We start from the raw sequence: 243,793 nt of genomic DNA on the forward strand, positions 1-243,793 counted from the left end.
TGACTATCCATTGTTGACTCATCCTCTTATAAAGATGTGCTCAAGACCAGCCAATTCGAACAAAGCTTACGTGTCAAGCAAAGCCCGATACCGAAGCCTGCAGATTGTAAGTGTTCGCGTACGTTTGTGTTGATAGTATATTTTCGTTTTTGATTGTAGGTGTATGTTAGTTTTGCTCCTTCCCGTGTGTGGATAGTAGATTAGTGTTTAGTTTTTTGCTTCTTCGCGTGTGTGGATAGTATTGGTGTGGTTTGTTTTTGCTCCTCACCTCTGTGCGGATAGTATATGTGTGGTTTGTTTTTGCTCCTCACCTCTGTGTGGATAGTAATTTGGGTTTTGTGTTTAGTCTAGTAAGGGTATGTTTTGGCTCTTCCCGTGTGTGGATAGTATATTTGTGGTTTGTTTTAGCTTCTTCGTGTGTGTGGATAGTATATGCGTAGTTTGTTTCTGTTCCTCGCCTCTGTGTGGATAGTAATTTTGGTTTTGTGCATAGTATCCTAATGGTTTGTTTTGGCTCCTTCCCGTGTGTGGGGTTGGTTTTTTGCCTTCATCGTGTGTGTGGATAGCATAAATGTGGTTTGTTTTAGCTCCTCACCTCTTTGCTCCTCACCTCTGTGTGGATAGTAAATTGGGTTTTGTGGATAGTATAGTAAGGGTCTGTTTTGGCTCCTTCCCATGTGTGGATAGTATATTTGTGGTTTGTTTTGGCTTCTTCGCGTGTGTGGATAGTATATGTGTTTTTGATTTTGCTCCTCAGCTCTGTGTGGATAGTAATTTGGGTTTTGTGCACAGTATATTAAGGGTTTGTTTTGGCTCCTTCCCGTGTCTGGATAGTATATTTGTGGTTAGTTTTGGCTTCTTCGCGTGTGTGGATAGTATATGTGTGGTTCGTTTTTGCTCATTCTCGTGTGGGGATAGTAGATAAGTGTTTAGTTTTTTGCTCCGTCGCATGTGTGGATAGTATATGTGTGGTTTGGTTTCGCCCCTCACCTCTGTGTGGATAGTAATTTGGGTTTTGTGGGTAGTATAGTAAGTGTTTGTTTTGGCTCCTTCCCGTGTGTGGATATTATATTTGGGTTTGTTTTGTTTTCTTGTTCCCGTGTGTAGATAAACGATTTTGGTTTGATTTTTCTCCTTCACGTATGTGGATAGTATACTTGGCTTTTGTGGATAGTATATGTGTGGTTAGTTTTGGCTTCATTGCATGTGTGGATAGTAGATTAGTGGTTAGTTGTTTGCTTCTTCGCGTGTGTGGATAGTATTTGTGTGGTTATTTTTTTTTTTTTGGCATGTGTGGACAGTATATCTTGATTTTGTTTGACTCCTTCCCGTGTGTGGATAGTAGATTTATGGTTAGTTTTGACTCCTTCTCGTGTGGGGATAGTATATTAGTGTTTAGATTTTGCTTCTTCCCGTGTGTGGATATTATATTTGGGTTTTTGATAGTATAGTAAGGGTTTGTTTCGGCTCCTTCCCTGTGTGGATAGTATATTTGTGGGGTGGTTTTTTGTGCTCCTTACTTCTGTGTGGATAGTATATGTGTGTTTTGTTTTTGCTCCTCTCCTCTGTGTGGATAGTAATTTGGGTTTTGTGGATAGTAGAGTAAGGGTTTGTTTTGGCTGCTTCCCGTGTGTGGATAGTAGATTAGTGTTTAGCTTTTTCTTCCTGGCACATGTGGATAGTATATTTGTGATTGTGGTCGAAAAGCTACAACATGAATGGAGGTACCATGTTACCAAAGACTTTGTGACAAGTCAAGTCAACCGCGTGAAAGTAGCCAGCTCGAAAAGATTTGCGTTGTTACCTTAATTTTGTTTTTGTGTGTTGTATAAGTGTTTGTGACTGTATGTTGATGTTGTATATGTTATATAAATCTAAGTCCCACTCTTTGTTCTCGATTGAGATCAGTCCGGTGCATACCTGCCCACCCGCTCTTTGCTTAGTACTGTGACGTCCTACATTGTTGCAACATTGTTACCAATCTCCCATACCGTGACGTCAGACGCTATACAGACCCCACTTTTCCTTCTCCGTACACAAGCCCAATATCCGCCATGTTAAATTTCCATTGTCCCTATAAATCTTGTCCCTAAAGCGACCCACGCCCATTTTGACTGAGATCTCCATTGTCCCTATAAATCTTGTCCCTACAAAGACCCACGAATTTTTTCACTGGGATTTCCATTTTCTCACCCATGTGACAGAGAAAACTACCTGTTTTGCTAACCTTACTTTTCTTCTCTCAGTCTAGTCATCTCAGACCAGTCGTCTCAGTCAAGGTGTCCACGCGCTCAGAACTACTTTAAAAAAATATAAACCCTTGTTGTCTTCTGCTGTGCCTGGCGTAGCTGTACTAAAATCAAACAACAACAACAGCAACAAATATATAACAAAAACATAGTAACTTAAGGTAAATCCATCTTTGAGAACACACCATAAAAAACATTTCGAGAGAGAAAAAGACACAACACAAGTATGTCACAAACAGTTTCACCACCTCCACAGAAAGGAACAGTAATATAAGATTGTGACACAGATCGGTAATTACCCATGAATAATCTAAAGCAAGATATTACTCTTCGTTATAGCTTGTACTAAGAAAAACTACAGTAGAGCTGAGTAGCCAATATCATTTTATTATTTACAATATAACTTTTCAAAATTGGAACTGATGAAAATAAAACAGTTTCTTGTAATAACTATTAATGATTTATTGTCAATTTTTTATAACATCAATATATTAAATGTGTTAATACTTCATTACTATGCGACGTTTTATGTTATTTTTCTTAGCTCACGCGTATAAAGTGTGCACTTTGGACGCAACGGTCACTTTACAGGCCGCATTAATATATTTATATTCGTGCGCCGCATGTAAACATTGGACGTGAACACTAGTGAAGAATTCTTTTCACTTTAAAGGAAAATATTAGGGTGAGAAAAATAATCTACGTTGGGGTTTGGACCGAGACAAGGAAATCCCAGTAGCGGGGTTACTTTATATGTCTCCCACTCGGGCAAGCCTCGTGGGGAGACAAATATATAACCCCTTGACTGGGATTTTCTTGTCTCGGTCCAGACCCCAACATAGATTTATATGTCCCTATACCGACCCACGTAACTACTCATATACAAGTTTCATCTGTAAAATACAAAGATTTTATTTTTTTATTTTGACATATTTAAAAGCTTTTAATCGTTTTTATTTTTTTAGATAGAGAGACATCAGATAGAAAGCGATATTGCTACATAGATAAGTGTCGATGTCGTTATAGAGATAACTGTGGGGAGAATTAACATTTTATTTTTATTTAGATTTATACCTTTAATTCTTTTATTTGTTTTTAATTACGTATTTATTTCTGTGGTGTTTTTCTCCTTCAAAATTCAATGCAAACTAACCAAAATTCTACATTTTCTTTAAGCTTGTGTTCTTGATCAGAATTGCCCTCTTATTAAATATAACCTGCGGTAAATCCTTTCACATGCAGAACATTGCATACTATTGTTATTTGTCCTAAAACTGGTACAACTTTTACTTTTTCAGTGAGATAAAGCATTATTTTAAAGCTACCATAGCATAATTAATATGGTATTGAAAGCTATACAAATCCTGGATTATTGAAGCCTGACTATAATCCTGAATGAAAAATGTATGAATGCCGCTTCTGAACTCGCATGGAAGAGAAACTACTGAGGCGATTGCGTCATTTTGTCACGCGATGCCCTCGTCGCCTGGAAACATCTTTACTAATTTGCATACACATGTGCACAAATCAAAACAAAGAAAACAGCAAGTATCTTTGTGTAAGCAGCTGGACGTAATTACCTACTGTTACCCTTAGTTAAAAAGTTCTTGGGGGGGGGGGGTTTCGAGGTAAACCGCACCCATACTTGATGAAAAGAATGGTAAGATGGAAATTCTTTAGTTTATAATTGTACCGCGTAACGCACTCAAGTCTTGAGCAAGGTATAGAAAGACCATGCCATATCTTATGTCCGGCATATTGTTTTCAAACAATGTGGTAGAACTTTTACCTCATTATAATAAAAAAATTAAACATGATTTTAAGTGCATGTGTTGAGACCTAACGAGGCATATATTACATGGCTTCCTACCTTCCTCGGAATGGTCAACAACGAAGTAACCGACGATGACTGGAAAAAAACTGGTAGAGAACGTGTTGGATACACGAAGTCTAATGTCATTTTCTTGCATTTCAACATTGCAGTACTGCACACTTCTTGACACACTATTGCACAGAAAAGATATGCTCGTAATATTATATGTGCAAATTTTCAATGGAGTCGTTCTTGGAACTGGCAATCTTTATCGGCAGTGTTAAATGTAGGAGAAGTTTTTTATTTAAAAGAAAGAAAAAATAATTAGATTCATTATATTAGTTTTTAACAAAATTATCTTGAGGTAAGAGAAAAAAGAATACCCCCTCCACTCGAAAATTAAATGTTTGGTCCATGTTTTACCATTCGGAGTTCAAGCTGGTATTTGAGGGATCTGGGCTATTGATCCCTGATTATTATTTGAAGAGGTCATGTAATATTGTGTTGGGCAAATATTATATGTGATGTTCGTAGTATATAGCAGTTGAAGCCCATGAAATCAATTATTTTTATAACATTTACAGGGATATCACCTAAATTACATGTTTATCTAGTACATTATACAAGAAAAAATAGTACTACTAACAAAGTGACTTTGAAGGGGGAAGATGTATAGCGTTAGAAATTATCTTTTAGACAGGTGGCAGGGTGTATTTCTGATAATACGGAAATGTTGAATAAAAATGTTACTGCTATTAATCTACTTGAATATCTGAGATCAAAATATTTTGAAATTCCTACGATATGTAAGCCAGGGCCCAAAGTTTGCTTTTTTAATTAGTAGAAGACATTTGATAGTTGTAATATTTTCCCCTAAAAACATAATGCAATTTACAAGCATTTCAGGACTGTAACTAGCAAAATACTAGCTTGCTAGCATCAATTTCTAGTGATATAAGCTCTGTCTTGCTCCCAATAATGTGTCCCAGTTCTCAGGATGAGGACGTGTGCATATATTAAGGTACAAACAGATCAATTTAATTTAACTAAACTTAAAATACTTAAACAGCAGCACTAAAACAAATATTGATAGTTTTAAAATAACAAGCTAAGAAAATGCTGGTTTTATGAATTTTACTAAAATGAATGTACTTGACTGTCTGATATTAGATTCTTTTGAAATGCCAAGCATTTCTGGATAATGTGTTACACATTCACAAGAGGGGAAAATCTGTCCAAAGTACTTTCCCATTAACAACCAGTTTTTACAAAATCCAAATTTAGTTGGCAAAATTCTGAATAATTATTCTTTATAACATTTTCAATACATTTTGTAAAATCTTATTTGGACACATGAAAGAAGAACGTTATGAACACCATAATCAAAATTAAAATACTTCTGCCCTTTTCCTTGTCGTATAAATTTGGTAAGTTTAAAGGTGTTCTAATTGATGGGCAGCAGGACTTGAATTTTGTGACAAAGCGACTTTCTTGTTCCAACCATGAAAGAGCAAAATGATGGGAAAATATTGAAAAGTGGGGCGATTTTAAAAATTCGAAATGTATAAGATCTTAAAGCATCAGTATGAAAAGTAATATTAAATTTTATGAAAATAAATAGTGGGTTTTTTCAGTCAGAAAAGTCAGTATAAATTTCACAATTGTGAATGAGTTGAAATTTTAATGGAGATTATTGATTCATAATTGTTTGATCGATTTGTAATTTGAATTGGTTTCTCTAGTTTGCTCACAGCACACAGCTTTTGTAATTGTCAATCTGCCTGTCAAATGCCATTTAAGCCTTAGCTTACATATAAGTGTCGCTTGTGTTAAGAATGATAAACTGGGGTGGAAAGCAAAATAGCTTTATTTTCTGTATTCCATACCACCGTATATCTTGGATGCCAACCAGAGACATTTTTCTGACCACAAGAAATTAATTCAAATAAATGGAATTCTGGATTTTCTGAATGATGTGACCATCCTGGAATTAATGTTTTTGTAGGTAACAGTATTGGATTTAATGCACATTAAATGCTTACTATTTCTCTCAGTATTTTTAAACAGCTACTGGACATAGAATAAAAAGCACGAGTCAGTAATGACTACCCATGCATGATGTTTGCTAATCGTGGTTAGCTTTAAATTTACAAGTTGTATCCCATGCAGTTATATAGAGAGTGAACAACTTTATTTTTAATTAAGATTTACAGTCTTATCACATAGGATTAAAATTAGGTCGTGCAACTGTGGTTCACTTTCGGCAAATGAATGGTGAAAAACTAAACGGTGCGGGGAGTCATAGTCTCACCAAGTGACTAATTGTTTTTTAAAGCATTAAGCCTATAAACACTTGTTCCTTTTGTACACCTGATTAAACGTACAATAATTTACACCAAATTATTGCTCTCAAATAGACTGTAGGTGAAGATCAAAAAGAAATATTTATGTAGCTTTCCATCATAGTTTTGAAAGACTTCTTTTCATTAGTTGTTTGTAGAACACGGCCCACTGAAAACAGCTTCTTCATCTCCGGGACTTTGAGGCAGCTTTTAGTTTAAATAGTGTTTTATTTAAATTAGGTAATCATCATGTCCAGTTTTAAATACTTAATATTGTCACAGTGATACATATTACACTGAACATGGCTTGTTATCACAAACGGGGAGAAGAGCATTGTTGCCATTTGCCCACTCTTCTCTCTTGGTCTTTGGTTACTGAAAGCAAAAGGAATTAATTCCATCAAGTTTAACACAAAACTATTAAAATTGAAATTTAGTACGACGACAAAAAATGTGAGTAATGCAAAGGTCATTCATTTATAGTAACAATTTATATTTTCACTGCCCTCATTGATGTCATTACATGACAGAATTGTATTCCTATAACAGTTGCTTAACTAGAGTCATAACAAGATTCTTTTATGAAAATATTTTTAACTTAATGTTTAAAAAAGATCTTGACATAGTTGTGACATTTGTCCTTTATTTCTAAGTTGCAGGTTGAAAATACTTGCTTTACCGTAAGTTTAAATTTCAAGACTCTTTCAACACGAGGAGAGACAATACATTTTTATTGTTTTTATACAGAACCTAGGTAAAGATTAATCTTATTAATCAAACATCGATCTGGTTTAATGTTGTTGCATAAAAGTTCTTTGGCAATGTATACACTTGGGACACAATAAAAAATAACCGAGAAAAGTACAGAAAGACCCGCTGTGCTGCAACATTCCATTAAACTGTGAATTCTTATCTATTTTTACTATTGCTCAGATTTTAATCATGAAGAATAAATGCTTTCACGACATAGAGCCTGTCAGATAATGTGAACCTGGTAAATTTGTCAGTTATTTGTTACCTTCAGAATGCTTTGATTAGAATTTTTTTGTATGATGTCCTTGTCAACAGTCCATTATATCAATTACCAATAATATATACAGTGCGCTGGATAAGCAGCATAACTGCCTATTTATGCAATTTGACTAAATATGCACAACATTTAAAAATGCATTCAAACATTTCAATTTTAAGCGTTTAGTTCCAAGTCTTTAGTGCAATGCTCCTGTGGTAAGCACAGTTCATGCTGTGTCATGGCTGTTGTTTCAAACTCCAAATGTTTCTTGCATGTTGAAAATGACATTACGTAAGCACCGTGGGAACACTCAAAAAGAGTGATATAAACAAATACACCTGAACTAGTCTTTGTAACTAAACCATTTATCTCGTTTAATTTATCTATCAACTAAGACTGCTCACTTTTCTGATGTATGCCCTGAAGCCCTATGGGTATGCCTGAAAACCTTGTTGTCAGGGATGACATAATTTAGTAACTTGTTGGATGCATTGGACGCGAGCTTCATACATTATTGGAATATGTAAATAATTTATTTTCCGGCAATAGAATTACAGGATAATACTGTATGTGCAGGTGTACTGGACAAACTGGAAAAAGGGGGGGGGGGCAAAGAGTCATATGCAGAACCCTACATAAAACGTAAAAGTCTTGCCATCACTGTATCCCAAATTATTTATACCTGGGGCACACTGGATTAAAACTGGTGCAACACTTCATCTTACGCCCAGAAAGGTATAGAAGAAAAGTACCGTTTTTGCTGCACATCCTTTGGAGATCACTGGTTTACATGATCAGCTGTTGCCATTTTTTACGACTGGAGACTTTTGAGTGTCTTTAATAGGTATATAACAAGTACATCAGCAGTACAAAAATTTGATGTGCTTTCTTGCAACTCGCCATCTTTATCGTAACCATATCCATATGTGAATTAATCCTGACCCATTGGGTCTTGTTGATCTATATCCTGACACTACTTTCAACACTACATTTGATGCAGCAATCCATATCAAGTACTGCTGAAGTACATGTAACAACATTATGAAAAATCAAGTTATCTAAACTGATGTAATTCACAAAGTGCTTAATTGTTTGTGTTTTCAAACAAATACAGAAGGACAGAAGACAGACACATGTACGATGAGAACCAGAAACAGCAGTAGATCTAGTTGGATGATATCTGGCGCTGATATGAATAATACATCTTCGTTAAGAGCTAAAAACAGCAGCATCTTCATTCAGGCAGTTGAGAAGGTAAGGGAGAATAGGAAGAAGTTTTCTGTTTACAGAAAAAGGATGCTGGCAAGTGATTGTCTAGTACTATACTGCATAAGAATATTTGAATCAATCTTATGCATACATGTGGAATAGAGAAATCCAATTTGTGTGGTTCATAGGCAGAAATGTCACTTAGTTCAGTTCCTGATTATGGTAGTGGGATTTCATATACCTCACAGTTGCATACGGTTAGTTATTTTTCTCTCATGCCTTACCCACATACAGATGTGTCTGGATTCCCTACCTCATTTACAGGTCTTATCTACTGCATTCGACTATAAAACGAGCGATATATGAAACTTTCTGTTACCAATTTTGATCACGAATTCCTTCAAGTTCAACAGATATGGATCCGTTTTTGGGGTGTTTTCTGGTTTAAAAAATGGGATCCAAGCCTGACCCTGCGTGTTAAGCGAATTCACGAGTTATCGAGGGAGTAGTGTAGCTGTAAATTTTGTACAATTTATTCATGACACTCTTAGAACTTGATAAAAGAGATCAAAAGCATATTGTACATTACCTTTTCATACATTCATTGTTTTTCTTTTGTGATGATTTGTTGACACCATATAATTTATTGTGACCATGGCATTAATTATGGAAGGAATCAAGTAAGAGTAAAATAAGCAGGCGAAAATAATCATAACCATAGTATGTGATTTTTTTTCTTCTTCAAAACAAATATAAATGGAGCCTCTCAATTGGAATTTTATAGATTCATGTAACAGTATGTATTAATAGTTGACTGTTACAGTCTAAATTTATTTTAAAACTTTCTTCATTATCATAGCACAACCATTGAAAGAAGATGCTAGTTCAGACGTAAAATCTATCAGTGAGGCTAAGATACCAAACCTTCATCACCCTTCCAAAGTTTCAAAGAAAGAAATCATGAAGGAAGAACCAAAAAAGATTGACAGAACAAGGGGAATAATCAGGTAAAGGAAAAACAAAATCTGTCCATGTTTGAAAATAGAATTCCCTTACACCGACCACCAGAGGAAGATGCCATTAACACATTAACCCCTGGAGGCTTTTGTCGTTTTCGCCTGAAATTCAAGTAGGAAACACATTTTGAAAGCTATTTCTGAATACATCCTAATACATCAACTTCCAGGTGATTTTCCAACAACCTAATGCCTAGTTGTGTTACAAACATCGTTTTTCATTGGCTATTTGGCTCGCGCATGAGCAGAACTTTTTATTTATTTTTTTGCTTAACTGGCCCATTATTTTCGTATCGAGATCACTCTTTATTCCAAATGCCCATCTTATCCAAGTTTTTGCAAAGGTTCATCTGTCTGTTTGCAGTAAATACCGGTCTTTCTTAGATCTAAGACTAAACAGTCTAAAAACCGGGCATAAAATTAGATTCCGACCTCGGGAGAATTTTGGGTGGAAAAAAATCAGGTCCAAAACATGAGGTTTTTCTCTCTGTATTTTGTAGTGCAACTAGAACTTTCCAGATTATTTGGTATCGTTGTAGAGCTACATTTGTCTACCTTTCTAGAATACGACCCACTTCAGTGTGTCATACAAAACTTGACGCTACAGAGCTTGGCAGTAGGTTGCTACCCCTGCCACTTAAACTCGTCGCTAGGGGTTAATGTGTTAAAGAGTGATAGAGGAAACGGAAAAGAAGAAAGCAATCCCAAAGGAAACCAAATTGCCAGAATTAACAACGCCGACCAAACCAGGAAAGTGCCTGAAAAACAGCTGTTGTTACCAAAATGACGGATCAACAAGTACAGAATACAAACTAGATGTTATAGGTATGCCATTACTACTTGAAAATGCCTCTTCCTATTCTAAAGGATTGTGTGGCAGTTTTAAGTGCATTAAGATTTTTCTAAAGCTATGTTCTTGGAGTAGCTTGTCAGAGACTGTAAATCAGTTTACAACTTGAATGGTGTATGATAATGATGAGCTCTACTGGTCATAGAAGAGCTTATGGGATGGTCTGTTGTCCATCAAATTTGTTACCACTACTCATCCTAAACTATTTGAAAGGTCGCCATGAAACTTTACACATGCATTCATCCCATGGTTTTGTTGATCCTAGATGAAAATCGTTGCTTGCTTATCGAATATGGCCACCCCAGTGGCCTATTTAAATCTTATCGCTTCACCTCCTGAATGGATGGTTGTATCAACATGAGGTTTTACAAAAAGACTTCTTATGATGTCTGGTTGGACCTAAATGAAAATGGTGCTGATCTGACATCCAGTATGGCTGATTGGCAGCCATTTTGAAAATCGTTTTCTCATTACTCATCCTGAATGGATGATTAAATCAACATGTGATCTTAACTAAAAGACTTCTTATGATGTCTACTTGGTCCAGAATGAAAATAGTGCCAATCTGATGTCAAATATGGCTGTCACAGCAGCCATTTTGAAAATCTTGTTATTGCCATTCCTCCAGAATGGCTGGTCATTTCAACTAAAATACTTCTTATGATGTTTAGTTATTCATTAATGAAAATGTTGTTCATCTGGACTGCAATAGGTAGCCATCATGAAAATCTTGTTTTAGCTATTCCTCTTAATCCTTTACCTCATGGAAGCGCCTTTTGACGCCTCGACTCCATTTGCGTGGAAGCGCCTTTTGACGCCTTTAATCCATTCGCATGGAAGCGCATTTTGACGTATATATTTCATTCGTATGGAAGCGCCTTTGGACGCCTGTTGTAAACATCGGGCATTTTTAGCGGGTTTTCGTAGTACCACCTTCGGGGAAAACCCCCTATTACATACCTCTTTCATTGATATGAATGACCATTACGTCAGATCACGTGGTCGCTATTTTTGCTCTGGTCTAAATCTGCTATCAATAGTAACTGGATCGTAATCTCCACTCTCCAAAATTGAGGTCGCGGATTTCGTTCATTACTTTTCACGATTAGAATCACAACTATGAAAGCTTCAATAACTTAGCTAAAGTTTCTGATATTGATGTAGGTAGCAATTAGTTTTATAAATTATCAAATTCAGATGATTTATTGATGTAAACGCAGACGAAGAGCTTGTAAATTTCGAGTATGAGAAATAGAAGCTATGGTTGGTCATGCGGCTTCCCTGACTTGACGGGGAACAAGTTCTCTCAAGATTTTAAAGCACATAAAAATTCTTACGTGAAAGATAATTACACAGCTATAATGATAGGACTTTACTTTTACATTTTTCCATGCGTAATAGATGTGTACCAAACATGTAAAATGATTAAAATTGCAGTTAAACGTAACATGCACTACACTGCTTAACAGTTAACAGGTAGGCCTATGTGTATGGAGTCGAATAGGTAACAGGTGTTTTATTTATAGCGCACTGCACTGGGTAACTTTGCTTCATGTGAATCGGAGGGCTAAAAAGCCATACACTTTATTAGGTAAAGGGCTATATGGATTATCATATCAACATTGGGTTTTAACTAAAAAACTTCTTATGATGCTTAGTTGGTCCTAAATGATAATAGTGCTGATTAGCAGCCATCTTGAAGGTCTTGTTATTGCTACAACTCCTTAATGGATTGCTGTATCAACACGGGTTTTTGACGAAAAGACTTGCTATGATGTCTAGTTGGTCCTAAATGAAAATGGTGCCACTTGTTTATCCATTATGCATGCCATGATGGCTGTTGTGAAAACCTTGTTGTCGCTACTCCACCTGGATGGATGATCATTATGACATGGGGTTTTGACCAAAAGACTTCTAATTATGTTTACTTTGCCCGAAATAAAACTGGTGCCAATCCTGTTATCGCTGAGGAATATCAGAAATGGTTTCATCACTCAGCAGTTAAAAGGAAGAAATAGTCTAATTTTTAATTCCCGGAAATTGTTTTCGACCAGTAGAGCATCAGTTCCTTCAAGATACTCTTGTTTAAGCAAATGTTTGTGAGTATTATTTCAGTAAATATTTCAGAATAAGTTTTGAGATGTTGTTCAAGGATCATACAAATCATTTAACTTCCAGATTTTATTAGTGAAAAAGCATCTGACTGTTGAAAAATAATGCATTGCATTTGATTATTTGTGGCAGGAAGGTTAGGTTGATCCAGTTTACAGACTTGAATACCCAACGTTCATCAGCTGTATTTTTAACCAAGCTCAATTTTTGTTTGAACGTTTTATGGCACATTGTCTTGCCCTAAGTATTGCTTTCACAGATGGCTCCATACATCAAGTTTACATTGATTTCGATGCCAGTTTTTAGCATATGATCGGCTGTACATTTTGGCCAGTATATTTGGTGGTGGAAGAACCTGGGAAGAACCTCTGACTTATGGGAAGGCACTGACAAGCTTTCTTGCATACTGACATTGGTGAAGTCGAAACTTAAACCCAAGAGAACAGAGGTGATCTATGAGTGATCTGTAAGGGCGAGTGCCTTAGGCCACCCAGGGCCTCCGGCTTCTTACATCAATGTCTGAGCCATCTGTAACTTTTCATATAAGTAGGTAATGTTTAACATAAATTGACTCTTCGTTTTACACTTTCTGTACAGGGGGTCTTCCAGAGGTATACGAGGGTGTCATGGAATTTGTCCCTTTACCCCTTTTCCATGTGGAAAGGATTCCCTCCCTCATTGAGACTGTCAAGCCGGCCTTTGTGGATAGGTTAACCAAGCGTTGGCTGGTGGTGGGCACTAGCATCATATTTGGGTATTGTGTTGCTGGATAGCCAATTCCAGAGGTATACTGGACTGAGGGTGACAATCCCATCAAGCCAGACGTAAGATGTGTATTTCTTTCAAAACATTATTGTTTCTTTCTGAAGAGACATTTGTGCCATTTACAGTGAGATTTAACAATTGGGCAGATTCAGAGACATCAAGAAATAAGTACACATTATGAGAGGAAAGTGAATAAAAATAACTTGTGTATAAACGTTTGCATTTAAAATTGAAACTTATTTCCTCGTTTTTGTAAGCCCAGTTGGGAAATCACTTGATTTTTACATTTTGGTGTATACATTGTCACTACTGTATGACTGAACATGGGAGAATGCTGTTCTAGCGGACACCTCTATACATAAAAGTTAAGACAACATCATTTATCATCAAGGACATCACAATGCCAACACATTACTAATTATGTACTCTAAAATGCTAACGTTGAGAATTTGTATGTCCTCTCTCTCACTTTGCATTTAATCCACCCATCCTTGACAAATGCTCACATAATATGCTTAAATTCAACTGTAATTGTTAGAACATTTAAAAGTCACTAAACTAGTTTATTATAATTGAAATAAATCTTCTGGAGAGCTGCTAGCAAGCTGACTGACTGATTTTTAAACACCTATTTACTTCACCCCTATTCAACTTTTCCTTACAAATTTAATATACATAATTAATAATTAAGGGCATCATATCATAATCAAAGATGCCAAATAAATGGCAAAATAACTTACCTATGTCATTATAGATGTCATATCTAACTTGCTTTATTTTATTATATTAGATTTTTCTCCTGTCATTGAATTTAGAAACAATGCAGAAAAAACAAATGTTTTTCATCCATTACTTTGCTTGCACAAAAATGCAATATCTAGCAACCCTTGAGATAACAGGTGTTTGGTAATGTCCAGTTTCGATTTGTAGAGAATGTGCACTAATTCTGATCGGGGTTTGGGGTTTTTTTAAAAGCTGTTTTTTTTTCTAAGCCTAATAATAGGTATCTCAAGTTCAAAACTGTTCTTGACTGTACTATAAACAGATAGTTTGACTTTTTATATAGAGAGACTTTTATTTATAGGTTTTTTTTGCATCATACATCGTATCCTCGTACAAGTTTTTGCCGGAAAGCATGCATCAGTATATCTTTTGAGAATATACTATAGTTTTCCAAAAATAGATCCAAATCCTAAATATTTGAATGTATTTTTGAGAGTCCTGAACCATAACGAAGTGTCACTGCTTGTTTTTTCTTGTAAACATTTATATGCAGTGGAGTCCTGGGAAAACGCTAACAGATGAACCATTTTATTGTTTGTCCAATGATGTATATGTCACAGTGCTATTCCCTGAACCCACCTCTTGTTGCCAAGTTATTGCATAATTTACTAATTTTTATAAATATTTTTTCCATGTCTTTAAAGTCATGTTCATAGGGTTCATAGAGCCAAAGTTTAAAGTGAATGCCTTCAGTCTGCCCAATTTGCCAAAAGTATCTGGCATTTACTGCTCAGATCCAAGGGGTAACATTTCGTGCATCCTCTTTTATCTTGAAGCTTATGATTTTGCCAGAAGACATTTAAATGCTCGGCTCCGTTTCGTTATTTGGTGCCTGGCCGGCTTTTCCTTTTGGTTTGCTGGTGGATGTATCTTTAAGATTGTAAATAGACAACCTCTGTGCTGATTTAGATATTTATTTCCTGACTAGGAAGATTGCTTTGAAAAAAGTATTGGTACCGCCATGTTCTTTGTTTTCATTAATGGCACAAGTTATAACCAAGAAACAAAACATTATTTGCAGATGATACATTCAGATCAAATGAATCACTGCTATATATATTTCGGGCAATTCACAGTTCCTTTTGAGCTTAACTTACTTTTTAACAGCCCTTTTCTGCACCTTGTTTTCCTTTATATACAGAATACAATACATTTTGTAAATTCAATCATCAAACCCCTGTTTTCATAATTTCACTCACAGATGTAGCTTGTACATTAAGGACACCTGTCTAAGACAGATATGATGTAAGGGTTTCTTGAGTGTCAGTTATAAATAGGTTTCATCACAAGTCACGATAGTATATATTTACATATATGATATTTTCCCGAATGCAATGGAAAAGGGTAAGGAGCCGCAATTAAGTCTGTATTCTGCATCTAGTAGATTTATATGGACATGAACATTTTTGGGAATCTGTCTTGACTTACAGATAATGTGTCTGGATGATGTATTAAAACAGATATTTCTCATTTAATTTGCAGTCTATAATTTTAAATGATGTAAAAGCATAACAGTTTGGCATAAAATGTTGATATGCATCTCTAAAACCATAGATAACTTTCATGTATAATGTCTTCGAGTTTAGTTGTTTGAAAAGTTTCAGACTGGAATTTAGAAAATTCTCGTGTCCAGTTGTTGGTAACAAATTGAATTAAGGAAGCACTGCTGGCCTTGTGTATTATGCCGAAATGTAATTGCTGCTTATAACAGCTTGTCTTCTCAACATTTCACCATTCAACTTTCATAGTTAAGTGTTGTGTATAAAATGGAAAAATGTGTGATCAATGAATCAACACGACTGATGGATGTAGATATTTTATCAGTTTTCAGTCAACATAATAATTATCACGATCTCTATATTTTTTACAGTTTTATTATCAAAGTTTATTTCATAAAGATTAAATCCACTTTATTGCTTTGATTAAACAAAATGATCGTGGTTTGATAGTATATGGTAGATCAAGGAATTGCACTTGTTATATACAGTATTGACACTTGAAGGTTATGTGATTTTCAGACATAAGTTGACATTTGATGAGAACACTTGTCGCTGTACTCTGATCATTTCCCACTGTCAGTTGGATGATGCTGGAGCACACACCTACCATGCTATCAACTATGTTGGTGAAGCGAGCACATCAGCAGCACTATTTCCTGCCGAAAGTGTGTATATTATTATTATTATATTTCAAGATACAGTGCAAACTCTAAACTCATTTAGGAAATGCAATGACCTAGATGATTGAATTTGGGTTACACACAATCTGCACAGTTGGTATATGAATAAAACAGCTCAAATACTGCAAATCACAATTTGATAGTATCATTACATGTTGGCAAATCTTCAAATTTAGCGGTTTTTGGACATGACATTTAAATAAGTCACCTGTAGTCAAAATTGTACAAAATTTATGACGTAGGTTTATACAGCATAATAAAAGCAGCATGTTCTTCCAGATAAATGCAGTTCTATTATGTATTTTGCAAAGTTAGACTTGCTTATTATAAAACGGAGTATAATGAAATGAATTCAATGTCAGTATCACATCTTAAAGTCCTTTGTTGCATGATCTGGTAACATCCTCAACTCAGAAGTTTATCTAAATTCCAGGAAAAGCACCACCTCCTGCTACACCCCCAGCCATTGTATGCACCAATGCCCCACATCTGGAGGATCCTTCTACATTTCCACCTTCTGAACCTGTCCATGAGTTGCAGCAGCTAGACCTGCTTCTACTGTGTGTGGAGAACGACTTCTTCATACTAATCTCTAAGAAAATCCTAGAGAGCAATGTGGAAGTTAGGATAGCTCAACCAGAGGATGAAGAAATGCAGCCAGTTGAGGAGGCTGCAGAACTAGTGAGTAGAATATACATGATGTCACTTTAATTTAAATAAGAATGTATCTTGTTACTCGTTGATTTCATCATTTGCTTGTATTGAGGAGATCGTGAGAATCCAGGTATAATAAGTAAGTGTTATCTCACTATATGGCAAATAAAGGTATGGATCAAATAATTTTACATGTTAATAACGTTAAGATTATAATGACAGTATGGTCAACAATTTCTTGCAAAATGTTGCATAGATCATTTGGATTTCCTACTTTTTTAAAGCGAGTTATCTGTATTGGGGCCTACATAATCAGATTTTGATTAAAAAAACAATTTTCCTTTTTTTCTTTCTTCTGAAGCATTTTAGACGCATTGTTAATTTGTTTCCGTGAAGATTTTTTGACTATAAAATGCAGAAATAAAGGAAATCTTTAAAGCTAGCAATAAACTTTTAACTCATTTTATAGAAAAAAGTAAACTGAATTCGTTTTGCATGTTGATAAAGCAAAAACTTCTTTTATTGCCAAGTTTTGTCGTTTCATCTTTCGAGGAGCTTTTACTGCCGGAGGTACAGAATTTGAAAGTGATGGGGAAACTCTCCAATGTCATTGAGACCTTGCAGTATCATTTGGAGATAGATAAACTGAGCCGCAATCGGATGTTGCCACCACAGTTTGAGCAGCTAGTGGAAAACACTCTGTTTACTGGAATCATCACAGGGTTGGGAGACATTCAGGCTGCAGGAGACAGAGGTTATATAAATGGGAGTGAAGACGAGTGAGATGTCCCCTGTTTATCCCGTTCTTGGTGAGTTCATCAACTGATGGTGCAGCTAAATATAACTTGTCCTACTTGAGCCATCTCATTTTAAGCTTATGCATTAAATGTGTTTTACCTGCTCCGGAAGGACCTATTGAGTAAGCCAATTGAAATGAACATTTTCTCATTTTCTGTATCGGATTGCGTGCTCTGTTAAATGCAGGCGCCAGCTTGGTGTGCTTTAACAAAGGAAACAGAAAGAATAGACACGCCAAAACAAATATATATATATATATATATATATATATATATATATATATATATATATATATATATATATATATATATATATATATAAGCAGAGAGGGCGAACAGACCTTTTGCTGAAACGTCATTTTGAAAACTAAAACTTCATACGAAAAAAATAAAAAAATAAGGTTATTAACGCTAAACCAATGCCTCTTACTTACCGAGAGTTTCTCTTGCGGTTAGTTTTTTGTTACTTTGTCTTTGTCGTTTGTGTTTTTCTAAATTTGTATATATGTTGTCGTTTACCCTCCTGACGTCCCACTGAGGTCGCGCCCTCTCTGCTGTTATAATTAGATCAGTCTCTCATCCAAAACTGTTATCAAGGCCTATACGATATCATGATCAAGGATCAAGTAAATTTATTGTTATAAATCCGTGCGGGGTTGACTGTGCTCGTCAAAAGTAGTTTTTAAATTTAATTATATCCAAATAATTAAAAATAAATAATGTCATCGCCATCTTCATTTAACAATTTTGCATTTTCATTAAAATCTTTAAGTACATTGTAGCATCTCTCGAATGCGGGAGGTCGTGGGTTCGATCCCCAGCCGCGTCATACCAGAGACTTACATAAATGGTACTAACAGTTGCCTCGCTAGGAATTCAGCATTAAGAGGTTAGTGTTAGGACTGGTCGGCCTGGTGTCAGGATAATGTGACTGGGTGGGACATCATGCTACATGTCTGCGGCATGATGCCCCAGTGCTAGACATCACTATAACATACCACATTGCAGACATCGTAGCAACATGACTGAAAAATTGTTAAAGCTACGTTAAAAATCAAAATCACATCACATCACATCACTGACCATCAACTGATGGTGCAACTAAATATAACTTGTCCCACTTGAGCCATCTCATTATAAGGTTAAGTAGTAATTGTGTTTTACCTGATCCAGAAGGACCTATTACAGTCATCCTGATAGAATTCGGTAATACTGAAATATATTTTACTGGCTCATGCTTTCGTGTCGCTGAGAAATCAATGACATCCATGTTGTAGAAATATAATAAATAATACGAATCTATATTGTGTTCGATGCAGAGCTCATACTCCAATGATCATAACAAAACATAAAAGACGCGCACTTGCAGGTAAATGTGTGAAATGTGGCACAAGTAAATATAAATTTATTTCTACCAGTAAAATTGGTAGTGATATCGCTACTTCATTAGGAACATTAACAGGAACTCCATGGGCTAAATACCCTGGAGAAAAACACTTCCTGGATATAATTATTGCGGTCCTGGAACCAGACTTGATATCCGACTTGATAAACAAGATCAACCAAGACCTGGAGAGTATCCTATAAAATGATATCGATCGAGCATGTCACGCTTATAAAAGAAAAGATTTACAACAACGACATATTGTAGACGTAAAATTAATTCATGCGCTAAATTCTATAAAAAAAAATACATCTTACATATAATCATTAGCTAATTGGTTGGTAAAATCTGCAATGAAAAAGTAAATTGTTATTCGGAGCGGGTAATTAATCAACCAATTATTGAAATAATAGAATCGATTTATTATAGTCCAAGGGGATATTGGATGGGTAGAGCAACAATTAGTAAACTTGCTGATGCAGCAAATGTTACACGATCTACTGATGAAAAATAGTTAGCACGACAAGAAATATGGCATATTTAACTACCACCACCTAACAAAATTCAGCATGCACATTTTGATGTCAGCACTCCTAATGAAGTTCATCAGGCTGATATTTTATTTTTACCACACGATACTATCAAAATTGGTAGACGTTAATTAACATACAAATACACGTTGACTGTCGTCGAATTTGCAAGTTGGTATAAAGAATCAGAGCCACTATCAAATAAAAGAGCTGCTGATGTTGTATCTGCTTTTAAACGAATTTATCAACGAGGACCCTTGCAATAACATAATGTCGAAACCAGACGATGCAACTCATCGTGATCAGACAATTGTTGAACGATTTAATCGAACACTGGCCGAGAGATTGTTTGGATATCAGTATGCGAAGGAAATTATTCAAGATACGAGATCCCGCGAATGGGTTGCAAGATTACCAAGTGTGATAGCTGCATTGAATAATGTAATACTCCAAATAGGATCAGACACACTTTTTTACCACCTTCAGGTTACCAGGTTCATATAAATACCTGACAGTCACATTACCTAATACTAGTTCTTTTGAAATTTCATGTCGTTTTATTGGTATATGTTCTTTTTGTAATTGCATTAATGGGTTTCATGGCAGTTCTTGGAGTAATTTCATAAAACCTTACCATAGAGAGAAATTGGAAAACTGGGGGAGGTTTACCATTACGCCGTTAGTCCATAGGTTCAATATTGTAGACATGTATAGAGTCAAGCGGGAATCTAACATTATGCCCTAGGTTTAATATCATAGGGCGTTAAGAGGCCAATTTGACATATACAGTCAACACGTATTACACGTATTATCCAACTCTTAAATTATACCATTATCACATCGCTGGATTCACTACTCTCCCGCATTTATGTGTCTTACATATTACTGATATATATATATATATATATATATATATATATATATATATATATATATATATATATATATATATATATATATATATATATATATATTATACACTAAAACTGTTGTTGAAGGGACTTTTCATAAGTGCAGATATGTTATCGACAAAGACTGACTAAGATCGATTAATAGTATGTATGAATGCATGCGTGCTTGCATGTACGTACGTACATACGTACGCACGCACGCATGTATGTATGTATATTTGACCAATCGCCTATTTTCGTTCATATCTCGGGTTTATTTTGCTATGAACATTAAGGAATACAAGCTGATTCTCGCTATTCGCCAGAGGAAGTATTCCTCGGCGAGGACTGTATGCACTGAATAAATTTGACCAGATTTAGTATTTCGTCATGTTGCTTTAAAGATATTCTTTTGGAACTGAGGTTTGTTATTATCATTTGTTATTGTTTTGATATGAATCGTTTTTGCGTTATAAATCCAATTAAGCCAAATTAAGATCAGCTGTGACATTTAATACGCATGGTAAATTCACAATATATTCAACTTTGTGTATCCTCAACCTTGACCCCACTTTCATGAACTTTGACAACTTGTTTTCAAAGACTTGCACATTGATGCATTTAGAGGATACATCAAATTTTCTTTTCCTTTATTTTTAAAAGTAGACACTATGGAGTTTGATCCGACCTTCAGTAAGTAGACACTATGGGGTTTGATCCGACATTCAGTAAATAGATACTATGAGGTTTGATCCGACCTGCAGGAAAACTTTCTTTATGTGGACGACTGGAGTTGGGGTGGAGAATAGTACAGAAAAGACGAAACAACAAAGAGAAGATAATTAACATATCTACTATAAGATGTACGACTTTTATTTATTGTACATGAGGGAGATGAGAGAAGAAGAAGAGTGAGATAGTGAGATAAAGATAAGAAGGAGAAAGGAAGATAAGATAATAAGCATGGCGTCAGTGGTAGTATATATCTTGATTTCGGCTGGAACAATTCCTGCGGACCACCATGAAGGGAAAAAAGGGGATATTAGAGAGGAAGAAAAGGGATATAGCGATTACCATGACAATCTTAATAATACAAATAGTACAAAGTTTCATGTTATATTATCTTTATTTCCTCATGTTAAGTCAATAGATTTAGAAAACCGATTTTACTGGCGAAGATGCTAAATGCAGTCAGTAATGCAATCAATGAGATCCGTCTATCTGAAAATTAAAGGAAGAAATCAAACAAGATGCCGTGTTTTCATATCACTGAACTATGCGTCCTAAAGTCACCTATCCTATTGTCACATTAAAAAAGTATTTATTTTCAAATTTGATGCAAGGTATGGACTCCATTTTTTCAGCTTTTTAATCTCTTTCCTTTTGGATTTGAGAAGCGACTATTCATTTGAGCTTTGAATTTGTGAAATTTCGATACGTTTATGAAAATATGATCAATTAATAGGTCTCTTTGTATACAAGCAAGCATGTCTGTACGTGTATACCAGTCTATATAAATATTCATATATCCACTTCTCTGTTAATTCAATAATTCATTTAATTACTAACATTATAAAGTTAGTATCATGGTAGGAAATATGACATTTCATTCATAAACTACATACAATCTGAAAGCATCACGAAGACACATTTATTCGATTTTAATTTCGTGTTGAATAAGTAAAAATCTTGTGAACTTTGTATTATCGATAAACACATTGCAAGGATATTATTATATGAATCGATTTAAAGTAAAGAGTGTTTATTTGAACCAATTGCTTAGGTCAAAATTCATTTTTAAAGAAGTGTAGAAATATACCCTGGATGGATTGATACAGAAATTTTTATTTAAGCCATATATCTTTGGTTTATTATAATTTAAACTTTATTTATCAGTTTTATTAAACTCGAGACCTAATTCTACTAAGATGGTCTGATGGGAGACGATATGGGTTTGTGCTCTGGTGATCCTTGGAATTCCTGGTCCACTTTTACATCAAAACCTATCCAATAAAATACTTAGTTATGTACTTTGTTACTAGCAAGGAGGTCGCATTACTTGGATATATAGTTTATCCAATAAATAACACACACACACGTTTCGGAGGAGCCGCGGTGGACCAGTGGTTAGCGTGCTGTACTCACCCGGGGAAAGCGCAAGTTTGAATCCTACTATCGGGCGTGCCTGGGTCAACTATCATGGTATGTCCTTGGGCAAGGCACTTCACTCAAATTGCCTCGGCACTAAATAACCTCTTTGCGTTGTGAGAGCACGAAACCAATCCCAAAACACGTTTCGGGTTTGGAAGCGTCATGATTAGGCAAAATATCACAAAATGATATGCATTTTGACTGGCGAACTGAAAGGTCAACAGTTTCTGACCTCAGATCTACGTTATGCCAGAGATCCCGATTGAAATCATATTGCTGAATTTATTTGATTTTATTTAGTTGCATCCTTCATCTTTCTCGGGATAATACAATATACCTACAAGCAAAATAAATATATGCAAATGTTGAATTTTGCAGAGTTTCTCGTCTTCAATAATTACTTTATATAGATAAGACACACATTAAAACGGAGTCTAACGCCGTTTGTTCGCGAATCCGGCAATATAATAGATACCGCAAAGTATTGAAAGTTATTTACATTTCCAGTGTCGGTGTCTAATATCTAATGGTGACATCACTATCTGCGTCCTGGAAGAGCGGCAAGGGCCCTGCAAACAAAAATGATGTTTTGATATTCATAAGTGACAGGATAAAAATGTAGAACCTATCAATTTTTTTACTAGATATAAAGAAATGTTTCATGAATGAAGCGGAAACATTATATTGTAACAAACAATAGAAACTGTTTTTATTTTATGAATGAACTATTTTCTTATATCGTCTCATAAACCTTCGTTTTGCATGGATTTGTTTCTCCATTCTGTGGGCATATAATTAAATGGCTACATTACTACATGAATAAAAAGTCATGACATCTTACGATAATTTTAAGGCAACTATTGTTTTACCAATTTAGATCGTGTATATAATGATTTATATTGTGAATGTCGTCAAATTAATCAACATTTTAATCTGAAAATGAAGATACTTTTACTTTTGTCAACACATTTCATGCGCATATTGATGCAGTGAACAACGCTGTGGTAGGAGTAGTGTACAAACATGACAGAATGCTCCAACAGAATTTAGAGTGTAATACTGAAGAAGAGATAAGAATGATTCTTAATTTACTTGTAAGGATTGTGGCTTCTATTCGTGGGTTAAGTCGGCATCCTACACCTTGTATACCTATGAATAATGTGTGTGTGTATATGTGTGTATGTGTGTATGTGTGTGTTTACGTCAAATAGTATATACAATCTCCACTTTTATCTAATGTCATTATTGTTTCGGTGAAATGAGGGATAAAATGGTTTTCACTAATTAGTTCGGAACGAGATGTGGAAAGATCGAAAAACTAAGTCGTTCTGTAGGGATACTAATATCAACTAGTTTAAATTTTATCAGATCCCTTAATATGCTTGATGATAAGTAGAATATGGAGTTGGTCTAGGTAAGTAAATTTACATGACCAATTTAGTAAGCTTTGATAAACGAAATGCTATATAAGGAGAATCCATTTATAGTGTCATTTCGATCTTTCGCAAACTGGATATCAGTTCATTTTTATAGTCTTTTATAATTAGAAACTAGTTAATGCATAATACGTATAACTGATGGGCAAAAATATCAATTGTATTAGTTGCCGAGAATTATCTTGTGATAAAAACAAATTTCGGATTCAAAAGAAGATTCCAGTATCCCAACCCACCACCACCAACCCTCCAACAAATGAAATGGTATATCCTTTACGGAACTCGTGTTAGGTAAAATATGTGAAGTGACTCACTTGGTACAAGCAGCATCACAGAGGAAACCCAGAGGACCGGCGACCGTATGGCAGGCGGTTACACACGCAGAATGTCCCATACCACTGTGAACCAAAGACCCTAGCTTATGAACCAGCTGATCGACTGTAGAGAGTGAGAGTATATATATATATATATATATATATATATATATATATATATATATATATATATAGAGAGAGAGAGAGAGAGAGAGAGAGAGAGAGAGAGAGAGAGTACAAAATGACGAAACATATGTGTAAGCGACATAGATATTGACAGAATCAACATTTTTGTATGTCATCAGCCGCAGTTATAAAGTGTTTTACATTTCAGCGAGCACAATAATTTACATCTTGAAGAAGATTTGAAGATGATATTGATCACTTACCAACACATTGCATGATGTTCGGACAAAATGAAACATTCGACTTTAATATATGCTATATGCCATTAATAAACTATCCAAAAAAATTTGCCGACACATGGTCTCTTCTTGTTTTAAACCTCGATCGATCAAATCATTATATCTTTCTGATTACAGGGACTGTACATGTATTGTTATTGAAGCTTAGCTTAGACAAATCTATAGAAAACAATAAGATATCTTTCCAAACATCTTCAAAAAATTTGGACTTGTGTGCTAATTGTCTTTTTCAAAAGTTTATTTTACAAACGTTCTTTTGCTAAGATAGGAAAAATTTCATCTACATTTTTTTTTTTTGTTTCTGTGAAGGAAAAATGTATATATGTATCTTGGCTAACACTTGGCGAAAAGTGTATCCATCGAAACAAGTGATGTTAGCGTTTACTTGTAATCGGAAGCATATAAACTATAAACATATTTGATTTCATTTCATAACAAAATATAAACATAATGTACAGTTCCCTGCTTTATAGTAAAGATGATAAGCAGATCGCGTGCACGAAATGTTGGAGGCGATTGTTTTCAATGTTTTCATGCTGCAACTCGATCACATTTATTTCCTTCGGAAGACTCCAAAGTTAAGCTGTTTGATCTAGGATTTAACGGAAGGATTGACGAGAGAGAGAGAGAGAGAGGTGCTACAAAGAAACACTTGAACATATTTACAATCTCTATGGCGCTAGATGATCCAAGTTTTATTGGACAATGTTTTAAACAGAATGCATAAGTACTTTTCTAAACAACAAACAAGAGAAACCTAAAAGACCACAATAAAACACAACAAAAGCAATATACAAAACTAAACTAAAAGAATAATTGACATACGATGGAGAGCCTCAAGAAATCTTTTCTCCTCCACAGGTCCAGAGAGAACAAGTGGGAGCACGGCTAGAAAAACCAAGGCGAGCTTCATGATGCTGCAAATATAAGACATTTCATGGTTTCGTGCTGGATACAGTAAATTTAGTAATCTATAGAATGTAATAGAATTTAATGGTTTCGTGATGGATACAGTATAAATTTAGCAGTGCATAGAACGTAATAGAATTTAATGGTTTCGTGCTGGATACAGTATAAATTTAACAATGTATAGAACATAATAGCATTGAATATTTCCTCATATATTTTGTGGATGATCTGAGAGAAAATAACGACTTCGATTTTCATGTTTATAATTTCATTTTTCTAAGATTCGTTATCATACTTCAAATAACATTTCTTCAGCAAATTATTTGAATATCACATACTTATAGAGTCGCTGATTGTTTTCTGTAAAATAAAAAACGCACAACGTGTTTATCATACAGCTCGCTGGCTGCGAAACAAATACATTTTGCATAGGATTTCGTGTTGCGTAATTGCAATTTGTGTGTGTCTTTTCTAATGCTTGTATGAACAAATGACAACCCCAACATCTACTAGTAGTTCGACACACACAAAGTACATATTAATTATCTCTGTTCTGAATAATGTATTATGTAAAAATCATGTGATAAATAACATTACAAATTTATCAGATAGAATCGTCTTGCAAATTAAATACTACAGGGTAGGTATGTTCTTTCATATCTAAGATCCAACAATGGTTATTAAATCATATTTTATTTATTACATTATTTTTTAATTATTACATCATATTTTAGATCGGAACCTTGAGGTCTCTGTTTATACATTACATAATTTTTTCTCGTTGATATATATATATATATATATATATATATATATATATATATATATATATATATATATATATATATATATAATCTCTTTGTTTTTGTAAATTCCTGTAAATCTAAAGACTTAAATAATTTTTTAAAAAATTTGTCTTGCCAATTAATATAATGATATAACAAAGGACATTATATTGTATATGTTGAGTTAACCACATACATATACATCCTCAAACTGACTCAGTCAAGTTTGAAATACAGAACTATAAGTTTATATTTTAAAAAATGCAATAATTCAGTGTAGTTTGACTCACCTTTTTGTGATGCTCCTTGTCTGTACTTTGACCCTCAGCTGTGACTGAAGTTCTGCTCTTATTGCTATTTATACAAAATTGAACCACGGACGTTGAACCAAACTAAGCGTACATTCTAAAAATTGATTCGCCAAACAAATTGTATGACCTTTAGTAGTACAAACCAAAAATTATATCTCATGAATAAATTTTTCAAAATGTAATCGTTCACACAATAGAATCAGATTTAGGAAAAAATATCCTACATTTTTAATGTAACCGCTTGATTTATTTTTATTGTAAATTTGCAAGGTTTACATTTTTTAGGTGTGTTTTGACCTCAGATCGTGACATGCGCTGGATAAGGAATTATATCTTGCCCTTATCACTCCAACCTACTTAAATAAGGGCAGTGTTACGATTATTTAATTACAAACCGTTTAAAAGTTTCTGTGACTCTTAAAAAATGCTGAACTTATCAGTGGGTCTATTCATGCTAACTAAGATTATGTATTCAATAATTATTTTTTATGTATTTCCTTCTGTATATCTAGATGCGTACATATATGTATAAGCATATTTTCCATATGCGTGTATATGTTTATGCTCATATATGTAATTGATTATCCACATTCATTTTATTTATGTATCTCGTATAGACGTTACTCTTAGATACGTTACTCATGAATATGTTTCCCTACAAAGATAATTTGAATTTTACTTTGTATATTATACAACTTGTTCTTCTGGAAGCATAAATAATTTAGAAAGTGTCAATGCTATTGGTGGAGACATGACCGAACTGAAATAAATCCGTTGTCAGGGCATTGATTACGCATCGGCCGTCACCTTAGAAGTTATAAACGGTAAGTGGAATTGGTGTGCGAGAATCGTTTTGACTTTGAACCAAAAATCAAAAGATATTTTAAATGGCGGCATTTACTTAAATAAGGATTAAAGACACTGAGAATAGCTGAGACTGTTTAAAGAGCAGTTTAACCTCCTGCTATGCGCTCGCCGGTCCTCTGGGTTTACTCTTTGATATTGCTTGCAACAGGTGATTCACTTCACTTAATATACCTAACACGAGTTACATAAAGGACCAAACATTTCATTCGTTGGAGCGGTATGTTTGTAGTGGCTGATGGGGGACTGGAATTTTCTTTTGAATCCTCAATTTTTTTATTTGTTTTTATTTGAAGATAATTATTCTCGAAATATATATATATATATATATATATATATATATATATATATATATATATATATATATATATATATATATATATATATATATATAAAGCTGCAGAGGGCGAGGATACTTTCTGCTGAAACGTCAGTTTGAAAACTAAAAGCTCATACGAAAAAAATAAAAAATTAAGGTCATTACCGAAGTCACTAACTTACCGAGAGTTTCTCTCCCAGACTCTCTCTTGGGGGTTAGATTTTTTGTTACTTTTTTTGTCGTTTGTGTTTTTCTAAATTTGTTTCTATAACTAAATCAATATTTATATATCAATAATAGCACCTGGTGCTGAATCTTATACTGCCAGATTAGCTCAAGATAGATTGGAAGCAATCATAAAGTTTTTGCCTGTTCATGATTCTCTTAGATGAAAACTTCAAGAAAGTCAAGAATCACAAGTTGAAGGCACAGAAAAATTATTTAACCCATTACAAAGGTTACTGAAAAAGGTGCAGCAGTTGCTAAAAGTCTTCGTCCAACGTTAGAACAGACTGCTAAATATAATAAGGGAACAAAAAAGACTTTTACAAAAACTTTAAGCCGCAATAGTTGCTGCTCAGCCTCCTCCTGTAGGTGAAGAAATACTTGATAAATTGGCTGATATAAAAGAATCTATAGAACAAACAAGGGAGGATAACCAAAGGGGAGAAAAGGTGTTAAATTTATGGTAAAAGTTACTGATAAAGGTGTTCAGGAAATAAAAAGTCAAAATAATATAGTTAATTTATCTGCGTTTGCTGTGTTAGGTTATGCTCGAAGAAGAAATTTTTAAACCCTAAACATATTAAAGGTGTTATTCGTAATACATGGTATAATTGGGTGTATTGTGTACATCAAGGACTTAATCAGGTAGATAGTAACGATATAAACTACATTAATTATGTTAGGCGAATACAAATTTGTTACAGCATTTAGAAGATGACAAACAGAACTACCAAGGCTACCAAAACAATCAGAACCACAACCTCCCCAGCAAGAACCTTCTTTTCGACTTACTCCACCGCAGCAACAAATAGAGCGAGAACAAAAAGAGCCGCAATCGCACGGGTCACGGAAACACAACCTGCTAAGCAAAAACCTAGTTGTTATAGAAATATATTTAATGAAAAAGATCATAGAACACTTGATAATCGAACATTCTCAGCAGATATTGATTCTTTTTTGGAAATAGAAAAAAAAAATATATAAACTGTTCATCGTGTACCTCTGGCCGTCGCTAATCGGTGTGGATAGTATGTACTAGAACATTCTTTGGGCATTTTTAATAATTCTTGATATTATTTCCAGATGAAACTTCTTTTTACGTTTTAAATCGTATGAAGTCAAATTTCGATCAACTACGACGTTTAATACGCATGGTAAATATGTAGTGTTTCAATTTAGATATGTGCATCCTCAACCTTGGCCTCACTTTCAATAACTTTGTAAACTTCAATAAAATTACGCACGGATTCTTTACGAGACAGTACACTTTTATTGCACTTGTAAAAGTAGAAAGTGTGAGGTTTGATCCGACCTTCAGCAAATAGACATTATGAATTTTGATAAGACCTCAGCAAATAGACATTGTGAGGTATGATAGGACTTTCGGCAAATAGACATTGTCAGGTTTGATCCGACCTTCAGCAATACACATTATGGGGTTTGATCCGACCTTCAGTAATATTTCATCTATGTGGACAACGAGGCGTGGGGGGGGCAGATGAATAATAGAAAAAAAGCCGAAGAGAAAGGGAAAGGATAACTGACATAATTACTATAATGTACCATTCTCATTTATTGTACTGAGGGATTTGAGAATAGAAGGGCTGAGACAATAGGGATCAGGATGGAGACAAGAGGAAAAAGGAAAAAGGAAGCCTACCGGAGTGGGCATTGCCTCACCCATTTTTATTTTTCATTTTATTTACAACTACTGTGCAGTGTATATATATATATATATATATATATATATATATATATATATATATATATATATATCCCTTTAGTTTGGCTGTTACCCCATCCTGAGAAAAAATTCCTTCGGACGACAATGAAAAGAACATAGGGATAGGACAGAATTGAGAAAAGAAATATAGTGATTACCGTAAAGATTTTAATATTAAAACTAGTACAAAGTTTCTTGCTATATTATCTTTATTACCTCATGTGAAGTCAACATGTTCAGAAAAGGTGTTTTACTGGCGGAGTAGACAAATCTAGTAAGTAATGTAAATCAAGATGTTGTTTTCATTCCATTCAATTTGCCTCCTGAAATTAGCTCTCCTATTGTTACATAAAATATTTTTTTTAGTTTGATACAAAGTGGGAACTCCATTTCTCAGTTGTTTGATCTTTTTCGTTTGAATTCGATAAGCGATTGTGCATTTATCATTCATACAGGCAGAGGGGGTGAACAGACCAAAAATTTAAAATAAAATAAAGCTTCATACGGAGGGTAAAAAAATATAAGTATCAATAATGCCAGAGAGAGAGAGAGAACAGACCAACTTTTAGAAGTGTCCAAATACCGAAATAAACCCTTATACGAAAATAAAAAATAAGGTCACGAACACCAAACCAACCGAGAGTTTCTCTCCAAGAGTTCCTCTTGGGGTTAGTATATTTTGTTACTTTATCGCTGTTTGTTTTGTTATGTGTATTTTATTTACTCGCCGGACGCTTCATTGTGGTCACGCCCTCGTTTCTGCTGTAATTAAATCATTATACTATATCATAATATGGTACATCCAGAATCCTACACAGCTAGATTAGCTCGAGAACGACTAGAAGCAATCAAAAAATTTATTCCTGTCGGAGACGAGTTCAGAAAAAAAGTACAGGCGCGGCAGGAAGCACAAGCTGAGTACGCAGAGGGCACGGAACAGTTATTTAAACCAATTACAAAAGTTACTGAAAAAGCTATATGGGGAGATATTAAGGATGAGAAGGAGAAGGAATGTCTTATTCCAGTATTAAAACAAACCGCTGAACAAGCTAAAAAAATAGCTGCAGCTCAACCTCCACCCGTCGGCGAAGAATTACTTGAAGGTAATGGAAAAATTCGTACTGAAATCGCCGCCGTGAAAAATGAACTTGCGCCTGAACCTAAACCGGTAAAAGAAAATATTAAACTGATTAACAAATTTAAGGAAGATTTTGTCAAAGATATTAGAAATATTAAAAGTGAAAAATTACCTGAAAGAATATTAATTAGTATATTTAATAAATCTAATATTTTAAAACCCAGTCAAGAAAAAGTAAACGATGATAATCTTATTAAATGGATATATCCCATATATAAAACAAAAACAAGCCAGAGATGATGATTTAGAATACAGAAGTCTTTTTGAAGAAGTACAGAGACTTTATAGAGAGACACTGAAACAAACAGAACAACAGCAGGAACCTTCTTATCAACTTCCTCCATCGCAGCAACAGATAGAACAACAACAATTTTCTTCACCGCAGCAAAAGTTGATGTCAGAACTTAAAAAGGCAAAAGTGGAAAGATCACCCTTAAAACTATTTAAGAAAAGCAAGGAAACAACAGAAAAAGGAGCAACCGGAAGTGGTTTGGGAAGTGGTCTTGTTTGTCCTAATAATATTCTTGATGATGTACAACGGTTAGAGGTTCTCATAACAGGAAAACACGCCGGAAATAACTAACCAGAAATAATTAATGAAGCAACTAATAGTTGTCGGCGATTATTTGAGGGCGGTATCATGGATATCAGTGTTGACCGGGGCCTTATTGATGAACTCGTTGATGATTATCATAGTGATTACTTGTTAGATATATAACAAGTAAAATAAAATGGTCATGTACAATAGACATTATAGACGTGTACAGGTCAGAGCAGTAAACTCACGATTACCAGTGTACAGAGCAAGTTTCGGAGATGGACTTGGTGATGTTGTTCAGGGGTTATTTGCGAGGTTAGCACCAAAAGCGGGACCTCTTGCAAAACAATTATCGATGAAAGCTATTAATGTTGTTGGTGAAAAAGCTCCTGGTGCAATCGTCGATGTTGCTGGTAAGGTGTTCTCGGCAATCAAAGAAAGACTAGCACGATTAATAAGACGAAAATCACCACCAGTAAAATTACCAAGCACTGAAAATATGCCTACAGACGTCAGTAAAATAATAAATCAAGCCTCAGATAAAAAAACTAGCAGCCTTGATGGGTCAAGGATCTGAACAAATACAAAGAAATATTACTGCAAATTTGATAGCAGGTGGTGGACTTCGTGTCACATTTGGAAAATGGGTAATTATAATAAAATGTTTAAACGCATATCCGACACAGCATTTGACATAGATGAACCGGTCCCCAAGGATAAATCAGTACGTGATTATCAATTTATTCCTATGATGCAAACCAACCAAATCAGCGGGGGCGTATCGTACTTCAAGTTCATGATACAAGTAAATATTTCTTACCCTGTGAGGCATTTATTGAAGTAGAAGGTGAACTTGTCACAAATGTTGTGGCTAATACGCCATACGCTGCCAATTTTCCAGTTGGTTTTGTCAACAACGGGATTATGGCATTGATTGAAAGCGTCACATATATGATTGTTGGAAGAAATATTGAATTAATTCAGAAGGATGTCGATGTTGCTACAACAATAATTGGTTTAGCAAGATATTCTGATGATTACACAAGATCAGCTGGTCCATCAATGATGTTTTCTAAAGATATTACCGACAACGCTCATCATATTCAATATGCTAAAATACGGACACCACGAAATACTGCATCTGATCCACAACCAGATGATTCCGAACATGCAGCTAGACCAGCTGATGTTTTTGGATATTATAGGAAGTGTTAATGCGACTTACAACTTAGAATTTGCAACACGCCGAGCAATGTTGTCAGGAGATAATAGAAGCTTTTCGTGTGCGATTCCACTTTCTCACATCTTCGGATTTTGCAGAGATGCTAGAAAGGTCATTTTTGGAGCTAGACACACAGTTGTGCTCGTAAGAAAAAGTGATGATAATGATGTAATCTGGCGAGGTGCTGGTGTTGCTGATGCTGGTAAAGTAAATATAACAAAACTCTCACTGTGGATGCCGGTATTAACTCCATCATTCACAGAAGAACAAAAATAATTGTCTTTAATGAATCAAGGTGGTAAATCATTGTTATCATGGTTTATAGTAACCACAGACACCATCCAAAGTAGTGTCAGAGATATATTTACTTGGCATATAGCATCACAACAAGGCGTTTCTGCGCCACGACATATTTTTATTGCGCTGCAAAATAATAATCGGTTAAATAGTCAGGAACGTTCACATATGATATTTGACAACCTCGACGTTACCGAGGTTTCGTTGAGAATAAACGGACAACAAGAACCATCCGAAGATATATCATTAAGTTTCACACATAATCATGTGGCACAAGCATATCATCGTTTGATGACATTCCTGGCGAGTAATCTAAATATAGATACGGGTTTGCAAATATCACAGTTAGATTCTACAGCGCTGTGTCCGATTTATTCCTTTCCGCTGGAGCATCTTGATTTATCCAAGCAATCTGTCGTTGATATACATTTTCAAGAACGTGTTGGTAAACTGCCAGTTCTCGCGGCTGGTCCGCCAGTTGTTTATCGTCCTTACAGAGTAATCGCGGTTATACTCAGTGACAAAGCAATGTTACTTGAAGGTGGTAGTGGTCGAATGAAAGTCGTTGATGCACCAGTGGAAAACATGTAGAAAGTTAGATCAATCGCATTAATTATACAAATGTCATATAGTCACGTTAATGTCGCTCTGACTCCAGGTCAGGTGAAAAAATTACAATCGAAAAAAGCAAACCAATGCGGAGTTAATATATCGTTAAAACAAGATCAGATTTCTAATGGTGGTCCAAATAAACTATCGTCAACAAAAACTCAAATTAAACACTTCAATAAAGCACTAAAAGCAAAAACCGGAGTTCAACTTCATCTTTCTCCGAGTGCCATCAAAGACATGATTAAAGCAGGCGGTATATTTCCACTTCTCGCAGCAATACCAGTATTGATCGCTGCTGCGGCCCCAGCTGTCGCGAAAGCAGCTGTGTTAGGCGGTGTTGGAACCGCTGCTGGAATGGCATTAAAAACGCAACTGGGAAGGGATATAAAGAAAGGGAGCGGGTCTAAGACTTCCAGGTACTCCACCATCATGGTACCCCAAACGGTTTTGAGAACAGACGCAGCGCGTCTCGCACCGATGTCAAATTTTGATTTACTCCATGCTGCTAAACAATTAAATATTAAAAAATTCAGAGGTGCTTTTATGCGAGATCAGTTACCGAGCCAACCGAATACCAGCGAAACAGGGATTATTAATCTTGATAATAGCGATGGTCCAGGAACTCATTAGGTTGCTTACGCGATTGATCCACGTGGAATTGTTTATTTCGATTCTTATGGGTTAGCACCTCCAGTTGAATTTCTAAAATATGCCGGCAGAGTGCAAAGCACTCCAGTACGAAGTACTCCAGTGCAAAGCACTTCATCGCAAAGCACTCCAGTTTGGTACTCAAAGCTACCAACACAAACATTAACCGATCCACTAATATGTGGCCGTGAAATTTATTAATGTACTTGACGCGTTATGGAGATCAACCAAACCACCTCACAAAGTCATGCACGAGTATACCGCAACAAAATTTAACATTTTAAACAACCCTTAAAGATAATAATGGTTGATATTTACGGAAGATCTCTCAGTAAGTAAAGGGTAAGAAACGCGATGATATTGATTTATCAAAATATGCGACCAAAGATAAAATCGATAATCTTTTAAACTTGTCTGGGATAGACCTAGATGAGGTTGTTATTTTTCAGGATCGATATGGCAAGCTAAAAACCAGCAATGTCAAATGGAATGACATAGTTCTACGAATACTCGGTGCGGTCACGGATAACATCCCTGTGTTTACTGACAGCGGAAAAGTCAGAGACTCAAGTATATCGTTTATAACTATCAGAGATGAAATCATGCAGAGAGTTGCTAATCGTTTAAAAAATACAGGTGACACAATGACAGGTGAACTTAACATAAACGGAAATAAAATAGCAGTGTTAAGAGATCCAGCATCCGACGAAGATGCCGCGACAAAAAAATATGTTGACGTTAACTACAACACCGTAGACACTAAATTATCCACGTTGCGGGCCGAGTATGATGTTCACGTAAGCGCGATTACAAATCTCCGTAGAAACTTTAGAAAAATTAATGAAACCGCAGAGGAATTCTTTGGTACTCCGCTCACCGCTGACGCAAAACTCTCTGATATAAAAAAAAAACATTGGATACTATTAAAAAAAACACTCGAAGATGTCGTAAGTGGAATTCCTGAGATTGGTAACAAAATGAGTCTGATTAAAATTCCACCAGAAGTTACTCCGGGGCATATTACCAACATCGTATACACGGTATCATCTAGATTCGCAACATGGTCAAAGCAAAATAATACTATCAACTATACCGCAATAGTCACTGGTGTGTACAGGCTGTCTGTGTTCAGTGCTGCAAAATTTGAGATATTTACAACGTATACATGGCGTCATTCAACTGATAAGTTTTCTGGAGTTGTGTCTATCATTTTAAAAAGCGGAAACGAAGAAACATTTATACTGGAAGCAGCTGATAAGAAATTATCCTCAACGTCTTACTGGTGGTGTCTAGAATTTGTAGCTGAAACACCTCCGTTGATCATTTAAATCAATGTGGTTACTGTGTAAAATAATAATGGCAGCGTCAACCGTCCAACAATATAGATACGATCCAGTACGTGAATGGCAATCAGCGTTAAAAAATCATCATTGACCAGTATACGTTAAAAGTAAAAAAATACAAACGGCGTGCAGCTGTCATTGATGTTGCAGTATACTCGGTATCTGCGTTTGTTGCGTCCACCGGGGTAGTATTACCAGCACTAACGCCAGTAACAACTGCAGTAGCAGTAACAATATGCGTTTCATCATCAGCGGCACTTGCGGGTGTTTTTAATATAATGGCGAAAAAGATATCCACGTGCACGAGCATAAAATTGCACGATTATGTTACACGATTAAACACAGCCACAGCAGCATATTCTAAATTATCGTCACTGATATCATCAAGACTCAATGATGAAAAAATATCAGATTCCGAATTCGCGTTAATGGTTGAGATATACAGCCATTTGAAAGAAGAAAAAATAAATAATGAGAGAACTACTTCAGCAAATAGCCGCAAATACAACTCCGCCGAAAACCACGATGATAACAATAAGCTCAACCAAGCCTGATTCAGTACTAATTTTCCAACTGCGATTCCAGTAAAGGAAATCGCGTTAGCACAGTTGCGAGTATACCATAGCTGGCCAAATATCAGATCAAATTCATTTGGTGGATTGCCAGCAAATAATTCGTTTGTGTATGCAAATAAAAATAAACCAGATGGTACTCCCGATTGGAATGTTGTTGGAATACCAACCGGGAGCTATCAAATCGAAGAAATCAATGAGGAATTGCAGCGTAGAATAACAAATATCACAAGAAAAGAATTCAAAATAGCAATAACAACTCACAAACCAACGCTGTCTTCCGCAATCGAGATAAACTCTCCCGATTACGCCGTGGATATATACCAATCATCGATCAGAACAGTGTTAGGACGTCCTGAAATTCCACCACTGACGCCTCCGCCGCCACCTGAACCAAAAAAGTCTGATTATACAACGGACAAACAATCATACCACGAAATTACCCTATCATACAGAAATCATTTACTTGCTATAAAAAATGCAACGTTGGGTAGTAATTTTAGCCTCATTGATAAAGACAGTGTAACTTGGTATTTTATTTATGAACGTGATAACAGAGGAAGAAGTGCAAGCATGGCTATTCACCTACATCAAATTATTGAATATTTTAAAATCATTAATTAAGAACATAAAATACAACGAGAGCGACTACGGCAAAGTTTCCAAGAACATCTTTTTCATATAGCAAGATCACGCAGCGAAATCAAAAGACAAGCAGAAATATTAAATGAGCTTGTATCCGACATGGAATATATTAACCAGCGAGTAATACAGGCAACAACTGATTACACCGACAACATAAATCGCTATAAACAACAGTTTTTAAACGCGTATTCGATAACAGAAGCTGATCTACCAAATTCTTAATTTCCCGGGCATAACGCAACCGAGTTAAGAAAATCCACCAATGATATCATTGATAAATATTTTCCTGAAATACTTGAACGATGGAGAAAAACAACTATTCTCCGATATAATAATGATCCACAAGGACAAGGACGACATGTATCTCTCGAAATTGTAAATATAACTTCGGTGGTCGCGGTCAATCTTGTGTGTGATGTGATTGATGGAAGTCACAGCACGGACACAACAATATCAAATCAAGCGCAGCCAGGATATATTCTTACGCAGCAAGGATATATTCTTTACTCATTCACACCAAAAGGACCAACCGGATATCTGATCGTACACGAACCCATCAACCCGGTCTATCTACGATGTCATAATCCACTGTTATCAAGGATAAATTTCAAACTAACAGACCAATCCGGGCATTTTCTAGATTTGAGAAATGCAACTGTAAATATAAATTTACTTGTGAAATCCTAAAAATCTACGATTTTCACAGATTTTCAATCAAGAAAAAAACATCACAAAAAAAATTAAAATTCTCCGTTGCTCCCTCTTTGATAAAATCAAGGAAAAAATCAGGGATACGTCAACAGGCAGATTGACAAATACTCAGACCAGATTTAAGTGAAAAACAAAAAAAAAATATAATATTTTACTGAAATCTGTCAGTGTAATCAGAAATTTATTTTTTACTGAAAACCTGACATACTACTTTCACTTTCATTTTAGCGTACTTGATTTTATCATTGATTAAATCCTTGATTTCATCAAGGGAGTCTAACTTTCATTTTCGATCGTTTCACGATCTGACATAATTGTTCTTAGTTGCCTCACACGAGTATCAATTGTCTTTTTTGCTTCATATTCACGAGATAATTTTGATCTAATTTTTTCGATTGAACGAGACAATAAAAAAAATTCTTTTATTCATTCTTCTTCTATTATAGCCAGTAATTGACACGTATGCTCCCCGCCCCCATCGCTCTTGCAGTGTTTCAAACTCAGAAATATTTTTTCAGGATTAATTCATCGGATATATTTATACCGTCGTGTTCTAATTTTTTAATAGCAGAAATTACATCATTGATATTTTCTTAATTCATTATTTATACATACTAAATATATATATTTAAAAGAAAAAAGAAGTACACGATTATATCAAATCCTAGTTTGCCATATGACATCGTAGCAAGTCCAGAATGGTGTGTTTTTTACGCTGAAAACAGCCATCATAACTCCTAGCTTGCCACTGCATTTTAGCAAGTTCAGAGGGCATATATCAATCCTAATTAAAGACAGTTCAACCCCATGTGAACTCCTAGCTTGCCACCGCATTCTAGCAAGTTCAGAGGGTTTACACATATAAATCTTAATTAAGGACAGCACAACATGTACTTCTCAACTACACTTCACCCCCCACAAAATCAACCGGAGGGGGTGCAAAATAGAACCACCACGTGGTGACATGGGGGGAAGGTGTGTTCGTTGTTGAGTTTCGAAAAACCCCAATAAATAATACGGACTCTATAATATATAAGCTGACTGATACTTTGAAGTTCAAAGATAGCTCACGCGATGGGCGTGGCTTTTTGCTGTTTCGTATTTCGTTTCTTCTTAAATATAATCGTAGAAAAAATATAGATAACCCAGAAAACCAGACGGATTCAGTAAAACAAGTAAATTGTCTGTGACAAAAAAATATTATTCATCTTAAATAAACGATTGCACCTGCCCGTGTTGACAGTCCTTGATTTTATCCTTATTTTATCCTTGATAAAATCAAGGGGGAGTAATTGGATATTTTTACTTCCGTGTTAACCTTACAGGTAACACAGAGAATTGTTTACCTTCTTCACACTGTGCCTTGTAGTGTGTATACAATAGACGGTTCGCCACGGAACCATATATTTCAAAGTTACGTTTGGATTGCAAAGGAAAAATAATACAACTTGAATTTAGTTCTACTTTTAAAATTTATTTGTTTTCTAGACCTATAAAATAGGAAATGACATGTATAGTGAAATCTTCTGGAAGTCAGCGGAGAGTACTCTATCATTTTTTTACACAATCGGGGCAGAGTTATCTCCGTTATCTGTATCTAACACTATTAAGAATAAGAAAATGAAATCCAGTTTCCAAGCCGGTATGAAAACGATGATTTGGATTTTTTATTTGCAACATATTGGACTGAAGACGGGTGAATGCCAAAATATTTGCCAGCCACGTTTATTGACTGAAATATTATCTCTTTGCCGATTTCAATATTGGCACATTTAATCGCTCTCTTTCTAATGCTCTTAAACCGACCAGTATTCCCACGTGCAGAATTCTCACTCTGTGTATAGCCTGAAGGTTAGATAAATTATTATTAAGGTTATTTCCGTCAATATGGTCGATCACAAGACCATCTTTGATCTCTCCGTGATAAACCGAATACGAACCTATGATTATAATACCCTCTTTTATTCCCAACATTGAACCTTAGATAACCAGAATTTCCGCTGACAATGTCTGATTGCACCATCACGAAATGCTTCATAATTCTTGATTATGGGATGTGGGACAAATTCTTTTTGCTCCATTTATATATAATATTATTTTCTCTAAATTATAATTTGTCTGAAAACTTAATTAGACAATCCTCTACACGTTTTATAACCCAGACTCTGTCAGGGACAGGATCATTATTTTTTATCATAATATCTTTTGAGTTCCCTGTATCTTTTACCACCACCTTGTGCGCTTAACTTTGTTTTCCCTCTAACTCCGACACCACAGCGCAGACATGGTATTGATCCTAAACTGCCTCTCTTTACACTTTGCGAATGTTGTCCGCAGAATTCTATTACAAGGAGTTGCAGATCCTACCATAAACCATTTGCATTTATTTCTTGTTTGAGACATTGTATATATAATATTTTTTATTTAAATGTTTGTCTGAAATATAATATGAACGAATTCAAGAGATTATTCAAGATCAAGCCCTGGAAAACTTCCAGATTCGATCATGACAGACTAACCCCTGACTTGCGGAGACGAGCTCTGACTGATCTGCTTACCGAGTGGTCTAAAGCGCTCTCCGTTACGGATCATTGCCATCTCACCTCTGTCTGCGTGGGTTCGAGTCTAGGATTCGGCCAATGTGGGTATGTGAGAAAGCTTGCCAGTAGCTTCTCGTGGGTCGGTGGTTCTTTCTGGGGTTTTCCCGGGTTCTTCCTCCACCATTAATACTGGCCGCCATGTATAGCCTATCGTGTGCTGAAAAATGGCGTTAAACCCTACAACAACAACAACAACTGATCTGATTAATATTATTAGGGATGCTAAAAAAGAATTTCGTGATGATGGGGCATCTCACACTTGGTGGACATTTAACATTGTATGCCTTGACTCTGTCAAGGACAAAGGTGTCAACGATGCATTGATGCTATAATGAACGATACACAGGCGAAAACGATTATCGATTACCTCAATAATCAGAAATATTTTTTCAGAATAAAATTTATTGTGCTAGCAGATTCCGCTAGGTGGATTATCCGTTTTAGAAAGACCCTGTCCTTGCTAATGGAAAAACTGCTGTGTTAAGTAATAATTCCAAGCCAGAAACACTGACTGGTATTGATAAACCGTATTACGCTCGAGGATATCTTGTGACCGCGGTTATTTATGGAATTTCTCGGCTAAATGATAAAACCAACATCAATGATCTTGCACCAATGAGATTTTCATCCTTGACAAAGTCAAGGCTGAATTGTGTAGCCGAACGAGTAACAGAACATTTTACAAATGCGAAACGTGGAAATGGTCTGACTGATCAGCGACGTGAAAAAATAAACAAATGTGCTGATTCAGTCAAGGATACCGGAGCTACAATAAAAGATGTTGCTGTGTTAGAAAAAATACTAAAATCTCCAATAACCGTAGCAACGACAACAGGGGAAGTGTTATACGAATCGAAATATAAATCGAAGGAAGCTCCGATAAATATCATTGATCATAACGCTCATGCTTGGACTAGCGCAGTAAGTGTTTCCGCGAGATCGAACTGTAAGATTTTACCCGCCGGACAGCTCTGGGAGAAATATGTTTGATATCATTAATGAGATGGGTAAAAACGATCCTGTGTCAGTGTGGTTATTTAAAAGTTCAGATGATGAAAAATATGATCAATTTGTACGACCTAACGGTGAAATATATCGTAAAGATTCTCTCCACGAGGAAATGAAAAATCTTGCGCTGAAGTTTTCAGCAGAGAATATTGACGAATTGTTTTACGGTTCCGTCAGTTGCAACCCACGCTGCCAGAGAGAAAAATTCGTGGAAGCCAACACGGTTTGAACTTCTTGAGGACGTACAATCAAGTTGTTGTGAATACGGACATGGCGGATTATGGAATACCAAGTATAATTATAATGATATAATATCAGTTGATATGGTTGCGTGTTATCCAGGATGTTTTCTTGGAGCGGGTGAGTGTTCTGGATACTTTAAGCGATTTGGACACCCCACAAGCGAGATGACAAGAGTGGCCATTAATGAACCATTACCCGATTTTGACCTGACCGGACTCGCTCGTGTAGTATCATTCGAATTTGCTAAAGGTCTTCATCCGGTATGTTATGTTTGGTTTGGCAGATACTTTTCAGAAAAACGCTGGGCACCAATAGTTTTATTACGATATATGCTTGATTGTAAAATACTGATATCGTTGACCGTCAGTGAGGCAATTATATCATATCGGAAGCAGACCGAAGTTTGGTTACCAACACCCGATTATATCAGTCTCTATGAGGTCATTAAGGAATGTAAGGGAAAATGCCCTAATACTTCCGAGAATGATATTCCTAAAATTCTCGAGATTAAACTCAGCAACAGTGAAAAAAAGCAAAAGATCTCGGCAGAAAAATTATTGGTAAATTTACTCAGGGTGGATCATATGATCATAAACGATATTATGCACGATTAATTTTAGATGATGCTGAATACGATTTTATAATTGCCGATGCAACAATGAGAAATATATTTGTAAACCGAGAAAACGCCTATTTATCCGATGGAACAAAGTTGGGAAATATTGTTGGTTATACTGATGGAGAGTCACCTCAGTATACACATCTAAGATCTTCAATGTTTCTATAAACTTGCTATCGATGATAAACAGATTCCCTGACACTGCAGTCAGAGTTGCAACAGATTCGTTTTATATCGATAAGAAATATGCAACGTTGTTAACCGGTTTTACAAACACTGATGAATCATGGGGTTCGTGGAGAATAAGAACAGAATTATTATATAATTATTCCGAATACGCAGATGTTACGATTAAAGATATTTATTACAAAAATAATCAGATATCGGAAATGTCGAGTGAGGCATCTGTGTATGATCCAGTATCCAGACACAAGACCGTTTATTTGAACGGGTAGGTAGGTTCTGGTAAGACGACTCGAGTGATCGAATTATTTCGACAGAATTCCGACAATATGGTTGTGCTAACACCAATACACAGACTTGCAAGAGAAATGAAACAACGAGGAGTGCAATCATGTACTTATCAAAGTTTTCTCAGATACAAGGGTGACGCATGGACTCCTGTTCGAATGGGAGAAAAATATATTCCAAAAATTATTATTTGGGATGAAATATGCAAAGTGTCGCTAGATATATTAAAAATTTTCTCGATTTATTGTTATTGAAAAACACTGCAGTGATAATGTGCGGCGATCACGGTCAACCACCACCGTTTGTTGGACTATCTCCACATGATTTGCTAAAGAATTTTGTAGATTATTACGAGGAGAAAACTGATGGTCATATATCTCTTGATGCAGAATTAAGAGAATTTAAACGATTAATCAGACTACAACCGAATAAAATTATATGTGAAATAGCGCGTAAAATAATTTTAGAATCTTCTATGAACGAATTTATACAAACGTGGAGACCAAATGATTTGATAGTGGCAAGTATAAAGATAGTCAGAGACATACTTCAATAGCGGTTGTTTCAGTTACATAAAGAAAAATTTCCAACGTTGCCAGTGCCGCTGTGTTATCGACCAGCTGATACGCGACGGCAGAATATTGACGTTGACATACCAGGACCCCTGACAGAGTCAAGGGAGAAACAGAATCTCGTATTAAATGATATTGTTTTAGTTGGTGTCAATGTTGTTGAGGATGCGCTACAAGCTGATAAATCCCCGTGGACGCTAGGATACGCAATGACGATTCACTCATCTCAAGGATTAACTATTACTGATACAGTTGTTTGGATTGTTGATGATCGTATCGAATGGTCAAACTTAGTTTATCTTGCAGTGTCTAGAGTCAGAAGAATATCTCATCTGCGGAGAATCGTCATGGACGCGTCAGAAACCATCAATGATGATATTGACAAGGATATAATAAGAAAAAAATTAGCTAGTTATAAACAAAGTGACAAAAAAATAAACGCGATTTTGATCTCGACGTTGAATTATCATAGCGCTAAAGCAGCAGCAGAATAATCGCTGTGCGAGCTGTAATTGTGTAATGTTGTGGCAATTCTCCAGTAGTAATCCAAAACAATTTACCGTGGACAGAAAAGATACTAGTCGCGGTCATACACGCGAAAATACGATGTGGACCTGTCTTGGATGTAATCGACGTAGAGGTACCAGTTAAGTGATCGGGGTGGTAATTGTGTATCCTCTGAAATCACCTGTATTTTTTCACGTGTAAATCCACGCTGAGGAGCAGTTGAATCCAGTCTGTAGATTGCGGGTCTACCAGTAGATCTTGTTATGTTAGATATCTTGTGTGTGGTAATACTCCAAATAGGATCAGTCGCTCTTTTTTACCACCTTCAAGTTCACCCGGTTCATATAAATATCTTACAGTCACATTACCCAGTACTGGCTGTGCTGAAAAATCACGCCGTTGTACGGATATATGTTTTTTGTAATTGCATTAATGGGTTTCATGTTGGTTGTTCGAGTTATTTCATTATTTAGCGCGGTTATCAAACTTGGTAATCTTGCAACCCATTCGCGAGATCTTGTATCTTGAATGATTTTCTTCGCGTATTGATATCCAAATAGCCGCTCAGCAAGTGTTCGATTAAATCGTTCAACAATTGCCTGATCACGATGAATTGCAGTATGTCCTCCTCTGATGGTGACGTTATGTTGCTTCATCAGCGATGATACTACACCCTGAAATTCTTTGCCGGGATCAACCTGTAGCAGCTGTGGCCATCGTAGACCACCACGTTGATAAATTCGTTCAAACGCAGAAGCAACTTCAGATGATGTCTTTCTTGATAGCGGCTCTGCATCTTTATATCTACTTGCAACGTCAATGACAGTTAGCGCGTATTTATATGTTATTTGACGTCTTCGGATTTTAATATATCCTGTGGTAGAAATAAAATATCCGCCTGATGAACTTCATTAGGAACACTAACATCAAAATGTGCAAAGTGAATTTGTTTAGGCGGTGGTAGTTAATTTGCCATATTGCCTGTTTGGATAACCATTTTTTAGAAGTAACACTTGTAATCTTTGCTGCTTCAGCGAGTTTACTAATCGCTGCGTTACCCTTCCAGTATCCTCTTGGGGAATAATAAATCGATTCCATTTATAATTAATTACCAGCACCTAGCGCTAATTTACCTTTCATCGAGGATCTTACTAACCAATTAGCCAATGATTCCTTGAAAGATTTATTCGTAATGGAATTTATCGCATGAATTAATTTTACATCTGCTATATGTCTATGCTGTAGATCTTTACTTTTATAAGCTACATCATGAGCATGACACGCTTTATCAATAACGTTTATTGAATATTCACCTAGTTTTGGTTGATCTTGGCTGTCAAGTCTGATATCAAGTCTGGTTCCAGGGCCACAGTAATTATATCCTGGGAGTTTTTTCTCCTGGATATTTAGCCCACGGAGTTACTGGTAGTTTGGCTAACTGGGCGGCAATATCACCTCCTCCTTTTTTATAAATATTATTTGGCTTTGGTGCTGGCTTTGACTTCGGCGCTGGCTTTGGCTTTGGTTTATCACCTGACTGTGAGGAAATACATTTAAATTTTTTTGTACCACATGTTCACACTTGCCTGTAACCGCTGATCTATTATTTTTTGTTGTAATAGTTGTTAGAACACCTGTTGGGGTACGCGTCCTGCATTTCACACAATACAGATCCATAATTTATTTATATAACATGAATGTAATTGATTTTTCTGCAACAAAAAAACAAGAACCGGTCAAGCATCATGCAGCGCTACCAAATTCTGTCCGTATGATTATCATAGGTCCATCTGGAAATGGTAAGACGCAACTGTTACTTAATTTGATAATGAGATGGTTAAAATGGGATAAGTTGTATTTGGTAGCACCATCAGTTGATATCAACGATGTTATGACGTACTCAAGGATTTTAATGAAAATGCAAAATCGTTAAATGAAAACGGAGACGATGTTATTGAATTCATAACCGATGTTGATGAAGCACCAAGTGTTGATGATTTAGACTGATTTATTAATAATTTGGTCGTTTACGATAATGTAATGCTTGATAAACAATCAAATCCAGCTAGGATATTTTCTCGAGGTAAACATAAAAACACTGATGTGATTTATGTAACCCAGCGGTACACACAAATTCCTAAAGTAATCAGGGATAATTGTAATATTCTTGCTGTGTTTAACGGAGTTGATACTCACACGTTACGAAATATTCATCAGACCTGGTGTAGCGGTGATATGGACATAAATAAGATTAGAAATTTATTTAGTCAGGCTCAGTTATCCCCGCATGGATTTATTACGATAAACTTACATCATCCACGGTCACGTTATCGAATTGGTCTTGATAAAATTTTTGGATAATAGCAGCAAATAGGGCGCGACCACAATGCAGCGTCCGACGAGTAAATAGAGTACACATAACAAAAAAAAAACACAAACGACAGCGATAAAGTAACCCGTAGAGAAACTCTAGGTTGGTTAGAGGTTTTGGCTTGGCGTTTGTGACCTTATTTTTTTATTTTCGTGTGAAGGTTTATTTCGGTCTGTTCACCCTTCTGTATTGACACTTGTATTTTTTTTTTTTTTGCCTCCGTAGACGCTTTCTTTTGGTCTAAAATCTTGGTCTGTTCACGCCCTCTGCTGTCTTCATTCATAACCTCTCTATGTCCTGAAGGAGTCTCCTAAGAAATATTTATTTGATTATATTTTTTTTAAATCTTATGAAATTTGTATTTTCGATTCAATTCTAGCAAGGATATTATTATAATAGCAAGGATAACGTTATTATAGCAAGAATATTATTATATTAGCAAAGATATTATTATTATAGCAAGGACAGTATTATAACAGCAAGGATATTATTATAACAGCAAGGATATTATTATAATAGCAAGGATATTAATATACCAGCAAGGATATTAATATAATAGCAAGGATATTAATATACCAGCAAGGATATTAATACAATAGCAAGGAAATTACTATAACAGCAAGGATATTATTATAACAACAAGGATATTATAATAGCAACGATAATATTATTATATCAAGGATATTATTATAATAACAAGGATATTATTATTATATCAAGGATATTATTATAATAACAAGGATATTATTATTATATCAAGGATAATATTATTATATCAAGGATATTATTATAATAGCAAGGATGTTATTATAATAACAAGGATATTATTATTATATCAAGGATATTATTATAACAGCAAGGATATTATTATAATAACAAGGATATTATTATAATAGCAAGGCTATTATTATAATGGCAAGGATATTATTATAATGGCAAGGATATTACATGTATTATAACAGCAAGGATATTATTATAACAGCAAGGATATTATTATAATAGCAAGGCTATTATTATAATGGCAAGGATATTATTATAATGGCAAGGATATTACATGTATTATAACAGCAAGGATATTATTATAACAGCAAGGATATTATTATAATAGCAAGGCTATTATTATAATGGCAAGGATATTATTATAATGGCAAGGATATTACATGTATTATAACAGCAAGGATATTTTTACATGAATAGACTGAAAGTAGAGAGTGGTTGTTTAAACTAATTGCATAGCAAAATTGATATTTAAAGAAATGTAGAAATATACTAGAGAAGGATTGATCAGGAAATTTTAATTTTTGACATCTACCTTTGGTTCAGTGCAATTTAAATTCTAAATATCAGTTATATTAAACTCGAGATCTAGTTATAGTACGTTGGTCTGATTGGGCGTCCATGAAGGTTGGTGTTGTGGTGAACTTTGGAATTCCTGGTCCACCTATTTATAATAACCTATGCAATAAACCACTCTATTATACAAGTATCGCTTTTTATTAGCAAGGTCGCGTTCCTTTAAGTATATAATCTATCCAATAAATACACGTACACGCTATTCAGAGGAGCCGATGTAGCCCACTGGTTCTCACGACCGAAAGGGCGCTGGTTGGAATTCTACTATCGGAACAGTCTGGGTCAACTACCGTGTTGTCTCCTTGGGCAAGGCACTTGATTCCAATTACGTCGGCACTAAATGACCTAGCTGTGTTGTAAAAGCACCAAACCAAATCAGTCCCAAACACGTTTAGGGCTTGGAAGAGGCATGATTAAGCTCAATATCGCAATATGGTTCCGACGACGTCTTTCCCTGTAATTTGATTGGTGCCTTGAAAGGTCAATAGTTCATAACTTCATATCGGTGTCCTTCAAATCTAAGTTACGTCACGGATCCGATAATCCTGAAATTATCTGGTCATATTTATTTAACTCCTTCATCAATCTCTTGAGAATAAAATACACCTAGATGTAAATTAAAATATGTAAATATTGAACAGGTTTTTTTCTCTCGCAACATTTCCCGCCTTCAAGAACTGACTTTATCTAAATAAGACATAATAAGGATAAAAATACGGTCATTTGTTATGACGCATCCGCTATAAATAATATATACTGCAAATTATTGAAAGTTATTTACAAAATATATAGAGTGTACAGTAAATATAAAGAAATATTTCACGAATGAATTGCAACCACTATATTGGTGTAATTAAGCAATGTGTAACAATACTGTTTTCGCTTCGTGAGTGAAATATTTCCTTTTATCGACTCATAAAAGGTGGATTTTCTTATTGTTACATATTTTGTTAAACCAAGCACCTTTGTTTTCTATGGATTCCTTTCTCCATTATGTGGCCATGTAATGCCTGCATCATTCATGAATAAAATGTCATGACATTTTACAATTATTTTATTGCAGCAATTTTTGTAACAAATTTAGTGTGTCCTTATTATTCTTCTTCAATTCTTTTGTTGTTAAAGTAATGAGCATTTATATATGAAAATGAAGAGATTTTTATTTTCTTCAACACAATTCTTGCGCATGTTGATACAGTGAATATTGCTGGGGTTGGAGTCGTCCAAAAAGTGATAGAACGCTCCAACGTGATTTAGAGCGTAACGTTAAACAACAGATTCTAATGATTGTGGGGCAATTTGTAACGATTTGGGCTTGTAGATGTGAGTTATGTCTGTATCCTATCTCTTAAATATCTATGAATAGTGTGTGTGTGTGTGTGTGTGTGTGTCTGCTTAGAATATACTAATCTCCAATTTCATTTGATATGTTATCGCTGAGATGAGGTTTTCATTATTTTCAAAAAACGAGATGTGGAGAGATCGATGCACTAAGACAAGTCTATCTGTAGCGGTTACCAGTATCGACCATTTTAAATTTTGTCAGAAGAATATCTAGTTTCTCTAAGTAAGCCATTTTCTGTATCGGATTGCGTGCTCTGTTAGATGCAGGCGCCAGCTTGGTATGCTTTGACAAAAGAAAAAGAAACAATAGACAAGCAAATATATATATATATATATATATATATATATATATATATATATATATATATATATATATATATATATATATATATATATATAAGCAGAGAGGGCGAACAGACCTTTTGCTGAAACGTCATTTTGAAAACGAAAACTTCATACGAAAAAATAAAAAAAATAAGGTCATTAACGCTAAACCGAAGCCTCTTACTTACCGAGAGTCTCTCTTCGGGGTTAGTTTTTTGTTACTTTGTCTTTGTCGTTTGTGTTTTTCTAAATTTGTATATATGTTGTCGTTTACCCGCCTGACGTCTCGTTGAGGTCGCGCCCTCTCTGCTGCTATAATTAGATCAGTCTCTCATCCAAAACTGTTATCAAGGCCTATACGATATCGTGATCGAGGATCAGGTAAATTTATTGTTATAAATCCGTGCGGGGTTGACTGTGCTCGTGAAAAGAAATTTTTAAATTTAATTATATCCAAATAATTAAAAATAAATAATGTCATCGCCAGCTTCATTTAACAATTTTGCATTTTCATTAAAATCTTTAAGCACATTGTAGAATCTCTGACCATCAACTGATGGTGCAGCTAACTATAACTTGTCCCACTTGAGCCATCTCATTATAAGGTTAAGCAGTAATTGTGTTTTACCTGATCCGGAAGGACCTATTACAGTCATCCTGATAGAATTCGGTAATACTGAAATATATTTTACTGGCTCATGCTTTCGTGTCGCTGAGAAATCAATGACATCCATGTTGTAAAAATATAATAAATAATATGAATCTATATTGTGTTCGATGCAGAGCTCATACTCCTACGATCATAACAAAACATAAAAGACGCGCACTTGCAGGTAAATGTGTGAAATGTGGCACAAGTAAATATAAATTTATTTCTACCAGTAAAATCGGTGGTGATATCGGTACTTCATTAGGAAAATTACCCGGAACTCCATGGGATAAATACCCTGGAGAAAAACAGTTCCTGGATATAATTATTGCGGTCCTGGAACCAGACTTGATATTCGACTTGATAAACAAGATCAGCCAAGACCTGGAGAGTATCCTATAAATGATATTGATCGAGCATGTGACGCTTATAAAAGTAAAGATTTACAACAACGACATATTGCAGACTCAAAATTAATTCATGCGTTAAATTCTATAAAAAAAAAATAAATCTTACAGAGAATCATTAGCTAATTGGTTGGTAAAATCTGCAATGAAAAAGTAAATTGTTATTCGGAGCGGGTAATTAATCAACAAATTAATGAAATAATGGAATCAATTTATTATAGTCCAAGGGGATATTGGAGGGATTGAGCAGCAATTAGTAAACTTGCTGATGCAGCAAATGTTACACGTTCTGCTGCTGAAAAATGGTTAGCACGACAAGCAATATGGCAAATTATCTACCACCACCTAAAATAATTCAGCATGCACATTTTGATGTCAGCACCCGTAATGAAGTTCGTCAGGCTGCTATTTTATTTCTACCACACGATACTATTAAAATTGATAGACGTCAGTTAACATACAAATACGCGTGACTATCGTTGACGTTTAAAGTTGGTATAAAGAAGCAGACCCACTATCAACTAAAACAGCTGCTGAAGTTGTATCTGCTTTTGAACGAATTTATCAACGAGTCCCTTGCGATTGCCACAGCATTTACAGTTTGATCCTGGCAAAGAATTTCGTGCTGTAGTATCATCTCTGATGAAAAAACATAATGTCGAAATCAGACGAGGACATACTGCAATTCATCGTGATCAGGCAATTGTTGGACGATTTAATCGAACACTGGCCGAGAGATTGTTTGGATATCAGTTTGCGAAGGAAACAATTCGAGATACGAGATCCCGCGAATGGGTTGCAAGATTACCAAGTGTGACACCTGCATTAAATAATGTAATACTCCAAATAGGATCAGTCGCTCTTTTTTTTACCACCTTCAAGTTACCAGGTTCATATAAATACCAGACAGTCACATTACCTAAAACTAGTTGTTTTGAAAATTCATCACTTTTTATTGGTATATGTTCTTTTTGTAATTGCATTAATGGGTTTTATGGCAGTTCTTGGAGAAATTTTATAAAACCTTACTATAGAGAGAAATTGGTAAACTGGGGGAGGTATGGGGTTTAACGGAATTCTGAAATAAAATTGAAAGGTATGGTTTCAAAAAATAGTTTACCATTACGCCGTTAGTCCATAGGTTCAATATTGTAGACATGTAAAGAGTCAAGCGGGAATCTAACATTACTCCCTATGTTTAATATCATATGGCGTTAAGAGGCCAATTTGACATATACAGTCAACACGTATTATCCAACTCTTAAATTATACCATTAACACATCGTTGTATTTACTAACATCCCGCATTTATTATCCAGTGCTATACAATTACTGTCCAGCAACTCACATTTTATTATCCAGCACTCCACCCTTATTATCCATCCGAGTTATTTTCTTCTTTGCAGAAAGATCACGTCTGGTTGGGTAGTAGTTCCTCATCTGGTTCACGAAGCGCTCTATGCTTTGCATAGCTTGCAAATCTAGCAGTGCCGTCTGGTCATTATTCTTATTTGATGAGTCGACGAGAAATACTAGAGACGCCGACGTGGCTGAAGGCATCCCTAAAGATTGAAGACGCGAACATGAAGGAAACATAGTTGCTGTGCACAGAAAGAACAGAAATCCAAAGATTGAAAGTACGAGAATGCTAATGGTGGAAAAATATATGCACAAACACACACAGACACAAACACACACTCAGAAACATACTGTGACACTTTATATTTATGTTTAGTTGTGAGTAGACATAAAAATACATACACAAGCAGAAAAACATAATGACGTGGCAATAATTGACTAATATGCCTGTTTCTGAGAGATTTCGATTGCCTTTGTTTTCATTGATCGTATTGATATTCAGGACTACTAGATATCACTGTCCAAGATGTAGATTGGACGTGTCTCTGTAACAGAGAATGTGAATTGAAACTGAGATTCATCTGCATCGACTTTCAGCTTTTCTTTGACTGGGGATATTTTCCCATCTTAGTTGGTGCCATCTTCTCCTCTGCTCAACTGCTCCTTATATTCTTCATTTTGTCATCCATCACTTCTCTAATCAGCTACGTGGCTTAACCTAATTTGTCATTTCTCTCTAGCGATAACGCGTATAGCGGTAAACCTGTAACTCTTCCGCCGGACCATAAGGTAGCTCGATACATAGTCTCTCTCAACGTTCCCAGTTCCATTGGTTTATCTTAGATCTCTGGTCCAAATTGGATGACAGTACTGTTGAACACACCGCTTTATATTCTTAGAGGCAAGGACATGTAAAAAATAATCCCTTAGAAAATATCAACGCGAATGACCACAAATGTCAATAATCAACAAAAAAGCGAAGATTGGGCAAGTCCCTTTTTCTTCATGTGCAACTAGCAAGACAAATCTTAAATATTAATATATGTTTCAAAGGTGAAAGCTTTGTGGAGTAGGACTTGACTTAAATAATCTATTACAATGTCATTTTCCATCGAAGGACACTACACTCTTGGACTAAAAAAAGTACATATCCCTAATGTTCACAAATCCACTTTTCTAATTTGGCATGACTTCTAGAGAAATCGCTTCCATTAATATCAGTAAATATCTGTAAATATTCTAATTGGAATCCAAACTGCGCTGATGAAGAAAATGCACACAAATTATTGAATCCGATCTTTACTATCTCACATTACTGAATTTTGTGGATACATAATTTCTTCTCACACAGTCGATGATATAATTTGTTGAGGAAATAACCCGTAGCAATCTTTAAGCCAAGATTCGAGCGAAAATCAGGAGACTTAATATTATTGTTGTTTTGGCCATCATGGCATCATGACTGGTTTTCTCTTCTCCATTTAGTGCGTGTGACTTCTGTTCTTGGTGGAAAAAATCAACCTCAGCTGTCTCTATGGCTTCGTGTTCAGTGTTTTAATAGTCTAAATCACTCAGATTGTTGATTTCTAGAGTACTGTCAAATACTGCATATAAATCACGTTCACTGTGATGACAAGTGTAAACTGAAGTTCCACAAAGGGTTGGCTTGATTTTAAATATTTTGTAGGATGTTTGCTAAATTTTAAGAAGTAGGTTTTTGCCTAGGAAATGTTGTTGTTTAGGTCATGTGAACTTAGTATATGCAGGATGTGGTAAACCCTTATCCATTAGTTTTTATATCAGTCTTTGGGAATCTGTGCTCAGAGTTTATAACAAACATCCTAAAATAAATTACAAAAATCAGGTTGGCCAAATCTCTCCTTACACACACACACACACACACACACACACACACACACAAACACACACACACACACACACACACACACACACGATAACACTGCTTACGAACACAAAGCCTATATGAATTACATATTGATGATGAATCCAATATACTTAACGATTATTCTGTGGAGAAACACAAGATTAAAAAAGAGAGAATTAGGAAAATGTGAACCCATAATACAGGAGGCAGCACTTTCTTCAAGAGTAGAGAGAAGAAAGACAAGACATTTACAGTTGCAAACAATGACATAGTTAGGTTCATTCCCCTAGTGCTAAGGCCTGACAGAATATGAAAGTTTTCTGTGAATATTTATGCAAAATTGTAACTCCTTTCTGAAATATATTATGTCGATTCTGTTGCAAGTGAGAAAAAAAGATCTCTTTTACAGCTAATGTAACTTCAATGTGCTTATCTTCTTTTAACAGTTTTGCCTACATTAAAGAGTTACGAGTGTACACCTTGAAATTACAGGAATGCAAGTTTCACCTACATTACAAAGTCATGAGTGCACACCTTGAAATGATAAGATGGACTTCAATATCGTAGGCTGTAAAACAATTTTTTTATTGTTCGAGAATGATTTATTTCACAACATGATTTATTCAGAATCTGAACGTGGTTTCTAGATAGCACCTTTTCAAGATAAGAACTCGATACTGCGATTATGGATAAATATATATTTTTTCCTCTGTGTGTTTCCTAGCTTTGACTTACGAATTGTGCAAACTTAAATAATTACATATATTTTAGATGGTAATGAGACAGTTGTTCCACCAGGTAGAATTATATCAAAAATGCTGTTTAAGTCACCAAACCTACCATTGAATTCCGGTCCCTGGAATCTAGTGATCTGATTGGATAAAATTTAAGTCTAATATAAGTCTGGCCATTCAAAAGTCGTATGTTCGACAATCTGAGTTAGAGTACAAACGAAAAAATACGAAACTCCTTTGCAGAGATATATAATATAGAAAAGGATGGGTACCAATTTGTTTGATGTTTGAGGTGCAGTATAAAACATATTCGTCATTTAGTCGATGCTATTCAAAATAGTTGTAAAAAATCCATACATGCCTAAAACAGAGAATACTTATCGTCAGTCAGCCCTGGCAGCATGATTGTATGTAACAGTATGATTTTTGCAGATGTCATTGTAACACATAACGGTGTGAATTTTACCGGTGTCATTGTGGAACATAGTAATATTATATTAATATATGTATAATAATATATGTGGTTTGGCACGGAATTAAATCTATGGCACATTGAGGATGGCCGATTTTGTTAATACATCTTGTACCGAATTGATTGGACTATAATGAGGTTATGTTTGATAACTGTCAGGTTAAACTGGTCAACAGGTAAAGCTCTGGTTTTGCTATCGAAAGAAATAAGGGTTGAAATGTTGCAGAAACAGCGTTTGAAATTGCTGAACATTTTTTCATAAGTTACAACTTTTCAGAGATCCTTTTGTTGAGAGAAGAGATAAAAATTTACAATTTCCCGACTCTGAACGGGCGTGTGTTAATGATGGCTGTTAGATAAACCTAAATTACGATTGGACAATTTAATCGTCTGCGAAGTGTTTTCCAGACGATGTTTCTTGTTCTATTGATGTATTACACCACCAAACTAGGCAGTCTAAGCTTCTGCGTTAGGAAAAAATATCTTGCTCCGAGGAATTGTTAGTTAGCAAATAATGTAGTTGAGCCAAAAATGAATTTCGTTTGATCTATTTTTATAACTATGATATGAATTATTTTATCCTATGAATCGGTTCTATTAATGTAGAACAATATTGCGGGATATACAGCTAATTATTATCATCCGTATGTGTGAATGTGTCCGACATTAGCCAAGATATTCAGTTATAGTTACCATTGCAGGGGCTTCGTTGTTATTAGGCTAGAGAAGACTATGATGTCTGTCACTTCGTGATGGTAATTAGTTTTATTAGAACTTATACTGTTGTTGTTGTTGTTGTTGTTGGATTTAATGTCATCTTTCAGCACAAGAAAGGCTTTACATGGCGTCCAGTAAAAATGGTGGAGGAAGAACCTGGGAAAACTCGAAAAGTACCACCGTACCACGAGAAGCTACTGGCAAGCTTTCTCACGTACCCACATTGACCGAGTCCTTGACTCGAACCTAAGCAGACAGAGGTGAGACGGCAATGATCTTTACGCTTTAGACCACTCGGACATTCCATTAATTTATATTTTAATATTCGCTCGATCCGGGCTGTAACACCGATGTCGATCATTACTAAGACATCGATACTCATCATTCTAAAGGTAATAATAGACAACACTATAAATACGGTAGTTTGAAAGTAATCAAGAGAAAACTAATTGCGAATACAAACATGAGAAAATTTAGAGGAAAGAATGTTTCCAAGGTGAAGACCGTTTATGTACGCTGCAGAATAGTCACTGTAAACCAATCAAAGCTTTCGGTCTATTCTGTTTATCAAGGATGGTTCCAAGGGAGATGATTGTGTCAAGGGAAAGCGGACACAAGTTCAGAACAATATATCAAAGCAAAATACACTTTTCATTTTATTTAGAGTTGGGAAGTTATAGATTTGTAAATAAAGAAAGTATGCACAGTTTATTTGTTGTTTTTTAATGAAACTTTACGAGCTTAAATACTAAGTGAATATCCCGAAGCGTAAAAATGCAACCTTGCCTACGTAGGCTTTCCACCTGTAGAGTCTCCTTTTGGACTCAGTTATATTGAGAAGCAGTAAGGGATGAGTGTTACTCCTTTATGGAAATCATTGATTTTTGTTCTGAATATGATTTCAAGCGAACACTGTAGACTGATCTGCTCATGCGTTATACCAAAGCAGATCAGGGTCTGTACTATTTACATTGGAAAGGTGATCTGCGCGGACAAAATACAGTGTACCATTTCATGGTAAGAAACTATTCTTGGGGGATAATTGAGTGCTAGCTTTGAGCTATCCGAAATCAGCATTCTTATTTCTTAGATTTCTTAAGGTCTATGTGTCCATTTTGGTCATTGTACCACGCATCATGGCTATCTCTCTTTAAATACCACAGCAGAAATTTTACAATGTAATTCATTCTAATTAACATGATTATTTCTATTGTATTATGATAATTACAATCAGGTAGAATTGCTTAATAAACTACCACTAGAACGTCCAAAATTATTTTTTCGTTCCTTAAACTTCACTAAAAATGGCAAAGTCCGAAACATGTTAAAGCTATTTCGGAACAACCCGTATCAATGTTCAAGAAAGCACATGCATACCTGTCTTTGCACAACAGTGGCCATGCATTAAAACCATAGCGATCACTGAGGTTACTCGAATCAGTTCAAGTTAATGACAGTGTATAGCTTCCACTGTATACATATGGCTTAAGGACCAACATGAGTACATAAACCGTGAATACATAAACCTAACAAGGTTAAAAGTTTCACTGATACAATAAATAAAATTATTGATAAGGATAAATTCATGTTCCAGCGGTATATTTGTAATATATCTTAATTCTACAAACGACATCTAGGTCTGTACCTCTGAGGCTACCAAATATTCCGTAACGGCTCATCACCATTCTAAAAGGTCTCTCTCTCTCTCTCTCTCTCTCTCGTAGTGATAGTGTTTATCCGTATCAGATGCATTACGGAAATACAAAAATGGATACATTTAGTTTTCTTTGAAGCAGTAGAAAAGAGAATCAGAATCAGTGTCTCCATCATATAGCAGATAGATAGATAGATAGACAGACAAATAGATAGATAGATAGATAGATAGATAGATAGATAGATAGACAGACAAATTGATAGATAGGTAGATAGACAGACAAATAGATAGATAGATAGTTTCAGCTGATTCTTGTGCGTGTATCTAAATTAAACAAAAAAGTGTATCTTAATAAGATTTAAGTTGACTTTTCGTGCAGTGACAATTTAAACCATTCCTACACTCTAAACAAAGAAAACTACAGTTATTTCGTACACTCCTTATACTGAGTCATACTTGAATCATACGTTGCCATCAGATATATTCTGATCCTGAATCTCATTATTCGCCATTATAATCTGTCTAAAAATCACTAAATTCTTCTGTTACTAAATGCCTGGCCGGAAAGTCATGAATCTCTTCAGCTTCAGTTTGAGCTTGAGATTTTGTTTTGACCAATCATAAATAATGTTACACTTGAAATCTTCTTTCTGATTGGCCGATGAGTGGAAAACGCATTTTCAGATTGAGGCTCAGATATTTAGATCATCCCCATGGCATGATAACTGTATCAAAGTGAGATTTTGGGTGAAAAACTTAGTATGATTGGTCAGCCACGTTGAATGGAAGTCGTTGGAGACGAACGTGTCATACATTGCCCGATTATGCCAACCTATTTCTTTTATTCGTTCCTTTTGTACAAGAATGTTATTTATAGGCATTAGTTTGTTTTCAGACATGTGCTGTCTTTATCTAAAAGCATAATGAAGTCGTAGTTACATCATCATGAGATGACATATCTCCTGAACTTCGATGCGTTAATAAAATCGTGTCAGAAAATCTAATGTTAATAAAATCATGTCAGAAAATCTAATGTTATCTTCAGCTGCACAGAAAATGTAAATTTATACTAGCGGAAACCCCTTGAGTACTTAGTTTGTGTTCTGCGCCAGTCTTTCACCAATAAAAGACTTTCGCTACATGAAGAAAGATATTGGTGTGGTAAAATGCAATTGTTAATATTTGACAGGAACCCTTTCCTTAAACTCGCCTATTCTTCAATCCTGCAGAGGGTGTTTTAAACCTGTTGTTCTTCTGCTTCCCTAATTCACAAGTTTCGCTCATTAGTATAGCTTTCAGAAACATACAAATTTTCAAATAGGCTCGCTTTGTCTAGTGGCTTTACCAGTTATAATAAACAAAAGAGAACACGTTCGTCTAATTACGTTTCTATGAGAGTTTGCCCTTCTGTTAAAGTATTTTTCTCCATAATGACTTTCAGCATCTCAATATATAATTAATCAAATACAAGCGATTTGCAAATTTATATTTTCATGCTCTCGTACGTTTAACTAAATTTTAATATCTGTTGTGGTAATAAATATACATATGTTATGTTAGCACGAGCAATTTCAAGTGGTGATAGCTTAAAGAGTTATCCTACGTAACCTCTTACACTCTATCACGTGTTAAGTTTTGTGATTCTTTATACTCTATCGCTTGTTAAGTATTGTCACTCTTTACACTCTATCACGTGTTAAATTATGTGAATATTTATACTCGTTCACTTTAACACGTGTTAATCTTTATGACTCTTTTTACTCTATCACGTGTTAAGCTTTGTGACTTTATGCTCTATCATTTGTTTAGCTTTGTGACTCTTTATACTCTATCAATTGTTATTTTTTGTGACTCTTTATACTCTATCACCTGTAAAATTTCGTGACTATTTACACGCTATCACCTGGTAAATGTCGTGACTCTTTACACTCTCTCACTTGTTAAATGTCGTGACTCTTTACACGCTGTCACTTGTTAAATTTTGGTGACTCTTCACACGCTATCACTTGTTAAATGGTGTGACTCTTTACACGCTGTCACTTGTTAAATTTTGGTGACTCTTCACACGCTATCACTTGTTAAATGGTGTGACTCTTTATACTCTATCACCTGTTAAATTATGTGACACTTTACCCTATATCACGTGTTAAATGTCGTGATTCTTCATACTCTATTACCTGTTACATGTCGTGACTCTTCATACTGTGTCACCTGTTCAATGTTGTGATTCTTTACACGCTATCACTTCTTAAATGTTGTGACTGTTTGCACGCTATCATCTGTTAAATGTCATGACTCTTTACACTCTATCACCTGTCAAATATTGTGACTCTGCACGCTATCACCTTTTCAATGTCGTGATTCTTCACACTCTATCACCTGTTGAATGTCTGACTCTTTAGACTCTACCACTTGTTAAATGTCGTGACTCTTTATACCATATCACCTGTTAAATGTTGTAACTCTTTATCCTCTATCACGTGTTAAATGTCGTGACTCTTTATGCTTTATTACGTGTTAAATGTGGTGACTCTTTAAACTCTATCACCTGTTAAATGTCGTAACTCTTTGTACTCAATCACGTGTTACATGTCGTGACTCTTTCCACTCTATCACCTGTAAATGTCGTGACTCTTTACACTCAATCACTTGTTAAATGTGGTGACTCTTTACACGCTATTACCTGTTAAATCTTTGACTCTTTACACTCTATCGCATGTAAAATGTCGTGAATCTTTACACACTATCACGTGTTAAATGTCGAAATGTCGCGACTCTTTACACTCTACTGCATGTTAAATGTCGTGACTCTTTACACGCTATCTTTTGTTAAATGTCATGACTCTTTACACGCTATTACCTGTTTAATCTCGTGACTGTTTACGCACTATCACGTGTTAGATGTACCGCCTCTTTACACTCTATCGCATGTTAAATGTCGTGACTATTTACACGCTATTGCTTGTTAAATGTAGTGACTCTTTACACGCTATCACTTGTTAAATGTCCTGACTCTTTACACGCTATCACGTGTTAAATGCCGTGACTCTTTACACGCTATCACGTGTTAAATGTCGTGACTCTTTATACCCTATCACTTATTAAATGTCGTGACTCTTTCCACTCTATCCCCTGTTAAATGTCGTGACTCTTAATACTCTATCACGTGTAAACTGTTGTGACTCATTACACGCTATCACCTGTTAAATTTTGTGACTCATTACACTCTATCGCATGTAAAATATCGTGAATCTTTACACTATCACTTGTTAAATGTTGTGAATCTTTACACTCTATCACATGTTAAATGTCGTGACTCTTCACCCTCTACCACTTGCTAAATGTCATGATTCTTTATTTCCTATCACGTGTTAAATGTCGTGAATCTTTACACTCTATCGCCTGTTAAATGACTTAACTCTTTATACTCTATCACCTGTTAAATGTCGTGACTATTTATACTCTGTCACGTGGTAAATGTCCTGATTCTTTACACGCTATCACCTGTTAAACTTTGTGACTCTTTACACTCTATCGCATGTCAAATGTCGTGACTCTTTACGTACTATCACGTGTTAAATGTCCAGCCTCTTTACACTCTATCGCATGTTAAATGTCGTGACTCTTTACACGCTGTCAAATGTTAAATTTTGTGACTCTACAGGTTATCACCTGTTAAATGTGATTCTTTACACTCTATCACTTGTTAAATGTTGTGAATATCGCATGTTAAGTGTTGCGACTCTTAAACTTTATCACGTGTTAAATTTTGTGACTATACTTTACACGTGTTAATTTGTGTGACTCTTTCTACTCTATTACGTGTTAAGCTTTGTGCCATACTTTCTCTACTTGTTTATTGAATACTTATCTTCTATTCCGGAAATGAATTGCCTCTCTATAGTGGGTATTTGTTATTTTGATGAAAAAACATTTTTCTAAATTTAATTTTTTTTCTTCAAGAAAGGTTTGTTTTTAACAAGCCTATGTAGTTTTCATATTATAAGAATTGTCAGCCAAACATGAATTTTACATACTTAAACTGTGTATTATATGGCTAAGTGCCTACCATTGGGAAGGAGATCACACTATCGCTCGACTAATTCCGTCAAGTCGAGAAATAACTTCGGATGTAGTTGAAGGAATACACATAAATTTCATGGGTTTGGTGATTCGACTCCGGCGCCATAAATGTTGCGACCTAAACAGTCGATATTGTTTCTATTCTGAATTTGTCTCCTTACGCTGGCATATGTCGCCATAATGAACAAAAGTAGTTCCAAATATAGCTCTCAATGACGTAGGAATAACATACTAAGTTTCACTCTAGACGTGACACAAACAAACGAACATCTCCTGATTCCTAGATCCCTTCTCTCCTTGAGAGAAAGGGAAGCAACCCAGTACGATAGCCAAATATTTGTCAGTCAAAACGAATAGTTGAACTGATCTTTGAGTCATAATTGTGCCTTTATTCATTTTAGTTGTCCAAAAATACAATTGGAAAGTAAATCCAAATTTCAATCAGTAAACTCTTATTTCAGACAATGATGTTCTTAATACTTTCTACGTGTATCTTGGGACTTGGAAGAGGTAATACAAATGTTAAACACATTCTCTCTCTCTCTCTCTCTCTCTCTCTCTCTCTCTCTCTCTCTCTCTTAAAGGTTTCCACGTATATCATATTTAGGGATATATATATATATATATATATATATATATATATATATATATATATATATATATATATATATATATATATATCTTATGTAGTAGCGAAGATCGAATATATTCAAGATCTGCAATATTATCCATAATAATGTTTTGAAATTTTAGTTGATATTTGCCGCCCGTATTCTTCAGGAGCAATTTCCATGTCTCTTCTCTGATAAGATCCTTATTATTGTTTATATTGTACTGGTGAAACGGTACTCTGAAAATAATAGTTGAATACCATTTTTATTTTCATTAAAGGAACAAACGAATCCCGACGTCTGACAAAAAAATATATACTTATTTTCAGTTTTTCCTCAAAAACCACATTAATTAGTATTAATTGCTCAATCCTGTGAAATGTTATTCCTCTTTTACAATCGAGGGGTACTTAAAATCGGGTCGTTCACATTGATCTTTGATTGGTTTTTTATTTTGTGCTTTGTGGGATGCAAATCAACATTTAAATTGCAGTGAACTGGCCTGGTTTATGAATAACTCACACTCCAAACATTTGCGTAAAAAGTCATTAAGAAGCAAATCTCAACACCTGACCTTACTTCCTGCATTTCATTACTAATAAACGGTGTTGTCTATACAAAGCGATCATGAATGGACATATATTTCATGAAGATTTATTTTCTGAGCAGTTTTTTTTTTGTGTGGATTCTTTGGACAAAACAAATATTGTTTACTTTAGTAAGGATTGAGATTGTTTAGTAGATTTTTTATTTCTTCTTCAGCCGCAGAGCTCTGGACCTGGAACCATGAAACGCACAAGGCAAATATTAACGATGTAATGAAACAAAAATTTGAATACACTGACCATTCACGACAGTTTGGAATCGGTGAGGAAGATTCATTGTCTGTTCAAGAGGATCCGGTCAATCGTGGTCAATACGTCCTCAGCGTCTTCTACCGGCAAGGAACTTTTACCCATCACGATCACAACGGGAACAACTGTCCACATATTTGCCACAGAGGAGCACAGTTTTACGTCCATCCAAAGAAGGTTAGAGAAGCGGGACACCAGATCACCGACATGACGCATGAGTATGAAGTCTATTTTAATCATAGCTTTCAATGGCAGAAAGGTGGAAAACTCCCAGGTCTCTGGGGAGGGGATAGAGACTGTTCTGGTGGAAGGATTAGCGACCACTGCTTCTCAACACGGCTCATGTGCGAAGTGGTGGTTAGGGCGAGGTGTACGCGTACGTGACACATGACCAGAAAGCCGGTACAGATTTTAACAGCTGGTGTAATTCTCTTAAGAGCCGAGAAATCTATCACAAAGTAGGTTGCTCAGACAATGATGGTATCGGGATCGGCACGGGAACTTTCCATTTTCAAACTGGCAAATGGATCAAACTTACACAACGAGTCCAACTAAACAGTCATCCCCACGAACACGGAAGCATAACACTCTGGGTAAATGACCATGCCGCGATTCATATGAACGACATTGTCATGAGGAACCAGTTTAACTTTGGAATTGACGGACTTTTCTTCTCCACGTTTTAGGGCGGAAACAATCCCAGGTGGAAATGTCCGGCCGACACAACCACCCTTTATAGAAACTTCCGGTTGTCCACTGACGCTCCGCAACTTGTTCAGGGTCAACTTGTTGGTTAATTTCTTGCATTTATGTTTATTCTTACAGATATCCAAAGTGAAACTTTAATTTTAAAACAAACTGAAGATACTGTTTGTCTACGGTTAATGGACACGCCTTTCTCAAAGTCTATTGTTCAGAGTGATATGCATCCCATGAGACATATTTCGATAGAACTAGAACTATAAAACTTGGACTTTATTTCCATAGAACTAGAACTATAAAACTTGCTATGGGCTTTATTTCCATAGAACTAGATCTATACAACTTGCTATGGACTTTATTTCCATAGAACTAGAACTATAAAAATTGCTATGGACTTTATTTCGACAGAACTAGAACTATAAAACTTGCTATGGACTATATCTCCATAGAACTAAAACTATAAAACTTGCTATGGACTATATCTCCATAGAAATATAAACTATAAAAATTGCTATGGACTTTATTTCGACAGAACTAGAACTATAAAACTTGCTATGGACTTTATTTCCATAGAACTGGAACTATAAAACTTGCTATGGACTTTATTTCCATAGAACTAGAACTATAAAACTTGCGATGGACTTATCGGTTCCATCAAATACAACCTTCAGTTCAATAGTAAATCCTTGATTCTGAACTATTCAATTTAAAAATTATATATTAGATCCTTAACTTAGGGATGCAAGTTAAAATCATTATTTAAAGTGTTACACGATCAAACATTAGTATGCATTCACTTGGAACTCGATTTCAAAATATCCTGAATGCAAAATCAGGCTGTTTTGATTTCAGTAGAATAAAACATCATATCTACCTACCTTGTAGATTCCTTTGTACATTCAACAATGTTACAAATATTGAGAAATTATAATAAGAGTTTCAATAATTGGTTTTGTGTTTGAATACAAGCTTTAATATGAAATTTTCAAGTACCTACGTCATTTGTTCTTCTTTACAATTGACTACATCATCTTTGTGGCAAGAATATTAAAAGAATTGCGTTTCAGAAACTAATTTTTGTTTCCTTTTTTGTAAAAATAGCAATCAGTGATAAATAAAAACTTTGGTTTGCATTACTTTTTATATTTAAGAATCGAACAACTCAAGGACAAGTTTGTGGTATTTATAATGTATACATCAGCAGAAGCTAACGAAGCATCCATGTTGTGTCTGAAACTACATCACTGTTTCCTGATAGAGCTATCATTAGACAGTATCCTTACTAAACACAGACGTTTATAGAACAGAGTGAGGAAAATTTAGTCTGCTCTCAAAATTAAGGAAGCTTCATCAAGAATTACAATCTATTTCATTTCGAACATGAACGATATTTGAGAACTAGGCAGAATAAACGTGACAAGATTAGACCTTCTCTCACATCTGTCGGAATTCCTGTCACGATTTATTCGTACGAGGCGTGTACTTCAAAGTAAGCAGACAAACCGGGTCAGAAAGGAATCGACTTCCTACGAGTAATTGCTACTGCTATAAATAGTATAAAAAGATGCATGAAAAGTGGCTCATCAACGTTTGGATTGAAAATGAAGCGTAAGAAAATTTAAATAGTACGTTATACCAGACACTCATTTATGGCAATGTGTAGCTAAGGTAAATCAAATGATGAAAAGCACATGTTTGTCAGACATTTACAACCATTTCTTTGCTAAAATTATTAATGAATGTTACATTCCGTATTACATGATAGAAAGCAAAAGTGAGCCTGCTGGTACATTTTTCTCTCTGACTAAAAGCGAAGCTATTTTAGTGTTGTGTTTACTCACTGAAACTGAAAGAACTAGTTAAACGTCAAGTATCCGGACGTCGATGATACGGATTACTCACTTATACGGACTATTACTGCGTCCCCAAAAATTTTCATTTATTGCAATGTATATGTTTATTAATAAATGAATTTTTTTTTGATGAACACTACGTCAAGATAAAACAGAGCAACATAAACCAGAAGCAAACGCATTCGAATATACCCAGTATTCTATTTACATTTCTACTTTTTAAAACCAAACTTATATCATCCAGACGAAATCCTTGTTTCTACCCAATATTCTATTTTCGGTTATAATTTTCAAAATAAAATCAATCGAATCTACCCAATATTCTATTTACAATCATACTTTAAAAAAAACCAAGCCCTGATCATCTGGACGAAATCGTTCCCATTTTCCGTACAATTAGCACCATGTGTCTTGAGGAGACCGTTGCTATAAACCAGAAATGGCCTTAGCACGGCTCGCGAGAGCCTGAAACGTGGCACTCATGGCGTAACTAAGACAATTAATCATATCAATGATATTTGATCTTTTCTTGCAATTTATTATGAACATCTGTATTTATTTAGTGTGAATTACATATACGTTAGTAAAAATGATGAATAAAGGATTAGAATGGTAGCCAACGGCATATAGCTTCTTTTCCTTCTCTTGGTCTTGAGGGAGTTCTCTTTTCGTCCTGCAGATTCGTTTCTTTCTCAAAATTAAAACATCATGCCCCATTCCTTGAAGCGTCTAAGACATTTTTCCTCCACTACTCCTGATAAGTAGAAACTTTTTTAGTGAAAAATAATGCATTAAACTTGTGACCGAAACACTTGTTTTGGAACTACCAATTCCATTTTCAGATGGATTCCTTGTTTACAAACATGTATATGTTGAGAACTGTAACTTGTTTAAGTAATTTCAATTTATTTACCAATTCAAATATGTATGGATACATACATACATACGCACGCACGCACGCACACACACACAGATACTCAGATACCTACCTATCTATATACATACATGCATGAACACATACAGACATGCATGCATACATGCATGCAGTCATCATACATACGTACATGCACACACACACACAAACACACACACACATACATACATACATACATGCATACATACATACAGACAGACAGACAAACATACATACATTTCACTCATTGCATTAATTAGTATGTTATTATAGATAATCTAGATTATATTACGCTGACTTGGCCTACATTGTATGTTTGATGTTAATTCGTTCACGGCACTGTTCACTCTTGAGTCATGAATTTCATTACATACATACATATATACATACATACATACAAACATACATACATACATACATACAATGATACATGCATACATAAGCACGCACGCGCACACACACACACAGATACTCATATACCTACCTACCTACATACATGCATGCATGCACGCACACACATACACATACATACATACATACACACACACACACACATACAGACATACATGCATACATGCATGCATGCATCATACATACATACATACATACATACATACATACATACATACATACATTTCACTCATTGCATTAATTAGTATGTTATTATATATAATGTTGATTATATTACGCTGACTTGGTCTACATTGTATGTTTGATGTTCATTCGCTCACGGCACTGTTCACTCTTGAGTCATAAATTTCATTATGATATGCATCTATAGTGTTAACACACATCTGCAACAAAAGAAACTCATCGTAACCTTTTCTGCAACAAAAGAAACTCATCGTGACCTATTTTTCATCTTTTGCTGATTTTTGGTTAAGTATTTGTGTTGAACGCATGACATACAATATGTACACCAAGATACAAATATGACACTGAATGAGTGGATACATTCTGAGGCATGATACGAAACCTAATGAGTGGATACAGTTTTTGCATGATACACCACAATAGCAATGAGTTACATGACCTGTATTTAATGATTCGGTAAAATGTTGTCACCAACTTTAATGTTTTGGGTGCTGTATATGTCTCAGTCTTGAAACTTTATAATTCGGTGTATTTCTTAGAACTACCACCTTACAACCAGAGAAGGTCAATGTGACCAACATTTTATGCTTTTCTGTTGTTTGTTGTTTTGTTTGTCAGTTCATGTCTACATTGGTTATTCCGTACCATAGCGGTATCTCAGATTACCCAGAAGGTCGTTCTGACCAATACAATGTGACGTAACAACAAAAATGTTTATTAAAAAGTGAACTTTTTCAAAATAATGGTTTTACATTTTATAGTTTTCCTAACAGGCTACATGTGTATTGTACCTATGAATGAGTATAGGAACTAGATGAGTCAACTCATTAATGTAGTTTTAATTATGATAATTACTGTGAATAAACTATGCTTGTAACAATAATTGTCACTCCAAGTTACTCAAAACCTGTGACTTTCACTTATTAAAACTGGCTTTTTTATAACTGCTATATAGAACCTCTATTTTGATACCAATGAAAATACCTTTCCGGAAACATTCTTAAAGAACTAATATAGAGATTCATTCTGAAAACTTCTCCAAATGTACTGCGAAACATTTTAAATAAACTTTAGGAAATGGCTACTTCCGGAAGTATTGGACAAAGTAACGATGATGCCAATACCCAAAGCAGGAAAGGACCAAACCGATCCTTCCAACTATCGTCCCATAGTATTAGCAAACTGTATTTTCAAATCCATGGAACAGATGAGGAACAGTAGACTGTTCTGGTATCTAGAATCCAGTGACCTACTATCCGAACTTCAGTGTGGATTCAGATGTCAGAGAAGCACACCTTGCCATCTTACCAGATTTGAATCATTTAATTAGAGATGATTTCATCAAGATATAGCATGTAGTTGGCGTCTTTTTCGACTTAGAGAAAGCCTAATTACACATCAAGGAAATACGGCATAATGAATGACCAGTGCAACTAAACCCTAAGGAAACTCCTGCCGAACTTCATTTTGAACTTTTCAAAGACAGACATTTCAGAGTTAAGGCTGGTAGCACCCTTTGAGAAAGCTATTCACAGGCGATGGGTGTATCTCATAGCAGCATATTATTAGTCATCCAGTTTAACACGAAAATTAAAAGCTTGTAAAATGTCTAAATACTGGACCGCACTGCTCATTATAAGTTGAAGACCTTTTCAACGTCAACTATAGATGCGAACAAACAATATTTTTTTAAACGGGCACATTAGGGTCCCAGGTTTCAGATCAAAAACTAACTTTATGCATTTCGCTCGATTACGTCGTTTTCATGATGATGACCCAAAGCTCTATATTGTTGTTTTCCTCTTGTGGTGGAAAGCAAATTGTTAATTATTACTTTCCGACCGTAAACTTAATTTCCTTCCACATAGTTGATACCTCAGGGACAAATATCAAAAAGCTCAGAGTTTAGCCGAGACATGAAAATACAAACTGGGAGTTAATTGGAAGGTTTTGCTCTGACTATACAGGTCATGGGTAAGACTGAAACTTGACTGCACGCCGACTGTGTACGGATTAACTTGTAAATCTTACCTGCAGATGCTTAATACGATACACAGTCAGGGATTTAGAATCTGTATGTGTGCATTTAGAACTTCCCCTTTAGAAAGTCTCGATGTTAAGGTAAATGTAGCATCCATTACAGGATGGAAATGGAAACAGTGTGCAAGAACTGTTTTGACTTTGAACCGAAATTAAAAGATAATTTTAGATAACATCCTACCATGCGATCCCCGGTCCTCTGGGTTTACTCTGTGATACCGCTTGCAACACGAAGAACCTTCACATATTTCACATAATACGAGTTACAAAAGGAACAAAGCATTTCATTTTTTGGAGTAGTGGTGGTGGTGGTGATGGTGGAAGGGGTACTGGAATTTCCATTTGAATCCGGAATTTGTTTGTATTTCAAGATATATATATGCATGTAATATATATATATAAATAAATAAATAAATATATATATATATATATATATATATATATATATATATATATATATATATATATATATATATATATATATATATATATATATATATATGCCTATTGTTTGTGTTTCTTTCGTCAAAGCGTACTAAATTGGTGCGTGCATCTAACAAAGCAGAGCAAGCCAACCGATACAGAAAATGTTCATATCAATTGGCTTACTTAGAGGAACTACATATACTTCTTATATAATTTAAACTGCGCGAGAATAGTGTTCAAGAAAATAAAAATCTCTTCACTTTCATATGAGAATATTCATTAGTTTCACAACATATACAAATTGAAAAAAAAATATGTACAACTTGAATTTGTATCAAAAATCCTAAACTTTTCATGACTTTTTGTTCGTGTAAGTAATGCACCCATTACATGGCCACATAATAGAGAGAAAAGCCATGGAAAACGAAGGTTTTTGATTCAATAAATATGTAATAAAATGAAAGATTAACTTTTTATGAGTCGATACAGGGAAACGTTTCACTCATGAAGTAAAAACAGTTTGTATTGCAACGTACTGCTTAGATGCATGTGATAATATTGTGTTTGCACTTCACTCGTAAAATATTTCTTTATATCTACTTAAAATCGTTGATGCACTCTTTATGTTTTGTAAATAACTTTCAGTAATTTGCAGTGTCTATTATTTTGCCGGATGCGTCCTAAAAATGACCGCAGCCCTGGAATTGAAAAAGAAAGGATAATTATAGGTGACTGCATTTGAATGGGAAAATATGAACGAGTTTTTCGGATGTAATACTGCACGAACTTGGGAGTGAAGTATATCCATCCGACAAAACGAGTTCATATTTTCCCATACAAATGCAGTAACCTTTTTATTATATGCTCATTTTTTTATTCTACCTAAGGCTTAATTATATAAACAAAATAAAATACACTACAAGAAACAAAGTAAATGTATGTATGCCGTATTCCAATCTAAATACACAAGAACAGATTCATCATTACACAACAACATTATTAATGCGTACATAACTCCGCCCAGATATATTTGAACATAGTCGCACGCTAGAAATAAGTTTCGAAATAAAGTGGCGTTTTTGTCTACTTAAAATTGAAATTTGGATTCATATTGTGAATGAATGCGCATTGCAATAAGTTTTCCATTTGATCTGCAATGAATGGATTTTAGTATTTCTGTCGATTCTACGAATTTTCGTGATTGTGGTTTGGATTTATATGTGACAATTCCTTATGAAATACATCGGATTGAAGACTCGAGGGAGAAGCGTGTTGACATCTGCAAATGTGTTTATGTTTCTGTCATTGAATGTTTGAAATCGTAATGTGGGAAAAATATGAAGTCTTTTAATTATAATTATCAAAAAGACGCTATGGAATTTAATACTTATTTCGTTTTGAGTGCAGTAAGGAGGATGTAATTGCACTTATATTCGAAATTACGGTACAATTTCGAAATGTGTAATAAAGATTGAAACCTATTACATGGCTCATGTAATTCGGATTTGCAGAACTTAGAAAGTACATTTTGAGGAAATTCATGATGTAAAACTAGAAGTATATTTTTTTGGCCATTCTTATTACCAGCTAAAAAAGACAGTTTATGCCGTGTCACTTGTATGCTATTTGTAAGGGCCCTTTCTGGCGTATACTGTATAGTTAGCCTAAATCCGAAACATTGTATCAAAAAAGTTAACTCGTAATGTGCCAAATCAGCTAGTATGTGGCAGTTCACGAAACGTTTGCTTTACTTCATTCAGAAAAATCAACCAAAACGTAAAGCGCCTTATACGCGAGTGTACATGATTTGTTTACAAATCAAAAGTGATGGCGTATGCGTCCATTGTTTGTTTACAATAGAAAGTAGTTCCTTTATGCACGTGAATGCAATATGAAGGTGTGCAATATCGTAAAACACTGAACGATTCTGACAATATAAAGCTAACAGAGAAACACATGAGAATATAATAATCCCTATCTCCGTTTTTGTCTTTTATTATTAAAATTAGAGGGGCCGATAAAAAATATTTTACTTGTGAAAACAATGATGATGTCTCATTATTTGAATAAAAAATCTTTTGACAGGCTCTTTCGCTTTGTCGATCTTTGAATTTTTCTAATGGGTTATTTTCTTCGCGTCTTTCCTTCTAAGCAAATAAAGCGGTGCTTTCAAAAGTATTACCAATCAACTAAGATAAAATGAATCAGACAGTGCAACTAGGGACGATGAGCGATGCCATGTACTTGTTTTATCGAATTACCTCCTGGACCGGGCGGAAAAGATAAAGGTTAACTATTATACGCAGGGAATGACAGCCTTAGGATATGCCACGCAGATGGTCAGAGAAGTGATGGATGAGAAAGTGAAGAATATAAAGAGGAGTTTGGCTGAGGAGAATATGGCGCGGAATAAGAGGGAACATTTCTAGCCCGAGCGACAGAAAATAGGGAACTGGATGCAGGTCAATTACGTTTCAAACGTACTTTCTTCTATAGAGAGAGGTCTGAGTTGTGTACTCTGGAGAGCGATGTCATGTAGCCCTGAATATCGATAGGATGCTGTGTCAATCTTTGAATTTTTCTAAATTTTTCTTTTACATGATTCTTCCTAATTTGTGTACTGTCCCTTCTGTATGCTGCAACTCAACATAGTTTCTTTCGTGTTCGCATCTCCAGTATTTAGGTATGTTTTCTGTCACGTTTCTAGTATTTCTCGTCGACTCATTAACTAAGAAGAAGCTTGCACGCTTCCATGTCTTGCTTTCCTTCAGCCTTATTTCCGGTTGTTTTTTTTTTAAATGGAAGATTCGGTGTTGCCTACACTCTGAGTAGTTGGAGGGACATTTCTGCTTACTTAATTTTCTATCCTTTGGGGCAGGGTTACTTCGATGATCCTTCTCCTTTGCCTCTGCCACCATTCTTGGTCTTGGTCTCATTTTAATTATGGTCTTGCTCTCTTGTGTAGCTTAATGGGATTGGATTTCAGAAAGATCTTAAAGCTTGTGGTCTGCATGCATAGTTAGTCCCTCGGGCACAAGGAAACTGGGTGTGCGTGATTTGCTCCCTCTGTGCCGGCGTTCGTCCTTTCCACGAGCTCTGGTGACACCAAATTTACCAGTCTTGGTTTATTATTTTCCCATATCAAGAGAAGGGTGGATTGTCTTCTCTTGTGCAGATAGTTTCCATCCTGAGACTACTGTAAGGCCGATACCTTTCAATGCACACAGTATTTGGACTGGTATCATTTCTGCCTTCGCTAGCACTATTTGTTGATGTGATCACAGTAGTGAAGTGGGCTGTTGATGTGATCACAGTAGTGAAGTGGGCCACCCTAGCGTCAATGGAAATTAGCATTACAGAGACCCCTGGGCCACTCTGGCGTCAAGGGAAAATTAACATGGAGAAAAATCGTGGGCCACTCTAGCGTCAAGGGGAATTTAACATGGGAATAAATCGTGGGCCACTCTAGCGTCAAGGGGAATTGAATATGGAGAAAAATCGTTGGACTGTCTAGCGTCAAGGGAAATTGAATATGGGATTTTTTTTTGATTTTTTTTTTAAATTTTTTAAAAAGGGGTAGGCAATTGAAAGTCATTCTCTTTTCGAGAAATATGGGTAGCCCTGAAAAGGGACTTTGGGTTTATGTTAATGTATCCATTAACATAAAGGGTATCTGCGGCATCTTCTTGTCCTCAAGCTGCGTCTTACTCGAGGGCCATAGATCAGTGTCCTCTTGAGGCAACCTTGTCTTTCCACGTACACTCTTCGTATCCACAGACTGGTGTCTGACTTGTCGACAACGGTCCACTTGGACCGGACATACATGAGCATGTCCGTCCTAAACATCATTGAAGACACAAGGGTGGATGATTCGACTGTGGTCCACATCTTGAAGCGACGACAACAGGTGAATCAATGCAGTGAACTGCGCTTATTTATAGGTAGAGGAAGGATTGAAACGGATTGAGTTCATTCACCAATCCGAACACGCGTTACAAAATTCAGTCAGCCCGCATCCAATCCGAAGAGAGCAGTCTGTGACGTCACGTGGTCTATATAGATTCGCTAGCGCTTGTGTACAGTCAATCTATGCGACAGTGATTCAACATGACGGAAACTCAGAAAACGATCCATTGGGGTGCACCAGCAGGGGAGACTGCCCAAGGGAACCCGGACTTACTTTCAGAAGAGGTGAATTGGGATTTTGTGGATTTTCTTACCTCGCAAGAATTTGTTCCGGAACCTTCGTTACCTTCTTCATTACCGCAAGTGGAGAAGTTTAGACAGAGACAGAAAGAAGAATTGGAGAAATTTATACAACGACAAAAGGAAGCGGAACAAGCTTTTCTCCTACAGCAGCAGCAGCAAGAAGAAGAGGTAAGAAAAAAACAACAGCAACAACAGCAAGAAGAAGTAGCAGCAAAGAAACAAGAGGGTGAAAATCAAACGGTTACGGTACTGTTGGTTATTTTAGCGGAGTTAAGAAGTCTGAAACAAATGTATCAGACTTCTTTATTACGACCGAAGAGAATACGACCTTCCCGAGCTAAACACGTCAACCCTGTGACTAAGCCTACCGTACCACCCTTAGTGATTTCAACCCAATCATCATCATCAACAGTACGCAGTCCAGAAGTAGGCCTTGGCCGTGGCAAAGGCTAAAGGCAGTTAAAGTTGATTGCTTAAACTCACCCCTACACCAAAAACAAGGCCCTTTTCAGGGCCACCAACATTTCTCGAAAAGAAATACAATTTCAATTGCCAATAACTCAAAAAAAAACCATTTTACCCCCTTTAGTACGTGTATATGAGTGCGTGAGTGTAGCTTCTTATTTTAAAATCAAAACTCAAAGACACTTACCTTATATAATTAATTTATTTTTTTATCCATTATTACAATCCAATTCACAATTCACAATGGAACACTTTAATATAAATTCATTGACTTCTTCTTTCTCCTTGTTTAGTCTCTCTGTTTTTTAAATTTCTTCACCGTCTTTTTCTCTTCTTCCTCCTCATTTTCTTCCCTTCTTCTTTTCTTCTCCTGTTTCTTTGCCTCTTGTAAATAGAATTGTCTTCTTTCTTCCTCTTCTTCCTCTAAAGAATCCCTCTCTTCCTCTGAAGAATCCCTCTCTTCTTCTGAAGAATCCCTCTTTTCTTCTGACTCCTCTTGTTTCTTTTTTGGGCAATCTGGAGACCAATGTCCTTTTTCTTGACAATAATAACAGGTATCTTGACTTCTGTCTTTTTTAGCCCTTTTTTTCTTTTTTGACGGTCTGGACACTCTGAAGACCAATGCCCTTTCTTCTGACAGATATAGCAAGTATCTTGACTTTTATCTCGAAAGGAAGGAGAGTAGTCCGTGGGCTGGTCTGAAGAGAATTTTCTAATGACCCCTCGCAAAGCTCTGATGAAACGTTCGATTTGGCTAGTCTCTTCCATCGTTGTGCTCGGCTTGAGAGTGAAATGAATAGTGAAAGGACAAGACACACACCCTTTTTTATATACGCTGGTCTGCTAGGACTATAAATTAGTCTATGGTGTTTAAACTTGAGTCATTTGACGTTTTTCACTCAAGATGAAACGATCCTATTCATTCGAGAAGAAAGAAGAAGAAAGTAAGAGGCAGAAACGTGATCTATCGCCTCGTACCAGGGCTGAAATCTTGGCACAAATTCATGCCAGTGATTTTGAAGAGGACATGAGTGAACCAGAATCCGAACCCTCTAAACCAAGTTCACCACCCTTAGTCAACCCTGAAAAATACTATTCCATTCGAGAGACGGAAAAGCGCTCCTCTAGTAAATTTAGAACCACGGCTTACAAATACACAGTGAAGTTTAAAGATTTCAAGGCTGAAGTGCCGTTAGAGAAAGCAGAAGTGTTTATCACTGGGGTGTGGGATTCTTTGCTCACCACACTCAAGCGACAATGTCAACCCAAAGAAGACGATCGCTTGAGACTTTCCATACAACACGACGGTTTGAAATCCCCTGTTTGGATCGAGTTTAGCACCCCTGCAGAATTGACCGCTTCCAAAGTCATGGACAAGATTCAACACATACAACAATCTAATGACCAGTTTGACATCACCGATGGAAAAGCCACACTGGACATGACCCACGTCTCTCCTCCTCAAGGGACTGGACGCAAAAAGATGTTATTGGTGGACGACCTTCGCAACACCAAAACAAGTCTCGTCCGAATTAACAACCCTCAAGACCAGATGTATTTAGCCCGTGCCATCGTGGTGGGACGAACCTATGCCAACAAGAACGACACGGTAGAATAGAAAAGAACCTGGAGAACTATTCAACAATCCGACCGAGCCAAACAACGAAACGAAGCAGAACTCCTGTTACAACAAGCCGGACTGTCCAAAGACATACCCTGTGGCATTCCTGAGATGCAAAAATTGCAATATGCCCTAGCTCCACGATACACCTTGAAAGTGCACCCTCAAGAAATGCGTGGGTCTCTGTTGTTTCGAGGCCAAGATTTTAAGGACGGAAAATACATTCATGTCTATTATCACGATGACCATTTCGATACCATTACCAGTATCACTGCATTCCTGGGATACAGATATTACTGTGAGAAATGTGATTATGGTTTTAATAATCGAGAGCAACACAAGCATTGTGGATGGAAATGCTCAGGATGTTTGCCCTCTCCACCCTGTCTGAGCGAAGAACCAGTGCCTTGTTCAACTTGTCTGCGCACGTTTGTCACCCCTACCTGTTACCAACAACATTTGAAGACGCAAGGTTCACAGAAGAAATGTGCTTGTCAACTGCTGAGATTGTGCCCTACGTGTGGACAAGGCATACTTACCAATAATACCATGGCACACGTATGTCGAGGAAAGAAAAAATGTCACATTTGTCACCACATCGTGGATTTCGAACACCAATGCTACGTGCAAAAATACCAACCCCAACCAGAGAAAGAGGACGGTCACAAGAAGAAAGGCAATTTCATCTTTTTCGATTTTGAATGCATGCAAGAGACCGGCATTCACATTCCTAATTTCTGCGTGGCTCATCGAGCGTGCGAGAAGTGCATTCAAGAACCTATCTTCAGTCATTGCCCTCACTGCAGCAAGATTCCTGGAGGACGAGAAAAAGTCTTTCGGGGACCGAACACGCTAGCCGATTTCGCTCGATGGGTCTTAGACCCCATCGACAAGACATGGAGCCAAGAGGACATCGAACGTTACGGAGATTGTCATCGTCATGCCACGGTGATGGCTCACAATTTCTCCGGATACGATGGACAGCTTCTTTTGAGGTATTATACGGAACAAGGCATCGAACGTCCTAAAGTGACTTTGAACGGAGCCAAAATCATTTTCATGCAAGTGGGACAAATACAGTTTAAAGATTCGATGAGCTATTTGGCCATGCCTTTGAGTCGAATGCCTAAAACGTTTGGAATGACAGAAATGGCTAAAGGGTACTTTCCACACTTTTTCAATACTGAAGCCAATCAACACGCCGTTCTACCCCATTTACCTGAGGCTCACTATTACGACCCCCACAACATGCGTACCGAACAACGTGAAGCTTTCTACGCTTGGTACCAGGCTCACGCCTCGGACCCTTTCGACTTTCAGGAAGAAATGCTAAAGTATTGTCGTTCCGACGTGGACATTTTACGGCGTTGCTGTGGAAAATTTCGAGAACTGTTCATGGAACACGGAGGGGTCGATCCTTTGAAAGAAGCTTGCACCATTGCCAAAGCGTGTTCCTTAGTGTACCGACAACGATTCATGCCTGAAAACACCGTAGCTGTCATCAGTACCCAAACGACCAACTATGTCAAACGTCAATACTCGGTCAAAGCCCTACGCTGGTTACATTACTTGTGCGACAAGGAAGACAAATGGATTCAGCATGCCCGCAACGGAGGGGGTGAAAAGACCATCGGAACGTATTCGGTAGATGGCTGGGACTTAGAAAACCCAAAGATCGTGTACGAGTTTAACGGTTGCTTATTTCACGGATGTCCCGTCTGTTACCCTGATCGTAACACTAAAAATCAGTTTTTACAACGAACCATGGAAGACTTGTACCAGGACACTTGTCAGCGGCGCCTAAAGTTGGAACAGGAAGGATACCAAGTGGTGGAAATGTGGGAACACAAGTACGATCACCGTATGAAAACCGATCCCGAGTTTAAACGCCTCGTGGAAAGTTACCAGTTCATGGACCCGCTGAACCCGAGGGATAGTTTGTACGGAGGAAGGACCAATGCCACCTGTTTGCTGTACCAAGCCGACGAAGAGAAAGGAGAAGAAATCAAATACTTGGACGTGTGTTCGCTATATCCCTACGTGTGCAAATATTGTCGCTTTCCTGTAGGGCACCCGCAATTGTTCACGGAACACATCGACCTGAAAAACATTCGACAATACGAAGGCTTGATCAAGTGTAAAGTTTTGCCTCCCACGAAACTATACCATCCCGTCTTACCTCACCATTGTCAAGGCAAACTGATGTTTCCATTGTGCCGTACTTGTGCCGAAACGTGCAACCAAGACCAACCTTGTCAGCACACCCAGGAAGAACGTGCCTTGACGGGAACCTGGGTCAGCGTAGAATTGTTCAAAGCTCTGGACATGGGATACCAACTGTTAGAAGTGTACGAAATTTGCCACTTTCCCAAGACACAACAATACCACAAGGGTGACCCCACGCAGAAAGGCATTTTCGCCGACTACGTGGATGCCTTTTTGAAACTGAAGCAAAAAGCCAGCGACTATCCTTCCTGGTGTCACACTCCCGAAGACCAAATACAATTCAAAGAGAAATACTATGAACAAGAAGGCATCTCTTTAGACCACATCAAGAAAAACGAAGGCAGGCGATCGTTTGCCAAAGTGATGTTAAATTGCTTGTGGGGTAAAATGGCACAACGACCGTGTTTACCCAAGACGGAATATTTGACAGAACCTTCCCGCTACTTCCAGATGATTCACGACAAAACCAAATGCATGAAACACGTGGACGTCGTTCGCGAGGATTTGATCTTGGTCAATTACGAAGAAGATCTGGACTTTGCACAAGACGACCCTTTTGGAAATGTCGTCATTGCGGCTTACGTGACAGCTTATGCTCGCTTAAAATTGTACGAAGCTTTAGAACTGTTAGGGGAACGCGTCCTGTACTTTGACACGGACAGTTGCATTTACATCCATCACCCGAGTCAACAGCACCCTGACATCGAAGGAGACCGTTTAGGAGCCTGGACAGACGAGCATCCCGACGACAAGATTCTAAGTTTCGTCAGTGGCGGTCCCAAAAATTACGGCTACGAATACCGGGACCCACAGGGAGAAGTGCACACGACGTGCAAAGTGAAAGGACTGACTCTGAATTATCGTACCAGTCGTGTGGTCAACTTTGGGGTATTGAAAGAAGCCTTGCAATCGGGAGAGGATGGAAACTTTAAAGTGACCACCTATCAACCGAACAAGATTGTACGTTTACCCACTCACCACATCGTCAGTCGACCCCTGGAAAAAGTCTATCAAATCGTGTACCAGAAGCGAGTTCGACTTCCCAATCATTTCACCTTACCGTATGGACACGTCGGTATTGGTCTGTATATAAAAAGGAACCCTAGGCAAGATCGATAGTTCATTGTGACTACCAAGACCGAGCGAACAAGATGAATACTTTCAGAGAAACAGGAAACAAGTTGTTTAGAAAGGCACAATTCAAGTGTGGGGCTTCTGAAGTGGAATGCGATTGTGAGCCTTGCGATGGGTACGATGCTGTACGTTGTGACCCTAGCGATGCCGTAAAGCATCATGGGAACTTTAGTGTCACTACCCCTATCATGGAAAGTGATGCTGTGCGTGTCAAACCTAAGGGATGCGAAAGTGATGCCGCTCGTCCTCTTGGACATTTTACTGGGTTTCGTTTTAAAGCGGAATGTGCACCTTCACGTCTACCCCCCTACGGATGTCATCCAGCCCTGAGCAAACTCCTGTTCATGTCACCCAACATTCGTTTCCTGTGCGTTTGTCGGAATACTGTGACTTTGAAAATCGTCTTCAATCGTTCAAAGGAAAATGGCCTAAGTATCTGGGAGGCCCGACCCCCGAAGAATTAGCCAGAGCCGGATTTTTCTACTTGGGCGAAGGAGATAAAGTCAAGTGCTTCAGTTGCGGTGTGTCACTTCACCACTGGGAACCGCAAGATTCGGCCTACGTAGAACATGCTCGATGGTCACCGAATTGTCATTACTTACCCTTAGTGGGACCGATACATTGAAGTAACTTACCATAATCTGTTCATGGATACTTTACACGAGAACATTCGTGCTTTGCCTGTGGAGTTGAGAGAACGCATTTACCGAGAGCTGGTGAAAATACAAGTGAAACGTAAAGAACAATTGCATCCGTTACGTCACCGGTGTTTGAACCACTGGTACCTGAATGCTATACAAGGACTGATTGAGTTGAAACTGTTCCATTGGACAGACATTGATCAACGACCGCCTGGTTATAAAAAGAATTGGTTTGGTATGGATGATTCTATTTACTACATTGTAAACGTACTGAATCCAATTCCAGAGGAAGAGTTAACGAATTACCAACATCTTTTACGCAATGTCAACTTAGTGAAAGAGGAAACTTCTGAACGAATTTTAATGTCTAGATTAGTGATGACACGATTTAGATTCGACAATGAATTAAAACCATGTCTGTGCAAAAAGTACATTTCTTGTGTCAGACAAAAGAGGATTTAGTATGACCTATTCATGGATACTTTGCTAGAGAACGTTCGTACCTTGCCTGTGGAGTTGAGAGAACGCATTTACCGAGAACTGATCAAAATACAAGTGAAACGCAAACTCAAAGTTATTGAACCGTTTTTAAATTATGCTCTGTTTCAAAGTATAAGAAGACTGATTATGAGTGGATATTACATCAGGCACAAAGGTAAACGAGACTATTGGCCACCACCCAAGGATTCCTAAAATAGTGTATATACTTATGGATACTTTGCAAGAGAACATTTTGGGCTTGCCTGAGGAGTTGAGAGAAAGGATTTACCGAGAGCTGGTGAAAATACAAGTCAAACGTAAAGAACAATTGCATCAGTTACGTCACCAGATCTTTAACCACTGGTACCTGAATGGTATAAAAGAACTGATTCGTCAGAAATTGTTTCAGTGGTCAGACATTGTTCAAAATTTTGAGGTCGCCAATGATCGACATGTTCATAATTTTGGTTACTTCGAGATTCACCTAGTGCAACGCATTGAGGAAGACAAGTTAAAGGATTACAAACATATTTTACATGGAATCTACTTAACGGAAGAGGAAACTCATAAACGACGTTTGAAGTTTAGGTTACAGTTTGGAGCATTTAAATTTCCTACTGGAGAACGAAGATGTCTGGCTAGAAAGTACGTGTATTGCATCCGAAAAAAAGAGAATATAAAGACAGGCTGCCATGCCGAGGTTTTTATCACATGTAATCCAACAGATTCCGTGGAAGGAACTCAATGACCATATTCAAACCGTGGATCATTACCATCGATTATTACGAGAACTGTATCCATTCAATATGGGTCGACAAGTGGTGTGTGTCTTAGTGACTTGTTTTCTGGGATTTCGTTTACCAGCCGATTCCTTGTGGACTCTTTACGAACAGTATTTACCACCCCATTCAACATGAAAGTGGTGCCTTTAAAAATGTTCACGAGAGACTCCTTTTGCTCAAAGCTTTACGTTTTCATCTGGATACTTCTCGACCTCTACGGGAAAAAAAGATTCGTCAACTTTTAGCTACCCAAGACGTGTATGACGATGTGTATGTAGCTTGTGACTTACATCCCCATTGGACAGCTGTCCGTGCCTGGAAAGAATGGGATTTTGAGGCTTGGACCCAAGAAGTGGCCCAGTATGCACGAGAGTTGTTCAAGGAAAAAAGTTACTTTTCAACCCGTGTTAGTGACGGTGCCAGAAGAACCCGTCACCCAGGACGGGACTGTCGTGGACAGGCCTGAAAGACCCTTTCAGGAGGACACTTGTGTGACCTTACCCCCTACTATAGAACTGGTTAGAACATTACCCAAAACATGTTGCTGTACAGACACTTGTTTTTATTTTACGTTAATGGTTATCATGTGCCTTTTATTCTTGTACTTAAGCCTTTGGCTTTTATGTATTTTTGTCTTTCGTATTCATGTTTGAAACATTCAATAAACGTGTTCTGAAAAAAGTATATAAACTCTCGTCTTGTTTGTTTTCGTGTCACAAGTGACATTTCTCACGCTATGGCTACCTCTGATGTCTCTGCTTCCTCTTCGTCTACTGTCAAAGTCATCGACGAACACTTAGATCGTGCCAGTTGGGAGGCTTTGTATCTTCGCCATCCCTTTAACATGCTCATTGCTGGACCTAGCGGTTCAGGCAAAACCTTATTCGTCAAACGTTTGATCGAACATAAACATCATTTGATCGATCGGCCACCTCAGCGGATCGTGTGGTGTTACAAAGAGTGGCAATCGGCGTACAGCCCCTTGCGAGAAAGTCAAGGCGATTCCATCCTGTTTGTGGAAGGCATTCCTAAAGAAGACGACGGCATCGTCTCTGACTCCCGTCAAACCCATTTGGTCATTTTCGACGACATGTTAGGAGAAGACGAAGAAGAAATTAAACTGTGGTTCACACGCAAAGGGCATCACCGTAATGCCAGTGTCGTTTACATCACCCAAAATTTGTTTCAACAAAGTAAAGCCCATCGCACCATCAGTCTCAATGCGCATTACGTGGTCTTGTTTAAAAGCCCTCGAGATAAATCACAAGTGCAAGTCTTAGCCAAACAGTTAGGGACGCCTTGGCTGACTCAGGCGTACGACGATGCCACTCAAACGTCACACGCCTATTTACTCGTCGATTTGAAACCTACGACTCCCGAGGATTTGCGATTTCGTACCCACTTGTTTCACCACTGGTGCCAAGACGGAGGGCCTGTCCTGTACACGTCTCCGTCCTCGACTTAACTTCACTCCACAAAAAATCTATAAAAACCTCAGACCCTTTTCGTCTGTCTCACACAGTGTGAACATGACGTCCCTTCAGTCGCATCTTCCCGTCAAATTGATTCGTGCCTTGAATTGATTCTTGTATGGCATCAGTCGAGAAAAAAATCCACAAATACGAGCTCGTGTCTTAGAAGCTAGTCTGAAAGAAGTCTTACGATGGTTCACGGTGACGGCATGGTTCAAAAGAAAATTCCCATTCGTCAAGAGAAGAAGATGTTAGTCCAACGTGGAGGCATTTTACCCCTCTTGTTAGGTCCCATACTGAAAGGAGTCTTGGGAACCATGTTGGGAGGACTGGTGGGAGCAAGATAAAAAGGCCCTCGGAAGTCCTAAGATCTCAGAATCGACCCCTGACAACCCCATGGAAGGACGAAAACTAGCTTTAGTGCCTTACAAACGATGGATGGAATACCATCGGTGGCAAGAACAACGCACCCCGCATTTACCTCCCAATCCCCATTTGAGCGAGATGTCCCAGTTACAACACGAATTGCAGTCCTTGATGGATCGCCAAGATTTGTCCGAAACAGAAAAATCGCAAAAGTACGGTCAACTCTTGCAACGACTGCAACTCTTTCACCAGAAAGCTTTAGACGAAACAGCTCTACCCACTCTGAAAGATTTTAAGACCTTGATGAAAAGTTCAGCACCATCATCACTACCACCACCACCACTACTACCATCCCCAGGGGTCACCAGAGATGCTACCCCACGAAGACCTGAGGAAGAAGAAGAGATGCGAGAAGTGTTTCAAACACCGTCAGCAGCTCCCATTTCAAGTAAGATTGCAGCATCCTTGTTGACCCCGTCCCCCACACCCCAACGAGAAGAAATGAAAGCTTGGGTTAAAAAGATGATGTCCACTCCTCCTTCGACAGAAGTTAAAACGAAAGAAGGGAAACCAGAAGTGAAAAAAGAAAAGAAGACCAAAGCCATTCCATTGCCACCTCCACCATCACTACCTTCGACTTCTACTCCCGTAGCCCATCGGACACGTAAATCCGTTTCTAAACCACCCTTTCGACCCACCCAAAGTAGCATCACCGAAAAGTGGGTGACTTATTAACACACAAAAAATGGAAAAAGTCTTAGCCAGCATTTATTACGATCCCTCCCATCCTGCAGGTTACGCAGGAGTTCAAAAATTGTATCGTGCTGCCAAAACTCGACTGAAAAGTCTCCGTTTACCTCAAGTGCAACGATGGTTACAAGAACAAGCTACCTACACTTTACACAAACCCATTCGACGCAAGTTTGCCAGAAGTCGCACCCGAGTGGAAGGCATCGATCATCAATGGCAAGCCGATTTAGCCGATGTCTCTCATTTGGCCAGCTACAATCGTGGCTACAAATATTTGTTTTGTGTCATCGACGTCTTTTCCAAATTTGCTTGGGTCGTACCCTTGACTTCCAAATCGAGCAGCGAGTTAGTGCGAGCTCTGCAACGGGTGTTGAAACAAAGCGGTCGTCACCCTCTTCGATGGCAAACAGACAAAGGCACCGAATTTCTGAACCAAGCTTTCCACAAAGAATTAAAGAAACGTGACATTCATTTTTTTACCACCGAGAATCCCGAAACCAAAGCCAGCATCGTGGAACGTTTTCAACGCACTTTGAAAGAACGCATGTGGAAATATTTTACGCATCACCACACTCTGAAGTACATCGACATCTTACCGCACCTGGTGCAAGCGAACAACCAATCTTACCATCGAAGCATCGGACGTGCCCCGCAAGAAGTGACTCCCGACAACGAAGTGTTGGTGTTTGAGCGCCTGTTTGGTACGTCCCCGACGAGGGCTGTCCCCAAGAAAAGTGGAGAGTTGGTCGTAGGAAATTGGGTGCGCATTGGCAAAACCAAACGCACTTTCGACAAAGGTTACTTACCTAACTGGACGACCGAATTGTTTCGTGTCACTGAACGAGTGCATGGCCGTCATCCTGCCGTCTATAAATTGGAAGACATGAACGGAGAAGTGCTCAAAGGAACGTTTTATTTGCCCGAGTTACAACGTGTGACCAAAAAAGAAGACGACGTGTACGACATCGTAAGCATTCTCGAACGCAGAACCCGTAAAGTAGGCAAACGACGTGTCAAAGAAGTCAAAGTACGTTGGAAAGGATATCCACCCAGTTTTGATTCTTGGTTCGACGCTTCGCAAGTCATCGACTATAAAAAGAAGTGACCATCATGCCCGTTCACACAGACGCAGCTACGTCGACCACTCCTTCACCTAGTTCTTCTGTGCAAGATTTACAAAAACAACCTTTGTGGGTGTGGTGTGGAGAACGTGGTGCCTAAAACGCAAATCGTCTTTTTCTGCCAAATCTTCGTGGTGTATTGTGTCATCGGGGCAGCCATCGCCAATTTGAGTTTGCAACAAGGAGACAAACAATTGTGGACCATTTTATTGAGCAGTTGCATCGGTTACCTACTTCCCAATCCCTCCCTGAAATTCTCCTCGAACGGGAACCTTGTGTCCAGTGCCAGTGCCAGTCACCACTCCAACAACAACCACAATCAGAACCCCATTTTGGGCGGAGACACACCTCTGACGTCCAGTAACCCCTCGGACAGCCACATAACTCTGGAATTATGAGTCACACTAACCAATTTTACTTAACCTTACCCAGTGACAGTTCCATGGAGGTGTTTCCCAATAACACGTTGTGCTATTACACGGCCAAATTACCTCAGGCCATCCTATTAGATCACGAAGCCCATTGGGAAGTGGCTTTGGTAGAAATCATTCACCCGACTCAAGTCCTCAATGTCCTTCCCAATCAAAATTTTTTTTCCGTGGAAGTTCATGACGAGCAAATGCAACAGTACTTGAATACCCACGTCAAATATGATAACAAAATATATAACCCAGAAACTCAAAAGACGACCTATCATTTGATCATTGCCCCAGGCTATTATTTTAGTGGTCAACATTTGGTCAGCACCATAAGCTCCAGGTTTAATGTCGTGTTTCTGAAAGCTTTGGAGAGTGTCAGAAAAAGTGTCACCCTGGAGTACCACAAAGCAGCTCGTCGCTTCCTGATGAAATTTCCTGAGGGGCACAAAATGTTGTCTTTCTTATTTTGTCCTGAATTGTTTGACATATTGAGCGGGGACATGGACATGAGGATGGCCATGATGAAGAAAAACGAATTGTCAGTCATTTCCGACAACGATTCTTCTAGCAAGTTATTTCGTACCCCGGTAGAACTGAACCAAGGACTGAATTTGATGTTTGTGTACTCCGATGTGGTGGAGTATAACGTGGTGGGACACACCTCTGTGCCGTTACTGCGTGTCATTCCTTTCAAAGTGGATTCTGCTACGCTCGCTGACGAGGAAGGTGGAAACACTTACCACGTCCACCGCGAATTTGTGCATCCTCACTATTTACCTGTCAGCAAGTCGTATTTGGACACGGTCAACATTACTATAAAAGGAGATTTGGGACAAAATATTCCATTCACCAAAGGAAAAGTCACAGTGAAACTCCATTTTCGAAAACGGTTCTCTCACGACTCTTAAGTCATGTATCCAGTGTACCGAGGGGTTGCTCGACAGCGAGGACGCGGTTTAGGAGATATGTTAAAGTCGGCCTTTCGTTCGGTGGTCCCGGTGTTGAAACCGATGGTGACACGTGGATTGCACGCCTTGAAAGATGCGGCACTGACGCAAGGCAAAGAATTTCTCCAAAATGTCATCATCGACAAACAAAGCCCTAAAGAAGCCTTCATGAGAGCAGGTAAAAATGTCTTGCTGCAAACGGGCAAAGACATTTTAGGCCGACGAGACACACCTATAAATGCCCTGCACGCTACCGAGTCAGGCATTCAGCAAATACAAGGCAGAAAGAGACGACGAAGAAAGAAGAAAAATTGGACGAGTATCTGGACGATGCTTGGAGTCTCATCTCGGACGAAGTCGTGTTGCATCAGTGGTATAAAGACTTGCGTGAACATTCTTGTCCACCATTAACCACTCAAGAGATCCATCGTATCGAAGCTCTCCTGAATCAAAGTGAGGAGACGAAACGAAGAAACGGTTATTCGTCAGACATTTTCAAGCAAAAAGTCAGGATCAGGATCAAATTGATGAGTTATTATTACCTGTGAAGAAGAAGAAAAAAAACACACACAAATGGATACCTGGGAACTTTATTACCTTTTGAACCACAGTTCGTATACGGCTTCTTGGAATCCTGTCGTCTGTGCTAAAGATGAACTCCCTCATCGCAAACCTCAAGACCATCAAGCTTATGTCATCAACACGGACGACAGTCATCTCCCAGGAACCCACTGGGTAGCCGTCGACTTTCGTCAAGAAGGATGTGTGGAATATTTTGATTCGTACGGATTGCCCCCTTTGGAAGACGATATCATTGACTTTATGAGAAGAAATGCTCAAACCACCCGATTCAATAATGTGAAATTACAAGGCACAGATTCCTTGGTTTGTGGACAGTACTGTGTGTATTTTCTGCATCATCGCAGCCTGGGTTATTCCTTAGAACATTTAGTGACTCATTTTGATCCTCGTTCTTCTTCTAGAAACGATGTGAAAGTAGATGGTTTTGTGACCATTATGCTTATCTTTTGTCTCAAGCTAGGAAACGTAGTGTCCATCAATGGCCTAATGATTTCCAACAGTGGAAATCACAATTTCATTCACAACGTTGTCAGCCCTGTTTAAAGTAGATTGTAAATTGAAAAAAAATGTTAGTGATTAGAAAAAATGTTTGATGTTATAATGTTGGATTATTGTTAAAAATGTTAGAGTTTTTGGTTAGTGTTAAGTGATTTTTGAATAAAAAATGTTGTGTTTTTAAAAAAATGCCTTTGTCTTTTGTTTGACTATAAGAATGTTTGATTGATGCTCTTTGACTTCTTACTATCCCTCTCATGACACTCATTGAAGGTTGCGACTCGAAAAAACAGTAGAGGGATGTTTTCCTTCACGTCCGCGCTTTGACTTTAAGAACCGTGGAAGTTTCCAGTCTAACCATCCATTGTCGACTCATCCTCCTACGAAGATGTGCTCCAAACTAGCTAAGCTAAACGAAGCCTACGTGAATTTGCATAGGGTCAGACACAGTCTGATACCGAAGCCAGAAGAGATAGAGAATGTGAGAATGTTAAAAGTCACTGAAGACCTGATAGAAGAGCTCTTCAGAGAAGAAGTGAACAGGGAGAAAGAAGAATGGACAGAGAAGTACAGACTTCAGAGACAGCAGCAACAGCAGCAACAGCAACAACAACAGCAGCAGCAGCAGCAACCTGAACCTGACAGAGGCTTTGTCGATTGTCGTATCGACACCAAAGAGTTCTTCTTCTCTTTCCGAAGAAGCAGACCTATCGCCAGAAAGTCTATCCTCAGAGGACATCGCATTCTTAGAAACTAAAAGATTAAACAAAAAAACAGCCCTTTTCAGGGCTACCCCAATACTCTAGAAAAGAAATAACCATCGATTTGCCAATGTGTGTAGGTAGAGTAGTGTGAATATAAACACTAACTCTTTTTTTAAAAAATGTGAGGGTATGTGTTTGTGTATAAGATTGTGAGTTTGTAAGTGCTCACGTACGTTTGTGAGGATAGTAGATTAAGATCATGTCTTTTTTTTGGTGTTTGAGGTGTAGATTTGGGGTTAGATTGGATTGCTTTGCGTATGTGGATATTATATTGAAGTGATTAATGAAAAAAAAATTTTACAATAGGAATGGGTAGCATAAAAAAGTGAGTGAGTGTTTCTTTTAGGTCCGCGCGTTGTTTTTGGTCATGATCTAGGTAAGATCAATTTTATGTTTTTAGGGGGATGTTTTCCTTCACGTTCGCACTTTTAGTATAAATTGAAACTCGTTCGGCAGTCCAGCTATCCTTGTTGATTGATCAACACCAGAATGAACACCAGACTAGCGAAACTGTTGGAACTTCATGTGCATCTGGAATATGCCAGGCGCCTGTTGAACTAACTGGCCACGGAAGCCATTGTGGAAGAGGGAAGGATGAGAGAGGAGGAGGAGAGAAGAAACAAAAAAGAGGAGGAGAGAAGATAGAAAGAAGAGGAGGAGAGAAGATGCAAAGAAGAAGAGGAGAGAAGAAACAAAGAAGAGGAGGAAAAGGAGAGAAGAAGAAATTTCAGAATCCCAGAGACAGAAAATTGGGATTCTGAAGCTATTTATCCTCCCTCTGCTCTCTCCCCAAAAAAAGTAAAAAGCAACTGGAGAACAAGATGTGTATGTGGCGCCAGGCCTGGAAGGTGCCATCATTAACCAGGTGTCCATGAAGTTCCAAAAAAAACAGCCCTTTTCAGGGCTACCCAATACTCTAGAAAAGAAATAACCATTAATTTGCCAATATGTGTGTGTGTGTGTGTGTGTGTGTGTGTGTGTGTGTGTGTGTGTGTGTGTGTAGGTAGAGTAGTGTGAATAAAAACACTGAGAAAAGTAGGGGATGTTTTCCTTCACGTCCGCGCGTTGTTTGGTCATGATCTAGGTAAGATCAATTTTATGTTTTAGGGGGATGTTTTCCTTCACGTCCGCGCTTTTCGTATAAGAACCCACAGTATTCGTCGTTCAAACCATTCTACAAAGAATAAAAAAGAAGATGGCTTCGAACCACCTTGACAAAATGCAAAAATTACAAGACGTTTTGGACAATTTAGGAATGATGGAGCAGATGTTAGTTAGACTCAATGAAGACCACTATTCCTATAGTCCCCATCGAGTAAAGATGGAGATCAACAATTTAAAAAAAGTAAAGGACATAATAAGTGGTGTCATGAAAGAGATAAAGGAGGAGAAGGAGGATGAAGAGGAAAGGATAAGGATAAGAAAATGGAACGAGAAAATTGAAAAAGAAGAAAATGAGAAGAGGAAGAAAGAAGAGGAGGAAGAGAAGAAGAACGAAGAGGAGGAGAAAAAAAAGAAAGAAAAGAAGAGAAAGAGTGTACGAGAGAAAATAAGAAGTTGGTTGAGAAAAAGAAGAAATTAGAAGCAGAAGAAGAAGAAAAACCAAAGGCCCTTTTCATGGCCACCCATATTTCTCGAAAAGAGAATGACTTTCAATTGCCTACCCCTTTCTTAAAAAAAAAAATCCCATATTCAATTTCCCTTGACGCTAGACAGTCCCACGATTTTTCTCCATATTCAATTCCCCTTGACACTAGAGTGGCCCACGATTTATTCCCATGTTAAATTCCCCTTGACGCTAGAGTGGCCCACGATTTTTCTCCATGTTAATTTTCCATTGACGCTAGAGTGGTCCAGGGGTCTCTGTAATGCTAATTTCCATTGACGCTAGGGTGGCCCACTTCACTACTGATCACTCCTATCTTCACTCCGATGGTAATTTATTCAGGGTCCTAATAGAAGGTGCAAAAATGGCAGAATAAAATCTGAGAAAACTACATACGGTTTTTCTTTAGGTCTGGGAAGAAATTTCGATCACATCTGTTTAATAACTAATTTAACCATTTTGACCACCCGGTATAAACTAACGTCCCGATATACTCCTGATTAAGATCAAAACAATTAAAGACGGTAATATGACACAGTTTGGATTGGAACATACATTTTTGGACCTTAATATACGCAAAGTACACAAAATATATTTGTCAAAATTAATTGGGTTAGGAAATTTTTTAAAACTAAAATTGTCAGTAACTGAAAAGAGTTTGATAGTAAATGTGGCATGTGGGATGTGAGTCAATTAAACGATGTGCTAATGGTACAGAGTAAGTGTATAACAATAAGTAATTTAGTGAACATTTTGAATCGACCTCATAATAGCCTGTGACATTAAATTTAGGGCTTAAAGTTTAATTCCCGCTTCACCCCATATATGTGCACAATATTGAACCTAAGAACGAAAGGCATGGTGTTAAAGTCTGGTTTGACCGCATACTTCGAATTATATTTCGGAATTCCGTTAAACCCCATACTTCTGCACATAACTACTTTCACTACATCGTTAGGTTATTGTAAACCCCATGTTTGTGACAGTAGTATTGATGGGCGTATACTTATCATAATATACACTGAAGTTGTTTATTGATGAGAATTTTTATAAGTGTAGACATGTTATATAGTGTCAGTTTGAAATGCTTAGATGTAGTTGTTAATTAATTAATTAAATTACCTATACCGTGTAAGTATATATGTCTGTCTCCATTCACGTATGTATATATGTATGGATGGATGGATGGATGGATGTAACAAGATTCTACAAATCGCCTATTTTGTTCTGTATCTCAGTTATCCAGTCATACGAACTTTCAATAATATAAATTGATCATCGCGTTCCTCTGGCGGTCGTTAATCGATGCGAACATTGTATATTTGATTTAGTTATTTGCTTGTTATTTTATTTTAAAATTACAGTTATTATAATGTAACATTGTATGCTGGACGCCACCTTGTCCAAAATTGAATTCATTTCTGCTTGACCTGGTTGACATTTTTAAATTTCATTTAATTTAAAAACAACTAATAATATCTTCATTATTCTCTATGTGCATGAGCTTAATATCAGTATTTTTAGTCTGGGAAACAAGAGGGAGTAAATATGTTGATCAGGGTCGGGGTTTTGGATATTCCTATGAGAATTTTGTAGGTTACTGTGTTGTAAATATACAAGGTTCATTTGATCATTCTAGAAGGTTATTTTCCATTAGGTAATGGTTGTTTCTAGAAAATGATAATTGTTACCTGAGGTCAAGTAAAGAACTATATTATCTTGTGATTATGAGGATTTTACAAGTCGTGCTTTAAGATCTAGCACTTTAAGTTGTACTATGTTGTGACCAGTTTGGTCTGAATTTTATTTTCTTCAAATCGTTGAATTCAAGTGATTATTTTCTATGGAAACACAAAAGTGATCTGACAAAATTCTTGGATAAAGACAGTCGTTATAATTTATCCTCGTGACACATTAGCACTTCGCAGGCTATTACAGACACGTCATCACCTTCAGTTTAGGATATCTTCAGAACTTGAACTGAGTTTGGTTCAGGACTTGCTATTACTAGGCCTTATGTCTTTAATTCATGGATTAATTTTGGATTTAACTCGCAAGACAGTTCGTTCCTTTTTCTTTTTTTTCACTTTGTATTCTGAAAAATAAAGTATTTGTTAATTTTATAAAGCTTATTGTCTTCACTCTTTTCTCTTACTTATTTTAAGAGTATGTACTCATAACAACAGTATCTACTAGAATATTCTTTGGTATTTTTTATTACTCTTGTTATTATTTTCATATGAAACTTCTTTTTACGTTTTAAATCATATCAAGTCAAATTTCGATCAACCATGACGTTTGATAAGCATGGTAAATCGCAATTTTCAACATAGATCTGTGTGTCCTCAAAATTGGCCTCACTTTCATTAACTTTGTAAATTTGTATAGTCCTCACAGAATTGCGTTTAAATTTGGTTTGATCCGACACTCATTATGTATATCTTATGAGCATTAATCCGACCTTCGGCACATAGGTTTCCTACGACCTTCAGGATATAGGTTTCATACGACCTTCAGCATACAGGTTTCATACGACCTTCAGCAAATAAACATTATAAAGTTTGATCCTACCTTCAATAACACTTTCTTTATCTGGCCGACGAGTTTGGGGGCAGAGACGATTATAGAAAAACAAACAAGAAGAAAAGGAAAGATAACTGACGTTTACTATAATGTACGATTTTCAGTTATTGCACTGAGTAATTTGAAAATAGTAGGGTTGAGATAATGAGAATGAAAAAGGGAGTAAAGAGAATAAAGGAAAATAAAAAGGAAGCTTGGCGGCCGTGGCGGAGTGGGCATTGACTTTGGCTTTAACCCCTATATATATCCCTTTGGCTTTGGCTTTAACTCCAATCCTGAAAAATATTAGTTATGACTCCAATGAAAAGAATACAGGGATAGGACACAATAGAAAAGAGATATAGTGATTATCGTTACGATTTTGATATTAAAACTAGTACAAAGTTTCTTGCTATATTATTTTTATCGCCTCATGTCAAGTAAACATATTTACAGAATGAATTTTACTGGCGGAGTGGACGAATTGAGTCAGTAATGCAATCAAGATGTTCTATTTTCATTCCATACAATCTGAGTATTGAAATTAGTTTGCCTATTGTTACATAATATATTTATTTTAAAAAATTTGATACAAGGCAGGAACTCCAATTCTCAGGTGTCTAAACGTTTTGCTTTAAATTCAAGACGCGATTGTGTATTTATCGTGAAAAGCATATAATTTATGAAATATCGATGTGTTTATGAAAGTATGACGAAATATGTCTTGATGTAGATGCAAGCATGTCTGTACACATATGCAAGTCTACAGAAATCTACATACATCCATTCCTCTGATAATGCGTGTATGTTTATGTGTTTTCGTCAATGTTTGTGTGTGTGTGTGTGTGTGTGTGTGTGTGTGTGTGTGTGATTTCGATTTTTAACGTATATTTAAATAAGTTTAGTCATATAGCTACGATATATGCAGCATGTCAGTTGATAGCGATGTCTAGCACTGGGGGGATCATGCCGCAGACATGTATCATCATGTCCCACCCAGTCACATTATCCTGACACCAGGCAGACCAGTCCTAACACTAACTTCTTAATGCTGAGCACCAAGCAAGGCATTTGTTGGTACCATTTTACAAGTCTTTGGTATGATTCGGCGAACCCTCGACCTCCCGCATCCGAGGCTGACGCTGTAACCACTAGGCCACCGGAGCGGTCCCCTCTGTTATTGCACTAATTATTCAATTTAGTTACTAACATAATAAAGTTAGTATCATGGTAAAAATACGACATTTCATTCATAATCTCTCTACGGTCAAATGGTATCTCCAAGAAATATTGATTCGATTATATTTTTTTTAAAATGTGAACTTTGTATTTTCAATTCAATTCTAGCAAGGATATTATTATAATAGCAAGGATATTGTTAGAATAATAAGGATATTGTTAGAATAGCAAGGATATTATTAGAATAGCAAGGATATTATTAGAATAGCATGGATATTATTAGAATATTGTGGATATTTTTAGAATAGAAAGAATGTTATTAGTATAGCAATGTTAATATAATAACAAGGATATTATTATAATAGCAAGGATATTGTTAGTATAGCAAGGAAAGTATTATAATAGGAAGGATATTAATAGAATAGCAAGGATATTAATAGAATAGCAAATATATTATTATAATAACAAGGATATTATTATAATAACAAGGATATTAATAGAATAGCAAGGATATTATTATAATAACAAGGATATTAATAGAATAGCAAGGATATTATTATAATAACAAGGATATTAATAGAATAGCAAGGATATTATTATAATAACAAGGATATTAATAGAACAGCAAGGATATTAATAGAATAGCAAGGATATTATTATAATAACAAGGATGTTATTATAATAACAAGGATATTATTATGATAACAAGGATATTAATAGAATAACAAGGATATTATTATGATAACAAGGATATTAATATAATAGCAAGGATATCATTTGAATAACAAGAATATTATTATAATAGCAAGGATATTATTGTAATAACAAGGATATTAATAGAATAGCAAGGATAGTATTATGATAACAAGGATATTATTATAATAGCAGGATATTAATAGAAAAGCAAAGATATTAATAGAATAGCAAGGATGTTATTATAATAACAAGGATATTATTATAATAACAAGGATATTAATAGAATAGCAAGGATATTATTATAATAACAAGGATATTAATAGAATAGCAAGGATATTATTATAATAACAAGGATATTAATAGAACAGCAAGGATATTAATAGAATAGCAAGGATATTATTATAATAACAAGGATGTTATTATAATAACAAGGATATTATTATGATAACAAGGATATTAATAGAATAACAAGGATATTATTATGATAACAAGGATATTAATATAATAGCAAGGATATCATTTGAATAACAAGAATATTATTATAATAGCAAGGATATTATTGTAATAACAAGGATATTAATAGAATAGCAAGGATAGTATTATGATAATAAGTATATTAATAGAATAGCAAGGATATTATTATAATAACAAGGATAAATGAATGGACTGGAAGTAGAGACTGGCTGTTCAAGCTACTTGCAAAGATAAACATCGATATTTAAAGAAATGTAGAAATATAGAATGAGTGATTAGGAAATTGTATTTTTTGCCATTTATCTTTGGTTCAGCAGTTTAAACTCTAAATATCATTTTCATTAAACTCGAGATCTGGTTCTAATAAGTTGGTCTGACGCGATAAAGGCTGGTGTTGTGGTGAACTTTGGAATTCCTGGTCCACTTAGATCTATTAAACAATGCGATAAATCGCTTTATTATACAAGTATCGTTTTCTTTACCAAGGTTGAATTACTTTGAGCATATAGCCTATCAAAAAAAGTATACGCTCACACTTTTCGGAGGAGCCGCGATGGCCTGAGGTTAGCACGCTGTTCACGCGACAGAAAGGGAGCGGGTTTGAATTCTACTATCCAACCAGCCTGGGTCAACTAACGTGTTGTTTCCTTGGGCAAGGCCCTTTACTCCAATTGCCGTGGTACAAAATGACCCACTTGCGTTGTAAAAGCACCAAACCAAACGAATCCCTAACACATTCGGATTTGGAAGTATCATGACTAGGAAAGATATCGCAGTTTGATTTTGAACGAGGTCTTTCCTTGTAATTTGATTTGTGACTTGAAAGATCAGCAGGTCATAACATCATATCGGCGTCCGTCAAATCTCTGATATGTCAGGAATCCGATAACTCTAAAATTATCTGACCATATTTATATAACTCCCTCTTCTATCTCTTAAGAATAAATTATATCTATGCAAAATAAAAATATGCAACTCTTGAACGTTTTTTTCTTTCTTTGCAACATTGCTCGCCTTCAAGGATTTACAAAAAAAATGGAGTACATCTACGATTTTAAGTAGATACAAAGACATATTTCACGAGTGAAGTGCAAACACAATATTATCACATGCATCTAAGCTGTACGTAACAATACAAACTGATTTTACCTCATGACTGAAACGTTTCCTTCTATCGACTCATAAAAAGTTGATCTTTCTTTTTATTACATATTTATTAAATCAAAAACCTTCGTTTTCCATGGCTTTCTTTCTCCATTATGTCGCCATGTAATGGCTGCATTACTTACACGAACAAAAGGTCATGAAAATTTTAGGACAACGATTTTTGTGACAAATTCAAGTTGAACATATTATTCTTTAATTTGTATATGTTGTCAAACTAATGAATAGTCTCATACGAAAATGAAGAGATTTTTATTTTCTTCAACACGATTCTTGCGCAGTTTAAATTTTGCCAGAAGTATATGTAGTTTCTCGAAGTAAACCAATTTACATGAACATTTTTAATATCGGTTGACATGCTCTGCTTTGTTAGATGCACGCGCCAATTTAGTACGCTTTCACAAAAGAAACACAAACAAGAAATAATTATCTTGAAATAAAAATAAATAACAGATTCAAAAGGAAATTCCAGTCCCACTTCTACCACCACTAGCACTGCCCCTCGAAAAATATGAAATGCTTTGTCCCTTATGTAACTCGTGTTATGTAAAATATGTGATGCTACTCCCTGTTGCAAGCGGTATCACAGAGTAAACCCAGAGGACCGGCGATCGCATGGCAGGATCTTAAATCGATCCTTAATCAGTCAAAGCTATCCTCACTGTCATTAATCCTTATTTAAGGAAATGCCGTGATTTAAAATTATCTTTTAATTTCGGTTCAAAGTCAAAACAGTTCTTGCAGACGGTTTCTATTACCTGCCTGGAACTTCTAGGATGACGGCCTATACATAATCAATGCCCTGCCTATGAATGTATTTCGGCTCGGTCATGTCTCCACCAAAACCACAAACATCTTCTAAATTATTTATGCTTCTGGAGAAACAGATTTTATAATATCCAAAGTAAAATGCGAATTATCTTAGCATGGAAAAGATATTGAAGAGTAACTTTTATTTAAAAGCAATGTATACAGAAACATAAATAGAAGGAAAGTGGATAATGAACGAAATATATGCGCATGCATATATGCACGCATATAGACGGACAGATGGTTACACATAAAAAAAATAATTATTAATTTATGATCTTAGTTGGCAAGAATATACCCACAAAGACGTTAAGCATCTTTAAGTCTCATATAAACTTTCAAACGGTTTATAATTAAATCATCGTGACATTGCCCTAATTTACAACGTTGAAGTGATAAGGGCAAGATGTACAGCCTTTGTCCAGCGAATGTCACGATCTAAGTGGTCAAAACACTCCTACGCAATGTAAAACATTGAAATTTCCAACAATATATGAATCAAGTGGATAAATAAAAAATGTAATACTTTTTCTTCTAAATTTGATTCCATTGTGTGTACAGCACCTTTTGTCAAAACAAAACATCAGATATAACGTTTGGTTTGCACTGCTAAAGTTCTTATAATTCTTTACCGAATCAATTTTTAGAATGATATCGAATATGTGCAGTTTTGGTTCCACATACATGGTCCCATTACATATAAATAGCAACAAGAGCGGAACTTCAGTCACAGCTGAGGGTCAAGTAGCATCACAAAAAGGTGAGTTACATTACATTTAATTAATACGATTAATATACAATATTATATTTCAGTAATTCAAATTTAAGTCGATATTATTTTAGCATTCCGGATTCCTGTGATAGAAATCAAAGTATGTAGAATTAATTATAGAGAATTATAAATATACACCAGACAGAACGGAAAGTGTTATCCGTGGATTCTATAGAAGAATCTTGATAATAGTAGGCAGAATTAATACTTAATACAAATAATACTATCATACAGGTTAGAGAATATTTGTGTAGGTTAGAGAAGGACTGTGTAGATAAATGAGAATTAATTACCAGGTCATCATGTGAGTGTGTCTGCTACACACGAGATCATATAACACCAATTAAGTAGCATCATGTTTTGGAGATTTGTGCTTAGTCGTGATGGAATATGGGCTCGTGTGTGCAGGCAAGGCGATAGGTGCCGTTTACCCGTGGACCTGGTTTCGAATCTCCTTAGAGTACGAATTAACAATACATAGTCTCCTCACAGTTCTAACCTAAAATATGATGAATCCATAGAGACCTCACAGTTCTATCTAAAATAGAATGTATGCATAGAGACCTCACAGTTATGATCTAAACAAATTATATACACATATGAACCTTACGGTTCTGATCTAAAATGCATCGAGACCTCACCGTTCGGATCTAAAATATTATCTATGCATTGAGACCTCACAGTTCTGATATAAAATATTATCTATGCATAGAGACCTCACCGTTCTGATCTAAAATATTATCTATGAATAGAGACCTCACCGTTCTGATCTAAAATATTATCTATGCATAGAGACCTCACCGTTCTGATCTAAAATATTATCTATGCATAAAGACCTCACCGTTCTGATCTAAAATGCATCGAGACCTCACAGTTCTGATATAAAATATTATCTATGCATAGAGCCCTCACAGTTCTGATCTAAAGTATAATGTATGCATACAGACCTCACAGTTATGATCTACAATATGATGTATGCATCGAGACCTCATAGTTCTCATCTTAAATATGATGTATGCATCGAGACCTCACGGATCTAATCTAAAATATAATGTGTGCTTCGAGACATCGCAGTTCTGATCTAAAATATGGTGTATGTATCGAGACCTTACAGTTGTGGTTTTAAATATGATGTATGCATCGTGCCCTCACAGTTATGATCTAAAATATGGTGTATGCATCGCGACCTCACAGTTATGATCTAAAATATAACGTATGCATAAGGACTTCACAGTTCTGATCGAAAATATAACGCATGCATAGAGACTTCACAGTTCTATTATAAAATATGATGTATGCATAGAAATCTCACGGTTCCGATCTAAAATCGGATTTAATAACAATTGTTGGATTTTAGATATAACAGATCATTAATACACCATTGCATTTCATTTGTAAAACAGTTAATTTTGGTTAATTCGTAATATTATTTATCACATGATTTGTACATAATGCATTTATTCAGAACAGATAGTTAATTTATAATTTGTGTGTGATGTACTATTAGTACATGCTGGCGTAGTCATTAGTTCAACCTATTATCATAAAACACACATGATGCAATAACGTACTACTAAATCCTGCGCAAAAACGAGCTGTATGATAAATATGTTGTGGGTTTTTTATTTTGTATGAACCGATCAATGACCTTGTAATTATGTAAAATTCAAATAATTTGCAGAATCAATGTAGTTTGCAGCATCCAAACCAATCTTAGAAAAAGAAAATGGTAAACCTGAAAATCGAAGACGTTATTTTCTCTCATATCATCCCCAACTTATAATGCGGAAAAAGTACTTTGTAGAGCACGAAACCATTAAGCTCTATTACATTCTATACATTGCTCAATTTATACTGTAACCAAACCAGCACAAAACCATTAAATTATATTACGTTCTATATACTGCTAAATTTAAACTGTATCCGGCACGAAACCATCAAATTCTATTGCATTCTATACACTGCTAAATTTATAACGTTCCAGCACGAAACAATTAAATTATATTACGTTCTATACATTGCTAAATTTATAATGTATCCAGCACGAAACCACCAATTGTCTTATATTTCTAGCATCATGAAGGTCGTCCTGGTTTTTCTAGCCGTGCTCTCGCTTGTTCTCTCTGTACCCGTGGAGGAGAAGAGATTTCTTGAGCATCTCCACCGTATGTCAATCATTCTTTTAGTTTATTTAATCGTTTGCTTCCGTTATGTTTCGTTGGCGTATTGTTTGTTTTTCTTGTTTGTAGTTAAGAAATGTATTGATTCTTTTTGTTTTAAACATTGTCCAAAATGATTTTCATCATCTAGTGTCATACGGCTTGTAGATACGTTAAAGTGTTTCCTTGTAGCATCTCTCTCTCTCTCTCTCTCTCTCTCACACACACAAACTCACCAATCCCACTGTCAAATACTCACAAAAACTGCCTAATCTCGGAGACTTCTGAAGGAAATGAATGGGACCGAGATCCAGCACGAGCGACATTGAAAACATACGTGTTGAACATTTAGTGCACGCAGTCTGCTAATTATCTTTACTATGGATTAAGGAATGGTACAGGATGCTTATATTTTGTTAAACATTTGGTTCAAGATTCATTGAAATTATTCCCCTCCATGTAATAAAATGTGTTTATATGCTGCGGATTACAAGCAAACGCTAATATCACTTGTTATGAAGGATACACTTTTTACCGATTTTTACCAAAGAAACTTTTGCATTTTTCCATTGCAGAAACACAAGTAGACGAAACATTTCCTATCTTAACAATAGAAGATACACTTTAGAAATATAAAATTAGCACACAAGTCCAAACATTTTGATGATGTATCGAAATATATGTTGTTGTTTTCTAAAGATTTGTCAACGCCATTCTTCAATAGCAATATATATATATATATATATATATATATATATATATATATATATATATATATACAGTACCTGTAATCGGAAAGATATTATAAGGTCAAGGTCTTCAACTGGATCAGACCATGTGTAGGCTAAATTTTTGGGATAGTTCATTAATGGCATTTAGCATATATTTAGCATTTAAAATGGAATGTTTAACTTTTGCATAAGACCGGGATGCACAACCCCCAGCCCGAGAACGTGTTCTGTCAGGCCCTCAGGACAAATTAAAACAACACAGAAATCTAGCCCGTGAACAGTAATTATATTAAATAAATTAGTGTTTGCCGCCCTCGATTGGTCTTAGGAAATGGCAATCTAGCCCTTGTACGAAAAAAATTGTGCACCCCTGGCAGAAAACTCTCTATACCAGCAGCACTCTCTATACCAGCAGCTGACATACAGAAAAAGTTGTTCTGTCAATTTCTTTGTCGTGTACGCATGTGTTAGATTCACTTTGTACTCTGTCTGTCTCTCTCTACAGTCGATAAGCTGGTTCAACAGCTAGAGAATGTGGTCCACAGTGATATGGGACATGCTGGGTGTGTTACCGCCTGCCATACGATCGCCGGTCCTCTGGGCTTCCTCTGTGATACCGCTTGCACCAAGTGAGTCACTTTACGTATTTTACCTAACAAGAGTTCCGTAAGGGATGGACCATTTCATTTGTTGGAGGGTTGGTGTTGCTGGGTTGGAATCTTCTTTTGACTCCGGAATTTGTTTTTATCACAAGATAATTATTACCAACTAATACAATTTATATATTTGCCCGTCAATTATTTGTATTATGAATTAACTAATTTTTCAGTATAAAAGACAATAAAAAATGTAAAGATATCACATTTGCAAAAGATCGAAATGACAAAATAAATGGATTTTCCTCATATAGTATTTCGTTTCTCAAAGCTTACTAAATTGGCTCGAACATCTAATAGACTCTTCCTTCCGGTACAGGAAATGGTCATGTAAATTTACTTACCTTGACAAACTACATATTCTACTTATCATCAAGCATATTGAGGGATCTGATACAATTAAAACTAGTCGATATTGGTAACCCTACAGATCAACTTAGTGTATCGATCTTTCCACATCTATTTCCGAACAAATTAGTGAAAACCATTTTATCCCTCATTTCACTGAAACAATAATGGCATTAGATAATAGTGTAGTTTCGTATATACTATTTGATGTAAACACACACACACACACACGCACACACACATTATTCACAAGTATACAAGATGTAGGATGTCGTCTTAACCCACGACAGAGAAGCCACAGTCCTTACAAGTAAATTCAGAATAAATCTTATCTGTTCTTAAATATTACACTCTAAATTATGTTGGAGCATTCTGTCATGTTTGTACACTACCCCCACCACAGCATTGTTCACTGCATCAATATGCACATGATATATGTTGACAAAAGTAAAAATGTCTTCATTTTCAGATGAAAATATTGATTAATTTGACGACATTCACAATTTGAATCATTATATGCACGATTTAAATTGGTAAAAGAATCACTGCCTTAAAATTATCGTAAGATGTCATGACATTTTATTCATGTAGTAATGTAACCATTTAATTATATGGCCCCAGAATGGAGAAACAAATCCATGCAAAACAAAGGTTTAAGGAAATAGTTCATTCATAAAATGAAAACGTTTTGTATTGTTTGTGACAATACAATTTGTCCACTTCATTCGTGAAACATTTCTTTATATCTACTATAACAATTGATAGCCTCTCCATTTTTTCATCTCACTTATAAATGGCAAAACATCATTTTCGTTTGCAGGGCCCTTGCCGCTATTCCAGGAGGCAGAAAGTGATGTCACCATTAAATAATCGACACCAACACTGGACATGTAAATAACTTTCAATACTTTGCGGTATCTATTATATTGCCTGATTCAGGAACAAACGGCGCCAGACTCCGTTTTCATGTGTGTCTTATATATAAAGTAATTATTAAAGACGAGAAACTGTTCAACGTTCAACATTTGCATATATTTATTTTACGTGTTGGTATATTGTATTATCCCGAAAGAGATGAAGGATGTAACTAAATATAATCAAATAAATCATATGTGTCAAACTCAAGGCCCGCGGGTCACATCAGGCCCGGCGTACAATTATATCAGGCCCGAGAGGTCTTGACCGCCGTACAATTATACCCGGCCCGAGAGAGAATTTTAGGCAAAAATATTTTTTAATGGCCCTGCGATATAAAGTGCAAATCAAATTCCCTAATTAGCAGCCTTGTCGAACGATAGGCTACCTGAGAGCGTTCTCGCTTCGATCAGAATAATCGAAAATAAAAGTTGTGTAGTGAGTGGATGTTCGTCGTTACAGTAACCTAGCAACGTTCAGTTGCTCGTTTTGGATTGGCGCATAAGAAATGAAAGTAGTGTAGTGCCCGGATATTACATCACCTTTTCCCGCTACGGCTAACGTGATATCAATCAAACGTCTGTCGGTACATGCACAATCTTTCTTTTTAAATCAAAGCTAGCTATGGGAGACACAAATGCACCAATGCAACTTGTCTCACTTTTCTTGTTGCCAAGCAATGTTGAACCAAGTCAACGCTATGGTGTTTCCCAATGCACACTTTGCTGAAAAACTTAGCTTACTTCGCGCCGAGTTCGCACGGCGCTTTAGTGACTTTGAAGCACAGAAAAGTAATTTCGAGCTGTTTCGTAACCCATTTGCCATAGACGTGGAAACTGCACCTGTAAATTTGCAGATGGAGCTAATAGAGCTGCACTGTAATGGGACACTAAAGATAAAGTACGACACTGTGGGGCCTGCACAGTTCACTCGTTTCATTCCTGAAGAGATGCCCCAGCTTCGTCTACATGCAGCTCGAACCTTGAGCAAGTTTGGTAGCACATATCTGTGTGAGCAGCTGTTTTCTGTGATGAAGATTAACAAAACATCACACAGGAGTCGTCTCACTGATGAACACTTGCAGTCCATCATGAGAATCTCAATGACACAGAACATTACTCCCAACATAAACGAACTTGTAGCCACGAAAAGATGCCAAACATCCAGCTCTGACAAATTGGCATAAGAGCGAAAATGGGTATGCCAATGATTTTTTATTATTAAAACTTTTTTCTGTTTTAATTTATATTAATGTTTAAAAAAGGTTTAATTTTGCGCTTATTGAATGTTTATCCTGTTCGGCCCGCAACCTTACGTGTGATTTGAGTTTTGGCCCGCTGAGCGATTGAGTTTGACACCCCTGAAATAAATTAAGCAATATGATTTCTATCGAAATCTCTGACATAACGTAGACCTGAGCACACCAATGCGAGGTCAGAAACTGTTGAACTTTCAGTTCGCCAGTCAAATTGCAGATCATTTTGTGACATGTGCCTAATCATGAAGCTTCCAAACCCGAAACTTGTTTTGGGATTGGTTTGGTGCTTTCACAATGAAAATAGGTTATTTAGTACCGAGGCAATTGGAGTAAAGTGCCTTGCCCAAGGACACGCCATGGTAGTTGACCCAGGCAGGTTGACCCTGCGCTTTCCCCGAGTGAGTACAGCACGCTAACCACTGGGCCAGCGAGGCTCCTCCGAAAAGTGTGTGAGTATTATTTATGGGATAAACTATATATCCAAAGTCATGCGACCTCCTTGCTAGTAACAAAGTGTTTCATCACATAGGTTTTGATCTAAAAGTGGACCGGGAATTCCAAATTTCACCAGAACACCAGCCCTTATCGTCTCCCATCAGACCATCTTAGTAGAATTAGGTCTCGAGTTTAATAAAACTGATAAATAAAGTTGAAATTATAATGAACCAAAGGTATATGGCAAAAATTAAAATATCTTTATCAAATTAGAATCGAATAAATGTGTCTTAGTTATGCTTTGAGATCGTATGTAGTTTATGAATGAAATGTCATATTTCCTACCATGATACTAACTTTATAATGTTAGTAATTAAATGAATTAATTATTGAATTAACAGAGAAGTGGATATATGAATATGTATATAGACTGGCATACAGATACAGACATGCTTGAATGTAGACAAAGAGACCTGTCAATTGATCATACTTTCATAAACGTATCGAAATTTTACAAATTCAAAGATTTTTACGATAAATGAATAGTCGTTTCTCAAATCCAAAAGGAAAGAGATTAAACAGCTGAAAAATGGAGTCCATACTTTGTGTCAGATTTAAAAATAAATGTTTTTTATACAAAAATATGATAGTTGAATTTAGGACGCAAAGATGAGTGGTATGAAAACGCGACATCTTGTTTGATTTCTTCCTTTAATTTCCAGACAGTTGGATATCATTGATTGCATTGCTGACTGCATTTGGCATCTCTGCCAGTAAAATCGTTTTTTTTTTTTAAATCTGATTGTCGCGGTAATCGCTATATCCCTTATCTTCCTCTCTAATATCCTCTTTCTTCCCTTCATGGTCGTCCGCAGGAATTGTTCCAGCAAAAAACGCAAAAATGATTCATATCAAAACAATAAGAAATAATAATAATAACAAGCCTCAGTGCCAAAAGAATATGTGTAATAGAACACGACGAGATACTAAATCTGGTCAAAGTTACTGAGTACATAGTCCTCGCCGAGTAATACTTCCTCTCGTGAATCGCGAGAATCAGTTTGTATTAATTAATGTTCATATTAAAAGGAACCCGATATATGAACGAAAATAGGCAACATGCATACATACATACATACATACATACATACGTACATGCATGCATGCATGCAAATATATATATATATATATATATATATATATATATATATATATATATATATATATATATATATATATATACCCGCCTCGGAAACGGAGGTCGTGGGTTCGAAACCCGGCCGAGTAATACCAAAGACTTATAAAAATGGTACTAACAGCTGCCTCGCTAAGCGCTCGTCATTAAGAGGTTAGTTTTAGGACTGGTCGGCATGGTGTCAGGATAATGTGACTTGGTGGGACATCATGCTACATGTCTGCGGCATGTTGCCCCAGTGCTAAACATCAGTATAAACTGCCACACTGCAGACATTGTGCAAAAATTGTTAAAGCTACGTTAAAAATCCGAGACACACACACACAGGCACGCACGCACGCATCCATGCATACATACATACATACATACATAGCTTTTGATAATTTCATTAATCGGTCCATAACTATTAATCGATCTTTTACACTCTTCGTCGATAACACGTCTGCACTTACGAAAACCCATCAACAAGTTTAGAGTGTAATGGTTATATATCTATCAATAATGTTTCAACAATTTTTTTAAAAACTTAAAATAGAGAGAAAGTAATAATATGGGGGTGGTATGGGGTTTAACGGAATTCTGAAATAAAATTAAAAGGTATGGTTTCAAACCAGAGTTTACCATGACGCCGTTAATCCATAGATACAATATTGTAGACATGTATGGAGTCAAGAGGGAATCTAACATTACGCCTTAGGTTAATGTCATAGGGCGATAAGAGGCCAATTCGACATATACAGTCAACATGTATTATTCAACACTTAAATTATACCATTAACACATCGTTGGATTTACCAACATCCTGCTTTTATTATCCAGTGCTATACAATTACTGTCCAGCAACGCACACATTGTTATCCAACACTCCACCCTTTTTATCCATTCGAGTTCTTTACTTCTTTGCAAAAAAAAATCGTGTCTGGTTCTGTAGTAGTGCATCATCTGGCGCTCTGTTCTCCCGAACGAGGCTATGCTTTACATAGCTTGCAGATCTAGCAGTTCCGGCTGGTCATTACTCTTTTCGATGAGTCGACAAAAAATACTAGAGACGCAGGTGTGGCTGAAAGCATCCCTAGAGACTGGAGACGCAAACAGGCAGAAAACAATGTTGCTGTGCACAGAAAGAACAGAAATCTAAAGATTGACGGTGCGAGAATGCTAAGGGTGGACAAACACACACGCACAAACACATACACACATACACACACTAAGAAACATACTGTGACACTTTGTGTTTAGGTTTAGTTGTGAGTAGACATAAAAATACATACAAAAGCAGAAAAAGACAATAATGTGGCAATACTTGACTAGCATGCTTGTTTCTGAGAGACTTCGAATGCCTTTTTTGTCATTGATTGTTGATCGTCTTGATATTCAGAACTACTAGATTTTTTGGCTGGGGATATTTTCCCATCTTAGTTGGTGCCATCTTCTCCTCTGCTCAACTGCTCCTTATATTCTTCATTTTGTCATCCATCACTTCTCTAATCAGCTACGTGGCTTAACCTAATTTGTCATTTCTCTCTAGCGATAACGCGTATAGCGGTAAACCTGTAACTCTTCCGCCGGACCATAAGGTAGCTCGATTCAACAAATACATAGCCTCTCTCAACGTTCCCAGTTGCATTGGTTGATTCAGTTTATCTTAGATCAGTTTATCTTAGATCTCCGGTAGAAAATGGATCGCAGTACTGTTCAACGCACCGTTTTATATTCTTAGAGGCCAAGACATGAAGAAAATAACAACAAAGAAAATAATAATGCGAAAGACCACACATTTCAATAATCAGCAAGAATAGCTAAGATTGGGCTTGTCTCTTTTTTCATGCGCAACTAACAAAACAAATCTTTAATATTAATACATATTAATACATATTGTCAAAGGTGTAAACTTTGTGGAGTAGGACTTGACTTCAAATAATCTATTCCAATGTCATTTTCCATCGAAGGACACTTCTCACTTGGGCTAAAGAAATTACATATCCCTAATGTTCACAAATCCACATGCATGACTTCTAGAGAAATCGCTTCCATAAATATCAGTAAATATACTAATCGGAGTCCAAGACTGCGTTGGTAAAGAAAATGCACACAAATTATTGAATCCGATCTTTACTATCTCATATTACTAAATTTAGTGGATACACCATTTCTTCTTACACAGTCGATGATATATAGTGTTGAATAAATAACCCATAGCAATCTTTAAGCCAAGAGGAGGCTAAATATTATTGTTGTTTTGGCCATCATGACGTCATGACTGGTCTTCTCTTCTCCATTTAGTGCATATGACTTCCGTTCTGGTTGGAAAAGATCAACCTCAGCTATTTATATGGCTTCGTGTTCAGTGTTTTAATAGTCTAAATCACTCAGATTGTTGATTTTTAGAGTACTGTCAAATTCTGCATATAAATTACGTTCACTGTGATGACAAGTGTAAACTGAATTTCCACATAGAGTTGGTTTGATTTTAAATATTTTGTAAGATGTTTGCTAAATTTTAAGAAGTAGGTTTTTGCCTAGGAAATGTTGTTGTGTGTAGGTCATGTGAACTTAGTATACACAGGATGTGGTAAACCCTTATCCATTTGTTTTTATATCAGTCTTTGGGAATCTGTGCTCCGAGTTTATAATAAACATCCTAAAACAAATTACAAAAATCAGGTTGGCAAAATTTCTCCCTACACACACACACACACACACACACACATGGTGATACCGCTTACGAACACAAAGTAGTGATCATTTTGCCTTATGAATTACATATTAATGATGAATCCAATTTAGTTAACGATTATTCTGAGGATAAACACAAGATTTAAAAAAAAGAGAATTTGGAAAATGCGAACCCATAATACAGGAGGCAGCACTTTCTTCATGGGTAGAGAGAAGAAAGCCAATACATTTACAGTTACAACCAATGGCATGATTAGGTTCATTCCCCTCGTATTAAGGCCTAGCAGAATATGAAAATCTTCTGTGAATATTTATGCAAAAATTGTAACTCCTTTCTGAAATATGTTATGTCGACTCTGTTACAAGTGAAGAAATTGATCTCTTTTACAGATAATGAAACTTCAATTCGCATATTTTCTTTTAACAGTTTCGCCTACATCAAAGAGTTACGAGTGCACACCTTGAAATTACAGGAATACAAGTTACACCTACATTACAAAGTCATGAGTGCACACCTTGAAATGATAAGATGGACTTCAATATCGTATGATGTAAAACATTTTTTTTTTATTGTTCGAGAATGATTTATTTCAGAACACGATTATTCAGAATCTGAACGTGGTTTCTAGATAGCGGTTTTTCAAGATAAGAAACCGATACTGCGATTATGGATAAATATATTGTATTTCCTCTGTGTGTTTCCTAACTTAGACTTGTGCAAAATTAAATAATTACATATATTTTAGATGGTAATGAGACATTTGTTCCAACAGGTAGAATTATATCAAAAAATGCTCTTCATGTCACCAAACCTACAACTGAATTCCGTTCCCTGGAATCTAGTGATCTGATTGGATAAAATTTAAGTCTACTTTAAGTCTGGCCATTCAAAAGTCGTATGTTCGACAATCTGAGTGAGAGTACAAACGAAAAATTACGAAACTCATTTGCAGAGAAATATAATATTGAAAAGGTTGCGTATCAATTTTTTTTATATTTGAGGTGCAGTACAAAACATATTTGTCATTTTGTCGATGCTATTCAAAATAGTTGTACAAAAATCCAAACATGCCTAAAACAGAGATTGCTTATCATCAGTCAGCCTTGGTAGCATGATTGTATGAACAGTATGATTTTTGCAGATGTCATTGTAACACATAACAGTGTGAATTTTACCGGTGTCATTGTGGAACATAGTAATATTATATTAATATATGTATATTAATATATGTGGTTTGGCACGGATTTAAATCTATGGCATGTTGAGGATGACCGTTTTCGTTAATACAGCTTGTACCGAATTGATTGATCTATAATGAGGTTATGTTTGATAACTGTCAGGTTAAACTGTTCAACAGGTAAAGCTCTGGTTTTGCTATCGAAAGAAATAAGGGTTGAAATGTTGCAGAAACAGCGCTTGAAATTGCTGAACATTTTTTCATAAGTTGAAACTTTTCAGAGATCTGTTTGTTGAGAGAAGAGGAAAAAATTTACAATTGCTCGGCTTTGAAGGGACGTGTGTTAATGATGGCTGTTAGACAAACCTAAATTCCGATTGGACAATTTAATCGTCTGCGAAGTGTTTTTCAGACAAAGTGTTTTGTTCTATAGATGTATTACACCACCAAACATGGCAGTGTAAGCTAGGCAAAAATGTCTAGCTCCGAGGAATTGTTAGTTAGCCAATAATGTAGTTGAGACAAAAATGAATTTCGTTTGAACTATTTTTATAACTATGATATGAATTGTTTTATCCTATAAATTGGTTTTATTAATGTAGAACAATTTTGCGGGATATACATCTATTTATTATCATCCGTATGTGTGAATGTCCGACATTAGCCAAGATATTGAGTCATAGTTCCCATTGCAGGGGCTTCATGGATATTAGGCTTGAGAAGATTATGATATCTGTCAATTGGTGATGATAATTCGTTTTAATTAGAACTTATAATGTTATTATTATTATTATTATTATTATATGGTATAACGGTACCAATTGCGCAAGTCCAGGTGGGCGGAGCTTAAGGTATATGGAACATTGTATTCAGAATTAAAGAACAACTCTAGCTGTGATTGGTGCATTATGTAAGAGTTGTACTTTCTGTTTGGCTTAAAAAAAATGTTGAGCCTCTTGGCAACACGTGAGTTTGTGTTAATTTCTATCTAGATCATATTTTGTATTTTTTAAGATTTTTTTAAAATATGGTACACATGGCTGAAAATGTGCTTGTTGTGACTAGATAACTCTAACCACTGTCTAGTTCCAGTAGAGTTATCTCTCTTAAATGCAATGGAGTACCTGGTTATGTCATTGTCAAATTGACAATCTAGCATTGTTCTATATGGCAGTGTGTGACATGCATGCCCAAGTAGGACAGAAAGTATATTTATTTCACAGAACATTAGCATTGAGGTATATGGAGAAACAATTGGTACCGTGATACCTAAAGGAAAGAATAGCCTCACAGTGTATCCATAGAAACGCATACATGTGGGCGGCATTTATGAACTATACTAGTTTGATGTAGGAAAACAAATGTGTGCTGAACAGTTTTGGTCAAATATTGAAAGTTCTTTAAGAATAAAATGTATGAAATCTTCAGAAAATAGCACAGGTTGGCTTTGGATGGGGACTTTTGATAACTATAGCTATGATAGATATAGGCTTGTGTTACCTGATGCCTTTATGTATGTGCTGTTACCTCCTAGATTGGAATGCATGCAACAAAATAAGTTATGGAAACATAATATAGTTGATTTTGGCCAAATATTGGCTATTTTACCTGCAAAAGATGAAAAATCATGTGTACAAAAACAGCTATCTTGTTCTTGTAAGGCATGCCATAAACCAGGATAGAGAACACTCTAAGTACACTTGTAGAGAGATCACTTGTACCATGTGGGATGTTCTGGCATGAGTAATTTTTAGGTAATTTATTAAGGATATGGTATTCCTTCACACTTTGATTTGAATCGTCCTGCTCTAATTGTCCTTTTTTTTTTACACTTTCCTGCTTTGAAATTGTTCATGTAGTTAGTTCAGTTCTCTTGCATTCCCTTTTGTTGAAGTAGCAGTGAATACCAACAAACAAGAACAGTTTCCTTAAGTCATCATTTCCCATTGGCACTTGTATAAGCCCAATTATAATCTACTATTGACTTTCAATTAATCCTATTTCTTTCTGTCAAGCTGCTCTTGTGGAATTTCCATGTTTGGTCCAACATTACAGAATGATAACCATTTTAGTCACACAGTGCGTATTCATTCCATTCAAATCCACACTGTTCTTGAAACTTTGCATCGAATCGCAAGAATCCAAATTGGCATGAGATGATATCTGCATGGTTATGGAAGGCTGCACTCTACATGCCGGCATTGTAGAAAATATGAACTATGTGATATGAAAGAGCTGCGTCATCTTAGAAATTAAAATTACATGACTCTTGAGGTCTCCACTAAATATAGGAGTCTAAATGTTAGGTTCTCACTTTATCAGTAATGTATTTTGAGATAATTTAATTGCAATGAAGTTAATACAGGTTGTTGATGAACTCATCTATATTACATGGATACTGTATTAGAGGTTACCACACCTTATGTAAATCATTCAGTTATCTCCCTTACACCAGTCATATCATTTCAAGGAAATAAAATCTCACATTTTCAGTGACTGGTTATGAAAATAAAGAGAAGATTTGTGAAGCATTATATTAGCCCTCAATCTTGATGCAAATGTAAGTAGAAGCAAATTTAATAATTTCTCACAGTAAAGTTTACAAGTTTAAAAACTGATAAGGTATGTTCTGCTTGGATCTGAGATAAGTTTATCTCTATCTTATGCCAATTATTATTAAATTCTTATGTAGAAGAAATATACTTTATATGTATCTATATTATCTAAATTATTCACCCTTTTATATTAGATGGAAATGAACACAACTTCACTTGAAATTTGGGTACCTGTAAGGGATGTTATAGCACAGTTGCCTTTGGGCTGTCCTTGGACCTGTTGGGCCCTGCCCCATATATTTGTCCAAGGTAAGGTCATCAAACTTTCACTTCTCATTTCTCGCATTGCTGATTTTGCCTCCTTTAATTCCTTTATCATAAGCTACCTCTCTCTTTTAGATAAACACATTCCTCCTGTTTTTAACTCCATTTGATGTGCTATACTTAGTGTTTATATTTGGCATTTTTCTGTATTTTATTCCCCTAATTTCACCCCCCAATCCAACATAACCACTTATAAGCTGTGATTTACTATATCTGGTGACTGACTGGCTTATTGAAACAATTTTATTCACATTACAAAGGAGGAAAGCTTACTATTTGTGTTACAATGAGGATGGGTAGGTGGACCTTTGTGTGAGGACTGGTGGTTAGTGACCTCTTGTATCTGCAGATAGTGTAAAGTGGTCAAAGCTTATACTTTATAATAAGATTGGGTCATGTCCACCGGTCTCTGATGTTAAGTTCTGCACCTACCAAACAAATATAAATTCCTTTCTTTTAGGTGAATTGTACATTTTGAAGTAGGACAGGTACATGCTATTTGGTACATTGACCTTTGACCTAGTTATTACATAATATGACATAATGTGATTTATCCCATATCACCTATGTGAAGTTCAATAAGTGCTGATATGAATAAGATACAACTCATAGTTGAAAGAATTCATTTTATTTCAAAAGATGATTTTGATGGTGAAGCAAAAGTATGAAAACAATAGTTCAAACAGCTCAATGACATTTCTATACACATTCATATAAGACATAGGCTAGTACCTCATCAAATTGTTTTTCACAAGTGAGACTAAGTATATTTGTTACTTATACAGTCCCAAACTATTTCACAGATTATTGGAAAAATTAAGGTTTGCTATAGGTATAACGGTACCAATTGCGCAAGTCCAGGTGGGGGGAGCTTAAGGTATATGGAACATTGTATTCAGAATTAAAGAACAACTCTAGCTGTGATTGGTGCATTATGTAAGAGTTGTACTTTCTGTTTGGCTTAAAAAAATGTTGAGCCTCTTGGCAACACGTGAGTTTGTGTTAATTTCTATCTAGATCATATTTTGTATTTTTTAAGATTTTTTTAAAATATGGTACACATGGCTGAAAATGTGCTTGTTGTGACTAGATAACTCTAACCACTGTCTAGTTCCAGTAGAGTTATCTCTCTTAAATGCAATGGAGTACCTGGTTATGTCATTGTCAAATTGACAATCTAGCATTGTTCTATATGGCAGTGTGTGACATGCATGCCCAAGTAGGACAGAAAGTATATTTATTTCACAGAACATTAGCATTGAGGTATATGGAGAAACAATTGGTACCGTGATACCATATCCATTAATTTATACTTCGCTCGATCCAGGCTGTAACAACCATGCCAATCATCTCTTTGACATCGATACTCATCATTCTAAAGGTAATAATAGACAACACTGTAAGTTCAGAACAATACATCAAAGCAAAATACACTTTTCATTTTAGTTGGAGTTGGGAAGTTTTAGAATTGTAAATAAAGAAAGTATGCACAGTTTATTAGTTGTTTTTTAATGAAACTTTACTAGTTTAAATATTAAGCAACTATCCCGACGCGCTAAAATGCCAGCTTGCCTACGTAGACTTTCCACTTTTAGAGTCTCCTTTTGGACTCAGTTATATCGATAAGCAGAAAGGGATGAGTGCTACTCCTTTATGGAAATTAGTGATGTTTGTTCTGAATATGACTCATCTGCTCCTGCGTTATACCAAAGCAGATCATGGTCGGTACTATTTACATTGGAAAGGTGATCTGCGTGGACAAAATACGGTGATCCATTTCATGGTAATAAACTATTCTTGGGGGATAACTGAGTGCTAGCTTTGCTATCCGAAATCTGCATTCTTCTTTCTTAGATTTCTTAAGGATTATGTCTCCATTTGGGTCACTGTACCACGCTTCATGGCTATCTCTCTTTAAATACCACAGCAGAAATTTTACATTATAATTCATTCTATTTAACATGATTATTTCTATTGTATTATGATAATTACAATCAGGTAAAATTACTTAATAAACTACCACTAGAACGTCCAAAATTATTTTTTCGTTACTTAAACTACACTAAAAATGGAAAAGTCAGAAACATGTTAAAGCTATATTGGAACAACCCGTTATCAATGTTCAAGGAAGCACATGCATACCTGTCTTTGCACAACGGTGGTCATACATTAAAACCATAGCTATCACTGATGTTACTCGAATCAGTTAAAATTATTGACAGTGTATAGCTTCTACTGTATACATATGGCTTAAGGACCAACATGAGTACATAAACCGTGAATACATAAACCTGACAAGGTTAAAGGTTTCACTGATACGATAAATAGAATTATTGATAAGGATAAATTCATGTTCCAGCGGTCTATTTGTAATATATCCTAATTCTACAAACGACATCTAGGTCTGTCCCTCTGAGGCTACCAAATATTCCGGAACGGCTCATCACCATTCTTAAAGGTTTTTCTCTCTCTCTCTCTCTCTCTCTCTCTCTCTCTCTCTCTCTCTCTCTCTCTTGTAGTGATAGTGTTTATCCGTATCAAAGGCATTACGGCATTACAAAAATTGATATATTTAGTTTTCTTTGAAGTAGTAGAGAAGAGAATGAAAATCAGCGCCTTCATCATATAATAGATAGATAGATTGATAGATAGATAGATAGATAGATAGATAGATAGATAGATAGATTCAGCTGATACTTGTGTGTGTATCTAAATTAAACAAAAAAGTGTATCTTAATAAGATTTAAGTTGACTTATCGTGCAGTGACAATTTAAACCATTCCTACGCTCTAGACAAAGATAACGACATTTATTTCTTATACTCTTTATATTGAGTCATACTTGAATCATACGTTGCCATCGGATATATTCTGATCCTGAATCTCATTATCCGCCAGTAGAATCTGTCTAAAATCACTAAATTCTTCTGTTACTAAATACCTGGCCTGAAAATCAAGAATCTCTACAGCTTCAGTTTGAGCCTGAGATTTTGTTTTGACCAATCACAAATAATGTTACACTTGAAAACTTCTTTCTGATTGGCCAATGAGTGTAAAACTCAGTTTCAGATTCACGCTCAGATACTTACGTCATCTCCATGACATGAGAAATGTATGCGTATCAAAGTGTGATTGGTCAGCCACATTGAAAGGAAGTCGATGGAGACGAACGTGTCATACATTGCCCGATTATGCCTACCTATTTCTTTTATTCGTTCCTTTTCTACAAGAATGTTATTTACAGAAATTACTTTGTTTTCAGAAATGTGTTGTCTTTATCTAAAAGTATAATGAATTCGTAGTTAAATCATCATGAGGTGACATATCTCCTGAAGTTCGATGCGTTAATAAAATTCATGTCAGAAGATCTAATGGTGTTGCACAGAAAATGTAAATTTATACTAGCGAAAACCCTTTGAGTACTTAATTTGTTTTCTACGCAAGTCTTTCGACAATAAAAGACTTTCGCTGCATGAAGAAAGATATTGGTGTGGTACAATGCAATTGTTAATATTTGACAGGAACCCTTTCCTTGAATTCGCCTACATTTCAATCCTGCAGAGGATATTTTAAACCTGTTGTTCTTCTGCTGTCATAAATCACAAGTTTCGCTCATTGGTATAGCTTTCAGAAACATACAAATTTTCAAATAGGCTCGCTTTGTCTAGTGCTTTATCAGTTATAATAAACAAAAGAGTTTGTCCTTCTGTAAAAGTATTTTTCTCCATAATGACTTTCAGCATCTCAATATATAATTTATCAAATACAAGCGATTTGCAAATTTCTATTATTATGCTCTCGTACGTTTAACTAAATTGTAATATCTGTTGTGGTAGCATGTTAGCACGAGCAATTTCAAGTGGTGATAGCTTAAAGAGTTATCCTACGTAACCGCTTACACTCTATCACGTGTTAAGTTTTGTAATTCTTTATACTCTATCGCTTGTTAAGTATTGTCACTCTTTACACTCTATCACGTGTTAAATTATGTGAATATTTATACTCGTTCACTTTAACACGTGTTAATCTTTATGACTCTTTTTACTCTATCACGTGTTAAGCTTTGTGACTTTATGCTCTATCATTTGTTTAGCTTTGTGACTCTTTACACTCTATCACCTGTTAAATTTCGTGATTCTTTACACTGTCTCACTTGTTAAATGTCGTGACTCTTTAAACGCTATCACTTGTTACATTTTGGTGACTCTTTACATGCTATCACTTGTTAAATGGTGTGACTCTTTATACTCTATCACCTGTTACATTATGTGACCCTTTACACTCTATCACGTGTTAAATGTCGTGATTCTTCATACTCTATCACCTGTTAAATGTTGTGACTCTTTACACTCTATCACTTGGTAAATTTTGTAACTCTTTACACTCTATCGCATGTTAAACATCGTGACTCTTTACACGCTATCACTTGTTAGATGTTGTGACTCTTTGCACGCTATCATCTGTTAAATGTCATGACTCTTTACACTCTATCACCTGTCAAATTTTGTGACTCTTTACACGCTATCACCTGTTCAATGTCGTGACACTTTAGACTCTACCACTTGTTAAACGTCGAAACTCTTTATACCATATCACCTGTTAAATGTTGTAACTCTTTTAACTCTATCACGTGTTAAATAACGTGACTATTTATACTCTATCACATGTTAACTGTCGTGACTCTTTATACTCTATCACCTGTAAATGTTGTGACTCTTTATACTCTATCGCGTGTTAAATGTCATGACTCTTTACACTCTATCACTTGTTAAATATTGTGACTCTTTACATGCTATCACGTGGTAAATATTTGGCTCTTTACACTCTATCGCATGTAAAATGTCGTGAATCTTTGCACTCCATCACGTGTTAAATGTCGAAATGTCGTGACTCTTTACACGCTATCACCTGTTAAATGTCCTACTGTTTACGCACTATCACGTGTTAAATATCGTGACTTTTTACACTCTATCGCATGTTAAATGTCGTGACTGTTTACATGCTATCACGTGTTAAATATCGTGACTTTTTACACTATATCGCTTGTTAAATGTCGTGACTCTTTGCACGTTATCACCTGTTAATTTGTGTGACTCTTTACACTATAGCATGTCACATTTCGTGACTCTTTACGCTCTATCACGTGGTAAATGTCGTGATTCTTTACACTCTATCACTTGTTAAATATCGTGACTCTTTGCACGTTATCACCTGTTAAATTTTGTGACTCTTTACACTCTATCACGTGTTAAATGCCGAAATGTCGTGACTCTTTACACTCTATTGCATGTTAAATGTTGTGATTCTTTATGCACTATCGTATTAAATGTCCTACTCTTTACACTCTATTGCATGTTAAAAGTCGTGACCCTTTACACCCTATCACGTGTTAAATTTCGTGACTATTTACACGTTATCACCTGTTAAATGTCGTGATTCTTTACATTCTATTACTTGTTAAATGTCGTGAATATGCATGTTAAGTGTTGTGACTCTTAAACTTTATCATGTGTTCAATTGTGTGATTTTTTTTGTACTCTTTTACGTGTTAAGCTTTGTGCCATACTTTCTCTACTTGTTTAGTGAATACTTATCTTCTATTCCGGAAATGAGTTGCCTCTCTATAGTGGGTATTTGTTATCTTGATAAAATAAAATAAAACATTTTTCTAAACTTAAAATAATTTTGAGGAAGGCTTTATTTTTTTAACAAGACTATGTAGTTTTCATATTATAAGAATTGTCAGGCAAACATGAATTTTACATACTTCCACTAAGTACCTACCATTGGAAAGGCGATCACACTATCGCTAGGCTATTTCCGTCAAGCTGAGAAATAACTTCGGATGTAGTTGTTAGTTAGTTAGTTTTGCCCGTCACCCCTGCCGGGGTATAGGCCGCCCACAAAAGATCGCCAGAGGCTTCTGTCCTGTGCCATCCCTTCAAGCTGACTCCAGGTGTGACCCATCTTAGTGATGTCCGCTTCAAGATCGCGTCGCCAGGTGTTTCTTGGTCGTCCCCTTCTACGGTTGCCTTGAGGGTTCCATTTCATTGCCTGTCTGGTAATGTTGGTTGGTTGTTGGTTAACTCCGCCATGGACGGTCCCAAGCCCGGATGTAAAAGGAGGAGGGTTGGGCGTGGGGCTAGCAACCCGACCCTGTAAAACCCCAACTAGCTACAAAAACGCCAACAGAAGATGTAGTTGTAGGAATACACATACATTTCATGGGTTTGGTATTCGAATCCGGCGACACAAAAGTTGCGACCTAAACAGTTGCTATTTTTCTATTGTGAATTTGACTCCTTCCGCTGGCATATTGCGCCATATGAACAAAAGTAGTTCCAAATATAGTTCTCAATGACGTAGGAATAACATACTAAGTTTCTCTCTAGACATGACACAATAAACGAACATCCGCCGATTTCTAGACCCCTTCTCGCCTTGAGAAAAAGGGAAGCAACCAGTACGATATCCAAATATTTGTCCGTCAAAGCAGAATAGTTGAACTGATCATTGAGTCATAATTGTGCCTTTATACATTTTAATTGTCCCAAAATGCAACTGGAAAGCAAATTCATATTTCAATCAGTAAACTCTTATTTCAGACAATGATGTTCTTAATACTTTCTACGTGTATCTTGGGACTTGGAAGAGGTAATACAAATGTTAAACACATTCTCTCTCTCTCTCTCTCTCTCTCTCTCTCTCTCTCTCTCTCTCTCTCTTAAAGGTTTCCACGTATATAATATTTAGGGAAATAGATGGATAGATATATCTTATGTAGTAGAGAAGATCGCATATATACAAGATCAGCAATATTATCCATAATAATGTTGTGAAATTTTAATCGATATTTGCCGCCCGTATTCTTCAGGAACAATTTCCATCCCCTCTTCTTTGATAAGATCCTTATTATTGTTTATATTGTACTGGTGAAACGGTACTCTGAAAATAATAGTTGAATACCATTTTTATTTTCATTAAAGGAACAAACGAATCCCGACGTCTGACAAAAAATATACTTATTTTCAGTTTTTCCTCAAAGACCACATTAATTAGTATTTATTACTCAATCCTGTGAAATGTTATCCCTCTTTTACAATGGGGGGGGGGGTACTTAAAATCGGGTCGTTCACATTGATCTTTGATTGGTTTTATTATTTTGTGCTTTGTGGGATGCAAATCAATGAATGACTCACACTCCAAACATTGCATTAAATATCATCAAGAATCAAGTCTCAACACCTGACCTTACTTCTTACCATTTCGTTCATTGTTGCCATCGTAAATTTTCTTTCAAATCAGCAAATCTTTTTTCCTGCATTTCATTACTAATAAACGGTGTTGTCTATACCAAGCGATCATGAATGGAAACATATTTCATGAAGATTTTTTTCTTAGCAGTTTTTGTTTGGATCCTTAGGACCAAGCAAACATTGTTAACTTTAGTAAGGATTGAGATTGTTTAATAGATTTTTCATTTCTTCTTCAGCCGTGGAGCTCTGGAGCTGGAGCCATGAAACGCACAAAGCTAATATTAACGATGTAATGAAACAAAAATTTGAATACACTGACCATTCAGGACAGTTTGGAATCGGTGAGGAAGATTCATTGTCTGTTCAAGAGGATCCGGTCAATCATGGTCAATACGTCCTCAGCGTTTTCTACCGGCAAGGAACCTTTACCCATCACGATCACAACGGGAACAACTGTCCACATATTTGCCACAGAGGAGCACAGTTTTACGTCCATCCAAAGAAGGTTAGAGACGCGGGACACCAGATCACAGACATGACACTTGAGTATGAAGTCTACTTTAATCATACCTTTCAATGGCAGAAAGGTGGGAAACTCCCAGGTCTCTGGGGAGGGGATAGAGACTGTTCTGGTGGAAGGATTAGCGACCACTGCTTCTCAACACGGCTCATGTGGCGAAGTGGTGGTCAGGGCGAGGTGTACGCGTACGTGACACATGACCAGAAAGCCGGTACAGATTTTAACAGTTGGTGTAATTCTCTTAAGAGCCGAGAAATCTACCACAAAGTAGGTTGCTCAGACCATGATGGTATCGGGATCGGCACGGGAGCTTTCCATTTTCAAACTGGCAAGTGGATCAAACTTACACAGCGAGTCCAACTAAACAGCCATCCACACGAACATGGAAGCGTAACACTCTGGGTAAATGACCACGCCGCGATTCATATGAACGACATTGTCATGAGAAACCAGTTTAACTTTGGAATTGACGGACTTTTCTTCTCCACGTTTTATGGAGGAAACGATCCCAGCTGGAAATGTCCGGCCGACACAACCACCCTTTATAGAAACTTCCGGTTGTCCACTGACGCTCCGCAACTTGTTCAGAGTCAACTTGTTGGTTAATTTCTTGCATTTATGTTTATTGTTACAGATATCCCAAGTGAAACTTTAATTTTAAAACAAATTGAAGATACTGTTTATCTACGGTTAATGGACACGCCTTTTTCAAAGTCTATTGTTCAGAGTGATATGCATTGCATGATGTATATTTCCATAGAACTAGAACTATAAAACTTGCTATGGACTTTATTTCCATAGAACTAGAACTATAAAACTTGCTATGGACTTTATTTCCATAGAACTAGAACTATAAAACTTGCTATGGACTTTATTTCGACAGAACTAGAACTATAAAACTTGCTATGGACTTTATTTCCATAGAACTAGAACTATAAAACTTGCTATGGACTTTATTTCCATAGAACTAGAACTATAAAACTTGCTACGGACTTTATTTCGATAGAACTAGAACTATAAAACTTGCGATGGACTTATCGGTTCCATCAAATAAAACCTTCAGTTCAAAACTAAATCCTTGATTCTGAACTATTAAATTTAAAAATTATATATTAGGTCCTTAACTTCGAGGTGCAAGCTAAAATCATTACTTAAAGTGTTACACGATCAAACATTATTATGCACTCACTTGGAACTCGATTTCAAAATATCCATAATGCAAAATCAGGCTGTTTTGATTTCAGTAGAATAAAACATCATATCTACCTACCTTGTCGATTCCTTTGTACTTTCAATTTTCGAAACAATGTTCCCAATATTGAGTAATTATAATAAGAGTTTCAGTAATTGGTTTTCTGTTTGAATCCAAGCTTTAATATGAAATTTTCAAGTACCTACGTCATTTGTTCTTCTTTACAATTGATTACATCCTCTTTGTGGCAAGAATAAAAACACGCATTTCAGAAACTAGTTTTTATTTTATTTTTCGTAAAAATAACAATCATTAATAAATAAAATGTTTAGTTTGAATTCCATTTTTATATTTAAGAATCGAACAACTTCAGGACAAGTTTGCGCTATTTATGATGTATACATCAACAAAAGCTAACGAAGCATCAATGTTGTGTCTGAAACTACATCGCTGTTTCCTGATAAAGCTATCATTAGACTGTATCCTTATTAAACACAGACGTTTATAGAACAGAGTGAGGAAAATTTAGTCTGCTCTCAAAATTAAGGAAACTTCATCAAGAATTACAATCTGTTTCATTTCGAACATGAACGATATTTGAGAACTAGGCAGAATAAACGTGACAAGATTAGACCTTCTCTCACATCTGTCGGAATTCCTGTCACGATTTATTTGTACGAGGCGTGTACTTCAAAGTAAGCAGACAAATAGGGTCAGAAAGGAATGCTCATCAACGTTTTGATTGACAATGAATCGTAAGAAAATTTAAATAGTACGTTATACCAGACACTCATTTATGGCAATGTGTAGCTAAGGTAAATCAAATGATTTTGATCTGAACACTTTCTCTGGCTCTAGAAGGAAGATAGAAAATATGGAACAAAGAGCACTGGTAAAACTATTCGCCTTGCTTATGCAAGCGTGCATAAAAATAGCTTACATATTTGATGCAATGCTGAGTAGTTCATGTCTATAAAATAAACTATGAATTATTAATGAATAGCTGCCATTGCATTCTATACATGCTTTAAACAAAAACATTCTTAACTTTGTTGTCGGTCCTACTAATTATATGGCTATATCCTGCATGCCGTATGAATATTTTCAGTCTTCGCATAGTTTGAAAAAAATAACCACACCCAACAGATCTTGAAGCTCAAATCTTGGTTTCAATATGCATGATTGATTCAACATGAATGAGAACTAAATTTGCATTCCGTCTGGTAGCTGCATGCTAGACGTTAGTGCAGACTTAAATTTGCATTCAGTCTGATAGCTGCATAGTAGACGTAAGTCCAGACTTAAGCTGCCATTCAGTCTGATAGGTGCATACTAGACGTAATTCCAGACTTAAACTGTCATTCAGTTTGATAGGTACATACTAGACATAAGTCCAGACTTAAACTGCCATTCAGTCTGATAGCTGCATAGTAGACGTAAGTCCAGACTTAAGCTGCCATTCAGTCTGATAGGTGCATACTAGACGTAATTCCAGACTTAAACTGTCATTCAGTCTGATAGGTACATACTAGACATAAGTCCAGACTTAAACTGCCATTCAGTCTGATAGCTGCATAGTAGACATAAGTCCAGACTTAAGCTGCCATTCAGTCTGATAAGGTGCATACTAGACGTAAGTTCAGATATAAGACAAGAACTATTTTTTCATAACACTAGGAGATCTTAGTTCATCCCAAAAATTATGTAAAATGGTTTCCATGGAGTCGTATGCCACGCAATGACCGATTGTCCTATCAATGTTAAGCATACAATAGGCAGTGTATAGCCTAATATACCCATCCAAAATTTATCCGACATTTAAATCTCAGTCGAACTGCAATTTACACTGACTAAAAGTTTACTTTGGCGTTTTATGAATCTATTGTAAGGAGTTCTAAATATTGTGGATGGTAATTCGAATAGTATAGACAAAAGTTAGCTATCATAACATTTGTTTACAAATGAACATTAACATAAAATACAAACTACAATCATGGAACAACGTCAAGCACACGTTATAGATACAAATAAGTAATAACTCACGAAGATTAATTAGAGTGATGGGTTATTTGGAGGTTAACAATTGAATATATCAAGGCTCTCATGGAATCTATCAACGTTACATGGATCACAAGACTTTAAGCAGGAAATAAAAAAATAAAAACATATATAATGGTGCAAGGTATACCTACAGTCAAAAGGAAATGTTGGTGGAAGCGATTATTTTGAAAGTTATTCTATACGATTTTTACAAACATAGTGTGACATCGAATGACACGAAAGCGGACACTAGTATATAATATTCACTTAGTTCTTCTACATTTGCATAAACAGTGGACTTATTTCCGCCCATTTCTTGCCTTTTTACATCATAACATTGCATTGCATGTAATACAAGATTTTTGTCCCCGTTCATGGAAGCGCCTCATTCCCAAACATTCTGGAAATAATTTTGTTAAGCTCAATTAGCAACTCTCTGTATATTTGAAGTTATCAATTTCTGAAAAACATTCAAGAAATTTCCACTTATTTCACAGCAGACAATTACTTTACAAACAATGTTTCAGCACTATTTTGTGCCAGATGCTAGATTAAATTATAGTATTATTTTTTATTTATAACTTAGACATACGGGTTACAAACCTGTTGAAAAGCAGATATTTGTCAGACATTTACACCCATTTCTTTGCTAAAATTATTAATAAATGTTAATCCGTATTGCTTGATATAAAGCAAAAGTGAGACTGCTGGTACATTTTTCTCTCTGACTAAAAGCGAAGATCTTTTAGTGTTGTGTGTACTCAATTAAGCTGAAAGAACTACAGTTAAACGTCAAGTATCCGGACGTCGATGATACGGATTATTCACTTATACGGACTATTACTGCGTCCCCCAAACTTCTCATTTATTGCAATGTACATGTATGTCAATAAATGAAATTTTTTTGATGAACACTACGTCAACATAAAACAGAGCAACATAAACCAGAAGCAAACGCAATCGAATATACCCAGTATTCTATTTACATTTCTACTTTTTAAAACCAAACTTATATCATCCGGACGAAATCCTTGTTTCTACCCAATATTCTTTTTTCGGTTATACTTTTCAAAATAAAATCAATCGAATCTACCCAATATTTTTCTATTTACAATCATACTTTTATAAAACAAGCCCTGATCATCCGGACGAAATCTAATCTTCGACCCAATATACTTTTAAAAACCCAACCCTGATCCGAACGAAATGTCCTCCGATGGATCCGGATGATCCAAGTTCTTCTGTGTATTGTTAACTATGCAGGAAATTATCTGCTCTAATGCAACACTCTCAACGTTTGATTGGTCATGCCTAAGATGGCTATTTTAGTGAAATTATGATTGGACACAGAAACTTACAGAGTTGAAGAAAAACATTGATATTAGTCTTAAGTCAAATTTAAAACAGTAATTTCAGTGCTTTCTATTGTGATCATACTTTTTGGACAAAATGTAAAAGCAATATTACAGTGTTTATCTAGTGAAACTTGGAAGACAAAGGTGGATATTTTTTCGTAAATGCCTTAACTACAATACAATGATTTTCATAAAACTAACTGTATCCTACGTGTTTTACCGATACAACCTCTCTCATTTTGTATAATTGTTAAATAACTTTCTCATGTCAATATTTTTCTGGTGTTTTGTTTTGATTCTGATAAAAGGTCAGCAAGTACTCCCATGAGTTGGCATCAATTAGGAAGTAAACGCGACATAGATAATACGACATTCCTCTGTTATCAGTCTAAAGGAGTGCATGAGAAATAATGACTGTCGAGTACGATGACCTGACATGGCAAACAGTTCACCCGCACAAAGAGGTCGACAACTGAATGATTCACGGTACTTATTCAGTTCCCATAGTTAACCTATGCAAACACCATGATATTAAAACTTTAAATTTTACTGTTCATGATCAAACTTACATTTATTAGTATAGATGTAACCTGGATGACAGCTTCTCTGTAGAGAAAAGGATCAACAAGTGTTTGAAACATGTGCTGTCAATTCCGCACCAAAGAGTCAGGTACTAATGGGTGTTCCAAACTCAAAACTGTTAAAAAAAACAATGTCTCAATATTTTCAGTTGCAACTAGGATAAGCTCGCAAAAGGATATATAAATCTTACTTATCAACCAATCCTGGCCATCCAAACTTATGCATACTCTATTTTATTTTCAACAATTTCCAGATTCGTTCCCATTTTCCATACAATTAGCATCATGTGTCTTGAGGAGACCGTTCCTGTAAACCAGAAGTGGCCTTAGTGCGGCTCGCGAGAGCCTGAAACGTGGCGCTTATGGCGTAACTAAGACAATTAATGATATCAATGATATTTGATATTTTCTTGAAATTTGGTATAAATATCTATATTTATTTAGTGTGAATTACATATACGTTAGTAAAAATGATGAATAAAGGATTAGAATGGTAGCCAACGGCATATATCTTCTTTTCCTTATCTTGGTCATGAGGGAGTTCTCTTTTCGTCGTGCAGATTCGTTTCTTTCTCAGAATCTAAACATCATGCCCCCATTCCCGTAAGATATTTTTCCTCCACTACTTCTGATCAGCATAAACTGTTTTTAGTATTTCAAACAATGCATTAAACTTGTTACCGAAACACTTGTTTTGGAACCATCAATTCCATTTTCAGATGTATTCCTTGTTTACAAACATGTTTATGTTGAGAATTGTAACTTGTTTATGTAATTCCAATTTATTTACCAATCCAAATATGTATACATACATACATACATACATACATACATACATACATACATACATGCATACATACATACATACATACATACATACATACATTTCACTCATTGCATTAATTAGTATGTTATTATAGATAATGTATGTAGATCATATTACGCTGACTTGGTCTAGATTGTATGTTTGATGTTCATTCGTTCACGAAACTGTTCACTCTTGAGTCATGAATTTCACTATGATATGCATCTATAGTATTAACACACATCTGCAACAAAAGAAACTCATCGTGACCTTTTCTGTAAAAAAAATAAACACATCGTGACCTATTTTTCATCTTTTGCTGACTTTGGTTAAATAGTTGTGCTTAACGCATGACATACAACATGTACACCAACATACAAATATGACACTTAATGAATGGATACAGTTTGATGCGTGATACGAACCTTAATGAGTTGATACATTTTGATGCATGATACGACACTTAATGAGTGGATATATTTTTATACGTGATACGAAACTTCATGAGTGGATACGTTTTTGCATGATACACCACAATAGCAATGAGTTACATAACCTGTATTTAATGATTCGGTAACTTGGGTAAAATGTTGTCACCAGCTTTAATGTTTTGTATGTCTCAGTCTTGAAACTTTATACTTCGGTGTATCTTTCTTAGAACAACCACCTTACAACCAGAGAAGGTCAATGTGACCAACATTTTATGCTTTTCTGGGTTCTTTTCAGTTCATGGCTACAGTGATTATTCCGTACCATAGCGGTATCTCAGGTTACCCAGAAGGTCGTTCTGACCATTGTAGTATGAAGTAACAACAAATACGTTTATTAAAAAGTAAACTTTTCAAAATAATGTTTATTGTAACTATGAATGAGTATAGGAACTAGACGAGTCAACTCATTAGTGTGGTTTTAATTATGATAATTAATGTATATAAACTATGCTTTTGCCAATAATTGTCACTCCAAGTTACTCAAAACCTGTGACTTTCACTTATTAAACGTGGGTTTTTTTATGACTTCTATATAGAACCTCTATTTTGATTCCAATGAAAATATTTTTTCGGAAAAATTCTTAAAGAACTACTATAGAGATTCATTCTGAAGACTACCAATACGATTCAGAGTTTGAAAGAAAAAGTTAATCTAAATTTCAGATCCTATGATGCTGAAAATTACAATACAAGACTCTCCAGATGAAGCCCATGACAGTTACGCAGGACCAAATATATCTACAACCAACTTTTCCAACACTTACTTCAAACAACTCCAAATGTACTGCGAAACATTTTAAATAAACTTTAGGAAAATTGCTACTTCCGGAAGTATTGGACAAAGCAACGATGATGCCAATACCCAAAGCCGGAAAGGACCAAACTGATCCTTCCAACTATCAAACTATATTTTCAAATCCATGAAACAGATGAGGAACAATATATTGTTCTGGTGGTTAGAATCCAACGACCTACTATCCGACGTTCAGTGTGGATTCAGATGTCAGAGAAGCACAACTGGCCATCGTACCAGACTTGAATCATTAAATTAGAGATGCTTTCATCAAGATATAGTATGTAGTTGGCGTTTTTTTTTTTTTCGACTTAGAGAAAGCTTAATTACACATCAAAGAAATAGGGCATAATGAATAACCAGTTCAACTTAGCCCTAAGAAAACTCCTGCCGAATTTCATTTTAAACTTTACAAAGACAGACATTTCAGAGTTAAGGCTGGTAGCATCCTTTGAGAAAGCTATTCACAGGCGATTGGTGTATCTCATAGCAGCATATTATTAGTTATCCAGTTTAACATGAAAGTAAAAGCTTGTAAAATGTCTAAATGCTGGACCGGACTGCTCATTTTACGTTGAAGACCTTGTGAACGTTAACTTTGATGCGAACAAACAATAATTTTTGAAATGGGCACACAAGGGTTCCAGGTTTCAGATCAAAAACTAACTGTATGCATTTCAGTCGATTACATCGTGTTCATGATGACGACCCAAAGTTCTATATTGTTTTTCTTTCCTCTTATCATGGAATACAAATTGTTGGGCCTTACTTTTCGACCGTAAACTTAATTTTCTTCAACATATTTGATGCCTCAGGGACAAATGTCAAAACGCTCAGCATTTAGTCGAGTCATGAAAAATACAAATTGGGGGACTGAATGGAAGTTTTTGCTCTAATTATACAGGTTTTTGCTCTAGTTAAACTTGACTGCACGTCGATTGTGTACGTATTAACTTGTAAATCTTACCTGCAGATGCATAATACGTTACACGGTCAGGGATTTAGAATCTGTATGTGTGCATTTAGAACTTCCCCTTCAGAAAGCCTAGATTAAGTCAAATGTAGCATCCATTTATCTCAGACGATAACTTCTAATCCATATAATCCTTATAATCCATACAATCCCTCTAATCCATATAATTATTTTAATCCATATAATGCCGCATACGATGTCGTGTTCAGACCAAAATACCAAACCCTGTACATTGAAAAACAAAATTTCATTCCATTCGCTTAGAACCAGCAACATTCTTGGTACCAAATATTGCAAAATTATGTATTCACAAATCACTACTGTGGTTGTCAAAACCTCCTAAAATAATAATTTGACATTTGTGAATTCAAAACTTCTTCAACAAATCCTATCCCTTTTGCCGAGTAAATTTATGAAATCAGAGCCTCCTGTCGTAGCCATATGCCACTTTACACTGTACGGTTCGAAATATGGGGACGAAGTTGGAGCGTCCATTACGACACACCATGGCACCATCTCGAGACAATTACCGGACAAAGCCTCAAATATTTACAGCAAACGTTACAGTCATACTCAAAGCTTTGAAATGAATTGAAAACTCAAAAACAAATTGCATCATGTTCCCATTCCACACTAAAAGCTTTGCAGAATTTTAAATTTGATGCGCCATATAATAGGGAAAAATGGTCTTCTCGTGCAATCAGAGAAACGTGACTTTCAAGAATTAATTTAATTACAAACTCTTTTGGATGCAGGTTTATCTTCCTGTTTGAAATTCTCATGAAAATTCCATGCTAAATCAGATTTATAATATTTTTGCAAGAATTTCTAAATAGAACTGCTTTATCATACTTGATTGTTTAAAGAACTACTAAATAAACTTTAGGTTTTACGAAAGGTTAATCTCGCATCAAATATTTGTATAGTTCGCCTACGATTATCACATTTGCATTTGGTCAAGCTAGTTTTGCCTTCGTATACCATAAGATTACAATCTATTTAAAACATTTGTTTTAAAGCTGATGTAAACTATTTTAGCTAAACTCAGCATAGCTTCAATTATGTGATCAGTTTTGTTAGGTTTAATAAATCAATCGAGGTTTCTCTAAAGGTACATACGAGTGATCTCCCTTTGCATACTGTCCGACGTTATCGAGCTATAACTAACTAAACCGTGATAGTAAAGTGTTAACTCCGATTCATCATGAACATTATTTAAGCACGAGACACAATAATTCGGTCTTAATTTACAGTAGGCATAAATCTGTATATGATCTACCCATGCCTTCTTTTTCTGCGTGTAATGCTTGAAATTCTTTTCATGTGTTTGGAGCTTTTCGACGCTTGAAAAAGCGACATTTTTGAAACGTGTATATTCATCCATTGGCAGTTAATTGTACATTGTGATTTATTCCTTTCCGAAAATTGTATCAAAAGCTTATTATATATTGCACAGTAAAATATTTCAGCAATTTGTTTTGACATTCCCAAATGGTTGCTTAATATTAATGTACTTTAATATTTTCGAAATTTGGACCTATCCCTTTATTCAAATTTCAATCATAGTTAATCTTTATTACTTAATATAAAGCTACCAAGAATAATCTGTGAGATGAAACTTATTGTCACAAATTTATCTTTAAAAACACAAACCCATATTAAAAGAATATTCATCACTGAAGCCAAATTAAAATATCTGTTTCAGGGAAGAAATTTTAACTTCTTGTTGGTTATAATCTAGAATCATGTTGACTCACTGGTTAATATATGCGATTACGTTGTCCTCCTGGTTAATATATGGGATGATATTGTACTATTGCTTAATATCTGGGACGATGTTGTCCCACTGGTTAATATCTGGGACGACGTTGTTCTATTGGTTAATATCTGGGACGACGTTTTCCTATTGGTTAATATCTGGGACGATGTTGTCCCATTGGGTAATATCTAGGACGACGTTGTATTATTGGTTAATAGCTGCGATGACGTTGGTACTACAGTTATGTACTTCACTGTTTATTGATCGATATAAATTATGTTACAACCAAAGTTCCCCAAAAATGTGATAACAATATGTCATGTCAAGGAAATAACAGTCATATCCAAACAATAATTACGGGGTTTTTTTTAAATTCAAATTATTAAACAAAATGAAAGTACAATATTACACAGTCTCCCTCTCTCTCTCTCTCTCTCTCTCTCTCTCTCTCTCTCACACACACACACACACACAGGTACACGCACACATTTACAAAATATGCATTCACAAACGAAAACATACAAATTAGTCTCCTTTGAAGATGCAGGACCTCAAATAAGTTTTCTGCACATAATGATGCAGTTTCGCTATTTCTTTGATTTAGGGAGTTGCCTCATATTGTCCATGTACATCCTTGCAGCGTTGCTGATTATGATGCAACAGAAATACAGGATTCTGACAAATGTGTTGTAGTAAAAACAAGTTCAACGGCTGTCGCTACACATGCATTTTATTAAGCATCAACAGGTAGCACAAATGTACGGGATACAATGCCAACAGGTAGCACAAATGTACGGGATAAAATCCCAACAGGTAGCACAAATGTATGGGATAAAATGCCAGTAGGTAGCACAAATGTACGGGATAAAATGCCAGTAGGTAGCACAAATGTACGGGATAAAATGCCAACAGGTAGCACAAATGTACGGGATACAATGCCAACAGGTAGCACAAATGTATGGGATAAAATGCCAACAGGTAGCACAAATGTACGGGATACAATGCCAACAGGTAGCACAAATGTACGGGATACAATGCCAACAGGTAGCACAAATGTACCGGATAAAATGCCAACAGGTAGCACAAATGTACTGGATAAAATGCCAACAGGTAGCACAAATGTACCGGATAAAATGCCAGTAGGTAGCACAAATGTACGGGATAAAATGCCAGTAGGTAGCACAAATGTACGGGATAAAATGCCAACAGGTAGCACAAACGTACGGGATAAAATGCCAGTAGGTAGCACAAATGTACGGGATAAAATGCCAACAGGTAGCACAAATGTACGGGATAAAATGCCAACAGGTAGCACAAATGTACGGGATAAAATGCCAACAGGTAGCACAAATGTACGGGATAAAATGCCAACAGGTAGCACAAATGTATGGGATAAAATGCCAGTAGGTAGCACAAATGTACGGGATAAAATGCCAACAGGTAGCACAAATGTACGGGATAAAATGCCAACAGGTAGCACAAATGTACGGGATAAAATGCCAACAGGTAGCACAAATGTATGGGATAAAATGCCAACAGGTAGCACAAATGTACGGGATACAATGCCAACAGGTAGCACAAATGTACGGGATAAAATGCCAACAGGTAGCACAAATGTATGGGATAAAATGCCAACAGGTAGCACAAATGTACCGGATAAAATGCCAGTAGGTAGCACAAATGTACGGGATAAAATGCCAGTAGGTAGCACAAATGTACGGGATAAAATGCCAGTAGGTAGCACAAATGTACGGGATAAAATGCCAACAGGTAGCACAAATGTACCGGATAAAATGCCAACAGGTAGCACAAATGTACCGGATAAAATGCCAGTAGGTAGCACAAATGTACGGGATAAAATGCCAGTAGGTAGCACAAATGTACGGGATAAAATGCCAGTAGGTAGCACAAATGTACGGGATAAAATGCCAACAGGTAGCACAAACGTACGGGATAAAATGCCAGTAGGTAGCACAAATGTACGGGATAAAATGCCAACAGGTAGCACAAATGTACGGGATAAAATGCCAACAGGTAGCACAAATGTACGGGATAAAATGCCAGTAGGTAGCACAAATGTACGGGATAAAATGCCAACAGGTAGCACAAATGTACGGGATAAAATGCCAACAGGTAGCACAAATGTACGGGATAAAATGCCAACAGGTAGCACAAATGTACGGGATACAATGCCAACAGGTAGCACAAATGTACCGGATAAAATGCCAACAGGTAGCACAAATGTACGGGATAAAATGCCAGTAGGTAGCACAAATGTACGGGATAAAATGCCAACAGGTAGCACAAACGTACGGGATAAAATGCCAACAGGTAGCACAAATGTACGGGATAAAATGCCAGTAGGTAGCACAAATGTACGGGATAAAATGCCAACAGGTAGCACAAACGTACGGGATAAAATGCCAACAGGTAGCACAAATGTACGGGATAAAATGCCAACAGGTAGCACAAATGTACGGGATAAAATGCCAGTAGGTAGCACAAATGTACGGGATAAAATGCCAACAGGTAGCACAAACGTACGGGATAAAATGCCAACAGGTAGCACAAATGTACGGGATAAAATGCCAGTAGGTAGCACAAATGTACGGGATAAAATGCCAACAGGTAGCACAAATGTACGGGATAAAATGCCAACAGGTAGCACAAATGTACGGGATAAAATGCCAACAGGTAGCACAAATGTATGGGATAAAATGCCAACAGGTAGCACAAATGTACGGGATAAAATGCCAGTAGGTAGCACAAATGTACGAGATACAATGCCAGTATTTTCCACCCTAATTTATCAAATGTGTGGTATTTTGCTTCAAGTGTGAATGGTGTGGCTTCTTATTTTGTGTCCTCGAATGGAAATATTTGGTCAACAAATCTTCGTCTTCATACCATTTCCTGACATGGCACGTGGCTGACAGCTTTTCAACTTTTTTTTGTGGGCCACGTCTTAGCAATGGACTGATCGCGAGCTTAAGGTGTAACAGAAAGCCGGAATGGGTTTCAATTTGCTCGCCTGACTGACATTTGCCTACTTGCAAGAGCAGTTGGCCAAGAAATCTAGGTCAGCTTGATGCTTTCTGTAAGTTTTTCTACCAATGTTGTTGGTTGCATTGCTGTGAAAACAAATGTTTATCTTTTTTTGTATTTTCATCCATATCAGAACGCACATTAATATCAGTTGTCTAATTATTGAAATGTTTCTATTCGAAGACTTTTCTAACAAGGTTGGGCATCTCTTTAACGTATTTTTTTTGACAGATAAGATGTGTAAATATTTTATTCTATTTTTAGCGACGGTGACTACATCTAATAGTGGATCAGCATCATTTGTGTAGCTTTTAAAGTCCTCAAATTTAATTTTTGGAGACATTTCGTTATATCCTGTTGAGCAGTGTATGGAAGACGTTATTGTATTTCTATTTTTAGTAACAGCAGCTATACTTGATCGTGAATTGGCATAATTTATAAAAATTTAAAAGCTCTGGTTCTGGATTATTTATGACACATTTAATCAGATTCTCTTGGGTTCTTGTTGAGAAGAAGGCTTTTGAATGATATTCTATTTACATTAATGGTGGTTATATTTGACGGTGCATCGGCATTATTTATATAAACCTGAAAGATACTAATGCTCGAATACTACATACTACCTGCCGACAACGGAATAGTCCCTTCTTGTTTATTCCACTGTATAATTTATCAGTCTCCAATCATAATACTGCACCCGGAGTCACATAACCAATGTACACCACTAGATTTTAACAGGGACTATGGAACGACAGGTACACTCGTAAGGCTCTGACCTGAATTCGGGCTAAAAAATATTTCCACAGGACCGAGTTCCCATAATCAAATAAGTAATCACAAAAATCTAAGAATTCCTTAAAAGGGGCAATATAATCAAATGAGCTTAGTCCAAATTTATTACAATAATTATGCATATCTACATGATAGTTTAAGGATTGCTTTCAGGATATATTTATTGATTTATAAGGAACCCCACCCCAACCGCTCCGGTGGCCTAGTGGTTAGAACGTCCGCCTCAGATGCAAGAGGTCGAACCCCGGCCAATTCATACCAAAGGCTTATAAATAAGGTACTTATAAATAAGCTGCCTTGCTTGCCGTTCAGTATTAAGAGGTTAGCGTTAGGACTGGTCGGCCTGTTGTCAGGATAATCGTGACTGAGTGGGACAGCATGCTACATGTCTGCGGCATGATGTCCCAGTGCTAGACATAACTATAAACTGCCACTCTGCAAACATCATAGCGATATGCCTGAAAAATTGTTAATGCTACGTTAAAAATCCAAATCAAACACACAGACACATAATGACCCCGGTGTCATAAGTACCGCAGACCCCACAAAAGCCTTAATCCGGTCCTGCTTAATGGTAGCAGTAGTCAGGCCATAGTGATTACTGATGTTGCTGCAATCAGTGAAAAATTTTTAATTACAATGAATACTAATGACCAAATTTGGTACATAAACCTTACAAGGTCGGGGGTGAACCGATAAAATGAATAGGGGTTATCGATAAGGGCAAATTCATGTTCCAGTGGTCAATTGTTACGTTATTTCTATAAACGATATATAGGTCGGTAGCTCTCAGATTACCAGACATTCCGGTTCACCAACAATCTAAAAGGTACATCATCTCTCTCCCTCTCTCTCTCTCTCTCTCTCTCTCGTTGCGATATTTAAATCAATGTATGTTAACAAGTTTTAGTTTCCTCGAAATATGCAAATCAATGTATGTCAGTAATTTTAGCTCCCTTGCAAAATGTAAATCAATTCAAATACATGAATTTCGTATCTGGTCTGGCTTCTGGATATATCGTAATTTCAGTTTTATTTGACTCTGTGGTTTAGATTTGTTGATGTCTTGCAGTTAATGTTTAGTCATATAAACATAAATATTTATGTTGTACCACAGTCTTACAACAAAAAATTTATCTTTCACATTAGACTGGTTTAGAATCCGATTTGCGTTTATTTGAAGACCACAAGCAATCTAGAATATAGAAAGCTGGTGACGGAATACATCTTGATGTTTAACACACCCTCATCATAAATGATGGGTACGCCTAAAAAAAATATCAGTACAAACTCAAACACCGTTCAAGTCTAAATCATTAAACAAGATAATTACTATACCCTTTCATCAACAGAAAGTCATCGAGGCATATATTTCATAATTTGTATTGGCAATGAATTCATGCACAAGTTTGTTTTGTTTCGTTTTGTTTCCGATTGTTATCTCATGTGTATATAGTGTTATACTTGGAATCATGCTACTTGTGAGAGGTGTGAGTGCGATTTAGAATTGTAACGTTGCCTTACAATTCTATTCATATCGCTCCGATGTATGCAGTGTGGGACTTAATTGTGTTATCCAGCACTGGAGCATCATTCCGCAATCATGTAGCATCATGTTCCACCCAGTCACATTATCCTGAAACTAAGCCGACCAGTCCTAACACTAACCTATTAGATGCTCAGCTCCAAGCGATGCAGCTGCTAGTACCATTTTTAAAGTATTTGGTACGACTCGGCCGGGGTTCGACCCTTGACTTCTCGCATCCGAGACGGACGCTGTAACCAGACATTCCTGAATGGCGCATGACTATCCTAACAACTCTCTCTCTCTCTCAATATATATATATTGTATCTACAGGTCAACAAAGTCCGATGCTATTGCACTGTGATCTGTAGTGGTTATTTTTCTAAAAGTGTTGGGCATTTCTATGGCTCATTTTCTACTGCTTTCCGCCTAAGATCCCTCTCTTACGCTGAAAGTCCTTCCTTTACTTCATGTTGTGAGTTCTTACTGTATCTCATGTTGCCACGCACGCGTATATATTACAACCTTTTGCAAATGTCCGTTTTGAGGCCAAGAGCCGTTATCTCAAGCTTGCATGTACCTTTATAGCCTGAATGAAGTCTTCAAATCGATCTTTTCTTGTTTCCAACTCCCCATATAGGAGGTCCTTTGGAATGGACACGTGACCCTACCAAAGCAAGCGTCTTTGCCTAAGAAGGGTGTATATACTTCTGACCCTGCTCTTTCAAGCACTGTGATTTTTTTAAAACTTTAGATCTCCAGGTAATTTTAAGGATGCGGCTGAGACAGCGCATCTGGATTGCATTAAGCTTTCTGTCTTGTTGTGTATACAACGTCCAAGATTCACTCAGCTTTAGTAGAGTGCTCACCTTACAAGCTTTGTATATTTGTCCTTCGATGTGTTTTGTCAGCTTGCTATTGGCACATACTGTCTGCCAATTACCTCTATGTGACAATTATTATACAATATATTCTACAATCATAGAGAAAAAAAAAATTATGAGATATTTTGCTTACAAAATGAACCTTACAATCAATAATCATGGACAAAAATTAATCACATTATATAAGGTATTTACTGTCATAACTATATCAGCTAAATATGAAAAATTATTTATGAGTTTTTACTGTGTATCATTTGTCTAAGTGTCTTCTCTGTGGAGGCATCAGAATATCACTCAGACATTTCAGTCAAGCTGAGAAATAGCTTTAGACATTGTTGTAGGAATGCACATAAATTGGATGGATTTGGTGTTTCGCATTCGAAGAAGCGCACTAAAATGTTTTTCAGTCGAAATAGTCGAAATCGTTTCTGTTGTGAATTTGTCTCCTTCCTGCCAAGTGAGCAAAAGTAGTTCCCAATATAGTTCTCATTGACTAGGGAGTAACATTCGAGGTTTCGTTCTAGACTTGACACAAAAAGCCGACCTTCTGCCGATTGATGGAAAGGTATACTCCATCTCGCCTTGAACCCCTCCGGTGGTCTAGTTGTTAGAGCATCAACCTTGGATGCGGGAGTTCGTGGGTTCGAACCCGGCCGAGTCATACCAAAGACTTATAAAAATGGTAATAACAGCAGCCTCGCTATGCGCTCAGCATTAAGATGTTAGTGTTAGGACTGGTCGGTCTGGTGTCAGGATAATGTGACGGAGGAGGACATCATGATACATGTCTGCGCCATGATGCCCCAGTGTTAGACATCACTATTAACTGCCACCCTGCAGACATCATTGCGATATGACTGAAAATTTCCTGAACGTATGTTAAAAGTTCAAATCACATACACACACAATTCTTCTCGCCTCGAAAGGAAGTAGGGGTGCAACGATATACCGGTATATTGTTGTTTGCTGTTTTTGGCAATACATACCACAATATGGTTTTCTGTACCGCGATTTTTTCACGGTCTTGCTTTCACCCAACAAATTTCTGTATACCGCACACATTTTCCAGTTTAATTCAAGAATCATATTTACTTTATTTCCTTTAAGTACGCTTTGCAAGAGTTTGCAAGAGAATGTAAAACCAGATGCACAGTACCATTATTCGGGAAACGTTCCATTGGGGAGTGGTGGCAAGTCAAGACTACAGGATATTTTTCAGTTATAAATAATAATTTTTAAAGTTCACTTTTCCTCGGATATTTATATCCTGTGTGTAATGAAGCGTAATGAACAGTACTCAAGAGTCCACGTTTGTAGACATATACTATAGCAATTAGTCAAGAATAATTTATTTAAATCAAATGCAAAAGAATGAAAATACAATAATGCATGCAACATCTGCTGTTCTGTTTGAAATTTTAGCTTCAAAGAATAAAAAATGAGCAAAACATTTAAACAAACAGGAACCGCATGTGATGTTTTCCGTATGAAATACATTGTCGGTAAGATCAAAGTGCTTACGTCACGTTAACTTCCTTTTCTTGTCTCCAAATATGGATTAACATTGAGTCTCTTTTCAAGTTAGTTGACAGGCGTGTAGACCTGAATTTTAGTTTTCAAATTAGTTTTTAAAAATGGACTTTTAAATTTTTCCAAATAAAAAAAAAGTGCAGTGTATGAATTTTAAAACAAAGACAGCCTATATATGGCCATAAGGTTTATATTTGCTGATAATTTGACTGCTTTCAGGTGTTTGTAGACTTCTTTCATTTTTATGTTAATTTAACATGTTCATTTGACCACCATTTAAAATTCTACAAGTTCTAAGCATTACTTAGATATGTTGTATTTTTCAAGTAGAAATCTTATAGTATTTCTTTTATTGTTTTCATTAAGTGTTACTTTATTGCAATACGTATTGCAATCATGGGATTGGTGTATCACAATATATCACAATACGGTTTTTGGCGTATCGTTGCACTCGTAAAGGGGGCCCCGAGTGGCCGAGTGGTCTAAAACGCTCACCATTACGGATCACTGCCATCTCACCTCTGCGTGAGTTCTAGTCTCAGGCTCGGCTAACGTGGGTACGTGAGAAAGCCTGCCAGTAGCTTCTCGTGGGTCGGTGGTTCTTCCCCGGGTTTTCCAGGGTTCTTCCTCCACCAATTATACTGGCCGCCATGTATAGCCTAGCGTGTGCTGAAAAATGGCGTTAAACCATACAACAACAACAACAACAACAGCACCCGTAAAAGAAAGGGACGCAGCCAGAAAGATCTAATGAATCCAAACATTTGTCCGGCGTAATCACGATGTACATTCATACCTATATTCATTCCAATCGTCCAATAATTCATTTTTCCATTAATTCACTTGTCCAATAATTCACTTGTCCAATATTTCACTTCCATTTTTGCTCTAAATCATAAGTAGATATTTCAATCATCAAAATCTTCTTCCAGAGAATGCTCTTCGTGGTACTATGTATTTTTACCCTGGGACTGGCAAGAGGTAACGCAAACATAAACGACATGCTCTCTCTCTCTCTCTCTCTCTCTCTCTCATTTTCTGCCTATAAAATTGAAGTGTATAGATAGCGAGATAGATGGATTGTCAGTTCATATGTAGTTGAGAAGATTGAATATATACAAGATTTTGTAAGATCATCGATACTAATCTTTTCAAATTTTAATTTATGTTTTCTATCTGTTTCTTGGTGAGTTATTTCCTACTCCGAGGAGGCTCTTTATTCTTGTTTATACAAGACTGGGTAAACAGCACTTGATTATATAAGTCGAGTACTATTTGTTTTTCATTTAATTTAACATCAAATGAATCCGGACGTCTGATTCAAGATCAAAAATATAATGTTATCAGATTTTCCTATAACACCACACTGACCATTAGGAAACAATAATTATTGAACCCTGTGAAGTATAATTCCACTTTCACAATACCTGGGTATTTAAAATCTCATCGCTCAAAAAGGTCTTTGTGGAAGGACTCTTGTTACTTTTTTATACAACTTGGGAGGCAATTCAGCTTTGAATTACAGAGATTTGGCCTGGTTTACGAATAACTCAGACTCCAAACATTTGTATAAAAATTCATCGGGAATCAAGTCTGATCTTCCGGACTTACTTCCTGACATTTTGTTCCTTGTTGTCATCGTAATTTGTTTTTCGGATGAGCATGTCAATCCGAATGAACAGGGATTTATGTGCCCAGGGATCATGAAAGGGCATACATTTCACGGAGATTGATATTCTTTTTAAGCAGTTTTTAGTGTGTGGATTCTTTGGACAAACGAGCATTGCTTAGTTTAGTTTAGTAGATGTTTCGTTTCTTCTTCAGCCGCGGAGCTCTGGAGCTGGAGCCATGAAACGCACAAAGCTAATATTAACGATGTAATGAAACAAAAATTCGACTATACTGATCATTCAGGTCAATTCGGAATCGGCGAGGATGACTCATTGTCCATTCAACAGGACCCAACCAATCATAGCCAATATGTCCTCAGCGTCTTCTACCGGCAAGGGACTTTTACCCATCACGATCACAACGGGCATAATTGTTCACATGTTTGCCACAGAGGAGCTCAGTTTTTCGTCAATCCAAAGAAGGTTAGAGATGCGGGACATCAAATCACCGACATGACGCTTGAGTATGAAGTCTATTTTAATCATAGCTTTCAATGGCAGAAAGGTGGGAAACTCCCGGGTCTCTGGGGAGGGTATAGAGGCTGCTCTGGTGGAAAGATTATCGATCATTGCTTCTCAACGCGGCTCATGTGGGAAAGTGGTGGTCGAGGGGTGGTGTACGCGTACTTGACACATGATCAGAAAGCTGGTACAAATTTCAACAGCTGGTGTGCCTCTCTTAATAGCCGAGAGGTCTACCACAGGATATTTTGCAACGGCAATTATGGCATAGATATCGGCTCGGGAGCTTTCCATTTTCAAACTGGCAAGTGGATCAAACTTACACAGCGAGTCAAACTAAACAGTCATCCACACGAACATGGAATCGTAACCCTCTGGGTGAATGGCCATGCTGCGATTCATATCAACGACATTGTCATGAGGAACCAGTTTAACTTTGGAATTGATGGAATTTTCTTTTCCACGTTTTATGGCGGAAACGATCCCAGCTGGGCATGCCCAGCCGACACATCCACCCTTTACAGAAACTTTCGGTTATCCACTGACGTTCCGCAACTTGTTCAAAATCAGCTTGTTGGTTAATTTCTCGCATGTTTGTTTATTGTTTATAGAAATCCAAGGTGACATTTTCATTTTAAAAAATGAGGATAATGCATGTCTACGTTATTGACCACACGTGTGTTTTTATTTTTCTTTCATAGTCTGTTGTTAAGAGTGGTATGCATTCCATGAGATATAGCTCCCTAGAACTTGAACTTTAAAATCTGCCATGAAGTAATCGATTCCGTCCAATACAAAATTCAATTTGACACAAAACCCTTGATCCTGAACTCCTCGATTTCCAAAAGAGAAAGCGGATCTAACTTATACATTAGGTCATTTATTAATAACAGGGTGCAAGCTAAAATCATTACTCAAATAGGTGCACAATCAAACATTAAAGCTCATACACCTGGGATTTGAAACCAACACCTTCAAAACGCAAATTCCGAAAGTTTTGAATTCCTCACAATGGATTATGTTCAGCTACAAAGAAACAAACACAATATCAGTATTTTTTTTTTGATGCTTTTAGCTTTTTTTGTATTTCAATCAAAATTTTAATACGATAACTTTACATACGCCAGTGTTTGCTCTTTATAATCGATAATGATAACACATTTTACGTTTCTAAAACGAAACGTTGTTTTCTTTTTCATAAAACAAGATTCGGCAATAGCGGAAATGGGAATAAAATGTTACTAAAAGAATGCTTTTCACTTTGAATTACGAATTTATAGTAAAGTCTCCAACTACATCAAGACTAATGTGTGCTTTTTATCATGTGCTTGATCATAAAAGCTAACGAAGCAGCAATGTCGTGTGTCTGAAACTGCATCTTGGTTTCCTGATAATGCTAGCATTATACCCTGTTCTTACTAAGGGATCCCTAATATCGACAATCAGGACTAAAATACCCACGTTTCAGGAAAAGAGTTCACAAAATAGAGTCTGCTTTGAAATTACAGTCAACTTTATCAAGAATTACAATCAATTTCAATCGATCAAAACCGATATGTTCAGACTTGCAGGATAAATGTGAAAAGGCTATACCTACCCTCATATCTGTCGAAAAAGGATTACGATCTTTTTTTCTTCTGTAATGTGTGTGATTCGATCATTAAAATAAATAAAAACAGAAAAAACGGGGACAAAATGGCTATTTCTACATGAGATCCGCTTCCTAAGAGAAATTCCTACTGTTGTGCATAGCATAAATATATGTATGTGAATTGAAGGACCTTTTTAGAAATATTTAAGTTGTTAATTAAATATTTGCCTTTCTTATGATAGCTTGCATAACAATAAGCTTCATATTTCATGCAAAACCGAGTGGTTAAATTTCTTAAAAACAGCTGCATTTGCATTCTTTGAGTCCTTTCTTTTCTATCTATAAGCACTTCGTTTACATTATATAAATTCTCTGTAAGTCCATTGCAAATTTTCTTTTAAAACGATTCAAACATTCTTCCACATATAATGAAATTGTTCAAAACTCCCTCGTGACTAATTTTAACTTCATTGTCATCAGTCCTACTAATTATATGGCTACTGTAGCGCATCCCTTATCATTTATTTATTTTTCACATAGCTTGACCTGACCATATTACCAACAGATCTCGAAATTCAAATCTGTGTTTTAAGATTGATTCAACATAAATGAGACTTTCATTTTCATTCAGTCTGATAGGTGGATATTAAACGTAAGTTCAGACTTAAGACAATTCCTTTTCTTGTGATTCGGGCTTGACGATTAAATCCTGTTGTTTGTTTGTGGGTGGTTTGTTTTTTCATATTGCTGAAAAATTATATTTCATCCCAAAATTATGTACAATGGTTTCCATGGAGTCGTGTGTCGTGCAGTGACTGAGTGTTCAATCAATGCAAAGCAGGGTGTCATATACACCGCTGTAAAGTTTACCCGACAGGTAAATCTCATTCCATCTACAATTTACGTCTGAAATATTTTTGGGTTTAGAGCTCTGTATTTCCTCGTTGTTGGTTTTGTCGTTGTTGTTGCTATTGTCTTGGGCTTAACGCCATTTCTTCAGCAAACAATAGGTTATACATGGGGGCCAGTATAACCTCTGGAGGAAGAACCCGGGAAAACTCAACGAATAACCGGGGTCATTGAAATTAGCAAAAGTATTCGCAATTTATATGGGAAATGAAAAGAATGATCCATCCAACTATCGACCCATATCTGTTCTATCCGTACTTTCAAAAACTATTGAAAAACATGTCAGCAAACATATTTTCAGATATCTTGACAAGTACCAACTCCTCCATAGATCACAATTAGGTTTTCGGCAGAATCACTGATGTCAAACTGTGTTGACAAGACTTATAGACCAATGGCTACTAGCAGTAGAATCAGGCGAACCTACTGGCGCAGTCTTCATTGATTTTAAAAAAGCATTCGATTTTTTGACCAACCGGTGCTCATTATAAAGGTTTCAGTCTACAAGTTTTCTCCAAATTCAATTGCTGGTTCACATCGTATCTCACTAACAGACACCAGGCTGTTTGCACGGGTAAATATATATCCGAACCAAGTCGTATTTTAAGTGGTGTTCCTCAAGGATCTATATTAGGGCTTCTTCTTTTTCTACTATGTATCAATGACATAGCCTTGTATCCAGTTTCGCTGACATTTCTACATTCCATTTATCTGGTCAATCTCTATACTCCATTTAAAATAAACTTCAAATCGACCTCAGCAATACATCAGTTTGGTGTCATCAAAACAAAATGCATATTAACATCTCTAAAACAAAATGTATGACAATCGGAACAAGGCAGCGTCTATCAACTGACATGGATTTACTTCTAACTTACGATAATGGTTTAGACGTATTTATTGTCAAAAATCAAAAACTTCTTGGTATCAATATTAATTAACACCTCAGCTGGAATGCACATATCGATTACCTATGTGCAATGGTAGTCAAAAGAATAACTCTGTTAAAAGTGCGTTCAAAATTTCTACCTCCCCAATCACTTGAACTTTATTTTTCGGGTTATATACTACCACTGACAGAATACGGTTGTACCATATGGGGAAACACTTTCAATTATAATCTGTCCAGAATTGATAAACTCCAAAAAAGGGCAGTCCGAATAATACTGAAACTTCGTGTTATGACTCCCTCGAGTGTTTTGTTTTCACGCCTGCAATGGCTACCTATACAAAACCGTATTCTTTATTTTAAAGGAATCATGACACACAAGTCTTTAAACGGTCTTTCTTCGGATTATATCTCTAACATAATTGAACTAAGATAATCGAATATTGAGCGTAATCTCCGATCGACGACTAACAACGATCTCAAGATTTAGTGGTCGAAAACCAATCATTACAAAAGCTCATTTACTATATCAGCCCTACTGTATGGAATTCCTTACTAATAAGGATACGTAATTCAACTTCCCCTGCTTCTTTTAAAATATCATCAAAGACTTATGTTACGTGTTTAGGCTCGAATAAACAGTGAACGGCATTATTTTATATTGGTAAAGTCCATCAGGAGTCACAAATGCCGAAATTTCCTTTGCTCTTTCCGTTAGTGGAATTTGCCAAAATCCTTTCAGAAGGTCAAATTTGGTAACATACTTGGCATTCCTGATCTTATCAATATAGTCAGCGATACTTGGTAATGGAAATTAATCTGTTTTTGACAGACAATTCACCTTCCTAAAATCAGTATACATACGGAAAGTTTTATCTGGTTTTGGAACAAGTATGCATGGTGAACTCCAGTCACTTTTACTGGGCTCTATAAAATCATTATCCAGCAAATATTGAATTTCTTTTTTCAAGTATTCCTTTTTGAGAAGGTTCATCTTGTACAGGTGTTGTTTCACAGGTTTGGAATTTATGATTTCAATGTCATGGAAAATTTTGTTTGTTCTTGTAGGAACACCTGGAAATAAGAGCTCATATTCAAATAATAATTGTTTAAGTTCATTTCTTTCTTACTCTTGCAAATGTGAAAGTTTCTGGTCCAGATCTTTCATAATTTCTGAATTCCGAAGATTTGTCTCTCCAATATCAGTAGAATCCGATGATATTCCTTCACGTAAAAATTTTCACTGAGTGAGACAGGTACAACTAAATTAACTGCATGTTTAACCTGGATACCTCTTTCAATAAACTCTTTTAGCATGGTTATGTGACAGAGTTGGTTTTTTTTTTACGCTCCCAGGAGTATTTAGGATGTAATTTAAATCATTTATTTTCCTGTTAACTGTGTAGGGACCATAACACTTGGCCTGAAGAGAATTTTGTGGTATGGGCAAGAGAGCCAGAACTCTATCATAAGGCTGAAAGCTCCTTTCCTTCGAGTTTTTATCATATCTTGACTTCATTTTGGTTTGAGTAGAGTGCAGATTTGCTCTTGCGACCTCACAAGGCTTTGACAATTTATACTTAAAATTGGAAACATAATCAAGAAGATTAATTTCAGAATCTTCATTATAAAGAAGTTTCTCTTTCGAAAACTTAAATAGTCCACGCACAGTGTGTCCAAAAGCAAGTTCAAAGGGACTGAAGCCTACAAATTTTGAACTGATTCCTTAACAGCAAACAATAGTAAATGAATGCCTTCATCCCAATCTTTACCCGAATCAAAACAATATGATCGAATGATATTTTTCAAAGTCTTATGGAATCTTTCTAATGTTCCTTGGCTCTCTGGGTGATAGGCAGAATATTTGAATTGCTGGATGCCTAATTCGCACATAACTTGCTGGAAAACTCCAGACATGAAATTTGAGCCTTGATCAGACTGGACAGATTCGGGAAGGCCAAACTGAGTATAAATAAAACGTTATCAAAGCTTTTACTATAGTTTAAGATTGTATATTCCTCAAGGGAATTGCTTCTGGAAACCTTGTTGACGCACACATAATGGTCAACAGGTATTGGTTACCTGACTTGGTCTTAAGTAAGTGACCAACACAATCTACCATAATTTTGCTAAATGGTTTGTCAAAGGCAGGAATAGGTTGCAGATGAGCCTTAGGTATTTTCTGATTGGGTTTTTCTACCATTTGACAGATATGACAAGATCTATAGTATTTACCAACACCACTTTGGATTTTTGGCCAATAGAAGTGAGTCAAGATCTTATGATAAGTTTTATTAATCCTTCAATGACCAGCCAATGGAGTTTCATGGGCCAGACTAAGTATATTCTGTCTTTAAGGTTTTGGAACTACAAGTTGATAGTTTACTGACCACTCATCAGCAAAGGTACCTCGGGAGGTCTCCATTTTCTCATAAGAATTCCATTTTTAATGAAATTACAGACGGGAACTTCAGTAGCTTCAGTTTCACTAATAGCCCTTTGAAACAAACAGGAGATCTCAGGATCTTTTTCCTGTTCGACGACAAGTGATTGTCGTGTATCACCCTGATTAGAATAAAGAGAATGAGCAGTTAAAAGACTGTGATTAATACCCTTTGAATGATCCAAACAAGGAATGAAACTGACCTCATCGAAAGCCTGACCAATACAAGTTTCAGCTAAAGGAAATCTTTCCATGTCAACATCATTCTCAAGAGCTTTCTTTGCCATAGCTCTGCTAACTGCACAACCTGGGAATAAATCAGTGAATTCTTTTTCAATTGGATCGACTTTCTGATCCAAGCAAGGCTTGTCAGTTACAAGTGGATTAACCACAACCTTGTCTCCAGGTAGGTCGTTGCCTAGTAATAAATATTTGCCCTCAACGGGTAAAACAAGCACTGTGCCGACTGTCACGGGTCCTGAGACTAAGTCTGATGACAAATGTACACAATGGAGATGAACATTAACAAAGCCGCACTCTACTCCCTGAATAAGAGCACTCTCGTTAGAAGAAGAATTCTCAGAAAAAGGCAAGTACATGACAATAAAAGACTCTGAGAAGTTCCTGTGTCCCTAAAATTTTAATAGGGATAGGATTGACGGAATCATCCAAGAGTGACATAGAACCCTTCGATATGAACGGTTTATAATTCTCCATAATACAATCAGACTGGGGTTTATTGTTGTTGTTGTTGTAGGGTTTAGCGCCATTTTTCAGCACACGATAGGCTATACATGGCGGCCAGTATTAATGGTGGAGGAAGAACCCGGGAAAACCCCGAAAAAAACCACCGACCCACGAGAAGCTACTGGCAAGCTTTCTCACATACCCACATTAGCCGAATCCGAGACTCGAACCCACGCAGACAGAGGTGAGATGGCAGTGATCCGTAACGGAGAGCGCTTTAGACCACTCGGCCACTCGGGGCCCCGACTGGGGTTTATTAGACCCAACAAATATATTGCTTTCAATACATAATCGTGACCTTGACCTCTTAGAAATAAGAGCATTTGGAATAGGTCTGTCTTGATACTGATGCCTATTTTTCATATTGTAGCAATCAGAAATAACGTGTCCTTTTTTACTTGCAATAGGTACACGTAGGAAGAAACAAGCATCTCGAATTAAGCTTATCAGAAGCTTGATTTTTAGAAGTTGTGCCAGTTTGAGTTTTAGAAGGGCTTGTATTAGACTGATATACTTTTCTGCCAGAAGACTGTTGAGTAGAAGTCTTATTTACAAAAAGAACCTTATAAGTTAAAAAATACTCATCAGCAGCACGAGCAGCATTTTCCAAGATTTCAATCTGACGCTCGTCAAGATAAGACTTAATGTCACTATGGATACAGGTTTTGAAATCTTGAAGTAATACAAGCTGTTTGAGACTTTCATAATCTTGTTCAACTTTCTTGGCTATACACCATCTATCAAATAACTGCTCTTTGTCTCTAGCGAATTCGACATGAGTTTGTCCAGCTTCTTTTCTATAATTTCTGAACGTTTGCTGATAAGCTTCAGGGATTATCTCATAAACCCTTATGTTACCACTTTGGTGAACTGACAGTGAATTGAAATATCACTAGCCTTACCAGTGAGTACACATTTTAATAATTGAGTCCAATGCTCCCTTGACCATTTCAAATTTTCAGCAACAATTTTAAAACGTGATCATGTTTACATATAAAAATATCACGTAGCCCCAGTATGACCTCAATAAAAACCAATCATTTTACTCCGAGAAAAAAGTATTTTACTTCGCTAAAACGATTAATAAGCCTAGGGTCACGTATTCAATACAGCCGCTATCTCGCTCTTATTTTTCCCAAATAAATAATAAAAAATCAGGTCAACCTTGCGTGTTTACAGAAATAAACAGAGTCAAACTATTTTCTGGAAAAAGTACGAGTGTGAAGTGTCGAATTTTGAATTACAGAAAATTTTAAAGTTGAATGCATTTAGCAATTAAAGTCTTATCGCAGTTAAGCCAGAAAAGTCTTTGTGAAAGGTCACTTCGAACTTTCTTCGTTCATCTCCCCCATGTCAGTGTAAACTTCAAAGGTATAGAATTCTGATCCAGTGAAATTGACCGGGGTATCTTAACACGGTCCTCAGAAACTAAACATTTGAGCTACCAACCTTAACCGCTTGGTAGGAACCTATGTCCACTTATATTTTTTAAAGGACAATTGTCACGCACTGTCGTAGACAGATTATGAGCTGTCTAAACCTGATGAAAGAAATTATTTCTTTGGGAAAGGTTAGGGACCACCGCCTACGATTGGGTATAATAAATTAGGGCGTACACTTTAAAGCAATCTGACTTTAAAGTGACGACCCTAGTCGAAATTCTTTAGTCTGGAAATTTCCTACAAGAAGAAACTTAGTCGACTCCGTGGAGTCATAAAGATTAGTGCTTTCTACGACGCACTAGTACTGAAGGAAGGAGAAGGAAAAAAAAGCAGCGACGAGGTACGCAATTTTAGTTTCACGTAATATTCTATTATTTGATTGTTTGTTTTAGGCAAATGTGTTTGTTATGACTAGGTTTCTATATTATGCAACTTACTTTATTCAGTTTCATGGAAATATGTTGATGCTAGAGTTATTATGCAATATATTTTATTCAATTTCATTGAAAGTGTTAATGCTAGAATTGTTATGCAATTTACCTTTTCAATTATACAGTTGTTAGTTCATTGGTAGAATTGACTGCATGTGATCCAAACGTTCATATGTATAGGATTTCATATGATTATATGAAATTACTTCCTCTGTTGTTAGGACGATATATATCATCGTGAGTTCACGATAATTTCCTAATTATATATGATTTTGTAATGCTTGGATAATCTTACAGTTAAGGAATTCCATGAGTTACATTTTGTTTGAATTTCATGCAGTAGTAATCGAACATGTATTAGCATATGTAAATTAATACTTAGTAGTCGTTCACGTGGTAATTTAAGACTTGCCGCTGGAAAGCGAGGTCAATGTCCTACCGTACTAAGTCAGAATGTACGCGGTCTGTGTATAACAAAATTCTCTGAATAACATTAAGTGAATCGTATGTGCCTCTGAACAGAAGGTATACAGTATTATGGGGTAACTTTGTCCTTTAAGGAACAGTTTCTCAGAGAAGGACGAGACAGTCTGAAGACAGGAGTACGGGAAAAGAAAGAAAGAAGGACGAGGTTAGAATAGAAGGACCAGGAAGTCCATGAAGGGGCAGAACCTAGAGTTTAGGAAGGATGAACTAGAAGACGTTGATAAACGGTCAAGTGAATGAAGGTGATGCAATCAATCGTGGACATTGCGCTCTTTTCACCTCTCGTTATGATGATGTAATAAATCCTAATTGGACACACCTGTTAAATTCTACTTATATAATCTAACTTGAATTTGAATTGTCGGTATTAATTTGTTCTGATTAAATTTAATATTTTCTTGTCAAAGGGGGCTCGTATTGTTTTATTTCTTCCCAGTATTTTCGCTCAGTTTAAATTCCATTCTTCTTTCACTCTCGCCGGGCTATAATATCAAGGGAGGTCATCCTCTGGATAACGCCAGCCAAACCCAATTAACCACCCCTCTATCTAAGAGGGCGGCGTTACAACGAGTTCCTAGTAAACAGAACTACATTATTTTGATATATAACGAAATTAAAAAATAGAAAGATTTTAAAACTTACAAACAATTAAATCAGATATAAATTAAATCAAATAAACATAACAAAAGAAATTCTTTCTCGACCAGCTGGAATGACATATTAAAAGCTCTGAATATAAAACATTATCATCATATCCATAAAATATATGTTCAGATCTTATTATATATATATATATATATATATATATATATATATATATATATATATATATATATATATATATATATATATATATAGTTCGTATGACTAATGCTGAAATGTATGTACCTGTGTATTCAATATTGTTCAGTATGTCACACATAATCATTCATGGTACATATGTATTAATGAGTGTGCGACGATATCGTGTTATGTGCATGGTCTTGTATTTTTATAATGTGTAACTTTTATATATTTTTAACATAACCGATTACAAAAACTGAGGACCACATGGCAGATGGGTCAGCCTTGACCTAATGTGTTATCCTCGTTAAAGAAAGCTTATTATTATCATTATTATTATTATTAACCACTGACCTACCGGAAGCTACTGACAAGCTTGTCCACATATCCCTAGCCAGATGCTCGAACCCAGACAAGCTTGTCCACATATCCCTAGCCAGATGCTCGAACCCAGACAAGCTTGTCCACATGTCCCTAGCCAGATGCTCGAACCCAGACAAGCTTGTCCACATGTCCCTAGCCAGATGCTCGAACCCAGACAAGCTTGTCCACATGTCCCTAGCCAGATGCTCGAACCCAGACAAGCTTGTCCACATGTCCCTAGCCAGATGCTCGAACCCAGACAAGCTTGTCCACATGTCCCTAGCCAGATGCTCGAACCCAGACAAGCTTGTCCACATGTCCCTAGCCAGATGCTCGAACCCAGACAAGCTTGTCCACATGTCCCTAGCCAGATGCTCGAACCCAGACAAGCTTGTCCACATATCCCTAGCCAGATGCTCGAACCCAGACAAACTTGTCCACATGTCCCTAGCAGATGCTCGAACCCAGACAAGCTTGTCCACATGTCCCTAGCAGATGCTCGAACCCAGACAAGCTTGTCCACATGTCCCTAGCCAGATGCTCGAACCCAGACAAGCTTGTCCACATGTCCCTAGCCAGATGCTCGAACCCAGACAAGCTTGTCCACATGTCCCTAGCCAGATGCTCGAACCCAGACAAGCTTGTCCACATGTCCCTAGCCAGATGCTCGAACCCAGACAAGCTTGTCCACATGTCCCTAGCCAGATGCTCGAACCCAGACAAGCTTGTCCACATGTCCCTAGCCAGATGCTCGAACCCAGACAAGCTTGTCCACATGTCCCTAGCCAGATGCTCGAACCCAGACAAGCTTGTCCACGTGTCCCTAGCCAGATGCTCGAACCCAGACAAGCTTGTCCACATGTCCCTAGCCAGATGCTCGAACCCAGACAAGCTTGTCCACATGTCCCTAGCCAGATGCTCGAACCCAGACAAGCTTGTCCACATGTCCCTAGCCAGATGCTCGAACCCAGACAAGCTTGTCCACATGTCCCTAGCCAGATGCTCGAACCCAGACAAGCTTGTCCACATGTCCCTAGCCAGATGCTCGAACCCAGACAAGCTTGTCCACATGTCCCGAGCCAGATGCTCGAACCCAGACAAGCTTGTCCACATGTCCCTAGCCAGATGCTCGAACCCAGACAAGCTTGTCCACATGTCCCTAGCCAGATGCTCGAACCCAGACAAGCTTGTCCACATGTCCCTAGCCAGATGCTCGAACCCAGACAAGCTTGTCCACATATCCCTAGCCAGATGCTCGAACCCAGACAAACTTGTCCACATGTCCCTAGCAGATGCTCGAACCCAGACAAGCTTGTCCACATGTCCCTAGCAGATGCTCGAACCCAGACAAGCTTGTCCACATGTCCCTAGCCAGATGCTCGAACCCAGACAAGCTTGTCCACATGTCCCTAGCCAGATGCTCGAACCCAGACAAGCTTGTCCACATGTCCCTAGCCAGATGCTCGAACCCAGACAAGCTTGTCCACATGTCCCTAGCCAGATGCTCGAACCCAGACAAGCTTGTCCACATGTCCCTAGCCAGATGCTCGAACCCAGACAAGCTTGTCCACATATCCCTAGCCAGATGCTCGAACCCAGACAAGCTTGTCCACATATCCCTAGCCAGATGCTCGAACCCAGACAAGCTTGTCCACATGTCCCTAGCCAGATGCTCGAACCCAGACAAGCTTGTCCACATATCCCTAGCCAGATGCTCGAACCCAGACAAGCTTGTCCACATGTCCCTAGCAGATGCTCGAACCCAGACAAGCTTGTCCACATGTCCCTAGCAGATGCTCGAACCCAGACAAGCTTGTCCACATGTCCCTAGCCAGATGCTCGAACCCAGACAAGCTTGTCCACATGTCCCTAGCCAGATGCTCGAACCCAGACAAGCTTGTCCACATGTCCCTAGCCAGATGCTCGAACCCAGACAAGCTTGTCCACATGTCCCTAGCCAGATGCTCGAACCCAGACAAGCTTGTCCACATGTCCCTAGCCAGATGCTCGAACCCAGACAAGCTTGTCCACATGTCCCTAGCCAGATGCTCGAACCCAGACAAGCTTGTCCACATATCCCTAGCCAGATGCTCGAACCCAGACAAGCTTGTCCACATGTCCCTAGCCAGATGCTCGAACCCAAGCGGACAGAGATGAGATGGTAGTGACTGGTAAAGGCGACAGCCTTGGACTACTTTGACCCCCGGGCCCCCGGGCCCCCGGGCCCCCAACATAGGAAGGAATTATATAAATCTATCTATGTATCTTACATTAAGATAGAAGAAGAGTCTGAGAACGCTGGGTTTCATTTGATAGGCGAGTTATTTACCTGATAAGACGTTATGTGTGTGTGTGTGTGTGTGTGTGTGTGTGTGTGTGAGAGAGAGAGAGAGAGAGAGAGAGAGAAATAATCTGTGCAAAATGTATAAGTTTTCCCTTCATTTCATATAACACACTTGTCTGTTGATTTAATTGCAATCTCAATGGCATAATAATTTAACATCTTAAAATAACTGCATCTCTAAAGCTTTTTCAGACCTTTTTTCTTTTTGTTTCTGTGATTGATTTCTCGTGTTGTTTTATATTTTGTTTTGTTTCTTTGTTTTGGTGTTTTTTCTCTTTTATTTGGGGCTTTTTAGGCGAGGCAACTCTGCAAACTATGGTGGATAAAGATGGCTTAAATCGAATCAAGATCTTGATGACATTTGTCATTGAACCGAGATCTAGAAACGTCCTATATTATAAAATAACAGTGTTGAAATCAATCACTAATAGAGGGGATGTATGTTTCATGTAGACCGTAGCGACTTAATCAAAGCTTTTTAAAAAAATTGCATTTGTTATTTTCAGTCTGTTTGTTGGGGGGGGGGGGGGGCGGGGCGGGTTATGTTATTCGTTTGCTTGTTTGTTGGGGTGGCACATTTATGAACAAGTGGCAAATATTAATTAAAGTGATGGATTATGGAAGGTTATAAAGTATAGATATCAAGGCTTTCATTGACTATCTCAAAGTTACATGGATCATAGGACTGTGGTTTTTAAAAAAAGGCGCAAACTGTTGATTGCTATTTATTTCATGTAGGCTAATTTCAGCTACAGTCAGAATGAAATATTGGAGAAGCTCTTAGTTTGACAATTATTGCAGCAAGATTTTATTTTGTGCAAGATCTTTGTTGATGAAGGTGGCTGTTATATCATACTTGATTGAACAAAATAAACATTGTCTGACTGTTAGTGACACTAAAATGGACACATATATAATATTGACAGAAAAATACACTAGTATATAATATTGACAGAAAAAGACACTAGTATCTAATATTGACAGAAAAAGACACTAGTATCTAATATTGACAGAAAAAGACACTAGTACCTAATATTGACAGAAAAAGACACTAGTACCTAATACTGACAGAAAAAGACACTAGTATCTAATATTGACAGAAAAAGACACTAGTACCTAATATTGACAGAAAAATACACTAGTATATAATATTGACAGAAAAAGACACTAGTATCTAATATTGACAGAAAAAGACACTAGTATCTAATATTGACAGAAAAAGACACTAGTACCTAATATTGACAGAAAAAGACACTAGTACCTAATACTGACAGAAAAAGACACTAGTACCTAATATTGACAGAAAAAAAGACACTTGTATCTAATATTGACAGAAAAATAAACTAGAATATAATATTGACCAAAAAACACAATTGTATCTAATATTGACAACAAAAGACACTAGAATATACTTTTTAAGAAAAAAGACACTTGTGTCTAATATTGACAGAAAAAGACACTTATTGACAGAAAAAATACACTGGTATATAATACTGACAGAAAAAGTTGTTGTTGTTGTTGTTGTTGTTGTTGTTATAGGGTTTAACGCCATTTTTAAGCACAAGATAGGCTATACATGGCGGCCAGTATTAATGGTGGAGGAAGAACCCGGGAAAACCCCGGAAAGAACCACCAACCCACGAGAAGCTACCGGCAAGCTGGACAGAAAAAGACACTTGTATCTATTATTGACATAAAAAAGGCACTTGTATCTAATATTGGCAGAATAATTTTGGTAGCAACTATTGACAATTATTTCACAACTCATGCTTCAGTAATATTTTTGTGCCAGCTTCTTGATAAAGAATAACTTAGACTGGATACAATCCTGTTTTGAGTTGACAATACAGTATTTGTCATACATATACACTCATTTCTGTGTGAAACATCTTAGTGAATATTAACCTTCATTACTTGATATAAAAAAAAGTCATTGCCTTTGGGCAGAGTTTCCTCTCAAAATAAAAACACTAGTTCAGGGTTGCGTTACTCGTTGAAGTTGAAGGAACTGCAGTAAAACGTCGAGATTCTCGAAGCCGTTTATCCGGATAATTTACTAGTAAGGACTACTACCGTGTCCCCATAATTGTTTTATTTCTTACAATGCATGCGTATCTGTAAATAAAACATGTTTGACGAACAAGACGCCTACATGGAACAGAGCAACATAAATCAAAAGCAAACACATCGAATGTATCCAATGTTCTATTTAAATTTATATTCTTTTTATAAGCCAAACTTCGATCAATCGGACACAGTCTATGCCGGCCACCCCACCCCACCCCACCCCACCCCCACCACAATCCGGATGATCAATATTTTTCTCTCTATGGATAACTATGCAGGAAATGGTCTTTTCAAGCGCAAGACCACTATCAACATCTGATTGGTAAAACCCTGGGATGAAGCCGGTAATGAAACTATGAAATAAAGTGCTTAGTGATAAACATTGATAATGTTACAAAAGTTCCCAAAATAATTTATTTCATTCTAAAGTCATATTTAAAAAAATAATTTCCGTACTTTTTTATTATCATAATAAATTTGGGAAAATTTTTAAAAAGAAATATTGCAAAGTTTATCATATGAAACTTGAATAACAAAGATGGCTATTTTCTTAATTTTCTTTTCTTTCTCTTTTTTTTTTTTCTTTTTTTGGCAAACGCATAGAGTACAAAATATGACTAGCAAACGCGTAATGTATCCGAGCTGTGAAACCGGTGTAACCTCCCTCATTTTGTATAATTGTCAAATAATCCTTGTCTCAGTTTTTATGTTGGTTTTCTTGAGACTAGGTCAGCGAGTAGTCCTATGATTTGACATCATTCAGAAGATGAGCGCTGCATAGATAACACACGACAGCCCTATATTTTCGGTTTAAAGGTGTGTATGAGAATAATGGTTGTCGATAGATGATGACCTTTCTTCGCAATCATTTAAAAGCCGTACAAGAGGTTATCAGTTGAATGGACCGGCTGCCGTTTGTATAAAGAAAACATACATCCACTTTACACCAAGGTACAGCAGCACCTTCTTATATAGTCCTAACTTCCACCACCTTCTCTCTCTCTCTCTCTCTCTCTGACACACACATACACGCACGCATACACACACGCAAACACATGCTTATGTATAAAACTAGTCCCTTTTTTAGAATCAGGGTATCAAACAGTTCCCAGCATATAGTCATGCAATTTAACGATGAATGCGGGTTTTCATATAATGAAAGAGGAACTGTTTAGCTCGCATTTAAGTGCCTTTGAAGGATTAGGTGATATTTTTATGTGATATTCTTAAGTAATTTAAGGATTAGGGTGATATTTTTATGTGATATCCTTAAGTAATTTAAGGATTAGCGTGATATTTTTATGTGATATCCTTAAGTAATTTTAAACACTTTACTGCAGCGAACATAAGTTACATCTACTCTCGCTATACCACCATTTTACTAAGCATGCTACATGTAGTGCATTAACATTATATGGATTTTCACTTAGCCTCATTATTTCTACGGTATTTCGCTCAGAATGTGAACGTTTTGGACTTCTTATAGGACTTGAAATAGTCTGAGGGGAAGTGGAAGCAAAAGCGAAGAAAATACACACACACACACACACACACACACACACACGCACACACACATACGACAGCACAGCAGAACTTGCCACACCATGCTTCACAACACAGCACAACACAATGCATTTCTTGTAATGAATAGGCAACCACGTGTTGTTTTCAATGACAGCTGTTGAAATCAATTCCGCAACCAGAAATGCCAAACCAGTACACAGTTGTACTATGAAATATATTTCTGGTTTCTGATTTTACAAATCATCGTTTCAATGGTATGACGAAAACAAAAATATATGACTTCTATGCGGATATTCTCTGTACTTATCATACTAAATTATATCAGTGATCTTTGACCTGTTCTTTAGTTTAGTATAAACACATTTTTTGATTAGCAGGAATTACATACAGTCGGTAAGAAATGAGGAATTTAGGATAAGAACAGTAACCAGAGGCGGATGGTTTTTTTCTTCTTCTTTGTTTTTTGTTGTCTTTTTGTCCTGCCAATTCGTTTCTTTATCGATATGTAGTCCACCTCCCCATTTGCTTCAGCTTCTAATATATTTTCTCCCACTATTTCTGGTTATCAGATTTTTTTTATTTTTTAAATTTAAAAGCCCATTGAATGTGTTGCCTATATACTACACGCATGCTTTGCAACTATAAATTCCATTTTCAGATGTTTACCTTGTTTATAATCACGTACATCTTCGGAATTGTAACTGGTAAGTAATTCCAATTTATTTTACGAATTAAAACTGTACATACCAGAGGCGTAGCTATGATATTTTGCGCCCGGGGACGAACTATAAAATTGGCGCCCCAGCCCCCTCCCTGTTTAATCACATTTTTGAATATTACCCTTGTTTACTTATTATAATGTAACGTTGTAAACCTCATTTTGGCGCCCCTGTACCTTGGCGCCCGGGGACATATGTACCCCCCTGCCCCCCCCCCCCCAGCTACGCCTCTGGTACATACATACATACATACATACATACATACATACATGCATGCATGCATACATACATACATACATACATACATACTTGATTACTCCCATCCGTCCATATATTCCTATATACATAAATACATGCTAAGTAACATACAGGCAGGCAAACCAAAATCCAAACAGACAGAAAAAATGTACATATAGGATGGTAGTCAGACTGATTGATTGATAAAAAGGCATGAGGGAAGTGTCATCGTAATTGCGTGCTATTTTCCTGCAAGATCAATTGATCCAAAGAAACTGACTGATTGATATGCCTCTGCTGTTATTTGGGTGGGATGCGGTGTAATGTTTATATTTGTTTATTTTTATTTGAAACTGCAGTACCTGCTAGATATCGTATTCCTTTTATTAATGAAAGTCATATATATATATATATATATATATATATATATATATATATATATATATATATATATATATATATATATATATCAGAAAAATATCCATGTTTTATTCTTTCAAGCACTTTCGCATCATCTTTATGGAAACTATTCAGGTGAATACATCATTCCTTTACTACTGGTGAAGCATGGATATTTTTCTGATCTTCTTTTACGCTAACTAATTTTCCTATGTATTATCAAACACATGGGCAGATGTCCATATGCTTTCTGTGGTTCAGTGGTTCTTACCGGTTTTCACCCGGGTTCTTCCTCCACCAGTCATACTGCCCGCCATATAAGTAGTAGGTGAACGTTCTAGTACAAAATATGTTATTTGATGTCGTTGAACGTATTTTGTAATTTGATCCTTGCACTAAATATTAAACTTGATGTCATTGCGCTTATTTTGTAATCCGGTCCTAGCACATGATAATTGATAAAATCGTATCCACTATATATCGACACCGCTTTGTTTTCGAAGCCCACAGAAGAATCATCACCATCGGGCAAGTTGAGGAACATCTTAACGGAAACAAGCTCGTTAATCGCCTCGAAAATTTAGAATTAGTTACACCGCATGAGAATACTCGTCGTGGACAAGGTGGTGATAGAAATTTAAGTCACGTACGTCTTGTAGTCATGACACCGGGCATTGGGCTAAATATGATTCGATCTCTCAGGCATCCATATCATTGAAAATTCATTGGCAGGCCATAAAATTTGTTCCTAATGGACTGCAACGATCTGCTCTTTCCAGACAATTTAATGTCCGATTCACAATTCGATATCTTGAATCCGTCGACAATTTTGTATCGCAAGCTTTCTCAAACCGTATGGGTATGGATATGGGTGACAGTCCCACTATGATATCGCCGATGGCTCGAAGCTCTCTGATCAAATCGATCATTCCAAATTTGGCGCCTCTCAAATACGATCGGATTTTCTTTAGAATGTTACTGTACAAAAGTAAGCGTATCTGGCGTTATGGTTTTTTTTTCCCTCCATTTTGGGTCCCAAAGTTTTCAGCATGGTCTGCATCACTAAAACAGCTCCGATTAAAATCAACATGAGTGCATATAATACCCGCCGATAATGTATGTACGTTTTTCTGTACACATAAACTTTCCGATGGTAATAATTATAAAATCCACTAACTCCTCCCGATCTTCCGGGGAGAGATTCTCATCGATATGGTTAAAATCGATGACCAGCTTCATCGTTACACAACTCATGTGGATGTCTCAAAGATGATTTGGTACATCGCTGGAATCTGATTTGATTCGGTAATGTAATAGCTCACACCAAATGCCTGTCCTCGATGTTTTTCGTCCTTCTGGCGTGGCGGGAGGAGCATCCTCAAAATTATTCTCTCGGATTTTTGTTCCTTAAATGAGTAAATCCGCTTATCTGGCCATGCATAATTGTTCTCCTCCAAATAATTCTAAATAATATACCGCCGCGGCCACTTATGTCTGGATTCACCCGCTTGGCCAGCAACTGCAGCACGAATATGTAATACACTTCGGCAATTTTTGTGCTTCCTTCTTAGTCGAGTTAAATTCACGGGCGGCCGCTCTTCAATCACCAGGATTTTCTTTGTCGGGCAAGGCCATCACGCCCAGGATGGTATCCTCGTCTTCATTTTCGGAACCAAAATGCCGTCAACATTTTGTTTTATAAATGTGGTCTCGTAATTTGTCATCACCTCAGACACGTTTTCGATTGACCACTTTATCCCTGCCTTCGTCATCGTTTTTAAGCGCGTAATCGTTGCTCTTGTCTTCCAACTTTATATCACTTGATGTACCCGGTTTTTAAGATACCATGTGCCTATCGTGTGGAACGTGTTCGGCATGATCACCTTGGGGGTTTATCTCGACTTATATCTGTCGTCGGACGTGTTGCTGCTCACGAACGTATTCCAAAAGTTTAGGGATGTGAGAACGAATTATTACAGATTATATCCGTGCTGGTAAAATTCCTCGCCTGTATTGTCATCACATGCCGCACTGAAAGCTATCGGGGTCACCTTGGATTTATTCACTTTCGTGAAAATTCTCTGTCTCACGATTGTTATTTAGCAGTGTAAAAGGAATCAAAATGTTTTCTCAAATGAACACAGTCTGATCAAATCATCATAGACTATTTACAAACTGGCTCATCAAAATGGGGTTATCCTGCTACGATGACAAATGATACGTTCTTGATGATGGTATTACAATTCTGGTGCATAGTCATAAATATATAGGACGAGGTGTGTAAGATCCTTTGTTAAGCAATCTCGGGGTTGATGTAAATGCAGTCAGGTGACGTTAGTGGTATTCAGCCCCAGGGGAACAGGAAAAAATGCAAGCTTTGGCACCGTTTTGACAATTAGCATGTGCTAGGACCGAATTACAAAATACGTTCAACGACATCAAATATCATTATTTGTGCTAGCACGGGCATTTCTACATACTACTCGTGTATAGCCCATCTTGCGCTGAGAAACGGAGTTAAACCCTTAACATAAAAACAAGAAGAAGAGGCTTCCTTGCAATGTGTAAATCAATGTAAGTTCATGAATCTCTTATTGTCTGGATTCTGGATATATCTTAATTTCAATTTTTTTTTTTTGTCTCTGCGTTTTAGATCTGTTGATCTCTTACACTTAAAGTTTAGTCTTATACTTGTGACCACTCTCTTGCAATGAAAGACTTATATTTAACAATTGACGGGTTTATGATCCTTTTTGCGTTTACCTGAGCACCAAATATACTTGTATACCATGTATACATACTGCTATACCTAGAATAATGAAAGTAGGTGAGAGTATTCACCTTGATTTTTATCATATCCTTATCATAAAAGACGGTTACGCTTCACAGGCATCGGTTTAATCTCAACAATATGACTGTCTAGATCATTAATCAAGACCATTTAATGCATCTTTATAAATACCACACCCTTACAACAACAAAAAGTCACTGTGACATACATTTTATAATTTTACTTGCATTTAGTTCATGTTCATGTTTTCGTTTGATTTTCTTTTATTTCTGATTTTTATTACCTTCTGTATACATACAGTTAAGCTTGGAATCATGAAACATGGTGAAGGTAAAAGCTTGATGAGTGCTATACCCTGGTGAGCAATGTGGGTCACTGCGAAAATATTTTCCTCTTCAATGACTTTAGTTCTTGATTCTGTTGTAAGACCCAAACCTATGACAGTTCAGCAAGACCAGATGGTTCATACTTCAACTTTTGAAACACTTTCTTCATACACCTTCATACACCTCTAAATATACTGCTAAACAGTTCATTAAAGTTTTGGGAAACTGGCTATATCCCGCAGTGTTGGCAAGAAGCAACAACGATAATAATACCTAAATCTGGAAAGGTTGGAAAACCATGGAATCGATGATAACCAATAGACTGCTCTGGTATCTAGAATCCAACAGCCTATTGTCTGACGTTCAGTGTGGATTCAGATAACAGAGAAGCGTAATAGGCCATTTTGTCACACTTTAAACTTTTATTAGAGATGCTTTCATAAAGAAAAAACATTCAGTTGCTTTTACGACTTTGAGAAAGCTTAACGACACCTCACAGAAAAACGGTATAATGAATAACCAATTCAATCTAGGTCTTGGGGAACGCCTACCTAACTTTATCTCCAATTTTATAAAGATAGAAGCTTTAAAGTAAGTAGCACCCTGTGTGAAAGCTATCCACAGGAGATGAGTGTACCTCAGAACAGCCTATTACCAGTCACCCTAACATCAAACTTAATAACATTGTGAAATGTCTTAAAAGAAGAACTGACTGCTCGTTGTATGTTGACTTCTTAATTTGCTCTGCTAGAGATCGAAAAGTATGTATACTATTTGAAAGTTAAGTACAGATTGGCATAGGCAAAATTCAGAGATGGGCAGAAGGAAACGGTTTCAAAGTTTCGAAATCAAGACATAACTGTATGCATTTTTGCCGATTACTTCGTATTCAAGATGACCCAAAGGTCATACAGTACGATGATTGTCTTATTCTTCTTGTGAAAGATAGCACATTGTTGGCGTTATTTTCGATCTTAAATTAACTTTTAGTCGACATATTAGATATGCCAGAAACAAATGTAATAGAAGACGTGGAGTATTTGCAAACACAAACTGGAGAGCTGATCGGACAGTTTTGCTCCTGTTATACAGGTCACTGGTAAGGTCGTTCTTGACTGTGAGTCGATTGTGTACGGATCAGCTCAGATCTTACCTGCAGATGATCCTATATTATTTACACTCAGATTTACTTTCTTCTTCAGCCAAATTGCTCTGGTACTGGGATCATGAACCACATCACGTAAATATCAACTATGTCCTGATTCAAAAATTTGATTACATCGACCAAACAGCTCAGTTCGGAATCGGCGAGGATGACTCACTGTCCATTCAACAGGACCCGACCAATCCAAGTCAATACGTCCTCAGCGTCTTCTACCGGCAAGGCACATTTTCAGACCACGATCACAACGGTAACAAATGTACTAGTCATACAAAATGCCAAAGAGGAGCTCAGTTTTACATAAATCCAAGGAGTATTAGACAAGAGGCACCGACACACTTGTTCACCGACATGACGCTTGAGTACGAAATCTACTTCAATCATAGCTTTCAATGGCATAACGGTGGGAAACTCCCGGGTCTCTGGGGAGGGTTCAGAAACTGCTCAGACGGAAGGCATGACCACTGCTTTTCAACACGGCTGATGTGGCGAAATGGAGGTCAAGGCGAGGTGTACGCCTACGTACCACAAGAACAAAAGATCGGTACAACTTTTGACAGCTGGTGTGCTTCTCTTAAGCACAGAGAGATCTACCATAAGATTGAATGTCCTGGCGATTATGGTGTAGAGATAGGCACGGGCGCATTCAGTTTTTCCACAGGGAAGTGGATAAAAATTACACAACATGTCCATTTGAACAATCCGCACGGATATGGCAGCGTAACACTTTGGGTGAATGACCACGCTGAGATTCATATGAACGACATTGTCATGAGGAACCAGTTTAACTTTGGAATTCAAGGAATTTTCTTCTCCACGTTTTATGGCGGACACGATCACGACTGGGCATGCCCGGCGGACACAACCACCCTATATAGAAACTTCCGGTTATATACTGACACTCCGCCACTTGTTCCCAGCCAGCTTCTTGTTGGTTAATTTCTTAATTTGTTTATTTCATATGGAAATCCTTGGTAATATTAAACAAGAAAGATTAAAGATTAGTGTTTGATTATTATTGGTCAAAAGGTGTCATTTTTTTAAAAGTCCATTACACGGAGTGGTATTTAGCTACAGAGAGAGAGAGAGAGAGAGAGAGAGTTCCACTACAATATCTCCTATCGAGTAATCAGCCTAGCGAAATCTCACATGGATTTATCGGTGTAGTGAAAATTTTCATGGAGTAATAGGTCTTGCGAAATCTCCCAGTGAGTAATTGGTCTAGTGAAATCTCCCATTAAATATTCGATGTAGTGGAACATCCCATGGAGTAATCGATGTAGTGTAATCTTCCATGCAGTAATCTTTCTAGTGATAACCCCCATGTAGTAATCGGTGTAGTACAACCTCCTATGCAGTAATCGGTCTAATGAAATCTACTATGGAGAAACCGGTCTAATCAAATCTCCCATGGAGTAATCGCTCTTGTTAAATATTCCCTGTAGTAATCGGTCTAGTAAAAACTCCAGCGGAGTAATCGGTCTAATTGAATCTCCCATGGAGTAATCGGTCTAGTGAAATCTCCCATGGAGTAGTCAGTGTAGTGAAAACTCCCATGGAGTAATCGATATATATATATATATATATATATATATATATATATATATATATATATATATATATATATATATATAATGACCGAAAATCTTTAAGTAAATGTGAATTCGAAATTATTTAAACCTTGAACAACTTCAAGACCAGCTTTGTGTTCTTTGTAAAGTACTACCATATTTTCCAAAGGCAACATACTTATCCATATTACGTGAGATACATAGATATTGTTTGCAGAAGAAGTCTTGAACACTTTCAATACATGACTCTGAACACGCGAGGCCGCAGCTTTCAGAACCATAAGATAATATAGGTTTTACCATAGTGTCAAATATTTAAAAGGCATCTATACAATACAACTAGTCAAATTTCCTTTGGTAATAAAAGATAGTTTTACATATTTAGGTTTTAAAATACGTAATTGAAAGAAGAGAAAGCATCAATTTTATTCTTACTTAAGTTACGAAGTAAAACTTTAACAGACACTTACTGTAAACTGAATTCATTCCGAAATAATCCTTAATTTTGCAAAAAAGTAAAGAATGAGCCGAACGAATTCGAATAGTCTAGAAAGTCCATAATGATCCAATCAGAATGTTTTTGACTGAGTTCTTAATAATTCCAAACTAGTGCACTGAGTCAAATGTCAGTCAGCACTTAGTAACTCCAGCGAAGGGTCATGAAAGGGTAGATAAAATATTCAAAATAATTCCTCTCAAATTATTTCTGAACACCGCTTTAAATGATTCCGCTGAATGATTTTAACACAAGAATTATTAAAAGAACGTTTTACGAAACTCCTAAAGAACATTTTTCACTTGACCTAGATGTGAATCATTTGTAATGGAAACTTACATCTAATTGCAGCAAGGTTAGTTCATAAATTCAACCTTTAGCAAACATCTTGTTTACAGCTTAACAGCCACTTTACTACTTATAATGATGACAAAAGTCAGGTATGCAAAACTCCATCTACAACCCTCAGTCAAAGACAAAAATTAAGCACACACAGATGTTCAGTAATAATGGAAATATTTGAGCAAACTTTCCGATAATATACAGATATAGCCAAAACATTGCATGAGTTGCTTTCTGTTGCTCGGCAATGGGAATTCAGAGATAGCCTTGACTTTAACTTCAACAGGTTTAACTTGTCCATGCCCCACAATATAGCTTAAACAGCAGCAGAGGGGGCGAATCGGACAACTTTTTCGACAAAATTTGATTGAGGTTTTAAAACGACAAATAGAGCCTTCCTTCGAAATCTCACTTTTCAAACAAAAAACAAATAAAGGCTCCGTTTGGCAAATGGAGCCTTAGTGTTTTTTGCTCGAAAACGCTATATTTCGCGACAACATCCCGTTGGTGTTTTCCCGTGGTAATCATCGGGCGTCCCGCGTTGTTGTCATTGCCCCCTCTGCTGCTAAGGGGTTATTTACAATTTAACCGAATATTTGGTCAAGTCCGATACGATATCGTGTCCGGGGGTCATGTAAATTTATCGTTACGAATCCATGTGGGGTCGACTGAGCATGACTAAAAAAGTTTCGAAAAACATTAAAGTCCATGTCACCGCCGCACCATGTCTGCCAAATATTTCGTAGCGTGTGTGTATCAACGCCGTTGAATACAGCAAGAATATTACAGTTGTCTCTGATTACTTTTGGAATCTGAGTGTATCGTTGAGTGACATATATCACGTCGGTGTTTTTATGCCTGCCTCTGGAAAATATCCTAGCTGGGTTTTTTTGATTGTCTAACATAACATCATCGTACACGACTAGATTGTTAACGTCGCCATCAATATCATCGATACCTGGTGGATGATTGATATCTGTAATAAACTCAATAACATTTTTTTCAGCGATCGCTGATGCATTCTCGTTAAAATCTTTCAACACCTCGTAGCATCGTTGATCATCTACGCTAGGGGCGATTAAATACAACTTATCCCACTTCATCCATCTCATTATTAAATTAAGTAACAATTGCGTCTTGCCGGATCCAGATGGTCCGATGATAATCATCCGGATCGAGTTTGGTAACGCTGCAACATGCTTAACTGGTTCAGCAGAGGGGGCGAATCGGACAACTTTTTCGACAAAATTTGATTGAGGTTTTAAAACGACAAATAGAGCCTTCCTTCGAAATCTCACTTTTCAAACAAAAAAAAAATAAAGGCTCCGTTTGGCAAATGGAGCCTTAGTGTTTTTTGCTCGAAAACGCTATATTTCGCGACAACATCCCGTTGGTGTTTTCCCGTGGTAATCATCGGGCGTCCCGCGTTGTTGTCATTGCCCCCTCTGCTGCTAAGGGGTTATTTACAATTTAACCGAATATTTGGTCAAGTCCGATACGATATCGTGTCCGGGGGTCATGTAAATTTATCGTTACGAATCCATGTGGGGTCGACTGAGCATGACTAAAAAAGTTTCGAAAAACATTAAAGTCCATGTCACCGCCGCACCATGTCTGCCAAATATTTCGTAGCGTGTGTGTATCAACGCCGTTGAATACAGCAAGAATATTACAGTTGTCTCTGATTACTTTTGGAATCTGAGTGTATCGTTGAGTGACATATATCACGTCGGTGTTTTTATGCCTGCCTCTGGAAAATATCCTAGCTGGGTTTTTTTGATTGTCTAACATAACATCATCGTACACGACTAGATTGTTAACGTCGCCATCAATATCATCGATACCTGGTGGATGATTGATATCTGTAATAAACTCAATAACATTTTTTTCAGCGATCGCTGATGCATTCTCGTTAAAATCTTTCAACACCTCGTAGCATCGTTGATCATCTACGCTAGGGGCGATTAAATACAACTTATCCCACTTCATCCATCTCATTATTAAATTAAGTAACAATTGCGTCTTGCCGGATCCAGATGGTCCGATGATAATCATCCGGATCGAGTTTGGTAACGCTGCAACATGCTTAATTGGTTCTCTTGTTTCAGTCGCCGAAAAATCAATTATATTCATATCTCTATACATAAATTATGGATTTATATTGTGTGAAGTGTAGAGTGCGTACTGGCACAAATGATATGACAACCGTTACAACAAGAAATAATAGATCGGCACTTACTGGTAAGTGTGTACAATGCGGTATAAAGAAATTTAGATTTATTTCTATTAGACCCGGGGGTGTTTTAAAAAAAAGCGAGGAGGTGATATTGCAGCCAAGTTATCAAAACTCCCCGGAACACCGTGGGCAAAGTATCCAGGAGAAAAGCACCTCCCAGGATATAGCTACTGTGGCCCCGGAACACGATTAGATATCAGACTCGATGATCAAAATCAGCCCAAACCCGGTGAGTATCCAATAAACGCTATCGATAAGGCGTGTCATGCTCATGATGTTGCTTACTACAAAAGTAGCGATCTGCAACAGCGTCATATCGCGGACGTAAAATTAATTCACGCGTTAAATGCTATTCCTGATAAATCCTTCAAAGAAAAATTGGCCTCATGGTTGGTAAAATCGGCTATGAAAGGTAAATTAATGATTGGAAGCGGAGCTTCTTGCGCTGGTAATTGAAAACGCTAGCGTTTATAATAACAACATGGAATCCATCTATTATTCTCCGAGAGGATACTGGAAGGGGAAGGCCGCAATTGGTAAGCTTGCAAGCGCTGCAAAAGTAACGAGGGCCACTGCGGCTAATTGGTTATCCAGACAGGCTATATGGCAAATCTATCTACCACCGCCTAAACAAATCAACTTCTCGCGCTTTGATGTCAGCGTACCTAATGAAGTTCATCAGGCTGATATACTATTTTTTCCGCATGACAACGGTTACAAATACGCGCTAACCGTAGTTGATGTTGCGAGTCGATACAAACAAGCGGAGCCGTTAAAAACAAAGTCAGCAACTGAAGTAGCCGATGCGTTTGGGCGAATTTATCGAAGAGGTCCTCTGCGCTGGCCAAATCTATTACAAGTTGATCCTGGCAATGAATTTCGCGGCGCTGTTTTATCAACGCTGAAACATCATAGCGTCGCGGTACGACGAGGTCATACTGCGCTACATCGTGATCAGGCAATTGTTGAACGATTCAATCGGACTGTTGCTGAACGGTTATTTGGATATCAGTACGCAAAAGAATTCATCCAAGAAAAACGATCTCGTGAATGGGTCAAAAGGTTGCCGGGCGTAATTGCCGCGTTAAATAACGAGATTACCCGAGCAATCAACATGAAGCCCAGCGACGCGATTAAAAAAAAGTATATACCCGGAAGATCAAAAATAGATAGCGTTTCCAAGCCGATTCTCGGCGATGTCACCGTGAGATATCTGTATGAACCAGGAGAGCTTGAAGGCGGTAAAAAAAGAGCTACTGATCCTATCTGGAGTGTTACCACACATAACATATCAACGATAACACGATCAACTGATAGACCACCGATCTATAGACTGGATTCAACTGCCCCACAGCGGGGGTTTACATGCGAGCAACTTCAAGTGATACCTGACGATACTCAATTGCCCCCGCGTGGTCTTAACTAGCGCCGTTGCGTCTATTGCACTCAAGACAGGTTAACCTCACATTGTTTTTGACATGACCGAGACTGTTATCGATCCTGTCCACGGTAAATTGGCGGGCGTCTTTATCCGAATAACGACAGCGCATTACACAATTACAACTCGCGCAGTGATTATTCTGTTGTTGTCGTAACGCAATTATTAATTCGGCATCAATATCAAAACGCCGCTGTTTTTTTTTTATCCTGTTGGCGGTAACCCGAGAGTTTTCTATCGATGACGCTTGCATCGATGATGTCGTTGGTGACTTTGTCGCCGGCTTCGTCGGTGGCTTCGTCAATAACAATTCTTCGAAGTTGATTTATCCTCCGTACTCGGGACACTGCAAGATAGACTAGATTTGACCATTCGATGCGATTATCAACTATCCAAACAATTGTGTCCGTGATGGTTAGTCCCTGCGAGGAATGTATTGTTGTTGCGTATCCTAGCGTCCACGGGGATTTATCAGCACGTAGCGCGTCCTCGACGACGCTGATATCAACGAGCACGATATCATTCAGCACGAGAATTTGTTTTTTTGTCCCTGACGCCGTCGGGCCCGGGATTTCAACTTCAATGTTCTGCCGCCGTGTGTCCGCGGGTCTATAGCATAACGGCACTGGGCGCATTGGAAACTTTTCCTTATGCAACGTAAACAACTTCCGCTGAAGTGTGTCTCTGACTATCTTTCTACTCGCTACAATCAAATCGTTTGGTCTCCATGTTTCCCAGAATTCATTTAACGGCGTTTCCGGAATCACCTCGCGGATTATTTCACACTGAATTCTATCCGGCTGTAATCTGATTAATTTTTTAACCTCGCGCAGTTGTTCATCAAGTGCTCGGTAATCAGTATCGGTTTCTTCATAATAGTCCACAAAACCCTTTAACCAATCATGTGGACCCTCGCCGACAAATGGTGGTGGTTGGCCATGGTCGCCACACATTATCACCGCTGTATTCGCGAGCAGCAACCAATCAAGAAACATTTGTAAAACATCTAACGAAACAGTACATATCTCATCCCAGATGATAACCTCAGGAATAAATTTTTCACCCATTCGATCAGGAGTCCACTCACCGCCGCTGTATCGAAAAAAGCTGTGATAACACTGGTCAACAGTGAAATCATTACTGACTTGAAAAGGCCCTAATCTGTAGTATTTTGGTGTGCCGAACACGAATATAACCGTGAAAAATTTGTATTGGCTCTCGTTTTGAAGATATTCATATACCTCATTTTCTATGTTTCACTGTGTAAATTTCTCCAGTAGGACTGCAGCAACATCCGGAATAATGATGTAACATTGCATAATACCATCATGCTCACATCATCCACAGTTGATTGCATCATTTTCTGATGCAATGCAATACTAATGCCATGCGGCTGCTGAAGTAAGTTGACGTCCGCAGTGTACTATACATGTGTAGGCCTATTATACTAATGCCAGGCGGCTGCTGAAGCTGACGTAAGCAGTGTACTATATAAAGCCCAATCAGATAGGTTCAGCATTTAAAATATTTTAGACGTTGTGCGAGACAGTTCAAGCTACTGTTACATAAAACTTATTATTTTATCCATTTACGTACAATAAAGAACAGTAATGCCTCGAAAGTGTGTTAATACCGCGGACAATTTTTGCTATATTTGTGGGGAAGTGACATTTGCCAACCAGAAGAAAAGTATCAATTCTCAAGTGAAGAAGGCATATCATCTTTACTTCGGATGCAAGGTTGGTGACCAAGACAAGCCTTGGGCTCCGCATATATGCTGTGCTACATGTACAACACAGCTTTCACAGTGGTTGAATTGCAAAAGGTCATCAATGCCGTTTGCAGTCCCAATGGTGTGGAGAGAGCCAAGCAACCACCTAAATGACTGTTACTTCTGCTTGGTTCCTCCTCTTTCCGGCGGAATAACGAAGCGAAAGAAGTCGAGAATAGTCTACCCAAACATTCCGTCTGCATTGAGACCAGTTCCACATGGTGAGGGACTTCCTATTCCAGAACCTCCAGCAGAATATTCTCTTGATTCATCTGACGAAGACAAAGGTGAGTCGACCTGTTCTTCTCCTGGTCCATCAGCATGCAGTGATCCAGATTTTCACTGTGGTGCATCATCAACCCCACACAGAATAACACAGGAAGAACTAAATGACCTGATTCGTGATTTGGACTTATCAAAGAACAAGGCAGAATTGCTAGGATCAAGACTCCAACAATGGAATCTTCTAGAAGAAGATGTCACAATTACTGCATATCGAAAGCGCCACCAGCAATTGGAGCCTTTCTTCAGAAAGGAAAGTAATCTGATATTCTGTTCCGATATTGAGGGCCTCATGAATGCTTTAAAAATCACTCATGACCCACAAGAATGGAGACTATTTGTGGACTCTTCGAAACTGAGTCTCAAGGCTGTGCTTTTGCACAATGGAAACATTCTTCCATCTATTCCAGTAGCGTATGCTGTCCACATGAAAGAGACATACGATAACTTAAGGCAGCTACTGAATTCCATTGAGTATAACAAGTACAGCTGGCACCTCTGTGGTGATTTGAAGGTAGTTGCCCTTTTAATGGGACTGCAGCAAGGATATACAAAATACATGTGTTTCTTATGCGAGTGGGATAGCCGAGCAAGGGAAATGCACTACATGAGGAAGGAATGGACTCACAGGCAGAATGTAGCCATTGGAGAGAAGAATATCCAACACCCAGCTCTGGTTGAGGCTCAGAAAATCTTGCTACCACCCCTTCACATCAAACTAGGTTTGATGAAGAACTTCGTGAAAGCCATTGACCGGACTTTGCCAGCATTCCGATACCTGCATGAAAAATTCCCTCGACTCAGCGAAGCAAAGATTAAAGAGGGAGTTTTTGTGGGTCCTCAGATTCGAGAGCTTTTCAAAGATGACCGGTTCAACAACTTGCTGGAAGGTGACGCGAAACAAGCATGGAATGCTTTTCGCCTAGTTTCTACAAACTTTCTCGGAAATGTTAGGGCAGAAAACTATAAGGAACTAGTAGAAGACATGTTGATGAAGTATAAGAAACTTGGCTGCAATATGTCTCTAAAGATTCACTTCCTTCATTCCCATTTGGATTTCTTTCCTAGCAACTGTGGTATTGTTAGTGATGAACACGGCGAACGTTTTCATCAAGATATCGCAACAATGGAACAAAGATACCAGGGAAAATGGTCCACTACAATGCTGGCTGACTACTGCTGGACACTCCTCAGAGATGCTCCCGAACAGCTGTACAAGAGACAGGCGAAGAAATCTAAGATGTAGTCAATGACTTGATTTTTTATAGGTAGGCTATTACAGTTGACCTTTTACTATTGGAATGCATTTCGTTATGTAAACATTAATTTCTTGCAGATTACAAAAAAAACTAGAGCCAATTTTGCAATTTGACTGTCATATTCGTGTTCAGCACATAAAAATTGATAAGAATTGACTAATTTTATTTCAGTAACATGACTTTTGTAAAAATTTGTTGTCCAGTGTAAGTAACGGCGTCAACATTTCGTTGTTTTTTCTCTCGCGCTAGTCTATGGGTCGGTGTAAGCACGATTATACTTGCCCGCGTTCGAAATAATTCAATTGCCCGAGTCGTCTTTCCTGACCCGCCACAGCCGCTTAAATAAACTGTTTTGTGCCTACAAATTGGATCAGAACACGGTGGTGCATTAGACCATTCTGACAATTTATCACCGCGTAAGTAGTTGTTCTCAACGGTGACATCTGCTGATGGTGAATAATCGCGTCGTATTTCATTTTTAATTCTCCATGTGCCCCAACTCTCGTCCGGACTAGTAAACTCGGCTATGTTTCCCTTATACTTTACGTCAATATAAAATGAATCAATCGCAACTCTAACTGCGGTGTCGGGAAATCTATTTATCATCGAGAATAAATTTATGCAAGCATAACCCAGCATAGACGCCCTCAAATGCGGGTATGCTGGGCTGTCTCCATCGCTGTAAGTAACAACTGAACCCAACCTTGTTCCATTGGACAAGAAAGCTGTTTTACAGTTCACGTATTTATTTTTCGCCACTGCGTCCTTGATTACGAAATCATATTCTGCGTCATCTATAATCAGCCGTGAGCAATATCGTTTGTAATCGCAGTTTTTTCCGCCTTGTGTGAACTTACCAATTATTCTTCTACCGAGATCTTTTGCCTCTCTGTTTCGTTGGTTGAATATCTTTTTGGACCATTCGACGATATATCCCTCGTCGGCATCAATCTGTTTTCTGGATTCGTCAATTATACTATCTAGACGCTCCGGTTCCGGTAACCAGACTTCAGTCTGCGCCCGGTATGATATAATCGCGTCACTGACAATCAACGAAACTAGCATTTTACAATCAATCATATACCGTAGCAGCGCTATTGGCAGCCACTTCTTTTCAGACATGTGTCTACCGATCCAAATATAACAACAGCGATGAAGTCCTGCTGCGAATTCAAATGATACTATGCGAGCGAATCCGGTTAAATCAAAATCAGGCAGTGGTCCATTAATAGCAACACGAGTCATTTCATGTCTGGGGTGTCCAAATCGTTTAAAGTACTCAACGGCGGATCCATACCCGAGAAAACTCGCTGGATAACAGGCAACCATATCAACGGAAATCATAGCGTCGCGGTTGTATTCAGTGTTCCATAGTCCACCGTGATAGTATTCCAAACAACTGGATTGCACATCCGGTAGAAATTCCTTGCGTGTTGGACTCCACGCATTTTTCTTTGTTGCAACATGAGCCGCAACCGATGGAATCGTAAAACAATTTGTTAGCAGTTGTTCATCATGCTCTTCAAATTCCATGGCGGTTTTTTTCATCTTGTTGTGAAACGCTTCAGTGCGATATAATTCACCGTTTGGTCTTATAAACTGATCAAAGGTATCCGCATCGTTTTCAGCGCTGCGAAGTAACCACACTGATACAGGGTCGTTTTTACACAAGCAGGCAATAGCATCAAATAGTTTCCTCTCCGCGAGAAAACCGTCCCCTCCCAGGAATTCTTTAGGTATATACTTTACTGTTCTATCCCGTGGAAATACTGTGATCGCGGACGTCCATGCGTGTTCGTTATGATCAATAATTTTGATTGGGGCTCCCTTTGATTTATACTTTGATTCGTATAATACTTCACCGGTTATCGTTGTAACGGTTATTGGAAATCTCAGCGACGTTTCTAATCTCGCTACGTCGCTGATGGTTGCTCCACGCTCGCGCACTGTCTCCTCCCACTGGTTGATTTTGCTACGTCGTAAATCAGTTAGTTTATTTCCTCGACATGCATTTGTAAAATGCTCTATTGCTCGTTCTGCTACACAATTTATCCCCGTTGACTGTTTCATCGGCGCTAGTTTTCCGATATCAGGTTTCTTATTTAACGGGTATATTCCATAAACAACTGCTGTTTCAGGATACGCTCGTTCATAGTATGGTATGTCAATTCCGGTTAACAACCCCGGCTTGGAGTCGCGGCTAACAATAACTGTTTTCTTGTCGCTGAGAACTGGTTCAAATTTATCACGTATGATCCAATTACCTGATTCCACCCGGACAATGAATTTTACTCTGAAGAAATACTCGCTGGAGCCAAGTTGTGATGTTATCGTTGCCGCGCGTTTGTCGTTCATGGTAGCATCAACAACACCATCAATTCGAAATGTTGACCAACTATGAGATGCACCATCACGCTTTAATTCATTGATACAATCACGGATTTTATTCAACAGGGTTCTATCGTTTATTAACGCTTTTTGTGTGTCCTTGAGGACTCTATCGAGATTGAATTTAATATTTTTCCAGGGCTTAATTGCTGCTAATTTCTTGAACTCCTCCTCCATATAATTAAAACAAGTATTTAAATAAAAGAATATAGTATAATGAATCACTGCAAATGGTTGATGATTGGGTCGACAACCCCGTGCAATAAATCATGTAGAGGTGAATTCTGCGGGTATCATTTACAAAGCGTTCGTAATGGTTCCCTTGGCCCCCTCCCGTGCTTGGTTTGCCACGTTGGGGTGCGTGGTAAATCACAATTATGTATCAATTGTGGCGGCAAACGATACAGGGAACTAAAACGCTATTATGACAAACGAATTAAAAACGCCGTCATTGACCCCACCGCTGACTCCGTCAAGGACAAAATCATCAAAACCTCTCAAGACTACATTGAAAGATTTATAATTAAACCAAATAATGAATTAGACAAGTAGTATTATTATACAAATGGACCAAGAATTTCAGCCGCATCCTGTGCTCGCTAATTACGAGGCATCTCGCGACGGCGTTGTTAGAAACCGCAGACTGAAGAAGCCGGTTGGTACCGTAAATAATCAGGGGTATTTGACATTTGGTGCCGGAAAGAAGAAGTATTTTGTTCACAGGGTGGTATATGAAACGTTTAAGGGGCCAATCGAGAATGGTTTCGTTATTGATCACATTGATTCTGATCGTCTAAATAATTCTCTTATAAACCTACAGTCCATTACTCAAAGTCAGAATGTCAAAAAAGGTAAAACAGGGAAGCACGCAAAAAAAGCAAAGAGCGTCAAATCGTTTGATACAACAACTCACGAAGAAAAAACTTTTCAGTCGATGAATGACGCCAGTAGATACTTTGACATTTGTATCGCCTCAATACGAAAAGTAGCAGAACGAGTATATCAAACAGCGATCTCAAAAAGGACCGGACACAGAATTCGATTTTCGTACACAAATATCAGCGAGTGACAAGGTCACCATGACGAATTGTCTGTAATACCTCTTTTATGTTTAAATACTATCAATAGTAATAAATAACACACCTCGGGATTGATGCGCGGGGTTCATTTTGTAAAATAATTTTTTTTTATTTAAAAACAAGATGTTTTATAAGAATATGAATATCGAAGACATTAATAATATATTAGCCGAGATTTCAAAATTAAAAAATCAAGGAATTGAATTATCTGATGGTCTCAACAGCGAAAAAATATTATCCGATTATGAGATTATTAACGAACAATCGAAACGGGGGCGTTTTACCCTGGCACGCGAGTACTTTTTTATAAAACGATTACAACATACGATTAATGAAAACTTGTACCACAATGACGTAAATGCATTCATTGGACTATTCACTGCCGTTGAAATAATACGAAAAAAACTTGGACGTGTTTATGAACGACGCCGGGAGATTTCTAGTAAGATCAAAAACATTAGAAGGATTATAGACGAAAACTCCGTGGAGCCCCCGATGGTATACATATCCCCCCCGCCACACTCGGCGGGAAATTAGAAATTGCGGAGCAATTGCAATAATGGTAGGCGAATCACTTACTACTCGGCTAGCCAGAGAGCGGCTAGCAGCGCTTAAAAAGTTCATACCGTTACGAGACAGGATTCGAGAACAACTTCAAACGCGGCAGCAACTACAAACTGATTTTACTGTTGGAAGCGAACAACTCTTTGCTCCAATAACGAGTGCAACCAAGGATGTGAAAACAGCGATATACGGGGATATTCCCGACGAAGAAAGAAAGAAAAAGGCGCCACTGCTTGGCGTACTTGAAAAGATAGCGGCTCGGACCGAACAAACAAAAAGGTCTTTAGAAACACTTCCTGCGGAAATAGCGGTTGCTACAACACGGAGGCCACCACCACTCGCTATAACGGACACACAAGAACCCTATGTTACAATGGCCGACGAAGAAGAACTAGGTGCTACTGCGAAAGAACCAGAAGAAGAAATACCGGAAGAAATACCGGAAGAAATACCGAAAAAAAAGAGAAAGGGGGGAATATATACCGTAATGTACTTAAAAAGGACACAATAGATAAAATTAGAGGCTTCAGCAGCGAGGAAGAATGAGTTAATTTTACTGTCACAAATTTTGCTAAGAGCATACGAGATAAGAAGCATATCAATAGCGGTTACGAGGAAAATGTAAAGGAGTTAAAGGATTGGGCAAGAATGGTGTATTTAGCAAATATACACAAGGACGAAATACCACGTGGTGGTGGTCCCAATTACAAAGCATTCCTCGATAAGGTTAAAAGCGCAAAACCAAAAAAAGGAGAAGGATACAGCGGTGTGGTTGAAAACGCTTGTCCTGGTAGTGTTCTCAGTGATATATCACGGCTGGAAGTACTAATCGGAGGAAAACGAGCCGGAAATAACTCTCCGGAAATAATCAATGAGGCCGCTGATATTTGCAAGCGGTTATTTGCAGGCGGTATCATGGACATTAATGCATATCGAACGCTCATAGACGAACTCGTGGATGATTAATTGGAAAACTGGTGTTTTTATAATAAAGATGATCATACATTACAACCATGATAAACCAGTACTCGTCTACGTGGTAAACTCGCGATTGCCTGTTTACCGCGCGTATTATGGAGATGGTCTCGGTAGCACCATTGCGGGGTTATTTACAAGAATGGCTCCAAAAGTAGCGCCGTTAGCCAAACAATTAGGAATGAAGGCTATTGATGTTATTCGTGATAGGGGAATCAGCGCTATTGGAGATGTTGCCGGAAAGGCGTTTTCTGCAGCAAAGGACAAACTAATGTCGTTGGTGAGAAAAAGAAAACAGAAACCACCGGTGATGCCATCAACGACAGTGATGCCTGCAAATGTCAGTAAAATAATAAATAACGCCGTGGAAGAAAAACTAGAGTCGTTGGCGGCTCAGTCATTGATGACGACTCCGCCATTGGCGACTCCGCCATCCGCCGATGCGGAAACCAACGCGCTCATGAACGCGATAGCGGGAAGTGGTCTTAAACAGAATTCAAAGAATTTACGACGAAAGCGACGTTGATGAATTGCAATTGAAAACATCAACATGATAAATAATAAAAATGTTTGCGCGAACCGCTGATCCCGCGTTTGATATGGATGCCCCAGTGCGCAGGGATGATTCTGTCCGTGATTATCAATTTTATTCCTATCAACCACCACAAGCCGACCTACGATCGCGAATTGAACTTCAAGTCCAAGATACCAGTAAATACTTTTTGCCGTGTGAAGCGTTTATCGAAATTGAGGGAGAACTCGTGACAAATGTTGCCGCTAATACACCGTACGCAGATGACGATCGTGTTCGAGTTGGCTTTGTTAACAACGGTATCATGGCGTTATTTGAGAGTGCCAGATATCTTATTGACGGGCGAGAAATTGAATCAATAGAACGCGAGGTTGATGTTGCAACGACGATAATTGGGCTAGCGAGATACTCGGATGATTATACAAGATCGGCGGGGCCATCTATGATGTTTGCGAAGGATACCACTAATAACGCTGATCATCTTCAGTACATTAACGTGCTGATAAAAGAAAATACCGCAGTTGACCAGGCTGAAGCAGCCAATCCAGATCGCAGAGCAAAACCAGGCGCTGATTTCACTGTTATAAAAAGTGCCAACAATAATTACAATCTAGGATTTGCAGCACGAATAGGGATGTTGCAAAGACCACGCCGACAGTTTTCATGCGCGATTCCACTCCATCACATATTCGGATTTTGTAGAAATGTCAGAAAAGTTATCTATGGGGCTAAGCATACAATCGCGCTAACGCGAAGGGGTGATGATAACAATGCAATATGGCGTGCTGCTGGCGTCGATAACGGTAAAGTCGTTTTAACTAAAATAGCATTGTGGATGCCGGTGTTAACTCCATCAGTTACCACGGAAGCACGATTGTTATCATTTATGGAACAGGGGGGGAAATCATTATTGAGTTGGCTAGCGGTAACAACTGATGCTAAAGAGGATAATGTCGCTGATACATTTACATGGCACTTGGCATCAAAACAGGGTGTTTCAGCCCCGCGTCACATATTTATAGCGCTACAGAATAGGGATCGATTGGGTAATCAAGAACGCAGCTATATGATATTTGATCATTTAGGAGTCAGGGATGTTTCGCTGAGAATAAACGGACAACAGGAACCATCCGAGGATATACAGCTTAATTACGGCGACAATCATGTCGCACGTGTGTACCATCGATTGCTGTCATATATGGGTCGTGATCAAAACGTCGACACTGGTTTGCAAATATCACAACTTGATTTTAAAAACCTGTATCCGATTTATTATTTTTCGTTGGAACATCTTGATTTAACGAGACAATCCGTCGTTGATATACACTTCCGAGCTCGTATAGCCCCGGGTGGCGCCGATTATAGAGCGATTGCTGTCATTCTCAGCGATAAATCAATGCTGCTAGAAGGTGTTGGTGGACGAATGAGAATCGTTGATGCGCCAGTGGAAAACATGTAATTGAAAACACAAACGCTTTTACAATAAAATGTCGTATAGTGTTGTCAGTGTAGAGTTGACCGATGGTCAAGTCAAGAAATTACGATCAAAGTCGGCTAAACAATGCGGGACCACAATAACGCTGAAGCCGTCGCAGATGATGGGTGGTAATCATAAGATATCGTTGACGGCGCGTCAAATAAAACATTTCAATGATGCGATGAAGAATAAAAAGGGTATTCAAATAGATTTCTCAACCGCAGCGATTAAAAACATGGAAAAGACCGGTGGGATATTTCCGCTGTTAGCTGCGATTCCAGCGTTGATTGCCGCGGCCGCACCAGCAGTGGCTAAGGCGGCGGCGTTGGGGGCCGTTGGAACCGCGGCGGGGATGGCATTGAAGAAGGCAACCGGGAAAGGCTATAAAAAAAAACGATCCGTGGCCGGAAAGGGTCTAAGACTACCGGGAACCCCGTATTCATGGTACTCGGGAAAGGGTCTAAGACTACCGGGAACCGTTTAATGACTCCTATGTCTAATTTTGATTTAATAGATGCCGCCGACGCGTTAGCGATAAAAAACTTCAGAGGTGTTTTTATGAGGGATCAATTACCGGCGGCACCAAGGAATATTGAAACCGGCATAATTAACCTCGATGGGTCCTCCGGAGCGGGAACTCATTGGGTTGCATACGCGATTGATCCGCGTGCGATCGTCTATTTTGATTCATACGGGTTAGCCCCGCCAAACGAGTTCATGCGGTATATCCGGGCGTGTTCAGCCCCGGTTTTTTATTCCACGCTGCCAACACAGCAATTAAGTGACCCACCGATATGCGGCCGTGAGGTATTGAACGTACTCGCGGCGATTTCATCATCGCTGAAACCACCTCATGTGGTTGTAAACGAATACACCAGTGGGGTCGTAGAGGCCCGGCGGGTTAATTAAAAACACCGTTTTTTTTACAATAACGATGATTGATATTTGGGGACGACCTATTTCGGCGCTGAAAGAATCCACGGAAACGCCCGCCACCGATGACATAAAAAAACTAATCGAGGATGAAATCGCCGATACGTTAAACTTAACCAGTGTTGACCCAGGTGAAATAGTTGTATTTCAAGACCGCCAGGGTAAATTAAAATCCAGTAATGTGTCGCTGGATGACGTTTTAACACGACAGCGTGATGCCGCCGAGAACGCTATCGCGTTGTATACCAGCGACGGACGACTCAAACCGGGTGAACATCTGTCGACGGTGACGGATAGGGTAACATTAGTCCAAGACGGTTTTATAAGGTTAGATAGATCGGTGACCGAACTTGACACGCAGGTGAAAAAATCTGTCACCGAGGTGAAAAAATCTGTCACCGATATACAACTCACTACCGCTAGTTTTTTTGGGACCCCGACGGTAACCGAACCGAATATTACAACAATAAAAAATACTATTTCGGAGTTTACAACGCTGTCGGGCCAATTTTACACGTTACGAAAAAATGTTAACAGGATCGATGACAACTTTGATAAATTCTTTGGTAAAAAAAATACCAAGCTGGATGAGATTACAACAACTATAAATGATATCACTGCGTATGGACAGGAAATAAAAACAATCAAAACTGATGTTGCAGCGAACAAAAAAAAGTATAGACGCGTATGGAGGGGAAATAGGAACGATCAAACTTGATGTTGCAGCGAACAGAAGGAGTGTAGACACGCATACAAAGGAAATAAATACACTCCTTATTAATATAGACGCGTATACACGGGAAATAGAAACAATCAAAACTGATGTTGAAGCGAACAAAAAAAAATGTAGACGCGTATTGGCGGGGAATAGGAATAATCAAAACTGATGTTGCAGCGAACAAAAAAAGTATAGACGTGCATACATATGAAATAGGAACAATCAAACTTGATGTTGCAGCGAACAAAAAAAGTATGACCGAGAATACACGGGAAATAGAAACAATCAAAACTAATGTTGAAGCGAACAAGAATAATATAAACGCGTATAGAGGGGAAATAGAAACAATCAAAACTAATGTTTCAGCGAACAAGAATAATATAGACGCGAGTTGGCGGGGAGTAGGAATAGTTATAACTGATGTTGAAGCGATTAAAGACAGACTACCGAGAATGACAGAGCAACTCGAAAAAATAAAAATCCCTCATGAGAACGCCATCAACACAGTGTACACAATTCGGCATGGATCATTCGATTGGACTCCTACGAATAATACAGTAAATATCACCGCAACTGTTAAGGGCATTTATCGATTGACATTGATTTCGGCGATGCAGTTCAGTATATCATCGTCGAGTTCATCCGGGTTTAACAATACAATATCAACAATCGTTGACAAGAATGCAACCGAACGGTTTATAATTAAAGCCGTTGATAGCAGTCTATTTAGGGCAAACATCACATGGTATGTGGAATTCGTAGTGGATCTAAGTGAGTAATTGAAGACACTAGTTCTTTTAAATAAAAATGACCACCAAGGCAATTGAATCAGAGGTATCACCGACGTCACATCAATATCGATTCGATACCGCAAAAGAATTCTCTGCGAGCTTAAAAACGCTTTCCGAACAATACCGCGCAAAAATAAAAAAATACCGTCGTAAAATAACCGCCATCGACGTGGCCGTGTACTCGGTGTCCGGTATAGTAGCCGGTACCGGTGTCATTTTATCCACGGTGACCATGATAGCCCCGATCGCTGTTCCAATCGCTATCTCCGCGGCGACAACAATTGCTGGAGTCGCCAACGCAATCACTAGAAAGATATCATCGTGTTCTCAGAAAAAACTCAACGAGTATACAGTAAAACATCAAATAGTATTCGACGCGTACTCGAAATTATCCGGGTTGATCTCGTTGTCGATTGATAATTCGTTCATATCCGATGTTGAATTCTCCACGATGGTCCAGTTGTATGGCTCCGCGATGTCAAAAATCTAAAATTTTCAACTGGAAGCCGGAAACCACGTCGCTGAAACCACTTCAATGGGCTTAAAACAAGCAAGTTGTTAATATTCGGTGTTGAAATTAAACACTAAAAACAGCGAATAATAATAATGTCGCTGAACCCCGAAGGGTTTCAATTACTTCAACGGATCGCGGAAAACACCACTCCGGTACAAACAAGTATGATATCGATAACATCAACGAACCCCGAATTCAGTGTGAACTTCCCATCACCGGTTCCAGTGAAGGAAATAGCGCTGGCAAAATTGCGAGTATATCACAGTTGGCCTAATATCCGAGCGGATGCATTTAACGGACAACAACCTAATAACTCGCTGGTTTTTGCATGGACAAATAAGCCCGATGGGACCCCAGACTGGAAGGAGGTTACAATACCAACTGGGTCATACCAAATAGAACAAATCAATAAAGAATTTCAACGCAGGATAAAATCAATCACAGGAAAAGAATCAAAAATTGCTATTACGGTTCATGAACCGACGTTATCGTCGACGATTGAAGTGAGCACACCGGGGTATATGGTTGATATTTATAACAGTTCAATAAGAACCATACTAGGATGGCCTAAGAATCCACCTCATGGAATCTCCGCGGACTTGCACACGAATGCGCAATCGTATCATGGAATTAATCCCAGTTATCAAAATGATTTGTCTATTATAAAAAGCGCGTTATTACCCAGTAGGTTTATATTTCAAAACAGGAATACCATGCAATGGTATTTTCCGTATAAGCAAACTCCTGAATCGTCCGCCGTGGTCACAGTTGGTTTAAATGATATCACTGGTGCGTTTGCCGAGATTAATCCTAATTACCAATCACAACTAGAACAGCTACGGAAAACGAAAGCACGAAAACACGTTGAGCTGTTAAACCAACTTATATCAGACATGGAATATATCAATGAACGAATCGTTAAAACAATATCCGCTAACAGCGATGATAATAAACAAAAATTTCTAACCGAGTATAATATCACAGAAGCCGATTTACCCGATTTCAAGTTTCCAGGATACAACGCGCCAGAACTAAGAAAATTTCTTAATGATTTTCTCGGTCCATCAACTGTCCTCAGACACGATAACGGAGAGGGTGGTAGGCATATTGCTCCATACAACGTAAATATTGCATCGGTGATAGCGATCAATCTAGTGTGTGATGTTATCGAAGGGAGTTACCAGGTAGATACCAAGCAATCAAATCAGGCTCAACAGGGGTATATCCTTTATTCATTTTCACCAACAGCCCCTCCGGGATTTTTAATCGTTGAGAGTCCAATTAATCCGGTCTATATGAGATGCCATAATCGGTTTTTAACAAGAATTAATTTCAGACTTACCGATCAGTCAAATAACCTAATTGATCTACAAGAGGAGGAGTTAGTGATCACTCTGTTTGTAAGATCATTGTAAATAACCCCTTAGCAGCAGAGGGGGCAATGACAACAACGCGGGACGCCCGATGATTACCACGGGAAAACACCAACGGGATGTTGTCGCGAAATATAGCGTTTTCGAGCAAAAAAGCACTAAGGCTCCATTTGCCAAACGGAGCCTTTATTTTTTTTATGTTTGAAAAGTGAGATTTCGAAGGAAGGCTCTATTTGTCGTTTTAAAACCTCAATCAAATTTTGTCGAAAAAGTTGTCCGATTCGCCCCCTCTGCTGAACCAGTTAAGCATGTTGCAGCGTTACCAAACTCGATCCGGATGATTATCATCGGACCATCTGGATCCGGCAAGACGCAATTGTTACTTAATTTAATAATGAGATGGATGAAGTGGGATAAGTTGTATTTAATCGCCCCTAGCGTAGATGATCAACGATGCTACGAGGTGTTGAAAGATTTTAACGAGAATGCATCAGCGATCGCTGAAAAAAATGTTATTGAGTTTATTACAGATATCAATCATCCACCAGGTATCGATGATATTGATGGCGACGTTAACAATCTAGTCGTGTACGATGATGTTATGTTAGACAATCAAAAAAACCCAGCTAGGATATTTTCCAGAGGCAGGCATAAAAACACCGACGTGATATATGTCACTCAACGATACACTCAGATTCCAAAAGTAATCAGAGACAACTGTAATATTCTTGCTGTATTCAACGGCGTTGATACACACACGCTACGAAATATTTGGCAGACATGGTGCGGCGGTGACATGGACTTTAATGTTTTTCGAAACTTTTTTAGTCATGCTCAGTCGACCCCACATGGATTCGTAACGATAAATTTACATGACCCCCGGACACGATATCGTATCGGACTTGACCAAATATTCGGTTAAATTGTAAATAACCCCTTAGCAGCAGAGGGGGCAATGACAACAACGCGGAACGCCCGATGATTACCACGGGAAAACACCAACGGGATGTTGTCGCGAAATATAGCGTTTTCGAGCAAAAAACACTAAGGCTCCATTTGCCAAACGGAGCCTTTATTTTTTTTTTGTTTGAAAAGTGAGATTTCGAAGGAAGGCTCTATTTGTCGTTTTAAAACCTCAATCAAATTTTGTCGAAAAAGTTGTCCGATTCGCCCCCTCTGCTGAACCAGTTAAGCATGTTGCAGCGTTACCAAACTCGATCCGGATGATTATCATCGGACCATCTGGATCCGGCAAGACGCAATTGTTACTTAATTTAATAATGAGATGGATGAAGTGGGATAAGTTGTATTTAATCGCCCCTAGCGTAGATGATCAACGATGCTACGAGGTGTTGAAAGATTTTAACGAGAATGCATCAGCGATCGCTGAAAAAAATGTTATTGAGTTTATTACAGATATCAATCATCCACCAGGTATCGATGATATTGATGGCGACGTTAACAATCTAGTCGTGTACGATGATGTTATGTTAGACAATCAAAAAAACCCAGCTAGGATATTTTCCAGAGGCAGGCATAAAAACACCGACGTGATATATGTCACTCAACGATACACTCAGATTCCAAAAGTAATCAGAGACAACTGTAATATTCTTGCTGTATTCAACGGCGTTGATACACACACGCTACGAAATATTTGGCAGACATGGTGCGGCGGTGACATGGACTTTAATGTTTTTCGAAACTTTTTTAGTCATGCTCAGTCGACCCCACATGGATTCGTAACGATAAATTTACATGACCCCCGGACACGATATCGTATCGGACTTGACCAAATATTCGGTTAAATTGTAAATAACCCCTTAGCAGCAGAGGGGGCAATGACAACAACGCGGGACGCCCGATGATTACCACGGGAAAACACCAACGGGATGTTGTCGCGAAATATAGCGTTTTCGAGCAAAAAACACTAAGGCTCCATTTGCCAAACGGAGCCTTTATTTTTTTTTTGTTTGAAAAGTGAGATTTCGAAGGAAGGCTCTATTTGTCGTTTTAAAACCTCAATCAAATTTTGTCGAAAAAGTTGTCCGATTCGCCCCCTCTGCTGCTTAAACTGTGACAAAAACACAGCAAAACTCACTTTAACCTAAACTGACCGTCACATTTGCTTCACTGAGTCGATTAAGAGTTTCCGAATGGTTTCCAAGTCATCTTTCCAGTTATCTTTGTAGATGATGACGCCATCTATGTCAGCATAAAAATTATCTACAGCAGATGTTATCGTATAATTAAAGGCTGGAATGATGACAGAGAACTTTTCATATCAAATGGTATCACCTTATACTAATGTAGTCCATCTGTATTTGCCGAACGTCAAAGTTTCGTTATCTCTTTCCATGAGTAGAATTTGACAAAATCCTTTTAAAAGGCCACATTTGGTGGCATATTTTGCATTTCTAATTTCGTACATGCAATCATCTATTCTTGGTATTGGAAATGAATCCATTTTGGTGATACCGTTGACTTTTCTCTGCTTTTATTTGGTTCTACGAACTCATTCTCCAGTAAATATTGAATTTCTTTATTCAAATATTTCTGCTTGAGAAAACTCATCCTGTAAGGATGATGTTTCACATATGTAGAATCTACAATTTGAACGTTATGATGGAATTTATTGTTTTCATGCGGGAACATTAGTAAAGAGGTGCTGATATTCACATGATAGATGTCAAAGTTCATTATTTTCCTTTGGTTGTAGGTGTGAAGTTTCTGATTCAGATTGTTTAATATTTCTGAATTCCAAAGAATGGTTAAACCAAAGTGACTAAAGTCAGATTGCATTCGATAGCTTTCATCCTCACTGTGTGTGACAGGTACAACTAAACTGATTGATTAATAAACTGGGCTAAATACTTGTCTAACATCTTTTTCATGTCAAAGTTGTTGCTGTTTCCCCGTCTCATTAGTGTTAATGACATATTCTAAGTCGTTTACTTTCTTTTGAATTGTATAAGGACCATAACATTTAGCCTGAAGAGGATTCTGAGGCATCAACAATTCAGACAGAACTTTATTACCAGGTTGAAAAGTCCTGCCTGTATATTTCTCTCATACATTAATTTCATTTTGGACTGAGTAGATTGAAGAATAGTCCTTGCTAATTCCAAAGCCATTGAAAGTTTATATTTGAAAAAGTTAGCTTTTACAAAAACATAGTCAACACCACTGGTTTTACCCTAAAGAAACATTTCTTCTTATACTAGCAAACTATTTATATCCATTCATAAGATTATAAAATTCGTCCTTACTACTCCCTCATGTTTCACATAAACCCACAACATCGAATTTAAAACAATACTTAAGAAAACTACATGACTACTTATATTTCAAAGACCTTCAATGTTCCATGATAAAATATCGAAGTTTAGTATGCCGGGTACATCAGAGGATTCCTTGTCAGATTTAGATAGCCCTAGGCCGACATCCTACGAATCATAATCAACCGCATAGTCCATCAGCCAGCTCCTGGCCCCATCGGCCAATCGTGGGTTCAGGACCCAGAATACAATTAATTTTACGATATATTCTCTACATTTGTTTCTCATCACGGAACTTTCCACTATGTGACAATCAATACAAATCATATGTTAACCTAAAATACCTTCAACGGTGACTTCATGGTGAAGTTCTTGTCATAGGTTCACCGGCACTTTTTTGAGAGGCTGGACTGTAAATAAAGCAACATGCAATGAAACGCATATTTCACTTCCGGATCATCATCAAGGCCTTATTACTCACTGTGCACCGTCACCGAAATACACACAGACAACCACACCATAAGCACATATTCTCAAAATAAACAATTACCTTTAAATCCATACCAAAAATGCATAAATATAACTCTTCTATCACCACCAAAATAAAGGTAAAAATGATCTATAATAGACAAAAACTACATTCGTGGGTACTGAACTGGAAGTACTAATTGTGACCTGATTCCAGCTGGTCGACCTTCTGAAACCATTAACATGCACGCACCCCCCACCCACCCACCCCCACCCCCTTCCCGGCTTCGTTATTGTCCCTGTGACAGGTGCAAGACCACGTGCACGTTGTTTACCAAAATAAAGCAGGTCACGATTATACTCGTCATACACACCTATCTAGGTATGTCACTAGTTTGTCATATTTCAGAAACGCAGAAGGGCTGTTTTCTTTAGCATTATTTAAACATGGAATAATCCTTAGTCCTTATTAATTAATATAAAGCATACCAAGTATAATCTTACTTATGTAAGCTAATGACACAAATGTGTCTCAAAAAAAGTAAAACAATTTCAGGATTGTATTCATCAAAGAAGCAGATTTAAATTATTTGTTCATGGGGACAAATTTCAACTTTCTATTAGGTAATGTCTGCGATGAAAGATTTCATCACGTGCTATTAATTGGCTGATAGCGAGGGTAAGGTGTAATGGGTTCCAGGTAGATCACCTGGCTGACATCTGCCTGATAGTCAAATTCAAGAATACTTGGTCAAGAAATCTATATCAGTAGGATGTTTTCTGTAGGTATTTCTTCCAATGTTGTTGATTGCATATGCTATGAAAACGATTGTTTACGGTTCTTGTCTTTTCATCCATTTTAGAATGCACATCGAAGTCCTTCATACAGTACTAAAACGTTTCTGTGGACGCTTCCTATCAAAGCTGGTCTCGTGTTTAGCATTTTGTTGTTTTGTTGTTGTTGCTGCTGCTTTTGTTGTTGCAGCTGCTGTTTTGGGTTTGTCTGCTTTTGTTTTTCTTTTTTTTTATATAATACGTTTGTTTCTTTGTTGTTGTTGTTTTTATGTTTGACTTTGTTAATAGATAAACTGTGTAAATATTTTTCGATCTTGAGCAACGGTTGCCACCTCTGATAGCGGATGGGCATCGCTTGTATAAAATTTGAAAGGCCTCGAATCTAATTTCATGGTTCACTAGTAGTGAATTCCGACCAAAACCGAATGAATGTCCCTGAGTAAAATAGTCCATATTAAAATCTAGTGGTATACATTGGTAGCGTGCCTGCAAGGACAGTACTTGCGGTATTAAACCGGTAAATTACACAAGGGAATAAATAAAAAGGGACTTGGCAGACACCGTTTATGTCGCCATGTGGGCGAATATGGTGCAGTTATATTGACGAAATGTGCCTGGAAAGCATACATTGACTGGCCTAAGGTGGCGGAGTTAAAATAGTTCCCACTGTTAGTGAGTACTCATATATTTTCTAAGGCGTGAACGGTTGGTAGTACGGAAACATGATGAAGGTAATACATGCACAGGTGTGGTTGATAGACAGTTGGCAGTTTGGTTTAGCTGTGGTCTTGCATTAATTAGAGGAAAATGTAGGTATAGAATGGACACGTCGGGCTTTCTAATTTACAACTGAAGTTGTATGGAAGTCTTTGGAAAGTCGGGGTAAACTTATGACTTCTAGCGAGAATCGCGCCAGGGTTTGCTGTATGGCAGATGGATAAGAAGGGATGGTGTAAGAAACAGAAGTGTATACATCGATCTATGATCTAATGTCCTCGTAATTGCGTGTGATTCTTTTACAAGATCAATTGATCCAAAGAAATTTGCTGCTTGATTTGTCTCTGTTGTTTTTTTTGGGGGGGGTGTTCGTTTTTTTTTTTTTTTTGTTCTTGGGTTTTTCATGGGGGGGGGGGCTTGCTTTCTTTTAAATTTGTTTTCATTTATTTTTAGTTTACAGTACCTGTTAGGTATTGTATGCCTTAGTTTAATGGTAGTCCTATATGAATAAATATTTGTATTGCATGTAGGTCAGTCATTTTTAGATTCCTTGCAATATGGAATTCAATGTATGCCAGTCATATTTAGCTTCATTGCTATATGTAACTCAGTGTAAGTACATGACTCTCATATTTGTTCAGAGTTTTGGAGAAATAGTAATTTCAATTTTTACATGTCTCTGAGTTTCAGATTTGTTGATGTCTTATAGTTAATGTTTAGACTTATAAATGTGAATAATTATATTGGTACCACATTCTTGCAACAATTGATTTTTCTTGCACATTGGACTGATTTACGATCCGTTTTGCGTATATGTGATGAACACATGTGTTCTAAAATAATGAAATTTTGTCACGTCATGTATCTTCATGCGTATCAAACACTCATCATAAAAGATAGTTTAGCTTCACTGACATGGGTTCGAGTCTAAATCATTAATCAAGATGATTACATGCACTTCTTTACATCAACAGAAAGTCACTGTGATATGCATTTCATAATTTTATTGTCATGAACATGAACATATAGTTTGTTTGTTTTGTTTAGTTTCGTTTGTGATATTTTTTACCTCCTGTATACATTCAGTCATGCATTGTATCACGAAACTTGGTGAGGGAAAAAGAGCTTAATGGGTGCTAAACCATTGGAAATTGGGTCACTGTGAAAAGAAAAACTTTCACGCTTCAATGATTTGGTTTAGGATTCAATTTAAAGATTTTCTTGATCAGACCCATGTGTGAAACGTATTATCAGTCACATTATTTAACATCAAATTAACAGCATTGTGTCTCAGTGCAAGAACTGACTGCTCATTGTATGCTGACGACAGCTATCAATCAACGAGAAGACGCAGTATTACACGTGAGCTACAGATGGACATAACGTTTAGAGTCGAGGAGAATAAAAAGAGTTCTAAGTTTAAAACCTAACTGTGTGCGGTTTTTGCCAATTACATAGTATTCTTGATGACCCCAATCTTAGCAGTTGTCTTATTCCTGTTTTAAAGGAGATTTAAGGCGTTATATTCGACAATAAAGTAGTTTTTGTTCTGCATATTTGATACCTCAAGGCCGCATGTCACAAAGCCCTGGATTTAGTACTAGTTGTGGCAAACACAAATAAATTGGAGAGCCGATGGAAAGGTTTTGCTTCGGTTATACAAGTCATTGGTAAGATCGAAACTTGACTGCAACTGGATTGTATACGGATCAGTTTGTGAATCTTACCTGCAGATGCTTGATCCGATGCACGATCAGAGACTGTGCATTTTGAACTTTCGTATCAGAAATCCTTTTCTATCATGAGGCAAATTAAGCATCGCTTTATCTCAGTCGAATGAAATTGGCTCTACTGTATGATCCCAGACTGTGTTCTAATCGATTTAACCCTTCATTTATAGTGTTTAGGCCTAAATATCAAACCTTATATGTTCAGAAACCAAATTGCACTCCACCATTTGGTATACGAACCCGTCTTCGCTTGGAAACAGCAAAATTCAATGTAGGAAATGATACAACATTATGTATTCCCAAATCACCATCGTGGTTTTCAAAACTTCCGAAACAATATTTGACAATTGCACATCCAAAACGTATTCATTAAATCCTCTCCTTTTCGCAGAGTAAATGTATGAAACCAGAGCCTCCTGTCGTAGCCATGTCATTGCATACATTACAGTTCCAGGTATCAACGTACCAATTATTTTTCCATATACCTTAATGCTAATGTTTTGTGAAATAAATATACTTTATATCCTACCTCAGCATGCATGTCGCCACACTGTCATAGAGAACAATGCTAGATTGTCAAATTGACAAGGACAAAACCAGGTACTCCCTTGCATTTAAGAAAGATAACTCTGCTGGAGCTAAACAGGGGTAAGAGCTATCTAGTCAAAACAGACACAGTTTCAGCCATGTGTACCACATTATAAAATTTTTTAAAAAAATACAAAATATGACCTATATATGAATTAACATAATCTCACATGTTGCCAAGAGGCACAACTTTTTGAAGCCTAACAGAAAGTACAACTCTTACATAATGCACCAATCACAGCTAGTTTTGTTCTTCATTTCTGAATGCCTACACTTTAGGCTCCACCCACCTGGACTTGCGCAATTGGTACCGTTATACCTCGAAAGATGAAGACGTTGGAGCTGCCATTACGACACACCATGCCACAATATCGAGACAATTACCGGATAAAGCCTCAAAGTTTTACTGCAAAAGTTACAGTTATACTAAGAGCTTTGTACTGTATTGAAAACTCTCAAAAACAAATTTCATCATGTTCACTTTCCACATTGAAAGCTTTGCAAAATCTTAAATTTGATTTGTCTTACAATAGGAAAACATGACGTTCTGGTACAATCAGAGAAATGTGATTGGTAATGTAGACTGCCTGGTCACATTGGCATTATGGGTAATGAAAGGGTAACAAAACAGTTCAAAGTTGCCCTGCAGTCACCCGTGTCCAGAATGGAAGATTACATATCTTGACGTGAAATATTGCATAAATCACGTTAGTCTTGCTTTGTATAAACTCCTCTAAACTATTCTGTTATTAAATGCCTTGTCTGAAAATAATGAATCTCTTGAGCTTCAGTTTCAGCGCGATATTTTCTTTTGACCAGTCATAAGTAATGTTACATTTGAAATCTTCCTTCTGATTGGCCAATAGTAGACAACTCAGTCTCAGATTCAAGTTCAGAGGTTTTTATGATATCCATGAACCGTGTGCATATCAAAGTGCGATATGGGGTTTAAAACTTATTGTGATTGCATCGGCCATATTAAATGGAAGTCGTGGGAGACGAACATGTCACAAATTTTCTAACCTATTTCATGTGATTCGTTCCTTCTGTACAAGAATTTATTTACTGTAAATATTTTGTTTTAAGAAATTTGATGTTTTTTTCTAAAAGCATAATGAAGTCGTAATTAAATCATAATGAGGTGACATATCTCCTGAAGGTCATGCGGTAATAAGATCGTTATATTCAGAAAAGCTAATGGTATCTTCACATACAATTTAAATTTGACATTAACGAAACTCGTGAATACTTAATTCATTTGTACTCTACGGCAGTCTTTCACCAAGAAAATACTTTTGCTACATGAGGAAAGATACTGGTGTGGTACAATACAGTTAGCAATGTTTGGCATAAACCCTTTCCTTAAACTCACCTATTCATCCTGCAGGGGTTGAATTAAACCTATTGTTCTTCTGCTTCCCTAATTCACTAGTTTAAGTCACTAGACACACAACAGGGGAAATGGAATACAGAGAAATAAACGAGAATATCAGAAAAAAAACTTGAAGAAAGCATAAGAAGATTGGATTGGACAAAAGTACAAAGAAATAGAGAGCAGTCTGATAAAGAATAACATCAAAAGGGCATTCCAAATTGTGAAATACCTCACCAAACAGAGGCAACCAAGAGTCAATACCATTCAAGACGAAAATGAAAAATGCCTCACAGAAGCAAGTGACATTGCAGAAAGATGGACTAAGTATTGCAAAGAACTCTACAACCATCAGTCCACAGGAGACCCAGAGGTGCTTCAAGATCCAGACTCCTCAAATGATGATTAATTCCCCATTCTCAAAGAAGAGGTGGAGTCAGCAACAAGAGCACTGAAGAATGGAAAGGCGGCTGGAGCAGACAACATTACAGCTGAACTTATCAAGAAGGGGGGGGGGGGCGGGGAATCAGTGATAGAGCTACTAACAAAAATTTGCAACAAGATCTCGCAGACAGGTGAATGGCCAACACAGTGGACCCAGTCACTGATTATAACACTCCCCCAAAAAGGCAATCTCCAGCTGTGCCAAAATTACAGAACTATCAGTTTGATCAGCCATGCTAGTAAGGTGATGCTGAAGATCATCTTTAACAGACTAAAACCACAAGCAGAAGAAATAATCGCTGGAGAACAGGCCGGGTACCGGAGTGGAAGAAACACAACAGAACAAATATTCAGTCTCAGGGTTCTGTGTGAAAAGTACTCGCAACATCAACAAGACATCTATCATGTGTTCATAGATTTCAAAAAGGCCTTTGATAGAGTGTGGCATGAGGCATTGTGGGCCACAATGAAGAAGTACAACATGGGTCAAAAGTTGACCAATATCATCAAGCAGCTGTACGCCAAGGCGGCTACCAGTGCAGTAATTGCCCAAGGTTCTGTGGGAAACTGGTTCCAGACAACAGTCGGAGTACGTCAAGGTTGTCTCCTGTCACCCACGCGTTTCAACATCTACATAAAGCGCATCATGAGCAAAGCCCTGGAAAACCATTGTGGGACAGTCAGCATTGGAGGGCGTAACATCACCAACCTCCGCTTTGCAGACGACATTGATGGGCTGGCAGGCAGTAAAGAAGAGCTTGCAACCTTAGTGAAGAACCTGGATGAAACATCTTCCAGACTTGACATGGAGTTAAGCGCTGAGAAGACAAAGCTGATGACAAATAGTGGCAAACAAATTTTAGCCAAGATTAAAGTCAGAGGACAGGAACTGGAAACAGTGAGCCAGTTCAAATATCTTGGTTCCATAATCACCGAAGAGGGATCAAGAGCAGACATTTGGTCACGAGCAGCATAAACAACGGCAGCTATGTCAAAGCTAAAACCCATCTGGAGAGACAAGAATATCTGTCTTAAAACTAAAATCAGACTATTGCGAGCACTAGTCATCTCAATCTCTTTGTATTCATGTGTTTCTTGGCCCTGACAGCAGAATTACAACGAAGAATACAGGCACTTAAAATGAGATGCTACAGAACCATCCTTGGCATCTCTTACATGGACCACATCACAAATGAAGAAGTGCGTAACACCATCAGGCACAAAGCAGGTCAATATGAAGACCTCCTCACCACCGTCAAAATGAGAAAGCTGAAATGGTATGGCCATGTCACTAGAGCCAACAATCTATCCACAACAGTCCTGCAGGGCAGCGTCCAGGGTGGCAGAAGGAGAGGTAGACAGAGAAAAAAGTGCACTGACAACATCACAGAATGGACCAGGGGAAGTTTTGCGGAGACACAGGAATTGGCACATGATCGAGACAAGTGGAGGCAACTGGTCAGATGTTCAGCAGTACAGCGCCTCGACGACCACACTAGGTGATCATGATGATGATGATGATGATCATGATCATGATGATGACGTTTTACACTCTATCACGTGTTACGTTTTGTGACGTTTTACACTCTATCACGTTGTCATTTTTGTGACTGTTTAAAGTCTATCACACATTAAATTTTGTGTGATAATTTCTCTACTCGTGTATTATCTCCTATTCAGGATTGCTTTCCCATAGGGTGCATTTTGCTGTAGAGGATCTTTTATAGAGTATTTTTCCAAATTTAAGATCAGCTTAAACAAAATTCTGCGAATTTAAAAAGACTATAAGGTTTTTAATATTATAACTATTATTAGGTAAACATGAATAACGATTTATGTGTTGTTAATGTGTATTATTTTTCTAATTGCCTTTTATGGGGAAGCAATCAGAATATCGCTCGGCCATTTCTGTCAAGTCGAGAAATGACGGGCATAGTTGTAGGAATACATATAAATTTGATGGATTTGATGATTCGTCTCCAGAGAAGCGCAATAAAAATGGTTCGAACGAAATAGCTGACATAGCTTCCATTGTGAATTAGTCTCCTTCCAGTGACATATTGTGCCATGTGAACAAAAGTAGTTCCAAATATAGTTCTAATTGGCGTAGGAATAACATACTACGTTTCGTTCTAGACTAGACAGAAAAGGTCGACCTTCAGCCGATTGATGGGAAGGTAGACTCCATCTCGCAGAAGTTTATCCTACAGGGTAAATCTCAATTGAACTGCAATTTACTTTGGAAATATTTGTGAGGGCGGGGGTTAGAGCTCTGCATTACTTTCTTCTTCTTCTTCTTCTGTTGGGTTTAACGCCATTCTTCAGTATATGGCAGCCAGTATAACCATTGGAGGATGAACCCGGGAAAACCCAGTCATGAACCACCAACCCACGGCAAGCTTTCTCACATGCTCTAATTGGCCCAACCGGAGACTCGAACCCACGCGGACAGAGATGAGATGCCAGTGAACGATGAAGGCAAGAGCCTTAGACCATTTGGACACCCGGATACCAACTCAGTATCGAGAGACAGACAGACAGACAGAGAAAGAGGAATAAATTACATAGAATTTCTATCCGACTCGAACCAATCACGAGGAGGTCACTGAAAATCTTTGATGAAAAACATGAACTTTTCCTTAAAATGTGTAATTTAGCTTTCTAATCTCGGGACTTTCTTTTTTCTGCTTTTCTTTGAAACAGTTTCATGCCTTCTTCTATTTAAACAATTTAAACGACTCTGGACCAAAATGAGACAGACAGACAGAAAAACATATGTAATCTATGCAAAATGTCCATGTTTTCCCTTCATTTTATACAATACAATAGTCTGTTGTTCTATCTCTAAATCATTTACCCCTGTCAGTCTGTAAATGATCCACTGCCAGCCTTTGTTGTTTGTCTTTTGTAATTGATTTCCGATTTTGTTGTTTTATTTTTATTTTTCGTGTATGGTTTTGTTTATTTGTTCTTGTTTTGTTTGTTTTATTTGTTTGTTTAGTTGATACAGCAACTCTGTAAACTCTGGTTGATAAAAATTTAAATCGAGCCAAGATGTTTGCTGACATTTGTCGTTGAACCGAGATCAAGAAACGCCCCATTTTGTAAAGTAAAGTTTTGAAAATTAATCACATGTTGGGAGTCGTGGTTGGTATGTTTGATACAGACCGTGGCGGTCTTAATCAAAACGTTAAGCAACTTGTATTTGTTATGTTTAGTCTGTTTGTTTGTTCGTTTGTTGGGTTTGTGTTGTTTGTTGTTTGTTTTTGTTTGCTTATTTGTTAGTTTGTTTGTTTGTGTGTGTGAGGACGGGGTACATTTATGTATACGTAACAAACATTACATAGAGTGATAGATTATGGGGTACGTCAAAAACTATAGATATCAAAAACTTTCATGGAACCTATCATAGATACATGGATAATAATAATTATTTTTAAACACAATACTTATTCCATGTAGGCTAATTTCACAAAGTATAGCTACAGTCCAAACGAAATGTTGGAGAAAGCAATTATTTTGAAAAATTATTGGCTGTTTTATCATACTTGATTGTACAAAGAAAAAGTCTGACTTTTAGTGACACGAAAATGGACACCGCTATCTAATATTGGGGAAAAAAGTATATAATATTAAAATAAAAAAAAGACTGGTATCTATTATTGACAGAAAACGGACCTTAATATCAAATATTGACAGAAAAAGACGCTACTTCAATTATTGACAGAAAAAGACACAACTTCAATTATTGACAGAAAAAGACGCTACTTCAATTATTGACAGAAAAAGACGCTACTTCAATTATTGACAGAACAAGACGCTACTTCAATTATAGACAGAAAAAAAACACTAGCATGTAATATTGATACAGTTCACCAGTATTTACAGAAGCAGTGGAGTTATTTCCGAGGCTTTGTTGCCTTCTTACTACATAACTTTGCAAAATGTATAATGCAAGATTTCTGTCTCCGCTCATGGAAGCTACTCAATCCCAAACACTCTGGAAATAGTTTTGCTTAGTTCAATTAACAACTATCTATATAGTTTTAGTTATTCATTTCCGGGAAAAAATTCAAAACAATTTCTACGTATTCCACAGTAGATATGTTTCAGCAATTTTTGTGCCAGGTTCTTGTTAGTATTATTCTTTATCAATAACTTAGACATACTGGTTACAATCTTGTTCAAGGTAGATAAAAGAATAGAGTATTTGTCCAACATTTAAACCCATTTCTTTGCTAAAATTCGTAGCGAATGGTAATCCTTATTACTTGATATAAAGCAGGAAAAAAGCCTCTGGGCAGAGATTCATCTTTAGATAGAAAGTTACGCAATTTTATGGTTGTGTTAATCACTGAAGTTGAACGGACGACAGTTAAACGTCAAGTATCCGAACGCCGATGATCCGGATTATTCACTAGTACGAACTATTGCTGTATCTCCCAAAATGTTTATATCTTGCAATGTAGATGTATCAGTAAATGAAACTTTTTACGCCAACATAGAAAAGAGCAACATAAACCAGATACAATCGAATCTAGCCAATATTCTATTTCCGGACGAAATCTAATCAGCGCCCCCTCCCGAATCCGGATGATCAACATCTTTCTGTGTATGGTTAACTACGCAGGAAATTCTCTTTACAAATGCAACACCACTATCAACATTTGATAGGTTAAAACCTGGAATGACGCGGGTAATGAAATTATGAACTGAAGTGGTTAGTGAAAGACATAGATAATCTAACAAAAGTTCCACAAAACTTTCATATCACTCTTTCGGTGCTTTTTATTATGTTCATAAATTTGAGACAAAATGAAAAAGCAATATTAGAGGTTTATCTAGAGAAACTTGGAAGACAAAGGTGTATATCTTTTCGCAAAGGCCTTAACTACAACATGATTTCATAACGCTAACTGTATATTAGATGTGATACCGATATAAGCTCCCTCATTGTGTATACTTCTTAAATAACTTTTTCACATCTATATTTGTATGTTGATGTTGTTTTGACTGTGGGTAAAAGTCAGAGAGAACTCCCATGATTTGACATCATTTCGGAGACAAACGTTATATAGACAACACGACATTCTTCTATTATCATTCTGAAGGAGTGTAAGAGAAACAATGACCGCCTAGTACTATGACCTGCCATGGCAGTCATGTCAAAGCAACACAAGTGCTTGACATCCGAATAGGCCAGCGGCCGTTCTTACAAACAGTTATTCGCATTACACCAAGGTATATCAGCGCCTTCTTAGATAGCCCTATCCCTCTCTCTCACTCTCATACACACACACACACACACACACATGCTTAAGTATATATATATATATATATATATATATATATATATATATATATATATATATATATATATATATATATATATATCACACGAGCAAATCCCTTGCGTAGAATCAGGATATCAAACAGTTCCCACCACATAATGATGCAGTTTCACGATTAATGTAGGTTTGCGTCGGATGAAAGATGAACTGTTTAGCTCGTATTTAAGTGCTTCTAAAAGATCATCGTGATATTTTAAGGAATATCCTTAAGTAATTTTAAGAAATTTACGACAGTGAAAATAAGTTTCATCTGATCTCCCTATACCAACATGTTATTAAGCATGCTATGGGTAATACGTTTACATGACAATCAGCATGGATTTTCACCTTTTTTACATTATACTATTTGGTGTTTTACTCAAAGAGTGAACGTTCTGGCTTCTTATACGACGTTGAATGATCTTAGGGAAAGACGAAATCCAGTCGAAAACACACACACACGCACATGCACACAAACACAAACACACACACAACAGAATATACCATACCAATAACATAGCACAACACAAACAAATTATAATGATGAATAGGTGACCATTGGTCCTTTTAAATGATAATTGTTGGAATCAATTCTGCAACCAGAAATACCAAAAAGTAAGAATGGGAGATAAATTTAATTACGGTTTCACAAATCATCGCTTCAGTGTAGGGACTAAAAGACACCCCGCAATAAAATATACAGCTTCGACACATTTTAAGTTATATCAATGATCTTTGATCTTTTCTTCAGTTAAGCATGTGTGTGTGTGTGTGTGTGTGTGTGTTGTTACGACTCTTTGGTCATTAACTAAGTATCGGAAAGAAGCAAAACTAACAAGCTTTGTAAAATTTAATAAACAATTTAATTATCAAAGTTTAAAAAAATGAAAATTTTAGAGGAACTTTCACTATTATGCAATTGAATCCAAGATAATCATCACAAAAGTTCAGTTCAAGTAAAAAGAGAATTAAATGTTCCGCATAAACTTCGGATCCACGAATATACCGGTCTGTCAACAGTCCTGACGTTTCAAAATAGCGTTGACCAGGACTCTTTGAATAATTAACAATAGTCCCAGAATAATCCAAACAAATGTTTCTTCTCCAATAATCTGTAAATATAACATAAAACTACGCAGACTTAATGTTACAACAAAAACACGAGAATGATAAAATTGTCCAGCGACAAGTACTTTTATCTACAGGCGTTAAAGGTAAAACATGCATTTAGCTCCTACTAGTTACATGACAAACTGCACATCTTTAACATAGTGAAACAACTCACATGATCTATTCGATCCAATAGGAAATAACTTAATTCTTCTAATAGCCCACATGACCAACCTGTCCATTGAGAAACAGCCCGAAACTTGTGAACATGTTTACTAGTACGTTTATTATTAGTAACTGTAAACACGTACGTAAGTATCTATTTATAGATGCTATGTAATTTTACGCTTTTAATATCGAAAGATAGAACATATGCACGTACGACATTTCATCTAAAGATAATCACGACAAATTACAGACATAAATTTTTTTACAGAAAGTAATGATATACATCATAAATTCCAATCGGTTTATCAGCGTTTCGGGCTAAACAAGTTCCTCGTCGAGGAAGAAAAATAACACATACAAAACACTTAACACAATATGTACGAAAAAGTATGGATTCCTACATGTTGGAATAACTAGGGGTAATTTACAAGAGATATAAGAATACAAAATTGTGCAGAAATAATAAACGAGCGGGATCTAGTGTCTATCACATCGCGAACCAGTATGTTTTGACCTAATTCTAAGTTGTGAAGAAAGGACGGAAACAATGCGTGTCGAGAGATCGATACAATACGATATATACCGGTAGATTTATGCAAAGAGGTCTGAAGGAAAGATGCTAAGATAAATGTGTAATAATAATAATAATAATAATAATAATAATGGTAAAGAAAAAAAAACATACAAATGTAATTACTTGGGTATATATTAACGCAAAATTTGCGTCGGGTGCAAAAATGATGACTAGTTATGATTTTGCCAAGGCTGCAACGGGAAGGTTACACGTTTTCATTTAGGACAAATTCCCTATAAGTTTTAAACTTTAGTATCTAGTATCGTTCCTTACGTTCTATGCCATTTTAGATTCAATAGGTAATATCTGTAGCGATTCGACTGATTGTTAATTCGAGCTGTCGTGGTTGGCGACTTTCGAGTTGATTTTATTGCGAATGTGGCTTTGTGATTATTCATTCGCTTTCTTAAATCAGTGGTTTCGCCAACATATTTAATGTCACATATCTTGCATGTCAGAGGATAGACTACTATTGGGTTGACATCCCAACTTCTGATTGATCGTGTAGTTAACTGTGTTGTTGAACTTCTGAAAGATTTAGTCTCTGGCATATGTTTGCAATTAGGCAACGCTTGTCTTTACAATGGTATGTGCCTGAATCTGTTGTCTTGTTTGAAGCTACCCTGGCACATCCATAAAGTCCTTCAGACCTTTGCACCTACGGTACGCAACCAACGGAGTTTCTTGAAATAAACCCTAGATATGTTCGGATGATTCGTCAGGGTGTCAATGCTTGCGTATGATTTATTGTAGGTTTGGGGCATCGGGGTGAAAAAGTAACAAGAAGGGGACACGCTTGTTGGTTTTCTTAGTTCCATGTTTCATGAGGATTCCTCTGTCGATGAGTCTAGTTTTGTGAGTGTAGCTCCTTCCGTATCCTCTCCATCAAAGGTGCCCCTTGATTTATCCGAGTCTCTTTTCAAAGGCGGCATTAGAGCATATTCGTTTGCTTCCAACGCACATACCCTATGTATGCATGTATGTATGTATGTATGTATGTATGTATGTATGTATGCATGCATGCATGCATGCATGTACGTACGTACGTACGTACGTACGCATGTATGCATGTACATCGGATAATGGAAACGTTACATAAATCTTTCGTGAGTGAACTGGTCAACAACTGACTCCATTACCATGACCCTAACTCGTACTTACCCCTTGGCAGGTGCAACACCACGTGCGCATTGTTTACCAACATAAAGTAGGTCACGATAATCCACTTCACACGTAAATATCCAGCCATCAATCACTAGTTTGTCACATAGTCATTAATCACTAGTTTGTCATATTTGAGAAACACAAAACGGTTGTTTTCTTAAGCTTCGTTTAAATATGAAGAAAAAATGCCTTCCTGGTAGCACGCACTCTCTGTGTAAAGTCATCAGATAACCTGTGAATCACACCTCTCCCATTCTGTCTTAGTCTTCAAACCTGATTTTCTTTATGAAATAAAAGTTCATTGACATTTAATTGATAGACGGCAACACGTTAATCATCTATTTATTTAAAGTGGGAACGTCTCTAAAATCAGAAAACTTGCAGACCATATCAATATGCTCTCCGTCCCGTAATTAAATGGGACTATTTTAGCTTCAATTTGTGACTTCGACGATCATTTTGTTAGATTGTGAGGGATACACTCTCATCATATCAACCTATAGTTCATGATTTACTGACTTTGGTTCAACCTCAAGCAATATTCACGTCAGAATCATCAACTAAATGATTGCTTACCTTTATGTTAGTGACACACTCTTGTCCATCTTTTGTGTGCTTTTTTTACATCATACATAATATTGTTATATCTGGAATTATAAAACATGTTGAAAGGATGCATGCAAATGACTATTACACACTCATTCAAGAAGTAGGTCACTGTGATTCATTGCAAATGCTTCACTGACCTTGGTTAAAGTTTTGTTTTCCTATTCAAGTCGGATTTAATAAACTAGATGATAGTGTGCATATATCTTAGTACAACACCCATTCAGAAAACTATATTTTTTACCGACATTTCCCATTTTCCCAGCAAAGATTACATTTTTGAGTTTATTTCATGACCACTTAAGGTTTTTGGATACTGTGTTCATACTATCAAGAATGATGAAAATTGGTGAGGAGAAACATGATGATTTTCAGCATTATGTCAATATGGAGATGCATCTTTTGTTGCAACAACAGAAGATCATTGTGACCTACATTTCATGTTTTACTGACCTTTTTGCGTTTAGTTTCTATGATTAAACTCTAGCAGCAGAGAGGGTGAATAGACTCTAATTGGTTCACTCGTATTTCGCCAAAATACGCCTTCCTGGAAAATCGCAACAAAAAAAAATCTCGATATCCAGCGTAAGACAACCCTGTCAACGACGAATTGGCTTACCCATCCTATTGCTGATAAGTTTTTCTAATCGCGATACATCGAAGGAAAATACGCGATAGTATCGGTGCCAATTTAGGGGCAGAACCCTCTCTGCTGCTATTATCCAAAAATCGTATCAAGACCAACTCGATACCGTGCTCGAGGATCTTGTAAGTTTATTGTTATAAATCCATGCGGGGATAACTGAGCCTGACTAAATAAATTTCTAAACTTAATTATGTCCATATCACCGCTACACCAGGTCGGATGAATATTTCGTAACGTGTGAGTATCAACTCCGTTAAACACAGCAAGAATATTACAATTATCCCTGATCACTTTTGGTATTTGTGTATATCGCTGGGTTACATAAATCACATTGGTGTTTTTGTGCCTGCCTCTGGAAAATATCCAAGCTGGATTTGATTGTTTATCAAGCATTACATCATCGTACACGACTAAATTGTTAATAAACCCATCAGTATCATCAATAATTGGCGCTTCGTCGATATCAGTGATAAATTCAACAAGATCTTCTCCGTTTTCATAAACGATTTTTTATTTTCATTAAAATCCTTCAGTACATATAGCACCGCTGGTCATCTACAGACGGAGATACCAAATACAACTTATCCCACCTGAGCCATCTCATAATCAAATTAAGTAGCAGTTGTGTTTTACCACTTCCAGATAGTCCTATAATAATCATACGAACAGAATTTGGTAGTGCAGCATGATGCTTGACTGGTTCTTGTTTTCGTGTTGCAGAAAAATCAATTACATTCACGGTATATAAAAAGAATATGGATTTGTAGTGTGTAAAATGCAGGGCGCGTATCCCAACAGGTGATCTAACAACTATTACAACAAAAAAATAACAGATCAGCGGTTACGGGTAAGTGTGAACGATGTGGTACAAAGAAATTTAAATTTATTCCCTCACAGTCAAAGTCAAATAATATTATTAAAAAAACGAGGAGGTGATATTGCAGCAAAATTAACAAAATTACCTGGAACTCCGTGGGCTAAATACCCAGGAGAAAAACATCTCCCAGGATATAATTAATGTGGCCCTGGAACCAGACTTGATATCAGACTTGACAGCCAAGACCAACCAAAACCAGGTGAGTATCCGATAAACGCTATTGATAAAACGTGTCATGCTCATAATGTAACTTATAAAAGTAAAGATCTACAGCACAGACATATAGTAGATGTAAAATTAATTCATGCGCTAAATTCCATTACGAATAAATCTTTCAAGGAATCATTGGCTAATTGGTTAGTAAGATCCGCGATGAAAGGTAAATTAGCGCTAGGTGCTGACAATTAATTTTAAATGGAATCGATTTATTATTCCCCAAGAGGATGCTGGAAGGGTAACGCAGCGATTAGTAAACTCGCTGAAGCAGCAAAAGTTACACTTGTTACTGCAAAAAAAAATGGTTATCCCGACAGGCAATATGGCAAATTTACCTACCGCCACCTAAACAAATTCACTTTGCACATGTTGATGTTGGAGTTCCTAGTGAAGTTCATCAAGCTGATATATTATTTCTACCACATGATACCGTTAAAATCCAAAGACGTCAAATAACACAAATACGCGTTAACTGTCGTTGATGTTGCAAGTAGATACAAGAAAGCAGAGCCGTTGTCAACAAAGACAGCTGCTGAAGATGCTTCTGCATTTAAACGAATTTATCAAAGTGTTGGTCTACGATGGCCACAGCTGTTACAAGTTGATCCTGGCAAAGAATTTCAGGGTGCAGTATCATCGTTGATGAAACAACATAACGTCACCATCAGACGAGGAGCAGCAGAGAGGGTGAACAGACCATAGAATTCCGACAAAACAAATAAAACAAACAAATAAAATCATCTCGTAGAAAGGTCAAGATTTTACAAATAAACTTTTCCTTGAGATGTTTTATTTCTGTAATGGACGATTGTACTAATAAAACTTCAGTTCGAAATAGTAGCTGAAAAAATAAAGTACTCTACGTGTTTATTTATTTCTTGTTTATTTTTTTGACGACCAACGTTGGTAGGTACCCTCTCTGCTGCTATTAATTTACCACCATACCAAGTTTGATGAATATTTTTCAACGCGTTCTCGCTGTCGTTTTTCCTCATCTGTTTCATCTTCATCTGAATCTTCGGAATTTGTTCTATGTTTCAAGTAATATTCAAGTTCTGATGGTGGTTTTTCTATTTTTGGATTTATGTTCTTTCATTTTCTGTAATAGTTCATCAAACTTCGATATCGATCTCCACCGCAATTTTTGCAAATCTGATATAATCCTCTAACGCCGTTGTTACAACCAACATAACTTCGTGGACCAGCATGAGGGTTTTTCTTTATAAGATAATTATGTTTCTTGCAATATTCTCCACGGCATTTTTTATTACATTTATCTGTTGTTCCTTGACGTAACCACGCACAGTTGTTCATTATATTAATGATATCTGTTTAATTAAATTTAATTTTATCATCACCCCTGTTACCCAAATATTTTATCAAGACCCACACGATATCTTGTTCTTGGATCATGTAAATTTATTGTTATAAATCCATGCGGAGTAGCTTGCGCTCGTGAGAAGAAATTTTTGAATTTAATTATATCCATGTCACCACCACACCAAGTTTGATGAATATTTCGCAACGTGTGTGTGTCTACGCCATTAAACACAACTAAAATGTTGCAGTTGTCTCTGATCACCTTCGGAATTTGTGTATATCGTTGAGTAACATAGATCACGTCTGTATTTTTATGTCTCCCTCGGGAAAATATTCTGGCTGGATTTGATTGTTTATCTAGCATCACATCGTCGTATACAACTAAATTATTAATAAATCCGTCTATGGAATCTACGGATGGTGCTTCATCAATATCGGTTATAAACTCTATAACATCATTATCTTCATCCAGTAATCGCGCGTTTTCATTGAAATCTTTAAGTACATCATAACATCGTTGATCATCAACGGATGGTGCTACTAAATATAATTTATACCATTTCAACCATCTCATTATCAGATTAAGTAATAAGTGCGTCTTACCCGATCCAGATGGTCCTATGATAATCATTCTGATGGAGTTCGGTAGCGCAGGATGGTGTTTAACTGGCTCTCGTTGCCGAGTTGCTGAGAAATCAATTATATCCATATATATTATAACATGAATTTATATTGTTTACGCTGTAAAGTTAAAACTCCAACTACTGATTTAGCTACGGTTATAACAAAAAACAAAAAAATAGCGTACGGTGGAAAATGTTCTATATGCGGTAGAAAGAAATTTTCATTTTTACCTAATAAGCGCGGTGGTGATATTGCTAATTTGATGTCAAAGTTTCCAGGTGCTCCATGGGCTAAATACAGTGGAGAAAAACATCTACCAGGATATAATTATTGCGGTCCTGGTACTCGACTCGATATCAGGCTCGATAATCAGGATCAACCAAAACCAGGCGAGGAACCAGTAAATGCTATTGATCGAGCTTGTCATGCTCATGATGTAGCTTATAAAAGTCAAAATCTACAAGATAGGCATATTGCAGATGTAAAATTAATTCATTCATTAAATTCTATAAAAAAATAAAAATATTAGAGAATCATTAGCTAATTGGTTAGTAAGATCCTCGATGAAAGGTAAATTAGCGATTGGGGCTGGTAATTAATAATGGAATTAATTTATTATTCACCAAGAGGATACTGGAGAGGCAAAGCAGCAATTGGTAAACTCGCTGATGCAGCAGCGGTTAAACATTCTACTGCTAAAGCGTGGTTATCCAAACAAGCAATATGGCAAATTTATCTACCACGTCCTAAACAAATTCAGTACGCGTATTTCGATGTCAGTGTTCCTAATGAAGTTCATCAAGCTGATATTCTGTTTTTACCGCATGATACTGTGCGTGGAAAAACGTACAAGTACGCGTTAACCGTAGTTGATGTTGCAAGTAGATACAAAGAAGCAGAGCCGCTATCAGCGAAAACATCATCTGAAGTAGCCGATGCGTTTGAACGAATTTATCAACGAGGTGGTCTGCGATGGCCACAGCTACTACAGGTTGATCCTGGTAAGGAATTTCTTGGTCCAGTATCATCGTTGATGAAACAACATAATACCAAAATACGACGAGGTCATACTGCAATTCATCGTGATCAAGCAATTGTTGAGCGATTTAATCGAACACTTGCTGAGCGGTTATTTTGGATATCAATACGCGAGGGAATTTATTCAGGATAAAAGATCTCGCGAATGGGTGGCAAGATTACCAAACGTGATAGCTGCATTAAATAATGAGATCACACGAACAACCAACATGAAACCCATTAGCGCGGTCACAAAAAAAAATATACCAACACAACGAAAAGATGCTGGAAAACAAAAAATATTAGGTGATGTCACAGTCAGATATTTATATGAGCCTGGTGAACTTGAAGGTGGTAAAGCGAGAGCGACTGATCCTATTTGGAGTGTTACCACACACAAAATATCTACCGTGACAAGATCCACTGGGAGAAACGTAGGCGTTTCCAGACCTGCAATCTACAGATTAGATTCGGCCGCTCCTCAACGTGGATTTACACGTGAACAACTACAAATAATTCCCGCGGATACACAACTACCACCAAAATCACTCCGGTGATTTCGATCACTTAACTAGCACCCAAGGCTTTAGCGCCTCTACGTCGATTACACTCAAGACAGGTTAACATGGTATTTTCTCGTGTATGACCGCGACTATTATCTTTTCTGTCTACGGTAAATTGTCTTGAATCATTACTCGAATACCGCCATAACATTATACAATTACAACTGGCGCAATGATTATTCTGCTGCTGTTTTAACTCAATAATAAATTCAACATCAAGATCAAAGTCACGTTTATTTTTTTTATCAGATTGTTTGTATCCGATTAATTTTTTTCTTATTATATCATCATCGATGATGTTAAATTTATCAACGATTTCAGGAATTATGATTCTACGTAATTGAGATATATTTCTGACCCTCGATACCGCTAAATAAACTAAATTTGACCACTCGATGCGATCGTCTACAATCCAGACTCGTGTATCAGAAATAGTTAATCCCTGAGACGAGTGGATTGTCATGGCGTATCCCAACACCCATGGAGATTTGTCAGCGTGTATTGCATCTTCGACCACACTGATATCAACGGCGACAATATCATTTAATACGAGATTCTGTTTCCTTGACTCTGTCAAGGGTCCTGGAATATCAACATTAATATTCTGTTTTCGTGTATCTGATGGTCTATAACACAACGGTACGGGCAATTCTGAGTATTTTTCTTTATGTAGTTGAAATAACTGTTGTTGTAAAGCGTCTCTGATTATTTTTCTACTTGCTACGATCAAATCGGTGGGTCTCCATAAATTCAAAAAATCATTCATTGATGTCTCTGAGATCACTCCACGTATTATTTCACACTGAATTTTGTTTGATTGTAATCTGATTAATTTTTTAAACTCCTTTAAATTTGCATCAAGAGCTCTATGATCATCATCTATTTCTTCGTAATAATCAACGAAATTTTTTAACCAATCATGTGGAGATGGTCCAACAAAGGGCGGCGGTTGACCATGATCGCCACACATTATTATAGCGGTATTTTTCGTCAACAACCAGTCAAGAAACGTTTTTAATGTATCCAATGACACCGTGCATATCTCATCCCAAATAATTATTTTAGGTATATATTTTTCTCCCATCCGTTCAGGAGTCCATGTATCTCCGCGCCACCGAAAGAAACTATGATACGTACACGATTGTACTTGCCGCTGTTTCATCTCACGTGCAAGTCTATGTGTGGGTGTCAGCACGATTATATCTGAATTTCTAAAAACATTAATCGTTCGAGTTGTTTTGCCGCATCCACCAGGTCCATTGAGATATACTGTCTTATATCTAGTTATTGGATCACTCAACGATGGTACTTTCGACATTTCTGATATTTTATTACTCTCGCGATAAAAATCTCTCATTGGAACATCTGCTGATTCTGTGTAATTGTGCAATAGTTCCTTTTTTATTCTCCACGAACCCCATCGTTCATCATTACTTGTAAATTTCATAACAGGTTCTAAATATTTACTTGAAATATAAAACGAATCTGTTGAGACTCTGACTGCGGTCTCAGGAAATCTATTAATCATCGATAATAAATTTATAGAAACATAAGCCAACATGGAAGATCTTAGATGAGTATATTGCGGGGATACGTCATTTATGTAACTAACGATCGTACCCAATTTTGTTCCGTCGGATAAATAAACACTTTCTCGATTTACAAATATATTTTTCGCTGTTGTGTCAGCGATTATAAAATCGTACTCGGCATCATCCAGAATTAATCGTGCGTGATGTCTTTTATAATCATATGCACCACCTTGAGTAAATTTGCCTATAATTTTTCTACCGAGATCTTTTGCGGTTTTGAGTTTATTAGGAATATCATCTTCGGAAACATCAGGATATTTTTCCTTAAACTCGCTAATAACTTCAGAATCTGACATGGGCAACCAAACTTTGGTCTGTGCATGATATGATATAATTGCCTCACTGACCACCAACGATGTCAGTATCATACAATCTAGCATATATCGTAACAAAACTATAGGTGCCCAACGTTTTTCACAAAAATGTCTACCAAACCAAACATAACAAATCTTGTGAAGATTTTCGTTAAACTCGAATGATTCAATACAGGCGAATCCAGTCAGATCAAAATCAGGTAATGGTCCATTAATTGCCACTCGCGTCATCTCGTTTGTAGGGTGACCAAATCTTTCAAAGTACACAGAACAATCTCCGTATCCCAGAAAACTTCCTGGATAACATGCAACCATATCAACCGAAATAACATCATTGTAATTGTATTTGGTATTCCATAATCCGCCATGTCCATATTCGACGCAACTTGCGCGTACGTCCTCGAGTAAATCAAATTGTGTTGGTTTCCATGAATTTCTCTCTCTGGCGAAATGAGCCGCAACAGATGGAACGGTAAAACAATTAGTTAGTAATTTGTCAGTATTTTCCGCGTGCTTGCACTGTAAAAACGTCGAGAGATTTTTCATCTCGTCATGGAGAGATTCTGTTCGATATATTTCACCGTTTGGTTTGACAAACTGATCAAATTCACCCTCCTCATTACTTTTAAATAACCATACCGATACAGGATCGGTTTTACTTATTTCGTTGATAAAATCAAACATACTATCTGTGGGGTAAAATCTAACAGTTCGATCACGTGGAAATATTGTTACCGCGTTAGTCCATGCGTGCGCGTTATGATCGATAATATTTATTGGAGCTCCTTTCGATTTATATTTCGATTGGTACAGTACTTCTCCCGTTATTGTTGCTACGGTTATTGGAAATTTTAATATTTTTCCTAACTCAGCAACATCTTTTATTGTAGCACCGGCATCCTTAACTGAATCAGCCCACGAGTTTATTTTTTTACGTCTTAAATCAGTTAATCCATTTCCACGCATCGCGATTGTAAAGTGTTCTATTACTCGTTCGGCTACACAATTTAACCTTGAAAATTTCATCGGCGCTAGTTTATCAACGTTGGGATTTTTATTTATCTCATAGATTCCATAAATAACCGCTGTTACAGGATACGCTCGCTCATAATACGGTTTGTCAATACCCGTCAGTAGACCCGGTCAGGAATTTTTACTTAATATGACGGTTTTATTATTGCCAAGGACAGGATCATATTTGTCACGGATAATCCAACTACCTGTTTCTGTTAATACAATAAATTTTACTCTGAAGAAATATTTTTGATTGCCCTCGTATTCAGCGATGTAGTTAATGATAGTTGCCGCTCGCTTGTCGTTCATTGTGGCGTCCGTGACTTTATCGACACTGACTTTGTCAAGGCGTATAATCTTGAACGTTGACCATGTATGAGATGCACCATCCGTGTAAAATTCTTTCTTGGCGTCGTGAATTTTCGAGATCAAACTTTTATTTTTTGGATCAACCAAATCTCGCACTGGCAAGTCAGAAGATAATCTGTCAAGGTTGAATTTATATTTAACAGGCCTAGTTTGGGATAATCTCTCAAACTCGTTCATATAATTAAAACAAATATTTAAATAAAGAAAATTATATATATATATACAATGTCTCAATGCAGATGGTTGATGATCGGCTCAGTAAATCGATGCAACAAATACTGCAGAAAGGAATTTTGTTGGATGCACTCACAAAACATACGACGAGGAAGTCTAGGACCAATACCATGTCTGCGGTGTGGTATTGGAGTGCGAGGAAAAACAGAATTATGTGGAAAGTGCGGCGGAAAACGGTTCAGAGAACTTAAAAGATATTATGACAAAAAAAATAATAGCGGTGAAAACGCTATAAAATCCGTGAAGGATTATATATCAAGATTTCAGACAAACAATGATTTAAACGAATAATATTATTATAATGGAGCAAAATATATTTGTCCCACATCCTGTCATAACAAACTATGAATCAAATATTAATGGTATCATCAGACACTGCAAGTTGAAGAGACAAGTTGGTTATATTACTAATGTTGGTTATCTAATGTTTACTGCTGGGAAGAGAAAACATTATCTATGTCATAGATTTACGTATGAATGTCATAATGGGATGATCAATGACGGTCTTGTTATTGATCATATTGACGGGGATACTCAAAATAACTCCCTACACAACCTTCGAGTTGTCACTCGAAGCGTGAACTCTGCACGTGGTAATACTGGAAGATGTAAGACAGTTTCCAGAAGGATAGCAAAGTCCACAAACATAGAAACCGGTGAAGAAATTATATTTCAGTCTATGAACGCGGCTGCTAAATATTTTGATATTGACTCGCGTTTGGTACAATTTATCGCAGAAAATATAATAAGATCTGCTTTCTCAAAAAAATATAAACAGAAAATTACCTTTCAGTATCAATAACTATCATCACCGCATTGAATTAATTTTTTTAATTTATGTCACAGTAGGTCCTCCATACACTACTGAATTTTTGATTATATAAGGGGGAGATTACTTTGTAATATATAGTTTTCTTCGTAGATTTTTGATTTTTTATGATCGTAATTAGTCAGTTTAACTAATTACATCGTAATTAATTACTCGTAGAAGTATTATTTATGGTTTTTAAATATTTCCCATCATACAACATTACGAGAAATCATGATAATGTTATTGATCCGCAGGAAGCTATGTAGGTACAGAACAGAAACCGTTGTCATGGTAATCGATCTGCAGGTGTGTTCATGCCACTGTTATTATTGATTCGCAGTCTGCTTAGGAAAAACGCTGCTATAAATACAGAAACTGTTCTTATTCAGAAACCGCTGTTTTATATTCAGAAACTGTTATTATTCAGAAACTGTTATCAATACAGAAACTGTTATTATTCAGAAACCGCTGTTTTAGTGTAAATATTGGTTCCTTAGCTATATAGCTTAACTATATATTAACTTCCGAAACATATGTTCGTAACAAGGTTTGATAGCTCAATCAGTATGGTATTGGACTGTGACGCTCGCGGTCCAGGATCGAACCCCCATGGCTGACAATTTGTCGGTGGTGTGCGCATAATTGCGATTTTTATAATAGTGGGGGATATTTTCGTATTTTCGTATCACCCACTGGATTAATTATTGTGGGTGGGTTTTTGCTGAGCGTGTATGTTTGTACTGTCCTTAGTTAGTTATATGTTTGTGCCGTCCAATGCATAATCTGAGCTCGCTAATACACTCGATAGGGGCTCTTCATTCATAATCTGAGCTCGCTAATACACTCGATAGGGGCTCTTCATTCATTGTATATAACCATTTCATTGTATATAACCATTTCATTGTATATAACCATTTCCTTAGTTAGTTATATGTTTGTGCCGTCCAATTCATAATCTGAGCTCGCTAATACACTCGATAGGGGCTCTTCATTCATTGTATATAACCATTTCATTGTATATAACCATTTCATTGTATATAACCATTTCATTGTATATATCCATTTCATTGTATATATCCATTTCCTTAGTTAGTTATATGTTTGTGCCGTCCAATTCATAATCTGAGCTCGCTAATACACTCGATAGGGGCTCTTCATTCATTGTATATAACCATTTCATTGTATATAACCATTTCATTGTATATGTTGTGCTGTCCCTGAAACATCCCGACGAACTCGCTAATACACTCGATAGGGGTTCTGGGATATTTTTTTTTATTTGAAAGATTTATATATTATATAATGAACCATGAAAATATCAATGATGTAATTGTTGCCATTAAAAAATTGAAAAAAGATGGAATTAATATATCTGATGAACTAAATCCTGAAAAAATAGTTTCTGACTTTGAGATTTTACAAGAACGTAAAACCCAGGGGACACACACACTATCATCTGAATACAGGCTCATGAAACGGATTCAGGCGGCAATGTTTCAGTCGCTAGCTACCGTAGAAGATGATCATGTGAAGGAGTTCGTTCCTCTCTCTGCCGCCGTAGAAAGAATTAAATCGTTATTATCCCACGAGTATGAGGCAAAGAAAACGATTAGTACTCGCATAAGACTATTAAGAAAAATTATGTTAGAGAGTAACTTCGTTACTGGTGAAACGATCCAGAGTAGTAATTCCGATGAAGATGACTGAGATCTTTGATCAGAAATATTATTTCTGAATTTGATGGGTTAGTTGGTACTTAGATTCATGCAATTTGCAATTTTGATGGGCTACTTGGTACTTAGAATCGAAGATTCTTATTTATTTTTTATTTCTGAATTAATTTATTTATTTACTGAATTAATTTGTTTTTCTTTACTGAAATTTAACAAAATTGTACAAATTTCTTAATTTTGACTACCATTTACCCCATCAAAAACATAAAATTGTACAAATTTCTTAATTTGACTACCATTTACCCCATCAAAAACATAAAATTGTACAAATTTCTTAATTTTGACTACCATTTACCCCATCAAAAGCATAAAATTGTACAAATTTCTTAATTTTACAAATTATTTATTTCTGAATTATTATTTTATTTCTGAATTATTATTTATTTATTTCTGAATTAATTTATTTATTTTTACTGAAATTTAACAAAATTGTACAAATTTCTTAATTTTGACTACCATTTACCCCATCAAAAACATAAAATTGTACAAATTTCTTAATTTGTCTACCATTTACCCCATCAAATTTACAAAATTGTACAAATTTCTTAATTTGAGTACCATTTACCCCATCAAAAACATAAAATTGTACAAATTTCTTAATTTTACAAATTATTTATTTCTGAATTATTATTTTATTTCTGAATTATTATTTATTTATAACTCTGATGGGTGAGTTGGTAAACCCTCCATTACATAAAGATCTACGATAAAAGTCTTACGACAAAAGTCTTACGACCTTACATACAGATTTATTACAAGCTCTTCTTCACGTATGTCAATTAAGCGATTAAGGTGGTCTGTGAGTTTAAAATTGATTCGTGTTAACATATTATTGTGACACCGCAAATACACGGGATTAGTTGGTTCTTGCACGATTAAACTTCCAGGGGGAACTTGTGGTGTGAACGTGTACAGGATGTATCCTTGTTGAGCTTGATTTGATCTTCCGAGATCTATTTGATAGCTGCCATCGATTACGTCACAAACCAGATTGACCGCGACCGTCGGTGTTATATTAACGATTCCCGGAGATATGTGTCTTCCGCCGCCATGTGGATCATTATCATATCTAAGAGCTGTTGCTAATGGTGCTAGGTTTTTCCATGCATCGAGTATTTTAGGAAAAAACTCATCAATGATATCATTGACAGATTTTCTTAATTTATCCGGATTATAATTAGGAAACTTAAACGTTACAATGTCAGCTTCGGGTATTTTGTACTTAGCTGCGAAAAATCTTCTATGATCGCCCGATGATTCAAAAACCAGGTTTATGATTCTATTATGAAAATATTCAATAGTATCAGCTATATGATTTAAAATTTCCACTCGTTCAATAATTTCTTCACGCGTATTTGTCACATCGGACAAATATTCATGAAAAAGGATACGTAAATCAACCAGTTGTTCTTCGTGATCTAAATTTATGATATTAATGACATTATTGATATCTGCATCGTAAAATGAATTACCACCAGCAACGTTGTGTAAGAGCCAATAATATTCACCAGTTAGCTCGATACGAAATTGATCCCGTTTATCCCATACCCGTTTTTCTATATTCCACCAGAAACGGGTATAATTCATTTTAATATTATGACGAAAACTTTTCGATGATGTAAAATCATCCCGAGTTGGTTCTGGTGGTACTTCATACACCGGGGGAACATCCGGCCAACCTAGTACGGATCTGATTGAAGATTGATAAATATCAACTACGTAATCAGGCGAGTTTATTTCAATCGTCGAGGACAGGGTGGGTTCATGAACATTAATTGATATTTTTGCTTCTTTTCCCGTTATTGATTTTATTCTACGTTGAAATTCCTCGTTAATTTGTTCGACCTCATAACTGCCAGTTGGTATTCCAACAACAACCCAGTCAGGTGTTCCATCAGGTTTATTTTTACTAGCAAATACGAGCGAATTATTTGCTGGTGTACCATTAAATGATTTTGATCTGATATTTGGCCAGCTGTAATATACTCGTAATTGTGCTAGTGCTATTTCTTTTACTGGAATTGCAGTAGGAAAATTAACACTAAATTCAGGATTAATTGAACTTACCGAGATCATCGTTATCTTTGGCGGAGTTGTGTTGGTCACGATCTGCTGGAGTAATTCTGTCATTATTGATACTTGTATCTTTAATACCGATACCCTCGTCGTATATTCTAGTTATCATTGAAAATTCGAAATCGGATATAATTCCATCACTGAGACTCGCTGATAACAACGAGGATAATTTCGAGTATGCTACCGTCGCTGTATGTAATTTTATTGTGCAATCGGATAATTTTTCGTTCGTGCAAGTACATATTTTTTTGGTGATGATATTAAGCACACCTGCAATAGTTGTTGCTGCTGAAATACAAATAGTTACAGCTACTGGTGCCATCGTTGTCAACGCTGATAATATTACACCGGTTCCAGCAACAACAGCGGATACTGAATAAACAATCACATCAACGATAACCAATCGTTGTCGATATTTTTTTACTTTTACTGTATATTGATCAACTTGATCTTTTAGCGCCGCCTGCCATTCACGCGCTTGATTGTACCTGTATTGTGCACCGTCCATATATATTTTTATGCAGTAACCAATTGAGGTGTTTCAGCTACAAATTCCAAACACCACCAGAAGGATGTTGCGGTTAATTTCTTATCATCTGCTTCCAGAATAAATATTTCCTCGGTTCCGATATTTAATATAACAGATACAACCCCGGAAAACCTGTCGGTGGAATGACGCCATGGAAACGTTGTAAATATTTCAAATTTTGCAGCACTAAACACAGACAGCCTGTACACGCCAGTGACTGTTGCGGTATATTTGATAGTATTATTTTGCTGCGACCATGTTGCAAATCCCGATGATACCGTGCATACGATGTTTGTGATATGCCCGGGAGTTATTCCAGCTGGAATTTTAATCAAATTGGTTTTATTGATAATCTCAGGAATTCCCGCTACGATGTCTTGCTGTGTTCGTTTGATCGTGTCTAGGTCAGTTTTGATATCAGAAAGTTTCATGTTGATGACTGGAGGAGTGCCAAAGAACTTATCAATGGAATCATCGGTTTTTTGAAAATTTCTTCGAAGCCTCAAAAAACCGGTTACGTGAACATCATATTCGGCCCGTAACGTGGATAATTTACCGTCTACGGTGCCATAGTTGACGTCGACGTATTTTTTTGTTGCTGCGTCTTCGTCAGATGTTGGATCTCTTAAAACTACTATTTTGTTCCCGTTCATGCTGAGTTCACCCATCATTGTGTCACCGGTGTTTCTCACGCGATTAGCAACACTTTTTGCAATTTCATCTCTGATGGTTTTAAGTGACATACTTGAATCTCTGATTCTACCACCGTCAGTAAACACGGGAATATTATCCGTAATTGCACCGAGTACTCGCCGGACTATATCATTCCATTTGATATTGCTGGTTTTTAGTTTACCATATCGATCCTGAAAAATAATAACTTCATCTGGGTCAACTCCAGCCAGGTTCATGATATCAGCGAGGTCATCCTTAGTTGCCTACTTTGACAGATCAACGTCGCCGGGTTTTTTCTTAACGCGTGAACAAGATCTTCCGTAAATATCAACCATTATAATAAGACCCGTTGTTTAAAACGCCTTACGCGCAACAAATCGGTTGCTTGTATAATCGTGCACGACTTTATGTGGCGGCCTGGATGATTTTGATATAGCGTCGAGTACATTAATTACTTCACGGCCGCATATTGGCGGATCTGTCATTGTTTGTGTGGGTAGCGTTGAATACCAAACTTTACAACCAGAGGTTCCTGCGTGAAGTGGTGCAACATACTTGATAAATTCAACAGGTGGAGCTAACCCGTACGAATCAAAATAAACAATTCCACGTGGATCAACCGCGTATGATACCCAATGAGTACCAGGTCCAGAACGTTCATCGAGATTAATAATACCTGTTTCTAGTTTGTTTGGTTGTTTCGGTAATTGATCTCGCATAAAAACACCTCTAAAGGCAGATATTTTTAAGTTTTTAGCGGCATTAAGTAAATCAAAATTTGATGCTGGAACGTCTAACGAAATGATCCTGGAAGCCTTAGGCCTCTCCCCCCAACGAGATCCTGGCAATCTTAAGCCGCGTCCCTTTTTTTTGTATCCTTGCCCTGTTGCTTTCTTTAGTGCCATTCCAGCAGCTGTTCCAATAGCACCTAACGCGGCCGCTTTTGCTACGGCCGGAGCAGCTGCAGCTATTAATGCCGGAATGGCCGCGAGAAGTGGGAATATACCACCCGTTTTAACCATGTCTTTGATGGCGCTCGGGGAGAGATGAAATTGAACTCCAGTTTTTGATTCTAGGGCTTTATTGAAATGTTTAATCTGATTATTTGTCAACGATAATTTGTTTGGACCACCACTAATATGATCTCGTTTTAGTGATATTTTAGTTCCGCATGACTATACGACATTTTTATATAAATAATATTTTTTCTGAATAATTAAAGATTTTCCACTGGTGCATCAACGACCCTCATTCGACCACTACCACCTTCAAGTAACATGGCTTTGTCGCTAAGTATGACCGCGATTGCTCTGTAGGTGCCTCGAATAAGAGGTGGACCAGCTATATCAGGAGGAGGGTTAGTAACACGAGCTCGAAAGTGTATATCAACGACAGATTGCTTTGATAAATCAAGATGTTCCAACGAAAAGTAATAAATCGGATATGAAGTTCTGAAATCTAATTGTGATATTTGCAACCCAGTATCTATATTTTGATCACGTCCCATGAATGACATTAAACGATGATATGCACGCGCTACATGATTTTGACCAAAATTTAACAATATATCTTCAGCTGGTTCTTGATGTCCATTTATCCGTAAGGAAACTTCATTAACTCCAAGGTTGTCAAATATCATATGTGAACGTTCTTGATCATTTATCCTAGCATTATCTTGCAGCGCAATAAAAATATGTCGTGGTGCAGAAACACCTTGCTGTGATGCTATATGCCATGTAAATAAACCATTAACATTACTTTGAATAGCATCTGTGGTTACTGTTAACCATGATAGCAATGATTTACCGCCTTGATCCATAAAAGAGAGTAATTTTTGTTCTTCAGTAATAGATGGAGTCATTACTGGCATCCACAATGAAAGCTTCGATATATTTACTTTATCAGCGTCATCAACAGCAAAACCTCGCCAGATTGCATCGTTATCATCACCTTTTCTTACAAGCACAACTGTGTGTTTAGCTCCAAAGATGACCTTTCTAACATTTCTGCAAAATCCAAAGATGTGAGACAGTGGAATTGCACATGAAAAATTTCTATTATTTCCTGACAACGCTGTTCGTCGTGTTGCAAATCCCAGGTTGTAAGCCGCGCTATCATCTTTTACAATATCAAAAGCAGCAGCTGGTCTGGCTTCGTATTCAGGGCCATCAGCAACTGGCTGTGGATCAACTGCAGTACCTACTGGTGTTTGTATTTTAGCATACCTGATATGATCAGCGTTGTCAGTAATATCCTTGGCAAACATCATTGTTGGACCGGCTGATCTTGTAAAGTCGTCAGAATATCTCGCCAGACCAATTATTGTTGTAGCAACATCAACATCCTTCTGAACTGATTCAATATTTTTTCCATCAATCATGTATGTGGCGCTATCAAACAGTGCCATAATCCCGTTGTTGACAAAACCAACACGCAGATTGGCACCATATGCCGTATTATCCCCCTTTACAAGTTCACCTTCTACTTCAATAAATGCCTCAGCGGGCAAGAAATATCTACTTGTATCATGAACCTGTAATTCGATTCTCCCTCGCTGATTTGGTAGTCTTGCGTCATAAGAATAAAATTGATAATCACGTATAGATTCATACTTAAGGACAGGTGCCTCCATATCAAATGCTGGGTCTGATTCGCGCCTGAACATTTTTATTATAGTTACCATTTTTCAAATGATGATCATCGTCGACGAAGACCGCTTCCTGCTATTAAATTTGCTGTTATATTTTTTTCTGCTTCTTCAGATATCGCCGCTAGTTTTTGATTTGCAGCTTGATTTATTCTTTTACTAACATCTGCAGGCATCACCTCAGTACTTGCCAGTTTCACCGGTGATTGTTGTTTTCGTCGCAATAATCGTGCTAGTCTTTCCTCGATCGCCGAGAACGCCTTACCAGCAACATTGACAATTGCACCAGGAGCTTTATCACGAACAATATCAATAGCCTTCATCGATAATTGTTTTGCAACAGGTGCTACTTTTGGAGCTATCCTTGTAAATAATCCCTGAATAGCATCACCAAGTCCATTTCCGTAAATAACACTATAGATTGGTAATCGTGAGTTTACCGCTCTAACCTGTGTGGGTTTACGATGATTATCATGCACAATCATCTTATTTTATTTACCATTTATCTAATCGCGGTGACTAATCATCAACGAGCTCATCAATAAGTTCTCGGTAAACGCCGATATCCATGATGCCACCTTGAAATAGTCGCCTACAAATATCAGCTGCTTCATTGGTTATTTCTGGTGAATTATTTCCAGCTCGTTTTCCTCCTATGAGAACTTCTAACCGTGACACGTCATTGATGATATTACCAGGACATAAACCAGATCCTGTTTTAGGTTCATCTTGAGGTGGTGGTTGCATTACCGGAGTAAGTACTTCAGTGGTGGCCGGGGGTGATCCAGGTGGTGAATCTGTCAGTGTAAATGTCATTTTCGGTGCAGAAATTTTACGTAAAGGTGAAGGAATTTTCTTCGAGGAGGGTGATTTAAGTGACTCTTTAGCCTTTTTAATTTCCGACTTCAACCTTTGCTGCGGCGAAGAAGATTGCTGTTGTTCTATTTGTTGCAGAGGTGGAGGAAGCTGATACTGGGAGGACTCTCCTTGTCCTAGTTGTTCCCGTCTCCCTCTAAGTCTATTTACTTCTTCATTAAATCTTTTAAATTCTTGACCTCTAGCTTGTTTTTTATTGTAATATACGCGATATATCCATTTAATGAAATCATCATCATTTGTTTTTCCATAAAAGGGTTTTAAAAAATTAGATTTATCAGATATATTATCTAATATCATCTTAGGTAATTTCTCTCTTTCAGTTTTTCTAATTTCCTCAACAACTCCTTCGTTAAATCTTGCAATTAATTTTAAGCTTTCTCCTGCTGATTTGGATTTAGATGCAAGTTTTTCTCTCACATCGGCGACTTCAGTACGAAGTTCTCCAATACCTTCAAGTATTTCCTCACCAACAGGTGGAGGTTGAGCTGCAACTATGTCAGTTGGAAGGTCTCGTAAAATCTTCTTTGCCTGTTTAGTTCTTCTTGCTATTTTTTCAGTCTGCGCTGCAGTTTGTTTTGATACCGGAAGAAGATCTTCTTTGATGACTGTTGTAACTTTCTCAGTAGCTGCAGTGACGGGCTTAAACAGTTTTTTAGTGTCTTCTTCGTACTCAACTCGTGCTTCTTGCTGCGCTTGTAGGTTTGTTCTAAATGAGTCTCTGACAGGAAGAAATTTTTTAATTGTTTCTAATCGTTCTCGTGCTGTTCTTGCAGTATGAGATTCTGGATGTATCATTTTATTATAACATAATAGTTTAATTAATATCAGCAGAAGAGGAGCAGCAGAGAGGGTACCTACCAACGTTGGTCGTCAAAAAATAAACAAGAAATAAATAAACACGTAGAGTACTTTATTTTTTCAGCTACTATTTCGAACTGAAGTTTTATTAGTACAATCGTCCATTACAGAAATAAAACATCTCAAGGAAAAGTTTATTTGTAAAATCTTGACCTTTCTACGAGATGATTTTATTTGTTTGTTTTATTTGTTTTGTCGGAATTCTATGGTCTGTTCACCCTCTCTGCTGCTCGAGGGCATACTAAAATTCATCGTGATTAGGCAATTGTTGAAGCCGAGTGGTCTAAAGCGCTCTCCGTTACGGATCACTGCCATCTCACCTCTGTCTGCGTGGGTTCGAGTCTCGGATTCGGCTAATGTGGGTATGTGAGAAAGCTTGCCAGTAGCTTCTCGTGGGTCGGTGGTTCTTTCCGGGGTTTTCCCGGGTTCTTCCTCCACCATTAATACTGGCCGCCATGTATAGCCTATCGTGTGCTGAAAAATGGCGTTAAACCCTACAACAACAACAACAACAACAGCAATTGTTGAACGATTTAATCGAACACTTGCTGAGCGGTTATTTAGATATCAATACGCGAAGAAATTCATTCAAGACAAGAGATCTCATGAATGGGTTGCAAGATTACCAAATGTGATAACCGCGTTAAATAATGAGATTACTCGAACAACCAACATGAAACCCATTAGCGCAGTCACAAAAACCATATACCCGTACAACGACGTGATTTTTCAATACAGCCAGTGCTTGGGCAATGACACTGTAAGATATTTATATGAGCCCGGTGAACTTGAAGGCGGTAAAAAGGAGCGACTGATCCTATTTGGAGTATTACCACACACAAGATATCTAACATAACAAGATCTACTGGTCGACCAGCAATATACAGCCTAGATTCAACTGCTCCTCAACGTGGATTTACACGTGAACAATTATCTTTTCTAGCTACGATAAATTGTCTTGGATTATTACTCGAGTACTGCCATAACATTATACAATTAGAGCTCGCACAGTGATTATACTGCCGTTGTTTCAGCGCGTTAATAAATTCAACTTCGAGATCAAAGTCGCGTTTTTTTGTTGTCACTTTGTTTATAACCAGCCAATTTTTTTTCTTATTATATCCTTGTCAATATCATCATTAATGGTTTCTGACGAGTCCATGACGATTCTCCGCAGTTGAGGTATGTTTCTAACTCGAGACACTGCAAGATAAACTAAGTTCGACCATTCGATACGATCATCATCGATCCAGACAACTGTATCAGTAATAGTTAATCCTTGAGATGAGTGAATCGTCATTGTGTATCCTAGCGTCCACGGGGATTGGTCAGCGTGTAGAGCATCCTCAACAACATTGACATCAACTGCGACAATATCATTTATTACGAGATTATGTTTCCTTGCTTCGGTCTGTCCTGGTATATCAACGTCAATATTCTGCCGTCGCGTATCAGCTGGTCGATAACACAGCGGCACTGGCAATGTTGGAAATTTTTCTTTATTTAACTGAAACAACCGCTGTTGAGGTGTGTCTCTGACTATCTTTCTACTTGCCACTATTAAATCGTTTGGTCAACACGTTTGTAGAAATTCATTCATAGAAGTTTCTGAAATTATTTTACGCGCTATTTCACACTGAATTTTGTTCGGTTGTAATCTGGTAAATTTTTTAAATTCCTTAATTCTGCATCAAGAGATCTGTGATCATCAGTTATCTCCGAGTAATAATCAACAAAATTCTTCAACCAATCGTGTGGAGATGGTCCAACAGACGGTCGTGGTTGACCGTGATCGCCGCACATTATCACGGCTGTATTTTTCAATAACAACCAATCGATAGATGTTTTAATATTTCCAACGACACTGTGCACACTTCATCCCAAATGATGATCTTTGGAATATATTTCTCTCCCATTCGATCGGGAGTCCATGTGACACCACTGTATTTGAAAAAGATGTGATAAGTACAAGAATTTACTGCTCGTTGGTTCATCTCCATGGGGAGTCTGTGTGTTGGTGTTAGCACAATCATATCATGCGTTTCTGTCAAAATAATTCGATTACCCGAGTTGTCTTACCAGAACCTCCCCGTCCTTTCAAATAAACCGTTTTGTGTCTGGATCCTGGATCATACACGGATGGCTCCGACGATAATTCTGATATCTGATCGCTGCGATAACTATCTTTAACCGCAACATCCGCGGATTCACAATAACAATGTAATATTTCCTTTTTTATTCTCCGCGAACCCCATGATGCATCAGTGTTTGTGAAACAAGTCAGTAATTCTGAATATTTTTTATTCAAGTAAAATGAATCCGTTGCAACTCTAACTGCAGTGTCAGGAAATCTATTTATCATCAATAGCAAATTTATTGAAACATAAGCGAGCATTGCAGATCTTAAATGTGTATACTGAGGAGATTCTCCATCAGTGTAACTAACAATTGTGCCCAACCGTAAGCGTCTTCCTGATTACAAAATATATTTCTCTCAGCGGCATCAGTAATTATAAAATCTAATTCAACATCATTCATAATCAAATCGTGCGTGATGCCGTTTATGATCATATGCAGCACACTGAGTAAATTTACCAATTAATTTTCTACCGAGATCTTTTGCGTTTTTTTCACAGTTGCCATGTTTAATCCTGAGAATATTAGGAGCATTATCGACGATGACATCAACAGGAGTATTTGGACATTCCCGCTTGTATTCTTCTATGACCTCATCTACACTGATACGCTCCGGTGTTGGTAACCAAAGCAAGGTCAGCGTCCGATATGATATAATTGCTTCCCTGACCGTTAACGATATTAATACGTTACTGTCAAGCATATATCGTAATAACACTATTGGTGCCCAGCATCGCTCGGAAAAGTGTCTACCAAACCAAACATAACCATACGGATGAAGATTCTTAGCGAATTCAAACCACACTACACGAGCGAATCCTGTCAGGTCAAACCGGGTAATGGACCATTAATCGCCACTCGTGTCATCTCGTTTGTAGCATGTCCAAACCGCGCAAAATATCCAGCACAATCAAACATCCCGAGAAAACTTCCCGGATAACACGCGACCATATCGACCGAAATTATATCCTTGTGGTTATATTCGGTATTCCACAAAACGCCATGTCCATATTCAATACAACTTAACTGAACATCTTCGAGGAACTCAGCGCGTGTTGGTCTCCATGAATTTCTCTCTCTTGCAGCGTGGGTAGCAACTGACGGGACTGTAAAAGAATTAGTTAATAATTGCTCAGTATTTTCTGAATATCTTTCCGCGAGTTTTCTCATCGCGCCATGAAGAGATTCTTTACGATATAAATCGCCGTTAGGACTTACAAATTGATCGTATTCTTCATCTTCGGAACTCTTAAACAACCACACTGACACGGGATCATTTTTACTTATCTGTTTAATAAAATCAAACATATTTTCTGGAGAGTAAAATCTCACGACACGATCTCGTGGAAATATTGTTACCGCCGAGGTCCAAGCATGAGCGTTATGATCAATAATTTCAATTGGTGTCCCTCTCTAATTATTCGACGATTCATATAAAACCTCTCCGGTTAATGTTTTTACTAACACTGGAAATTTTAATTTACTTGATAACTCAGCGACATCGTTTATTGACGCTCCTATATCTTTGACCTGCAAAGCCCACTTCGCCATTTTTTTACGTCGCAGATCAGTTAAACCGTTTCCACGCTTCGCATTTGTAAAATATTCCATTACTCGTTCGGCTACACAATTCAGTGATGAAAATCTCATCGGGGCAAGGTCATTAATGATAGGTCTATCATTTACTTGAGAAATTCCATAAACAACCGCAGTCACAGGATACGATCGAGCGTAATATATCTTTCAATCCCAGTTAACATTCCTGGTTTGGAATCTTTACTTAATACAGCAGTTTTTCCATTAGCAAGGACAGGATCACGTTTGTCACGGATAATCAACGTATCGGAATCTGCTTGCACAATAAACTTTATTCTGTTAAGGTGTTTCTGATTAAGGTAATCGATAATCGCTTTCGCTCGTGTAGCGTTCATTGTAGCATCAGTGACTTCGTCGACACCTTCGGTGTTGCATATAATTTTAAATGTAGACCACACGTGAGATGCTCCATCATCATGAAATTCTTTTTGGCATCCCTGATAATATCAATCAGATCAGTCAGAGCTCGCCTCCGCGAGTCACGGGTTAGTCTGTCAAGATCGAATCTAGAAGCTTTCCATGGCTTGATTGCAGATAATCTCTCAAACTTATCCATATATAATTAAGACAAACATTTAGATAAAAAATATTATATATAATGAATCAAGTACTAAATCAGTGTAAATGGCTTATGGTGGGTTCATTGATTCCATGTGGCAAATCATGTGTAAAGGAATTCTGCAGGCAACATTACAATGTGTTCGTAATGGAAGCTTAGGACCAATTCCATGTCTGCGATGTGGTGTCGGAGTCCGGGGACAAACACGATTATGTGTGCAGTGTGGCGGTAAGCGATACAGGGAACTTAAAAGATATTATGATAAAAAAAATAATGACAGTGACAGAGTTATAAAACGTGAAGAGGATTATTTAAATAAGTTCTCAGACAAATTATGGTTTAGACAAATACATTATATATAATGGAGCAAAAACAATTTGTCAGACATCCTATCATTAAGAATTATGAGGCGTCTCGTGATGGTACCACTAGACACTGTAGGTTGAAAAAACCAATTGGTGTAGTTAATAATGCTGGTTATCTTAAATTTACTGCTGGGGAGGAGAAGATGTCTCTCTGTCACAGGCTTGTGTACGAAAGTTTCTTTGGGGAGATCAAAGACGGTCTTGTCATCGATCATATTGACGAAGAGAAACTTAATAATAATTTATCTAACCTGCAAGCTATTACACAAAGTGAGAATTCTGCACATGGGAATGCTGGGGGGAAGAGAAAGCCTAAGGTAGTTAAATCTTTCAATGTGGAGACCGGCGAAGAGACTTTTTCAGTCAATGAACTCGGCTGGCAAATCTTTCGGTATTAACTCCGCGGCGGTACGATATGTTGCAGAAAATATAACCATTTCGTTTTCCTATATCCAAATGGTGCTAGATACAGATAACGGAGATAACTTTGCAGCGATTGTGTAAAAGTCAATGGTGGAATTACCTCCCTTGAGATTGCACAAAACACGTCATTACCTTTTATACCAGAAAATAAATAAATTTCGAGTAGTAAATTCAGGTTCTATTATTTATTGCAATCTGTTCTGAAATAAGGTTTTGTGGCGAACCGTCTATTGTATACACACTTGTACAGGTAAATAATTCTCCGTCCTACCTGTACGGATTAACACGGAAGTAAAATGGCTCCAATTACTTCTAGTAGATTTTATCAAGGACTGTCAGTTGGTGTAATCTGACTTATTGGGTATAAACTTGAATTTGTGTATTCAGAACTAAAATTCAGCTGGGAGCTCAAAACTAAAATTCAGCTGGGAGCTCAAAACTAAATTTCAGCTGAAAATTGTTAACTGTCTGTAAACGGTTAACTACATAATAAGTTTTAAATCATATACCAGTAGATCAGAGCCACTGCGCAGTGGTAGAGCGGCTGATTATCGTTCTGGGGGTCAGTGGTTCGAATCTCGTAACAGGCATATTGTCGACGGTACCGATTTGTAGGATTTTTCTATGTAGTGGGGCCCCCGGCAGCCCGTGTATATCTCTCCCATTACGTCAAATACGTGGTGAGTGCGTCTTTGGCACTTACCCCGGGATTTGATCTTGGGGGCGTGTACACGAATGTATTTCGCTCCCAAAATAAACAGTAGCGTGGATGTATAAGCTCTAAGTCACATGGGTACCCACAAAAAAAACATTCAGAAAGAATGTTGGCCAAAAAGAAACGGTCATGGGATGTCGAGAAAACCATAAGAAAGGTCTCTAGAAAAGACAAAAGTCTCAAACAAAGACAACGTCTCAAACAAGGATCTCATGAAAAACACACAGGTCAGTGAGGGATAACCCATGAATGATAACCGCTCATGATACTACTGTTTATTTTTGGTCTAAATATTTTTCTTTTAAATATATAATATTCGGTATAATATATATAATATAATGAATTACAAAAATATCAATGATATAATTGTTTCTATTAAAAAATTAGAACATGACGGCATAAATATATCTGATGAACTAAATTTCTGATTTTGAAACACTGCAGGAGGAAGATATATTTTACCCTCTTAATATATAGATTCATAAAGAAAATTCAGACGGCTATGTGTCAACCACAGTAGAAGAAACGCGGATAAAAGAATTTGTCACTGCAATCAAAAAAATTAGGTCGGAATTATCTCACAAATATGAAGCAAAGAAGATAATTAATTATCGTGTGAGGCAACTAAGAAAAAATTATGTCAGATTGTGAAACGATCGAAAATGAAAGTTAGACTCGTTGATTTCCATCAAGGGTGAACAAGTAAGTGGAAATGAAAGTGAAAGTAGTAGTAAGTCAGTCCAAGGACGGAAATTTTTTATTTTTATTTTTTAGATCTGCACGATTTTTACTAGTAAACACCCTATCAGAGTTAGCAAATCGAATGATTTCCATGATATTTACTAGTAAACACCCTATCAGAAAATGGCAAATCAGTAGATGTGCACAAAATGTATATAAATAAAGTATTTTTACTGTTGCTCGCGCACAAAAATAAAGTTATACTTTTTTGTGAAATCAGTCGATTTACACGATTTTGACTACCTAAATACCCTTCAGAATTAACAAATCAGTCGATTTACACGATTTTGACAACCTAAATACCCTTCAGAATTAACAAATCAGTCGATTTACACGATTTTGACAACCTAAATACCCTTCACAATTAACAAATTCGACAGATTTTCAGTAAAAAAATAAATTTCTTATAATATTTTTGTAATTCTGAGTGACAGTCAGTAAAAAAGTATCCACCTTACTGTCAGGAGAATTTTTTTTTACTGTTTTCTTGAATCGTAGATTTAAAACTGTTAACAGTTTCACGATTTCACAAGTAAATTAATATTTACCGTTTCATTTCTCAAATGCAACAAGTGGCCTGATTGGTCTGTTACTTTGAAATTTATTCTTTATAACAGCGGATTATGACATCGTAGATAGACCGGATTGATCGGCTCTTGCACAATCAAAAATCCAGGTGGATCTTTTGGCGTGAATGAATAGATAATGAATCCTTGCTGCGCTTGATTTGACATTGTTGTGTCCGTGCTGTAGCTGTTATCGATTACATCACACACAAGATTGACCGCGACCACCGAAGTTATATTTACGATTTCCGGAGATACATGTCGTCCTTGCCCTTGTGGATCATTATTGTGCCAGAGAATACTTGCAGGTGGCAGTATTTTTTTTTTTTTTTTGTGTACTGTGCAAGTATATCAGCGAAGAACTCATCAATGATTTTGGTGGTGGATTTTTTTAATTCGTGTGCGTTATATCCGGGAAATTTAAAAGTTGGTAGATCAGCTTCCTTTATCGAATATGCAGTTAAAAATCTTTCTTTTTAACAATTATATATATTGTCAGTGTAATCAATTGTTGCCTGGATTACTCGCTGGTGAAAATATTCCATGTCGGATACGAGTCGATTTAATATTTCTATTCGCGTGGTGATTTCGCTGCGTGAACTTGTTATATCAAAAATATGTTCTTGGAAACTTTTCCGTAGTTGCTGTAATTGTTTTTTATGTTCTTGATTAATGATTTTAAAATATTCAATAATTTGACGTAGGGGAACAACAGTGGATCTGGGGGTTTGTTCATAAATAAACCCCCAACACATATTATCTTTACTATAGAAGTTAAAATTAGTACCCAACGTTGCGCTTTTTATATCGAGCAGATGTTGTTTGTATGACAGGGTAGCATCGTGGTATGATTGCCTGTCTGTGACATAGTCAGACTTTTTGGGTTCAGGTGGTATCGGTTTCTCCGGCGGTGGAATTTCAGGCCATCCTAACACTGTTCTGCTCGAACTCTGATATATATCCACGGCGTAGTCCGGGGAGTTTATCTCAATTGCGGAAGACAGCGTTGGTTCATGAGCGGTTATTGCTATTTTGGATTCTTTTCCTGTGATATCTTTTATTCTACGTTGTAATTCCTCATTGATTTCTTTGATTTGATTGTTTATGGTTGGTATTCCACAACATTCCTGTCGGGTGTACCGTCTTGATCATTTTTATTTACAAACACAAACGAATTATTCGCTGGCAATCCACCAAATGATTTTGATCCGATCTGATATTGGGCTAGCTGTGGTATACTCGCAACTGTCCTAACGCGCTCTCGCTTACCGGAATCGCAGTTGGAAAATTAATCTTGAATTCAGGTTTGGTTGAGCTTACAGTTATTATTGTAGTCCTTGCTGGGGTTGTATTTGCGGCTATCTGCTTAAGTAATTCTGTCATTATTCATTTTTATTGTTTTCAAATGGTGGACTTCATCGTATGTCTTAATCATTAACGCGAATTCGGAATCTTATATTTTTTCATCGTTGAGGCTTGATGATATCAGCGACGATAACTTTGAGTATGCTGCTGCTGCTGTGTTTAATCGTGTAACCGCGTCATGGTATTTTGTGCTCGTGCACGTGGATATCTTTTCGCGATTATATTAAAAAACACCAGCCGCGGCCGCTGATGATGAAACGCATATTGTTACTGCGATTGCAGTTGTTACCGGGGTCAGCGCTGATAATACTACCCCAGTGGACGCAACTAACGCGGATACCGAGTATACTGCAACGCAAGAATAACTGCTCGTCGCTTATATTTTTCTACTTTTGCTGTGTATTTGTTGATGACGGTTTTTAACTCTGATTGCCATTCGCGTACTTGATCGTGTCTATATTGCTGGACATTTAATGTTGTCGTTGACTCCGTTTTTGTCAATGCCATTATTATTTTACGCAGTAACCAACTGAGGTGTTTCAGCTACAAATTCCAAACACCACCAGTAAGATGCTGTGGTTAATTTCTTATTGGCTGCTTCCAGTATAAACGTTTCTTCGGTTCCGCTATTTAATATGATAGACACAACCCCGGAAAACTTGTCTGTGGAATGTCGCCAGGGATACATTGTAAATATCTCGAATTTTGCAGCACTGAACACAGAGAGTCTGTACACTCCAGTGACTGTTGCGGTATATTTGATAGTATTATTTTGTTTTGACCATGTTGCAAATCCAGATGACACCGTGTATACTATGTTGGTAATATGCCCGGGAGTAACTCCGGGTGGGATTTTAATCAGACTAATTTTGTTAACAATCTCAGGAATTCCACTTACGACATCTTCGAGTGTTTTCTTGATCGTGTTAATGTTAGTTTTGATATCAGAGAGTTTTGCGTCAACGGTCAATGGGGTACCAAAGAATTCCTCTGAGGTTTCATTAATTTTTCTAAAGTTTCTACGGAGATTTGTAAACGCGTTTACGTGAACGTCAACATACTATTTTGTTGCGGCATCTTCGTCAAATGTTGGATCTATTAAAACCACTATCTTGGTTCCATTCATGCTGAGTTCACCTGTCATTGTGTCACCGGCATTTTTCAAGCGATTAGCAACATTTTTTCAATTTCATCTTTGATGCCGGCAATTGACATACTTGATTCTCTGATTTTTTCGCTGTCAGTGAACACAGGGATGTTACCCGGGGTAGCTCCAAGAACCCTACGAACTATGTCATGCCATTTGATATCGCTGGTTTTTAGCTTGCCATATCGGTCTTGAAAAATAACAACCTCATCTGGGTCTATTCCGGAGAGGGTTAAAAGATTATCGATTTCATCCTTAGTCACATATTTTGATAAATCGTGCTGCGAGATCTTCCGTAAATATCAACCATATTTCTTTAGGGATTGTTTAATTTATCCGCGGTATACTCGTGCACGACTTTGTGAGGTGGTTTGGTTGATTTTGATAACGCGTCAAGTACATTAATTACTTCACGGCCACATATCGGAGGATCAGTTAGTGTTTGTGTTGGTAGCGTTAAATACCAGACTGGAATGGGTGCGAAAGTGCTACTTTGTGTACGTATTTTAGAAATTCAACTGGCGGTCCTAACCCATACGAATCGAAATAAACAATTCCACGTGAATGTATCGCGTAAGCAACCCAGTGACTTCCTGGACCATCGCTCTTATCGAGATTAATAATTCCAGTTTATGGATTATTTGGTTCACGTGGTAACTGATCTCTCTGAATTTTTTTTATAAGTTGTTTAGCAGCATAGAGCAAATCCAAATTTGACATCGGCGTCAACAGCGTTTGGGGTACCATGAGGGCTGAGTTCCTGGAAGTCTTAGACCCTTTAAGTACCAAGAGGGCGGAGTTTCTGGAAGTCTTAGACCCGCTCCCTTTTTTGTATCCTTTTCCAGTTGACTTCTTTAATGCCATCCCAGCAGCGGTTCTAACAGCACCTAAGGCAGCTGCTTTTGCGACAGCTGGGGCAGCAGCAGCAATTAATGCTGGTATTGCTGCGAGAAGTGGAAATATACCACCGGTTTTAATCATGTCGCTGATGGCTTTTGGAGCGAAATCAAGTTGAACTCCGGTTTTTGCTTGCTCCGCTTTAGTGAAATGTTTTAGTTGAGTTTTAGTCAACGGTAACTTGTTTGGACCACCATTAGCAATTTGATCTTGCTTTAATGTTATTTTTGTTCCGCATGCGCTCGTGTTTTTTTATTGTAATTGTTTCGCCTGACCGGGAGTACGTGACTATATGACATTTTTATAATTAACGCGGTTGGTCTAATTGTCTACATGTTTTCCACTGGGGCATCAATTACTCTCATTTGTCCACCAACACCTTCAAGTAACGCTTATTTGTCGCTGAGTATAACAGCAATTGCTCTGTAATTAACACAACCTGAATTTACGCTAGCTCGAAAATGTATATCAACGACAGATTGCTTAACTAAATCAAGATGTTTCAGCGAAAAGTAATAAATCGGATACAATGATGTAAAATCTTACTGCGATATTTGTAAACCAGTATCAATATTTTGTTCGCATCCTATAAATGTCATCAAACGAAGATATGCACGTGACACATAATTTTCTTCAAAATTGAATAATATATCCTCGGATGGTTCTTGATGTCCGTTTATTCTTAAAGATACTTCAGAGACACCAAGTTTGTCAAATACCATTGGATTTCTTTCTTGATTGTTTAATCGTGCAGCATCTTGAAAAGCAACAAAGATATGTCTTGGTGCAGAAACACCCTGCTGTGATGATATATGCCAAGTAAATAAACCGTCGACGGGATTTCGATTACTATCGGAAGTTGTTAACCACGATAATATTGATTTGCCTCCTTGATCCATAAAAGAAAGTATCCGCTGTTCTTCAGCGAGTGATGGAGTCATTACCGGCATCCACAATGAGAGTTTAAATAATATTACTTTACCATCAGCACCACCTTCTCGCCAGATAGCATCATTATCTTCTTTTTGATGAAGAACAATTGTGTGTTTGGCTCCAAAAATAACCTTTCTGACATTTCTGTAAAGTCCAAATATGTGGGACAGTGGGATTGCACATGAAAATCTTCTACGATCACCCTTTAACATTAATTGTCGCGTTCTAAATCCTAAATTGTAATTTGGATTGATATGAACCACCGGCCATACATCAGCGTCGGCAAAGTTTCTTGGTCGTCTTATAATATCAGGCCTCCCATCAGGATGTTTAGAATTATCCTTAGCGAACATCATAGTCGGACCAGCTGATCTAGTATAATCATCTGAATATCTTGCTAGGTTTATAATCGTTGTAGCAACGTCAACGTTATCTTGGATTGTCTCAATTTCCTTTCCATCAATCATGTATATGGCACGTTTGAATAACGCCATGATACCATTACATGTATTAACAAATCCAACTCTGACATTAGCTTCGTATGGTGTATTAGCGACGACGTTTGTTACAAGTTCACCTGTGACTTCAATAAATGCTTTAGCGGGCAAGAAATACCTACTTGTATCCTGAACTCGTAATTCAGTTCGTCCACGTTGATTTGGCGATACGGCTTCATAAGAATAATATTGATAATCACGCACAGCCTCATCCTTGAGTACTGGTGCATCCATGTCAAACGCTGGGTCAGATGTACGTTTAAACATTTTATTATAATTTGTTATCTTCTAAAACAAAGATCACTTCCTGATATCAGACTTGTATTTATTTGTTCAGCTCCTTGATTTATCAGCGCTGCTAGTTTTTGATCTGCGGCTTGATTTATTACTTTACTGACATTTACAGGCATCACTTCAGTGCTTGGCAATTTGACAGGCTGTGGCGGTCTGCGTATTAATCGTGCTAGTATGTCCTTGATTGCCAAGAACGCTTTACTGGCAACGTTACCAATAGCACCAGGAGCTTTATCACGAACAACGTCACAAGCTTTCATTGATAATTGTTTTACGATCGGCACTGCTTTGGGAGCTATCCTTCTGAATAAACCCTGAACAACATCACCGAGTCCATCTCCGTAAGTTGCTTTATAGGTTGGTAATCGCGAGTTTATCACCCTAACCGCTACAAGTCCACGGTGAGCATTATGTATAATCATCTTATTTGTTATTCATTTATCTAACAACTAGTCACTATGATAGTCATCAACGATTTCATCAATGAGCCCCCGATAAACATTAATGTCCATGATAACGCCTTGAAATAATCGTCGACAGATATCAGCTTCTTCATTAATTATTTCTGGTGAGTTATTTCCAGCTCGCTTTCCTCCAATGAGAACTTCTAACCGTTGCACGTCATCGAGGATATTGTTAGGACATGCAATAAGACCACTTCCCAAACCGCTACCAGTAGCACCAGGCAAACTAAAAAGCTTTGTTTTTTCTGAAGGTTGTTGTCGCCTTGCGTAAAATAAATCCTGTTTCAATTTAAGGTAATCGGGATCTCTTTTATCAATACGGAAATTTTTAGAACCAAAATATAATACAGCAGGCCAAATATTATCTTTTACATTTTTAACCTATTCAGGTTTCAGATGTTGTTCTCTAGAATCATAATCATGAACAGTAATATGGAGTAATTTATCCCGATCAGTAAAAGTATTAAGAGCTTCATCGGTAAACATCACTGCAGGTCGTGTTGATGCTTTGAGATCGAGTTGAGGTTTTTGTTGTTCTATTTGTTGCAGAGGTGGAAGAAGTTGATAAAACTCTTGCTCAGGTGGCAAATAGGGAGGTGGTGGTTGTCGAGGTTGTGATGTGTATTCTCTATAAAGTCTTTGTATTTCGCTCACAAATCTTATAAAATTTGAATCATCATCTCTGGCTTGTTTTTTGTCGTAATACACGCGATATATCCATTTTATAAATTTGTTATCGCTTACGGTAGCAAATTTTGGATTTAAAATTTTGGGTTTTTTTTACATATATTCATTAATGTTGAAACGGGTAAATCTTTTTCTTTTGTTTCTTTAAGTTACTCAATAACACCTTCATTAAATTTTGTAATCAGTTCAACATTTTCTTCCCTTACTGGTTTGGGTTTAGGCGCAGGCTCCTCCCTTTTCAAGTCGGCAACTTCAGTACGAAGTTTGCTGATGCCTTCAAGTACTTCTTCATCGACGGGTAGAGGTTGAGCTGCAGCTATGTCAGTTGGAAGATCTCGTCAAATCTTCTTCTTTTTTTTCGTTCTCGCTGGTATTTTTTCAGTTTGCTCAGCGGTTTGTTTTAATAATGGAAGAATACCCTTCTTCTTATCCTCGTCCTTAATATCTCCCCATATAGCTCTTTCAGTAACCGCTGTAATGGGTTTAAATAACTGTTCTGTACCCGTAGCAAATTCAACTTGTTCTTGTTTAAGTTCTTGAAGTTTTTGTTTTTGTCTTACAGAATCTCTCACGGGAAGAAATTTTTTGATTGCTTCTAGTCGCTCTCGAGCTAATCTAGCGGAATGTGCTTCTTCGATATTTGCCATTATTGATATAAAAATGATTTAATTTATAGCAGCAGAGAGGGTGCTGCCTCCAAACTGGCACCGACACGATCGCGTATTTTCCCTCAATTTATCGCGATTAGGAAAACTTATCAGCGATAGGATGGGTAAGCCAATTGGTCGTTGACAGGGTTGTCTTACGCTGGATATCGCGATTTTTTTGTGGTTTTTTTTTGCGATTTTCCAGGAAGGCGTATTTTGGCGAAATACGAGTGAACCAATTAGAGTCTGTTCACCCTCTCTGCTGCTACTCTGCATCCATCGTTACTGCAAAAAGAGGTCTCTAAACCTATAGTGATGTTGCAATTTCGTGTTCAAATTTTATTTATTCGGTGCTGTTTCTATTCCAGTCGTCAAGTTGTGATAATTGGGGGCATCTCTGTTAATAACGCACACTTATCACCTAATTTGTTTGATTTTTTAGTTTTTCTTAAATATCTGTGTTGATCTCATGGCCACATAGATTAATCCATGTTGATTTGTTCTTCTGGGTTTAGCCCCATTTTTCAGGAACTGATAGGCCAACACATGGCGGGCAATATATTTTGGTACAGGAACCCACGGAAAGCTACTGACAAGCCTGAGACTTGAACCCACCCGGATAGAGGTGAGATGTCAGCAATCTGTAAAGTCAAGCGCCTTAGACCACTCGGCCACCACTATATATATATATATATATATATATATATATATATATATATATATATATATATATATATATATATATATATCCTGATCTTTCCTGCCAGCTCAGTAGATACAGAAATATGCCTTCTTTTGATGATATTAAAAGGTAATTGTTAATGTAGGAACTATGTTTGTACAAATGACTGTCACGCCAAGGTTACTCAATGCCTGTGACTTTCACCCATAAAAATCTGACTTCCATGGGTGGACATATATTAAGAAGAATGACTTTGTGAACAATGCTAAAACAACATTACTCTCTTGTCTGTGTCACCTTACTGGTGCCTCTTATTTGATATCAGAAAATACTGTTCATTTGTTTTGTTTTGTGTCTTTATTGCCCTGCCACTGTATGTGATATAAATCAAATATATGTATATAGTATGTACGCTGTATCTTTGATATACCAGTCGGTAAGATTTTAATTAAAAGGAAACTCAGCAAGATTCGTTTCCTTTGATTGAAAAATGTATATAGTTCGTGGTATAACAATGATACAGGCATATCGGTATAATACTGGCTTTAAAAAAATAATTAAAAGTTAACATTTTAAATGTTAAAAGATTAAAGATCAAATGATAAAATAACTGCAAAGTGATCTTTAATTAGAAAAGTGACCACCATTTATATGTGAACATCACCATAAGCTGAACTTCTTTTCTGCAGGATAATTAATTTTACAGTGGATACTGCAGGATAATTACAGTGGCTACTGCAGGATAATTAATGTTGACGTGGATACTGCATGATAATTAATGTTAATAGTGGCTACTGCAGGATAATTAATGTTTACAGTGGATACTGCAGAATAATCACAGTGGCTACTGCAGGATAATTAATTTTACAGTGGATACTGCAGGATAATTACAGTGGCTGCTGCAGGATAATCAATTTTACAGTGGATACTGCAGGATAATTACAGTGGCTACTGCAGGATAGCTATTGTTTACAGTGGATACTGCAGAATAATCACAGTGGCTACTGCAGGATAATTAATGTTTACAGTGGATACTGCAGGATAATTACAGTGGATACTGCATGATAATTAATGTTTACAGTGAATACTGCATGATAATTACAGTGGATACTGCAGGATAGTTAATGTTTACAGTGGATACTGCAGGATAATTACAGAGGATACTGCATGATAATTAATGTTTACAGTGGATACTGCAGGATAATTACAGTGGATACTGCAGGATAGGTAATGTTTACAGTGGATACTGCATGATAACTAATGTTTACAATGGATATTGCAGGGTAATTACAGAGGATACTGCAGGACAATTAATGCTTACAATGGCTACTGCATGATAATTAATGTTTTCAGTGGCTACTGGAGACAAACAAATCCTCTGTAGTAGTGGTTTTCGTAGCTGTTGATTACATGCAGGTCAGGAGAATGTCTCTACTACGTTTTAGTTGATTTGTGGTAATCGTGATTTTATTTTCTACAACGTAATGCTTGGGAACAGCAAGAAACGTCACTGAAACCAGCTGTGAGCAAGCCACTAGTGGCCACTTAAATTCTATGGCAAAAGCAGAAAATTGTGTCTAAATTCGTAATGGTCTAAGGATGCATTAGAAATCAGTACATCGCTCATTCCTATATTTATTGAAGCTGTCATTAAGACATGTTGCTCTCGGCCAGCATGAGGGACAGAACCGGTCTGATCCAACATTTTTTCAAAGTTTTTCACCACAGTCATTACAATACGTCAGTCTGCTGCCTTCACTTCAATTAAGGTGATGGATCATGGAGGAAATTAAAATGATAGGCGTCTAACTTGTCATGGAATCTCCCAAAGCGAAGTCTGTTTACAAACAATAAAAACTAAGCACATATAAACAGTTACGACTCTATAGTCTTAAGATATGTTGAATGAACGAAGTGAAACCAACAATTTAAGTAAAATTCCACCAATAATGTTTTTGCCTAGAATACAAAAGTGAAAATTAAAACGACACGTACAGGATTGTGAATAATCCTAAAACGCCACGTACAGGATTGTGAATATTCCTAAAACCACACTTACAGAATTGTGAATACGCCTAAAACAACACTTACATGATTGTGAATACCCTAAAACGACTCTTTCAGTATTGTGAATACTCCTGAAACGACACTTAAAGGCTTGTGAATGCTCCTAAAACATCACTTACAGTTTTGTGAATAATCCTAAAACGACACTTACAGAATTGTGAATAATCCTAAAACGACACTTACAGGATTGTGAATACTCCTAAAACGACAATTACATGATTGTGAATACTCCTCAAACGACACTTACATGACTGTGAATACTCCTAAAACGAAACTTACAGTAGTGTGAATATTCCTAAAACGAAACTTACATGACTGTGAATACTCCTAAAACGACACTAACATGACTGTGAATACTCCTAAAACGACACTAACAGGATTGTGAATAATCCTAAAACGACACTTACATGACTGTGAATACTCCTAAAACGACACTAACAGGATTGCGAATAATCCTAAAATGACACTTACAGGCTTGCGAATAATCCTAAAATGACACTTACAGGCTTGCGAATAATCCTAAAACGACACTTACAGGATTGTGAATAATCCTAAAATGACACTTACAGGATTGTGAATAATCCTAACTATCGTATCACAAGTCCAAAAATATAGAATGTTTCAACCATTTTGTGGACCACGTGTTAATAATGAACGGATCGCAAGGGTAAGGTGTTACAAGAGGCCTCGAATGGGCTTCAGGTTGTTCAAATGGCTGACAGCTGTCTACTAGCCAAATGCAGTAGTTGACCAAAGAAGTCTAAGTCAATCAAATGCTTTCTGTATAAATTTCTACCTATGTGGTTGATTGTAAAAATTAAAATAGTTGTATAAGGATTTATGTTGGGTTTTCTATTGTATGTTCATCATATTTGAATGCATATCAATGCCACGTATCCAATATTGAAGCTTCTCTATATCAGAATGCTTTCAGATTCTTGTTAACGTTTTTTTTTTTTTACAGAAAAGTTGTGTAAATATATTTTTTATATTGAAAAGGTTGGCCATATTTTATGACGGATATGCATCAGTTGTGTAAATTTGATAGGCCTCAAAGCTAAGACGATCTCTGTGAAATTGGATTGAACTCTTTTGAGCAGTTTATAGAAGATGTTAAATTTTATTTTTTTAACAGCAGCCATACTTAATGGTGAATTGGCATCATTTATATAAATTTAAAAGCTCTTTCTATCTGGATTCTCTATGTCAAATTTAATAAAATTCACTTGTGAGCTTTTGGACAATAAGTAATTTGAATAATTTTCAGTCTGTGGTCGTTGGTTATATTTGACGGCAAATCGGCATCATTTCTATAAATCAATAAGGCTCAGATTCCTATATACCTTTTCTTCTGGTAAATTTAGTATAACTCTTCTAAATAACCCTTTTATGAGAATAACCTTAAATATATATAAGTATGTGTGTGTGTGTCAGTAGCCTGGAATGGTGCTGATGTGCTAACAGTATTTCTGTATCACAGTGATATAAGCCAAAACATCCTTGAATGAATTCAGAATAATTCCAAAAAAAAGCAATTTAGTCCTAAAGACAAAGAGCACCTTGTAATTTTAATGAATAGACGTAATAAATAATTAAGTGCTCTCAAATGAGCACAGCTAGATTCTACTAAAATTCCTGTTAAGATATGGAAATAGAAGACAAGAATCAAGGCTGTATCCAGAATTCAAACCTAGTACACATGTTTACCTCCGAGTAATAATTGTCTTAATATATAAACAAAAACCGTAAACAAGCATTAGCCATGCAATATGTTGTTTACAACAACAACAAATAGATGTGTATAATCTGGTATGCCTCTACCCTCAATAATGGGTCCCTGAGTGGTCGAGTGGTCTAAAGCGCTCACCGTTACAGATCACTGCCATCTCACCTCTGTCTGCGTGGGTTCGAGTCGCGGGTTCGGCCTATGTTGGTATGTGAGAAAGCCTGTCAGTAGCTTCTCGTGGGTCAGTGGGTCTTTCCAGGGTTTTCCCGGGTTCTTCCTCCACCATTAATACTGGCCGCCATGTATAGCCTATCTTGTGCGTTAAATGGCGTTAAACCCAACAACAACAATAACAACCCTCAATACTGACCAAAGTCAATCACACAATTTAGATATCCATAACTAATAGGAGTACCAATATATATTATGACAATTACAAACAGAAAAAAAATATTTTAATAATCTATCACTTGAACAGCCAATTTAATTTGCATTAGTTTCTTGAAGTTGACTAAATATGGCCGAAACAGTTTGGAACAACTGCTATAAATGTACAATAGAGTATATGCTTATTTGTCTTTGCACTATAGTGGCAGATCCGGATTATTGTGGGGCACAGGGGGCACCTACCCCAGAACCCCTCAGTCATCCCCCGCCACGGTTGCCTTGGTTAACATTGCATGTGCTTGAATAAACCATATATAGGTCTAAACCATCTAATGCTTAGCCTAATACAGCTATACTATTTATATACATATAAAGGACAGTTACAGTGCTCCTTTCGTGGTGTATTTGTAGATCTATAAATACTTCCTTATTGTAAGTGCCCTGCCAGACACCCATCCCCCACCCTCTTCGGCTTAATCAGACAATGCATATAGGTCGTGTATTTGGACCATAGCGCTCACTGATGTAACTCCTGTCAGTTAAAATGAATTACAATGAATAATTTCCCCTGTGCTCAAAGAACATGGTGTAATGAGCAAAATGGGTACATAAACCTTACCAGGTCGAGAATGAACTGATAAAACGAATAGGGATTATTGATAACGACAAAATCATGTTCCAATGGTCACTTGGTCTATTTATATAACGATATGTAGGTTGGTCACTCTTAGACTGCCAGACATTCCGGTTCAGTACCATTCTAAAAGGTACTCTCTCTCTCTCTCTCTCTCTCTCTCTCTCTCTGAATGAGTGTTCTCACACACTTATACATTTAGTTGTTCAGTAGTAAAAGACTAAATAAGAATCAGCGTTTCCATTACAGAGATGAGTTAGTCAAAATCAGAATAAGCGTTTCCATTACAGAGATGAGTTATTCCTGAAGAGAGTGTCAGCTGCTACTTGTACATGTATCTCAAAGATAAGCGAAATATATTTTAATAAGACTTAAGTTGAATTATTTTGCTTTCAGAAATTCGTTGTCTTTATTTAAATGCATAATGAATTCGTATCTTAAATCAACATAAAGTGCCAAATCTCCTGAAGTTAGATACGCTAGTAAGATAGTCATAGATCTTCAGTTGAACAGAATGTAAATTTGACTAGCGAAAAACTTTTGAATAGTTAATACTTTTGTACTTTGTGACAGTCTTTTACCAAGAAAAGACCGTCCCTACACGGGGAACGGTATTGGTGTGGTACAATGCAATTAGTATAGTTTAACATATACCCTTACATGGACTTCGCCTAGATTTCAATCCAGCTGAGGGCGTTTTATCCTCTAGTAGCCATTTCAGCCAGAATGAACACACGACTATTCATTATTCCGATTGCGTTTAATTGGGAGTTTGGACTTCAGTTCCAGTGGTTTCTTCCAGAATGACTTTCAACATTTCCGTATGTAATTCACCAAATGATAGGCTTAGTGATAGTAAATATGCACATGGTGATCTTGTACGAATATATCCAAGTTCCGAAAGTATGTTAACTCTTTTCATTCTATCATGTGTTAAGTTTTCTGACTCTTTACACTATATCACGTGTTACGTTTTTGTAACAATTTCTCTACTTTTGTATTGTGTAAGTTACCTTCCATTCGGGCAAGAATTTGTCATTTTTAATATTTTAATATTATTACTTTTATCAGCTAAACATAAGTAATGATTTGATAGGTTATCGCAGGACATTGTTTAAGTAAATGCCTTGTTGGGGGGGGGGGGGTATTCAAACACAGCTCAGCATATCTGGTTTCAGTTCAGATAAATAAGATGGGCTTGGTGATAAGAAAATGCCTAAAGTAATCAGATTGTAATTTTTTTCAAGTCAACAAAAGTAGTTCTGAACATAGCTCACAATGGGGGCAAATTATATTCCAAGGTTTCCTTTACAGACAAAGCTGAGAATGCCCCAACTGAGACTCCATTTCGCCTTGAGAGTAAGGGAAGCAACCCATACGATACTAAAGGAATCCAGATATTTGATGGAATATTAGTTCTACTGATATAGTTATTTCGTCCGTTTCCTTTTGCCTATTATTTCTATATTTGTTTCAATTTTTCATCCAAGAACTCATTCAGACAGTCAATTTGTACTTTAAATTCTTTTTGGATCTTTCAGTCATTAACTTCATCTTTCAGACTATGCTTTTCGTAATACTTTGTGCCTGCATCTTGGGACTTTCAAGAGGTAATAAAAATATGAAAAAATGTCTTTTCTCGATCTAGATCTATCTGTCTTGACCTCGAAGGTTTTTATCAACAGGATTGAATAGACATACTGATCTGATAAATACAAAATTCTGCAAGATTATCAATTAAAACGTTTTAAAATTTTTATGTTTTTCACCAGCTCTTCGGGAGTTATTTCCATCCTTCCAAGTCCGAGAAAATATATTAGCATTGTTTATATCATACTGGTTAAACCTAGCTTGAATTTTAATATTTGAATACTATTCCATTCTTAGTTCCCATGATAACTGTTAGTTTAGGGTAGGAGGTTGTTTTGCCTACATTTCATTACAAAGAAACAGGTATTTAGATGCCTATGAATCATGAACGAACACGTGTTTCATGGTAATTGCTATTCTTTTCAGCAGTTTTAGTGTGTAGATTCTTTAGACATACGAACAATGCTTGCTTTAGTAAAGATGGAGACTGTATAAGATGCTTGTTTTCATTTCTACAGCTGCTGTGCTCTGGAGCTGGAGCCACGAAACACATAAAGCCAATATCAATGATGTGATGAGACAAAAATTCGACTACACCGACCATACAGGCAAGTTCGGGATCGGCGAGGAAGACTCATTGTCCATTCAACAGGACCCGACCAATCATAATCAATACGTACTAAGCGTCTTCTACCGGCAAGGAACTTTTACCCATCACGATCACAACGGGAACAATTGTCCTCATATTTGTCAAAGAGGAGCTCAGTTTTACGTCAATCCAGTGAAGGTTAGAGATGCGGGACACCAGATCACCGACATGACGCTTGAGTATGAAGTTTACTTCAATCATAGTTTTGGATGGCAGAAAGGTGGGAAACTCCCAGGCCTTTGGGGAGGGGAAAGAGACTGTTCTGGTGGTAGGATCAGTGACCACTGCTTCTCAACACGGCTCATGTGGCGAAGAGATGGTCAAGGCGAGGTGTATGCCTACGTGACACATGACCAGAAAGCCGGTACAGATTTTAACAGCTGGTGTAACTCTCTTAAGAGCCGAGAAATTTACCACAAGATAGGTTGTCCAGACCAATCTGGCATCGAGATCGGTACAGGCGCTTTCCATTTTGAAACTGGCAAGTGGATCAAACTTACACAGCGAGTCCATCTGAACAGTCATCCACACGAACATGGAAGCGTTACCGTCTGGGTAAATGGCCATGCTGAAATTCATATGAACGACATTGTCATGAGGAACCAGTTTAACTTTGGAATTGACGGACTTTTCTTCTCCACATTTTATGGCGGAAACGATCCCAGCTGGGCATGCCCGGCCGACACAACCACCCTTTACAGAAACTTCCGGTTATCCACTGACGCTCCGCAACTTGTTCAAAGCCAGCTTGTTGGTTAATGTCTCACCTTTGTCTTTATTCCTTATAGAAAACCATGGTGAAATTTAATTTCAGAAATTGAAAATTAATGTGTGTCTGTAGTTATTTGAAACAAGGTTTATACTTTCAAGTGTCTTTTGCACCGAGTGATATGCATCCAAAGAGATGGAGTTCTTTACACAATAAGAATAATAAGACCAATCAGATGCAACCTTCAAAGTAATACACCAACCCCGTTCTTAAACTCGGGGTGCAAGCTAGAATCATTGCTCAAAGTGTTACACGATCAAACATTATTACTCAAAAACATGGAACTCGAAATCAATATCCAAACGTTTTGGAATTTACTAGAATTGACTATGGTCAGATATAAACACAAGTGATATCTGTCATACCTTTTCTTTTGTGCTTTAAAATTTTGAAAAAATGGTCCAAACAATGAGAAGCCACATAATACGGTTTTATATTAGTCTTTATTTTTCGAATCCAAGCTTGAGTACTAAAACGTCAGGTAACTTCAGCAGGTTTGGTTCTTTTCAATGGACTGCACCCTTTACATGTTAAAAATAAAACATTTAGTCTTTGTCAAACTATTATCCCCTTTTCTTAGAATATCTGAAATGAGAGGAAAAGGTAAATAAAATATTTATTTTGAATTATAATTTTAAATTTAAGGCTTGAACTACTTCAAGACCAGTTTGTGTTTCTTATATCACCTATATCACATTCATACATCACATATATCACATATATACATTTCTTATATCACATATATAGAACAGTTTCATATATCACATCCTAAGAAGCTAATGAAGCAGCACTGTCACGTGTCTGAAACTGCATCTTTCTGATAATGCTATCATTAGAACGTATCATTAATAATGGATCCTTGTGACGAACTATATATGGTTGGGGTGGGGTGTTCCCAATATTTTATTTAAAGTATGATAGAAGTCCCACCCATGTTAAATTTTGATGGAAGTTAAATTTAGTGAAAGGTAGATGTAAAGCTCTGAGCCCCCAGTCAGCGATACCGACAGTTAGATGGTTAAATATACCACAAAAAAGGTTGAAATTCAGCAAATAACAATTCAATAATCAAATGACTCAAATTTCAAATTACACTCCTTCCACTCGACCCTTTAATAAGCCTATTGCATTACTTGATAAGCAGTGTGAGATTAATTTCCACCTGTCCTTATATGCCTACGCATCAATTATATCCTTTCTCTCCTATTTCTCCCAATTCCTTCTCCTCTTCCTACACGACCTTCCTCCTAATTCCTTCTCTACATCCTCGATTTTCTTTAGACTCCTTCACCTCGTCCTCCACTTTTTTCCCCCAGACTAGACTTTTATCGACTTCTACTGTCTCGGTTACAGTCTTAATTCCGTCTCAAACTCTTAAAGACTTTGGACCCAATGGAACCGGAAGTTATCTGTCCCCTAAATGCTTCATGTGAAAACACAAGAAGGGTACAATCTTTTTCTTTAGCCCTCTCATCTCACACTACACACAGCCTATCTTCAGATAACGGTTATTAAATTTCTTCGGTCACGCATTCGTTTACATCGAGATACCCATCCGTTCTTGTATGGTAAAACAAACGTCATAATACAGCACGGTATCAATTTCTTCGTATAAATGCATCAATAAATTCCGTCGCATCATTACATATCCCTAATCCCGTTATACTAAACAATATCATAAATAATCAGACGCATACCTTTACCTTGCATCTCATACAAAGTACGCAAATATTAAAATATCCATGCTCTGATATATACATAAGTCCATAGTAACTAATCATACATACTTCAACCATGTTTTGAAATTCACAATTCGAGCATGTGTAAATTCTAACATAACGCATTACTAAATGCACCGGTTTACTACGAAGTAACCTAATAGCGAATGACAAATGAAATATGACCACAAGCTAACAATCTACATAATTCCGCCTTGCATCTAATAATTCTCTACGTAAGCTCAGGCTCATTTCTCAAATACGCATGTAAATGAAACACTACAAAAGTAATACTACTTACTCAAGGATCCTAGTAATTAAGTGTACTTACTACAAATAATTAAAATTATGATGCCGTAATATTCTGAAAAAATCGAGCAAATAACTTACTGACCTTTTCGAAGCTTTGTCTTTCCTTAGAATATACGTCTAAGTTCTGCCGCCAGATTACGAATGGCTTCTTTCTCGGAGTAAACCCTATTGATCTGCAATCCTTCCAGGCGAATACAAAATTACTCCTACGATTTCGAAAGGTATCATTCGGGTCTGAATTGTAATCACGCCCTCTATTTTGATTGGATATAGCTGTGGAACGATCCAATCAAACTTAGCGGACAAGGTCCCTCTCGCTCTTTGTCAACGTGGTGACGGGTAAGAACACACCCCGTTCTCCCCGTGGATTTTCCTTTTGATCCTTGAACTAACCTTTAACATATAGGTGTGATAATGGCAAAGCTATGTTAAGTGACGCGACCGGTCACCTTTGCTGACTCAAGTTTCCGGTCTCTGGCTGGTCATGGTAACCTCGCTTAAGAGTTCAACGCTAAACCCG

At 37.1% G+C, this 243,793-nt stretch overlaps 5 protein-coding genes and 2 long non-coding RNA genes across 8 annotated transcripts; 6 read left to right on the forward strand and 1 right to left on the reverse strand.

Annotated features, from left to right (window-relative positions):
- Positions 1-21,692: 21,692 nt before the first annotated feature.
- LOC149804136 (uncharacterized) lies at positions 21,693-26,934 on the reverse strand. The gene is made up of 5 exons (XR_016420015.1): positions 26,896-26,934; positions 25,737-25,828; positions 24,487-24,610; positions 23,236-23,305; positions 21,693-21,806 (listed from the first exon to the last, which is right to left on the reverse strand). It is a non-coding gene; the product is annotated as an uncharacterized LOC149804136 (long non-coding RNA).
- A 30,153-nt stretch (positions 26,935-57,087) lies between these two features.
- LOC149804137 (uncharacterized) lies at positions 57,088-241,885 on the forward strand. 2 transcript variants are annotated; one of them, XM_089951488.1, is made up of 3 exons: positions 57,088-57,101; positions 239,797-239,845; positions 240,344-241,885. In XM_089951488.1, exons 2-3 carry the CDS (start codon positions 239,800-239,802, stop codon positions 241,231-241,233), a joined length of 936 nt encoding a protein of 311 aa, XP_089807614.1. In that variant the 5' UTR covers positions 57,088-57,101; positions 239,797-239,799; the 3' UTR covers positions 241,234-241,885. The 2 variants fall into 2 exon arrangements, with proteins under 2 accessions (XP_089807614.1, XP_089807613.1); XM_089951487.1 differs by lacking the exon at positions 57,088-57,101 and adding an exon at positions 238,268-238,368.
- Positions 96,849-101,745, forward strand: LOC149804138 (uncharacterized). The gene is made up of 4 exons (XR_016420016.1): positions 96,849-96,863; positions 98,949-99,040; positions 100,271-100,394; positions 101,590-101,745. It is a non-coding gene; the product is annotated as an uncharacterized LOC149804138 (long non-coding RNA).
- Positions 102,364-103,919, forward strand: LOC149804139 (general transcription factor II-I repeat domain-containing protein 2-like). The gene is made up of 2 exons (XM_089954045.1): positions 102,364-102,822; positions 103,779-103,919. Exons 1-2 carry the CDS (start codon positions 102,364-102,366, stop codon positions 103,917-103,919), a joined length of 600 nt encoding a protein of 199 aa, XP_089810171.1.
- Positions 113,603-120,547, forward strand: LOC149804140 (uncharacterized). Its single transcript, XM_089954093.1, has 3 exons — positions 113,603-113,763; positions 117,910-117,958; positions 118,797-120,547. The coding sequence occupies exons 2-3, from the start codon at positions 117,913-117,915 to the stop codon at positions 119,684-119,686; spliced, it is 936 nt and encodes a 311-aa protein (XP_089810219.1). The 5' UTR covers positions 113,603-113,763; positions 117,910-117,912; the 3' UTR covers positions 119,687-120,547.
- On the forward strand, positions 133,677-139,808 carry LOC149804141 (uncharacterized). Its single transcript, XM_089951485.1, has 3 exons — positions 133,677-133,735; positions 137,778-137,826; positions 138,670-139,808. The coding sequence occupies exons 2-3, from the start codon at positions 137,781-137,783 to the stop codon at positions 139,557-139,559; spliced, it is 936 nt and encodes a 311-aa protein (XP_089807611.1). The 5' UTR covers positions 133,677-133,735; positions 137,778-137,780; the 3' UTR covers positions 139,560-139,808.
- On the forward strand, positions 155,378-161,584 carry LOC149804142 (uncharacterized). The gene is made up of 3 exons (XM_089951486.1): positions 155,378-155,389; positions 155,655-155,700; positions 160,671-161,584. The coding sequence occupies exons 2-3, from the start codon at positions 155,655-155,657 to the stop codon at positions 161,567-161,569; spliced, it is 945 nt and encodes a 314-aa protein (XP_089807612.1). The 5' UTR covers positions 155,378-155,389; the 3' UTR covers positions 161,570-161,584.
- Positions 241,886-243,793: the final 1,908 nt, after the last annotated feature.

This window comes from Sinohyriopsis cumingii, chromosome 3, assembly GCF_028554795.1.
Source record: "Sinohyriopsis cumingii isolate HCF-2022 chromosome 3, ASM2855479v2, whole genome shotgun sequence".
Classification (NCBI taxonomy): domain Eukaryota; kingdom Metazoa; phylum Mollusca; class Bivalvia; order Unionida; family Unionidae; genus Sinohyriopsis; species Sinohyriopsis cumingii.

What these genes read in the sequence shown, in the direction of transcription:
- LOC149804139 (XM_089954045.1), top strand. Translation starts at nt 102,364, where the DNA reads ATGTTGAACCAAGTCAACGCTATGGTGTTTCCCAATGCACACTTTGCT. An exon ending in CTCCCAACATAAACGAACTT is followed by an intron (nt 102,823 to 103,778) that starts GTAGCCACGAAA and finishes TTGAATTAACAG; the next exon opens with AGAAGTGGATATATGAATAT.
- LOC149804140 (XM_089954093.1), top strand. Translation starts at nt 117,913, where the DNA reads ATGATGTTCTTAATACTTTCTACGTGTATCTTGGGACTTGGAAGAG. An exon ending in TATCTTGGGACTTGGAAGAG is followed by an intron (nt 117,959 to 118,796) that starts GTAATACAAATG and finishes TTTCTTCTTCAG; the next exon opens with CCGTGGAGCTCTGGAGCTGG.
- LOC149804141 (XM_089951485.1), top strand. Translation starts at nt 137,781, where the DNA reads ATGCTCTTCGTGGTACTATGTATTTTTACCCTGGGACTGGCAAGAG. An exon ending in TACCCTGGGACTGGCAAGAG is followed by an intron (nt 137,827 to 138,669) that starts GTAACGCAAACA and finishes TTTCTTCTTCAG; the next exon opens with CCGCGGAGCTCTGGAGCTGG.
- LOC149804142 (XM_089951486.1), top strand. Translation starts at nt 155,655, where the DNA reads ATGTTTACCTTGTTTATAATCACGTACATCTTCGGAATTGTAACTG. An exon ending in CATCTTCGGAATTGTAACTG is followed by an intron (nt 155,701 to 160,670) that starts GTAAGTAATTCC and finishes TTTCTTCTTCAG; the next exon opens with CCAAATTGCTCTGGTACTGG.
- LOC149804137 (XM_089951488.1), top strand. Translation starts at nt 239,800, where the DNA reads ATGCTTTTCGTAATACTTTGTGCCTGCATCTTGGGACTTTCAAGAG. An exon ending in CATCTTGGGACTTTCAAGAG is followed by an intron (nt 239,846 to 240,343) that starts GTAATAAAAATA and finishes TCATTTCTACAG; the next exon opens with CTGCTGTGCTCTGGAGCTGG.